Source organism: Geotrypetes seraphini, chromosome 3 (genome assembly GCF_902459505.1).
Source record: "Geotrypetes seraphini chromosome 3, aGeoSer1.1, whole genome shotgun sequence".
In the NCBI taxonomy this organism is placed as follows: Eukaryota; Metazoa; Chordata; class Amphibia; order Gymnophiona; family Dermophiidae; genus Geotrypetes; species Geotrypetes seraphini.
This window is the reverse complement of record NC_047086.1, coordinates 104,818,104-105,106,461: the sequence shown is the minus strand read 5'-3', so window position 1 is coordinate 105,106,461 and position 288,358 is coordinate 104,818,104. Positions and strand designations below refer to the sequence as shown.

The following is a 288,358-nucleotide window of genomic DNA, read 5'->3' as shown; positions in this document are numbered from 1 at the left end:
AAAATCAACATTGTTTCACGGTATGACAACAACCTCTACATAACAAAAAATGGAAGGAAACCTCCAAAATCAAAAACACAGGTTCCACATGCAACTGTATAGAGCGAAACAAGAGGAAAAGACCTCAGAAGCCTGCACCACATAGAATATATAATTCACTCCGTGGTTTATCAGCAGGACAGGTTCTCTATCATAGGTCTAAAAAACCTCTTGCTGTTGATTGGCAAAATTTAAACTCGTGCATTAAACACTCCAATAATCATATCATTGCAACAATCAGTAATAAGTTATAAAGTGCACTTATCTTAATATTTGATAAGAGCCCGACGGGACCCGTTTCGCCAGGGTATTGGCTTCGTCGGGGGACTTTTTGAAAAACTATAAAACAAAAAGAGAAGTGCCAAAGAATGTATTAGAACATTTCAATACGTTTTTTAACTACAGTTGTCAATACATTCACACGAAATACAAACTTGCTTCTAATGAGCTGTGTGACGTCATTGTGGGTCCTCTTTAAATACGCATGCTTGGCGTTCTTGTAACTACCGGCGCCATTTTTGATATGCAAGCAAGTCTGTACTGAATGCAGTGAGTACTATTTCGTGTGAATGTATTGACAACTGTAGTTAAAAAACGTATTGAAATGTTCTAATACATTTTTTGGCACGTCTCTTTTTGTTTTATAGTTTTTCAAAAAGTCCCCTGACGAAGCCAATACCCTGGCGAAACGGGTCCCGTTGGGCTCTTATCAAATATTAAGATAAGTGCACTTTATAAGTTATTACTGATTGTTGCAATGATATGATTATCGGAGTGTTTAATACACGAGTTTAAATTTTGCCAATCAACAGCAAGAGGTTTTTTAGACCTATGATAGAGAACCTGTCCTACTGATAAACCACGGAGTGAATTATATATTCTATGTGGTGCAGGCTTCTGAGGTCTTTTCCTCTTGTTTAGCTCTATACAGTTGCATGTGGAACCTGTGTTTTTGATTGTTATGACAACAACCTTTAACATACTGTGACGTGATCTACTTGTTGAATTATTAGATAACTGCTGCCAATACAAACACAATCAAATGTGGCACTTAGAATTAACAAAAATGCTGACGAATAGCAGCCAATGAAAAAATGCAACATGGCAAAATAACTGACCAATAGACTCATTCACAAAACAGATTTCCATTCTATTTAATTGTTGAGTCCATAAGGTTCTAAAGTTTTTAATCAGAAAATCCATCGTTGTTCCATTTGAAGTTATTTTCTCGCACAATCACAGCTGCATCTGTCTCTCACTGCTGAACATAGAACATAGAAGATGACGGCAGAAAAGGGCTATAACCCATCAAGTCTGCCCACTCTGCTTACCCACCCCCTGTCTAAGCCCTAATGACCCAGTTTCCTTATCTTGACCCTCGTAGGGATCCCACATGGGTATCCCATTTATTCTTAAAGTCTGGCACGCTGTCTGCCTCGATCACCTGCACTGGAAGCTTGTTCCAATGATCAACCACTCTCTCTGTGAAGAAATACTTTCTGGTGTCGCCATGAAATTTTCCGTCCCTGAGTTTGAACGGGTGCCCTCTTGTGGCCGAGGGTCCCTTGAGAAAGAAAATATCGTCTTCCACTTTGACACGTCCCGTGAGGTACTTAAATGTTTCGATCATGTCTCCCCTCTCCCTACGTTCCTCGAGAGTGTAGAGCTGCAATTTGTTCATTCTCTCTTCATACGAGAGACCCTTGAGTCCCGAGATCATCCTGTGTCAATGATAAAACATTGTAGCTGATCAAAAGAATGATGAGCATCAACACAGTGAGTAACTTATGGCGCTTCAAATTGTTTTCTCTTGAGATTGGACCAGTGCTCATTTAATAATAATAATAACTTTAATTTTTATACGCAAGTACCTTACAGTTCAGAGCGGTTTACAACAAGAAAAACTGTGAAAACACAGCCAAGTTACATCAAAACCTTTTATAATAAAAACACCGTTGAATAATATAATTAAATAAATTTATCAAATAAATAGGTTTTCAATAATCTCCTAAAAGCTTGATATGAGAGGGAATTCAAAATCAAATCACTTAAACTCCTATTCCATTTCCCTGCTTGGAAAGATGAAGTCCTGTCAAGAAATCTTTTATAGATATAGCCTTTCAAGATGGAAAAGAAAACAAGAAGGCACCATGTGTGCAGCGATTAATTTCTGATAAATCAAATGATTTAGGAGATAGTTCAGAGCAAGGCCTAACATTGTTTTATAACATAAGCAAGCAAATTTGAAAACATGTTACGTGTACTGACTTTTTCAAACCAAAAATTAAGGGGCTCATAATCAAAAAACAAACGTCTAAAAAGTGGTCTAAATGGGTACCTGGATGATCAAAAAGCCTGATCGTCCAAGTACCCATAATCAAAGCTGGTTCTAGATGTATCTAAAACCGGTGTCAGGTCAAAAGCGCGGCGGGACAAAGGCACACCCAGACAATAGAGCGCAGCGCGCACCGCCGCGCCGCTCTAAATTACTGTTTTTAGCGCTCCGACGGGGGGGCGTGGGGGGGAACCCCCCACTTTACTTAATAGACATCGCGCCGCATTGTGGGGGCATTCTGGGGTGTGTGGGGATTGTAACCCCCCACATTTTACTGAAAACTTCACTTTTTCCCTGTTTTTAGGGAAAAAGTTCAGTTTACAGTAAAATGTGGAGGGTTACAACCCCCCAAACCCCCCATAACGCCGGCGCGATGTCTATTAAGTAAACTGGGGGGGTTCTCCAACAAAACCCCCCGTCGGAGCCCCTAAAAACTGTAATTAAAACGGCACGGCGGCGCGCACTGCGCTCAATTGTCGGCGCGCGCTTTTGTCTTTCGCGCCATTGTCTATGAATCTCTAAAACCAGCTTAGGCCTTTCCCCTGCCTCTAAATGCATAGAGCGAAAAGAGGCGTTTTTAGAGGAGGGGAAAGGACGGGCGATGGGTGGGATGTGGGCCGACCTAGACCTAGGTGTGCAGCAGGTATAACCAAAACTTTAGGCAGGTTGCCTAGTTGGCACTTATACTTTTTGACTTGACCAAGTCAAAACATGTATTAGTGCTGAAAAGGGGCCACTGAGATGATCGCTGCAGCTCAGCGGCCCCAGCAACCTGCCTACCCCTTACTTCAACGTTCGCTGCAGGAGAGATGGCTCATCTCTCCTGCCATGATGGTGATCGCCCACCCCCCTCCAAACCGCGGCACTTTGGGGTGAGAATCGCAGCAGGGCATCTCCCCTGCCGGCGATCCTCACCCCAAAGTGCCGTGGTTCGGAGGGGGGTGGGCGATCACCATCGCAGCAGGAGAGATGAGCCATTTCCTGCAGCGATCAGCCCTCCCCAGGCAATTACAATCGGGCAGGAGGGAGTCCAAGCCCTCCTGCCCGGCGACACCAAGAACCCCTGACAGCATCGGGGCAAGAGGGAGCCCAAGCCCTCTTGCCCCGCCAGCCCTGAACCTCCCCGACAGCTTTGGGGCAAGAGGAAGCCCAAGCCGTCTTGCCCCGGCGATCCCCAACCCCCCTCTCCCCTGCTGATTACGATATGGCCAGGAGGGAGCCCAAGCCCTCCTGGCCACGACCCCTCCCCCCCACAAGATCGGGCACTACCCCCCCACACTAAAATACAGGTAGGAGGGATCCCAGGCCCTCCTGCCCTCGACGCACTCCCCCGTTGACCCCTCAGCCTCCCCCACCCCCAATTCCTCCCTCCTACCTTTAAATCATTGGCCTGACGGATGGGTGCCAAGCCCGTCCATCCGGCATGCCAGCCATCCGTTGATTGGTAGACCTTAGGGCCTGATTGGCCCAGGCAGATCAAACTCCGCCCACAGGTGGGGCCTGAGGTGCCTGGGCCAACCGGAATAGGCCCAGTAGGCTTAGGCCCCTCCTGTGGGCGGGGCCTTAGGTACATGGGCTGGGTTGTGCCTAAGGCTACTGGGATGATTCTGGTTGGCCCAGGCGCCTCAGGCCCCACCTGTGGGCGGGGTTTGAGCCGCCTGGGCCAATCAGGCTCTAAGGCCAGCCATTCAACGGATGGCTGGCCTGCCAGACGGGCTTGGCATCCGTCCGTCCGGCCAATGATTTTAAGGTAGGAGGGGAGATTGGGGGTGGGGGGATCGAGGGGTCAGAGGGGGGGGATGTCGAGGGTAGGAGGGCCTGGGATCCCTCCTACCTGTATTTTAGTGTGTGTGGGGGGTAGTGGCTTTTCTTGGGCAGGAGAAGTTGAGCTCCCTCTTGCCCGATCTTGTAGGGGGGGAGGGGTCATGGCCATGAGGGTATAGATAGAGATCACTATACAGGTCCTGGACCTTATGGGCCGCCGCATGAGTGGACTGCTGGGCAGGATGGACCCCTGGTCTGACCCAGCAGAGGCACTGCTTATGTTCTTATGTTCTTATTTGAGTTATATCCATGTAATGAAAACTCATCGGAAAAAAGTTTAGATTGATGCTTTAAATCTTTGATGTTACTGCAAATGTGTTGACACCTTAAAAACTGAGAGTAAAGTACATTGGATGATGTCGTATCTAATGGAAAACTGCTTGATTTTTCACGACTGCAACAAGTATTTGGTCTTTAAAAATCTCAAAATTACAAGAGGTTGCAGTTGAAGCAGGCCATTCAGAGTGGATTCCCTGAATGGAATAACTTAAAAACTTATTATAGCTTGCAGATCCTATGCTACCAGACAGATTTGTTAGGATATCAGGCCGCCAGGGTGGTATAAATTAATTTTGGAAACTTTGAACAAAAAAGCAAAGAATAGTCTGAGAGATATTTGGAGCATTGAGATTAAGCAGTATATTTCTGCATCTCGATGGCCACGAATTTGGACTTGGAGATTACGATGTACAGCGTCAGCATTTATGAGACAAACTTGGTTATTCTTATTACATAGGATTTTTTAGACCCCAGTTCGTTTGAATAAGGTAGATAGTTCTAAGTCTAATAGATGCTGGCATTGTCATATTGATATAGGGACCTTGGATCATCTGTTGTATTATTGTCCAATGATACTTAATTTCTGGAAGTCAATTTGGGGAGAAATAAATATTATTCTTGAGTCATCAATCCCGTTAACCTACAAAGCCATAATTTGTGGTACAATATTGCATATTAAGCCTTCTTTAGATAGATATAAAAGCCGGCTCTTCTTGATTATGACCGGAATAGCCATCCAGATGATTACACGTAACTGGAAGAGTTACGACAGACTGAATTACACATTTTGGTGGGCAAATATTTGTTCCACGTATAAATATGAGAGAATGAATGTGGAATGTTTGTGGTCTAGTATGATATTTAATAAGGTGTGGAGCCCATTGACTACATATGTTGAATTGCAATGAATGTCAGGTATCTCCCTTTTTACAGATTCCTTACACATCCGGGGGGGGGGAGGGGGAGGGTTGTAGGGTGGGGGAGGTGAAGGTATTTGTGATTGCTAAAGGTATTTATCCTATATAATAAAACGCTAGCCGCACATGCGCACTCAGACCTGTGATCCCTAATCTGTGATCCATAGGTCCGTGGTCAGAGTGCGTATGCGGCGGCCAGATCGGGAAAGCACAGCCGGCGACTCCTCCCTCCCGCCCTCAATCACCACCAAAACCACCACCGCCAAAGCCTCCTCCTTCTCACTGGCTCACCCGCGTTTAAATTGAGAAAAGCGCTGCACCGCGCTAACGCTGGCTTTGCCGTCTTCTGTCCACTGCGGCCCGCCCTCTCTGACTACTTCCTGTTTCCGCTAGGGTAGGCCGCAGTGGATAGAAGACACCGAAGCAAGCGGTAGCGCGGTGCAGCGCTTTTCTCACAATTTAAACGCGGCGGCTGGGAAGGGGCGGCGGGAAATGCTGCTTCTGCACAGGGAAGTGTGTGTGTGGGGGAGAAATGCTGTTTCTGGACAGGGAAGGCCAGGAAATGCTGCTGTTGCACAGGGAAGGGTGGGAAATGCTGCTTCTGGACAGGGAAGGCCAGGAAATGCTGCTGTTGTACAGGGAAGGGTGGGAAATGCTGCTTCTGCACAGGGAAGTGTGTGTGTGGGGGGGGGAAATGCTGCTTCTGCACAGGGAAGGCCAGGAAATGCTGCTGTTGCACAGGGAAGGGTGGGAAATGCTGCTTCTGCACAGGGAAGTGTGTGTGGGGGGGGAAATGCTGCTTCTGCACAGGGAAGGCCAGGAAATGCTGCTGTTGCACAGGGAAGGGTGGGAAATACTGCTGTTGTACAGGGCAGGGTGGGAAATGCTACTTCTGCACAGGGAAGTGTGTGTGGGGGGGGGAAATGCTGCTTCTGCACAGGGAAGGCCAGGAAATGCTGCTGTTGCACAGGGAAGGGTGGAAAATGCTGCTTCTGCACAGGGAAGTGTGTGTGTGTGGGGGGGAAAATGCTGCTTCTGCACAGGGAAGGCCAGGAAATGCTGCTTCTGCACAGGGAAGTGTGTGTGTGTGGGGGGGGGGAAATGCTGCTTCTGCACAGGGAAGGCCAGGAAATGCTGCTGTTGCACAGGGAACGGTGGGAAATGCTGCTTCTGCACAGGGAAGGCCAGGAAATGCTGCTGTTGCACAGAGAAGGGTGGGAAATGCTGCTGTTGTACAGGGCAGGGTGGGAAATGCTACTTCTGCACAGGGAAGTGTGTGTGTGTGGGGGGGAAATGCTGCTTCTGCACAGGGAAGGCCAGGAAATGCTGCTGTTGCACAGGGAAGGGTGGGAAATGCTGCTTCTGCACAGGGAAGTGTGTGTGTGGGGGGGAAAATGCTGCTTCTGCACAGGGAAGGCCAGGAAATGCTGCTGTTGCACAGGGAAGGGTGGGAAATGCTGCTTCTGCACAGGGAAGTGTGTGTGTGTGGGGGGGGAAATGCTGTTTCTGGACAGGGAAGGCCAGGAAATGCTGCTGTTGTACAGGGAAGGGTGGGAAATGCTGCTTCTGCACAGGGAAGTGTGTGTGTGTGGGGGGGAAATGCTGCTTCTGCACAGGGAAGGGTGGGAAATGCTGCTATATTCTAGCACCCGTTAATGTAACAGGCTTAAACACATCTATAATATTGCAATAATATATGCATATGCAGTGTAATAGTTATGTGAGGAAGGGAGGGTGAAAAGGATTGGTAATGTATTAATTTTATGTATTTTAAGTGCGTTATGTATAATGCTCATGTTTAATATAGTTGTATTGCACTGTCAAAATTTGAAAATCAATAAAGAATTAAACAAAAAATTGAGAGTAAGGTAGACTTGTTTTGCAATGATAAGGATGGTAAATGGTGAAATGTAAAGTGGTGTTTCTATCAGTGATCTTCTTATACCTTAGTGGTAAATCCATCAGCATTTTGAACTGCTTCAACATCCCAAAAAATAAATTTTATCAAATGAGGATTGACTTGTGAATTGTATATGAATATTACAGGAATTGAGCCTCATCAAAACAAGATGTAAAACCTTGATGAAAAAGCCAATCTTGTTCAAATTCATTCATGAATAACCCCAATCAGGGCCTTAGGCCCCTCCCCATGCATCACATGATGCATTGGGGTGGGGCCTAAGGCCCGCATTCACATTGCAGCCGGGTGGAGAAGAAGCAGAAGAACTTTGCAGTTCCTTCTGCTTCCATCGCTGGAGATCATTTTTAAAGGTACGGGGAGGGGGGTTAGTGCACCGATAGATGGCGGTGGGAGGTTGCAAAGGCGGCAGGGAGTTGGCATCCCTCTTGCCATATTCGCGCAGGTGGGGGGGGCAGCATTGGGTAAGTTCGGGGGGAGGTCCCGATGGCAGGAGGGAGTTGGCATCCTTCCTGCCATATTTGTGCGGGCGGGGAGGGCAGCATCAGGTGGAGAGGCTAGTGGCAGGAGGGAGTGGGCATCCCTCCTGCCATTTTGGGGGGGGTTGGGTAGGGAGCGCTGTTAGGAGAGGGGAAGCTTTTTTTTATTGGCAAGATATTTTGCGTGTGTAATACACGCAAATGCCATTTAAAAAAAACAAAAAAAACCAAACCCGGCAGAAGCCCCAACAGCAATGACAGGAGGCTGCTTCTCCTGTCACTACTGTCAGGGCTTCCCCAACTCAATCGCTCACTGAGTGATTGAGTCGGGGAGTTTGCATGCAAATGACTTGCACTTTCATGCAAATCATTTGCATGCAAAAAAGATAGTGAATCAATTGCTGTTTCAAAATCGGCCAGGAATTGTCCAACAGCGATTGAATCGCTATCTTTAGTGAATCTGGCCCTTAATAGGGAAAAACAGTGTGAAATGGTATTTAACTTTAAATTCAAAGTGCCTACCGGTGCCTAAATAAAAGGTGCCAGAATTGCGTCTCCAGACACCCCTTCTGGCACCTAACATTAGTATAGGTATGGCTAAAGCTGGATGTGGTGCTGTGCCCTGTAAAGCACCTGCATAGGTGTGATTCACATCAAAGATAGGTGCTGAAAATGTAGACCTTGAAAACCCTGGTCTACATTTCTGGCGCCTATCTTTTCTGGAAGTGCGATTCTTTAAACCAGGAGTGTCCAACCTGCGGCCCGAGGGCCGCATGCAGCCCGGTAAAGTATTTTGTGCGGCCCTGGTCAAGGGCGATGCAGTGTTTTCCTCTGATGCCCCCAGGTGTTTACCATCTTGCCGGCTCCCTCCTCTGTCTTGCTGCAGCATTTGCGCGGCCCCAGAAACATTTTTTTTTGGCCAATGCGGCCCAGGGAAGCCAAAAGGTTGGACACCCCTGCTTTAAACAGTGGTATCGCGTGAGTGACATGAGATCGGTGGCTGCTGACATCAACACCATTTAAACAATGCAGCAGTAAGTGCTCCCAAATTAAATTTTTTTTTTTTAGGTAACGCATGTGAATGTGAGCATTAGCACACAACCTAAAAAAAAAAGTGGAAAATAATTAAAATAGTGCTGCATTAGAAACAGGCTTAGTGTGTTGGAAAGTCCTGTGTTAAGATGCGCTAAGGCTAAGTCCATTTTCTAATGTGGTTTAGTAAAAGGGCCCTTTTAAATTTAAAAAAAAAAATCTAATTCTTATAGAGTACTTGTATGATTTTTGCTGTAGTTGTCAAACTGATTTAGAAAAGACATCATTTTTGTTCATCTGAGAAATATTTTATACCCTCTAATCATGAGACAATGGAAGAACCTGACTACTCAGTTTCACCACTCATAGTTTATCATAATTAAATTTTTATAATTCATCGGTGTTGATTTGATTGATAGATTTGGGAAATTTTCTAGGTATAAAATAAATTGGAGTAAATCGGAGGTTCTTCCACTAAACGTACACTGTTCAAAAGGATTATTTGACACATTCCCTTTTCTTTGGAAGGAAGAGGGTATAAACTATTTAGGTATTTGGATTCAGAAAACATTGGAAGAGACAATGAAAGTAAATGAAAAATCCTTATTGCTAAAGGTCTCATAAATGTGTAAACATTGGAACCTATTACATCTGTCTTAGTGGGGGAGAGTCCAGATGATTAAAATGATTATTTTGCCTGTGATTTGTTACCAAATAGGTATGTTGCCAGTTTTTTTCAGGAGTCCTTTTATAAGAAATTAAATAGTATTCTTACTAAATTTATTTGGCTGGGTAAAACTGCTTGAATTGCTTTAGTATCTACAAAAACCAATTGCGGCGGGTGGGGTAAATTTTCCCAACTTTTATAGGTACCATCAGGCCTATATAATGCGCCAGGGTATGTATTGGATCCTTTCCAAGCTCATGGAAAATCTTCCTGATTGGTTGTATTTGGAGTAGCAACTTAATGTCCCCCATTACGATTGTTTCATGTGTTGAGTATCAAATTACCCAGATATGTTAAGGACAATAGTATTTTATTTGACACCTGGAAGACCTTGAAATTTATTAATAAATTAACAGATATTCCAGTAGAGAAATCCACTTATCAATCCTTATGGCTAAACTTCAAGATTCAAATTGGCAAGTCTGGGATCTTCTGGAAGCAATGGATACACTAGATGATGTTACATCAGATGGGAAAATGCTTGATTTTTCATGACTGTAACAATTATTTGGTATTGCTAAGCTTCAAAATTATAAGTGGTTGCAGTTGAAGCAACTGCTAAGTATTCAATTTTTAACAACTTCATGAGCCTCAGCCCCACCATTCACCACCTCAAAATCCTTTCATTACGGCAAGCTTTACGTGGTTGTTTCCTCATCGGCTCCTTGTAACATTTGGTTTTTCTTTTCAACTGCTTTAAAGTGCATGTGCGCCTTACATAATTGCACTTCTCCCTACATTTGTATATTAAGGTGTTCCGTGCTTACTTATTTCATACTTTTGTAAATATTTAAATAAATATAAATAAAGCAATAACTTAGCCTAGTTTTGTGCTATTTAGTTCTTTACATATCTCCTTTCTTGAACCTTCAGTTTAATTTGTTCGGCTTGGGAGGGTTAGACCCAACATGTTTCGCCCAATGCTGTTTCAAACAGAAAAGGTTGTTTATCTAAATTCATTTATAAAATATGTAAGCCTTCGTCACTTAACTATTGATATCATAATCTTAAAGATAAATTTATTACCACAACCGCCGGAATCGATCCACCTTTCTCCAATCTCAGTTCTAAAGTTCTCTGCGCAAAAATCTATATGATACATTGATTATACAGTGTTTGGAGAGAGTATATGCAGTTGAAGCAAGCCATTCAGAAGGGTTTCCCTGATTGGCAAAATCTAAAAAATCATTATAGCTTGCAGGTCCTATCCTTCCAGACAGATTTTTTAGGACATCAGGCTGCCCAGTGGTATAAATTAATATCCGAATTCTTGAATAAAAAATCAAAGTCTAGTCTTAGAGACATTTGGAGCATTGAGATAAAGCAGTATATTTCTACTTCTCGATGGCCACAAATTTGGACTTAGAGGATGAGATGTACAGCGTCAGCATCTATGAGACAAACATAGGTTTTCTTATTACATAGATCTTTTTGGACCCCAGCTAGGTTGCAAAATATGGATAGTTCCAAATCTAATAGATGTTGGCACTGTCATTTAGACATTGGGACACTGGATCATCTGTTGTTCTATTGTCCTTTGATACTCAACTTTTGGAAGTCAATATGGGGAAAGATTATTAGCATATTGGAAGCATCAATTCCACTGACATATGAGATAGTCATATGTGGAACATTATTACATATTAAGCCCCCCATTGACCGCTATAAATGCAGGCTTTTCTTAATTATGACAGGGATAGCCATGCAAATGGTAACTCGTAATTGGGAAAATTGCGATCATCTTAATTTTCCTTTTTGGTGGGCAAGTTTATGTTTGTGCTATAGATATGAGAAGATGAATGCTGATATGTTTGGGCATAGTAATTTATTTAAACTGGTTTGGGACCCGTTGACATCTTTCATTACTTCAATATAGTTGTCTTTTAATTTTAATATATATCCATACATATCCAGGACAGGGTGGGGGGATATCTCTTTGGTTTATTCTTTGATTAAATGTGTTGGAAGGGATGGGAGGGATATGTTTCATGAGCATTGTTATTGATTGAATATAAGTGCTTGTTTTGATTATTAATGTTTGTATAAATCTTGGCACTTTGTATTAGTTTTGGAAAATTAATAAAGATTTAAAAAAATAAAATAAATTGGAGTAAATCAGAAGTTCTTCCATTAAATGTACATTGTGCAAAAGGATTATTGGATGTGTTTCCTTTTATCTGGAAAGAAGATGGTATAAAATATTTAGGGATTTGGATAAAAAGTACATTGGAAGTAACAAAAGTAAATGAAAAATCCTTATTGTTATAGGTCACGGAAATGTGTGAGCAATGGAACCCTTTACATTTGTCTTGGTGGGGGAGAGTTCAAATGGTCAAAATGATGATTTTGCCTGTAGTTTGCTACCAAATGGATATGTTGCCAGTTTATTTTCAAGGGTCCTTTTACAAAAAGCTAAATAGTATTTTGACAAAATTTATTTGGCTTGGGAAAAATACAAGAATTGCTTTAGTATCTTTACAAAAACCAATTGCAGAGGGTAGGGTAAATTTTCCCAATTTTTATAGGTTTCATCAAGCCTATATAATGCATCAAGGGATGTATTGGATCCTCCCTGAGCTCATGGAACATCAGCCGGACTGGTTATATCTTGAATGGAAAATTATGTCCCCTATGTGACTATCTCATGTACTGTCTCATCACACCTATCTTCAAAAAGAGATCGAGGGGTGACCCGGGGAACTACAGGCTGGTAAGCTTGACTTCAGTTCCAGGCAAGATGGTAGAAGCACTGATAAAAAACAGCATCTGTGAGCACATAGAAAAAAATGGACAACTGAAAGCGAGCCAGCATGGCTTCTGCAAAGGAAGATCGTGCCAAAAAAAATTGCAAAATATGCAAAAATATGCAAAAAAAATTGGTACTTCAAAAATAAACAGCAAAGAATTGTTCAAACTAGTAAAAACAATAACCGATACAACACAAATACTGAAAAAGGACAACGAGCCCACTCCATCGGCACAAACCCTAGCCAACTTCTTTCAAAATAAAATCGCTGAACTAAGAGCAACTCTACCCACAACCACAACAAATGCTCTTCAATACCTCGAACCCCACGACCAAGACACCAGAGTAGATATGATATGGGACCACTTTGAATACCCAAACTGGCATCAGTTCCTAAATTTATTCAACAAGTACACCAAATCTAACTGTATACTTGACGCATGTCTCCCAAAAATCATGACAGTTGCCCCTCCAGAATTTAAAAAGGAATTATTCGCATGGCTAACAACCGCCCTTACAAGCGGAACATTAAACAAAAAAATGGGACACATACTAATCACTCCAATCCCTAAAGATCAGAAAACCTCTTCAGCACTGACATCCAATTTCAGACCCATAGCAAGCATTCCCCTTTTCACAAAGCTACAGGAAGGATTGGTCAACCTTCAACTAGTAAACTACCTGGACAAATTTAACATTCTTAGTGAACACCAATCAGGATTCAGGAAAGGATACAACACAGAAACTGTCTTAGCCTCCTTACTGAACCACCTCTATGATCTCTTTAGTAAAGGCAAAAGCGCACTGATTCTTCAATTAGACCTCAGCAGCGCGTTCGACCTGGTAGACCATGAAATCATGCTACTGTGCCTTGAAATAATGGGAATTTCTGGAAAGGCAAAGAAATGGTTCCAAGAATTCCTAACAAACAGATCCTACCAAGTAATCAGCAATGGAAACTACTCCAAACCATGGAAAAACCCGTCAGGCGTGCCTCAAGGCTCCCCACTATCGCCCACCCTTTTCAATATCTATATCGCCTCCTTAGGTCACCTCCTAAAAAAACTAAACTTAATACACTACATTTACGCAGACGACATATCCATTCTAATCCCCTTAAACGACATCACAAAAGAAATTGTAGACAACCTCTCAAACATAATGACCAAAATCGATAAATGGACCACCAATTTCAAACTGAAACTAAACGCAGAGAAAACAAAAGTCTTTTTGGCGAGTCTTAACAACAAAATTACGAAAACATCGATAAAAATAAACAATCACGAATACCCAATATCCAAAAACATAAAAATACTCGGTATCACCCTAGACACACACCTAACTGACTGACCACACAAACTCACTAGTGAAAAAATGTTTTTTCACGCTATGGAAACTAAGGACCATAAAAAAATACTTCGACCCAACATCATTCAGGTTGCTGGTACAGGCGCTGATCCTTTCCATTCTTGACTACTGCAACATCATCTACCTGGGTATCCCACAAAAAACACTAAAAAAACTGAGACTAATACAAAACACCGCCGTGCGCGTAATTTTCGGACTAAGAAAAAAAGACCACATCAGCCCCTACTATAAAAAGCTGCACTGGCTACCAATAGAAGCGCGAATATTATTCAAATTTGCCTGCACCTGTTTCAGACAAGCCTGGAGACTAGCACCTTCTTACCTACAATCTCACTTCACCCTACACAATCCCACTCGAACAACCAGAAACAAAAACATCTTTGCATACCCAAAGATTACAGGCTGCAGGTACAAATCATTCCTGGACAGAACCTTTAAGTTCCAAGCGAACAGACAGCAAGTTTGGCTGAAAAACTACATAAACGAACCCAATCTGACATATAATGCATTCCGAAAATCAATTAAAACCGCCCTGTTCGCCAAATTCATTGACTAAAACTGTCCCCTCACTCACTAGGACTTCCCCCCTGTAAACGCCTTTTTCTTCCTCTCAAGAAGCTCCTCTCATATATTCAGGTATTCTCTACCCATAGAACTCCAATCAACATGTAAATACTAAAGTATTCAGGTACTCACTAACCATAGAACTCCAATTAATACGTAAGTTTCCCTCTTAGATTATTGTTTGTATTTAGACCCATTGTATGGTATTGTACTTAGACTCATTGTATTGTATTGTATTTAGACTCATTGTAATGTATTGTATTGTATTGTATTTAGACTCATGGTACGGTATTGTAAGTTGACTTATTGTACTGTATTAAGACCTTTTGTTATTCGCTGAATGTCCAGCCTTCTTACAATGTAAACCGCCTAGAAGTCGCCTGACTATGGCGGTATAGAAAAATAAAGTTATTATTATTATTATTATTATTATAAACAAACTTACTGCACTTCTTTGAAGGGATAAACAGCAAGATGGACAAAGGGGAACCCATAGACATCATTTATCTCGACTTCCAAAAAGCCTTTGACAAAGTACCTCATGAGCGGCTACTTAGGAAGCTGTGGAACCATGGGGTGGAAGGGGACGTATACAGATGGATTTAACACTGGTTGGCAGGCAGAAAGCAAAGGGTTGGTGTGAAGGGCCACTACTCGGACTGGAGGAGGGTCACAATTGGTGTCCCGCAGGGGTCGGTGCTCGGACCGCTGCTGTTCAATGTATTTATAAACGACCTAGAAACGGGGACAAAGTGTGAAGTCAAAAAATTTGCTGATGACATGAAACTATGTAGCAGGGTTAGAACCGCGGGAAGATTGTGAAGACCTACAAAGGGACGGGCAAAAAAATGGCAAATGAGCTTCAATATAGAGAAATGCAAGGTCATGCATATAGAGAAAAAGAACCCGATGTTCAGCTACAAAATGGGGGGATCAGTGCTAGAGGAAAGTACCATTGAAAAAGACCTGGGTATGCAGGTGGACACAACAATGAAATCAACAGCACAATGTGCGGCAGCCTCAAAGAAAGCAAACCGAATGTTGGATATTATTAAGAAGGGTATTACAACAAGGATGAAGGAAGTCATCCTGCTTCTGTATTGTGCGATGGTGCGCCCACATCTGGACCAGTATTGGTCACCGCTCCTCAAGAAAGACATGGCGATACTTGAGAGGGTTCAGAGAAGAGCAACGAAAATGATAAAAGGTATGGAAAACCTTTCATACGCAGACAGGTTAGAAAGACTGGGGCTCTTCTCCCTGGAAAAGCGGAGACTCAGAGGAGACATGATAGAGACCTTCAAAATCATGAAGGGCATCGAGAAGGTAGAAAGGGACAGATTCTTTAGCCTACTGGGAACCACTAGAATAAGGGGGCACTAAGAGAAATTGAAAGGGGACAGGTTTAGAACCAATGCTAGGAAATTTTTTTTCACTCAGAGGGTGGTGGACACCTGGAATGTGCTTCCGGAGGTTGTAATAGGGCAGAATACACTACCGGGTTTCAAGGAAGGGTTGGATAAGTTCCTGAAAGATAAGGGGATTGAGGGATACAGATGGAGGTAGAGATAGGTTATGATAGGGCATAGACAGAAGGACAGGGGGGCTTAAATGATTTAAACAAGGATCACCTTACAGGTCATGGACCTGATGGGCCGCTGCGGGAGCTGACTGCTGGGAGCGATGGACCTGTGGTCTGACCCAGTGGAGGCAACTTCTTATGTTCTTAAGTATCAGATTACCTAGATATGCTAAGGACAACATAATTTTATTGACAAACTTACAGATGTTCCTATAAGAAATCTACTTTGCAGTCCTTATGGTTAAACTCCAAATAGGTGGTGCTGGGATAGCCTGGAAGAATGGGATGCAGGCAGGTATTCAGACATTAGATGATGTTATGTCTAATGGAAAACTGCTTGATTTTTCATAGCTGCAACAATCATTTGGCATTTTAAAGTCTCAACAATATAGGTGGTTGCAGTTGAAGCAGGTTATTCAGAGTGGGTTCCCTGAATGGAAAAATTTAAAAACTTATTTCAGCTGCAGATCCTCTGCTACCAGACAGATCTAGTAGGGCATCAGGCCGCACAGTGGTACAAATTGATTTCTGAATTTTTAAATAAGAAACCCAAAAATAGTCTTAGAGATATTTGGAGCATTGAGATAAAACAGTATATTTCTGTATCTCATTAGCCACAAATTTGGACTTGGAGGTTGAAATGTACAGCATCAGCATCTATGAGACAAACATGGTTATTTTTATTGCATAGGATTTTTTGGACCCCAGTTCGTTTGCAAAAAATAGACAATTCTAAATCTAACAGATGCTGGCATTGTTATATTAATATAGGGACTTTGGATCATCTGTTATATTTTGTCCATTGATATTTGGTTTCTGGAAGTCAATTTGGGGACAAATTAATCTCATTCTTGAATCATCTATCCCCTTGTCATATGAGGCGATAATATGTGGTCCCCTACTTCATGTTAAACTTACTGTAGATAAATATAAAAGTCGCCTTTTCATGATCTTGACAGGAATAGGGTTCAACTGAGTACTCATAATTGGAAAAACCATGATAGGATTAATTTTACTTTTTAGTGGGTAACTATGTGTACTACGTATAAGTATGAAAGGATGATGGCGGAATGTTTGGGGACCAATAAGTCCTTTAATGATGTATGGAGTCCATTAACTAATTTTATTGCATTATAATTAAAGGGTGACGTTTCTTTCTTTCTTTTTCTATTAGAGTCCTTGCACATCCAGGGAGGGTGGAGGGGTGGGGGGAGGGAAACGTATTTTGAGGAGTTAAATTAATAATAATAATAATAATAACTTTATTTTTTCTATTCTCCCATAATCTTGCGACTTCTAGGCGGTTCACAGTGAAGAGAGCTGTACAATCAGCGAATTATTTCATTATAATATTGAAATCATATCATATGTATTATTGTTTTAATAATTAAGATAAGGGGAGAAAATGATTGTTTAATGTAATAATTGTATAGTTAATAGTGTGTTTTTATGCAGTTTGTATGATTTACCATTTGTATTGCACTATCATAGTTTAAAAATCAATAAAGATTTAAAAAAATAAAATAAAATATATATAGTGACTTAGGTAATACATGTGTATTTGGTGGCACATAAAGTGGGAGTATTTTACAAAAGACTGTTGAGTGTGGAACCTTCTATAAAATATATATAGGATTGAATTCTGTATATGGTGCTGAAAAATCATCGCCAATAAAAATTAATGCTTAGTCTATAAATGGTGATCAGAGTTGGGTACTGATATAGGATAGTCCTTAGCACAGGATCCTTGCCTGATTTTGGGCACAAAGATTTAAATCAATTGAAACCTGGTATACATTCTCATGCCTAAATTAGGCGTGGATCCCCTGTATTCTGTAACACTGTGTACTAATTCTAAGAATGCCACTGATCCGTCTATGCCCCTTCCATGGCCATGTACCTTTTTCGGATCTGAATGTACACTTTATGTACAGATCTGAGAACCTAAAGATAAACATGTAAATTTAAATTAATGTCAATTAGCATTGATAATTGATTATTATTGGCAAATAAATTGTGAGTCCAAATTGGGCGCACATCTAAGTTGGTATGTGCAATTTTGAATGCCACAGAATCAGGGGGTTATTGATTCAGGCAAATACTTGTGCATTTGGTGGCACATAGAGCAGGAGCATAGATTTCATAGAAGATTGTCATTACTCAGAACTTCAAGCCCTGATGACTGCACATGTAAGTTCTGACCTCATAATGTATATATTTATTTGCTGGCACTTACACACCAGTGCCAGATTTCACAAGACTGTGGTGGATGCCTGGAGTGCCTTCAAGAGAGAGAGGTGGTGGAGAAGAAAACAGTTACGGAATTCAAAAAAGTGTGGAATGAACACAGATGATCTCTAACTAGAATATGAATGGGCAAACTTTCACCATCTAAATCCCACAAAGAAGATGGTTTGGATAGGCTGGAGTAAGCTTCAATGGCAACTTCAGTAATTGGAACTTATGGACAGCACCGGGTGATCTTCTAATGTTTGTGGTCCAGAAGAAACAAAGGAAAAAAAAAGACAATTTAATCATGAAATTGTAATGCATGTAGTTATAGGGCAGACTGGATGGACCGTTCAGGTTTTTATCTACCGTCATTTACTATGCTACTATGTTACACATACAAGAGTTGCCAGTAAAGAACTGAGTGAAATAACTCTTAATTTTGGGAATTTTTCAATGGCATTAAGAGACACCCCAAGATTAAGCAGAATTATCCCTTGAATCCTTGGTGGAGAGCCCAAGGTCAAATAAGCAGGTAGGTGATCATTATGTGTGCTATAGAGCAGGTGCAAATGCCAAGGTGACATTTTAAAAATGTACATGTATTTTCATTGGAAAATGGAGACTACACGTATACCTAGGCCCTCTTTAAATCCGTATAGTGCACAAGATCCTATGCATTTAAATATCAGCACATAAATATCAGCATGTGGCAAAGAATCTCATGTAGGCTCTACAGGTGGTCATTGGCCCTGAATCTGTGAATGCCAAGGGAAGTGCCGCAGTGCAAAAGGGGATGGGGAAGCAAGCCCAGAAACAGGAATGGGCCTGGAGCCAGGGAGAGCAGATCAGGGAATGATCCATACCTGTTGTCAATAGGGAGTCAATGAAGATGAATTAAATATCTACCATACTATGTTTGTATATAACACTGTATGCCATGTTATATTTGCCATCCTATGCTATATATGTAATACTATGGGTGCCATGCTACGTTAGCCACACTATATTTTTCATGCAACGTTCGCCATGCTAGGCTTTCTCATACAATGCACATCATACTATTTCTCACCATACCAAGTTTGTCATGTTATGTTTTACCAAGCCTGTCAGACAATGTCCTGCCATGCCATGTTTGCTAACACTGTGTATAAATACACTTTAATATGTATGTAAACTTGTAACCCATTCTGGGCTCTCCTGGGAGGACGGGATATAAAACCAAATAAATAAACAAACATTTACACACGGAGATTATACACATTTACACACGGAGATACTACACATTTACACACGGAGATACTACACAACCCCTACTCTCATTAATTTGCAATTGAGAAGAAGAATCCGTTGTGGAAACTCCTTTTGCATAAGTAAACACCAAAATCTTGACCCCCCTAAATAATGGCATAGTAAGAGTATTGGGTGCCCCTCCTCCAGCCCCCTCTGCCACATACATGCGCCCTTCCCTTTTCCCATACCTTTTATTAACTTCTCCAGCATGAGAAGCATGCCCATGTCAGTGTCGGCGTGCCCGCTGACGTCACTTCCTATATGCGGGTCCTGGAAGTGACGTCAGAGAGAGCACCGATGCCGACATGAGCAGCAACCTCGCTGGGGAAGTAGAAAAAGGTACGGGGGAAGGCAAGGGGTGCGTACACGGAGAAGAGCGTGGGGGGGGGAGGAAGGGGCGGAGAGGAGCCGCACCCTTAGGAAGACTGCGCCCTTAGTATGACCGTGCTCTGGGTGGACCACCCCACCACCTCCCTCCCCGCACGCACCTTACTATGCCCCTGTCCCTAAACATTCCCACACACTGGTCATATAAATGTAAACACCTTTTGCATTGCTCATAGGTTTATGCCAGTGTCTCTCAAACTTTCTCCAGCCGGGGCACACTAAGGGTAGTGGCCACGGCTTGAGGCACCCAGAAGTGCACGGATTTCACGCATATGAGTGACATCATCACGTTGACGTCCACACATGTGCAGAGGCCCTCCAGATAGGCCCTGAGACGCCAGTAGGGAGTGCCAGCAGGGAAGAGGTCCGGAGAGAAGGAGAGGCACTGGCGCCAGCTGATTGCCTACAGTAGTGTTTCTCAACTACTTCAAGTTAAGTACCCCAAGTCTAACAAATATCAACTGAGTACTCCAACCACAGACCTCCTCCCTAGGCCCACCCAAGCTCTGCCTTAGATCCAACCCCTTTATTAATTGCAATGCAATTTTTTCAATTCATTTTTCATATACACACAATATACACAGCAGATATAAATTCTCAAAACTGACATATTTCAATCACTATATTGAAAATAAAATCATTTTACCTACCAGTGATCCTCTGCAGGCTGCTGTAATTAGCTTTTAAGGTGAGACCGGGAGGCCAGGGGGGAAGCCGGAGGATGCTAGAGAGAAGGGGGAAACATGCAGGCCTTCAGTGAATCGTACAGCACTGGCACTGTACCGCATAGGGAAGTCAGCTGGCAGGCGCCTCTCTTCCTCCTCAGTGTGCCATGGCACACTTGGAATCTCAGGAGGCACACAGTTTGAGATACACTGGTTTATGCTCATAACCTCCAGAGCTATTTATAGAAGCCTTTTTTTATATACAGTACAATAAAAATCCTTTATAAAAATAACCCCGTACTGATTCTGCATTTATAGCATGTGCCAAACTGGATCGACAATTTCTTTTCATGTGTTGTCTCTCTTGAAAACCATAACTAACAGCAAGCATTCAGTGGTGGCGGGGCTGGTGTCTCCTCTGATGAAAGCTTTCCTCAGTAAACCAGCTGTTTCCTGGGCTCCTGACTGAACTAGCAGTGGTGTCTGTTCGGATGTCATTGCAAGTTTTCTTAAACCCTTTTCTGGCAGCGTACGATCAGACTTTGGAAAATATACGAAACAAGCAATTAAGTGATTCGCTCTAAATAATGCCAAAATAAACAGTCTTCTGAAAATGATTTACCAACATGTAGTACTAGAGCACTGGAAGAGGAGACTGGGATTATAGGCTGCAGGTGGCTTTGATCTCACAAAACAAACTGTAGCAGCCCATCAGCAGAGCAGAGAAGGGTTCTACTTATACTAAACTGGTTTCTTCTTAAACACTATTACTAGGACTTTTTCTTGCCAGATTTTGGAAAGGGGCGGAAAAATATGCATAAGCCTGCTAATTCTATAAACTTGAGTGCCCTATTCATGCTTAGTGCGCAAAACTATACATATAAGTTATAGAATAGTTCATATAATAATTCAAAATGTTGTGTGATCGTGGCACTGAGGTACCCCCCTCTTCAAACCCAGCATGCACTTAAAAAGAGGGAGGAAAAAGATTTTTCTCCCTCTTTTTGGGTGCATGCTGGGTTTGAAGAGGGGGGTGCCACGATCACACATTCTGAATTATTACATGAACATATTATATGTTGTGCGTCCTCATATAATCAGTTATAGAATAGTGTCAGCTCAATGCATAACTTAATATGATAGCGGTCCTTTTACTAAGGCACGCTAACAGATTTAGTGCACGCTAAATATACCTTAGGGCTGCATATACTAACAGGGGGATGCTATAAACAGCACCCAAAGTTAGGCACCTAAATAGATAGGCGCCTAACTTATGCTGGGTTTTACTAAACCGCAGAAGAGCTTTTTTTATATGGGCCAGCAAGATAAATGCTCCGATGCTCATAGGAATTGAATGAGTGTCGCAGCATTTAGCTCACCGGCCTGCGATAAGAAGCTCTTCTGCGGTTTAGTAAAAGGAGCCCTTAATTGGCTTCAAAAATGAGCTTTAACAAGCTCATAATTGAAAAAAAATTAATTGGGAGATAGGCGCCTATCTTCTTAGCAGCGCTTAACCACCACAGTAGGCATGTTTAGGGGTGGAGAAAGGCGTAGGTGCTGCTAGGCACGATTCAATAAAAGACTTAGGCCCTCTTTTACTAAGGTGCGCTAAGCGATTTAGCGCGCATTTAGCGTACACTAAATCAACACGTACGCTAACCGCTAACACATCCATAGGATAACATGTATGCGTTGGCATTTAGTGCGTGTTTAGTGACTGCTAATATTTAGTGCACGCTAAAAAACATAGTTCATCTTAGTAAAAGAGGGGGTTAGGTGCCTATAATGTAGGCCCTTAAAACCCTGGCCTATACTTAAGGGAAAGATTGGCTTTACATGGACAAAGAATTATTGAATACTCAAGGAAGGGATGGAATTAATAGTTCATTATGAAGAAATGCCTGTTGGATTATTACAAAGTTCATATACAGTTAAATTTTTATAAGAGGGGGAGTTTAATATTTCTCCCATATTGAAGATGCTTAAGTTTTTAAAGATCAGCATGACATCACTTAGGGCTCCTTTTACGAAGGTGCGCTAAGCGTTTTAGTGCATGCACCGGATTAGCACGCGCTATAGCGCGTGCTTGCTGAAAATCTACCACCTGCTCAGAAAGAGGCGGTAGCGGCTACTGCGCGGGGCAATTTAGGGTGCGCTATTCCGCGCGTAAAGGCCCTAGCGCGGCTTTATAAAAGGAGCCCTTAGTGATGCTTAAAAGGTGGACGTGTGGCGTTTACGTTCAGCCAAGTGCCATTTCCAGTCCTGCATGCTGAAAGCTGTTGTCCATGAGTACGTTTGGAATTTTTTTGAACAATTTAAAGAGTTTGTGTCAGAATACGTATTATGAATAGTTTTTGTCAGTTCATTGGGACTAAAAGATCTTATGGGGGGGGGGGTGTTTCAGCTTTTCAGTGCCGTTTTGAAGCTATTAATGTTGAGTCCTGAAGAAGCCGGGAGATACCGGTGAAACAGGTCCCGTAGGCGGGGCAGGATTAACCAATAGGCCAAGTAGGCATGTGTCTAGGGCCCAAAATGGTCGGGGGAGGGGGGGCCCGATGAAGTAGGGCATCAACATTGTTTTTTTTTAATTGCGATGGGCCCCTCCAGCATCGATCGGCAACGCGGGCCCTACCCCGATTGGTAACGCGGCCCCCCCCATCGACGGAAAGTAAGACAAGCAAGCAACGCGGGTAAGAAAGGCAACGGGAACTGTAATTGTGCAAGCGGTGCTGCTTGCCCAAAGCTTCCCTCTGACGCAGTTTCCTGTTTCTGTCTGGGCGCATGGTGGGGTGGGGCGGGGCAGGGGGGGCCCAGTGTACTTGTGTGCCTAGGGGCCCTCGACGAATTAATCCTGCCCTGCCCGTAGGGAAAGATAAGTGTGGCTGCAGTTTGGTTTGGGCTGACGTATGCATTGAAAAAAATGAACTTAATTTTCATGTTTGAATATTAGTAAGCACTGTGGGGTCCTTTTACTAAGGTGCGCTAACCGATTTAACACATGCTAATTGATTTAGCATGCGCTAAAGATGCTAAATGCTAAGTGCTAAATGCTAAGGCACCCATAGAATATAATGGGCGCCTTAGCATTAAGCATGCGCTAAATCGATTAGTGCGCCTTAGTGAAAGGACCCCTTAAATTTAGTAAAAGACTTCTTAAATTTATTGGAGAGGTGGGTTTTTTTTCAATCTATGACTGAAATTTGCAACCTGCTAAGGTTGATCACATATGAGGTGGTCAACGCAAGTTTCTGAGATCATTTTTCCTCTTCAAAAAAAAAGGTGTTCATTTTTCCTGTTCAAACTTTTTTTGTTAGGATGCCATGAAAGTCTTTATAATATGATCTGTTAGGCTTCCAGGGCAGGCGTCATGATTGTAGCAGGTTTCCGGGTCTTGCCGCGTCTGTGTAGAAAGAACCGACGTTTCAGCCATCATGCGGTGGCTTTCTTCAAGGATGATGGTTGAAACGCGGCAAGATCCGGAAACCTGTTACAATTATAATTATAATATGGTTTTAAAGTGATGAATAGCTCTAATTGCATTTACCCTTTGAGAAAGAGAGGAGGGAACTAGAATGGGGTATGATTTTTATTTTTTTGTTTTCTTTTTTATGAAAGAAACACCTCCATATTCCCTGTTTCTCTCCCGTTTTTGGGAAGGACATGTAAAACAGAGTCAGTCCTGCAGCATTATGGGGTGGTTTCCTTGGAACGTTCTTGTGGGCTACCACATTGGAATATAGGGTGATATCCAAAATTTAGGTTTCCTTTAATATTACTTCTGTCATCTGGATACTTTGCACTGTTGTCAGTGTTTTTCATTCATATGAGAGCAATTTTACATCCCAATTATGTACTCTGGAAGAAACCAGCACTGTGGGAGGTATCCTCTGTCTACTGAAGTTCACTAAAGGAGAGAGCTACTTTATCACTGTACAAAGTCTCTACAACTTACATGCCTCTAAGCTCCTCACTGAATATCCAAAGCAGTGGGAAAGAGAGAAAAGCCAGTGGCCTGGGGGGGAGAGGTCTTTTTTGGGATGTGGAATGAATCATCCGAGTTTCCCTTACTTTCTATGGGGAAACTCGCTTTGATATACGAGCACTTTGGTTTACGAGCATGCTTCTGGAACAAATTATGCTCACAAACCAAGGTTCCACTGTATTATTTTAAAAATTGTAGCCTACTGTATCCAGCAGTCACAGCGCATTACAACAATGCTATAAAAGAGCCCAACAGCTTGGCTCGATGGGCGACTATAACAATGGGCTGGATGGCCCAAGTAGTCGCCCATGCGGAGACAGTTGCAAGGGCACGAGGGAGGTAGCAGGATAGGAAGTAGAAAGGAGGGCATGATGGGAGGGGAGTTATAGGTTCCATGCCTCCAGGGAACAGCGGGCATCCCTGTCCCTTGGAAGCAATTTTCAGGTACAGTCTTACCTTTTACGTCGGAGGGGCTTCTTGTTTTGCCTTGTCCTGCATGGGGCTCATGGGCACGTTGTCCCGGAGTCATGGGGGTCATGAGGTGCCATTCCTGGGCTCCCCGCCGGTGGTGGTGGTGATAGGCCGCTCTTCTACACGGCCAAGAATCCTGGCCAGTGCGCGGGGCCTGTTATGTGCATCAGATGCCATTCCTCGTCGCTGGCTTGCTGTGCTGGGCAACTGGCATAGCGGGGGATCCCCCGCTTTTGCAGGATCGGATTTGGTGCTTCAGCAGTCGGCAGTCTTAGCCCCTTGCGGGTTGGGGCTCCCGTGCGTGATTCCTTGGTCCGCTGGTAGAACTGTGTTTGCCTGCATGCTGGTGGGTGCGCGAGCAGTTTGACCCTGGCCCAGCAGTCTCCTCAGGCGGGCCGCGCACTCGCAATGCCTTGACAGCAGAGCGGCGGTGGGCCTGCGAGGCAGATCCGTTTACGCTGGCTTGTTTGGGGGCTCCGCATGTGCAGGGAGTGAGCAGCGGTGTGGGGGCCTCGGGTGGGGTGTGTCTGTTCTCCGTGTTGGTGGGGTTGGGTTGCAGCCACTGGTCTCCTCATGGTGGGTCTCTGTGTCTTCCGGCCGCCTCCATTGGTGTCCTGGAGGGGTGGGAGGCGACTGTGGGTCATGGTTGGCAGGCAGGGTCGTTGGCGGCAGCTCCCCCATACGTCCTCCCAGGCCACACCTCTGGCTTGGTGGTGGCTAGGTGTTTGAAGGGGAGGCCCTTGGTTCAGCGGCGGTGCCCCTGCCTCTTCAGTTCCAGATTGAGGGATGGATGCTTAGTGCTGACCCTAGGGGACCTGGGCATAGCGCTTCCTTTCCCTCCGTCCATGCTGCAGGCCCTGGGTTCGTCTCCCAAGGGTGGTCAGATGCTATCCGCCTTTCCTTATCTAGCGGGCTGAGCACTGGCCATGATAGCAAAGAGGATGGGTTTGATACTGGGTAGATGTGCTGCTTTGCGGAGTTCATCTCCCTTTGGGGATGAGGGGAGTAGGGGTTGGAATGGCTGTCTCAGTCCGGGGACGGTGGGACCTGGGCCCTGTTGCCCCTTCTCTGATTGTTCTCCCCTGTAGTGCACGTGGGGGGGTGGCTTGGAGGGGCCATCAGGGCTTTTGTTCTGGGGGTTTACGGTGTCTCTGTGCCTTTTGGCAGCCTCCTGCCCCCTGTGGGTGGCTGCACCGTCTTTTTGTGGTGCCCAGCCCGGGAATTTCCGGAACCTGGGCATCACGGCCTCTCAGGGATATCTTCCAAGTGACTTTGTGGAACTCCGGTAGCCTGGTTGGGCCCAGCACCCAGCAGTGGTTAGCCGCGGTTAGGTGGGGTCCCTGCCTTCATGGCGGTCCTGGCAATGGGGTGGCTGGGGGTATTGCTTAGGGAGTAGTGGGCACTGCGGAGGGGACCGGATGGGTGCTCGGGAGTAATAGGTGGGATACCCAGGAGAGCTAAAAAGGGATAGATTCCGAACAAATTTAAGGAAGTTCTTTACCCAGAGAGTGGTGGACCACTGAAATGCTCTTCCTGAGCCTGTTATAGGGGACATCACCCTCCGGGGATTCACGACAATGTTGACCACGTTCCTGCTTAACCGGAACGTATGCAGGTGGAGCTAGTCTCAGTTGGGGCTCTGGTCTTTGACCTGGGGGCTGCCACGGGAGCGGACCGCTGGTCTGACCCAGCAGCGGCCGTTCTTATGTTCACGCTATGGAGGCGTGCCTCATAGCAGATGCCTCACATGCAGGGACGGGTGCTGTGCGATCTCGGTGGAAGACACAGTGGGTGTGGTGGTGGTATGGCTGTCCCACAGTGCGGACTACCCCCTGGCTGTTTTTGCACATAGAACGAGAGCCGCCCCAGGGGTGGGTTCATGGGAGGCCTTCACAGGCCAGTTTCCCTGAGGCCCACTTGTTGCCTCCGAGTAGTCTGGGTTGAGGGAGGTGGATTGGGCTCAATCGGGGTGGAGGATCTTGCAAAGGGCGCTGGGCGGGGCTGTGGGTGCTTGTAGTCTGGGTCTGCTACAGGAGTTCCTGCAGTGCTCTGCTTGTTTGTTGCTGCTGTTTTCTTCTGTTTCTTTTCAGGACTGGAGCTGAGTGCTGGTCCCAGAGTGTTTCCATGCTGGAGATTCTGCAGTGGTAGGCAGGGCCAGGAGGTCCTGCGGTAACTTGGTGCTTTGGAGGGAGGGTGGCTGGAGCGGACTGCGTGGTTGCTGTCATGGCGTCACCGGTCTGCGGCCCCCTCCCAATTCTATGGCATGCCTCAGGACTGGGGATGTTCTGCGGTGGTGGCTTTGTGCCGGCAAGGTGGTCAGGCAGTATCTTGGGGGGAGGGGGCCGGTGGGAGCAGGCTGTGTGGTTGCTGTCAGGGCGCCCTGAGTTGCAGCACCCTTCCCCCCCTTGTTTTCCCGTTGGCTGGCTTGGACTGGAGTGATTCTCCAGCCGCACTGGTGATGGTCTCGGGGGTGGGCTGTGGTTCGTGGCGTGGTGTTATGGTGGTGGTGTGTATCCTGGGGCAGTTTTGGGCCAGGGGACCGGTTCGGGAGGGCATGACCCCTGCCCTGTCTGGTGCTCCCTCTGGATTGCACGGTGGTTTGTGATTCTGCAAGGTTGGCTGGGCAGTTGTGGGTCTTTTAGGTTGGATGTGGTTGGTTCCCGCCTTGTTGTGCGGGTGGCTCGGTCGTCGGTCATGCTGTCCCCTTGATGCCGGGTTGGGATGCTGTTTGTCGTAGCTCTCCTAGAGGGGTGGTTCCTTTCCGGGGTAGTTGCTGGTCGTAGGGTGTTCTTTTTGTCCTCCTCGTGTCCGATATTTGGGGGGTGGGGTGTTTTGTTTGGCATGAGTTGATGCATGGTGGGGATTGTCTGGATATTCACATGGGACCCTCTTGCCCGTCTGCAGAGGGCTTGCGGGAGGGCTTTCCACTCCTTTGGGTCGGTTTGTGTGATTGCGACCGGTGACCTCTTTGGTGGTTCGCGGGTTGAGTAAGTGTTGTGTGTCGCTGGCCTGTTGTGCCGGTATCCGGGGTGTGCAGTTCAGTGGGTGAGCGGCAACCCCGGATACCGGCTAGCGTATCTCCTACTGAGACCTCTGAAACGCTTTCCCCGTTGGTGAGTACCAGGTCGAGGATCGCCTGGGCCCTAGTGGGCTCCGTTACCATTTGTTTGAGACGTGCTCCCTTTATGGAGGTTAAGAGCCTCCTGCTACCGCTGGTTGTCGCTGAAAATGAGTTCCAGTCTGCGTCAGGCATATTGAAGTCCCCTAGCAGTACAGCTTCTCCTCGTAGAGTGATATTCTCTATGTCTTCAATTAATTCTGCGTCCATGTCTTCCAGTTGTCTTAGGGGTCTGTATACCACACCTAGATACAGGCATTTTTCTCTGCCTCTTGCCAGGTTTACCCAGAGAGACTCCCCGGTGTACTTGACATCTGTGATCTTGGTGGTTTTTCAAAGAGGACATCAAAACCACCAGGATCACAGATGTCAAGTACACCAGGGAGTCCCTCTAGGTAAACCTGGCAAGAGGCAGAGAAAAATGCCTGTATCTAGGTGTGGTATACAGACCCCCAAGACAACTGGAAGACATGGACGCAGGGTAGAGGCTGCGAATTATAGACCAGTGAGTCTCACATCAATAGTGTGAAAACTCATGGAAACACTAATTAAAAGCAAATTGGACATGATCTTGAATGAAGGGAATCTTCGGGATCCCAGTCAGCATGGATTCACCAAGGGTAGGTCCTGCCAATCCAATCTCATCAGCTTCTTTGACTGGGTAACAAGAAAGTTGGACTTAGGAGAGTCTTTGGACGTCGTGTACCTGGACTTCAGTAAAGCTTTTGACAGTGTCCCACACTGCAGGCTGCTAAGCAAGATGGAATCGATGGGGTTAGGAGAAACACTAACTGCATGGGTCAATGATTGGCTGAGTGGCAGACTTCAGAGGGTGGTGGTTAATGGTACCCTCTCTAAAACATCGGAGGTGACCAGTGGAGTGTCGCAGGGCTCGGTCCTGGGTCCACCCCTTTTCAACATATTCATAGGGGATCTGACTCAAGGGCTTCAAGGTAAAATAACACTATTCGCCGATGACGCCAAACTATGTAATATAGTAAGTGAATGCAGTTTACAGAATTATATGGCGCAGGACCTGCTTACATTGGAAAGTTGGTCCTCAACCTGGCAGCTAGGCTTCAATGCTAAGAAATGTAAGGTCATGCACCTCGGAAGCGGAAATCCATGCAGGACGTACTTCTTGAACGGAGAAACTTTAACTAGGACTTCAGCAGGACGAGATTTAGGAGTAATCATCAGTGCAGACATGAAAACTGCCAATCAAGTGGAGAAGGCTTCATCTAAGGCAAGGCAGATATTGGGTTGTATCAACAGAAGTTTCGTCAGCCGAAAGCCTGAAGTCATAATGCCGTTGTACAGGGCCATGGTGAGACCTCATCTGGAGTACTGTGTGCAATTCTGGAGACCACATTACAGTAAAGATGTGCGCAGAATTGAATCGGTTCAGCTGACGGCCACCAGGATGATCTCGGGGCTCAAGGGTCTCTCGTACGAAGAGAGACTGAACAAATTGCAGCTCTACACTCTCGAGGAACGTAGGGAGAGGGGAGACATGATCGAAACATTTAAGTACCTCACGGGACGTGTCGAAGTGGAAGATGATATTTTCTTTCTCAAGGAACCCTCGGCCACAAGAGGGCACCTGCTCAAACTCAGGGGTGGAAAATTTCATGGCGACACTAGAAAGTATTTCTTCACAGAGAGAGTAGTTGATCATTGGAACAAGCTTCCAGTGCAGGTGATCGAGGCAGACAGCATGCCAGACTTTAAGAATAAATGGGATACCCATGTGGGATCCCTACGAGGGTCAAGATAAGGAAATTGGGTCATTAGGGCATAGACAGGGGGTGGGTAAGCAGAGTGGGCAGACTTGATGGGCTGTAGCCCTTTTCTGCCGTCATCTTCTATGTTTCTATGTGTTAGGAGACTCACGGGCGGAGTTTCTACCGGCGGCTTCCTGTGGTCCTCTGGGGTGGCTTTTCCCGCCCCCCCCCCTCCCGCCCCCTTTTCGGGTTAGGTTTGTTGGTGAGTTCGGGTTTGGGCTTCTGTGCTGTATGGTGGGACTCATCCAGAGAGAGGGGCGGCCGGCAGGGAGCCGTGCTCTGGTTCTGGTGTCTCTGGTTAAAGGGGCATGTTGGGACATGCCATCTCCCAGATCCTTGCTGGCATGGCGGGTCGGGGGCCAAAATTATGGGTATGGGTTAGTTGGTGCATTCGGGTTTGCGGTTATCCTGAGCTCCAGTATGGTGGGGGCTCATAGGGAGTGTTGGGTCGTGTCGCCCCCCCCCAGTCCCTTGCTGGCTTAGCAGGGTCAGGGTGGGGCTGAATATTCAGGGTAATGGTTTGTGGTGAGTTCGGGTATGCAGTTCTTGGGTTTGCGGTTATCCCAAGCTTGGGTATGGTGTGGGTGCTGGTTAGTTGGTGAATTCGGGTTTTCTGTTATCCTGAGGTAGACAAACTCTTCAGAACAGACAGATAGATGAAATCTCCACAATAGAAGCTATGAAATGAGTGAAATATGCCTAGGTAGCCTGAGCAGTTCTCTCTTCTGTCCTGAAAAGATTTGCACAAGAATTGGAAAATGACATTTGGATCTTAAAGCTGCAAATGTGCCGCTACAAACAAAAGTTTCACAACGGATGTGTTATACATTTCAGAAATATCTCTGCTATAAATTTTACTTAAACACTTTCTGGCCAATATTCAGCCGCCAGCAGTCAGCATTTTTTTTGTTGTTGTTTAAATCTTTATTGATTTTCAAACTTTGATAGTGCAATACAATTGGTAAATCATAAATACTGCATAGAACACATTAATAACTATACAATTATTACATTAAACAATCCTCCCATCCTCATCTTAATTATTAATACAATAATACATATGATGCGATTTCAATATTATAATTAAATAATTTAACTCCTCAATGTACATTTCCCTCCCCCCACCCTCCCTGGATGTGTAAAGAATCTAATGAAAAGGGAAGAAACATGACTTTTACTGTAATGCAACAAAAGTAGTCAATGGACTCCATATATCATTAAAGGACTTACTAGTTCCCAAACGTTCCGCCATCATTCTTTCATACTTATATGTGGTACACACATTTACCCACCAAAAAGTGTAATTAATCCTGTCATGCTTCTTCCAATTATATGTGATCGGTTGAACACCTATTCCTGTCCTTCCTGATCAGGAAAAGGTGACTTTTATACTTGTCTAAAGTAGACTTAACATGAAGTAACGTACCACAAATTACAGCCTCATAGGATAAGGGGATAGATGACCCAAGAATGAGATTTATTTGTCCCCAAATTGACTTCCAGAAACTAAGTATTAATGGACAAAAATATAACAAATGATCCAAAGTCCCTATATTAATATGACAATGCCAGCATCTATTAGATTTAGAATTATCTATTTTTTCTAATCAAAATTAAAAATGCTGATTGATACCAGCGAGATTAGCCCTTGATTTTCATTGCTGGTCCATGTCCAGGCACTGGCACTGACTATATGGACCACATGTGATGGGGATAGCTACCGGAGCTGAAGCGAGTCCCGTCTGATATTCAGCCAGTCTGAATTTCAGGCAGGATCCACATAACTATATTTTAATTGGAAAGTACCCCGATCCCCCTCCTGACCCCCTGAATATCCCCCTTCTTCCTAAATCCTCCAGCCCATCAGACTCAGAGCCCTCCAACCATTCTGCAGAATGAGCCCCCTCCCAACCTTCCCAGGCCTACCTGTATCCCTGGTGGCCCTAGTGGGGACATTGGCAGGAGCAAAGTCCTCTTTCTCCTGCCCTTGTAACCGTTGGCTCTAAATGGCCAATGCAACCTCTCATAGCAGCCTCACCAGCACCCACATAACCCCCAGATTCTCCCTTGTACCACCTCTGACCTGTCCACTTTTTTAAAAGGCAGTTAGAAGTGATAATCAGTGACATTTTCCAATTTAGTGCTGCTAATACCGCCCTAACCACTCCTCCCAACCTGTCTTTTAGGTCATCGAAGTGCCGACTTGGGCAGGTTTTTAGGCGTGTTTAAGTTTCGATTATGAGCCCCTTAGTGTTTACAATATACAGATTACATTCATAGAATTATAATAAATCGTTACATGAGGTTACTTTCTGAACACTGCGAGGAGTTACGATTAAACTAATTTATGAGATTATAAGATTGGATAAAGAAATTCTCTAAACATTGCATAGTTTTAGAGGAATCTTGGATAGGGTCACTTTAGAATCAAGTGAGCGGTATAGATAAGGGGTATAATAAGGGGATACATGATACAACCTGACCAAATAAGTTCTACAAATAATTATTGAGTCTGGCATGGATGTGGCATATGATTTGGTCACCCTGTTGTTCAATGCATGGGCATAGTTTATACACAAAAGATCAGCACCTTCGAGTGTCTAATCTTTAAGCCACAGTCTATGGAGAATGCCGCTGAGACAATATGGAGAGATAGGGTAGTGGTAGTTTAAAGTGGAGGGAAGGCTAGACAAAAAGGTAGGTTTTTATAGCTTTTTTGAAGTTTAGGACTCCTTTAAGGGATCTGATGTGCAGAGGTAGGCTATTCCAGAGGTTTGGTAGGAAATGGGAGTAAGATCGTTTCCAGGCTCAAAACCCCCAATCAAGCTGACTAGAGTTGCATAGGACCTCATTGTAGTACTTTCCACTCTCATGAAGCACCGTTTGAACCACTGGCATCTTCATTCTGCAAATATCTTATGTTGAAAGTAGTCTTCCTGGTTTGCATCATTTCAGCTGAACAAGTCAGTGAGCTTCAAGCACTGGTTTCAGATCCACCTTATACCACATTCTATCACGACAGAGTGGTCCTTTGTACTCATCCCAAATTCCTACCAAAAGTAATTTCAGAATTCCACCTCAACCAGTCTATAGTTCTGCCTGTCTTCTTTCCAAGACCACATTCTCAACCTGGTGAGGCTGCACGCCATACATTGGACTGTAAACATGCTTTAGCTTACTACCTGAATCGGACAAAGCCTCATAGAACCTCTCTACTCAGCTATTTCTCTCATTTGATCCTAATAGACTAGGAACTCCAATTACAAAGAGAACAATTTCTACATGGTTGGCGGACTGTATCTCCTTCTGCTCTGCTTGGGCTGGGCTACTGTTGGAAGGTCGTGTCACAGACACAAAGTTAGACCAATGGCAGCCTCAGTTGCTTTTCTCTGTTCCACTCCTATTGAGGTCATTTGTAAAGCAGCCATCTGGTCTTCAATACATACTTTCACATCTCATTACTGTCTGGAGACTCATTCCAGACGAGATAGTTCAGCCAAGCTGTTCTACAAAATTTATTCTCTGTTTAAGTGCCAACTTCCCTCCATCTCTTTTGAGTAGTTAAGGAGTCCCATCTGTGAGAATATGCTGCCTTCTTGTCCTGGAATAAAGCACAGTTACTTACCTGTAACAGGCATTAACCAGGGATAGCAGGCAGATATTTTCACAACCCTCTCTCCTCCCCTAGTTGGCTTCTTAGCTTTTTTACGGAACTGATGAGCCAATATCGGGTGGGAAGGCGCTTGCACATGCGCTGTACAGGCAGTCTCGAGACTTCTAAAGAAGTTAAAGTGATAGTACATAAAAATCAGTCCCGGAATACAGGTGCCAGAGCCTCTCTTCCTGCCCAGTGTGCTGTAGCACACTTAAAATCTCAGAAGGCACACTAGTGTGCCACAGCACACAGTTTGCGATACACTACTGTAGAGGATTGGAGACAAAATAAAGTAAATGTGATTTCGGATCAGCCTATTTATCTCAATTATCTATTTTACCCTGTTCTGTTTCTTAAAGGCAAAACAAAGTTCAGCTTGGTGCACCCACCCTTACCTCAAACAAAGTTCATGCTACTCCCAAACTTGGGTCAAAACTTTTGTAAGTCCAAAAAGAACACAAATAGTAAAAATAAGCAGCTTTTCCAACACAGTCCAAAATCCTACTGCTTCTTGAAAATCTCCGTCACACAAAATCCTCCTTGGCTACTCACTTCCAAGGCTTTCACAGTCCTGCCCCTGGATTAAAGGGCTTGACTTCTCCTCGAAGAGAGTATGAGGCTTTGAGGCCCTCTCTGTATCCCTTGGCCTCTGCCTAACACTACTGAGAACTTCTACTCACACTTTCAAAACCAATCAATAGCTGTTTCTTTTACAATCCTAGGGCAAACCACCTCATTTATTGTGCTGGCACTAGTTCTACACTGTGCTTCTGGTCTCAGTGAGAAGGGACTCTATTCTCCCAATAAAATAATGTTATCCCTCCCAAAGGTCCCCTATATGAGGTTCAAGTTTTCTTCTCTTAAGTACTGCTCTTATCTTTACAGCAGAAAGAAAGGAAAGGTCTTAACCCCCTCCCCCACACTGTAACTCCTCATGGCAAACAGCAAACAATGCTTTTCAAGCCTATTAGCTTCTATTAGTTCCCTTTCAAGCCAGCTCAGCTTCTAACTTGGCTTTCTTAATCTTCCCCACTATTTAACACTGGACAATCCCACTTTCATATAATTCTTAATCACAGTTGGGGAATAAATGTTTTTATTCACATGGAGTTGGCTACAATAGCTTTCATGTGCTTTCCATAAGTATAGACTTTCAGATATCTCAGAGTGATTGTCGATTATCAACTAAATTTTGAAGGTCAACTTTTGGCATTAGTAAAGTTATGTTTCATTCATTAGGAACTTTACGGGCAGTGAGAGGGTACTTTCATGAACAAAATTTGCATACTCCAATTCATGCATTATTGATCTCTAAATTAGACTATTGCAACATCACATATATAGGTCTTTCAAAGATTAATTTGAGGAGATTGCAAAAGATTCAAAATACTGCTATTAAATTACTGGGTTTTAAAAAGAAATTTTATTTGCAATTTCATTGGTTGCCACTTTTTTTTTTTTTTTAAATAGAATCCAGTTTAAAATACTGGTTCTTACACATAGAGCATTTTTTCTTCAACAACCCGGTTACTTACACTCTTTAACAATTCCTTATATGTCAACTAGAATTTTGAGATCAATTCAAGACAACAGGTTGCTTCTTCCTTCAGCTAATAGAGCCAGATTGGAGTCAACGAGAAATAAAGCATTTCATTTTATTGTTCCGCAATTATGGAATCATTTGCCAAGGGATTTGAGATTAGAAGTAAATATCAAAGCATCTAAAACCATGCTGAAAACTTTACTTTCGTGAAGCATTTGGACAAGATAAGGTTTTGTCAGAAATAATCCATATTTATTAGGGAAATGGGTCTTTGAAGTGAGAATCTTGTGGTGTAGAATTTATACAGGATTTGCATTAGGGAAACATAGAAACATAGAAAAAAGCGGCAGAAAAGGGCTATAGCCCACCAAGTCTGCCCATTCCAAGTATCCCCCCCCCTGAATTTACTCCCTTAAAGATCCCACGTGAGTATCCCATTTTTTCTTAAATTCCGTCACGCTGCTGGCCTTTATCACCTGGAGTGGGAGTCTGTTCCAATGATCCACCACTCTTTCGGTGAAGAAGTACTTCCTGGAGTCGCCATGAAACTTCCCTCCCCTGATTTTCAGCGGATGCCCTCTGGTGGTCGAGGGTCCCATGAGCCAGAAGATATCATCTTCTGACTCGATGCGTCCCGTGATGTACTTATACGTTTCAATCATATCTCCCCGTTCTTTTCTTTCCTCAAGTGAGTACAGCCGCAATTTCTTTAGTCTTTCTTCATACGTGAGATCCTTGAGCCCCATGACCATCCTGGTGGCCGTTCGCAGAACCGACTCGATCCTCAGCACGTCCTTTCGGTAGTGTGGTCTCCAAAACTGAACACAGTACTCCAAGTGAGGCCTCACCATGGCTCTGTACAACGGCATCATAACTTCAGGTCTCCTGCTGACGAAACTTCTGCGGATACACCCCATCATTTGTCTTGCCCTGGAGGAAGCCTTCTCCACTTGATTGGCAACTTTCATGTCCTCGCTAATGATCACTCCTAGAATCTCTTTATATCTTTTTTTTGTCTGTATTTGTATAGGTCTGTCCTGTTTTAAAATGGAGTTCTTTTTACATATTAAATATTTGTAAATCGCTTGGACCTGTCGTAAGAACAAGTGGTATAACAAGTTTTAATAAAACATAAAACATTTCTCTTTCATTGTCAGTACTAGCAGAAATATTATCCTCTAATTCCATTCATTCATCTACCACTGGCTCTGCTTCCCCTTGCGCTGACCCAGAAACCATTTCCTCATCCTGGAATATTTCAATGGAGTTTCTAACCTGTGTCAAGTCTTAAGCTTTTCCAAGCCTCAGTGGTGCTTCTGCAGCCTTTCCTTCTCCAGTCTTTCTCCTCTGACTGGTTTCAGCTAAAAGGCTTTTCCCAGTTGCCTTCTCCTCCTGGTTTCCAGCACGCAGTACAGCCCCTTACTCTCGGCTTCTCCACCTGCTTAATCTGCCTCACAGGTAAAACAGGAGCTCTGATTGGCTGAGGCTCATTGGCTCTACCTGCTTGCCTCAGAACATTCTGCTGCATTCTGCTCTGAGATATTTTCTCTACCCCACCCCACTCTTCTTCTTAACTAGAGCAGGAGGTGTATACTGTGTGTGCTGTTTTACTCTGGCCTAACAGATTCCTCTTGAGAGTAACATAGTATATAACGGCAGATAAAGACCCGAATGATCCATCCAGTCTGCCCAACCTGATTCAATCTAAAAATTTGTTGGGTTTTTTTCTTAGCTATTTCTGGGCAAGAATCCAAAGCTCTGCCAGGATAAAAAAGGACATGAAATAGAAATACCTTCCCTTTCTGTACTCTTGGGCTTTAATTTACAGGCTATAAGCCTAGGTCCCTCTCTAGTGACAGGGCTAGATTCTTTAATCCCCTGATGACATTAGGGATTTCCCTGGTTTCAGGATTTTCCCTGTCACAATATATATATAACACATATATTGGAACTCAACAATTACTAGAGAAAACTCTATCTCTCCCGTTTACAAAGCCACACTAGCAGTTGATGCTGCGGTAATCACTTCAACGTCCAAAGGAAATTAATGGACGTCGGAGTGTCTGGGTAAATCCAGATGTCTGGTAACCTTACCTATATATTTCATGCATTTATATCCCAGATCCACAATGGTCTTGGAGGGTTACAAAAAAAAAAAAAAAAATCAACAATTTATAAACCAGCAGACAACATACCACAATTTTCAATTAAGACATCCTAAATGCAAGATCAAATAAATAAGATTTAATATATTTCTACAAAGTGACAGAATCAGAAATTTCTCTAATGATATTTGATAAACCATTCCAAAACTGGGATGACGCAGGCTTGTGTAGTTTGTGCCGAGGGGTAAGGTATCAACCCGCAAGCCATTGTAAGAGCTATCTATCTTATTTACTGATTTGAAAAATCATCATTAAAATTTTGTACATAATCCTCTGAATTCTATAAAAGGTACCAAAATTTATATGCACAAATTTGGGTATGCATGCAATGTAATTGAATAACGAGCCCATTTGTGCTAAAAATTTGGATTTTAGGGCTCCTTTTACAAAGCCGCGGTAGTGGCTGCTGCTGTGGTAATTGCTCCAATGCCCGTAGGGATTTAATGGGCATCAGAGTGTTTGCCGCATGGCATCTGCTACCACAGCTTTGTAAAAGGGGGAGGGGTTAATGAGCAATTGTTGTGGATAATTACTTTTAAATAAAAATTGTGCATGTGTCTAAATTTTACATTTGAGTCAAAAAAGGGGGCACGGAAACGGGAAGGTCATAAGTGGATTGGGAGCATTCCGTGAATTCGCATGTGTACGAGGGAGTGCTGAAAATTTCTCAGCCCAACCAAGACGAGAACGATGTGAATATAGTTCAAGCAATGGTCTAAAACAGTGGTCTCATACTCAAACCTTTGCAGGGCCACATTTTGGATTTGTAGGTACCGCAGAAAAAATAGTTAATGTCTTTTTAAAGAAATGACAACTTTGTATGAGGTAAGTACCTACAAATCCAAAATGTGGATTATCTGAAATCCGAAATTATCAGAAGCAATTAAGGAAAGATTTATAAACTGTTATAGTTTATAAATCTTTCCTTAATTGCTTCTGATAATTTCAACTATACACAGCTGAACGCAGTGCAACATGCAGAAAGTGAAAAATTATCAAAGTATCAACTGCAAGAGACAAGATTTTGGACCAACTATTTTGAGGCCCTCGGTATGATTCTTTATGGAAAAACTTGTGCCTTAAGTGTCCGGCGGTCGCATCCGCAACCACCTTCAGCTCTCACCTCCTCCAGCACCGGACACGCGCACAAGCTGCACTGCCTCCAATGGTTACCTTACGCTCTGGAACGTTGCCCACTTCGCTGCTGCGCCAAGTACTATTTTGAGGCCCTCGGTATTATAAAGAATGATTCTTTATGGAAAGCGTGTGCCTTAACTGGCCGGCAGTCGCCGTAACCTCACGCAAGTGCTTTCCTGCGTTTGCACATGATTGTGAGGTGGAGTGGAGAGGACAGTCGAGGAACAGACGCAGGAAAGCACTTGCGTGAGATTACGGCGACGGCCGGCCACTTAAGGCACACGTTTTCCATAAAGAATCGTTCTTTATAATACTGAGGGCCTCAAAATAGTACTTGGCGGGCCGCAGGTTTGAGACCACTGATCTAAAACCATGCCAAAACACAGAATTTTGTTTCTGCCAATGGGCACTTAATGAAATAAGATAACACTCTTTTCAGCTACAGTGGCAAAATAATGCTCAGAATTTTGGAAGTTAGTTGGTTTGGGCTGAGAATTTTTCAGCACCCCCTTGTACTTATAGAATAAGGGGGATCCATGCCTAATTTAAGCACAAGTATTACATCATGTTTCAGTTGGTGCAAATGACTGGGCCTAAGGTTTGGCGCGGGTCTTGGGTATAAGCGCTATTCTATAAACTGTACCTAACTTTATGTGCCATTTATAGAATAGCACCAACAGGGGTTTTTTTGGCACCGATTTTTTACATAGTAACATAGTAGATGACGGCAGATAAAGACCCGAATGGTCCATCCAGTCTGCCCAACCTGATTCAATCTAAAAATTTGTTGTCGTTTTTTTTTCTTAGCTATTTCTGGGCAAGAATTCAAAGCTCTGCCTGTACTTTTCTTAGATTCTAACTACTTGAAGTCTCCGTCAAAGCTCTCTCCAGACCATCAACATCATCTCAGCCAATTGACGCCCTACCAAGCCCATCCTCAACCAAACGCCCATATACAGACACAGACCGTGCATTTCTGCCCAGAACTGGCCTTAGTTCTTCAATATTTACTATTATTTTCTGATTCTAGATCGTCTGTGTTCATCCCACGCTTTTTTGAACTCCATCACCGTCTTCATCTCCACCACCTGCACCATATATACCCCCTCCTTTAGCACCAGCCACGGCGGTAACAGCTCGGACACTCATAGGAATTCTATGAGCGTTGGAGCTGCTACCGCGGTGGTGAGCGCTAAAAACGCTAGTGCAACTTTACCCCTATGATCAAAAGCCAAGTGGTCAATAGATTGCGGAAGCCAGTGGTTCCTTTCATGCCAGTGGGTTGAGGGCGTGTTATGGGGGGTGGGGGCGGCGGTTGGTGGGCGGGTGCTAGGGTTGGGGTAGGATGGGGCTCTTTTTGGGGTAAGCTATGGCTGGGTCCGGGCTATAAGAACACAAGCCTGGACTCCACATGTTTTCATGGTTCTATTTGGTGGTTGTTTGGTTCTTGCTGTATATTAGAAAATGTTATATCTGCTTTATGCGTGTATTTTGTCTCTTTAATAAACAGTTATATATTAAAAAAAAAAAAAAACAACAAACGCTAGTGCAGCTTTGTAAAGGGGGGGCATGATAGTAATTAGTCCAATTCAATAACTAATGGGCAATCAATGAAGCTCAAAAAGAGCCAAGTGTAATATTCGCTCCACTGGACACCCCAAGTAAGGTTCTAGCTTGGGTGTTTCATACCACTTGTAACACGTTTATGATATGCTTATCTTTCTTTTTATTTGAGGACTCGACGGACGGCTTTTCATTCAGCACTCAAAGCAGTTTACAAGGCAAGACAAATAAATGGAAAGGAACTGCATCATAGGGACAGGATAGGAAGCTGGGAATAAAGGAAGAGAGGAGAGCATGCTGCTGACATATGATAGAGTCCAGCAAGCCCATCAAAACTGATTTGGCACAGACGAAGCTTGGAAAAATTAACACCTGCAAAATTGGCCTGAAAAACACTATGTCCAAGAAGGGACTGAACACATATAGTCTGAAACTAAGCTATCTAACAACACTACCAAATATTGCATTGTTGATTTAAGAGGAACCACCACATCATTAAGTTTCATGGACTTTAAGGTGTCTAAAATATCCCTAAGGGAAACAAAACAGGCACCCGCTGCGTGTCACTGACAGATAGGCGCCACTTACAGAATTGTAGGTACCAAGGGCCCTAGTCACCTCTTAACTTCATCCTATGCCCTCTCATTCTAGAGTTTCCTTTCAAATGAAAGAGACTTGACTCATGCGCATTTACATTACATAGATATTAAACGTCTCTATCATATCTCCCCTCTCCCACCTTTCCTCCAAAGTAAACAGATTGAGATCTTTAAGTCTGTCTCCATATACCTTATGACAAAGACCACATACCATTTTAGTAGCCTTCCTCTGGACCGACTCCATCCTTTTTATATCTTTTTGAAAGTGCAGCCTCCAGAATTGTACACAATATTCTAAATGAGGTCTCACCAGAGTCTTATACAGAGACATCAATACCTCCTTTTTTTACCTACTGGCCATACCTCTTCCTATGCACTCTAGAATCCTTCTAGCTTTCGCCACCACCTTTTCTACCCATTTGGCCACCATAAGATCATCACATACTATCACACCCAAGTCCCGCTCCTCTTTAGTGCACAAAATTCTTCATCCCCTAAATTGTACTGTTCCCTTGTGTTTTACAGCACAAAATTCCAAAAAAGCTCCCAAAGAAAATGAAAATTTCTGTAAACATCATAGGAAATTACGTCACAAAAGTTTTCAAGCTCACACCCCTAACTGTGTATTATTTGGTAATACATATTACCGTATTTTTTGCTCCATAAGACACACTTTTTTCCCCCCCAAAAATTGGTGGAAATAAGGGTGCATCTTATGGAGCAAATATTCCCCCCCCCCCCCCGTTACCTTATTTTAATTTTGGTGCCTTGCCTCGCTGGACGCATCTGCCTCTCTATCAGGGAGGGAGGGAGTAGAGCAGGAGGCCGGAACCTGCCACTGCTGCTACCATAGCCGCTAGCTCATGTCAGGGTCACACCATCATGCCGGGACTCTCAGCAGCTTCCATTTCCTATGGCTACTGCTTGTGCCCGGCCCGCGGGGAAGCTGCTGCTCCTGTAAAGGCGTAGCTGCCTCTTTAGTGGCAGAGCGGTGCACAAGACTGCCTGCCTGATCGGCTGAAACGGCTGGCTCCTCTTCCCTTCTCTAACGGCAGAGTGGTGCACAAGGCTGCCTGCCTGGTCCAGCGCTGCTTCCCGCGAGAACGGAAGCAGTGCGGGACCAGGCAGGCAGCCTTGTGTGCCGCTGTGCAGCTAGAGAAGGGAAGACGGGAAAAGGAGACAGCTGCATCAGCCGATCAGGCAGGCAGCCTTACACACCACTCTGCCGCTAGAGAGGTAGCCATGTCTTTACAGGAGCAGCAGCTTCTCCATGGGCCAGGCGCAAGCAGCAGCCATAAGAACCGGAAGCTGCTGAGAGTCCTGGCATGGTGGTGCGGCCCTGACAAGAGGTAGCGGCTATGGCAGCAGCGGTGGCGGGTTCTGGCCTCCTGCTCTCCTCCCTCCCTTCCCCCATGGCACATCCGGGCCTCTGCCACCTCCACTACCATTCCTCTGACTTCCTTCGCATTCGCCTTCACCTCTGGTGGGACATGTCTTACCAGGGCTCCAGGAGGAAAATAAGGTACGGGGAGAGTTTGGAGGGGGTACAGGGAGGAGGGGAGGGCCCTGCCTGCTTGCCAGCCTTGGGGTGGGGATGAGGCGTATAGGAGGATGGAGCATAGAGACAGGGACATTAAATAATGCTGGAAAGGAAAGGAATAAAGATACAGAGATGGTACACATGTTTAGTGAAGAAGAGAAAAAAGATTGTGTACATTGGGGGGCCCTGCCTGCTTGTTTGCTTGCCTCGGGGTGGGGGGCCATGCCTGTCACTAGGCCACTAGGCCTGCATGACCTGTGCCCTGTCTCTGCCTACCACTAGATCACCAGAAGGGGGACAGAGGACAGAGCCTGACTGGGAGAATTTGGTTCAGAATGGATTTTTTTCTTGTTTTCCTCCTCTAAATCTAGGGTGCGTCTTATGGTCAGGTGCGTCTTATGGAGTGAAAAATACGTTACCCAGAAAAGACATACCTACAGAGGAACCTAGCTCCCCCCTCCTCCGACACAAACACAGACACAAAGAGACACACACAAAAAAAAGCAAAACAAAACTGTAGCATTGGGTGCTACTATGGCTTATGGAAGTCCCCCTGCCCCACCAGCAGAAGAGGTTCTCTAGGAATGGCCTGGCAGTCAGCACACTGGCCTGACACCATTCCAGCCCCCCTGTACATGCTCTTATTAGCACATGTGTGAAAACTAAACTCATGAAAATGCTACTGAATGCCAAGCCGCTGTTGGAGGTCTCCTTCCATTCGTGGGGTTTCAGGATGTCGACCACCTCTGGTATTTGTGAGTTTTGGTACAGATAACAGGGCAGGGGCAGAGACCAAGTGGTTCAGATAATTTTGTGCCCCTTCCCTTCACTTTGGGTTTAAATTGTTTTATATTGTATAATGTAGGGTTATCTTATGGCTCCAGAAAAAGAAGGATGGATTGAAACATCCGGGTTTTACTTCCATCAATGGAAGTAAAACCCAGAAGTCTCAATCCGTCCTCCTTTTTCTGGAGCCATATGGTAACCTTAGTATAATAGTTTGATGGGAAGTTGTATGCTAGAATTACAAACCGCTATAACACCTTTGTTTTTTAGCGGCATATTAAGTATTAAAATCAAATCAAATCATGAGTGAGGAGTGGCTTAGTGGTTATAACAGTTACCTCAGCACCCTGAGGTTGTGGGTTTAATTCCAGTGCCGCTTCTTGTGACCCTGCCAAAATCACTTAACCCCTCCTTTGCCCCAGGTACCATAGTTAGATTGTGAGCCTGCCAGGACACATAGGGAAAAACTCTGAGTACTTGCTCAAAGTATATCACTTAGGGCTCCTTTTATCAAGCCGCGCTAGCGAGGTTCACGCGCGTGACTTTTCATCACGCGTTAACCCCCGTGCTGGCCAAAAACTACCACCTGCTCAAGAGGAGGTGGTAGCGGCTAGCGCGTCCTGCGGTTTAGCGCATGCTATTACACGCGTTAAACCGCTAGTACGGCTTAGTAAAAGGAGCCCTTACTGTAGAACACTGATTCTCAAACCTGTCCTGGGGGACCCCTGGCCAGTTGGGTTTTTAAGATATCCCTAATGAATAGCCTAACCTAAAGCCTAAGCTTGGGGGTTTTTCCCGTTAGTTAAATAGCTGCCTTTTGGATAACTCAAATTCTTAAAACCAGCTATTAAATATTTAATACAAACAGGTATTATCAGAATCAATTCAATTTTAATCTTATCTCTCACAGTGATGGCAGGGACCAGGTGGGAATCCAAGTCTGGGATCCCGGCTTGTGCTGAACCACGGGTTCCTGTTCGAGTCATGCTTAGTTTACTGGTAGGTGAAAGGTGTTTTAAAGATTTTGGTGAGGTTTTAGTAGGAATGAAAGGGAATGCATGTGAATTATTTTGTACTGTAGGTAAAGTTGTGATGTTGGTGAGCCTTGCAAACACAGCTCCTGAAGACGCCAGGTGACGAAACACAGTCTTGTGTTGAGCTGAATGCTTTATGAATTGAAGAACAGGACCGTCATGAGTACAGAGAGGCCTGCCGATTGTGTTTAAGAAACTGTGATTTTCACGTGCTAGACCAGCTGTTCTCAACCTGTGGGTCGCGACACCTTGGGGGGGTTGAACGACCCTTTCACAGGGGTCGCCTAAGACCATCGGAAAACACATATTTCCGATGGTCTTAGGTAGTGTTCTTCAACCGCCGGTCCACGGTGTGATCAACGTGGCGTCTGCGGGCTCCCTGAGTGCTGCAGTACACAAAGCCGTGGGAAAAGGCTCCTACGGGTGGCCTGCACCTGAACCAGAAGCCTTCTCTCTGACATCGCAACATCAGAGGAAAAGCTTCCAGATGAGGCGTGGGATGCGCGCGAGGAGCCACTGCCCACAGCTTTGTGTAATGCAGCACTCAGGGAGCAGGTCCGAAGATGCTGCATTGATCACACTGTGGACCGGCCCAAAGATAACACCAGGGGGCAGACCAGAAGGCAAGGCACATGGAGGAAGAGAGACAACAACGGTAGGGGGCATGCTTTTATTTTTTTTATTTACTGATTGATTGTCTGTTCAGGAAGAAATGCATTTGTTTCTTTTCCTCTGGGGTTGTACTGCTTGAAGAGTCTTGCATCTTAGGGTTTGTTTGTAAATATTAGTACTTTTAGTTTTTGGTCCTGCATTTGCATGGGGTAATCTGTTTTCTGGTAGGAATGAATGTTAAAAAGCATACAGTGTGCTTTGTGTATTTTAATTTTGTGGTTAACCATTATGTGTTGTTAATACAGTTATATTGTGTGTATATATGAAAAATGAATGGAAAAATGGTGTTACAATTAGTACTATTATGGGGGCGGGGTCTGAGGCGGAGATTGAGTGGAGATGGGCACGACTTAGCCCAGTCTTCTTCAACTGCCGGTCTGTGGACTGGTGCTGGTCCACAAAATAATTATTTTATTTCCACTGGTCCATAGGTGTCAAAAAGTTGAACACTGGTCTTAGGAACCAAGACACCGCTCCTCTGTCTCAAGGCGGGTCCGCACACATGCATTTATTTGTAATTAGAAATAAATATTTCACAATATATAATTAGATATTGTTTTTGTGATTAATCACTATGCTTTAATTATGTTCAGTTTGTAACAATGAAAATACATCCAGTAACAAAATTACAGTTATGAAGTAGCAACGAAAATAATTTTATGGTTGGGGGTCACCACAACATGAGGAACTGTATTAAAGGGTTGCGGCATTAGGAAAGTTGAGAACCACTGTGCTAGACTGTTGTGCAATTCTCAGTTTGAAGCCTCTCTGACAGGGATAGGCAATTCCGGTCCTCGAGAGCCGGAGCCAGGTCAAGTTTTCAGGATATCCACAATGAATATGTATGAGATGGATTTGCATGCACTGCCTCCTTGAGATGCAAATCTATCTCATGCATATTTATTGTGGATATCCTGAAAACCTGACCTGGCTCCGGCTCTTGAGGACCGGAATTGCCTACCCCTAGACAAGATGATGATGGACTAATGAACTCAAGAACTAACCAAGATCCAGTTTTAGATAAAAATAATCACAATGACTGTGGTATGTGTTTGAAAGTTGGGAAGTGAGTGTGAGTGTGAGTGATGGGGATTAGGTTCACTGACTAAATTATTCTGATATTTATTAATAAATTAAGTATTGGTAAATTGTAAAAGTACTGTAATGAAATGAACTGTGAGAGATAAGATTAAAATTGAATTGATTCAGATAACACTTGTTTGTATTAAATATTTAATAGCTGGTTTTAAGAATTTGAGTTAATGAATATGCATGAGAGATATTTGCATGTAATGGAGGTGGGAGTCATGCAAATCTGGCTCATGCATTATTCATTAGGGACATCCTGAAAATCCGACTGGCTGGAGATCTCCCAGGACAAGTTTGAGAACCACTCACTTAGAATATACAAGGTTGATTCTTTCCTAACATTTTCTCAACCTCCATATTCCCAAACTAGCATAGTTTTATCACTTCTGTCCAATTTTTTTTTTATTTTGTTTGTGCAACAGAGGATAACTGCTTAAATCATGCTAATCGACACATTCTAATGCAATTTTTAAGAAAAAAAAAAGCCACTTGACTTCCAAAAGATGCTTGTTATGAACACAGAGTGGGAGACACCATTCCAAAAATTGGGTCTGTGACAGAATCATGAACATTAATACAGAAAGGATTAGGTTGCAGCATCCACTGTTTCAAAATCTGGCTCTGCTCACAGCCTTTATTAGGAAGGTTGCAAACATTTGTTTGAAAAGATTGCCATCTAGTGTTTCAAGTGCATATGACAGCTAAATACTTAGCAGCACAAATAAGAGGCCAGGGACCCTCCTTAAGGACTGAAGCTTCTCCTCTTTTATAGCTCAGTCTTTAAACAATATACAACAGGGTAATAATAACTGGTGAAAAAGTGAAGGCAAAGGGAAAAATCAACTGAGATTTTGTAATAAGAAGGAAATTGGGCATTATGAATGGCTTTTGTGATCCTTTTTTATGTCATATTATATGCTTAAAGTTTCTATATGACTAACGGCCTCTTTTACAGCGGCTGCCATGCGGCAACAGCCCTGAAGCCCTTTAAATCTCTATGGGCTTCGGGGCCGTTAGCGCAGAGCAGCCACTAGTGCAGCTTTATAAAAGAGGACGTAAGTTATGGATTGTGTTACTTAAGAGGCTTCACTAAATAACAAAGCTTTCCTTTATAGAACACTAGTGTAACAGCTTTGATATCTACCCATAATTTGGACGCAAGAGCTTATGCCATCCACAGAGCTTATAAGTTATGCACATAAGTTTGAGTACTGTCCCATCCGCCACCCAGACTCCAACAAGACGCATGCTCATCTGACAAATATGCCCTATGCAAGATGTGTGCATTTAAAGAACAATACTTAGGCAGGAGTTTGACCTTTATTCATATATATGCCATTATTTTAATCATTTATACTACTACTACAGCTTATCATATCTATAGTGCTGCCAGATGTGTACAACACTATACATTAAACATGAAGAGACAATCCCTGCTCAACAGAGCTGACAATCTAATCAAAACAGACAAATGAATAAATAGGGGTTAGGGAATTTCTCACAGAGGGAATGATAAAAGAGACATCGGTAAGTTAAAATCAGTTTCAAAAAAAGTAGGTCTTTTAGCCTAGATATGAGCATTGCTAGAGTTAGAGCTTGACATACTGACCCAGGCAGTCTGTTCCAGGCATATGGTGCAGCAAGATGGAAGGACAGAGTTTGGAGTTGGTAGTAGAGGAGAAGGGCATAGATAAGAGACACTTACCTGATGAATGGAATTCCCAGAGAGGAGTATATGCAGAGAAAGAGAAAGAGAAGTCAAAGATGACCCCAGGTTTGCGAGCTGACGAGACAAGGAGGATGAGAGAGTTATCCACAGAAATAGAGAAGAAGGGGGGGGGGGGGAGAGAGAGAGAGGAGAAGGGGGTTTAGGAGGAAAGATAAGAAGCTCAGTCTTGGCCATGTTCAGTTTTAATTTATAACAATTATTATTGAAAGAATCCAATAAGAAATCCAATAAGATAATACAAAGATACACTCATTACAATAAGAATCATAATAATAATATTTCATACATATTTATATCATTCCTCCAAATTAAATTTCCATATGAACTAATCCATTCCTTTCTACACCCCCCTTGATTCCATCCCCTTCCGTCCAAATGAAATCCCCTTCCCCGGATGAAAATTGATAAAAATAAAGAAATAAAATAAATATCTGAAATGTAATTAGATAACCTAAGTTTCATCGTAAATCATTGAGAGCCAAACTTCTTATTCTTGGTGAAAAATTCTGAATATAAGGATCCCAAACCTCCATAAAAAGACCGCCATTTACAACTGAACCTGAAAAGTTGAGTTCGCCTAGAAAAACTCGTCTTTTCATGTTCAGTTTTAAATGGCAGTGAAACACCCAGGTAGCAATGTCAGACAGGCAGATTGAAACCTGGGCCTGGATTCCTGTAGAAATTCTGGAGCATACATTCATTTAGCATCTTCTTTAAATAATTACCCCTAATGTCCTTTGGTATGGTGCCCCCCCCTCAATATTCAAAACTATTTAATCAGACAAGAATAGCTCCTGGCGGGTTAAAGAGCATATCAGCGCCTACCGTGGATATTCAGTGGGACAAAGCCAGATATCTCCCACTGAATATCCCAGTTAGCGGCTAGCAGCCTATGCCCACCTGTGGCTACAACACTGTTAAATAGTTGAAATAGTATATTTATTTTATTAATTTATATCTTGCAATTCTATGCAGTTTACAAATTATTCAGGTAATCAATCATTATTTCCAAATTGTCCCGGCAGACTTCCACTCTATTTAATATACCTGGGGCAATGGGGATTTAGTGACTTGCCCAGGGTCAAAAGGAGCAGCGTAGGATTCGAACCCACAACCTCAGGGTTGCCAAGGCTGTAGTTCTAACCACTGCACCACACACTCATATATAGTATATACTAGGAACATATAATACTGACAAGCATGACACAAAAGTTTGCTCAATTTGGTTGTACTTTTATGTTTATGTTTATTAAAATTTGGTAGCCTGCAATTTGCAACACAAGCAGTAGGCTCAAAGAGGAAGTTCAGCTGAGACGTATGTGTGCAAAGAGTTGGTGAGTGAATTCTGATCCCTGAATAAAACATTTTCCTAAAACAGTTTGCTTTAGTGAACTTGCCAAATGTTTTATTCCACCCCCCCCCCCTCCATCTTTGACAAAACCGCACAAGAGGTTTTAAGCGCAGGCCGGTGCACTGAATACTCTGCGCTGCTCTGACGCGCGTAGGAACTCTATGACCATTGGAGCAGCACAGAGCACGTAGTGTGGTGGCCGGCACTAAAAACTCTTGCACGGTTTTATAAAAGGGGAGTTAGAGAGAGAGCGGTGCATAAAACTGAACAGAAGATGTAATCTGGGAGGGATAAATATATAATCACCAGAAAAAAAAACAACCCTGTCCATTCTGACCCCTGTTGTCATCTGTGAAGCCTGGGCTATAGGAAGGGAAATAGAAAGGCAGGGGAGATGCTGCGAGGGAGAGGGAGAAAGAGAGACTTGGAAATAGAGGGGAGGGATAGAGAGAGAGCAATGTGAGAGCCAGCATGACTTATACATGGGTCACAACATTTTTGGCTATTTTTAATCCTAAAACTGCTCTTGGCTTTTACAGAAGATCGATTTATAGTCAAATATATAGGGTATATATATTTAGGTAGTGGAGGTATTTTTATGTTTCAGGAGGGTTCACATATATGTACTGAAATAAAAGATTTAAAGTGGAAATTGAATCTGTCCACTGCACTGACCACTAGGCTACTTCATCTAATATCTTGCTACTTTCTCAGGAATAACTATCAAAGTTTAAAGAGACACCAGAGTAAGCTGGTGGAAGATAACATTAGCTGAGCCTAGTCACCTGCTAGGAGTAATTAAAGTTTAAAGAAGGGGGTATGAAATAGGTTAGTTTTTGGTACTGATGGGCAGGGGATTAGAATGCAGGGGTTGGGAATTAGGAGATAAAGGGTTAAAAAGTAGATGTAAACAAATGGGTGATTGGTTGAGGTAAATGGGGAGATTGGGGAGGAGTAGTTTGATGATTGGTCAGGTGTTTTGGCAGGTTGGAGTGTTAGAGTGAGGAGAACAGGGAAGGATAGGGTAGGGCTAGGAAATATTTATCCTGCCCACCCTGGGTTGTGTTGTTGTTAGAGGGTTTTTGGGTTGGGCGAGTTGGGTAGGAGGGGGAGGTCACAGCTGACAAGGGGGGGGGGCAGAAAAATGTGGTATTTGGACCCAGTTGTGTTTGGGGCATCTGCAGTTAATAAATAATTAAATGCAACTCTTGCGGCAAGGGGAGGCATGGCCTGGTGTTACCGTGGGTCATGTTTGGGGGAGGCTACACAGTTTAAGAACTTAAAGGGAGCTACTTTCGTCACCCTTGGGGTCTGTAAAACACATTGGGGATTTGTTGTTGTTGGATATAGATTGGATGGTGAATTTGAGATGATATGATATAGTTTAAGAACTTAAAGGGAGCTAGTTTTGTCACCAAATAGCTTCATGGGGGTGTGAAAATCACATTGGGGGTTTGGGGTTGTTCGATATGGATTGTGATGTGATTTTTGAAATTATGTTAAGATAGTTAATAAATTTGCGGCCAAATAGTTCTTCCACTAATATGAGTTATGTGATTATTTGTGTGATTAAGTAGTTGTGGGTGTGTCTTGCTATTGCAGGTGACAGAGTGCGAATGCTAATGTTATCATTTATTGACTTATAAACCACTTTATGCAAGGCGGGTTACAACTGATCCATACATAATATGACCATTTATTTTTTCATCAAAACGGGACATCTATTAATATTCTGTTCCGCCCCCCAGCCCCACCCTAGCCCCGCCCCCAATTTCTTCCATCCATTTTCATGTACACACAATATCTTATTAATTCATAATGGTAAACATAAAATATGAAAAAAACACAAAGCACACTGTACACAGAGAAAATGTTAATTATCATTTACAAGTTTCAGGGTGTTTTCAAAGATGTCAAGGCAGATTACTTTAAAATATGCAATGTCACCTCAGTAATTATAGAAAAATAGACAAATATAGTGCAAAATATAGACAGCAGATATAAATTCTCAAAACAGACACATTTTGATCACTAAATTGATAATAAAATCATTTTTCCTCTTTGTTGTCTGGTGATTTCATGAGTCTCTGGTTGCACTTCCTTCTGACTGTGCATCCAATCTTTCTTTCTTTCTTTCGCATTCACCATTTCTTTCACAATCCAGCCCCATCCCTTTTGGGTCCAGGTCTCTCTCTCTTTTCCCTCTGTTACCCTCCCCAGATTCAGTGTCAGTTCTCCTTTCTACCTTTGTTTCAGGTCTCCCTCTCTCTCCCCCTCTGTTTGAACCTCCCATAGTCCTGTATTTGCCTCCTGTCTTTCCACTTTCATCCAAGCCTTTTTCTCTGTAGTCTTTCTAATGTGCTTACAACCCCCCCCCCCCTTCTCTGCCTCTTTCTCTCCTTTCCTTCCTCCCTCCTTCCCTCCCAGCAGATTTTAGCATATCTCTCTCCTCTTTTTTTCCTCTCAGATCTAGTATTTGTCTCTTCTCCTTCCCCCCTGCTCTGGCATCTCTCTCTCCGCTCCCTTCCTTCTGTTCATCCCTGGTCTTCCTTCTCAATTTATTTTCTGTCTCTGTCTAAATTCTTTTTTACTATTCAGTCCTCAATTTCCCTCTTTCACTATGTCTAACTATAGCTTGCCACCTCTTTCCCTCACCCCTTCCAGTAACTAACTCTATCCTCTTCTCTCAATCCTGCATGTGCCTTTTTTCTTTATCCTCCCTGCTTCCTTCCAGCATCTTCTCCCTCTGTCCCTCACACTTCCATTCAGCAGCTGTCCCTCCTCTCCCCCACACTTCCATTCAGTGTCTGTTTCCCTCTCTACCCCTTCCATCTACTGTTCACCCTCTATCTCGCCCCTTCCATTCACTGCCCTCTGTACTCTTTCCATCCAGCGTCCACCCTCTCTCTCTTCCATATGGCATCTTCCCTCTTTCTATGCTCCTTCCATAAACTATCTATCCCATGTCCCTTCTTTCCTTTGTACATGATTGATTTCAGCACTGTCACCTCTCCGTTTTTCTCTCTCTGTCACCACCCCCTCCCCTGTGCTCTGGCATCTCTCTCGTCTCCTTTATTTCCTTCCCACCCCACGGTCTGGCATCATCCATTCCCTGATTCCCGGCATCTCTCTTCTTTCCTTTTCTTCCATCTCTCCCTCCCCCTCCATGCTCTGACATCTCCTCCTTCCATTTCCCTTGGTCTGGCATACCTTCCTCCTTCCCTCCATGCCCTGGTATCTCTTTTCATTCCCTCTCTCATCTTCCTTTTCCCTCCAGTTGGGTACAGCAACACTCTCCCCAATTCTCTCCCCCTCTGCTCCCTTTCCTCCTTCTGTCACTCAAGGCCTGGTGTCCTGAACTTCATTGGGAAGCGGCAGCATTCACAATTCATTGCTGTTGCTGGTTTCGGGCCTTCCTCTCTGTTTGGTACTGTCTTCATGAAAACAGGAAGTAGGCAGGACCCGGCAGAGAAGAAGGCCTGAAGCCGGCAACAGCAGCGAATTGTAAATGCTGCTGCTGCCCGAAGAAGGTAATGGCGCCAGGACTTGGAGCACCCGAGGCAGACCGCTTCTCCCCCTTCCTAGCCGAACTCCCGCTGACCCTCCTACCTCTCCCTCTCAAGCGAACCCTGCTGACCCAGCGAGATGACCAAGCAGCAAACCTACCTCCAGTAGCGTCGGCAGCCACAACACGCTAAACAGGCTGCTTCATAGCTTTCTCCTGCTGGTGAGTCCCTCTGCCGTGTCACTGACACTTCACCGGCAGGAGAAAGCCGCGAAGCAGCCTGTTTAGCGTGCTGCGGCTGCCGATGCTACTGGAGGGAGGTTTGCTGCTCGGTCGTCTCGCTGGGAGGGTGGAAAGGGTTCACTTGGGGGGGAGAGATAGGAGGGTCAGCAGGGCCCAAGCGATGATGCTGCCGCTGCCAAATCCAAGCTGCGATCCCCCTGTCCCATTGTCCCCACTCACAGCTTCGGGACGCCCTCCTTGAAAACGGGACATTTCGGCATCCCAAAGCTGTGAATGGGGACAACGGGACAAGGGATCTGAAAAAGGGACTGTCCCGTTCAAAACGGGATGTATGGTCACCTTATCCATAAACAATTAAGCACAACTTTACATACAGTACAAACAGATCAGACAAGCAAAAGCTATCAGCGCCCAGCACTTACAATTATCATAAAACTTAATTCCCATATTTCATCTTACAAAATAGGAACTTCTTCAATATTTTTTTTTTAATTATACAAATTTATCTGCTCATGTATGTATTTAGGGATCTCATTTCATGCCTGTGGCCCTGTGTGCCTGGAGTTTTCAAAGATACTGATATTTACTCTTAGATGGTCAGTGACCGCTGGGGGATTAAGGGGGGAGGGTCATGCCTAGGGTTACCATATGGCTCCAGAAAAAGGAGGACAAATTGAAATATCCAGGTTTTACTCCTTTTGAAAACATTGAAAACAATGGAAGTAAAACCCAGATGTCTCAATCCATCCTTCTTTTTCTGGAGCCATATGGTAACCCTAGCCATGCCTCAATCTCTCCAGTAGTCAGCTGGTCAGTTAGGGCACCATTTTCCAAAAAGAATGAACCAAGAAGCCCATAGAACCTCTTCTTACCTTTGTCCAGATCCAGACGTGTCCTTCAAAATGCCTCCAGCTTTAGCTCAGGTCTGGGTGGACTCATTGTGGTACCGGGAGTCATTTGCAATCTCCTGCAGTGGTATATCTGATGCTGAATAAAATCTATGCCCTGGCTTCAATTAGGGCCTACCAGAGCCCTGGTGTGCATAATCACACAGGTGCAAATGGCATGCATGCACTGGTGCTCTGGTCCAATGCCAGTTACTTTCTTGCCTCTCTCTTGGCAGCCATGCAGTGGATTGTGTCTGCCATGATATTAGCTCCTGGCTGAAATCCAAACCAGGTCCTCAGATCTCCACTGGACTACCATCACTGAGGCTGAACCAGGTCCCCTGAATATGGACCTAGATGAAGAGTTACACTAACTAACCAAGTCTTTCTTTTTATTTATTCAATTTTCTACTGTTCTCCCAAGGGAGCTCAGAATAATTTACATAAATTTATTCAGGTAAAGCATTTTCTCTATCTGTCCTGGTGGGCTCACAATCTATCTGAGGCAAATGGAGGGATTAAGTGACTTGCCCAGAGTCACAAGGAACATTGTGGGTTTGAACCCATACTCTCAGGGTGCTAAGGCTGTAGCTTTAACCACTGCACCACACTCTTGCCACATGCTCTACGCAGATTCGATGTAACAAGTTTTCTTGAACAGTTGGATACAGAAGCTCTTATTGGTACACTTAACATTAAACTTGGACAGAGAATGGCTCGTGAAGCTATTTTATTAATATAAAGATATTTTGTTTATGAATTGTACAGCACATATGTTTCCAGGTGTAGCAAGAACAACCCAGAAGAAAAGGCAATTTTTACTGGTGAGGCTATAGGTTTTGCAGTTGGGGGCAATCTTTAATCCTTCGATATCCATGCAAATGTATGATTACTCTGCAGGGGTGCATTATGCTGTCTTTGATTCCCTGCAATTGACAACTTTTGTGACTGGTAAATGTGTGGCTACTTCCTGTACCTCTGAAAGATTGCTTTCCTAGACTCTATTATTGAAGTAGCTTGGGCAATCTTCAGGCTCCATATTTAGTTGCTTGCAGTTGTTTCTCTTAATGTATTTTAGCCTTTTCATTGCTATTTTCCTCAAGTGATGGACTAACAACATAACATGGGATTAGAACTGAACATACACAAGACGAAGATCATGAACATGGAAAATGATGAAGATTTTGAGCTTGAAGGCGACAGAATAGAAGTTATAAAGAACGTCAATCTCCTGGGCTCTTTCGTAAACAAAGAAGCAACTAGAAGGGAAGAAATACGCCGCAGAATAGCACTGGATCGCTCTTCAATGAAGGCTCTTGACAAAGTATTCAAATGCAAGGAAATAACACCCCAAACAAAGATCAAACATGTCCATGTACTCATTTTCTCAGTGGTCAATTATGGATGCGAAAGCTGGACACTATGGAAAGAAGACAGAAAGAAGATTGACTCATTTGAGCTTTGGTGCTGGAGAAGGATTTTATGCATGACGTGGACCACCAGAAGAACTAACAAATCAATTTTGGAAGAGATCAAACCGACTATGATGAACTTATGACTGTCTTATTTTGGTCACACTGTCATCAGAAGAGAAAGATCATTGGAGAAGCACATTATATTAGGGAAGACCATAGGAATCAGGTGAAGAGGGCAACCTGAAATCAACCATGTGGATCACGCTGGATGACCTTATCAGACTAGCACAAAAACCAATCTTTTTTTAGATGTGTAATTCATCAAGTTGCTAGGATTCAAGCACGAATTGATGACACCTAACTAACTTGCCCCCACTCCCCCCCTTTTACAAAACGGCGATAGCATTTTTTTAGCGCAGGCCAGCACACTGAATGCTCTGCACTGCTTTCAACACTCATAGAGTTCCTATGAGCGTCGGGAGCAGCGCAGAGCATTCAGCACGTTGGCCTGCGCTAAAAACTGCTCTCACGGTTTCTTAAAAGGGGAGGTTGGTTCATTTCAGATCCAATGATCTGATTGTTGTTTTCTTCATAGACCGTTTGTTTCTTAGTAATAATGTTTTGTCATGATAATACTGTAAATTGATAATACAATGTAGTACTTGTTTCAGCCAGGGATTAAAGAAGTAATTCTCTGTAATTGTCTATTATTTATTTCCACCCCCAAAATTGAGAAAAATAAAAATTGTAGTCTCTCCTGTTTCAAGTTTATTATGACTTGATATACCGTTTTTCATTACAGTTTAAAAAATTAAAACCAGTATAATTAGCAGCATTTACATGGGTAGGTTTGTAAATTGGACAATTATATGAAGAAGCACTGACAAAACAAAAATCAGAAAGAAAGAAAAATGAAAAAAGGTGATACCATTTGTTTATTGGATTATACATTTTTGACTAGCTTTCAAAAGATTCAAGGAATTTCTTCAGGTTAGAACAGGACAATATGAGCAAAGTATGACAATAAGAAATAGATTACAAAGCCAACCTCAATAGGAAATTTTAGGGATAGGAGTGGGGGAGAGGTGTAAATGAGAAACAAGGAGTCTCCATTTGGATCTTTATCTGCTGTCATCTACTATGTTACTATGTTATTATAACTCCATAAATCATAGTCAGCGGACACTCATGCACCAAATACTCCTAATTCCCTGGAGCATGAAGCCTATCCTGGCTACAAATCCATGTCCTACATCAACATTTTAAGATAACTACACATGACTTTCCAGCATCTATCACCAAATTAATTTGGCATTGGCCACTGCATTGCATACCAACATCAGCTATAGTTTATGATTTCTTCCCATACTCTCTTACCCCCACTCATGGCATCCTAGTACCTTTAGGCCTTAACCTCCTCAGAAACTCCTGCATCCCTTATGCATTGTTCATTCTCTCTATTAAGGGCACTGAGATGGCATATTAGGTTTCCCCACTCAGTAGTTGCAGCCTTACCTCAAGAGGTTTGGACTCGTAACGAGAATTGTTTATCTCCATAAACACAGAGACAGACTGTGCGGGACAGAGGATACTGTATGCTATATAGCAGGATATGTATTATTGAGAGATAAGAGATACATCACAGAATGGCAAATTGGTCACTGCTGTGTATAAAGCAGTTGCAGGAATGAATGACATAAGGAAAGGTACCACAAGCTTGCCTTCATACATGAGAAAAAAAAGTGTGGGAAATGTCAGCATTTGTGCTGGCATATCTAGAGGGCCAGCAAAGATTCCTAGGATATTATATTAAACAATCTGACCCTTGGGAATACCACTGCAAAAAGCTTAAAGACCAGTATGTAAGACCAACAAAAGTATTTATGGCTTGGTGCTTGGACAGACAAAAGGAATCTGGCTCCATGGACCACAACTTCAAAAGAGTCAAGAACATAAGAATAACCTTACTGAGTCAGACCAATGGTCTATCAAGCCCAGTAGCCCGTTCTCAAGGTGGCCAATCCAGGTCACTAGTACCTGGCCAAAACCCAAGGTGTAACAATATTCTATGCTACCGATCCAGGGCAAGCAGTGGCTTCCCCCATGTCTTTCTCAATAACAGACTATGGACTTTTCCTCCAGGAACTTGTCCAAACCTTTCTTAAAACCAGCTACACTATCTGCTCTTACCACATCCTCTGCCAACATGTTCCAGAGCTTAACTATTCTGAGTGAAAAAAAAAATTCTCCTATTGGTTTTAAAAGTATTTCCCTTTACTTCATTGAGTGCCCCCTGGTCTTTATAATTTTTGACAGAGTAAAAAATCAATCCAATTGTACCCGTTCTACTCCACTCAGGATTTTGTAGGTTCCTGGAGGATAAGGGGATAGAGGGGTACAGATAGAACTTGAGGTAGGTTGTAGAGGTGTTCAGAAACCACTTCACAGGTCGCGGACCTGATGGGCCGCCGCGGGAGCGGACCGCTGGGCGAGATGGACCTCTGGTCTGACCCAGTGGAGGCAACTTCTTATGTTCTTATGTTCTTAATCATATCTCCCCTCAGCCGTCTCTTTTCCAAACTGAAGAGCCCCAACTGTTTTAGTCTTTCCTCATATGAGAGGAGTTCCATCACCTTTACCATTTTGGTTGCTCTTCTTTGAACCTTTTCTAGTTCCACTATATCTTTCTTGAGATAAGCCTGATAAGGAGACCAGAATTGAATGCAATACTCTAGATGAGGTCGCACCATGGAGCGATACAGGGGCATTATAACATTCTTAGTCTTGTTAATCATCCCTTTTTAAATAATTGCTAGCATCCTATTTGCTTTTTTGGCCGTCGCCGCACATTGAGCGGAAGATTTCATTGTATTGTCTACGATGACACTCAGATCCTTTTCTTGGGCGCTAATCCCCAAGGTGGACCCTAGCATCCTGTAACTGTGATTCAGGTTATTCTTCCCAATGTGCATCACTTTGCATTTGTCCACATTAAATGTCATCTGCCATTTGGATGCCAAGTCTTCCAATTTCCTAAAGTCTGCCTGAAATTTTTCACAATCCGCATGAGTTTTATCAACTTTGAACAGTTTAATGTCATCTGCAAATTTAATCACCTCACTCATCATTCCAATTTCCAGATCATTTATAAATAAGTTAAATGGCACCGGTCCCAGTACAGACCCCTGCGGTACTCCACTGTTTACTCTCTTCCATTGAGAAAAATGACCATTTAACCCTACCCTCTGTTTTCTATCTGATAACCAATTCCTAATCCACAACTGAACTTTTCCACCTCTCCAATGACACTTTGATTTTCTCAGGAGCCTCTCGTGAGGAATTTATCAAAAGCTTTATGAAAATCTAGATACACTATATCAACCGGCTCACCTTTATCCACATGTTTATTCATACCTTCAAAGAAGACAAATAAATTTGTGAGGCAAGATCTCCCTCGGCTGAACCCATGCTGACTCGGTCTCATTAAATCATGTTTGTGTACTTGTTCCACACCTCCTTGGTAATTAGTTGACATCAGAAACCCTATTGTGACATACTGGAAAATACTGAGCAGGAAATTCAAGTCTATAAAAGATAGGCTTCATCCCCCTGCTCTATCTCTTCCTTCTTTAGCCTTTTCACACCTACACACCCACATACATCATTCACACAGACACACACATCATTCAGCCAGGTAGGACATACCTTCCCGGCTCTCTCTCATACCCCTCCCTCCGCAGCCATTTACAGAAAGACAGACACATTTTCCTTATACATACACAGAAACTGCTTTGTAATCAAGTTATGCTCTATAGTTGCAATAATAAGCTTATAAGTTACACAACCTGGCTATTGTCTCATTAATTTACTTTCCGCTGCCTCTGAGGCCTGAACCTGGGACCCAAAAAAGACTAGGCTAAAACAAAACATTACAATAGGTTTCTAGCATTAACAGTAGGATTTATTTATGTACTGTTCTCTGAGCATTTGGAGTGAATAGCAAATGATCTTATTAACACATCTGTTTGTCTACATTTATTTATTTATTTAAAATATTTATAATCCACTTAAGAAACTAAGCAGCTCACAAAATCACATTGATAATATCATTAGACAAAACACGTTCATTAAACTTTACAAAACAACATTTAAAATTCAAGCCCTGCAACAAAGAAATCAGCTTTCTTCATTAACTTCTTATTCTAGGTCAGGTTCTACCGTCGCACTTCTAGCATAGATTGTTAATATCAATTAAAAGCCTAGTCAAATATACCGTAGTATGTTTTAAGCAATTTCCTGAACTGTAAAACATTTTTACAGAATCGTATTGCTCCAGGTATCTCATTCCATAAACCTGGACCTGCAACTGAGAAGCAGGATTTTCTAGTATTGACATATTTCACTTCATCCCTTTTCCGTACATCTAATAGCATGAAGGTGGTCGAGGCACGCAGCATCCTAGACTTCAAGAACAAATGGGATACCTATGTGGGATCCCTACGAGGTCATGCTAAGGGATAGGGTCACTAGGACTTGAATGAGCGGGTCAGTAGAGTGACAGTATAATTACAATTATATTTTAGGGGGTCAGTAGACTTAAGAGGGTGGGTAAATAGTGTGGGCAGACTTGATGGGCTATAGCCCTTATCTGCCGTCATCTTTCTATGTTTCTAAGTTTTCTGATCTTAACGTTCTACTTGGTCTGTACATTATCAGACATTTGCTCAAATAATCAGGTATAGTTTTGTAAATCCCTTGCTGAATTATTTTTAGAATTTAAATAAAATCTAAGGCCATCGTTTGGTATGCACATCGTTTCCTGCACTAAAGCCCTCTGAACATTCTAAGCAGATTAATGTCAGCGCTAGTCCAGCTCTAATGCCAATGTTAGGTTCTGAGCACTGGGACCCTAGAACTACAGAGGCTGAACCCCCCTATAACCCTTGCAGTGTTCATTTGTTGGAAGCAAGGAAGAAGGTGCATTTTTCTGTCTTTATCTTTATTCCAGATTTGAAGTACAGGCAGTCCCCGAGTTACAGACACCCAACTTAAGTATAAGTCATAGTCGGAGCTTCATTTGGTTGAGCAGTGTTTCCAGTGGCATAGACTCCTACATTTCTCCTGCAGCAGATTCAGGAATGATGCATGGCCGCATTAAGAATAGTGTGTGGTTGTACATGCTGTACCTAGAGGGAACACTGGTAGGGACAATTGGCCCTTTTGTCAGCTGGGAGCAGAGGTAAGCAGCAATAATCTTAAAATCTCCAAGTGCTGAGTGACATATAAATCTGACCGATGAACTGCTTTAAAAATGTAACTTGCTCTTAATTCAGAGACTGCCTATATTGCTAAACTGTGGCCCAGCCAAATCTCAGCGATTTACAAATCTATAATAATAAAATGCTAAGCGCGCATGCGCACTCTTACCGCGTGTTTCCCTGATCTGTTGCGCTGTGGCCGATAGGAGTGCGTATGCGTGCCAGACAAGCCTCCGTGCTCTCCACCTCGCGCAGAAACGGTTAAAAACTCCAAATCGCTGGTGAGGGAAGTGACCCTGCAAAGGCACTGGGAGCTTGCTGCTGCTGGCTGACCCACCCTGAGCTACCTGATGGAGAAGAACATTGGCATGTACCCGAGTTCCGTGCGCCCCATCCCTCCCTGCTACCCTGGCACTGTCCAGTACCCCGACTATGGAGGTTACCACAGCCTGGGCTTGGACCCCGCCGCCCCCACCTCGGTGTCTCTGGCCTGGCTCTCTCCCTATAGCACTCACTGGTGCCAGTGAAAAAAAAGATTTAAAAAAAAAAAAAGATTGCGGCTCAGACACACATGCGAAGATCATCTACAGATGGCTTGCGCATGCGTGGGGATCGCAGAAAAGCGATCCGTGCCGGCAGATGGGGGCGTTCCTACAATCGCCCTCATCTGCATATTTTTGTTTCCTTAATTCTTCGGACCTGCTTGATCGGGCAGCTTGGTGATTTTGGCCCTAAGGGGGGATTCAGGAAAGGACATTAAGAGTGTTAAGTCCATTAGTGCACAGTTCTTCAACCGCCGGTCCGCGGATCGGTACTGGTCCGCAGAAAATTCCTGCCGGTCCACGCAGACACCAAAACTCATCTTTCTTCTGCATCTCCCCAACTGCCCTGCTCCCATTCCACCCACAATCTGGCACATTTACTCCCCCGACTGCCACCTTTCCTAGGATTGAGCACACTCAATTCCAAGCCACTTCACTCCTCCTCACTGATCTGACACAACTGCACAGGGAAGTGGAGGGGGGAGAGAAATGCTGCTGCATAGGGAATAGGGAGAGAGACAGAAAAAAAGAAAGACAGCAGGAGAGAGAGACAGAAAGAAAGACAGACAGACATATTCTAGCAGGGGGGGAGGTAAAACAAAGGGAGAAGGGCTGCTGCTGGATAAGGGGAGCAGTGAAGGGGTGGTGGTGGACACAGGGGAGGTAAAAGGAAGGGAAAATGGACAGGGGGAGCAACCAAGGGGTGGTGGTGGTGGACAGCCAAGGAAAAATAAAGATAGAAAGAAAGACAGAAATACAGAAAGCGGCTACGGAGAGAGAGAGATAGAAAGAAAGACAGACACACACATATATTCTCTAGCACCCGTTAATGAAATGGGCTATAAGACTAGTAAATTTATAAAATCAACTAATAAAAGAAAAGAATGACATAAAAGTGCAGATTCCATACAGCCCAAAGCGCTGCCATTTAAACTTTAAACTTACTGCATTCTTCAGGGCAGCTCCACTGCGATCGGGAGCTGCCCCACTGACTGACCCCCCAGCCATCAGCCACAAGGGAGGAAGTCGGGCCAGCGTGGGAGACGAGCTCCACCCCCCCCCCCCCATTGTCCCTTACGGCACGAAGCGCCACCATTTAGGGCGGCGTACCACCACTCGGTGCGTTGACTAAGGCACAAGCTTGCGCCTTTGTGCGGCGAATGAAGGGTGGCGACTGAATAACTCAATGAACTTAGTAGAAGAGACTACTAACACAAACAAACAATACACAAATCTCAAAATGAGAACTTCAACCATACTCACCTTATTGCTCCTTTATACTAACTGCATAACTACAACCCACTGTGTGCCACCAGCAGGCACTCATGGCACCCCACACAACACAAATTCAAACCCTCACACCAAACAAACACACATAACACCCAATATGGCCGCAACCAGAACATTCTACCCATTTTTTGGAAAAAGTGCACCAAGAACAATAATGATAGCAAACAAAAGAAAAATCCTCCTATCAAAGCATACATCACTCTAAAACCCGCCAATCACCAACACACTACATCAAACAAAACTGTCACCCCAATCCCATGCATGTATGTTAACGCAAATGAGCTAATCACAACCAATAACACAGAGCTGTTTTTCATCACTGAAACATGGCTAAAAGAACAAAACAGCCCAGAACTACCTCACCTGTGCCCGCAAAGATACAACATACTTCAGATCCCTAGGAAACACAAGCAAGGAGGAGGACTAGCAATATTATACAGAGACTCATATACCATCACAGAATTGGCCTCCGCCATCCACCCAGACCTGGAATACATAACCTGCAAACTGGAGGTCAAACCCAACTCCATGCCAAATGACTTAGGAATACTTCTGATCTACAGACCCCCAAACTCCCACTCAAACACCATCTCCAAACTGTTAGAAATAATAGCAAACCTAGCATGCCAACGCACCAACCTACTCATTGTTGGAGATGCCAACCTATCACTCGAACTGACTAACAACAATGATGTCTCTAAACTCAGGACCCTACTTGAAGACTGCCAAATTACTATCATGCCCTCAGGCCCAACTCATGAAAAAGGACACACTTGCTACTTGCTACTACCCCCGCTGACCTCATTATATATATCAAATGGGTCCAACCATTTCCTTCTCAAATTCATCCTAAATCTCACAGTAGAATACCATACAAGCAAAAAAGAAAAAGTAGTTAAACTCGCACGAAAGAAAACCAATCCAGATATCTTCTGGAGGCAAGTCACGACATCTCTGATCTCTTCCTCAAACAGCACTACAGCAATGTTAGCAAACTGGAACAAGTCCATAATCGATACCTTTGATGTCCTCTCCCTTCTGCAACCCCCACCAAAAAACACAAAGCTGTACCTCCCCCCGGTACACAGAATCGCTAAGAGCAGAAACACAACTCTGCAGAAGACTAGAAAGGAGATGGCAAAAAAACAAATTGCAGAACCACAGAGAGTTATGGAGAAAAACAATCAATACATATAAGTTCAACATATCAGAAGCCAGGAAATACTACTACGCAAACGCAATAGGAATGGCTACCTCCAACAACAAAAATCTATTCCTCTTGGTAAAACAGCTAACCACTCCCCCCCAAACAAAATGCTACAGATCACCTCAACACACCCACAGCTCAAGAACTAGCAGACTATTTCCTGAATAAGATCAAAACTGTGCAAACAGAAGTAGCCAACAAAGCACCAGCACAAACACATCCCAGACTGAACAACCTTCAGAAACCAGCAAGGCCGATCTCATCTGGTCTACCTTCACCACCCTATCCATCTCCAACACACAAAAACTACTAGGCAAACTAGTTACCCGATGTAGCCCCATAGACAATTGCCCCCCTACCTCCTCACATCTGCACCCAAGGAAATTATCATATGGATCAAATCCCTCAGCCAAGGATTCCTACCGGAAGAAATGGGAAAAATAGCTTTAACCCCAATTCCTAAATCATCTAACACAGATCTCACCTCACCCTCAAATTACAGGCCCAACGCTGGTATCCTCATTCTCACCAAACTTCTTGAAGCCCACATAAGCAAACAACTAATTGCATACATAGAGCAACATTCATGCCTTCATCAACCACAATTTGGTTTCAGACAACAGCACAGCACGGACCTTAATAACCAAAATCAAACAACTGCTAAATACAGGCCGCCAGGCCATTCTCCTTCAATTCGACATATCTGCAGCATTTGACTCTGTTGATCATCAACTACTCCTAACAAAATTCTCTGAGATAGTGGCAACAGATATGGTACTACGCTGGTTCACAGACTTCCTCATGAACAGAGAATACACTGTCAAAAAACCACGGCGTTTTCTCCAACACCTGGAGGGCCTTCTGTGAAGTTCCGTAGAGATCCCCGCTTTCACCTATTCTCTTCAATCTATTCATGAGCTCTCTCGGAGACATCCAACTTGAAAATGAGAGCATAATGTCATATGCAGATGATATCTTACTCCTCATTCCGATGGCAGAAAATCGTGCTAACACCTCCAAGAAAATCTGTGATAATATAGAGAAAATCTAAACATGGGCAACCGCTCAGAAACTAAAACTAAACACCGCCAAAACCAAAGTCCTTTGTTTCCACAATACCCAACAAACAGCACCAACAAGCATCATGCTCCAATTGGGCAGCATACTTACTGTTGAAAAAACTCTAAAATACTAGGCTGTATACTAGACTCCACACCAGGGGTCCCCAAAGTCCCTCCTTGAGGGCCGAATCCAGTCGGGTTTTCAGGATTTCCCCAATGAATATGCATTGAAAGCAGTGCATGCTCATAGATCTCATGCATATTCATTGGGGAAATCCTGAAAACCTGACTGGATTCGGCCCTCAAGGAGGGACTTTGGGGACCCCTGCTCCACACTATCCATGGAATCTCAAGTAGCCCATCTTCTAAAGAAAACCCTCTTCACCATGAAACAACTATGACCATACTTCCACCAGCAATTCCATTTTTCATCTTTCTCCTTTCACTAATATATCTGAAAAAAATTTTGTGTCCCTTTTTTACATTTTTAACCATTTGCTCTTCTGCCTGCGCTTTCGCCAGACGTCTCTCTCTCTCTCTTGGCTTCTTTCAGTTTCACCTGGTAGTCCTTTCTGTATTCCTCTTGTTTTTTAAAAAAATATTTCAGGAATGCCAACTCTTTTGCCTTAATTTTTTACGCCACCAATTTGGAGGACCATATCGATTTCCTTTTTCTCTTGTTTTTATTTATTTTCTTCACATAAAGGTCCATAGCCATTTTTATTGCTCTTTTCAGCTTTCACTTCTCATGTCCTCCCATCCTAACAGCTCTTTCTTCAGGTATTCTCCCATTTAATTAAAGTCCGTACGTTTGAAATCTAGGACTTTAAGTAACATGTGGCCACACTCCACTTTAGCTGTTATATTTAACCAAATCGTTTGATCACCACTTTCCAGGTGAGCACCCACTCGAACATTAGAGATACTGCCAGGAACACCCCAGAAACCATCGCCAGAGACTTCGGAGCCTTGGGTGAGAGGCTGAAGCAGACAAGTGCGTAGGTAGTCTTCTCATCAATCCTACCAGTTAGAGGCAAGGGAAGAGCCAGAGATGAATGCATCCTGAGAACGAACGAATGGCTACGAGGATGGTGTCGAGATATGAACTTCGGATTCCTGGATCATAGAGAGGCGCTGCAAGGACTACAGGGACCAGACGGACTCCATTTAACCAGCAGAGGTAAGAACATCTTCGGACACCGACTAGCCCGCCTACTTCGCAGGGCTTTAAACTAGGTAAGTTGGGGGAGGGGACCTACTCATATACTGGGGTGGAAAGGAACTATCCTGATGGGACGAGTCGACACTCAGATTCCGAGGTAAGGACCCAATATGCAAACAGTTCTCTTGGAGCCACACAGACTCGGTCAGGAATAGCCTTACAGGGACTCAGCAAACACAAAGTGTGGAGGGCCATGTATGTTAATGCACACAGTTTAGGCAATAAAATTCTAGAACTAGAAACTGAAATAAGGGATGCCAACCTGGACGTGGTGGCAATATCCGAGACTTGGTTCACTGACGCACATGGGTGGGATATGGCTATACCGGGGTACAATCTACTTCGTCAGGACAGAGAGGGCAGGTTAGGTGGAGGGGTAGCACTATACATTAAGGAAGACATCAAAACTACCAGGATCACTAATGTCAAGTATACCGGGGAGTCCCTCTGGGTTAACCTGGCACGAGGTAGTAAAAAATGCCTGTATCTTGGTGTGGTATACAGACCTCCAAGACAACCGGAAAACATGGACGCAGAATTAATTGAAGACATAGAGAATATAACTCTACGGGGTGACACTGTGCTGCTAGGGGACTTCAATATGCCTGATGCAGACTGGAACACATTTTCAGCAGCAACCAGCAGCAGCAGGAGGCTTCTGAACTCCATAAAAGGAGTACATCTCAGACAGATGGTAACGGAGCCCACTAGGGCCCAGACGATCCTAGACCTGGTACTCACAAATGGGGAAAGCATCTCAGAGGTCTCGGTAGGAGATACGCTAGCCTCCAGCGACCATAACATGGTATGGTTCAACATTGGGAAAGGATCCCCTAAATCAATCACAAAAACAAAGGTGCTCAACTTTCGGGGCGCCGACTTCGCACGTATGGGAGATCACGTTCATCAGACGCTACAGGACCAAGCAGAGACCGGCAATGTGGAAACTATGTGGTCGTACCTGAAATCATCCATACACGAAGCAACTAATCGCTACATAAAATCAGTAGATAAACGGCAAAGAAACAACAAACCCCAATGGTTCACTGAAGAGATCTCACTCCTCATTAAGGAGAAGAAAAAAGCATTTCTTTCCTACAAACGCACCCAGAGAAGAGAAACTAAAGTAGAATATAAGACCAGATCGGCAGCGGTCAAAACAGCAGTTAGGGAGGCCAAACTTCGAGTGGAGGAAGCTCTGGCAAAAAACATTAAAAAGGGGGACAAAGCCTTCTTTAGGTATATCAGCGATAGGAAAAGGAACACAGACGGTATAGTACGCCTTAGACAACCGGACGGAAACTACGCGGTGGCGGATTCAGAAAAAGCAGAACTACTAAATGAATATTTCTGCTCAGTCTTCACCTGCGAAGCACCGGGACACGGACCACAGTTGATGATAATACAAGACGTGGATGACCCGTTTCAGAACGTTGAGTTCACTCCTGGGGACGTCTACAACGAACTGGCAAGGCTAAAGGTAAACAAGGCCATGGGACCGGACAATTTACACCCAAGAGTGCTCAGAGAATTGAGAGATGTCCTGGCAGAACCGTTGGCGGTGCTCTTCAATCTCTCACTAAGTACGGGGAAAGTTCCGTTGGACTGGAAAACAGCCAATGTCGTTCCTCTACATAAAAAGGGTTGCAAGGCTGAGGCTGCGAACTATAGACCGGTAAGCCTCACCTCAATAGTGTGCAAACTCATGGAAACACTAATTAAGTATAAATTAGATACGATCCTGAACGAGGGAAATCTCCGGGATCCCAGCCAACATGGATTCACCAAGGGTAGGTCATGCCAGTCCAATCTAATAAGCTTCTTTGACTGGGTAACAAGAAGACTAGACTCAGGAGAGTCCTTGGACGTCGTGTACCTGGACTTCAGCAAAGCGTTTGACAGCGTCCCACACCGCAGGCTGCTGAACAAGATGAATTCTATGGGATTAGGAGAGACTCTAACTGCATGGGTTAAAGATTGGCTTAGTGGCAGACTTCAGAGGGTGGTGGTCAACGGTACCCTTTCTAAAATGTCAGAGGTGACCAGCGGAGTACCACAGGGTTCGGTCCTGGGCCCACTCCTCTTCAACATATTCATTAGGGATCTGACTCAAGGGCTCCAAGGCAAGGTAACCTTATTCGCTGATGACGCCAAACTATGCAATGTAGTAAACGGCTATAATCTTCAGGATGCTATGGAGCAAGACCTGCGTACTTTAGAAAGTTGGTCCTTGATCTGGCAGCTGGGCTTCAACGCCAAGAAATGTAAGGTCATGCATCTCGGCAACGGAAATCCTTGCAGAACTTACACCCTGAATGGAGAAACTTTAACTAGGACTACGGCAGAACGAGACTTAGGAGTAATCATCAGTGCTGACATGAAAGCAGCCACTCAAGTGGAGAAGGCTTCATCTAAAGCACGGCAAATGATAGGCTGTATCAAGAGAAGCTTCGTCAACAGGAAACCTGAAGTCATGATGCCACTGTACAGAGCCATGGTGAGACCGCATCTGGAATACTGTGCTCAATTCTGGAGGCCACATTACCGTAAGGATGTGCTCAGAGTTGAATCGGTTCAGCGGATGGCCACCAGGATGGTCTCGGGGCTAAAGGGTCTCCCGTACGAAGAAAGACTGAGCAAATTGCAGCTCTACACTCTCGAGGAGCGTAGGGAGAGGGGAGACATGATTGAGACATTTAAGTACATCACGGGACGGGTAGAGGTGGAAGATGATATCTTTCTTCTCAGGGGACCCTCGACCACAAGAGGACATCCGCTCAAGCTCAGGGGAGGGAAGTTTCGTGGAGACACCAGGAAATACTTCTTCACGGAGAGAGTGATTGAGCATTGGAACGAGCTTCCAGTGCAGGTGGTCGAGGCATGCAGCATCTCAGACTTCAAGAACAAATGGGATACCTATGTGGGATCCCTACGAGGTCATGCCAAGGGTTAGGGTCACTAGGACTGAATGAGCGGGTCAGTAGAGTGACAGTATAATTACAATTATTCTTTAGGGGGTCAGTAGATTTAAGAGGGTGGGTAAATAGTGTGGGCAGACTTGATGGGCTATGGCCCTTATCTGCCGTCATCTTTCTATGTTTCTATGTTTCTATGTTCTATGTTTCTATGTTTCTATGTTTCTATATTTCTATGTTTCTGTGTTTCTATGTTTCTATGTTACTCTCCCCATTTGTGAGGACCACATCCAATATCGCTTTTTCCCTCATTGGTTCCGTCACCATTTGTCTGAGTAGAGCCTCTTGAAAGGCATCCACAATCTCCCTACTTCTTTCCAATTCCACAGACGGAGCATTCCAATCCGCATCCGGCAGGTTGAAATCTCCCAACAGCAGCACCTCCTCTTACTTTCCAAACTTTTGGATATCCGCAATCATATCTTTATCAATTTGCTGCGATTGAGTTGGAGGGCTGTAGACTACATCCACGTAGATAGAAGTTCCATCTTCTGTTTTCAGAGTGATCCATATCACTTCTTCCTCTCCCCAGGTCCCTTGCATTTCAGTTGCTTGGATATCGATCTTTACATAGAGAGCTACTCGAAAGCACTCTCGAAGAGGTGGGCTTTTTTACCTGGGCCTTGAACACTGCTGGAGATGGAGCCCAATTCCTGCTGGTCATAGCCGCGACTGCCGCTGAGTACAGAGCACTCCACTGAAGCTGAGAGCCAGTCCTGTGCCGGAACTTTCTCTCCGATGTCAGAATTGACATCAGGAGAAAGCTTGTGGGCTGGCTGTGTGCAGTCACTGCATGCGCCTGGCCTGTTCCTGTTGTGGCAGTAGCAGAGGGTGGGGGTGGGAATTGAGCATTTTGGGTGGCTGTTGCATGGCGACGGCAGGGGGTGGAAATGGAGCATGTCTGGTGGCAGGGTCAGCTTCAGATGTGGGGCAGGGAGGAAGTGGCAGTGGCTTCAGCGGGGGGACAGGGAGGGAGAGAGAAAGAAAAAGTTGGGGGGGGGGGAAATGGAGTGTGTCAGGTGGCAGGGTTGGCTTCGGGGCTGGGGCGGGAGGTAGGGAGAAATTTGTGGTGGTGGCTTCAGTGGAGGGGGCAGGCAGGAAGAGAGGAAGAAAAAGTTGGATTCATGGAGAGACAGAGAGAGATGTTGGTTGGGGAATGGAATGAGGTCTGGAGGAGAGGAAGCAGGCAGGAGGCAGAAAGAAGGGAAGAAATATTGGATGCAGACAGAAGGAAGTGCAACCAGAGACTCATGAAATCACCAGACAACAAAGGTAGGAAAATGATTTTATTTTCAATTTAGTGATTAAAATGTGTCAGTTTTGAGAATTTATATCAGCTGTCTATATTTTGCACTATATTTGTCTATTTTTCTATAGTTGTTACTGAGGTGACATTGCTTATTTTAAAGTTATCTGCCTTGACCTCTTTGAACCCCCCCCAGAATATAAATGATAATTAACATTTTCTTTGCGTACAGTGGGCTTTGTGTTTTTTATAATTTTGTGGTTACCATTATGTATTAATAAGATTATATTGTGTGTATATGAAAAATGGATGGAAGAAATTGCATTACAATTAGTACTATTATTATGGGGATGGAATCAAGGGCAGAGTTTGGGTGGGTCTGGGCGGAGCTTGGGCAGGGATACTCGGTTGGTATTTGTTAGGCTTAGGGGGTACTTGGCTTGAAAAGGTTGAGAAACACTGCAATAGAGCACCCTTACTGTAAAACTTTTGTGTGCACAATTGCATATGTCCAGCAGGAATCTTCTAATTGGGAAGGGGTAAAACGCGGACCTCACGGATCTAAACCCGTACGGCCTTAAAAAAAATCTGAGGTCCGTGTCGGTCTGTGTCCGTGGCGCTTGTAGTTTCTGTCGCTGACAGACCTTGATGAGATTTTTGCATTGACTGATCCGTCTCAGCATAGGGAGGGAAAAGTGTTAGGATCCGTCAGCGCTAAAAATCTCTTTGAGGTCTGTCAGAGCCAGAGACTAGTGCTGGAGTTTGGAGACTTCTTTTCCCTAACGCACACCCAAAACCTATGTCCCCGCTCTCTTGGCTTCTGCTCTGCCGCTCCAGCACTAGTCTCTGGCTCTGACAGACCTCGAAGAGATTTTTAGCGCTGACAGATCCTAACACTTTTCCCTCCCTATGCTGAGACGGATCCATCAGTGCAAAAATCTCATCAAGGTCTGTCAGCGACAGAAACTACAAGCGCCACGGACACGGACCGACACGGACCTCAGATTTTTAAGGCCTTACGGGTTTAGATCCGTGAGGTCCGTGTTTTACCCCTTCCCCTTCTAATTTAGCATACAACTTCCATGTGCATTAAATTTACCTCTCATTTGTTTGCTGCATCACCATAGAATATTATATCATTAATTTCATGGTAGAAGCTGCACTCAGCCATCTGAGTGTGACTTGCACTACTGAAATGTTTATGTTTTGTCGTGTTTTTTTTTTTTTTAATAATTTAATATATTGTAACTTTTATATATTGTAATTTTAAACATGTGTTAATCGCTTTGAAATCGATAAAGCGATCAATCAAATACATATTAAACTTGGAAACTTGGAAATGGTGTGAGCTAAATGTAAATAAATACAATTCCCAAACAAATCTATGCATATTTCCTTTTGGTTGGTCGAGTCAAATGTACTGCTAGTTTTGTTACCTACAAAAGCATTCTTAGGAAGTGTTTTTAACTCTTGGCTCTGCAAATGTGACTTTCTTATGGTGTGCTCAAGTTTCCAAAGCTGTCTTTTAAATATGTTTTCCTAAAACAATACAAACTACCCTCTTGTGGGAAACCTTACTTAAATATCCTTGTAAACATTAAAAGCCTTTCCAATAAATCTGACAAATCAAATGAAATCTTTCAATTTTTGTCCTGAAAAGATACATTACTTTGTGAAAGAACTGGCTCAATCACTCTTGTATATTTAGGAAAAAACGTGTTTACTATCAAGGTAGTCGTGGCCGAGTGGTTAAGGCGATGGACTAGAAATCCATTGGGGTCTCCCCGCGCAGGTTCGAATCCTGCCGACTACGCTCCGAATTATTTTTCTTTTAAGTAATTTTTGGAGTTTACTCGTTCTACCGCCTGACAAGCATCTTTTTAATTTTCTCTTTAAAACGTTCTTCCTGCCCAACAAATGTATATTTGCAATCTAGCATTTCCCTCCCTCCTCGGCTAGTTGCTATCGAGTAACACGGTGCATCCCGAAGCAGAAGCAGCAGCGCCGCCGGAGCCTCGCGAGCACCGTCTTGTGACTGTCTGCCGGAGCCGCCATCGCGCGCAGGACGCCAAGGGACGGAGAAGCGGAGCTGGGACTGGCGCGTGGGTCTCTCTTGCTCCAGCTATGCCCACGGTCCTGGTCACCACGAGGTCAGTGCCCCCGCTCCGTCCCTAACGCACAATCTCTTTGCCTCTCTTTTAAGGTTCCGCTGCTTTATTGGGCTTCGGGAGATCAATGGTTAAAAGCCCTAAAAAAAAAGCTCAGTGTGGCTCTCGCTGGGTGCCTAGGACGATCGTGTTTCATCGAATGAAAGCGTTTCCAGCAGTGCTGGTTGCAAGGCCGGAGAGAGCCCGGGGTTTTGCAAAGAGTTCGGAAAGAGCTTGTGCAGGCCAGATCCGCCCGATTTCTGCTTTCCTTCCAGAAAGTGCAGCTGCGTTCGGAATTAATAGGGAGTTGTAGGCGATGCATTTAACGTATTCCTACAGTTTGCTCGGAGAACAGAGTCTTCCTATCCTCCCCCTCTTTACATAGAAAAAGCTGTCACTATATTGGTTTTTCAGGGCAGGGCGTGCTAAATCACTTGCATTCGCGTTGCGTATGAGGAAAACGAATTTTATATGCACTTTTACCACATATCAAAGGTCGGTCAAAACTTCCTGAGTAAAGTTTAGCTGTTTGCTAATTGATTTGGGGTGGAGCTTGCGATGGGGCAAAGAGCAATTCAGGAGAAGGAAACGAGCCTTTAACCCTTTCAGGACCAAGGGACATATTTGTCCCATAACTTTAAAATCCTATAAATTTTGATTGGGATAGTCTACAGTTCTAAATTTGATATGTACGGATTCCATATGATACTGTAAACAAACTGGTTCCGACATTCATTCATTAGCGTCGTTGCCAGATTGACGAGAAGATTCACTTGCCACACTGTCCATAAGCCAGAAGTGTGATTTTTTAAATAAAAATAATATTTCACAAAAAAAAATCAATTTTTTGGCATCTGCAAGCCCTTTTTACCATAAAAATGTCGTCAAAACCACAAAAATTGGCCTACGATCCTTATGGTCCTGAAAGGGTTAAGAGAGGATCAGCATATCTGTGTCGATCTTTATTAATTCGATTTCTAAATAAAGCACGAACTCGGATGGCTGCAGAGCAAAACTAAGAAAACTTCCCCACTAAACCTGCAAAACTGAATTGTGAAGCAGCCTTTGATATTTTAGCTTGTTTAGTGATTCCCATTGTTACTCTTTGCGGGCCAATTCGACTCCCACACCCTAGCATATTTGTTGCATGGTTTACCAGGAAGGATTTTTAGAAAATTCAGGTAAACGGCCTTTGGTTGTGCAAAGAATTTCTTTTTCAAGACAAGATTAAAAAAAAAAAAAATCAACTATGTATATAAATAATATATAACTTATTTGTTTATATGTTTGTCTTGGATACAGATATGCAGTTTTCTAGTTAAATATTATTCAGATTTTAGACTTATGCCTTGAGATTGGATTTGGAAAAGCCAAGTAATATCACATGAGGCATGAGTTATTTCCCTGTGAGCATGAGTTTACAGTCTTACAAAGGCAGTTCTGTAGTACAGCTGAACATACGCTAGCAGGTCTACCAGTTAGCACCTAAATGCATGATTGCACGCTGGGTTGTACATGTGGGCATTGGGTGGGCCATGAGTGTGTTACCAACTCATGCATGTAACTTCTAGAATACTATTCATTCATTTCATTTTAATTATTTATATTCCGCATATCCTACAATTCTAAGCGGATTATAAATTATTCAGGCACTCAAGCATTTTTCCCTATCTGTCCCGGTGGGCTCACACTCTTTCTAATGAACCTGGGGCACTGGGGGATTAAGTGACTTGCCCAGGGTCACAAGGAACAGTGCGGGATTTGAACCCACAACCCCAGGGTGCTGGGGCTGTAGCTCTAACCACTGCACCACACACTTCCCTAACTATAAGTTACCTGCACTGCATGGCACACCAAATAATAGTTTATATACTTCTCCTTCCCTATTTGCGGGGGCTAGGGGCAGAGCCGACCCGCGAATAACTTTTGGGCCGGCTCTGACCCACCCCCGGACTTACCTGGTGGTCTAGCGGTGACGCAGGGCAGGAGAGATCTTCCGACACTCCTGCCCCGTGCAGAGCCGTGCTGTGGGTTCCCTTGGTCTCACGAGACTACAACAGGGAGTTCCTGGGGCAGCTGCTCGCCTCTTCTGCCTCCGATGGCCCCCCCCTCTGCTTCCAACGAGCGTCTCTCCTAGGGGGGACTGGGAAACCCTCCGCGAATAATCGAAATCGTGAACAATGAAACCGCGAATAGGGAGGGGGAAGTGTAGTATAATTAGAATTTGCTATACAGGCAGTCCCCGACTTAAAAACACCCGACTGAAGTACGACTTGTACTTGAGAATGTGGTCGCAGCTTCATTTGATTTCACTGAGCAGTATTTCCATTGGCATAGACTCCTATATTTTTCCTGCAGGAGATTCAGGAATAATGCATGACCACATTAAGAACAGTGTGTGGTTGTGAATTAGAGAGTTGCGCGGGGACAGAAATCCCACCCATCCCCGCCCGTTCCTGCCAGGATCCTCTCCGTCCCCACCCGTCACCGTCAGGATCCTCTCCGTCCCCACCCATCCCCGCAAGGAATAACCTCCATCCCCGCCCGTCCCCATAAAAAGCAGCAATTACTTCTGACAGGATCATCAATTCCACAGTTTCTTTTGCTGTTTTCCTTGTGGAATCTCTTTGGTGGAACCCTTTTTTTGTTTTCTGTTCAGGTAATTAACTTATAAAACCCCTCTTTTACTAAGGCTGATGTGTCCATTATATTATATGGATGAACCCTGCTTCCAAAGCCTTCCATCCCCGTGGGAGTCCCGTTGGCCAGAGGGGGGTCCCCGTGGGAGTCCCGTGGGCCAGAGGGGGGTCCCCTTGGGAGTCCCGTGGGTTAGAGGGGATTCCCACGGGAACCCCCGCAGGACCCGCGGGATTCCCGCGATCCCCGTTCCCGTGCAGACCTCTATTGTGAATGCTGGGTAGAGAGAACACTGTTAGGCATAGTTAGCCCTTTTGTCACCTGGGAGCAGAAGTAAGCAGCGAGAATCTTAAAGTTTGGAGTTACATACAAATCCAACTGAGGAACAACTTTAAAAACGTAACTCGTTCTTAACCTGGGGACTGCCTCTACACTTCTTCTAGGGTTACCAGATTTCCTCTTAAAAAAAAAGAGAAGACACCTGGCCCCGCCCCTAGCCCTGCCCCATTTACTCCCAGCTCAGCCCCACCCCCACATGAACTGTGTCTCCTTCCCCAAGCTCGGAGTCATGTCTAGATGTCCTCGGCGCATTTGCTGATGTCAGCGTGACGATGTCACGTGCATGCATGTGACATCACCACATTGACATCCGCACATGCGCAGAGCACATCCAGACACGGTCCCAAGCTCAGGGCTTTCCAAAACCCAGACAAACTGCTGGGTTTTGGAAATCCTTCTGGGCACCCGGACAGTCCTCTAAAAGGAGGGCATCGCTGGGTTTTCCTGGATGTCTGGTAATCCTAAGTTCTCCTAACTTGCAGACCTAAGCCATTTACATGTTACAATAAAATCTGTGAAAAGGGAAGTATAAAATTATGATAGGAACGAGACAGCATTCATTCGAGTCATATAAAACCAGCAAAGTACAGCGTAGGGGAGGGGAAAAGTTAAAGGGGAATTGATTAAAAAAAAAGGGGTGGGAAGGATAGGATAGATAATTTAGACATGTCAGCTTTTTATAGACCTGGCCTAAGTGCTGTGCCAGTATTCTGTAACAGAATCTTCTAGTGCAGTATTTCGCAAACCGTGTGCGTAGTGCCGCAACAAGATTCTGGGTGTGCTGCGAGATGCTGGCAAGGAGGAAAGACATGTCTTGTAGTCAGTCAGCCTGTGCCAGCGCGCCTTTCCTTCTTCAGCACCCCCCCCCCCCCCCACTGGCAAAGTGATAGCAGACTTAGGGCCCTGTCTTGAGGGCCTCTGTGCATGCGTGGACATTGAAGTGATGACATCACACATGCGTGTGACATCATTGCTTCGACGCATTTCCGGATGCCCTGCAGCTTCGGCCCCAAGTTTAGTGTGCCACGACTACAAAAAGTTTTTGGGACGCTATTCTAGTGTGACATCCACTCTTGAACGTGTGACTAGTCAACTCCTTATTTATTTATTCTATTTGTTATTCGTTAAAAATCCTAAGCAGCTTACACAACTCTTGTAGGGATCTTCATTAGCATTCCCATCCATCTGGTCTGTCCTTCAATTATTCAGTTGTCTTCCATTGCCAACGTACCATTCTTTCTTAAACTAATGGAAGATCTGGTTAACATCGACTTCACAAAATACTTAGAGAAGTTCAGCATCCTACATGATTCTCAGTCTGGCTTCTGAACAAATTACAGCACCAAAACAGTTTTGGCCTCTATGACTGATCATCTTTTCCATTTGTTTTCCCGGGGAAAAAGCGACGAGCAGTTCCTTCGACCTTGTCGATCATGACCTCCTGCTTAGGTACCTTGATTCTATCGGCATTTCCGGACAGGTACTAAATTGGTTCACGGGTTTCCTAAAAAAACGTACTTACCAGATCTACAGCGAAGGAACCTAGATAAACAAATACAGTAATTAGCCACGGACTCTGATGCTGATCCGATGCTCATAGAATTACTATAAGCGTTAGAGCATTTAGCACTCCGAGCTACAGTAGAAACCTCTACCACGGCTTAGTACAAATGGTGATCTACAATAATGGAGTACATAAAATGCATTATAAAAAGATAATTCAACATATAATATCCCAGATATATCAAACCAACTTGCAGATCTTACCACGAAATTCTTGCCATTGGTGAAAACAAAAACAAAAACTGTGGATACAGATGTTCTGGAGATAATTTAATAAATGATCTCCAGAACATCTGTATCCACAGTTTTTGTTTTCATCGGTAGATTGTTTTCACTGTGGATCATCAGGTCTCCCCATTTTTCTTTGTTATTCTTGCCATTGGGACATGTTTCAATTTTGGGGTGCCCAAATCTATTCTATAGACTCATGCCAACATATACTAGTTTTAAACAACCATAGCAAAAACGTTCACATTTTTCTTTTTTTTTTTTAATTTAATATTTATTGAAATTTTCAATATATTCAAGCATATTATAACTTGTACAGAAAGGAAATTTAGCAAGAAATTAATACAAATGAAAACATATATCAAAGAACATATAAGCATAAATTTCTACTCAAGTCCTCAATAAGATCCAAGAAGGAAAATAGGCGATAGAAAGAAATTATTATAAAACAAAATAATAGCTAGTCGAATGAGATTGAGGCACCCTTTCTTAAACTAAGCACTTTCTTTCTCCAAAGATGCAGTTGTGAGAAAAGTTGTCAGTTGAGATGGCTCAAAGAAAACATATTTATGAGAATGGTAATTAACAACACATTTACATGGGTGTCGCAAGTAAAAAGTCGCCCCCAGAGATAAAACACCAGGTTTCCTTAACAGAAATTCTTTTCTCCTTCTCTGCGTCTCCTTGGCCAAATCTGGGAACATCTGAATTTTACAACCTAAAAACTCTTTTTGCTTATTTTTAAAGAAAAGTCTCAGCAACCAGTTTTTATCTGGTGCGAGAGCTACTGTCAATAATAAGGTTGCAGGGGTCACTAATTCTCTGTCAGACATTTCCAATATATTGGATATATTCATTAAATCAGGTCCCGACTTCTGTTGTAATTGCTGTTGTTGTTGGTCTTGAGGCTTACTTGGAAGATAATAAACCTGCGTAAATGGTGGTAATGATTCATCAGAGAGTTCCAATATTTCCGTCATATAACGTTTCAACATTTCCCTTGGGGCTATCACAGAGACCCTAGGGAAATTTATCAATCTGAGATTATTGTTACGAGAAAAGTTTTCCATTGCTTCCATTTTCCTTCTTAAATTGGTATTATCTTTAATTAATACCTCAGTAATTTGTTGTGATACTTTAAGTTCTTGATGAATATTTTGTATTGAAATTTTTGAGTCCTCAAGTCCAGTCTTTAAATTTTTAATCTCAGTTCCATGATTTTCTAATTTCTTTTCTACTTCTTGTAATTGTGGATTAATAGATTTTGCCAAATTGGCTACCAGGTCCCACAGAGAGTCTAATGTAACCTCTCGGGGCTTCAAAATTTGCAATGGTTGTAATTTTAAGTTAATTAGCTCACCCTCTGTCAACATGTCTCCTCCTGCAATCTGTTGGATTTTCTGTTGGATTTTCTTATCCCCCACTGCTTCTTCCACAGTCTCCTCGTTAAGACTCCTCTGCTCCAGCAGGGAGTCCCGTGGCACAGTCCCCGTGTTCTCTTCCTTAGCCTCCGAGAGGAAGTGAACTCCAACCTCAGGAAGTTCCTCCTCTCGCGGGGAACTGGTCGACTGAGGGCGTGGGGGTGGTGCTCTCACTTCGGGGCTCAATGATGTTTCCAGCCCCATGGTGAACGCCACTGACGCGCCTCCGCCGTGTGTCTCCTGCGGGGAACTCCCCGAAGCTATCGGCGTGCCCTGCATTCTCCTCATCAAGTCCTCGATGTTCCCGAAGACGGCTGTTCTGGAGCGCTGCGAGGCTCCAGCAGCGCTACGTCCCCTCCTCTTCGGCATCGTGAAACAGGTAAAGGTTTGAGTGGACAAATTATATCAAGGAATAGACGGGAGCGTGAGACTCATGCGACTGCTCATGCGGCCATCTTGGATCTCCCGTGTTTCCACATTTTTCAATCATGATGTGTATACTGAAAAGGCCAAGTGTGAGAAAACAAATGATCAGCTTCACTCTGTCTCAAGTTGTGTCAGACATGAAAGTGAGATTTATTAATTTATGAGATGAGATGCTGATAATTCAGGCCTTTGGACCTATCAGTGTTGAACCTCCTCTGTGGAGGTGGAGGACTGAAATTAATCAAACTACAGAAACTGTTTTGGAAGTTTTGTTTTACAATTATTTTGTTGGCTAAATATTATGAACTCTTTATGAACTCAACGCTGATAACACTGAAAAGTTTTGTTGATCAGAGAAAGGTATATACTTATATTATGGATTTAATAATTCAGAGTGAAAAACCTAAAACACCCACGCATTTAACTTTTGTTTTGGTCTTAGGCAAATTCAGAATTCTCACACTGGGATAGATGTGTCTGTCCCGGAGTATGAGGAGATTCGTGGGAAAATGATGTCGGGCCATGTAGAATATCGCATTCTGGTCGTCACCTGGTTCGCTGCATTCAAATCTGCAAAGCACAAACCTGAAGATGTGGTTCAGTTTGTGGTTAGTAGCTCACTTTTTTTTTTTCTCCTTCGGTATACAATGGGAGAAAATCCTGATAAAATCAGGTCCACAATATTTTTCTTTTACTGTTGGATGACATTATTAAAACTGGCATTTTTTGTAGGGATACTGGAACAGGATTGCATATTTAGCTACAGATAAAAATGTAATAAGGAAATCAGAACAGCAGATATTGTCACTGATAGAGGTAACTTATCTACATGATACTGATGAAATTGAGGAAACACGAGGAAAAGGAATTCTTTGCAGCTAACATAGTAGCATAGTAGATGACAGCAGATAAAAGACCTGCAAGGTCCATCGAGTATACCCAATAAGATAAACTCATGACATATGGTGCAATATAATATACAGACCACTTAAATTTATACGCTAATTACACATGTAAATTTATAGAATGCTGCTCCCCCCTCAAGAGTACTTGTACATAGTAGTATAACAACTAAAAGCTATTCTATAATTACGCTATGTAACATAATTTTTGTTCCTGAGCAGTAAGTGTAATTTCCTAATTGTTCATATCTATAATGTATAGAAAATGTCTGCTGTTTCCATAAAACTTTGCTTATGTGACCAGGATAGTCACATTTTGTAGTTTATCTATTTAAAACATTGAATTTTCATTTTCTCATTCTTACAAAGTCATTAAAAGCAATTAACATGTATTTATATTGAAATTTTATAAAGCTTTTCATGATTTGTGATTGTATTGTAAGTCACTTTCATGAATCAGCCCCAAGCTGTAGTCTCCCATTATGTTCTCATTATATTGTCATTGGTGAAAATCTACAGTAGTATGTCCTGGTGGAAGCACTCACCTTGCTCCTCTGAGTATGCTTCCATGTTCCCCTTGAATGTCTCAAGATGAGCATCAAAGACATGGACGTTGAGAGACATCCTATAGCCCATTCTTCACCAGATTCTCAGTTTGCTGCCTTGTGATTGCCCAGGAAGCCCCGAACCTCTGCGACAAAGCTGTTCCAAGCTTCTTGGGAAATTCCTTGCATACCAGGATTTTCTTATCTGTGGTCCAACAAAGACACCAGTTTGATCTTTGTCTCATACAGATTAGGAAAGATGTCTTGAAGATACTTGAAGGCTGCTGGCTCCTTATCTAGAGCTCTGACATATTGTTTCATTAGGCCCAAACTGATGTGCAGTGGTGGCATTAGCACCTTCTGGGGGGGACCACCAGTGGTTCCCATTTGATGTTGTTTCTCAATGTAGGGTCATGAAATAGTTAACTGTTGTTTAAAATATTGCTCTGGCCTACATAACTGAAAACAGTGTATAATCTATTGACTGCATCTGCCTGAAATGTATGTCCCTGCCTTACCACATTGTAAGCTGAATAGATAAGAGTTTGAGCCTTGATGTGCCCTGCCCTTCTGTACATGTAGCATTTAGACCTGTAAGATTTAGATAAGCAGAGAAATGAGCTAGTTTCCTATAGGACTATAAGTTGTACCCCTGAACCTATCATAAGTGCTGGCTTAGGACCAATAATAATTGTAGAAAGTTATAGAAGTAACAAATGAAAATTGTAGTTTTTGCATATATTAGTTTGCGAAAAGGGCATAAAAGTCTGTGTATTTCCTGTTTCTGACACTCTAGTAGGCAGGCTATTAACTGCACTAGAGTCCCGGCATACTGTGAATAAAACTCTTGTACTTTCTTCACGCCTCTGACTTTGTGTATCCAAGTGACCTTTCATCCCCATAGAGAACTCGCTCCACTGTGGGCAGTCCTGCCTTTGGTAGTGCACCTTTGTGTCCCTACTGTCACAAAGGCAGAGATAGCAGGGAAACTTGGTAAAACCACCTTGGAAACCCATTAAGAAAGCCACCATTTTGAAGTCTGCAATGACCTCCCAGCCATACTCGTTATACTTCAAGTTGCTTAGTAAGGTCTTGATGCTGTTGTAACCTTATTGAGGTGCACTGAGTGAGCCAGTGGAAGAGATGGATACTTGTTCAGATGGGTCTTGTCAGACAAATCTGATCAATTTCTTTGACTGGGTGACCACAGAATTGTATAAAGAATGTACGCTAGATGTGGTGTATTTAGATTTTAGCAAAGCCTTTGACAGTGTTCCACACAGACTTCTAATAAATAAACTGAGTGCCCTCGGGATGGGTCCCAAAGTGACAGGATGGGTCAAGAACTGGTTGAGTGGAAGGCAACAGAGGATAGTGATCAATGGAGATCAATGGAGGAAAGGGATGTTACAAGTGGTGTGCCTCGAGGTTCTGTTCTTGGGCCTGTTCTTTTTAACATTTTTATAAACGACATTGCTGAAGAGTTGTCGGGCAAGATTTGCCTCTTTGTGGATGATACCAAAATTTGCAATAGAGTAGACATGCCGGTTGGTGTGAATAGCATGAAGAAAGACCTGGCGAAGCTTGAAGAATGGTTTGAAATTTGGCAGCTAGAATTTAATGCTAAAAAATGCAAGATCATGCATTTTGACTGAAAAAACCTGAGGGAACTGTACAGTTTAGGGGGTGAAGAACTTATGTGCATGACAGCAGAGCGGGACTTGGCTGTGATTGTATGTGATGAACTTAAAGTAGCCAAACTGGTTGAAAAGGTGACGGCAAAAGCTAGAAGGATGCTAGGTTGCATAGGGAGAGGTATAGCCATTTGGAAAAAGGAGGTATTGATGTATAAGACTTTGGTGATTCCTCATTTAGAATATTGTGTACAATTCTGGAGGCTGCACCCCCAGAATTGGATGGAGTCAGTCCAGAGGAAAGCGACTAAAATGGTATGTGGTCTTCATCATAAGGAGTATGGGGACAGACTTAAAGATCTCAAACTGTATACTTTAGAGGAAAGGCGGGAGAGGGGTGATATGATAGAGACATTTAAATACCTACGAAATGTAAATGCACATGAGTCGAGTCTCTTTCATTTGAAAGGAAACTCTGCAATGAGAGGGCATAGGATGAAGTTAAGAGGTGATAGGCTCTGGAGTATTCTAAGAAAATACTTTTTTTTACAGAAAGGGTGGTAGATGCATGGAACAGTCTCCCAGAAGAGGTGGTGGAGACAGAGACTGTGTCTGAATTCAAAAGGGCCTGGGATAGGCACGTGGGATCTCTTGGAGAGAGAAAGAGATAATGGTTACTGCGGATGGGCAGACTAGATGGGCCATTTAGCCTTTATCTGCCATCATGTTTCTATGTTCCCATTATGAAGCAGCACAGCTTTGATGCTGTTGGATGATTAACAGTGAAGAGATGCCACTCTTTTGGGCTACAGGTGATTTCAGTTGCCTCAAAAAGTCTGGTTACATTGTGGCAGAAGCAGAATCCATCTTGATGGATGAAGAAGGTGGAAAAAACTTGGTGGCGTGTCCTCTAATCTGTGACTTGCACACTTTTATCCAACAAGTTCCACTACTTGAGCCTAAATGTCAAAAGCTTGACATTGGACTTGGTGAGACCAAGATCTCTGATCAAGTCATTGAGGTCTTTGCTGAGTGGCAATACCCTACCGTGCCTGAGTGAAAGGGCCCCTAAATTTACTCAGCTTGGAATCAATCTGGAATGTTCTGCAAAAAAGGTAAATTTCAAATATCAATGTTTAGTCATAAAAACAAAGTATGAAGGGAATGATATCCATTTTCTATACTTTTGTAGCATAGACAGTTAAGAGAACAATTACCCAGGAACAAAAAATAAAAAATTGTTACATAGGGCTATTTCTCGTGGAGGAATTCTGTGCAAATCTTTGAATATTATAGTGTTTTATTTGCACAGAATTTCTCCATCCTAAGGTCTGAACTTTCCTCCTATTTCCCTCTTCAAGCTCCAGCCTCCCCTACCCTTCCCAGTGGCATACTCACATTTCTCTGCTCTCCCTTTCATTGCACTCCTGGAGCTGAATTTCCATCTGCCATGCAGAGATCATACAGTAGGAGGAGGAAGGCATGAACCGCTGCACATCAAGTCACCTCCTCCTCCTCCTCTGCTGGTTTAGACTGGATTGCTCATGCGAACTTCAGAACTCCTGGTTTAAATCAGCAGAGGAGGCGGAGGTGACCTGATATGCGGCGGTTCATGTCTTTCTCCTGTTGCATGATCTCTGTGGAGAAAGGGGGGAGAGAGACCTAGTGCAGGCACTGAAGAGAATTCTTCACAGTAATCCCGCCCCTCAAATCAGGAAGTAACTTCAGAGGGGGGCAGGATTGAGACCGGCAGAGCCTATAGCAATTTGGCAAAAGGGAAGGCCCCCGCGAAGTCTGGCTTCATTATGCCAAAACAGTTTAGCGGAACAGGGACCAAAGGCAGGGCTGCTCACAATCTGGATGTGCTGCTGACTCTTCACTCTCCCCTCCTCCTGGTGGCTGGCAAACAGCATGGAGGACCGCTGGGAGAAATCGGCTGCCTGCCTGCATGTCGGGCCTGCCCCTGATCTGCGACTGTATTCTCCACAGCCAGACCCTAGGTTTAAATTTGATATATTTTTTTTAAATTACAGTATAAATTGAGACCCCCATTTAAATCTCGGTTTATATTTGAGTATATTCAGTACATATGTGCTGACTAAGGCTAAGCTCAATGCTACTGGTCACAGATGGCTTGCTGCACTAGCTACTTATGATTTCAGTTTGAAATACCGCCCAGGAAAAGTAAACATTGATGCTGATGCACTATCAAGGACTAGATGGACCTAGTGTCTGATCCGGTGAAGGCGTTTCTTATGTTCTTATGTAATTCTTCTTACCCATGGGTTCAAGTACCAGAAGATGGGACAGAGCCTTATGCCAGCCCACTAGTTAGGTTCTTCACTGGGAGTGTCTGCCACCATCCTTCCTGGGGCTAAGTGATGATGGTTTATCTTCTTTAAGCAAATCTGACCTGCAAAAGGCCCAGAGAAATGATCCATGTTTAGAGCCAATGTGGAAAGCAAAGAAGTACCACAAGCCTATTGAGTCTATAATGTCAAACCACCCAGAAGTAGCTCTTCTACTTCGTGAATGGGACTGTCTGGTTATGTCAGATGATTTGTTCTATCGAACCACCCAAGATGCCACCGACTGCCCCAAAAAACAGTTGGTGCTGCCGCAGAAATTTTGTGGTTCTATATTGAGAAGTTTACATGATGAGACTGGCCATATGTGGATCGCATCACTGAGTTGATTAAAGCCAGATTCTTCTGGCCCATATTAATTATATGATACCAATGGGACAAACATGGGGTCATTTCGAGGGAGTGTTTAGGGGGGAGGGTTATTCGAGTGGGCAGACTTGTTGGGCCGATGGCCCTTTTCTGCCGTCATACTCTATGTTTCTATGTTAATAAAAGCAGGAAAACCAATTTGAAAATCTCTCACTGTTTTCCTGTTTTTATTGGGATCATTTAGGGCTCCTTTTACAAAGCCGCACTAGCGGTTTTAGCGCATGCACTGGATTAGCGCACGCGCAATCTACCACTTGCTCAAAAGGAGGCGATAGCGGCTAGTGCGCATGGCAATTTAGCGTGCGCTATTCCGCGCGTTAAGGCCCTAGCACGGCTTTGTAAAAGGAGCCCTTAATTTTTACATGATATAAGAAACTCCTGATGCAGGTGGGTGTCCGCCAAAACACGGCTCCATGTCGAGTCTTGATCTTATTAAACATTACATTGTATTTTATTAAACTTTATATTGACTGGAAGACATTGTGTCAGACCCCTACTCCTTTGCTTCTTTGTGACTGTAGAGGCCTACATGTTAGACTTATCGATAGCGGAACAAGCCCCGGTGAGCTTAGAGAATGTGGAAAATAGTTCAGGTGGCCCTGGGTGTGAAACAGAAAGAAGCTCAGAGTAGCTTGTCATATGTTTTAAGTTTGGGGTTCCCCCCCCCACCTCCCCTTTGGAGCTTTTCTAGCTGTATCGTTAACTCTGCAAGTCCTGGGTAGTAATGATGAGGAATCCAAAGTTAAGAGGCAACTGACAACCTTAAAATAGCCTCTATATATCCACTGTAACTATTCCACACAAACAACTTAACCCAGAAGGCTAAGGTGTCTCTTTCTTTGGCCAACAGCAATGACATCTATTAATGGGAACTACAATAGAAATAGTAATCCATTGTTATTAAATTTGATTGTGGTCTGTCAAACAAGAATGTTTTGTGTTGGCTTCAGGTTTCCTTACAACAAAATTGCTTTAGATTTTCTCTAAGATTAGCTAATAGCATATTCAAAATAAATGGTGTCTTGGCTTGCATAGTGCGTTTGACAAGCTTTTGTTCTTTATCTTGCAATAATGGCATAGTGGAGACTATAGTGGGTTTGCTGGAGCATGACCTGTTGATGGGTGATAGGCAGATCGAAAGTGGGGACAATGGGAGCCTCAGCTGTCAAATACCATGCTTTATAGAATTGCTCGCATGGTCATTTTAAGTTAGCGCAATCTCTGACAAACATATGGTCACCTATCCCCTAAACACTGTAAGCGTGACAAAGGCAAGCTGGTGGAATATGCCAATCATATGGATTGTTGAATCAATGAGACAGATGTGAGGTGGACGCCTAAAAGCTGACAGTGGCTTAATCAGCAATGATGGTGATGGTGAGAATCTGACAAGCCAGACATACTTAGAAACCATCGGGAGTTTAGCTCTCATAAATGTATCTCTAACAGTGAAAAAAATGAAATGTAATTGGTTTTAGCTATGCTGCCTGCAGATGCAAGATTCTTACCAGTTTTACTTGAAAACCTATGAGAGCCTTTCAGATGACTTCACATTATTGTATTGCACATTGGAAGATGTTTGTTTACTAGTATAAATGGACAGGTTTTTTTTTTTTTTTTAAAGTACCTGCATAATCCATACGTGTACTTACTGACAGACTTATACTATACTTTCCAGTTTAACAAAAACACTGTGGAGAAGGTGATGTTCAGGATGCAGGCTTTATTGAAAGTACAGTCAAATAATCCACATGACAAGATGCCTTGGATCCAAGATGTTGGAAGTTGTGGACCCAACACGGTCCGTGTTTCGACAAAACTGGCTTCCTCAGGGGTCCTATAAATGATGATATAATAGATGGAATGCATCCTAAAGTGATAGATAGTTAATTTCAAAAAATCGTGTGGTAAATTGTGATTTAATGTGTGAGAATGCGGATTTAAAATAACAAGTAAAAAAGTGACTGGTGTCAGAAAATGTGTTGTTTTTTTTTTTAAATGAAAACTGTAAATGCTGGAAAGGTGCAGGTGTTGGAGAATATCTAGAAGTTACCAAATAAATGCTGTGAACTACGCGTTTATCAAGAGTGAAAGTTGCATAAGAGAAGTGTAAAATGATGTGATTGGGTGTCAGATGATACCCATCCCGTGAAATTCATGACAAATGCAGTAATGGATAAAACATGTCTAAAAGTGGCCAAAATGAACAGATAAAAAAAGAAAGAAGAAAAAGAGAGATTTGCTTCTGCTTTTTCTAGAAGTACTTTTTTTTTTTAAACTTGAAAATAAAGCGTATATTGGAAAACAATCCGTGCATGTTATTTCCTTTGACCTAAGCACACCCCTGATCCCACTTTCTGTTTTACATGAATTAAAAAAAAAAAAAAAATACACCTTTTTAATCCTTACATGTTCTATAAAGCAGTTTTCTGGCAGCCAATTTGCCCAAATGGCTTTTGAAAATTAATCATGTTTAAAAAAAAATCTACCCTTGGTTACTGACATAAGATTCATATTAAAACAAAAAAGATATTTGCTTGAAAATATACAGTATGGGGCTCATAATCAAAAGAGAAAAATGTCCAAAAACTGGCCTAAGTAGGCACTTGGACGAACATTTCTCAAAAATGTTTAAGTGCCGATAATAAAACCGGGTGTTGGACGTATTTCTAAACGACTTAGGCCTTCATAGTACCGCTCAACATCCAAAGCTAAACGGTGCATTTCGGGAGGCGTGTCGAGGGCGGAAGTTGGGCGGGATGTGGACCGGCTTAGACTTAGTCATACAGCATGTATAACCGAAAGTTATACAGCTCACGATTGACGGAACTTGGACGTTGTGGCTTAGACCTTGTAAAACATGGTTTAAGTCACAAAACCTCACCTAAACTCACCAGATAAGCACTGAAAACACAGACCCCCACACACTACCCCAATGATCACCAACACCCCTCCCCCACCCCCATAAAACTTTTATTCACAACTTTAAATTTCAGCCTCCAGACCATCATCACCTGGTCGCCTGGCATAGGAAAGCCTAGTCATCCAGCACAGAGGCAGCTTAAGTCATCTTGGGGGTGGGTTAGGGACCTATGGTGAGAAGGACCTATGCCCATAAGCCCCTGTAATCACTGCATTGATACTTAAACATGTGTACTCCCCTATACACCCCAAAACTCTTTTTTACTGGCATATAAGTGGCTCCTGCAGCCATAAGGGCTATTGGGGTGCTAGATAAGTGGTTCTAGGGGATTCTGGAGGTGGTTTGGGGGGCTCACTGTCACCTATAAGGGAGCTGTAGTGAGGAGAAGCCATGGCACCCTTTTTGTGACATTCACAGCAGTGCCCTGTAAGGTACCCCACTATTTAGGTGGCATGTCTGGGTGTGCAGTCCATCACTTTGCAGACTCCTCCCACGTCCAACAGGGCTTGTTCTAGGCGTTTTGGACTTGGACGGAAAGTTAGATGGAAATGTGGTATAAAGATGGACGATTTAGCGGCTTGGACGATCAGATCGGCAGGACATATAATTAGATGATTTTCGAAAGTCAACAAAAGTTGGACTATCTTTCGAAAATGTGTCTTAGGCTCTTTTTAACTTTGAACGACTTGCGAGATGGACGTAAACGGACTTAGACGTCCCTTTCGATTATGCCCCTCCACACATATTGCCCAAAGTTGTATTAAGCATACTACTAAACTTTGAGTGATTTTGTAAGGTGTATTATCAAATTGAATGAAAGAATGAATTATGGTGCATAAAGTGGTAATGGGAAATCACTGCAAAATGGTATAGAAATTGCCAGAATCTCAAGATTCTGGTGATGCTTGGTATTGCCCAGCATTTTGGCAAGATATAACATATTTTGATGCTCTTTGTCATGTTTCCTTGAGGCGAGACTGTCTATATCCCAAGGCAAGGTGTTCTGTTTGCCTGTCTCCTTGAGGAATATACAATATTAGAAATCCTAAATTAAAATTTAAAACTACTTTGATACCTCTCTGTCTCCTGCCCATCCACCCCTTCCTCTTCCTATCCCTGAAATGCTTTCATGTTTTCCTTATATATACTGATATTTGTCAACATCTTCTTATTTCTGATCTGAAGAAGAAAGGTTACCTTTGAAAGCTCATCATAAAATGCATTGAGTTAGTCTAATAAAAAAGGTATTACATGGTTTCCTTTGTTTGTTTGTTTTTTTTGTTTTATTTCTATATATTACCTAAATTAAGCCAAAACGAATCACTAGGGGGCACACAAGCACTGTCTGTGTTTCTAGCATTCCCTGTGTGCAGCCGTAATTGAAGTTTCTAAAAATGAAACGTACCGTATTTTTCATTTCATAATATGCATTTTTTTCCAACCCCTGTCATGATGAGCAAAAATTTATTATTATTAGAAGAGATTTGACTCTTAGCTCTCATGGAAGTACCAAATAACACAGTGTCATATGATAATGCCACCAGATTTTCCAGTAGATTATTCACTTGGCCCCAAATGGATTTCCAAAAACTAAGTATCAACGGACAATAGAATATTAAATGATCTAATGTCCTGGCTTCGAGATGACAGTGCCAGCATTTATTAGACTTAGAGCTGTCTAATTTCTGTAAACGAACTGGGATCCAAACTGCTCTATGTAACAAGAAAAACCAAGTTTGCTCATAGATGCCGACGCCGTACTTCTCATCCTTCAAGCCCAAATACATGGCCATTGAGATGCAGTAATCTGATGTTTTATCGCAATGCTCCAAATGTAATTTGATAATTTGCCCTCTCATGGTAGCTTTGAAAGCATCCCATAATGTTTCTAAAGAGATTTCCTCTGAGGCATTGATTTGAAAATATTCATTCATTTTTAATTGAAATTCTTAAATAAAGTTAGAATCTGCAAGCAATGTATTATTGAATCGTCATGCCCATTATTTTGTTACTAGTGTTTTAGCCCGTTACATTAATGGGTGCTAGAGTAGATGTCTGTCTGTCTGTTTTTTTTTTTAAATTTGTCTCTCTCTCCTTGGACGGTGTCTGTCATTCTTTCTGTCTGTGTCTCTCCCTGGCAACCTGTCTGTCTATCTTTATTTCTAACTCTATCCTCTTCCCTCAATCTTGCATGTGCCCTTTTTTCTTTCTCCTCCCCACTTCCTTCCAATGTCTGCTCCCCCTGTCCCTCAGACTTCCATTCAGCAGCTATCCCTCCTATCCCCCACACTTCCATTCAGTGTCTGTCTCCCTATCTCTACCCCTTCCATCTACTGTTCATCCTCTGTCTTGCCCCTTCCATTCACTACCCTCTCTTCTCTTTCCATCGAGTGTCCGCCCTCTCTCTCTCTGTTCCATATGGCATGTTCTCCTTCCTTTCTCCCCTTCTTCCTTCCCTCCATACCCTGCCATCTCTTCTTCCCTCCAAGCCATTCTCTCCCTCTCTGCTCCCTTTCCTCCTTGAACTTCATCGGGCAGCAGCACTCACAATTCATTGCTGTTGCCGGCTTCATTTCTTCCTCTCTGGTGGGTCCTGTTTTCATGAAAACAGGAAGTAGGCAGGACCCGCCAGAGAGGAAAGCCTGAAGCTGGCAACAGTAGCGAATTGTAAACGCTGCTGCTGCCCGAAGAAGCCAGGCCTTGAAGCATCCGAGGCAGACCACTTCTGTCCCCTCCCAGCCCAACCCCCGCTGATTCTCCTATCTCTCCCTGCCATGCGACCCTCCCAGCGAGTGACCTTAACAACAAACCTCCCTCCAGCGTTGGCAGCTGCAGCACGCTAAACAGGCTGCTTCGCAGCTTTCTCCTGCCGGTGAGTCCCTCTGTCGCGTCACTGATGACACGGCAGAGGGATTCATCGGCAGAAGAAAGCCGTGAAGCAGCTTGTTTAGCGTGCTGCGGCTGCCAACACTGGAGGGAGGTTTGTTGTTAAGGTCACTCGCTGGGAGGGTTGCATGGGAGGGAGCTATAGGAGGGTCAGCGGGTCCCGGAGCGAGGATGCTACCGCTTAGTGAGTGAGTGGAGGAGTCAAAGCGCGCATGCACACTCTTGCCGGCCACGGATCACGGAACACGCCGGTAAGAGTGCGCATGCGCGCTTAGGGTTTTATTATAAGAGATCCTCAGAGACAATAATTCAAGTAACTTCCATATTCAATCTTGTAAATAATTGTGCTAAAGACTTCAAACTTAGGGATCCTTTTATCAAGCTGTGGTAGGGGTTTAACACGTGGAATACCGCGCGTTAAACCGCCTGCCGCGCTAGTCGCTAACGCCTCCATTGACGAGGCGTTAGTTTTTAGGCTTGCCGCGGGGGTTAGCGCGTGATGAAATGTCCGACGCGCTAACCCCCGAAGCGCACCTTGATAAAAGGAGCCCTTAAATTGAATACTGAAAAAACAAATGTCTTCCTTGCAAGTCCATCTAATAAAATTATGGAGACTTCTTTGGTGATAAAATTATATCATAAGCCTCACAATAAAAATCTTAGGTGTTATTTTGGATAAATCCTTAACCTTTGAAGCTCATACTTTTTTATTTTTATTTACTTCTATACCACTTATATCCTAAGTGGTTTACATTCAGGTACTTTATCATATTTCCCTATCTGTCCTGGTGGGCTCAAACTTATCTAGTGTGCCTGGGGCAATGAGGGGATTAAAGCGCAAATTCTATAAGAAGCGCCAAAAGTTAAGTGCCTAGATAGGCACTGTTCAGCGTAATTCTGGTAAAATTGGGTGCTGTTTAGTGAATCATGCTGAGCGGCACCTATTTTGGAGGCGCCCAATAAATAGGACAGCTCTAGGCACAACTAATAGGTAGGCGCCCATGCGAGTGCTTAAGCATGCTTAAGAGCAGGTATTCTGTAAGAAGGCGCCTAACACATAGCCAATGCCCACGCCTAACATGCATAGCGCCTCTTTTTTTGAAGGCCACCTAAATTTTTAGAGGCGCCTTGTTATAGAATCGCGCTTTCTTGATAGGCGCCTATGTTTCAATCAGTGCTGATTAAAAAGCTTAATTGAGCTTGTTCTTCAATTTAGATTGGTGCCTATCTAGTTGGGCGCCTACAAAATAGGTGCCTAGCTTTAGGGGCTGGTTAAAGAATTTGGGCCTAAGTGACTTGTCCAGGGTCTCACTGATACTGATATCCTAATCAAAAAATGTTGTTATTCTATCTGGAAATTGCGTTCATTAAAATCATATTTTGATTCCTGGTCTTTCAGATTGTTGGTCCAATCCCAAATTTTGAGCATATTGGATTATTGTAATAGGATCATTTAAAAAAACTATTAGGAGATTGAGGATTGTACAGAATTCCGCAGTGCGTTTGATATTTGGGCTGAAAAGGTCAGATCATGTTATTCCATATACAGGAAATTGCATTAGTTGCCCATTGAGGCCAGAATTGTGTTTAAGTTTGCATGTTTGTACTATAAAACGTTAGTTGGACTTATTCCTATCTATCTCACTAATCATTTTGTGCTTCCTACATATTCTTGTCCCAGGCGGGGAATTTTTCTATTCTCATTTCCAACACTAAAGGGATATATTTCAAAGAGATTTCTGGGAAAAACTTTTGTCTTACCAGGCTCGTGTTTGGAGTAAAAGTATAAACGGTTTATTTTTTAATTCAGTCTCTTATCAAGTGTTTAGAAGATCTGTGAAGACTTATTTATATGACAAATTTATATAACAAACTCTAGTTATATGGATATATTTTTGTTTTGTGTTTCATCTGCATCTGGCAGATCTTCTTGATGTAAACCGTTTTGAACTCTCAAGGTATAGCGGGTTATAAATACATTTTTATTATTATGGAAAAAGGTTATATATGATGCACTGTAGTCTCCATAAAATACATATTCCTTTATAACGCAGAAAATATCTTGGACCCCAATATCCCCCAGTTACAGTCTATGGTGTATTATACAGTATATAACCTTTTTCTGTAAGCATAGCATATGATTCTTTGTTTTGAAAGTTATAAATAATTGGCAATATAGACAATGTTGACTGGGCTTTGACCTGCTCAACCATACTTTTTATCTTGTCTTTCCATCTGTTTATTTATCTGCTGTTAAATTTTATGTTTTTCAGGTCTCTAAAAAGTATAGTGAGATTGAAGAGCTTTACCATAAACTGGCTTCTCATTATCCACACGTATCTTTTCCACCAGTACCGAGGAAAGTATTATTTGTTGGGGAATCTGATATTAAAGAGCGAAGAGCAGCATTTGATGAGATCATGAAGTTTATCTCGAAGGATAAGGATCTTGCTACCAGTTCCCTGTTTCTAGAATTCTTAGGTAACTTTATATATATTGATTCAGAAGATTTTTTTTTTTTTTAATGTTGATAAGCTTAACAAACTGATTCTATAAATGGCGCCTACCTTGGTAGGCATCTCGAAAAGCGGCACCTACCACATCGCTATTTGTAGAATTAAACCTAACGCCTAACGCCATATAAATCAACTTAGGCGCCAGTATATTAAGCCAGGCTTTTCTTGACTTGATATACTGGTGCCTAAGGTAGACTCCTACCAGCGTCTAAATTAATCCATGCCCAAACTCTGCCCCTAACTGCATTGCCTTCTGTGTTGGCACTGGAAGGTGCCTACTGGCTAATTAACTCCCCCCCCCTTTTTTTTTTACAAAACAGTGTGGCTTTTAGCACCAGCCATGGTAGTAACAGCTCCAACACTCATAGGAATTCTATGAGCGTCGGAGCCGTTACCGCCATGGCCAACGCTAAAATATGCTTTGCGGTTTTGTAAAAGGGGGTAATTTTTTTAAAAATTGTTGTTTAATCAGTTTTTAATGGCACTTTCAATATAAAAAAAATTGTTAGGCATCTAATCGGCAGCCACTGCCGGTTTAGGCACCTAACTGTAGGCGCAGTTTATTCAATCTGAGGGCCTTTATGTGTAAGACTTTTGAAGAATGATGGGGAGTGTGTGGCGCAGTGGTTAAAGCTACAGCCTCAGCACCCTGAGGTTGTAGGTTCAAACCCACGCTGCTCCTTGTGACCCTGGGCAAGTCACTTAATCCCCCCATTGCCCCAAGTACATTAGATAGATTGTGAGCCCACCAGGACACATAGGGAAAAATGCTTAAGTACCTGAATAAATTCATGTAAACCGTTCTGAGCTCCCCTGAGAGAACAGTATAGAAAAGTGAATAAATAAATAAACAATTCAAGTAGGACGTTCAGTCTAACAAACCATGCGTTTTTTTGTAGGGACCAAATCTATAAATATTGTTGATACAAAAAGCAAAAATATTTTTGACAATGAGCATGAGGAAGAAGAGAAGGAAAGTGAACCCTTGGATTTTTTCAAAGAAGATAATACTTTAGACATGGTTCCTCAGTTTAAGACATTGACAATCCCTGGTCCTAGAAAAACAGACACACAGAAGGTGGAAGAGAAAGAAGAAGAAGAAGAAGAAGAAGCTTTGGATCCTCTTGGAATCATGAAGTAAGCCATTTTCTGTCTAATAAGTTGTTTTATTAAGACAGAACAAATCGTACACTCAACTGAGCTGTTGATTTGCTGTTGTTTTGTAGCAGTGTGGTAGGTCCATGTGCTTGGTTTCCACGGTTCATAGACAACCCCGCGAAAGACAAAGGCGCGTGCTGACAACTGAGCGCAAGACGGAGGCGCGCGCCGGAGAAAATTACAGTTTTTAGGGGCTCCGACGGGGGGTTTTGTTGGGGAGCCCCCCAGTTTACTTAGTAGAGATCGCGCCGGCGTTGTGGGGGGTTTGGGGGGTTGTAACCCTTCACATTTTACTGTAAACTTAACTTTTTCCCTAAAAACAGGGAAAAAGTGAAGTTTTCAGAAAAATGTGGGGGGTTACAACCCCCCCACCCCCCACAACGCGGCGCGATCTCTACTAAGTAAAGTGGGGGGGTTTCCCCCCCACACCCCCCGTCGGAGCCGTAAAAACTGTAATTTTCTGCGGCGTGCGCCTCCGCGCTGCGCTCAATTGTCTGCACGCGCCTTTGTCCCAGCGCGCTTTTGACCTGACACCGGTTTCCACTACTACTAATGTTACTATTAAGAACATAAGAATTGCCGCTGCTGGGTCAGACCAGTGGTCCATCATGCCCAGTAGTCTGCTCACACGGCGGCCCTCTGGTCAAAGACTATCGCCCTAACTGAGACTAGCCCTATCAGCGTACGTCCTTTCCATAGCGCTACAGCGCTGTACAGAGTCACACACAAGACAGTCCCTGCTCGAAAAAGCTTACAATCTAAACAGACAAGACAGTCAAACAAGATGTTATGAAAAGTAGACTAACATTGCCACCACACCATTTCACTGCTGGATGTATAACTTTCTTAGAATATTGGGCCATTTATTGCTAAGAAAGAGAGTTGAGAAGGATTGAAAAAAAAAAATCTATTTTCATTATATTTCAATAAGCATTTACATAAAAATTTAAGAAAAACACAGCACACAGCTATGTCACTCTAGATTTCATAGCTAAGAATAGTTTCCGCCTTCTCTCTGTTGCCTTGGAAACATCAGGGGAAGTAGATACCTTCATATTTAAAAATAATACGTTCCTGAGCCAAAAACAACTGTGGTTGGGATCTGAAGCAGAATTGCGAGAGTTGTCAACCTCAAGCTTATCCTGTGACAGTTGAGATGGTTCCAGCTGATCTGTTCCAATGTTTATCCCAGGACAAGCAGGCATGATATTCTCACATGTGGGTGACGTCATCTACGGAGCCCCAGCGCGGACAGCTTTTCAAGCAAACTTGCTAGAAGTTTCAAGTTTGCACACTGCACCACGCATGTGCATGCCTTCTCGCCCACTAGAGGGCGCATCCCACCTCGTGGTCCTCAGTTCAATTTTTTCCGCGGAGCCAGAAAGCCCTGTGGATCTGAGCTCCAGTGTATTGCCTTCTAGCTGCCGCGTTTCGTTGTTCTTTTATTTGAATAAGTTCGCGGTGCTGCTTTCTTGTTTTTTCGTTTCTTTTCTTTTCAAAAAAAAAAAAAAAAAAAAAATTTTATTTTTCGTTGGGCTCCGGGGGCTCCCGGAAGCCGTGGCCGCGGGACGTCGGTCGTTCCCGGCCTTCTTCTTCGTTGATGTCCCGTCCTGTTACGGGATTTAAAAAGTGCAGCCGGTGTGAGAGGTTACTTTCCATCACTGACCCTCACCGGTGGTGCATTGTCTGTCTTGGGCCGGATCATCCGACAGCGTCGTGTGATCGCTGTGCTACTTTCCAAAACAGAGCCCTCCGTCGCCGTAAGGCCAGAATGGCGGAATTGTTCGCCGTCGACACGCCGCCTAAGGCCTCGACGTCGGCCTCGGCCCCGGCCTTGACCTCGGCCTCGGCATCCTCGGGGGCCTCGGCTTCGCCTCGGCCCTCGTCTTCGAAGGCGTCTACAGGGAAGCCGGCTTCGGGTAAGTCCTCTGTTCCATCCCCTTCAGCAAAGAAGCCATCTTCTACTCAGGCTAAGGCGGGTGGGTCGACCCCGGCCCCGCCTCGGACCTCGACTTCGCACACCCCGAGGGAATACTCGAGACCGAGGTCGCCCTCCAGGGAGTGTGCTCCGGACTCGGAACTCCCCACCTTCGTGGGGATTCCGGCCTTCCAGGAACTCCTTCGAGCCCTGATTTCATCGGAGCTGACGGGGGCCCTGGAAGTGTTGCAGCGGGCTGCAGTTCCGGCGGCCTCGACCTCGGCCGGGGCGCCTTCGGTCTCGGAGGCTCCGGCCTCGGCTCCCTCGACCTCGGGAGCCCCGGCCTCGGTAACCTCGGTCTCGGGTACTGTCGCCCCCTTAACCTCGGTCTCGGCCCCGCCCATGACCTCGACCTCGGGGGGGCCGCCTGAGCGGAGTGTGAGGCCCAAGGAAAAGTTGCGCAGAGTGCGCCGTCTTTCCTCCTCTTCCTCGGGGTCTTCCCGGGACGCCTCGCCCTCGACGCGACCTCGGACGAGGCGCCAATCGAGGAAGTCTAAGCGGCCGCGAGGCTCGCCTCGGCACGATCGTTCCTCGCCGCTCGGGGGCGAGGCGCTGCAGGTGTCGGAGTTGCGCCTCGACAACCCGAGGCTCCTCCGATCACCTCATGGGAAGTCTTCCCGTGCCGCCTCGCCGAGGAAGTGGGAGAATGCCCCCCGGACCCCGGGGTCCTCACCCAAGGGTTCTGCGAGGCGGAGAATTTCTCCTTCCCCCTCGAGGGCCTTGGGGAGGGGATCCTGGGACTCGGGGTCAGTTAGGGATCCTCATTATTCCCATGAGGCCTCTCCCCTCTCCTCGGTGGGGCGGTCGAGAACCCCGTCTCCCCCGGCCAGGCCGTCCTCATTTTCCTCCTTTGTTCAGGACATGGCCCGAGCCCTGGGGTTAGACCTGATGGTCGGTTCTCAATACTCCAAAGAATTTTTGGAGGAACAGGACCTTCCCACTCCTCCTAGAGAGGTGCCTAGGCTCCCCCTCAACAGAGTCCTTCTGCAGACCTGGTTGAAGAACTTGTCAAACCCTCTTACAGTCACGTCTGTGCCTTCAAAAATGGAAGCGAAATATAGGACGGTGCCCCCTAAAGGGTTCGAGAAGGCGCAGCTCTCCCACCAGTCTCTTCTGGTGGAGTCTGCCCTTAAAAAATCACAGCCCTCACGGGTTTCTGCGGCGGTTCCACCCGGCAGGGAGGGACGGACCCTGGACAAGTTTGGCCGTCGCCTCTATTCAAATTCCCTGATGGCCACCAGGGTTCTAAATTACGCCTTCACCTTTTCCTCCTATTTGCGTGGCATGGTGAAGGACCTTCCTCAATATCGAGACTCGTTACCGGACTCCCAGAGAGCAGGATTCGATAAGTTTATGTCCAACCTGTCTCAATTGCGGTTGTACCTATTTCATGCGGTGTATGACGCATTTGAGCTGGTTTCGAGGGTGTCGGCCTTCGCAGTGGCCATGCGCCGCTTGGCCTGGCTTCGCACCCTCGACATGGACCCAAACCTGCAGGAACGTCTTGCAGATTTGCCTTGTGTGGGGTCCGAGTTATTTGACGAGTCCTTAGATGCGGCGACCAAGCGGTTGTCGGAGCAGGAGCGCTCGTTAGCATCCCTGGTCCGCCCCAAACCTAGACCCCCGCCGCAGAAACCTTTCCGGCCTCCGCCGCGCCGATATCCTCAGAAGTCGACCCCGGCTTTCTCAAGACCACCTCCGAGACGTCCGTCTCAGCGAGGCAGAGGGGGACAAACCCAAGCCCCGGCGCAGGGTCCTTCTAAGCCCGCGCCTTCCTTTTGACGGGCTGAGCGGACGGGGCGGGTTCCCCTCCGCGATATCGCAGGAACCCCTTCCTATCGGGGGGCGTCTTCGGTTCTTCCGGGTGGCATGGGCCGAGATAACCTCAGACGCTTGGGTGCTCCGGACCGTCTCCGAGGGCTACTCGCTCAACTTTGTATCCTCGCCACCGGACCATCCTCCAAATCTGGCCTCTTGCAACCGATCGCAGCTGCCGACCCTTCTGGCCGAGGCCAGGGCCCTATTGGTACTTCGGGCGGTCGAACCGGTCCCCCAGGACCAACGGGGTACGGGGTTTTACTCCCGTTACTTTTTGGTTCCAAAAAAGACCGGGGACCTGCGCCCCATACTGGACCTCAGGAAGCTCAACAAATTCCTGGTCCGGGAGAAGTTTCGAATGCTGTCTCTCCCGGTCTTATATCCTCTTTTGGAGGAGGGGGACTGGATGTGCTCCCTCGACTTGACGGAAGCATACACCCATGTTCCGGTGCATCCCGCCTTCCGAAGATTTTTACGATTCCAGGTGGGGGATTTGCACCTACAGTACAGGGTCCTGCCCTTCGGCCTGGCTTCCTCTCCACGAGTCTTCACGAAGTGCATGGTGGTGGTTGCGGCAGCCCTGAGGTCTCGTGGGCTTCATGTGTTCCCTTACCTGGACGATTGGCTTATCAAAGCCCCGACCAGGGAGGGGGTTATCTCAGCGACCCGACGGTCTATTGCCTTCCTGCAGAGCCTTGGGTTCGAGATAAACTTTCCAAAATCTCAGTTGTGCCCGGCTCAGTCTCTTCAATTTATAGGCGCGGTGCTGGACACGGTGCGCCTGCGCTCCTATCTCCCGCCCCAGCGGTTGGAAGCCTTGGTCCGGATGGGCCGTCAGGTTTCTCAACTATCGGTGGTGTCGGCCCACCGCATGATGATACTGCTCGGGCATATGGCGTCGACGGTCCACGTCGCTCCGTTTGCCAGGCTGCATCTGAGGATCCCACAATGGACCCTTGCTTCCCAGTGGCGTCAGGAGTGCGATCCAGTGTCTCGCCTCATTGCGGTGACTCCGCTTTTGCGGAAATCGCTGCGTTGGTGGACCAACTCTTCACATCTGTCCAAGGGTTTGCTGTTTCTCACCCCTCCGTTTCGCAAGGTTCTGACCACAGACTCCTCGGAGTACGCGTGGGGAGCCCACATCGACGGTCTTCGCACGCAGGGCCTGTGGTCTGCCGAGGACCGTCGGTGTCACATCAACGTGCTAGAGCTTCGAGCCATCTTTCTAGCACTCCGAGCTTTCGTTCACATAGTGCGGAATCAGGTTGTCCTCGTTCGCACGGACAATCAAGTGGCAATGTACTATGTGAACAAGCAGGGTGGAACGGGCTCTTGGCCCCTCTGCTCGGAGGCTCTTCGCCTTTGGGAGTGGGCGGTCTCCCGGAACATCTTCCTTCGGGCGGTCTACATCCAAGGAGAACTGAATTGTCTGGCAGACAAACTCAGTCGACTTCTGCAACCGCACGAGTGGACTCTACACTCCGCAGTTCTGCGCGAGGTTTTCGTTCGCTGGGGAACGCCACAGGTGGATCTGTTTGCCTCTCCGGAGACCCACAAACTGCCCCTGTATTGTTCTCGGATGTACTCGCGGGACCGTCTGGAGGCCGATGCCTTTCTTCTCGATTGGGAGGGGAGGTTCCTGTATGCATTCCCTCCTTTTCCTCTAATCATGCGAACGTTAGTACATCTGAAATCGTCCACGGCCACGATGATTCTCATCGCACCTCGGTGGCCGCGTCAGCACTGGTTCTCCCTGCTGCTTCAGCTCAGTGTCAGGGAGCCTCTTCTTCTGCCTGTGTTTCCTTCTCTGCTGTCACAGAGTCAAGGATCCATGTTACATCCCAATCTGCAGTCATTACACCTGACAGCCTGGTTTCTTGCTCCCTAACTGCGCCTGATCTGTCTCAATCGGTGAGGGAGGTATTGGAAGCCTCACGCAAGATCTCGACAAGGCTTTGTTATTCGCAGAAATGGACCAGGTTCTCTACCTGGTGTTCGTCTTTTCACCTGGATCCGGTGTCGGTTCCGGTGTCCTCGGTTTTGGACTATTTATTCCACCTGTCGCACTCTGGTCTGAAAACCACTTCGGTGTGTGTTCATCTTAGTGCTATTTCTGCCTTCCATCAACATCTGGATGGCCGCCCTCTGTCGCTCCATCCTTTGGTGACACGCTTCATGAAAGGGTTACTCAGGGTTTGTCCCCCTCTTAAGCCTCCTTCAGTCGTGTGGAATTTGAATGTGGTTTTGGCTCAACTGATGAAACCTCCTTTTGAGCCACTCAACAAGTCTCTCTTGAAATTTCTGACTTGGAAGGTGGTGTTTCTGATTGCCCTCACCTCCGCTAGGCGGATTGGGGAGTTGCAAGCCTTGGTTGCGGACCCTCCTTTCACTGTCTTCCATCATGACAAGGTGGTTCTCCGCACCCATCCTAAGTTTGTACCTAAAGTTGTTTCTGATTTCCACCTCAATCAGTCCATTGTCCTTCCTGTGTTCTTTCCTAAGCCCCACTCCCATCCTGGCGAGACGGCGCTTCACACGCTTGACTGTAAGAGGGCGTTGGCATATTACCTTCAACGCACCAGGTCTCATCGGAAGGTTCCTCAATTGTTTTTGTCCTTCGATCCCAATCGATTAGGGCATCCGGTTTCCAAGCGCACTCTGTCTAACTGGTTGGCTGCTTGCATTTCCTTTTGCTATGCTCAGGCTGGACTTCCGCCCCCGGGTCGAGTCACGGGGCATAAGGTCCGAGCGATGGCAGCTTCAGTGGCTTTCCTCCGATCCACTCCTATGGAGGACATATGTAAGGCTGCCACTTGGTCTTCGGTTCATACGTTCACCTCTCATTACTGTCTGGACACTTTATCCAGGAGTGACGGCCGGTTTGGCCAGTCAGTTTTGCAAAATCTGTTTTCCTAAATTGCCATCCTCCCACCTGCCCTTTTTTAGTTGGCTTGGAGGTCACCCACATGTGAGAATATCATGCCTGCTTGTCCTGGGATAAAGCACAGTTACTTACCGTAACAGGTGTTATCCAGGGACAGCAGGCATATATTCTCACAACCCGCCCGCCTCCCCGGGGATGGCTTCTTTGCTAGTTATGGAACTGAGGACCACGAGGTGGGATGCGCCCTCTAGTGGGCGAGAAGGCATGCACATGCGTGGTGCAGTGTGCAAACTTGAAACTTCTAGCAAGTTTGCTTGAAAAGCTGTCCGCGCTGGGGCTCCGTAGATGACGTCACCCACATGTGAGAATATATGCCTGCTGTCCCTGGATAACACCTGTTACGGTAAGTAACTGTGCTCTACCTGCAACTTCAAATAGTAGATTCTTGCCAGAGGAATGGACCGTGCTGGAACTTTGAGAGTATCGGCAAGATGCCTTCTAAACACATAAAGAAAAAGAACTATGGGTAATCATAGAATATTAATTAAATGCAAATCACTCCTGATTCCATTTTCTAAGCCCTCCATTTTTATATGCCTAAACAAGTTAGCCTTAAGCAAGGCAGTATGAGTTTCATGTTGCTTTGCATTCTTGCGTCCAAAGACCGAGTCTGTTCAAGAAACTACAATTAGTAGCTTCTTGATTGTTCTTCACCTTCTGTTATCCTGTATATATTTTATTTATTTATTTAGCTAAAACTCACAACTTTTTCTGTAAAGGGGTTATGATGAATTGTATACCTGGGCCTCTTTATGTGAAGTTCACTGCAGTGCCCCTTAAGATGCCCCACAGCTACTAAAAATGCTGGCCCCTCCTACATTCTAATGGCTTGTTTTGTGTGTTTTTCTTTAGGCTTTTTTATGGTAAAAAAATATAGACGCGCTAAGGGGCAGATTCTGTATAGCAGTGGTCCCCAACCCTTGGAGGACCACCAGGCCAATCGGGTTTTCAGGCTAGTCCTAATGAATATGCATGGAGCAGATTTGCATGCCTCTCACTTCCATTATTTGCAAATCTCTCTCATGCATATTCATTGGGGCTAGCCTGAAAACCCAATTGGCCTGGTGGTCCTCCAGGACAGGGTTGGGAACCACTGCTGTATAGGACGCCGGTTTCAGCATCTGCCTAAGCAGCTGCTGAGAATCGCACACCGGCATCCAATACAGAATCATGTATACCCTAACAGACAAAAGCTTAACTCCTCCAAACCAACCCAATTCTCTAACTGGCACCCATGTCGCATGTTAGAGAATTGCATTGCCATCAGTTGATCACAGCAAGGGAATCAACGTACCATGATCAGTTGAGTGGCTGTGGCAGGGAACCACCCCCCCTTGCATAGAACATGGACAGGAGGAAAAGAGGGATGCCCACTCCCTCCTGCCACCACCCCTGAACCCCCCGTGAAGTTTCCCAGCAAGAAGAATGCCTACATTCTCCTGCCCCCCCCCAGGAAGTCCCCAGGCAGGAAGGATGCCCTTTCTCTCCTGCCGCCACCCCCTGGAACTGCTGCCATCTCCCTAGAACCCCCGACACTTCCCTAAAGCTGAAACCCCACCAACACACCTAAATTTATCCTGACAACCTCTCCCCCCCCACCCCGTACCTGTATGAAAAAAGTCTAACTGGAGGGATTCTCATATCCTCCTGCCAGTTAGCTCAGATGCCTAAGGCCCCATCCCGATTGGCTGGTTAGATAGCGGTAGGATGCTTACCTCCGCCTACAATCGGGATGCCATTTATAGAATCAGCCCCTAAGGGCAAACACAACTAGAAATGGTCATTTTGGGGGAAAAAAAGATGTTTTGTTGTTTTGATGGCCATTTTCTCTACCTGATTTTTGGATGTACTTAAGAAAATATATCGAAAATACCCCTCAAAACATTACCAATCAACATAAACAAAATTAACAAACAAGATGAGACACAAACAAGACAACTGAAAAAAGAACAAACAAAGATAAACAGAGAGATGGCTGAAAGCCACATTAGCACATTCCGTGGAGTAATTTATCTCAGATGAGCTGGATGTTACCAGTGAATGTGAGAAAGCAGTGGGAGAAGCTAACAGTATGCTGGGAAGTATGCAGAGTGATGAGTACAAAAGTGTATTCATTCGGTGCTTCAGTTGTGCAAAACATACTAAACAGCTTTACACACGCAGCTCCTGATTGGTGAGGCCCGATTTCCTTCACTCCTGTCTCCCCTGCTAAAAACCGTATTTGCGGTTTCTCAACGTTCGCGGGGGTTCCTAGAATGGAACCCACGAATATCAGGGGAGTACTGTATATATTTACCAGTATTTTAGATCTATGACATACATATATTATAATGTACATTTTATTTTGAAGCTGGAGTCAAGTCAATACATTTTTACCAAACCCAACTTTAATTCCACCTAAACTTGACTCCAACTTCACAACTCTGCTTATAAATCTTCAATCTGCTAGGTGTTTACAGGCCATACATTTTAATTTTATTTACTTTCTTTGTCTTTTATTTTATTTTTTTTAGTTTTGTTTAAGAGGTTAATAAAACAAATCTCTAAGAATGCAAATAGAATGTGAAGACTTATCAGGAAAGGAATGCAAAATAGAAATGAGAACAGAGTTTACAAGGATGGGATAGGGACAGAACTCACATGGATGGGGCAGGGATGCAGATTGATCCTGCAGGGATGGGGACAAATTTGTCCCCGTGGCATTCTCTAATGGAAAACAAAGATGAAAATGTTATAATGCCTTTGTATTGCTCTATGGTGCAGCTGCACCTCGAATGCTACTTGCAATTCTAGTCACTGCATCTTCAAAATGGTGGGCCTTCCTCTTCCGACTGAATCCTGGGATGCACTGGGGAGGGGCCTAAGGTGCAGATTGGCCCAGACGCTATGGGAGGTGCCTTAGGCTTTTTTCTAGATGCGAGTTCTTAGTAGACTAAAACCAATGTTGTCAAATTTATGATTTTCCAAAAGTGGTTCAAACAGTTGTCATACAGAGATTAGATTACTGTAATGCCTTATATTTAGGGATAGCTTCTGTGAGATTATTCAAAATTCAGCATAAAGAAGAACACCAGATTCATCTGGTGTGATATAACATTAGCTGAGCTGATGTCACCGGCTGGTAATATTTATTGAATGATGGTGTGGGTAAAATGGGAGGGGGGACAGATAGTGAGGGGAATATATGAGGTGTTATCAAGGGTCTGTAGAATAAGGATTGACAATTTTATAAGAGGAGGTAAGAAAGGGTTAATAGATAGAGCTTGTAAGAAAGAAAAATGATTAGGGAGGTTGCTAAGGTGATGGGGTGGAGCAGTCACGTGATTGGTTGGATGTTGTGGCACTCTGGAGTGAATTCTGTGAGGAAAGGGGAACAGTAGAGTAGTCTCTTCAGGAAAAGATTATCCCTCCCTCCCTCCCATTTGTGCTGATGTTATGTTTTGTGTCAGTGTTGTGGGGTGGGGTGGGGGGTTTACATGTCATATGTCGACTTGAGTGGGTTTGGTGGAGCTTATGGGGTTGGGGGGGAGGTGGTCGCAGCTTTGGGTGGGGCGGAAAATGGGGTTTGGCCCAGTTGGATCTGGGAGATGAGCAGTTAATAAATAAATAAATGTGACACTCGTATGCGATACCGCTGCGAGGGGAAGCATGACCTTGCGTCACCGTGGATCATGTTTGGGGGGAGGGGAAGCATGACCTTGCGTCACCGTGGGTCATGTTTGGGGGGAGGGGAAGCATGACCTTGCGTCACCGTGGGTCATGTTTGGGGGGAGGGGAGGGGAAGCATGGCCTTGCGTCACCGTGGGCCGTTTGGGGGAATGTTATAAATTTAAAGACTTAACTGGAGCTAGTTTCGACACCGAATAGCTCCCTTGGGGTGTGTGAAATATGCATTGGGGGTTTGTTGGTTTTTGGACACAGATTGCATTGTAAGTGAAGATAATATTAAGATAGATAATAAAGCTGCGGCCAAATATTTATTCCAATAAAACTGAGTTGTGTGATTATTGATTGATGGTGATTAGCTTTCAGTTGCAGGTGACGGGAATGCGAATGCTAATGTTATGGCTAATTTGTGGAGGAAGCAGATTTGATCATGCAACCCCATTGTTGAAACAACTTCACTGGTTACCAGTAAAATATCAGATTGTTTATAAAGTTCTCGTGCTGATCTTCAAAGTGATTCACCATGGGACCTCCTGGTATCTGACTCAAATACTGAAAGGCCATCTAGATCTTTAAGGTCAGAGGGGATGCCGTGGTTAATCAGTGAAGAGCTGATAAGCATGCATTATGTGAAAATAAGAGCTTTCATAATTTCAGTGGTGGGAGTGCTTTTATGGAACAACTTGAGCAGACCACTCAGGTTACTTTCTGATATTCAGAAATTTAAGAAGGTGTTAGACAGCATTATTTGTAGAAGCCTTCTCTTGAATATTTGTTTATTTGAATTGGAGAATTGTTTAGATGTATGTATATTAACTGGTTTTGTACTGTTTTATGAAAACTGTGTATGTACTCTGTGAACTGGTTAGGTATAAGCGGGCTATAAATTTTTAAATAAATAAAATACATATCACTTTATACTGTGACTGTAACCCGTTCTGGGCTCCTTTGGGAGGACGGGCTAAATTAATGAATATATATATAACAGTAGTTTTCTTTAGAAAACTTCATAATAGACATTTTTGAGCACACGTCTCTATTTTGGTGTGTCTTGAACTGTATTTCTGACACAGTGGAATGTGAAAAATATGAAGACTTACAAAATCATATACAGTGGTATCTTGGATTACGAGCATAATCCGTTCCAGGAGCATGCTCGTAATCCAAAATGCTCGTTTATCAAAGCGAGTTTCCCCATAGGAAATAATGGAAACTCGCTTTGATACGTTCCCACCCCCCCCCACCGAGGCCAGCAGCGCTGCTCCCCCCCCCCGAGAACCAGCATTGCTCCCCTCCGAAGGCCCCGCGATCCGACACCTTCCCCCCGCGATCTGGACCCCCCCCCCCGCCGCCATCGGGCACCTCCCCCGCCTTGACCTGAAGTCCCTCAGAGCCCTCTTCTTACTTTAATGTAGCACCGACATGTTGGCCTCCTCTTCTGTGCTGGCCTTGAGCATGCGCGCATGCTCAAGGCCTGCAAGTTCACGTTCTCTCAAGGCCAGCACAGAAGAGGAGGCCGACATGCCGGTGCTACATTAAAGTAAGAAGAGGGCTCTGGAGGACTTCAGGTTGCAGCGGGGGGAGTGCCCGATTATGGCGGGGGGTGTGCCCGATGGTGGCGGGGGGTGCCGGTTCGCGGGGGGGAGCGCTCGCAAATCGAGGCACGCTCGGTTTCCGAAGCGCCGATTTTGCAAGTGTTTTGCTCGTCTTGCAAAACACTTGCAAACCAGTGCACTTGTAAACCGAGGTACCACTATATATGATATCTAGAACTGAAGTGAAGTCTTTGCTGTGCCTTGTCCTCCACCTTTGATTCACTGGAATGAAAAAAAAGCTCTTTTTCTGAATGCATAGGGAATGATCCAGAATAAGCAAGCAAGCAATGTCAGCACTGTGTATTCTTTCCATCTTCAATTTCATCTGCACAGGAAATCCAACACATTATCCTAACCCATTAGTTTTTCCTCTCCAAGAAAGGTCTGCCACTTTCCACACTATGATTAATCTTGCATAGAGAAATGGAAGTGGATAACTGCAATGAAACATAAATTTGTTTCATTGACCTACAAAACATACTGTACAGTTTCAATGTGAAAGTACAATTACAGAAATATACAAATAGTAATTTATGAGTAAGAAGCCAAAAGGTTTTGATTTCAGATGTCTGTCTTCACATCCTGTGTCATAGCAAAGCCAAATTAGCTCTGCTTCAAAAAATTGCTTTTAATATGGCCTATAATTAAATCAAAAGAGCCGTCTGTATCTAATCACAGTAGTCAAGCTGATTTCAATACCCCTAGAGGAAGAATCAAGCTGTTTCTGTTGTGTGAAGTGCAGCAAAGCTTTAAACATGCAGCTGCCACAAGAACTCCAGGATAAAGTTATTCAAAAGTAGTTTGGAGGAAGACTAAAATAAGTTTTCAATGTGTTTGAATATTCCTTGGGGTAATGTCAAGTCCTTTATTTTAAAGTGGAAACAATTTGGCAGTACTTAATATAATAATAATAACAGTTTATATACCGCAGTACCGTTAAGTTCTATGCGGTTTACAAAAGATTAGTGAAGTACAAGTTGAGTTGACGTACAAGTTGAGTTAACTTAAGGAATGTGGGAACAATAGGGAGAAAGGGCAGGACATCTTCTAAAATGTGTAGCTGTGGATTAAGGAATCTGATGCTGAAGGTCACTGTGAGGTATAAGATTACCTTAAATGTACTATAGAGGTGATTGTTACAGTTGACTGAATCTTGCTGCCCCTTCAATACAGTATTTCCTAGATCAACACAAATCAGTCAGTCTTATCTCTTTGGATCTCTCAGCTGCATTCAACACAATGGATCATCAACTCCTGCTTCAAAGACTAACAGCCCACTATTCTCATCATTCAAATGATACCCTATTTTAACAAAGAAACTCACCCCTAGTAGATCAATTGAGAGGTTGAAGTATCATAAAAAATGCATTGTTCTCAGTAAAGAGGCCTCTTATAATTTGGATGTTATTTCAAATCCTCATCCTGAATGCATGTGATATAATCATTTACTTCAGAACCTCCTTCCTAACCTTAATTTTAATTGTTAATTTGATGTAAGAACTAACTGAGGGTTCAACTGTATCATTAATTTTTTTTAAAAAAAATGTATTTCTTTAATTTAATCATAATATCAAAACCTAAAATCAATTCATCAAATGTATGCTTCAAATATATTCTTTAAAGGAAAATAGCAACGCTTATCTTAATGGCTTTTCAGCCATACCCAACATTGGAGGGGTGGGCAGGTTGCCGGGGCCGCTGAGCTCATCGCGTCGGCCGCGATCAGCTCAGTGGCCCTTTTTTGGCACTTATACCTGTTTTGACTTGGTCTAAGTCAAATCGTATAAGTGCCGACTAGGCAGCCTATTTTAGGTTTTGGTTATACCTGCTGTACGACTATGTCTAGGTTGGCCCACCTCCCGTCCACCTCCTGCCCTTTCCCCTCCTCTAAAAACCCCTCTTTACGCTCTATGTGTTTAGAGGCAGAGGAAAGGCCTAAGCTGGTTTTAGATACGTCTAAAACCAGCTTTGGTTATGGGTACTTGGACGATCAGGCATTTAGGCCACTTTTTAGACTTTTTTTGTTTTGATTATGAGCCCCTTACCTTTTCCACGATGCATTTGACTCTTAAAAATATCTTGAATATTGCCAAAGTTGCTCAACAATCCTGATTGTTTTTCCTCCCTTTTGTGGCTTACCTTCTATGTACTCTTTACTTTTAATTTTGTAGTTCCCCCTTATTTCCTATTATTTTCTTTGTATTGGTCGTTTTCTTAACTGAATATTCGTCTGTTTTGTCTTCCCCTTTTTAATACAATTTGTAAAATGCTTAGAAGTTCTGATTTGCGTTTAATCAAAAATTTTAATAAACTTGAAATTTGAGTAAATGGAACCAACATTTTGCCATTGTTCTATGGCTTTCCTTAGGCTATGCTCTCAGGTCTGCAGTTTTATGTTTATATAGTGGGTTCTCAAACCTGATTGTTTAGGATTTGAAGTGGTTGGTTTCCTTGGGAAGGCAGAAGATTTTGGTGGAAATGTCCAAAGGTCATTAAATTTGAATTTTGGCAGGAAAGTCCATTGGGCACAAATGCTAAATTCTTCAAGAAATGAGGTCTCTGGTTGTGATTGGAGAAGGTGTTGATGGTTCTGTCATTTTAAGATGATGCCACAAATATGTCCTGTATAGGAGGGTTAGCTCAGTATTTAGTAAATTTTCTGACGTGGCGATTAGACGGAAATTGATGATTCCTGAAGAAGATTGTGAAAGGGGGTCCTCATTAGATGCCTCAACAACTTTTTCTTTTTATACTCAGACCAGGTAAGATTTTGGACATTAACATGATTTTATGCTATTGTTACCTGAATGTGTGAAGGGAGTCGGTTGTTTCGCATTTGGGAGGCAACTCTGAAATTTGAGTTATGCACGTGTTTTATTTATAATCTGTGTTTGATGCATTTTTGCACTTGTATAAAACAGAGGAGTAATCTGATATAACTAGCTTATCACAGCAGAGCCATACTGGCTTAAATTTGTCATTTCATCAAGTTGCTGGAGAACTCCCTGTTTCATTCACACCTCCTTCTTATTAATAACTAATTTAGTTGTGCATGACTCTCTTTGAGCATTGCCCCTGTTGTGTCAAGTGTTTTGGTGGGGAGGTGTTTTGGACTGTATAGGAGGATGGCAAGAAGGAAGTAACTAGTGAAGAAAAGCTATATGAACATAAGAATAGCCTTACTGGGTCAGACCAAAGGTCCATCAAACCCAGCAGCCCGTTCTCACGGTGGCCAATCCAGGTCACTAGTACCTGGCCAAAACCCAAAGAGTCATGGTCTCTGGTTTGACCCTTGAGAGGAGGCATTTTGTGGGTCAGGGGTTTACTTCCTCTGTTGTAGCCACTTTCCTCAAGGTCCATAAATTCTCTACCTCATTGGTGTAAGTTCAAGTTTGGAAAGTTTTTGAATGCTGGTGCATTGAAGCACAAATTCCAGAAGTGTCAGAGTTTCTCCAGAAGGAATTTGAGCCAGGTTTAACTTCTAGTTTTCTGAAGGTTCAGGTGGCTGCATGCCTTTTTATTGGGACATGATCCTGGGTACCTATTTGCTGGTGTAGGTGAACATTGTGTTCTTCTTGCATTCCCCCATCAAGCTAATCCTGCTCTTGTGGGATCTCAGTCTGGTACTCATGCTGTCAGAAATGTCCTTGAGCTGTGACTTAAGGACTTCACACTGAAGATAGTTTTCTTAGTGGCTATTGTGTCAATAGAACTATAGGCCTTGTCTTGCTGTGATCCATATTTCTCCTTTTCAGAAGACTTTGTCCAATCTGGACAGTTTCTGTCTTTCTGCACAAGGTGATTTCTCCATTGCACATAAATAAGAGGATATTCTTGTCCTCCTTTTTGGAGCATGGTTTTGATATTCAGTCCAAAAGACTTCACAAATTGGATGTTAGGAGAGTGTTACTCTATTACTTGCAGGAAGCAGATTTCTTCCATCTTTTTGGATCATTTGTTCATGCTTTTCCATGGCCCATGCAAGGGTCTTGCAGCCTCTAAATTTTCCATTGCTCATGGAATCAAAACAGACGTTGAATTGATGTATATTTGTCAGAATTGGCAAGTGTCGTGAGGATTGCGGGCTCACTCTACAGCGGCCACAAATGACCTCCTGGGCAGAAGTCCAAGTGGTATTGTCTGAGGATATTTGCAGAACAGCATCCTGCTCATCGCTGCATTCCTTTGAGTTTGGCAGAGCAGTTATCTGGGATGTCTTGTCTTCATTCTCTGTGTGAGATTTGGCTTGAGTACATTCCACTTGTTTAGACTGGTAGAGATGATAATGAAGATGAAATTTAGTTGTAATTATTAACTTCTTTTCTCTATGCCCTCGAGGACCCATTGGAAGACTTTGGACTAAGAGATTTAGTGAGGTTTTTTTGCTTTTTTCTCTTTAGTGATATACAGTATGGGCTCCTTTTATGAAGCCGCGTTAGCGGTTTAACACGCGTAATAGTGCATGCTAAACTGCCGGACGTGCTAGCCGCTACCGCCTCCTATTGAGCAGGCGATAGTTTTTCGGCTAGCGCATGATTAAAAGTCACGCGCACTAAAACCGCTAACGCGGCTCCATAAAAGGAGCCCTATATTTATTGGCTATGCTGCAGTGGTCATACGGGGTATAGGTGTGATACGTTGGACTTACTTAGGCTTTGGCAGGAGCAAAATAGAGAATTTCAGGAGGTACTAGCCTATATACTGATGATGTCCCTGAAACAATTCAGTATCTCTGCCCTTATTTGCTGGCACAAAAGGGTCATAACCCATTTGTTTGGACTGGTATAGCAGGACTCAATATAAGATCATAAGATTTGTCATTGCTGGGTCAGACCAGTGGTCCATCATGCCCAGCAGTCCGCTCTCGCGGCGACCCTTAGGTCAATGACCAGTTCCCTATTTGAGTCTAGCATTACCTGTGTATGTTTTGTTCCAGCAGGAACTTATCCATCCTTTTCTTGAATCCCTGAAGCGTGCTTTCTCCTATAACAAACCCTGGAAGAGCGTTCCAGATTTCTAACACACTCTGGATGAAGAAGAACTTCCTTATGTTTGTACGGAATCTATTCCCTTTTAACTTAACGAGTGCCTCTGGTTCTCTTCACCTTGGAGAGGATGAACAATCTCTCTTTCTCTACTAAGTCAATTCCCTTCAATATCTTGAATGTTTCAATCATCTCCCCTCTGTCTCCCCTTTTCAAGGGACAAGAGGCCCAGTTTCTCTAGCCTCTCATTTTACGGCAACTGCTCCTGTCCCTTAACCATTTTTGTCGCTCTTCTCTGGACCCTTTCAAGTAGTACTATGTCCTTTTTCATGTACGGCGACCAGTGTTGGATGCAGTATTCCAGGTGGGTGCGTACCATGGCCCGGTATAATGGCATGATAACCTTTTCAGATCTGTTTGTGATCCCCTTCTTAATCATTCCTAGCATTCTGTTTGCCCTTTTCGCCGCTGCCACCGCACATTGCGCGGATGGTTTCATTGACTTGTCTACAAGACCTCCCAAGTCTCTTTCCTGGGGGATCTCTCCAAGTATAGCACTGGACATCCTGTTTTCGTGCATATGATTTTTGTTACCTACATGCATCACCTTGCACTTATCCATGTTGAACCTCATTTGCCATTTTGCGGCCCATTCCTCGAGTGTGTTTATGTCTCGTTGTAGGTCTTCACAATCCTTCTATGTCCTAACTACTCTGAATAACTTTGTATCGTCTGCAAATTTAATCACTTCGCTCGTTGCACCAATTTCTAAATTGTTTATAAATATGTTGAAGAGCGCAGGCCTGAGCACCGAACCTTGCGGCACTCCACTCATGACACTTTTCTAATCCGAGTATTGTCAATTTATCCCCACTCTCTGTTTCCTATCCGCTAACCAGTTTTTAATCCACGTGAATATATTGCCCTCGATTCCTTGGCTCGCAATTTAGAAGTTCATAAGGGACCTTGTCAAAATGCCTTCTGAAAATCTAGATATATGATGTTGACTGGGTCACCCTTGTTTATCTGCCTATTTACTCCCTTGAAGAAGTACATAAGTTTGTCAAGCAAGATCTTTCTTTGCTGGAAATTAACAAGTATGACTAAATTTAGCCTTGTGGGTGGTCACGGGAGAAGGGAGGCAGCACCCAAGAATTGATATGGTTCAGATCTCTCTTCTCTATTTTGTAATATGACTTCCTTACTCTTTGCATCTTCCAGAGATAGCTGCAAAGCCATCATCAACATACCTGTTAACAAATCCATTAAAAGGTAAATAATTTCAGCATGCACAGTAAATTTAAAGTAAAATGTGCAACAGCTTTAGGTATTAATAAACCAGCTCCCCTTCCTTATTTTTGATGAGGGCTGGCCATTAATGCACATTAGTCTGCTTCAGGGGTTGATATTTAAGACCCCTTAATGATTTCTGATAAATTTGGAAGTTAAAATTAGATTATATATGTTCTGAGCTTGCAGTTTACAGAGTCCTGGGCAGTGAGGTTATGTCAATACAGCATGCGGGGCCTTGGAACAGACGGACCTCTTATTTACTCTCAATTGATGAGTCAGAGGCTAAGGTCAGAATGGTATTCCTAGTGCCAAGTGAAACAGATATTTGGTCTGACTCCAGTTCAGCTGCTGTTAAATCCGCCAGCAATACCATCTCTGTCATCAGTGCTGCCTTTTTTTTTTTTTTTTGCCTCACTTTACTGGAAGTGATTCTATGAAGTGTTCTGTGTAGTGCAGGATTCAGCTGCACAGCCGGCCTTATGTGGATGAAAGCTAGCTCCAGCCAGGGTACAGAATGAAATTTGATTACAAAATACAAAATGTGACATAATGCAATTGTGTCTGTAGTAATCTACCTGGAGGGTAAATGGCATGAAGATTCAGTGGTTGGAAAAATATAGAAAACTAATACAGCCAAGTATATCAAAAGATACTGTATAACCCTCAACCCAATTTGCTTTTTATTTATTTCTTTTTAAATTGAGCTTTGAAAAGATAAAACTACTGTATTCCTCAGTCATTTCAGTGCCTTCAGAATTAAGATTTCCATCTTGTTTCTGAATATAACCCGCCTTGAGCTACTATTTAAAAAGGCATGAGCTTTTGTACTAGGGAACAAAATGAAAAGTACAGTAAAAAAGTGAAAAGGGGTATAATAGATGGTATGGTTAGGCAGACTAGATAGGTTTATGGTTACCATATGGCTCCAGAAAAAAGGAGGACGGATTGAGACATCTGAGTTTTACTTCCATTGCTTTCAGTGGAAGTAAATCTTGGATATCTCAATCCATCCTTCTTTTTCTGGATCCATATGATAACCCTAAGATAGGCTATATGATCTATCAGCCTTCATTTTTCTATTTGTTTTCAAAGTGAATTGACATGGGAAAAATGATTACATTGCTTTGTTGTTTTCTTTCATTTTTAGTGCACATTCTTTGTAAGTAATGGTCCTTAACCCTTTCAGGACCAAGGGACATATTTGTCCCATAACTTTAAAATCCTATAAATTTTGATTGGGATAGTCTACAGTTCTAAATTTGATATGTACGGATTCCATATGATACTGCCTTTATGTAAACAAACTGGTTCCGACATTCATTCATTAGCGTCGTTGCCAGATTGACGAGAAGATTCACTTGCCACACTGTCCATAAGCCAGAAGTGTGATTTTTTTAAATAAAAATAATGATATTTCACAAAAAAAATCAATTTTTTGGCATCTGCAAGCCCTTTTTACCATAAAAATGTCGTCAAAACCACAAAAATTGGCCTACGATCCTTATGGTCCTGAAAGGGTTAAGACCCTTTGGTTTTTCAGACTAAAGCTCAAATATCCAAAATTGTCCTGAAGGGACAATTGGAAAACTCTTGTCACCCTTATATATTTCTGAAATATTTTCGGTGATTAAGCACTTTAACTGAATCAGTGAATCAAAAGATTTAAAAAAAAAAAAAACAACCAAAAAACAGTTGAGTCATGCATTTAGCAGATTGATAGTCTTTGGGGAAACAGTCTGCTAAATGAATGATTCAACTGCTTTTTGGTTATCTTTTGATTCACTACTTTGATGGACACACACATAATTAAGCAGGAAATTATGATGTTTATTTGAGCCTGTATGAATCATCAACATTTTCAGTGAATATATTTTTTGAACCATTGATCGTGTTCGTAATACTAATGGTCCTCTTACTTTATTTTTAAATCATGTTTCAGATTATTGTAGTACACTTCCCCCTCCCCATTCGCGGTTTCAGTAATCGCGATTTCACATATTCGAGATTTTTTGGGAAGGGGGAAAAAAGAAAAAAAAAAAAAACCATCCTTAAGTCTTCCCCCTGGCATCCCGGCCTTACCTGGTGGTCTAGCGGGCTTTCGGGGCAGGAGCGATCTTCCTACGCTTTTGCCCCGTGCAGATCGCCATTAGGAAATAGCTGTAGGGAGTTCCCGTCGTAGTCTCGAGACATTAAGCTGGCATTAGTTCTAGAAGCGTAGCGCAGGTTTAGCGCGCGCTAAAATCCTGCGTACGCTAGAAATGATAGCTCACCTTAGTAAAAGGAGCCCTTAATATCGGAAATGGCTTAGGGTTTTTAATAGTATTTTTTTGCTTTCCTTAGTATCTAGGGGATATTTAATGAATAGTTAAGCTCTGGTACTTGTGTTGCCAGAGGACGTGGTAACAGCAGTTAGTGTAGCTGGGTTTAAAAAAGATTTGGGCAAGTCCCTGGAGGAAAAATCCATGATTTGCTATTGAGACAGACATAGGGGAAGCCACTGCTTGCCCTGGGATCAGCAGCATGGAATGTTGCTACTATTTGGGTTTTTGCCAGGTACTTGTGACTTGGACTGGCCACTTTTGGAAACAGGATACTTGCCTAGATGGACCATTGCTCTCACTCAGTATGGTTGTTCTTATGTTTTCTGAGCAAAGGGTTCTGAAACATAGCACTGTTGGACAGCAGATATTGGTGGTATACAAACATTTGTTTATTTAAATTAAGTACCGCAAGCGGAATAGAAATCACTAATGTAATGTAATGTAATGTAAGTATCTGTAGTATTTTCAAATAAAGATTAAAAGTCATTATCCATTATGACAACTCAATTGTTTTTAGATCAGAGTGTTGGGATAGAGAGGAGTCATAAGAACATAACATAAGAATTGCCGCTGCTGGGTCAGACCAGTGGTCCATCGCGCCCAGCAGTCCACTCACGTGGCAGCCCCTAGATCAAAGACCAGTGCCCTAACCGAGACCAGCCCTACCTGCGTTCGTTCTGGTTCAGCAGGAACTTGTCTAACTTTGTCTTGAATCCCTGGAGGGTGTTTTCCCCTATAACAGACTCCAGAAAAGCGTTCCAGTTCTGTACCACTCTCTGGGTGAAAAAGAACTTCCTTACGTTTGTACAGAATCTATCCCCTTTTAACTTTAGAGAATTCCCTCTTGTTCTCTATCTTGGAGAGGGTGAACAACCTGTCTTTATCTACTAAGTCTATTCCCATCATTATCCCCTCTCAGTCTCTTCTTTTCAAGGGAGAAGAGGCCCAGTTTCTCTGATCTCTCACTGTACGGCAACTCCTCTAGCCCCTTAACCATTTTAGTCGCTCTTCTCTGGACCGTTTCAAGTAGTATCGTGTCCTTCTTCATCTACGGCGACCTGTGTCCGATTAAATTTTTGAAGAATAATCCAAGGATCTCCAGGACAAAAATAAGGAATGAGCTTTAAAATCTATAAAATTTCATAACATAGAATCTTCATCAAGTTCATTGTCTCAAGTTCACCTCCTCTATAGTCAGGCAGTGGAGTGGGCTAAACCTCTGACTTGTACATGCACTTCACGCATGGACAATAATTCAAGACTTAAGGGAGAATTCACACTGAATAGTAATTAGATCCAAAGGCTGAGCCTTGAACACACATAAGTAAAGGAGGAGATGCATACCATTGTGTTACACCTTTCCCAAATGGGAAGATCCCTAGCATTTTTGTGACGATTAATTGCCTGCTGTGCAAGAGAAATAACATGATATGGTCCTAAAACCAGCAGCATACTAGACTAGTCCTCAAAGGATCCTTGCACTTATATAAAGAAATGTGGTTTTGCAATAATCCCTTTTTATTTATTTATTTTTTTTGCAATTCATCCAGTATGCCTAACGTGACCATTTCTTTTTTCCTCAAAAAACCCTACAAACCGATTTTTGATTTGCACTAATATATGGTTAATATGGTTTAACCTATGGCAATAATTTCATTCATATTCAACAAGTTGAAAAATAAATTTTCTTACAGAAAACTGGTATTTATAGAACAACGAAAGTGATCACAGCACATTATTTAAAAATATGAAAGACATGGAGAAAATTCAAGCTGTAAAAGCATTATATGATAATTAATTTGAAAGGATAATAGGATTGTCCAACAATGTATAGAATATATTCCAAGCTATACTATCAGAAACTACACAGGATTGAATATATAGGTCAAATATTATAATTTAGGTGCTCACCTTAAACAGGCTGTGAGCCTATTCTATAATTTGGCACTGGGTTTAATTTTATCCTGTGATTAAAGAGCCAAGCTGCAGTCTTAGGCCTTCTTTTATCAAGCCGCATTCTTTTATCATCGGTGGCTGTGGTAAAATCTCCGACGCTCATAGGAATTCTATGAGCATTGGAGCTTTTACCGCAGCTGCTGGTGATAAAAGAAACCCTAATGCAGATTGATAAAAGAGGGCCTTAGTAAGTTACTGCTATCACTACTACTATTTATCATTTCTATAGTTATGAAAAGCATATGCAGCGCTGTACATTTAACGTGCAATAGACAGTCCCTGCTCAGAAGAGCTTACAATCTAATTTGAACAAGCAGGACATATAGGGTTGGGGAGGGGTTTTTTTTTGCAGAGAGAATGATAGCTAAAGGCAGCAGTTTCTTGAACATTATAAGGGTTCAGAATAGTCAAGATTGGAAAATCATCTGCTTATGCAAATGCAATCAAATCAAGTACTGTAATTGAATATATCCAAATAATGGAGCTATAAAAATGTTAAACCTTCAAAAAAGAAACAAAAACCCTACTCTTCAAAAAATATATAAAACCTATTTAACACAACTAGATCCGTCCCAAGCTTCACCTACTATACTATCTAGTCCTTATCAAATCTAAAATGTTTAAATTACCCACTATGCATTATCTAATTTCACGACAATCCTTATGGAATCCGCCTTATATATTTTGTAATATGACAATTCTTATGTAATCCGCCTTGAACCGCAAGGTAATGGCGGAATAAAAATCACTAATGTAATGTTAAACAATACTGTATAGGTGCTAACATAGATCCCTGTAGAACTCAACAGATGAAAGGATAATGGATCAGAGTGAATGTTATTAAATTGTTTAAAATGATATTTTGGCCCTGCAGTTGAATAAAAACCTTTGTGTGCTTGATTTTAATAATGGGACACTTACATGAAGTGAGATCAAGATAGACTCATCTGTGCCTTTATAAAACAGGCTCCTAGATTCAGCCCAAATAGCACACAACTAAACGAAACGAAACCTTAAGTTTATATACCGCAAACATTTACATCTGTTCTAGAACCGTGTGAGTTTGTCTAGGTATTCTGTGGCTATGCACACCTATGTTTAAAATTTGGCCTGTGTATAAAAGTTGTGCGTGTACATTGGTGCGCATAGCCGATGTATGCGCACAACTTAATTGATTAATAGGCCTGATTAGCACCGATTATATAATTGGCAATTGATACCTCATAACTGAAGCTAATTGGGGTTAATTAAAAGTTACATTCACAACTTGGTAGGCGCATTGCCCAAAATGTTATGTGCTAGATTGAGTTTAGGAATCTGAAAATGGACATGGCTAGGGAGTAGATTGTGGGCTATCTTTCAAGTTATCCAAGTTTTTGCTGATGTGCACATAACTTAGGGCTCCTTTTACAAAGCCGCGCTAGAGCCTTAATGCATGGTCTAGCGCGCGCTAAATTGCCCCGCACACTAGCCACTACCGCCTCCTTTTGAGCAGGTGGTAGATTTTCGGCTTGCGCATGCTAGCGCACGCTAATCCGGTGCGTGTGTTAAAAACGCTAGCGCACCTTTGTAAAAGGAGCCCTTAGGTGCAGGCATTTAGGCCAAAAAACCCCTGGGTGTGCCTTCAAGTTTTGATGCATAGCGGCGCTTATGGAGCGCTAAGCGTAATTCTAAAAGTTGCACATAACTTTTATAGAATCATGCTTAGTGGCACACCAGATGGCGCTGATTTTCTAGGCATCATACATAGAATTGAGGTGCTTGTGTGTACATTGCAACTCTACCTCCATTCTTTCCAGACTGTGCCTCAAGAATACCTATGTACAGATGAGATAAAAATAGGTGAATACTTTGTGTACATGTACATATTTGTGTAGTTTTTAAAATGTCCTTTTACATACAAAAAGGACTTTATAAAACATAAACATAACATAAAAATGTATTTATATATCGTAAAACCTTATAGTTCTATGCGGTTAACAAATTAAAAAGAATAAGCTGTTACAATAAAAAGACAAGACCACTGTTCCAAAAATTTTACAAACAGATAGGATTTCAATAATTTCCTAAAATACAAGTAGGAAATAGAACTAGCCAGTAATTGTTGAAAATCATGATCTCAACTTGCAGCTTGAAATGATAATAAGTGATGATGATATCTTTTACGCTGGCTGCCTTTTACAGTTGGAAAGACAAATAAAGCAGAGGGACGTACAAACATCTTGGTTTAGCAAATGTGAAGTGATCCGCAAGTTAACTTGGTGCAAAACCATGTAAAACTTTATAAGAAAGGCAACCAAATTTTTTAAAAATACTCTGGCCTCAAGCCAGTGTAGCCTTCAATAATAAGATGTTACATGGTCTATCTTCTTCAGGATAAAAATTAGGTGAACAGCTGTATTTTGTATAATATGTAACCTGTAAAGATTTTTTTTTGATAGCTTGCAAGATGGACTACGGAGCTGATGTTAAAAGTGATTTTGCTTGGTTGGGGCTAGCTACAAATATTCAGTGGCACTTTACTGTCTAAATGCTGCTGACTATCATGGTTAACATGTAAATCATCATTGGCTATGTTGGGGGCTTTGCAGGGGCGGAGGCGCTCGGTCGCTTAAGTGCTGTTATATGGGACTTAAGTGGCCAGGTTAGTGAATAAATGGAACCGCATAAAAATCGGTCCTGTCTTTGTGAGGTAACCCATGGCCGCTTAAGTGCTGGATATTGGCTTAAATGGCTATGTGTTAGCTGGCTTAAAAAGAACCAAACATTCAAAACCAGGGCCCACACAGGTCCTGGCTTTGAATATCCAGGAATAACGCTGTTGATAGTGAGCAAAGGCCCCGATTCTATAAACCGCACCTAAAACATAGGCACCAAGGAACGGGGCTCATAGCGCATGTCAGTCATGAGGTTGGACTTAGGCACTTGTAGGCATCAAAACTTTAGGGTTTTCTTGGCCCAACCCAACAGCAGAGACAACATTTTGGCAGAGATATTTGGTTTTTTGTTTTTCTTAGGGTTTCTTGGTATAAATATCAGAGCTTAAATCCAATTTAAGTGCCTATATGGAAAACGCCCACGATTTGTCCTTAACCATGCCCACGTTCTGGTAGTCACTTAGAACTAGGCGCCTAGCTGAAAGTGGTAGGTGCCTACCACCCAATTAATTTTAAGCCAGTTATTGAGACAAGCTTGGTATTGGCATTGATTAAGCTGATTATATCATTTAGTTAGGCACTTAACTTTTTAGGTGTCTTATAGATTCTAAGGGGCCAAAATGCTCACCGCCCAATGGCTGAATATTGACCCCTATATGTTTAAAAACACATCTGTTATGTAGGAAGCACAAAAGAACTTTGCGTGAAAGTACAGATAATGCTGTTAGCCTGCTGTCTCATAGATGAACATATAAATGAAGTCATTTTTTCCCCCCCCCCAAGCTTTATAGTTGTAAAAGAAAAAGATTTGGTGTTTACTCCTGGAAGTTTAAGATTAGAATGAACTTTGAGGATGATGTAATTGGTTACATTTAATCCTCTTTCCTATCAGGGGTTGTAAAGTAACAGGATGACTCACCATCCCAGTTTAGGATGACAGACATTACTTCACTGATAACCCGATGTCCTTTTTGAATGGCAGGAAATGTTAAATCCAGAAAACAGTGAGGTTGATATTCTCGAAGTTTTTCATTATTTTCCTAGTCTAGTTCAGCTAGTTATCAAAATCTTGGTACAACTGCTTTTGACAGAATTGCTATTGGCAGAAATGTGGGTGCAGCCCTGGACAGCACAGACAAGCATGAGGTTTCTTTTACATAGGGCTGAATACCAATCTTAAAGATTACTGAGCAAGTAATCTTCTAATTCTTATGCCCAGACGCAGGCTATGACCTCAAAGAGAGTTTATTCTCAAGGTGCAGTGTAGTTAAGGTAGAATCTTATGACTTTTAGTATAGCTTGGACGCAATCAGGGTTTTCTTGAGCTCTGCTCACAGGCCAGAGTCACTGTGGCTTGTATACAGGAAGGTGTGGCTCACTGGTAGAGCTGCTGCCTCTGCACCCAGAGGTTGTGAGATCAAATCCCAGTGCTGGTCCTTGTTACCCTAGGCAAGTCACTTAATCCTCCAGTGCCCACCATTTTGAATGTCAGCTTTGAAATGCCAAAATCACAAAAGGGTGGTATACAAGTCCCCCATTCCCTTACAGGTGTTAGGCATCTAAGTGAAATTTCTGCCATTGCACGCCCTCCCTGCCCTCTCTCACACACATACACATACACAAATTAACTTTTAGTGTTTTACATCCTCTCTCAGAATGATATACAGCAAGAAGAAATAGAAAGCTATAGGAGGTGTTACCCCACTCTGGGGGCCCAGGTGCTGTGGCTCAATGGGCTAAGGAAGAAGAAAAGCACAGGGGCTGCCAGTCTGGTCCATAGCTGTCACTTGCCTCGTTTTGAAAAAAACCAGACAGACTGATAGCGATTGCTAGTCACCTGAAGCACAGAGTGTCATAAAAGAGAAGACAGATCATTAGGGGTCTGATCCTGATCCTTAGAAGAATTCGGAATTAAGCTACTACCAAGATACAGTCATTACAGAGAAAGGATTTGAAAACTGGAAACACTCGAGCTAGTGAGTGCTGATACCTTACAGAGACAGCAGATAGGGCCAAATTGCAGCGGGATTTCTCTAGTCGACTGGATACATAATCAATTTGTAGGTCTGTATAATGCTCCTCACTGTCAACTATGCCATACACAAACTTATATTAAGTTTCCCTGCCATTTGTGAGTTTAAAATAATAATTAAAACTGGTTTATGTAGAGACAATCAGCAAGAGCAAATAAGGTTCTGTAATTAAAGCACGCTGGACATTGGCGCTCTGACAAAGATGCACCAACAATTGCACACAGGGCATATGCAGCACGCCAATTTAAACCAGTAACGTTACCGCTGTGAGGGGGGTATGGGGGAAGCCCCCCAGTACATGTAGAAGTCCTCATGTTCCCATTGGGGGGTGGTTTTGGGGAGGTGAACCGCCCAAGTACCCTTAAAACTTCCATTTTCTGTTAAGTTTTCGGAGTTCGGGAGTTTTTCATTGTAATGGGGGGGGGGGTTTCCCCCACACAGACACCTCCCAACGGGAGCGTGAGGACTTGTACATGTAGTCCGGGGGTTCCCCCCACACACACACCCTCATAGCGCTAACGTAACGGGTTTAATGCGGTGGGACCAGTGGCGCGCATACATCCTGTGCGCGATTGTCGGCGCGTCTTTGTCGTAGCGCTTTTGTCCTGCGCTCAATTGATGGGTCACCGCATGAAAGGATCATTAACTTTTATGATAAAAAGTCCCTTTAATGGGCACTAAAGTATTCAACAGGTATGTACAGTCAAAGAATAATGAATATCAAAAGGAGAAAGTGAACGATAAAACATGATCAAGCTTTAACCAACCTTCACGAGAGTCTGAAGTGGATGTTTTGAGATCAGGGAGCACCTGCATTACTTTATATATATATAGTGAGACTTTGGACTTCTTTTACTAAGGTGTGCTAGCGTTTTTAGCGCATGCAAGATATTACCGCACGCTATGTGGCTAGAACTAATGCCAGCTCAATGCTGGCATTAAGGTCTAGCGTGCACGGCAATTCAGCATGCGTTAATGCCCTAATACACCTTAGTAAAAGGAGCCCTTTGTTGTATTCATCAGGTCTATTGAGAACTGTATTGATTTAGTACAGTTTTTAGCTTTCTTTGGATTTTTATGAAATTATTTTAAACCGGTTTGTCCAGAACCTTGTTCCACAGTTTTCCTTTCTTTATATATTGAGAAACATTACTGACTCATTCCATAACATTTGTTTAGGTTGCTGAGTTCATTCACAGCATGTACTGTACCAAATATCCTCATCCAGTACAAATACAGATATGGCTTAGGTCTGTAAACTTAGTTTATAAAAATTAACATGGAATCTTACTAAATATAGGACTGTGGGAATAAGATCAGTTTCACTGACATTAAAGCAAATCGTAAACTATACTTCCAATCATTAACTTCTAGCAAGTATGAATCATTCTGTGAAGGATATAAACCTTATAAAGTAATTATAAAAAGGGTATTTTGTTATACTTTTTGTGTAAGAAATGGTTGAAAAATGCCGCCAGTTTAAATCTGACTTATTCTATGCAAACTTCAGTGCGAACGATAAACATCTGTTTTGCAACATTTAAAACAATAACAGATCACATCCACTTCCTGTACTGTTTTCTTGAAACAGTGAGGTACTTGTGGAATAGTTAAAGAGTAAACAGTTGTTTAGCCTTTCAAACTAGAGAGCTGCACGGGAACGGGGACGACGGGAATCCCGCGGGACCCGCGGGCATCCCGCGGGTTCCCCCTTTGGGTCACGGGGATCCCATGGGGATGCCCCTAGGGTCGCGGGGATCCCGTGGGGACGCCCCCTAGGGTCACGGGGATCCCGTGGGGACGACTCCGAGGGTCGCGGGGTTCCTGCGGGGCTGGATGTACTCAGTCGCGCGGCTCTTCTCCCTACCTTCTCTGCTTGCAGCACAGAGCAGAACGGAAGTCTTCCCGACGTCAGCGCTGACGTCGGAGGGGAGGGAGGGCTTAAACAAAGCTTAAACAAAGCCCTCCCTCCCTCCCTCCGACGTCAGCGCTGACGTCGGGAAGACTTCCGTTTGGCTCTGTGCTGCAGGCAGTGCAGGTAAGGAGGAGAGTAGCCTCGCGGTTCGAGTGGCTACCAAGGGAGGGGGCGGTCCGCCCCGCCACACCCCGCCCCGGTTGCAGCACAGCCGGCCAGGTCCCCTTACTTTTGTGGCACTTCCCCGACCGACCGACAACAGCCCCGGTCCGACAATCCTCCCTGCCCTGTAGCCGCGAATCTAAATTATCTTCTTACAGCAGCTGTAATAAGGTAATTTAGATTCGCAGTTAAGGGCAGGGAGGTTTGTCGGACTGGGGCTGTTGTCAGTCGGTCGGGGAAGTGCCACAAAAGTAAGGGGACCTGGCCGGCTGTGCTGCACCCGGGGCGGTAGAGAAGGAGTGGGGAGAAGGACGCTGAAAGGCCATGGGGAAGACGGGAGGAGGGGGGAAGACGGGAGGAGGGGGGGAAGGACTCTGAAAGCACTTGAAGACAGAGGAGGGAGAAGGACGCTGAAAGCACATGGGGAATACAAAGGGGTGGAGAAGGACGCTGAAAGGCCATGGGAAGGGAGGGGGGGGAGGAAGGACTCTGAAAGCACTTGTGGAAGACAGAGGGGGGAGAAGGATACTGAAAGCACATGGGGAAGACAAAGGGGTGGAGAAGGACGCTGAAAGGCCATGGGAAGGGCGGGGGGGGGGAAGGACTCTGAAAGCACTTGTGGAAGACAGAGGGGGGAGAAGGATGCTGAAAGCACATGGGGAAGACAAAGGGGTGGAGAAGGACGCTGAAAGGCCATGGGGAAGACAGAGGGAGAAGGACGCTGAAAGGACATGGGGAAGCAGAGGGGGGAGAAGGACACTGAAAGCACATGTGGAAGACAGAGGGGGGAGAAGGACGCTGACAGGACATGGGGAAGATGGGGGGAGAAGGACACTGAAAGGAAATGGGGAAGAGAGAGTAGGGAGAAGACGCTGGCAGGGAAGAAGACAGAGGTGCCAGACTATGGGGGGAGCGGAGAGAAAAAGATGGGTGCCAGACCAATTTGGAAGGGGGAAGAAAGGGAGAGGCACAGTAACAGAGCAAATGGAAGATGCAGAAGGAAGAGAGACAGTGGATGGAAGGAATTGAATGAGAACATGAGGAAAGCAGAAACTAGGCAACAAAGGTAGGAAAAGAATTATATTTCTTTTTTTTTATTTTGCTTCAGGATAAAGTATATTAGTTGTGTTGATAAAAATTTATAAACATTAGAGGCTCTGGTAGAAACCCATTTGCAAAGTATGTATTCTTCCCAATTAATATTTTCAAATTAATAAAGTCTTTTTGCTTATTTGTAAATGGGTTTCTACCAGAGCCTTTAATTCAGTAGCATAATTAAATGAAATAACTATTTCTGAAGTTTATATGGACGGGCGGGGACGGAGGGGATTCCTCGCGGGGACGGGTGGGGACGGAGGGGATTCCTCGCGGGGACGGGTGGGGACGGATGGGACTTTGGCGGGGACGGGTGGGATTTCTGTCCCCGCGCAACTCTCTATTTCAAACATGAAAACAATTGACAGTCCACAAAGATCTATTCAGCTCCATCTTCTTCATGCTCACTCTTTTTTTTTTCTGTATCAATCATGGGATATCTGACCAAGCAATCTTACTCCAAAGGAATAAAGCATGGCTTGGACACGCAAGCAAATGGTCGGGTAATAGCAGTGCTCCGTGCCAGACAAGCTAATATTTCAAATTTAAAAGCTCCAAAATTGATATTTTCGCTGAATAAATGGTGGATAAGAAGAAAATGGCATCGGGCAAACAAAATAAAAACGATACAGGAGCCGGAGGATCAGGAACGAGCAGTAATAAAAGATCAAAGCCTGAACCAGGGACACCTTCAAAGGTTCCGCTGCCTTCAGAAGGAGATCCAGACATGATGGTGGAAATAAGACAGATCAAAGATATCGTTTTAGAAATCAAAAAACAACTTCAAAAGGCAATTGACGACGTAGCCATACTTACAAAAAGAGTGGACCTAATCGATAACAAAATAACTCACTTAGAAGAAAAATCGGAAGAGGTACATGCTGAAGTCATGCAAAATAAAAAAGCTTGGAAAGAAATGGAAATAATGAAGAGAGACTTGGAAGATTGTTTGAATAGGGAAAAAAGAAATAATTTAAGAATTATAGGGATGCCTGAAGGAGTGGAAAAAAATGATCCCATCACTTTCCTGGAACAATTCCTTCCAAAAATCCTGCCTTTGAAATCCAAAGTGCCTCTCGAAATTGAAAGAGCACACAGAATACCAGGACAAAAAACAACAGCACAAAAAGGTCCAAGAACTTTAATATTTAAATTATTAAGATACCAACATGTTGCTGAAATATGTCAACTGGCTAAAGAAAATAAAAATTTACGATGTCAAGATGCACGTATACACATTGTACCGGATTTTGCCAGAGAAACTGCCTTCAAAAGAAAACAACTATTGGATTTAAGACCTCAATTAAGAGCACTAGGGGCAAGATATGGACTTCTATATCCAGCGGTTATGAAAGTAACTTTGGGAAATAAAACACAAAACTTCACTGATCACAAGAAATTAGCAGAATATCTAGAACAATGTGAACAACCAATGACTTCTTAAATAAAATGCTGAGTAAGTTTATTAAGACTGATCTTACATCAAATGATTGTGTTTATATTTCATATTATTTTAAATCGTTACCGCAAATATATTCTGGGAGGAAAAAAAAACAAAACAAAACAGTTTGAATTAACTGTTTCGAATATATAGAATTTTTCAACTTACTTTTAAAAATGAGGATGATCGCTATCGCGAGCATGGAACTTGACTCTGTGAAGACGTGAATGATTGACTGACACGAGGGGAGGGTGGAGTGATGGCTTCCACTGGGTGACATTGCATGACTCTGGGAGTTGATGAATTGCGTCGGATTTCTGATAGACTGAGAGGAATATGGAATGACTGTTTTCCTGCCGGGTATTCCCTCAGTGACACGGATATGCCCGAGATATGGTGGTTGCAATGACACTGCCGAACAAGAACGCGAATGAGTATGCATTTAAAGGAAATCTTTATTCAACCAATGAACTGCACCGGAAGTGAAAAGGATAGGCTGTTTTCACATCATCACGTCTACGGAGGAAGAAAAGGAAACTTAAAGAGGAAGTAAAAAAAAAACAAAAAACAGCGAGATTACATGGACTGGAGATCTGTTTGACATTAGATATATTAAATAGAATGAAATAAAATGTTTTGCATGGGAAAGAATAATAACTTTATAAGATGGATAGGTTTTAAGATTCAGATATATGCTGAATCCATTCTTTTTAAGATACAGTTCTTTACCAGATATAGAGAAAAAGGTTTATGGGTAGGATTCACTAAAGTTTTCAATTGACTTATTAAAATATGAATAAGAATGAGAAAGAGAATGGGATATGATAGATTTTATTTTTTTTATTACAATTTTTACCCTTTAAATTTTAGATGAATTGATCTTATAGAATAGAAAATATAATGAATGTGATGATTGATTGAAGTTAATGGAGGATAAAATGTTTGCTTAATATATTTCAATAATCTTATCCTAGATAAGAATTTTTATAAATTCAAAATATATTATATACAATTAATTCAGCTGAGCATAACAAAATTTGGATAAATAAAAGTATCCATATAAATAAGAAAACAGAGATATATAAACTGCTGAATTTTAATAGTAATATTTATATTACTATTATGGAGCTTGTGATATTAAAGTATTTTTTTTTTTTTAGCTTGTAAGGAGTGATGTTAAACTTGATCTAATTTTGCGTTTCCAAGTATTCGTATATGTATGGGGTGGGGAGGGAGGAAATGGGGGGATATTAAATTTCAAGGGTCTGTGTACAATAGATAATTCTTTGGTTTATCTTATATATGGGAAAAAAAAGTTTATAAAGAATATTAAAGATTGGGATGATACATTACAAATTATATTAATGCATAATGGGTCTTAAGATAATATCTTTAAACGTTAATGGTCTCAATCACCCGATTAAAAGAAAAAAAGCATTATTATTTTTAAAAAGACAGAACGCTTATATATGCTGCATACAAGAGACCCATCTGTCAAATAATGAATCTATAAAGCTAAAAGGTGATTGGGTCAAACAATGTTATTTTTCTTCAGCAATAGGGAAAAAAGCCGGTGTTGCTATATTAATAAATAAAAAATGTTCTGCTTCATTTAAATTTAAGGCAGCTGATCCTCTTGGAAGATGGGTATATGTAGAAATGGACATGGGAAATACCACCATGACGCTCTTTAATATATATGCCCCTAATTCGAATCAGAATGAATTTTTTAAAACTCTGCAACAATTGATTCTTCCACTTGCTACTTCAAATCTAATAGTAGCAGGGGATTTCAATGCTGTTATGGATCCACTGATGGATAAAAGTCCGAGAAGATTTATAAAATCATTAGGCCTTGATAATTTAGTACAATCTTGTGATTTAAAAGATATTTGGCGTATTCTTCATTTTGATGGTCGAGAATTTTCGTTTTGCTCACAGGTTCATAATTCTTTTTCTAGAATAGATTACATTTTTGTTTCTAATCAATTAGTACATCAAGTCACACAGGCTGTCATTGATCCAATTATACTATCTGATCATGCTGGAGTGTGGATTGAAATTAAAATAATAGATCAGAATGTAAATAGACCTATATGGAGATTAAATAATACATTGCTTGCAGATACTGAATTTTGTGAAAATCTTATGGAAAAAATGAAAGATTATTTTCAAATTAATGATACAGAAGAAATTTCAATAGAGACTTTGTGGGATGCTTTTAAAGCATACATTAGAGGACAAATTATTTCTTATTCAGCTTTGCAAATAAAAAAGGAAAAAAAGCAATTTACAGAATTGGAAAAAGTGGTGAAGTCTCTAGAATCAAAATTAATTGAAAAATGGGATTATTTGACACAACAAGAACTTTTAAAAGCTAAAGGTAAATATAATGAAATTTCTTCAAAAATTATTAGAAAAGATTTATTTGTACAGCAAGCTTTGTATTATGGAAATTCGAATAAGGCGGGAAGAATGCTAGCAAATTATCTTAAAGCAAAAAAAATAAAAACAAAAATAATCGCTATTCAAAATGAGAATGGAGAAATGTTATCTCAAATTGATCCCATTATAAAACAATTTTTAAAATTCTATAAAGATTTGTATTCTTCTGAGCCTTATTCGGAAAAGGAAAAGGATGGTTTAGAATTTTTAAAGTTAATAAAGGGACCGAAGATTCCTGAACATATAAAACAAAGTTTAGAAGAGCCAATATCCTTAAAAGAGTTAGATACAGCTTTGAAATCCCTTAGGGTTGGCTCCGCTCCAGGTGGAGATGGCTATACAGTGGAGTTTTATAAATCATTTCAAAACATTATCATGCCCTATTTACTAAAATTGTATCAGACACAACTAAATAAAAATTGTATTACAGGTACTATGGCTGAATCAATAACTATAGTTTTACCTAAGCCAAATAAAGATCCCACTTTGATTTCAAACTATAGACCTATTTCTTTAATAAACGTAGATGGAAAAATTCTAACTAAGGCAATAGCATTAAGATTGGCTAAAGCTCTCCCTTTCATTATAGATATGCATCAAACAGGTTTTGTTGCTCAAAGACATTCATCTCATAATACTAGATTGGCACATCACATGTTGTATTTGACAAAATCCATTAATGACCCAGCATTCTCTATTTCATTAGATGCTGAAAAAGCTTTTGATAGAGTGGAATGGTCCTTCATGTATCAGGCAATGGAATGGTTTGGTATAGGATCCGGATTTATACAAATAATAAAAGCATTGTATAGCTCCCCTGCTGCTAGATTATATATTAATAATAATTTTTCAGAAAGATTTATTCTACAGAGGGGGGTCAGACAAGGATGCCCACTATCTCCTTTACTTTTTGATATCGTTTTAGAACCCTTGTTATTAGCAATAGAACAGTTAAAGGAGATTCAGGGTATTCCGCATTCAGATAGAGAATATAAATTATCAGCATATGCAGATGATATTTTACTTTATTTGAGAAATCCGGAAACAACCATTCCACAATTGCTTGAATTAATTGGAAAATTTGGAAAATTTTCAGGTTATAAAATAAACTGGAATAAATCAGAAGTGCTTCCACTCAATGTACATTGTACAAAAAGTCTATTTGACTCATTTTCTTTTATTTGGAAAGAAGAGGGATTAAAATATTTAGGAATTTGGATTACAAAAACTGTGGATGAGACTATGAAAATTAATGAAAAAAATTTATTACAAAAAGTGTCAGAAATGTGTGAGCAATGGAATCCTTTGTGCATATCTTGGTGGGGGAGAGTGCAAACTGTAAAAATGATGATCTTACCAGTAGTTTGTTACCAAATGGGTATGATACCAATTTTTTTTCAGGGGTCTTTTTATAAAAAATTGGATAAGATGTTAACAAAATTTATTTGGCTTGGAAAAAACCCCAGAATTGCTTTAGTATCTTTACAAAGACCAATTGCGGAGGGAGGGGTAAATTTTCCAAATTTTTATAGGTACCATCAAGCCTATATTATGCGTCAGGGTATGTATTGGATCCTCCCAGAGCCCATTGAACATATACCAGATTGGTTCTGGTTAGAATGGAGATTAATGTTTCCTTTACGTCTGAGTCATGTTATCAGTATTCAAATACCAAGGTTATATAAGGATCATAAAATATTTGTTGATACTTGGAAAACTATAAGATATATAAGCAATCTAACTCCTATTCCAATAACTAAATCAACTACTCAAACAATATGGCTCAATCCAAAGATCAAAGTAGGCGGATTTAAAATTATCTGGAAACATTGGATGATCGCTGGAATTCGTATTTTAGAGGATGTAATTAATAAAGGTAAACTGCTTGAGTTTTCACAATTGCAAAATAAATTCGGTTTGAATAAATCACAATATTTCAGATGGATGCAATTGAAGCAGGCCATTCAGATAGGGTTCTCTGAATGGAAAAACCTTAATAACTATCATAGTATGGAATTCTTATGTTTTCAGATAGATTCCATGGGTCACCAGGCCGCAATGTGGTATAAATTGATATCTGGATTCGTACATTAAAAAAAAAAAAAATGGTCTTAGAGATATTTGGAGCATTGAGATTAAGCATCAGATTAATGCATCTCAATGGCCACGACTTTGGTCTTGGAGGTTAAGATATACATTGTCAGCTTCTATGAGACAAACTTGGTTTTTTATTTTACATAGAGCTTTATGGACCCCTACACGTTTACATAGAATTGATAGCTCTAAGTCTAATAGAAGCTGGCATTGTCATCTAGAAGCAGGGACATTAGATCATCTTTTATTTTATTGTCCATTCATATTAATATTTTGGAAATCAATTTGGCCTCAAATTAATAGGATGTTAGAAAATCCGGTAGCCTTGACATATGATACGATTTTGTTTGGTACTGCAATGAGAGCTCGAAGTCAAATTTCGTCAAATAACAATAAACTTTTATTTATATTGACTGGAATAGCAGTACAACAAATTACACACAACTGGAAAAATTGTGACAGATTGAACTATAATTTTTGGTGGAACTCAGTTTGCCATATATACAAGATGGAGCGTACATTTGCAACACAAAAAGGATATATGGATAAGTTCAAGAGGATTTGGGGACCATTAACAGATTTTTGCAATGACTGACTTTAATTTTTCCCATAATAATATAATGTTTAAAGGAGGGAGGGTGGGAGGGGGTAAGGTTCTTATTCTCTTTATCATAAATTATAAATAATTTATCATAATAGATAATATTCTAATGTAAAACTAATGTAATAAAGGGAGGGAAAAGGGTTCATAATTAAATATTAATTGATAAAATCATTAAAGTTTATATACTATGTAAATTCATAATAAGAATAATATAAGATATGATTTATATAAAATACATTATAGAAATGTCAAGTGTATTGTTAAGATAAATTGTATGAAAATTTTATAACACTTGTTGTTATGTGGAAAAATCAATAAAAAACATAAACAAAGGAATAAAGCTAGTATCAAGCGCTTCCTAAATCTTAACTGTGGGGCACATTTTCAAAAAAAGATCTGGATGCCATTGTGGACAGTACAATGAAATCTTCCACCTAATGTACGGCGGTGGCCCAAAAAGCAAACAAGAATCTAGGTATCATTAAAAAAGGGATCGTTAACAAGACTAATAATGTTACAATGCCTCTGTATCACTCCATGGTGCAACGTCATCTTGAGTACTGTGTTCAATTCTGGTCGCCTTATCTCAAGAAAGATACAGGGGAACTAGACAAGGTTCAAAGAAGAGTGACCAAAATGATAAAGGGGATGGAACTCCTCGTATGAGGAAAGACTAAAAAGATTAGGGCTCTTCAGTTTGGAAAAGAGACGGCTAAGGGGAGAAGATATGATTGAAGTCTACAAAATCCTAATTGGTATAGAATGGGTATAAGTGGATTGATTTTTTTACTCTTGTCAAAAATTATAAAGACCAGGGGATACTTGATGAAGTTGCAATGAAATAATTTTAAAATCAATAAGAGGAAATATTTTTCATTCCGAAAATAGTTAAGCTCTGGAACGCATTGCCAGAGGTTGTGGTAAGAGCGGATAGTGTAGCTGGTTTTAAGAAAGGTTTGGACAATTCCTGGAGGAAAAGTCCATAGTCTGTTACTGAGACAGACATGAGGGAAGCCACTGCTTGCCCTGGATCGGTAGCATGGAATGTTGCTATTATTTGAGTTTTTGTCAGTTACTAGATACTTGGATTAGCCACCGTGAAAACGGGCTACTGGGCTAGATGGACCGTTGATCTGACCCAGTAAGGCTATTCTTATGTACATTCATTATATCCTCATAAACCAAGAAAGTAATGGAAGATTTTGCTGTGTCTGTGAACAGCAGATATTTTTATGAGTTTGTTATGATTGGATGTTTCTTTGTAGCTGCTAATAAATGGTATACCATGGTGTGAACATTCTGTTCTAAAGGACTTTCTTGTATACTTAGAATTAAAACAAATCATAGCTATACCAGACTTTCTTTGCTCATTTCTAATCCTACAAGCACTGTACAGAACTATTGAGCAGGGTTGGAATGGATTTATAGTCCTTTCAACAGACACTCACAGCTCTTTAATTACTGGCTGAGACTTGTTTATATTCTATCTGCCATGAATCAGAGGAATTAAATTATTAATATTATACTGCCAATGTATGAAGATGAATACCCTAACACTTTTTAAATCGAGAAAGATTGAAAACTAGATACTTACTTTGTACCTAGGGCAATGAAGTGTTAAGTGACTGGCCCAGAATCACAAGGAGCTTCAGTTAGAATCAAACTCATAATCTCAGGGTGCTGAGGCAGCTGCCCTAGCCACTAGGCCAGGGGTGTCAAACTCAGGCCCGCGGGCCAAATCTGGCCCACAGTGTAATTAGATTTGGCCTGCGAGAAAATACCCTTTCTGTTCTTTCCCTCCCTCCATCCCATTGTCCACCAACTCTCTCCCAGTTTCCTGGTCTCGCCTTTAAACAGCCCGCAGAGGATCGCCAGTCGGCTGTAGCAATCCTAGCAGGCTGCTGTTGGCCTCCACAGCACGTTCCCTCTGCCGTGGGCCCTTATGTCAGAGGAGGGGTGGAATAGCAGCAGAGGGAACGTGCTGTGGAGGCCAATGGCAGCCTGCTAGGATCGCTACAGTTGACTGGTGATCCTCTGCAGGCTGCTTTGAAGGTGAGACCGGGAAACCAGAGGATGCAAGAAAGAAGGGGGAAAACATGCAGGCCTTTGGGGGTGGGGGTGGGGGGGGCCTGGTGTAGAAGTACACGGAGGGAGGGAAGGGAGGATCCAAAGAGACATGCTGAGGAAGGGGAAGGAAAAGGCCTGTACAGGTGAAGAGGTAAGACCTCCATGAAACTGGAGGTGAAGATAGAGACCCCTGAGATCCCCAGATTAACAGAAATATGACAATACCATTACAGGACTGAAAAACACCCTGAACAAGCTGTTACATCTCTCTGCTAACATAAGCAAGGCAAAAACTCATCTTTCATAACAGACATCTACTGACCATGGGAAACAAGAAGTTTGCTTGTGACAAAGGAAAAATTACAAACATCAAAAGGAAATTAACACATCTCTGTAACCTAGGTTAAGTTGATTTACCAGAAATAAGATCAACCACAAGGATATGAAATTGACAAACTATGCAGAGAAATAAAGAGGAATAATATAAGCCCTTGCTCGGAAATTGATGATTCTTGATATTAAAATGACATATGTCGGGAAATTAGGCAAACCTTTTTGGTAAACAGGACATCACACTCAACATGACTCAGAAAAGTATAAATGTTAACCAGTCAATGAACTGATAAGAGAAATGGATAGCCAATAGAAATTAGGAACGTAATATGAACTAATATGTACTAATGTACTAATGTGGTACTCAGGCTGTCAAGAATGTATAAAAAGGCAGTCTTTTGACGGCTTAGGAAGGACAGACACTTAGGTATTCAGAAGGCTAGCATTCTGTATATACTCTCTGTGGATTCAATTGGCTGAGATTTGTTCTGTAAGCTGTTATTGATTATTAATAAAATATATATTACTTATACCAGCACATTGAGTTGTCATGAGGTCATTAGTGAAGGCCATAATAACAGGTGGTCTTTAGTGCATATGCCGGACTGAGGGGGGGGAGGGGAAGAAATAATGAGTCTAAAAACAGAGGAGAGGGAGAGAGATGGTGGACAATGGGGTGGAGGGAGGGAAGGAACAGAAAATGAGAGAAATTGGACACAACAGATGGTGTGTGTAGGGGGAGGGTTAGAGATACTGAATAGGAGGGTAGTTGGGAAGAGAAAGGGAGAGATGGTGGACGCTGGGTAGTGGGGAAGGAGGGAGAGATGCTGGATGAAAGGGTAGTTGAGAAAAGGAGAGCTGGTGGATCTGGGGATGGTGGGGTCCATCGCTGCAGCTGTGAGTATGGAGATGAAAAAAAGAAAGATGCCATACCTCCGGGGTGGGAAGGGAAATGGAAGGGGAGGACAGAGATGGAAGATGGATGGTTAGTACCGAGAAAGAAGAAAATGTCAAATGGGCAGGAGACCCTGGCAAGCGAGTTATCAGAAGACAAAGAGAAACCAGAGCCTTGGACCAACATTATTTGAATAATGACCAGACAACAAAAGGTAGAAAAAATAATTTTATTTTCTATTTTGTGATTACAATATGTCAGATTTGAAATGTGTACCCTTTCAGATCTGGTGTTAGATAGCAAGTGTGAACTAGGACCTAAAAGAGAGGAAAAGTCTTTTTTATTTATTTTGTTTACACCACAGAGCCTGCATGGGGTTGGAGAGATTGTAACCTATACTTCTGCTAAGACTAAGTATCTTAATAAAAATTTGGCCCGTGACTTAGCCTGTATTTTAGATGTGAGCCCCTTATGTGATTGAGTTTGAAACCCCCTGCATTAGGCCATTCTTCCACTCCATGTAACAGCAAAGAAAAAATATACAGTAGAAAACTTTGTATTTTTCCCTATATCTTATGTGCAAACCCAAATGAGGCGTGACCATGAGAGGAGCACGGGCAGGTCTGTTGGCGTAAATAGGTGTCCTGGAGAAACATACAGGGCTACTGCCTTGGCCTCATGCGATCCATCAGCCAAAGGTTAATGATTCTCTCAGCAAACTGGGAGGAGCAGGACCATTCAGCTTGCGAGGGGCAGCTCTGAATGATTGGTCACACCTAAAACTGAATCTAAAAAACATCCTTTTTTCAGCCTTTGAGAAACACTATGTATGCATGTTTCTCTCAAATCCCGTTCATTGTCTGAATGATTCATAGACTAGACGATATGATCAGATGAAGCCATATACTTACATTCTGTCATCATTATGGTCCAGTTCCTATGTCAATGAATATTGAATGAGCTGTTCCAACTCTACATCCTCAGAGACAATCACAGCTTCCTTAGTAAGAATGATACAAACCAGTATTATTCTTTTTTTACAGCCCCTATGTAGCAGCATGGCTTTCCTTGGTGGATGGCTGCAGGACCCCATGGAAAGGTTATATACATACATACTCTACAGATAAAAAGTCAAATGTACTTTATTTATGTATACCAAAGGGCTGTAGTCAGCTCTGTTACTTCACAGGCTTAATCCTTTAAATAGAGTCTCTCTCTCTCATAATATAATCCCAGTCAGTACTCTTAATGTGCCTGACTCCTAGCCAGGCCCAAATACTGTGACAATTAGTGCCATCTCAGGTCCCTTTGGACACACACAGAGTTCATAGATTTTATGAATATTCTGTAAAATATTCTACTTTGCCAGTCTTCTTTCTGCATATAATCAACTCCTAGAGGCTGACTTTGAACGACTTATAGTTTCCCTACCCCATGGAAACTCTTAAGCTCAAGCTACTCCTCTTCCTTCAGAACTGTACCCTCTCTCTCTGTCATTTTTTAAGAGGTCCTCTCTCAGGACTGCTCCTTGAGGCTTCTTGACTTGGGCTCTGATTTTCCTATCTCAGGGCATTTACCACCTCCCTCTCTGAGCCCTGCCCCTCTGACTCAGCAGGTATAAGTCTACCTATTCTAAGGTGGTTCACTCTCTCATTTTGCTGGCCTACATTTCAGGCACCTATCGCAACCCTAGGGAGACGCCTCGGGCTGCCTAAGTTCCCCTAAGGCCACTTCTGGGCAAAACCATGCCTAGTTCACAAAAACGCCTACAATGTAGGCTGCCTGCCTCAGGGGTGTTTTTTTCATTTAAATGTGCATCCCGATTGGCTGGTTAGACAGCAGTAGGGCGCCTACCGCCACCTACAATCGGGACACCATTTATAGAATTTGCCCCTCAAAGTATGGAATAAAGAAATTGCTGGGTTAACCTGAATCAACAAGGCTCCAAGGAAGTAACCATAATAAATAATGAAGAGAAATACATCTCTTTTTTTTTTTTAAATTCTTTATTCATTTTCAAATTTACAATAAGTGTAACAATATATCCAAACAAATTAACAATAAATATATCACTTAATAATCATGAATATTGAAGAGAAATAACATCTTATGGCTATTTGTTTGCTGTTTCAGTCTGAACATATAAGCATACACATTGTATTGAAAAGAACTGCTTGTGAGTCATGATAGATAATCCTGGTTGCCTAGGTTTCCCAACAAAGAGCACTTTTTATAATTTCTGAGCACATTATTAAAACTTTAGAAAATTATATTAACATTAAATAGAATATAGAAAATAGAGTTTATATTGAGAAAATTGCTTAATAATTTTCTTTTAATATACATCCATAATCAATAAAGAGATTTTTTTGCAAATATTCGTATAATATTAGGATCATTTTCGATAGTGCATCTCTGGCTTTGGATGTTTCCTGCAAAAAATCCATATATCAGGACAGGGAAACATCCATTTTCAAAATCACTAGACATACAATTTTTTTTTTATGACCTATTTGGATGCTTGGCCTTTTGGACGTATTATTTTTTTGACCAATTTTTAATGCAAAAACTTCCATGTTCAAAACGTCCTAATCCAGACCATTTGGACTTAGGAGGGGCCAGCATAGTAATGGATTGGCCACATAGACATCCCAGCAGAGCAGTGGGGCACATTAGAGGGTACTGTTGTGAACTTCATTAAAAAAAAGTATCAGATGTATATCGCACCATAACAACTTTACAATTTATGGTGAGCCCCCCCGCCACTCCCCCAAAATCTACTATACCCACCTGTGTTCTACCCCAAGAGCCCTTATGGCTTCAGGTAGCACCTGTATGGCAGTATAGTAGGGTTTGGGTATTGATGGCTCATACTTAATACCATAGATGTTGTGGTTAGAGTGCCTTATAGGTCTGGGTCTTCTCTATGGCTCACTAACCCACCCACCAGGCTACTTGACAAACTTACTGCACTTCTTCAGAGGAGTAACTGGGCAGATAGACAAGGGTGACCCAGTCGACATCGTATATCTAGATTTTCAGAAGGCGTTCGACAAGATTCCGCATGAACGTCTACTTCAAAAAATTGCGAGCCATGGAATCGAGGGTGATATACACACGTGGATTAAAAACTGGTTGGCGGAGAGGAAACAGAGAGTGGGGGTGAATGGACAATACTCGGACTGGAAAAGCATCATGAGTGGAGTGCTCTTCAAAATATTTATAAACGAGCTAGAAATTGGCATGACGAGTGAGGTGATTAAATTTGCAGATGATACAAAATTATTCAGAGTAGTGAGGACACAGAAGGATTGCAAAGACCTACAAAGAGACATAAATACGCTCGAGGAATGGGCCGCGAAATGGCAAATGAGGTTCAACGTGGATAAGTGCAAGGTGATACATGTCGGTAACAAAAAATCATATGCATGAATACATATACTCGGAGAGATCCCCCAGGAAAGAGATTTGGGAGTACTTGTAGACAAGTCAATGAAACCATCTACGCAATATGCGGTGGTGGCGGCGGCGAAAAGGGCACGATGCTAGGCAAACAGAATGCTAGGAATGATTAAGAAAGGGATCACAAACAGATCTGAGAAGGTTATGCCGTTATACCGGGCCATGGTATGCCCTCGCCTGGAATACTGCGTCCAACACTGGTTGCCGTACATGAAAAAGGACATAGTACTACTCGAAAGGATCCAGAGAAAAGTGACAAAAATGGTTAAGGGACTGGGGGAGTTGCCGTACAATGAAAGGCTAGAGAAACTGGGCTTCTTCTCCCTTGAAAAGGGGAGACTGAGAGGAGACATGATCAAAATGTTCAAGATATTGAAGGGAATTGACTTAGTAGAGAAAGAGAGGGCACTCGCTAAAGTTAAAAGGGAAAAGATTCCGTACAAACGTAAGGAAGTTCATCTTCACTCAGAGAGTGGTAGAAATCTGGAACGCTCTTCCAGAGGCTGTTATAGGGGAAAGCACCCTTCATGGATTCAAGAAAAGGTAGGATAAGTTCCTACTGGAACAGAACATACGCAGGTAAAGCTAGATTCAAATAGGGCACTGGTCTTTGCCATAAGGGCCGCCGCGTGAGCGGACTGCTGGGCACGATGGACCACTGATTTGATCCAGCAGCGGCAAATCTTATGTTCTGCTAGGCATTCCCATACCAGATATTGCTGTTCTAGAGTTCTGCATGCACAGAGGCTGGGACATCTCGCTAGATGTCCAGAAAGATGTTTTTGATTATTTGCACTTAGACATCCTAGCGATTAGGACTTCCAAGTTTTAGACGTTTATATTTTTTTGATTATGAGCCCCTATGTGTGTGCACACAACTCCAGGCCTTATAGATAACCTACCAAAGTTTGTCCGTCATGGCCCTTCCCTTGTTTAAAACCAGACTTAAAACCCACCTTTTTTGATTTAGCTTTCAGTCCATAACCTTACTCCCCACTGCTCACCACTCTAGGCAGCAGATTAACCATTCCCCCTAACTGTATCCCCCACCCTGGCATCCTGTTTGTCTTGTCTGTTTAGATTGTAAGCTCTTTCAAGCAGGGACTGTCTCATTCATAACTCTGTACAGCTCTGCGTATGTCTTGTAGCACTCTAGAACTAATTAATAGTAGTTGTAGTAGTAGTAATAACTCCACTCCAGCTCAGTACAAGCTACATTCCTAGGATTTTGCAGATCTTAGATATACTGTATATATTGATGGTGTCGATATCATATACACAACCTTAGATAAAATATTATTCACCGTTTAAGACCTCAGCGGTGCAAGCTGTGAGAGCAGTTCATTCACAGAGTTGTTTGCACTAAAGTCTTCATCGGTCTTGATTTATATTTTTAAATATTTTTAAATTAGTTTTCAAGTTATAAAAAAGATAGAAAGGTACTCATCTTTTTTAGAAAAGCATAGCAGGGGCTCTTCACCAACATAGGCTATGTTTCGCCCAGGGGGCTTTATCAAGGTATTTTCCCCTGACAAAAAAGAGAGTCACCATAAAATATCTCAATCATATCACTTTCACCTCGAATTTATAGCTAACCCATACAGACAATTCTTAAAGCCTATATCAGTAGCCAAAAAACAGTTATATAGAGAGAATCAAAGAAGTTTTTTACATATACCTTTGTTATGCCAGTTCCATGTATACTGCCGATAGTGTTTAGAGCAGAAACATGGCGGCGGCGTTTTTTTATCCCGATGGGTCAACGTAATGATCTCATACTAACGTGCCCAATCAGAATCACAGGACAGTAGAGGGAAATTTAAACTAATGTCATCCATTCCACCTCAGAATTCAGACCATTAGGCTTAACCGTATTTAGAGAAAAAATCAATTGTTGTTCTTTAAAGTTTAAACGCTCTACATGGTTCCCGCCCTCCCACCCTACCTCAATACATTCGACTATTCTCCATCTTAAATCTGTTATTTTATGCCTCATGACCTGCCAGTGTTGAACCAGCGGCGCTTCCAGACTTCCGGTATTGATTTTAGATTTATGTTCAGTCAGTCTCACCATAATCTTTCTACTAGTTCTTCCGATGTAGACAAGGTCACAAGGACATATAATCGCATATATGACATGAGTACTGTTACATGAGGTATTTTTCTTTAGTTTAAAAGTCTTTTTTGTACCTGGGTATGTCCATTCAGGACCAACAATTGCTTGTGAGCACCACTGGCATTGCCCACAAATTTCTTGAATGAACCTTTGTTCCTCAACAACTTTTTCCTCAAATTTTTGAACGGATAAAAATTCTCCAATAGTTCGACCTCTCTTAAAAGAGACAGTCGGGTATAGTTGAAAACATGGATGCAGCTCTAACACAGGCCAATGTGACTTAATACTTTGGAAAAATCTACTACTTAAATCGGTATAGGGGAGCACACAGATCATATTCTCATCACTCTCGTTGTTTTTATTATTTATACTTTCTTGAATCAGCAAAGATCTATTAGCATACTTAGCACGAAGATACGCTTTCCTAATGGATTTTTTCGGATATTGTTTCTCCCAGAATCTCTGCGTCATTATTTCTGACTGTATTTCAAACTCTTTTTTATCAGAGCAAATCCGTTTGATTCGTAAAAATTGACTCACTGGTATATTATATTTCAGAAAGTATGGATGGTAGCTCGAGAAATGCAAGAAATTGTTCCGTTCAACTTCCTTCCTATTCAGAGTTGTTTGGATAGATTGATCTTTAAAAATCATTACATCAAGATATGCGATCTTATTAGGATGAGCTGTCATAGTAAAGGTGAGATGCGGATCCAGGGTATTCATCAATGTGAGAAAATATTCCAAGTCTACATATGATCCACCCCAAAAGATCAATATGTCGTCCAAATAGCGTTTCCATAGTTTAACATTTTGAAATATTGGTACTGGATATATATGATCTGCTTCAAATTTGGAAACATAAAGATTTGCCACCGAGGGTGCTAAGGTAGCCCCCATCGCAACTCCTTGTGTCTGATAGTAGAAGTCACCTCGATACCAAAAATAGTTTGATTGTACTACTAAAGTGGCTAATTTCATAAGCCAATCTGATTTAAAACGGCCTAAGTCCATATTTTCTAAAGTTTCTTTAACAATCTGTAGAGCCGCATATTGAGGTATTTGGGTATATAATGAGGTGATATCGAGAGTAACCAGGTAGGTAATTCCAGAAATATTATTCACTGTCTCCAAATTCCTCAGCAGATGAGCTGAATCTTTCAAAAAGGAAGGGGCCTTCTTTACCTCAGATTTCAAAAAATGATCTACAAATTTTGACAACGGTTCAAGGTCCGAATTTCTGGTAGAAACAATAGGACGCCCCGGCGGATTTTTAAGATTTTTATGAAGCTTTGGTAGTAGGTAAATTTTTGGAGTAGAGGGATATAATTCCATAAGAAAATCTTTTTTGAAAGATTCAGCTCATCTGCTGAGGAATTTGGAGACAGTGAATAATATTTCTGGAACTACCTACCTGGTTACTCTCGATATCACCTCATTATATACCCAAATACCTCAGCATGCGGCTCTACAGAATGTTAAAGAAACTTTAGAAAATATGGACTTAGGCCGTTTTAAATCAGATTGGCTTATGAAATTAGCCACTTTAGTAGTACAATCAAACTATTTTTGGTATCGAGGTGACTTCTACTATCAGACACAAGGAGTTGCGATGGGGGCTACCTTTGCACCCTCGGTGGCAAATCTTTATGTTTCCAAATTTGAAGCAGATCATATATATCCAGCACCAATATTTCAAAATGTTAAACTATGGAAACGCTATTTGGATGACATATTGATCTTTTGGGGTGGATCATATGTAGACTTGGAATATTTTCTCACATGGATGAATACCCTGGATCCGCATCTCACCTTTACTATGACAGCTCATCCTAATAAGATCGCATATCTTGATGTAATGATTTTTAAAGATCAATCTATCCAAACAACTCTGTATAGGAAGGAAGTTGAACGGAACAATTTCTTGCATTTCTCGAGCTACCATCCATACTTTCTGAAATATAATATACCAGTGAGTCAATTTTTACGAATCAAACGGATTTGCTCTGATAAAAAAGAGTTTGAAATACAGTCAGAAATAATGATGCAGAGATTCTGGGAGAAACAATATCCGAAAAAATCCATTAGGAAAGCGTATCTTCGTGCTAAGTATGCTAATAGATCTTTGCTGATTCAAGAAAGTATAAATAATAAAAACGAGAGTGATGAGAATATGATCTGTGTGCTCCCCTATACCGATTTAAGTAGTAGATTTTTCCAAAGTATTAAGTCACATTGGCCTGTGTTAGAGCTGCATCCATGTTTTCAACTATACCCGACTGTCTCTTTTAAGAGAGGTCGAACTATTGGAGAATTTTTATCCGTTCAAAAATTTGAGGAAAAAGTTGTTGAGGAACAAAGGTTCATTCAAGAAATTTGTGGGCAATGCCAGTGGTGCTCACAAGCAATTGTTGGTCCTGAATGGACATACCCAGGTACAAAAAAGACTTTTAAAATAAAGAAAAATACCTCATGTAACAGTACTCATGTCATATATGCGATTATATGTCCTTGTGACCTTGTCTACATCGGAAGAACTAGTAGAAAGATTATGGTGAGACTGACTGAACATAAATCTAAAATCAATACCGGAAGTTTGGAAGCGCCGCTGGTTCAACACTGGCAGGTCATGAGGCATAAAATAACAGATTTAAGATGGAGAATAGTCGAATGTATTGAGGTAGGGTGGGAGGGCGGGAACCATGTAGAGCGTTTAAACTTTAAAGAACAACAATTGATTTTTTTCTCTAAATACGGTTAAGCCTAATGGTCTGAATTCTGAGGTGGAATGGATGACATTAGTTTAAATTTCCCTCTACTGTCCTGTGATTCTGATTGGGCACGTTAGTATGAGATCATTACGTTGACCCATCGGGATAAAAAAACGCCGCCGCCATGTTTCTGCTCTAAACACTATCGGCAGTATACATGGAACTGGCATAACAAAGGTATATGTAAAAAACTTCTTTGATTCTCTCTATATAACTGTTTTTTGGCTACTGATATAGGCTTTAAGAATTGTCTGTATGGGTTAGCTATAAATTCGAGGTGAAAGTGATATGATTGAGATATTTTATGGTGACTCTCTTTCTTTTTTGTCAGGGGAAAATACCTTGATAAAGCCCCCTGGGCGAAACATAGCCTATGTTGGTGAAGAGCCCCTGCTATGCTTTTCTAAAAAAGATGAGTACCTTTCTATCTTTTTTATAAATTGAAAACTAATTTAAAAATATTTAAAAATATAAATCAAGACCGATGAAGACTTTAGTGCAAACAACTCTGTGAATGAACTGCTCTCACAGCTTGCACCGCTGAGGTCTTAAACGGTGAATAATATTTTATCTAAGGTTGTGTATATGATATCTACTTGAATTTAACCTTAGAAAAGAAAAAATATTTTCTATTGCCTTATCTTCTTATATTGATGGTGTGCCATTCCTCTTCATTACCTGTGGTATTGTAGCATCCCTGGTTTTGTGGTGCTTTTCTCCAGCTTCATCCAGCACATTCACTCCCTCATACTCTGGCAACGGATGCCATTAAGTGCTTGTTATTTATATGCATCACATTATGGTGAAATTGAACAACATTAAATAGGAAAAAAATTTTTTTTAAGCTGGATAATTTGCTGCTGAATCGCATCATGATGAAATAATGCACTTTACTAAGCAGTTGTATGTCTTTTTTTTGTCCCTGATAACTTAGGACTAAAAAGATTAAGAAACCTGCTACTGTGGTCAATGATGAAAATTTTCAGTCCAAACCCAAACCCAAGCTGTCTCTATTTGAAGAAGTAGAACCTGATGAAGAACTGTTTGATACAGTGAAAAAGTCTTTATCCAACAGAACAACAGATGGTAAAAATGTAGCTTTCCTACTAATAATTGGCTAATACTGCAAAGAGCCTGTCTCTATTACATATGATATTTGAGACTACAGACATCAAGTGCTCGCAGTTACTTGCCGTTAGAACTAGTCTTAGCAAGTAACCTATATGCGGGCCATCATTGTCCGAATTGTCTCTCTTTTTTAATTTTTGCCATATCCCAATATCTGTGTGTTGCCCACGTTGCTTTGATAAATACCTTGATTTATATTTTTTGCAGTACCACATAGAAACAGAAAAATGAAGACAGATAAAGACCATGTCATCTACTACTTCATGTCATCTTATCTACTGCTTATCCATGTCATCTACTACTTCAGATATCCTATGTACTTGTCCCAAGCTTTCTTGAAATCAAATGCAGTCTTCGTCTCTATTTTCTTCACTGGGATGCTGTTCTTCATCCTTTTAGTGAAGTAGTAGATCCTTAGGGTTATTCCTGGGTCCATCCTCTTTCACCTTCATCTTATATCTCCTCAATCCAGAGCTTCCTTTCATTTGAAAGAGACTAGCCACCTGTGCAATTATGTCAGAGGTATTTAAATGTCTGTATTATATTTCCCTTCGGTTACCTTTCTTTCAAAGTATACTTATTGAGCTCTTTAAGTCTGTCTCCATGCACTTTGTGATAAAGAACATTCTCCATAACATATGCTTCCCCTCCAGCACGATTTATTTAAAATTGAAAATACAGCTTTATCAAATCAGAAACATACAATTTACAGATACAGATTCAAATCATACCTTACTGGAATAGGAGATGCTTTCTTGGTATAATTGTGCTTATGTTTTGGGGTGTTCCATTGCAGCTTTGTCACCGTGGACAGAAAGAGGCAATTCTATAACTGGGTGCTATAAATTAGGCGCCTAGATACAGTTTACTGAATGTTAATTCTATAATGGTATCTATGAACCAATATTTCATATAAAATACTAGATTAGAAGATTAATCCAAGATGGCGACTGACTGGATGCGTTGAAAGGATCACTTCAGAGCAGAGTTCCTGCTGAGGATTTCTTACCTAAAATGCTGAAACAGAGAGGCCGGAGCACCGATGCCGCCTCACAGCGCACCGGAGTTCCCATTTTTGGCAACATAGAAGAGCTCTTGAAACAGATGCAGGAGGTGTAGGCAGAGTCAGGAAGCAGCTTGCAGAAGACGCAGGGAATAGGCAAGACCGCCGCAGTTCCTCCTGGGTTAGAAACAACTCTGAGCCCTAACATAGTAACATAGTAGATGACGGCAGATAAAAGACCCGAATGTTCCATCCAGTCTGCCCAACCTGATTCAACCCAAATTTTTATTTTATTTTATTTTTTTTAATTTTTCTTCTTAGCTATTTCTGGGCAAGAATCCAAAGCTCCACCTGGCACCATGCCTGGTTTCCAACTGCCAAAATCTCTGCCAAGACCCACTCCAGCCCATCCACACCCTCCCAGCCATTGAAGCCCTCCCCTGCCCATCCTCCACCAAACGGCCATACACAGACACAGACCGTGCAAGTCTGCCCAGTAACTGGCCTAGTTCAATATTTAATATTATTTTCTGATTCTAAATCTTCTGTGTTCATCCCACGCTTCTTTGAACTCAGTCACAGTTTTACTCTCCACCACCTCTCTCGGGAGCGCATTCCAGGCATCCACTATCCTCTCCGTAAAGTAGAATTTCCTAACATTGCCCTTGAATCTACCACCCCTCAACCTCAAATTATGTCCTCTGGTTTTACCATTTTCCTTTCTCTGGAAAAGATTTTGTTCTACGTTAATACCCTTCAAGTATTTGAACGTCTGAATCATATCTCCCCTGTCTCTCCTTTCCTCTAGGGTATACATATTCAGGGCTTCCAGTCTCTCCTCATACGTCTTCTGGCGCAAGCCTCCTATCATTTTCGTCGCCCTCCTCTGGACCGCCTCAAGTCTTCTTACGTCTTTCGCCAGATTCGGTCTCCAAAACTGAACACAATATTCCAAGTGGGGCCTCACCAATGACCTGTACAGGGGCATCAACACCTTCTTCCTTCTACTGACTACGCCTCTCTTTATACAGCCCAGCATCCTTCTGGCAGCAGCCACTGCCTTGTCACACTGTTTTTTTTGCCTTTAGATCTTCGGACACTATCACCCCAAGGTCCCTCTCCCCGTCCGTGCATATCAGCTTCTCTCCTCCCAGCATATACGGTTCCTTCCTATTATTAATCCCCAAATGCATTACTCTGCATTTCTTTGCATTGAATTTTAGTTGCCAGGCATTAGACCATTCCTCTAACTTTTGCAGATCCTTTTTCATATTTTCCACTCCCTCTTCGGTGTCTACTCTGTTACAAATCTTGGTATCATCTGCAAAAAGGCACACTTTTCCTTCTAACCCTTCAGCAATGTCACTCACATACATATTGAACAGGATTGGCCCCAGCACCGAACCCTGAGGGACTCCACTAGTCACCTTTCCTTCCTTCGAGCGACTTCCATTAACCACCACCCTCTGGCATCTGTCTGACAGCCAGTTTCTGACCCAGTTCACCACTTTGGGTCCTAACTTCAGCCCTTCAAGTTTGTTCAACAGCCTCCTATGAGGAACTGTATCAAAGGCTTTGCTGAAATCCAAGTAAATTACATCTAGCATATGTCCTCGATCCAGCTCTCTGGTCACCCAATCAAAAAATTCAATCAGGTTCGTTTGGCACGATTTACCTTTTGTAAAGCCATGTTGCCTCGGATCCTGTAACCCATTAGATTCAAGGAAGTACACTATCCTTTCTTTCAGCAACACTTCCATTATTTTGCAACAACTGAAGTGAGGCTCACCGGTCTGTAGTTTCCTGCTTCATCCCTGTGACCACTTTTATGAATAGGGACCACATCCGCTCTCCTCCAATCCCCAGGAATCACTCCCGTCTCCAGAGATTTGTTGAACAAGTCTTTAATAGGACTCGCCAGAACCTCTCTGAGCTCCCTTAGTATCCTGGGATGGATCCCGTCTGGTCCCATCGCTTTGTCCACCTTCAGTTTTTCAAGTTGCTCATAAACACCCTCCTCCGTGAACGGCGCAGAATCTACTCCATTTTCTCGTGTAACTTTGCCAGACAATCTCGGTCCTTCTCCAGGATTTTCTTCTGTGAACACAGAACAGAAGTATTTGTTTAGCACATTTGCTTTCTCCTCATCACTCTCCACATATTTGTTCCCAGCATCTTTTAGCTTAGCAATTCCATTTTTTATCTTCCTCCTTTCACTAATATATCTGAAAAAATTTTTATCTCCCTTTTTTACATTTTTAGCCATTTGTTCTTCCGCCTGTGCCTTCGCCAAACGTATCTCTCTCTTGGCTTCTTTCAGTTTCACCCTGTAGTCCTTTCTGCTCTCCTCTTCTTGGGTTTTTTTATATTTCATGAACGCCAACTCTTTCGCCTTTATTTTCTCAGCCACTAGGTTGGAGAACTATATCGGCTTCCTTTTTCTCTTGTTTTTATTGATTTTCTTCACATAAAGGTCCGTAGCCATTTTTATCGCTCCTTTCAGCTTAGACCACTGTCTTTCCACTTCTCTTATGTCCTCTCATCCTAACAGCTCTTTCTTCAGGTACTTTCCCATTGCATTAAAATCCGTACATTTGAAATCTAGGACTTTAAGTATCATGCGGCCGCTCTCCACTTTAGCCGTTATATCAGACCAAACCGTTTGATGATCGCTACTTCCTAGGTGAGCACCCACTCGAACATTAGAGATACTCTCTCCATTTGTGAGGACCAGATCCAATATCGCTTTTTCCCTTGTGGGTTCCGTCACCATTTGTCTGAGCAGAGCCTCTTGAAAGGCATCCACAATCTCCCTACTTCTTTCCGATTCCGCAGATGGAACATTCCAGTCCGCATCCGGCAGGTTGAAATCTCCCAACAGCAGAACCTCCTCTTTCCTTCCAAACTTTTGGATATCCACAATCAGATCCTTATCAATTTGCTGCGATTGAGTCGGAGGTCTGTAGACTACACCCACATAGATAGAAGTTCCATCTTCTCTTTTCAGAGCAATCCATATCGCTTCTTCCTCTCCCCAGGTCACTTGCATTTCGGTCGCTTGGATATTGATCTTTACATAGAGAGCTACTCCTCCACCTTTATGACCATCTCTGTCCTTCCTAAAAAGATTATATCCCGGTATGTTTGCATCCCATCCATGTGATTCACTGAACCTTGTCTCTGTGATAGCAACAATATCTAGATCTGCCTCTAACATCAGGGCTTTCAGATCATGAACTTTGTTGCTTAAACTGCGAGCATTTGTGGTCATCGCTTTCCAGCTATTTTTCAGCGATAATCTCCTTTTTCGTATGGATTTTTGTGTCGTTTCACTTTCCGTTGCAATACTAAGAAATGAGTTGCTGATATTGCTTATGTTGCAGTCTTTATTATTATCACATCTTTTCTTTTGCCGGGGTGGTCTCTATAATTGTCCTTCGTACATACACCACCCCCACCTTCTAGTTTAAATGCCTAGAAAAATATTGTCTAAATTTCTCTGCAAGGTTTCTTTTTCCTGCTGTAGTAATATGGCTAGTTCGAGCAATTAGTAGTCCTCATCTCTTTCCCTTAATCATTTTTCCTTCTTGGGGTGAGGGAGGGTTTTAGATTTTTGTGTACTTACACCTCCACTCTTTACAGGGTTCTATTTTTTGTAGTAATATGTAGCCCATCAGTGCAATATAGCTTCTTGTCCTTCCATGTATTTCCCCATCCTCCTATGTACCTGAAGCCTTCTTGATGACACCAGGCTCTGAGCCATCTATTAAAGTCCTCTGTGTTTTTCACTCTTTGCTCTCCCTTTCCATATGCAGGCAGTATTTCAGAAAAAGCTAAAGTCTTTACAAAAGGTTTCACACCCTCACCAAGCTCCCGAAAAGCTTTCTGTGCTGCAAGTGTGGAGTTGTTGGCCAGGTCATTTGTTTCCAAATGGATAACAACATCAGTGTTAAAATCCTTAGTTTCTTCCTTAATTATAGTCAGTATTTGCCTGGAACTCCTGGTAGCTGAGGATCCTGGAAGACATTTCACTATTTTCATCTCCTCGCCCTGTGTTCCAAGGTTAATGCCTCTGATGATGGAATCCCCCAACAGTAATAGTTTTCTGTTTTTGGCTTTTTTATTTGTACTTAGGGTGCGCTTGTTCTCTTGAGTTACCTTCATTGGTTCCAGTCCCACCTCCCTTCTGTTTTCCTGAGTATCGCAGTGCACTAGTGGAGCGAAGGAATTCTGTAGAGGTAATATTAGTGAAGGTAGATATTTCTGTGTTACATGTCGCAGTCTTCCTGAGCCTACTGTAACCCATTTATTCCTGGGCTGTTTTATTCTTTGAAGTAGAGGTGGTAAGTTGGTATGATTTTGTGGAGTGATGGAAGCTGCTTTAATTGTATTCAATTCCTGTTTAAGTTTGCAGAGCTCCTCCTTAATACTGGCAAGTTGAAGACAGATGGGGCAAGCCTTAAGCCTCCAAATAGTATGTCTTGGAATTAAAGCACCACAGTGATTGCATAGAATAAAGGTCATCTTGATTAGTTGTGAAGTGACTTGATTTGAGTAGTCCTGATTATATGGGTCTCTATATATGAATAGTGGTCCCTGGGGTTGGTGGGACTATAAGTCTTACCCTTATTCCTATGAAGGGAAAGGGAAAGAGGAAATAAGATTTAACAGAGGAAAGAGAAGGGTTTATTTTTTGTGCTTTTTTTTTAAAGTAAGAAATAGGGATGAGAAGAGAAATTAAGCAGATATAATGCTGAAAACCAGTGAAAAGAGCAGAATATGAAATGCTCAGTAACTTAGCTTTTAGAAGTTCACAGGGCAGCCTTGTTCACAGCAATGTCCCAAAGATAATGCAATTAACCTTAGAAGTAAAACAGAGCCCCTCCCTTCTCTACCTAATCAGCAGAAAACAATGGCTGAATACTAGTAAGACAGAAATATAGGCTCTATACCACCTAAAACACAGTATTTTAAACAAAAATGCAGGTTCTATCAGTGCTACCCTAAAACACAGGATTTATAACAGGATTTTCCCTACTTTAGTCACCCTGAGCCACAGGCACCAGGATTTAATTAGAGTTAACAAAGTCTTACCCTTTTTCCTATGAAGAGGAAGAGGAAATAAGATTTAACAGAGGAAAGAGAAGGGTTTATTTTTTTGTGTTTTTTTATATTTATTTTAGTAAGAAACAGGGAGGAGAAGAGAAATTAAGCAGATATAATGCTGAAAACCAGTGAAAAGAGCAGAATATGAAATGCTGAGTAACTTAGCTTTTAGAAGTTCACAGGGCAGCCTTGTTCACAGCCCCCACAGCCTCAGGAAACCCCGGAACTTGGTGCGTTTCACTCCCCAGAGGTGAATAGCATCTTGGCGGCGAGCTTGGAGGTTGGAACCCCAATCCAAGGGAGCCCAACTGGAACATCTGGGTCAATTCCAACTGGACGGATTGGATCAAATGGGCGGACAACAAGAAGGTTTACAGATTGGTGAGCACTTCTCTACTACTACATCTTTAATAATACTTGAAAAACCTGCAGTGGTAACCCTGGAGTCTTTATGGAATCTTATGGCCGGCTTGGTGAAGGCCATAGGTCCCAATCTTCAATAAATTGAAAGGAAACTACTTGAACATTCTAAAGAGTTAAAGGATATGAAAGTTGAAGTGACTGCTTCTAATGTCTTGCTTCAGAAACATGACTAGGAAATAATAACTTTTAAACAACTCCATGAGAACTAATAAAGGACAATGTTAATCTTAGAAGGAAAGTGGAACTGCTTGGAAACAGTTCACGTTATAATAACTTAAGATTGATTAATTCCCCTAGGCTTACGTCTGTAACACCTAGGGAAATGCTTAAAAGATATTTACTAGAAATATTGGGAATTTCTGAGGAAATTTTACCCCCATTTTCTTGTGTATATTATCTTCCTGAAAAAAATAAAATTTTATAAACCTTACCAGTTCAAGAGCCTTTAAATGTATCTGAAATGTTGGAAATATCCGATAAAGAGGCAGCAGTGCCATCCACTTTGATTATATCAGTAGCTCTTTCAATTGATAAAACACGGTTGTTAAAGCTTTTCTTTAAAAGCGTCACCGTTAATTTTTGTTGATAAAACCGGGGGTTACATCTTTGTGTGCCACCTTTTATTTACGGCACCCTTGTAAATGTACTGTTTTATATCGTGCTGTTAAATGTCTTTTTTGAGCCATGCCAGTTGACAACTTTTTTGTCATTCTCCCACTTGGAAAAGGAAAAATCTTGATCCCTGTTTAGATGGAATATACACCTTCACTCAATACTTTAACCAGCCTTAATCCTTATTGAATTTCTTTTGTTCTCACTGAACTATAACATTTTGGATCCTATTTGAGGACTTGAGCATAATTAGCCAAATTTATTCTTACTCTTCAAGTTTCAAGTTTATTAACTTTTTAATATACCGACCATCACAAAGTATCTGGCCGGTTTACAATAAGATTTATAAAAATTTTTAATATAAAATGTAGTGAGTGAACATTAAAGACATAGTTTAACTAACTTGAACGTGCGGATAAAAGGGGAAGGGAGGGGGAAAGTTACATATTTTAGAGAAGAAAGGGAGAAGTGGGGATGGGAAAAAACATATTGGATAGGATCGCTTTTTTAAAGCGGTTGGTTGCATGAATTGGAATCGGAAGAGTTTAAGAACAAAGAAAATGGGAGGAAAAGAGAAAAAAAAAAAAAAAAACTAAGAAGAGGCAAAAAAAAACAACAAAAAAAAACTAAGAAGAGGCAAATGCATCTTGAAATAGAAATGTCTTCAACTTGATCTTGAATTTATCTAGATGTTGTTCTTCTCTAAGTTGTTGAGGTAATGCATTCCATAATGTAGGGGCAACAACTGTAAAATTTATTTTTCGAGTATTATAGAATTCTTTGATAGAAGGGATTCGTAATAGTTTTTGGTCAGTAGACCTCAGAATTCGTGGAGAGCTATGGGGGATAAGTAGTTTATGAAGATATAAAGGCTGGTGTGTGAGATTTATTTTGAAAGTAAGCAGGATGACTTTATAGGTTATGCGGTGTGCGGTTGGTAACCAGTGTGCATCTTTCAAAAGCGGAGTAACATGATCATATTTGCCTATTTTATAAATGAGTTTTATTGCAGTATTTTGTATTAATTGTAAACAGCGGGTTTCTTTTTGTGGGAGGCCAGTATAAAGTGAGTTACAATAGTCTAAATGAGAGATGACAAGGGAATATACTAAAATTGTAATTGCTTCTGTTCCTAAGATCGAGGTTAATGAACGGATAAGACGGAGTTTGAAAAAACAGATTCTTACGACTGAACTGATTTGGTCGTGAAAGGTGAGATTCTTATCGATTATGAATCCCAGTAGTTTTATTTTTGTTTCCATTTGTATAGGAGTGGATTTAATAGCAATTTTATCTGACAAAGATTCACTGTTTTTAATTGGTAGAAGTAGAGCTGAAGATTTTTCGATATTGAGAGACAGTTTGTTAGTATATAGCCAGTCATGAATAGTGTCAAGTTTATGATTTATGTCTGTTACGTCTGAGGTATTAGAGGTATTGATTGGGTGGAGAAGTTGAATGTCATCTGCATAGGCGAAAATAGTGAAGCCAATAGATTGAGCTAGTGTGAGAAGAGGAGAAAGGAAAATATTGAATAGTAGTGGGGATAGAATAGATCCTTGTGGAACTCCGTAGGTCAGTGAGATAGGTTGAGAAATTTCATTTTTTACCTGTACTGAAAAACTACGTTCAGTAAAGTAAGAAATGAACCATTGATAAGCTGGACCTGAAATACCGCAGTCTTTGAGTCGATTTAGAAGAAGTGAGTGATCAATAGTATCGAAGGCTGCGGAAAGGTCAAGGGAAATAAGAAGAACCGATTTTTGGTGCTCATGATAGTAGTGGATAGTGGAGATGAGGCCTAGCAAAGACAGTTCGGTCGAATGGGAAGAACGAAAGCCTGTTTGACAAGGATGAAGGGCATTGGTATTTTCAATGAATTCAGTAAATTGGGTATGGATGATTTTTTCTGTGAGTTTAGAGATGAGGGGTAAATTGGCAATGGGACGATAATTTTTTGGCTGAGAAGGGTCTAAGTTGTGCTGTTTTAATTTTGGAATTACAAGTGCTGTTTTCCAAGGAGTAGGAACTATGCGGTCAGAAAAGGATTTAGAGATCATTTCCCAGATAAATGGACCAAAGAAGGAAAAGTATTTTTTGAGGAGGAGAGGGGGTATGCTCTCTGTTAGAGTATTAGAAGTATTAAGAGATTGAAGAATAAGAAAAAGATTAGCTAAAGAGGGCATTTTAAAATTTGAGCAGATGCTGAAAGAGAGATGGGAGGAATCGTCTATAGAGTATGAAAGGGGAGGAGCAGGGGAAGGTCCTAAATTTGACCTGATATTTTTAATTTTAGTATCAAAAAAGAGTGACAACTCTTTTGCTGAAGGTTGTGCAGTTGTGGGAGTGAATTTCTTTTTAGAGTAATTGGAGAGAGATTGAACTAGATTGAAGAGCAATGAGGAGTTACGGGTGGTAGAAATGAGTTTAGAATAGTATTCTTTTTTTGTTTGCTGTATGGATATTTTGTACTGAGAAGCTTTTTCCTTGTAGAGAATAAGATAATTGTTGAGGCGTGTTTTGCGCCATTTTTGTTCGACAGAGCGAAGTTGTTGGCGAAGTAGAGTAAGTTTATTGTTAAACCAAGGTTGTTGTTTTTTGTTTTTTTTTGTTATTGTTAACACTGCTTATTATGATGGAATATGTATATGTCTAATATTTGCTTTCTATACAAGTTATGCTTGGCAATTAAGTTTGAAAAAACTAATAAATATATAACAATAATAAAAAGAATACTAGCCTAAGTCGGTATCTCCATGCCAACATACCACTATAGAAGTTAAGAGGTGATAAGCTCAGGAGTAATCTAAGGAAATACTTTTTACAGAAAGGGTGGTAGATGCGTTGAACAGTCTCCCAGAAGAGGTGGTGGAGACAGAGACTGTATCTGAATTCAAGAAAGCCTTGGATAGGCATTTGGGATCTCTTGGAGAGAGGAAGAGATAATGGTTACTGCGGATGGGCAGACTAGATGGGCCATTTGGCCTTTATCTGCCATTATGTTTCTATGTTTCTAGAATACTAGCATAAATCTACGTGTCAATATTCCATTATAAAATACTAGCACACGTCAGTATCTACATGCCTAAAATTAGGCACACCCACTTACACTATGTCAATAACAGGCATAAATGTACATGCCCAAATGCAGCACTCTGTATTCTGCAGTATTCTGTAAGTTATGTGCATGCCCATGCCTTGCCCATATTCTTCTGTGCACACCCCTCGTGCATTTGTGCTCTAAATGAATTGCATGAGTCATGTACAGAGCAGCAGTGAGCTTGAACCTAGCACTTACCTGCACAAGTACACACTTACCTGCAACTAGAATCTATAAGCTTGCAAATAGCGTGTAAATTTAGGTGCCAGGTTATAGAGTGAGGGGAAAGGTATCTTATTGCCACCCATGCTCCTTATAGATCCTTACCTGATCTTTTTGGATGTGTTGCTTTCTAATCTAATCTGATATTTCTGAGTCGTGCCATTCCTAAGCAGGTTTAAGGCAACACTATATTTCGAATTACAGAATGAATATACTACATAGTAGTTTGAGGAGGATAGAATTATGAATAGGATAATAGAGATGAGAGAATGGAGGTTCTTTGATTGTACTTTTCTAGCACTTGAGAAGAGGGTTGATTTAGTGATATTAAATATTTTGAATTAGTTGCCTATGATATGTACTTCAAAGAAGAGAGTTTTTAATTTTTTTCAGAATCTGTTATAGAATATTTACAACCTGATGTCAGTTGAGAGGTTGTTCAGGTTTTGGTGCCAAGATATGTGAAGATAACTTTCTTTACTTTGACATGTGATATGATATAAAAACTTATCATGTAAGGTTTTTCATAAACATTTTGAAATATATATTATCCTCCAACCTCTTCGGGGATGGGGCGGGGAGGCAAGGAGAAATCGGCGCCAGTGGCTTCACTGGGCAGTCGCCTTCTCAGCAGGCAGGGAGAGAGGAAGAAAAAGTTGGACTCATGGAGGGACAGAGATGTTGGTTGGGGAATGGAATGAGGTCTGGAGGAAAGGAAGCATGCAGGAGGCAAAAAGAAAGAAATATTGGATGCACAGTCAGAAGGAAGTGCAACCAGAGATTCATGAAATCACCAGACAACAAAGGTAGGAAAAATGATTTTGTTTTCAATTTAGTGATCAAAATGTATCAGTTTTGAGAATTTATATCTGCTGTCTATATTTTGTTCTATATTTGTCTATTTTTTCTGTAGTTGTTACTGATTGCATATTTTAAAGTCATCTGCCTTGACCTCTTTGAAAAAACCCTGAATATAAATGACAATTAACATTTTCTCTGTGTATAGTGTGCTTTGTGTTTTTATAATTTTGTGGTTACCATTATGTAGTAATAAGATTATATTGTGTGTATATGAAAAATGGATGGAAGAAATTGCATTACAATTAGTACTATTATAATGGGGGTGGAGTCAGGGGGCGGATCTTGGGCAGGGGTACTCGGCTGGTATTTGTTAGGCTTAGGGGGCACTTGGCTTGAAAAGGCTGAGAAACACTGGACTAGACTATTGAGATAGCAAATATTTTTCATCGGCCTTTATTTTCCCATGCTTTAAAAAATCTTTACAGCATTAACCCCCCCCCCCCCCACCACCTTTACAAAACCTCACTAGCATTTTGTATTGACGGCCACGGAAGTAACAGCTCTGATGCTCATAGGAATTGTATGAGCATTGGAATTGTTACCGAAACGACCAGCGATAAAAAAAACACTAGTTAGGTTTTATAAAAAGGAGGGTAGATTAGATAGTTATGATATCTTTACAGCAACTAGTAAATATGGACTTGTCTAAATAGTCGTACTTCCAAAATCACAGTGATCTATGGCATTTTATTACATTTGTGCGATTTGTGATATTGCAAATACCTAGTTCTTCAAATATTAATTTTAAAAGGATTAGACGTATTATGCCAAACCCATGTTCTGTTCTATAATTGAAACGAGCAGTTGTATAATTAGGAAGTGCTATGATGCACCCTGTGTTCTATCTCCTCATTCTTCTGTAGCAACCTTTCCTGCCAAATCTTCTGTTTAGTCTCTGCAGCAGCTCCTCAACTCTGACAGTCCTTCACCTCACTGGAGCTTTCAAGGGTAAAGGAGGAGGGCCATCTCATATAACAATTGGCATAGCTGCCATCTCAGCAGGTGGACTGCACAGTGAGCCCCATGGGTAGCATATTGGCCACAAGTTTTGCAGACTACATGACTAAGTAAATCTGCATGAGTCTGAAATTTGGGTGGTAAGACGGATTCATTAGGTGACTGTGTTATTGGACCAGAACTGTACCTTTAATAGTTCAGATCCTCTATTGTCTTGACTTTTTCAAATAAGTTACACACTTGACCAGACTTTCAGTGAAGTCTGTCACCTGCACCTAAATCTCCCAGACTTTTTCATTAAGGCAAGTCATCTATTTTATTGTCAATGGACCTTTTGTTTCCAGAGATACAGATAGGCTTGGAATGTCACTTTCCTGAATTAGGGTCATGTTTACTAAAGAGTGTTAGGTTTCACTTCACATTGATTACTAGCCAAAAGGAACATACCATACATGCAAAGACCCTGCAGAAAACTGTTTGAGGTGGTATCTGAATACCCCCTGCACTTTTTGCACAGACAATTAGTTAATGTGTTTTACTTTCAGGCACTGAGGGGCATATTCTATAAACAGCGTCCCAAATGTAGGTGGCGGTGGGCCTCCTACCGCTGTCTAACCAGCCAATTGGGACACACGTTTAAAACACCCTGAGGTAGGCCGCCTACACTGTAGGCGTCTGTCACGTTTGAGAGAGACGCTTAGGGATGCTTAAGCTTGCCCATGGCTAGGCGTGGGTGTGGTTTCACCCGGAATTGGCCTTGGGTGAGCTTAGGCGGCCCTAAGCATCTCCCTATGATCTGCAATAGGCACCTGAAATGTAAGCCAACAAAAAGCTGGTCTACATTTCAAATAGACGCGGACGCTATGCTGATTGCAGGAAAGAAATCTCACTGCCGCGATCAGCTGAGCAGCTGTGGCAGGGAACTTGCCCCCCCCCCCCCGAAATCGGGTGGCAGGAGGGATGCCCACTTCCTCCTGCCCCCTTTCCCCCCGAAGCATCATCCCCAAAGCATCCCGCAGAAGGAGGAGTACCCAATTCCTCCTGCTAGAACCCCCCAAAACACCCCCCTACCCAACTGCGATAGGCAGGAGGGATGCTCACTCCCTCCTGCCACCACCACCACGAAGCATTCCCCGGCAGGAGTGCTCAATTCTTCCTACTGCAACCCCCCACGGAATCCCTGGCAGGAGGAGTACTCAATTCCTCCTGCCATAACCCCCCCCCAAAACACCCCTCCCCCAACCCGGTTTAAAAAGCACCAGTTCCAATACATATCTCCGCGGTGCTCCATTATTCATCTTCCCCCTGTGAAATAACTGGCATCTCTTACTGCACTGGCTGTTTTAACATATTCTAGACCAGGGGATCCCAAATCTGTACTGGGGGAATACCAGCCATTCAGGTTTTCAGGATATTCATAATGAATAGTCATAAGATAAATTTGCATATTAAGCAGGGTTCCCTCAGGACAGTTTGGGGAATCACTGCTTTAGGCACTACCACAAGCTAGCACAAAAGGTTTGCATTAGAGAATGACATGGGGAAAAAATCTGTCCCCGTCACCGCCCCGTCCCCGGCCCACCATCCTCTGCACCGCCCCGTCACCGCCATTCCATTCACCGCCCCGTCACCGTCACTGCCATCCCTTTCACCGCCCCGTCACCGCCACTGCCATCCCATTCACCGCCCCGTCACCGTCCCCGCAGCATCCATATAAGCCTTAGTACTCTAATATTTAGCGTATTCCATTCTTATAAATCAAAGTTCCTGCTGCTGAACTAGAGAAAGAGATGTTCAGCTGGCAGGGCTTTGTTTATAAATTTTTATTAACACAACTAATATACCACCATAATGTTTCCGACAGAGGACAAGTATGCAATAAATGCATTTTGCTGTTTCAATGCCAGTGCTCAGCAGAACAACAGACAGCAATATGGACATTCACCTTATGTAGTACTTTTTTAATATATAAAAATAGGCAAAATTAGTTGCTGTTTTATCATTATATTTTCTTGCCATTATAGTATTCTTCATTGATCATTTTTCTTTTTAAATTCAAAACAAATTCAACCTATCTTGTGTCCCAGCATGAATTCATGTTTCACTCAATTGGCTGTTTCAAGGGAATTAACCCTCCAACTTCCATTTGCAAAAATACCCAATGTTGTTCCTTCTATGAGCAATATTTAAATTATGAGGAACAACATTGGGTATTTTTGCTGAATTGTGTGACACCATTTGGGCTGAACATGAAGATTGAAAATGCCTGGTTAGCCCTGGACAGATGATTTGAACAGCCAGGAGCCTGTCCTGGCCATTTAAATCATTTTGAATATCTAGTCCAATGATAACAGAATTAGGGTGATTATAGAAACATAGAACTTTGTTGATCACTAAAAACAGTGGAGACTAAGGGTCTATCAAGCTCAGCATCCTGTCTTTGACACTGGCCAGTCTTGCTCTTTGGAACTGCCCATTGTGTCAGAAGCAATAGGGATTAAGTGACTTGCCCAGGGTCACAAGGAGTGTAGTGTAGCTCTAACCACTGGATTTAGAAGTTGGCTTCTTTTGGGATCTTTAACTCATCATCGCTAGGACTCGAATCTGAGTCCGTGGCACCTAACATAGAATGGAATTAGTATGGCAAAGTAATGAAGAATGGTCCAGCAGCCCCCACTCTCCCTCCACCTCACCTTATATTCGTTCCGAGTTTGCCGGCTTCCTTTTTCCCTAGCCGCACGCGTTCAAAAAGCCATGCATTTAGCCAGCTCCCTCCCTCCACCTCACCTTAAATTTCGAGTTTTCCGGCTTCCTTTTTTCCGAGCCGCACGTGTTCAAAAATCCGTGCACGCGCGGCTGCGCGAGTCAATCAAACTTCTCCTCTCCTGCAACTTCCTGTTTCCGGTTGCGTCAGAGGAGAAGATTGATTGACTCGCGCAGCCGCGCGTGCACGGATTTTTGAACACGTGCGGCTCGGAAAAAAGGAAGCCGGAAAACTCGAAATTTAAGGTGAGGTGGAGGGAGGGAGCTGGCTAAATGCTACGGGCGGGCGGGCGGTGGCTGCGGGGACCGCGCGATCCTTGATACCTCACTGCGGAGACAAGACCATTCACCGCCCCGCGGGCGGTGAATGGCCTTGTCCCCGTCGCCGCAGCGACTGCTAGTTTTCTTCCCCGTTTTCGGCGGGTGACCCGCGGCTAAAATGCGGTGGCCGCGGGTAAACCGCCACCGTGTCATTCTCTAGTTTGCATGCTTTAAAACCCAGACTAACTGGTTACTGCAGGGGTAGGGAACTCCGGTCCTCGAGAGCCATATTCCAGTCGAGTTTTCAGGATTTCCCCAATGAATATGCATTGAAAACAGTGCATGCAAATAGATCTCATGCATATTCATTGGGGAAATCCTGAAAACCCAACTGGAATATGGCTCTCGAGGACCGGAATTCCCTACCCTGGGTTACTGCATCTTAGTAAATATGCATTTTAGTATAGAAAGAGAGAGGAGCAGACAAGGATGCAACTTAAAGTACCACCAGCGCAGTTGGGACTATAGGAATAAGAGGTAATGGGTCTGGAATTCACAGTAAACAGAATTTCCATTTTGGTATGCTTCTGTCAGGTTGGGATTGATATACTGTGGAACTGCTGCGTGTTTTCAAAGGATCAGGTTTATAGATTTTTTTGGCCGTATGCACTGGATAAAATTTGGTTTTGCAATAGTTATTTCCAAACATAGCATCTGCTCTCATTTAATTATATTGAGTGCATTGAAATGTGTGGGGTTTTTTTCTCCCATATATTTTTATATTTCCTGGTTTGCAAATTTTTCTGTCTGAATGTATGTAATGTGTTGCATTCTTCCTGTCTTTACAACAGAATGGAATATTTGTATTTATTCTTGCCAAACTATTCATAGCATTCTGTTTGTTTTCAAAGATCTGAAGTTATTTGAAGATCCAGACCTTGGTGGAATGGTTAAATTCAGTGATTCACTGTTACTGCCAACTGCTTACAAAAGCAAAGAAGAAGTGTTTCACCCAAGCCTTGACGAGGACACAGAAGAGTTATTCCGGTATTGAAGTTTGATTTACTGTAATAGTTAAATTGTGCCCAAGGCTTACTCCAGTAGTATGCAATTTGGAAAGCATGAAGTATTTCACTAACCATGTTTGACATTCTGATGAGTTAAACAAATAGCAGCACAATTTGTGGTAGTTATACGAGTAAGTCAGTTCAGGAAAGATATAAACTTTAAAGCAGGATGATATTAGACTTAGGGCTCCTTTTACGAAGGTGCGCTAGCGTTTTTAGCGCACGCACCGGATTAGCGCGCGCTATAGCATGTTCTAGCTGAAAAACTACCGCCTGCTCAAAAGGAGGCGGTAGCGGCTAGCGCGGGCTATTCCGCGCATTAAGGCCCTAATGCACCTTCGTAAAAGAAGCCCTTAAACATTGAAAATTTCAAGGAATTTGTTAGGGGTAGTACGAATGATAGCATCCACTGGTTTGAATCATGAAATAGACGGTTCTCCAGTTTTGTGTTTTACACTATGGCTCGTTTTTAAAGCACATTAAATGTCTCAAAATGACAAAAAAAAAAAAAAAAACCCCATCCATCTGTCAAAAATGTCCAAATAGCAAATGGGCAGCCTATCCACAAGATCCAGGATAAGCAAAGAATCAGTAAATCAGAGCACATGTCCAAAATTCCAGCACAAAATTTTATTCACCACAGAAAACAATAAATACTTAAAAGCCCCACACGGCAACGTTTCACCCTTACAAGAGCTGCATCAGGGGCTGTAAGAACTCTCAATAGAAAATAAAAATAACAAAATTTAATGTGGACAAATGCAAAGTGATGCACACTGGGAAGAATAATCCAAATCCTAGTTACCAAATCGCTAGGGTCCACCTTAAGGGTCAGTACCCAAGAAAAAGATCTAGGTGTCATCATAGACAGTACGCTGAAACCTTCTGTCCAATGTGCAGCGGCAGCCAAAAAAGCAAGCAGGATGGTAAATAAGACCAAGAATATTACCTCTATATTGCTCCATGGTACAAAGTCACCTTAAAATGCATTTCTAGATTAACTTCTAAAATGATGTTTGCATCTCTCAATGTCCATAAAAGGCCTTTGAAAATAGAAGCATGTTTCTGAAAGGTATCCCCAGGAGAAAACAGCTCTTCAAGCCAAGCACTGATATTTCACAACGTCATTACAATGAAAAGTAGAAAAAAATTCCCATACCTCCTCTGTCACCAGAACAGAAAGGATTCTTCTAATGTTTTTTTAATTATTGCCTTTTTTTTTTTTCTTGACTGGGAGTGAAAGCCCGTGGTAGTTTTGTAGCACAATTCATTTACTTCTCAGGAGATTAACGCCTCTTTTTACACCCATGCCAGAAGCTTCAGAGTTATTTGATTTCTAACCTGGTTTAACAACAGTAACTCAGACTTGACATCTTTTGTTGAAAAGAACTGAAGCAGCAAGAGAGGGTTATTCTGTGGGATAAAATGAAAGATTTATGTGCCAGTATGTAAGGGTGCATGCTAACAGCTTTTTGGAAACAGCTATCAATGACTTATAGTAATTTAAAGTACAGTATTACATTCTGTGTTAAGCACAACAGCTCAAGAAGGCCAGACACAAGGAATATCAGACTGTAGACATGCTCAGCATACTTCTGGTAGGAAAAAGGCCTATCAAAAAAATAGACTACAGAGTAGAAAACAAACCAGGTAGGCTGCCAGCTTCTCACTCCTGGCTCCTCCTTACCACTGTGCACTGCTTGTTCCCATCTCTTCCTAACTGGGCTATGGGCTGCTCGCTTCAGGCTCCTCCGCTGTGCCTACCAAAGCAGTCCTTGGCATCATGCAGCCAAGGATTTGCTACAGCCACAGAATCCATGACTGCCAAAGACTGAGCAATCCCAGGCCAGCACAGCATGGGGGTCCTCCTCCTTTAGGGTCCTGTTGTACCTGAGCACATTGTACCGTTGGGGATTCAATTTCCTGGAATGAATCCCTTAGGTGTTTGTTTTTGCTTTGCTTTAATCTGATTGGTTGGACTGGCAGAATTTCTGAGCCTGCTTAATCAAATTAAAACAAACAATAAAAAAATCCTTGAGGAGATTCTCTCCAGGCATTGAATTCTCGAACAGCAGGACGCTAGGGAGGAGAAGCCAGGCAGAACAAGATATGAAGTGAGAATTGCTCCTGACTTAAGTCTTGAAACCATGTGTAAATATGAGGAACTATGGAGATACCAGGAGGATCTCCAGGAAAAGGGCTTTTGAGTAGGTTTGTGGTATTCAGCCCGATTAATATTAACAGTGAATGGAAAAAGATGTTTTTTCTCCTCCATGAAAGAGGTAAACAACTTCCTCAAGACTGTTCTAAAGATGGGCCCTGTCTGGAGGCCTAAGGGGTATAATACCAGCCTACTAGACTGACTAAGGCTGGATTGAGCAAGTTGGCCCATCATGGCAGTTCTCAGTGGTTGCAGTGACAGGATGCACCTGCCCAAAACATTGAATCTGCAAGGAAAGATCATCTGGGAAAAGGACACAAATCCCCAATCATGCAGGGCATGGAGACCACGAGTGGAAATGATTCTTTATGTGAAGAGGAAGAAAATTGTTTAGGTATGGAGGTTCCAACTGCTTCTCCCCCCCCCCTCGAGAGGAGGGCTTTGTAAAAGGGAGGGTGGGAGTGCCCCATGTTCCTCGGCACCTTATGTTTAGGCACCATTTATAGAATCGGGCCCAGAATTTCTATGAATGCAGCTACTTGATAAAATATGTGCATACGTGTATACAGCAGCCAGTCCTTGTAGCGTACCTAGTCCCATGAGGTATTAAGAATATCCACAATGAATATGCATGCGACAAGAGTTAGGTTTTCATGCGCTGCCTCCTTGATATTTATTTTATATTTTATTTATTTAAAACACTTATTTCCCGCATATCCCCAAAACTCTGCGGATTACAACTCAACATTCATAAAATTAACACAAATAAACCAACTTCAAATCACTTGTCACAATCAGTCTATCATAATACAATAACAAACAGTAAGTACTGCTTCACTAACCTCCCCTTTTACTAAACTGCAATAGTGGTTATTAGTGCAGGGAGCCGCGCTGAATGCTCTGCGCTGCTCCCGACATAGAGTTCTTATGAGCATCAGGAGCAGCGTGGAGCATTCAGCGTATCTCCCTGCGCTAATAAGTATTATCGCAGTTTAGTAAAAAGGGGGAGGGGGTAAGTCAGGGAAAGCCCTTTGGGAAAAATATGCCTCAAAAACATGAAAAGGAGACCTGACAAATAACATCTGGAAGAGTATTCCATAACTGGGGGCCAACAACCCTAAAGATCCGGGAACGAATAGTGGCCTTAGTTATCGATTGTATAGAAGGAACAACCAACAACTGCTTTTATTGACATATGTAACTCTATCTCATGCATATTCATTGATATATACAAAACGTGAGAATTTATGATTCAGCTTCCTCAATGACTGCCCAAATTTACAATAAAGCTGTCTCATACCTAACATCTTCAAACATCAATTCAATTATTTCTTATCTTTCACATAACTCTATAGCATAATAAAATACAAAATATTAATAATCACCTTACAATAACTTTTATTACAGTTGCCTTCATAGCATGTGCTAACACCTAATTTTAAAATTGAATGTTGTATTGCAAACTTTAAAAACCATACACACAACCTGTACCATAATCACATGTTCCTTAAGATTCGCAGCAGAAAGATTGAATTTTTCGATCCACCACGAGGTAGCAATCCACTCTGGCTGAAATGCTTTTTCACTTCATTCAAGCTGAGGTTCTCTTTCTTAATCTGTCCACTTTATATTGCACTGAAATTGTATTCAAACAGTCCTTATGTTGTCAAAATTCAATTCACACATGAAATACTGTCCACCAACTTGACATGGATCTGTGTTTCGCTGAAGCTTAATCAAAAACAACGTCTAAGTCCTCTTTTGGCCTAGGAGCATAAAGTAGGCAGCAAGGAAATGTCCATTCTCGAAAAAAATGTCCAAAATGTGGGAGGTTTTCAAGAATGGCCTACCTGTACGTTCAGGAGTTTAATTGCCCAGACCGCCACTACGTCTACCTTTAAGCCCTATTCTCAAAAAAAAAAAAAAATTGCCCAAGTCCCAAACGCCCAAAACAAGACCTTTTAGGCATGGGAGGGACCAGTCCTTCGCCTAAAATCATGATTCTCTAACCAAAGTCTGTCATAAGCACTGGTTAGAGAATCATAGAACCGGCCCATCCCATCCCCCCCCCACTGCAATGATCCCAGCAGGAGGGATGCCCAGTCCCTCCTGCCCAAAACCGCTGCAACCTCCTGCCTGAATGTTCCCCGGCAGGAGACAAGCCCAATCTCTCCTGCCGTGATCCCCCACACCCTCCTGCAATGGGTATCCCTCCTGCCACGATTTTTACGGGGGGAGGGGAGGAACAGGTTGCCTGGGCTGCTGAGCTGATCACGATCTCCCGACCTGGTCTAAGTCAAAACGTATAAGTTCCGGCTAGGCAACCAGCCAAAGTTTTTGATTACGTCTGCCGGACGACTAAGTCTAGGATGTCCCACCTTCTGCCTTACCCACTCCTCCAAAAACGCTCCTTTTCGCTTGGTGCAAAGGCAGGGAAAAAGCCCAAGCTGATTTTAGATACGTCTAAAACCCTGTTCGATTATCGGTACTTGGATGACCTGTCTTTTTTGATCGTCCAAGTACCATTTAGGCAGGTTTTTAGACATTTATTTTTTGATTATGAGCCCCATAGCATGGCACAAAGCACATGGCTATTAATGCCTCCAAGCACTCTGCTTCATAGAAGAGATTTTTGTCAGAATCCCTTCATAACTGCTAAAATCGGCAGAAATGCCGAAGCTGAGGTAAATCTCGCTCAATTTTACAAGTTGTGCACATTCATTAAGGATATCCTGAATATCTCATGGGACTAGATGTGCCTCAAGGACTGGGTTGAGAAACACACATTTTCGCCTGCCTCCGAACAGATGCAAATCTGCGCTTGCGTTTGCATGGTCTACGTGCTTATTTAATAAGAGCACACTGGTACCTATGTTGCTTATACATGCTCTATTTACAGTCCTATAGGTGCCCTGTTTCAATTCCTCTCTGTATGTCTCTCCAGATTCAGACTGAGATTGCAAGCTCTTAGCCGTGGAACTCTGTATCCATATGGTTTCTCCTGGTCACCACAGCGATGGTGATGTTTGCTAATAATTAACTACATAGAAACATAGAAAGTTTGGTATATAAGCACTGATTAATGAATACAGGCAAACAGGAGAAAACAAAGATTTGTTATGGGAAATGATAAAAGTGCAGTGTTAGCATACGTAGGAAAATAAAGGTTAAGATTTAAAATCAGCCTCAAAAAGTGGTGCTTCTAGCCTTTATTTGAAAGGTACCAGCAAAAGACCATTATTCAAGGACCTAATCTAGCCAGGGCCCTGTTCTATATACCCTGCAGCCGACTGTGAAGTGCAGGAGAAAGGCCTCTTATACCTTCAGACTACTGGAATTTTCCTCGTGCTAAGCCCTCCAGGACCTCAAATCAGCATTCTAAACTGAATTCTGTACCGGCTAAACTGTGGTTGGCTTTCATTCAGCATCATAGCAAAGGCTATGCAAGCAACGTGGCTACACAGGGTAATTATATTGAAAGGGGTGAAAGAATTGCTTCCAATCCACCATCTCCTCTCATTGGTGGTAATGAAGTGGGCGGGGAACGGCAGTGGATGCAACTACAGCTCAGTATAGTCTTCTGTATTAATACTATTCCAGACTACTGAATTCTAATGAAGACTGAAAAGCCTTCTAACAGTAAAATAAACATATTTTATTTATTTATTTTAAAAATTTCTATACCATTTTAAACCAAAACGGTTTAAAAGACTGTTACATACATTAAAATTTTCAACAGACTGAAACAACTTTTAGGTACATATTGATACAAATAATAGCAGAAGGATTCAATTCTTTCTGGAAATCAACTGACAAAAAAATCAATTACTTAGAGGAACACATTAACAAATAATTGTGTTTTTAATAACTTTCTAAATGCCCCTCTATCATTGCTTTTCCGAACTTGCCCTACAAGAGAATTCCACAATTTTACTCCTGCACATGAAAAGGTCATTGCATTAGTTTCCACATATTTTGGATTGACACTTGTCCTCAACAGCACAGAATTTTCAGAACACTGGGATATTCCTAGATATTTTTTCCTTGAAGAATTCAGGGATTGTACCGTATAAAAATTGATGACAAATCATAATTGCTTTATACTGAATTCTAAAAGCAACTGGCAACCAGTGTAGCTGTCGGAGATAGGGTGTAACATGCTCATATCTCAATATTCATGTTATTAATCTTGCCGCGGCATTTTGTACCACCTGCAATGCCCCATGTACCAGATCTTTTTGTGTGTGTGTGTTTTGCTTTTTGGCAACATAGGCTTAGCTCATTCTGAAGACTTCCCATTAGAAATCATATACAAGCTTAGGACACACACACACACAACTAGGACACACACTGCACACCTTTTCAACTAGGCCTTTAATGGAAGAAGTAACACACACACACTGCACACAATTTAACAAGACATGACATCTAATCTGTTATTTGTGTATGCACTATGCCTACAAAGATTCAAGACGACACTAGATTGGAATTTCCAAACACCATTAGAAACATAGAAATTGACGGCAGAAAAGGGCCATAGCCCATCGAGTCTGCCCATACCAATGACCCACTCCCTGATTCTTACTCTCCTAGAGATCCCACATGAATATCCCATTTTCTCTTGAAATCTAACACGCTGCTGGCCTCAATCACCCGCTGAGGCAGCTCGTTCCAATGATCTACCACCCTTTCAGTGAAGAAGTACTTCCTAGCATCACCCTGAAATTTCCCTCCCCTGATTTTCAGCGAGTGTCCTCTGGTTACCGAGGGCCCTGTAAGACTGAAGATATCATCTTTCACCTCTATACGCCCAGTAATATACTTAAAGGTCTCAATCATGTCCCCTCTCTCTCTTCGCTCCTCCAGTGAGTACATCCGCAGTTTTTTTAACCTTTCTTCATACGTGAGTTCCCTGAGCCCCAAAACCATCCTGGTAGCCATTCGCTGAACCGACTCAATTCTCAACACATCTTTTCGGTAGTGTGGTCTCCAGAATTGAACACAATACTCGAGATGAGGTCTCACCATGTATCTGTACAGTGGCATTATGACTTCAGGTTTTCTGCTGACAAAACCCCTACGGATACAGCCCATCATTTGTCTTGCCTTGGACGAAGCCTTCTCTACTTGATTGGCAGCCTTCATATCGTCGCTAATGATCACTCCTAAATCACGTTCCACCGTGGTCCTGGACAAGGTTTCACCATTTAGTGTGTAAGTTCTGTGTGGATTTTTTTTGCCTAGGTGCATTACTTTACATTTTTTAGCATTGAAGCCCAGCTGCCAAGTTGATGACCACTGTTCCAGCTGTCTTAGGTCCTGCGTCATAAAGTCAGGCACACTGCTTTTGCCAACTATGTTGCATAGTTTGGCATCGTCGGCAAATAGTGATACTTTTCCTCTAAGTCCTTGGGTCAAATCTCCTATGAATAAATTGAATAGAATCGGCCCTAAGACGGAGCCCTGAGGTACTCCACTCATCACTGCTGACGTTTTGGAGGGGGTACCGTTTACCATCACCCTTTGAAGCCTACCATCTAGCCAATCCCTTACCCATGTTGTGAATGTATCCCCTAATCCCATCGATTTTAGTTTGTTCAACAGCCTGCGGTGTGGGACGCTATCAAAAGCTTTGCTGAAGTCCAAATATATCACGTCAAGGGACTCACCGGCATCCAGATGACTGGTCACCCAATCAAAGAAGTCAATCAGATTAGATTGGCAGGACCTTCCCCTGGTAAATCCGTGTTGATGTGGATCACGTAAATTTTCTTCGTCTAGAATTTTGTCAAGTTCCTGTTTGATCAGTGTTTCCATGAGTTTGCACACTATGGATGTAAGACTCACCGGTCTGTAATTTCCTGTTTCCGTTCTGCAGCCCTTTTTGTGGAGTGGAATTACGTTAGCTGTTTTCCAGTCTAGGGGTACTTTTCCCGTGCGCATGGAAAGATTGAAGAGTACGGCTAGTGGTTCAGCCAGAACTTCACTCAGCTCTCTGAGTACTCTGGGGTGTAGATTGTCTGGCCCCATGGCTTTGTCTACTTTGAGTCTTGAAAGTTCGTGGTAGACATTACTAGGTGTAAACTCGTAATCACGAAACAGGTCATTTTGGCTGTTTCTTATTTGTAGTTGCGGACCATCTCCCGGTGCTTCACAGGTGAATACTGAGCAGAAGTATTCGTTTAGCAGTTCTGCTTTGGTAGTATCAGATTCTGCGTAGTTTCCATCTGATTGCCTAAGGCGTTCTATTCCATTTTTGTTTCTCTTCCTGTCGCTAATGTACCTAAAGAAGGATTTGTCCCCTTTTTTAATGTTCCGTGCTAGATCTTCCTCTGTTTGAAGTTTGGCTTCCCTGACTGCCTTTTTGACAGCCTTAGATCTGGCCAGATAGTCTTCTTTTGCCTCCCTTTTCCCAAGATGTTTGTAGGTAATAAATGTTTCTTTTTTCATTTTAATGAGGTCCGAAATTTCCTTGTTGAACCATTGTGGTTTTTTGTTTCTCCGGCGTTTGCTTACTGTTTTTACGTAGCGGCTAGATGCTTCGTTTAGGATGGATTTTAGGTTTGACCACATAGTTTCCGGATTGTCAGTTTCTGCATGATTTTGCAGCTTTTGATGGACAAAGTCTCTCATGTGGTCGAAATCTGCCTCCCTAAAGTTGAGGACCCTCGTTGCTGTGTTTGATTTAGAGAAGCCTTTCCTGAGGTTGAGCCATACCATGTTGTGGTCACTGGAGGCCAGCGTGTCTCCCACTGATACTTCCGAGACACTGTCTCCATTTGTGAGTACCAGGTCCAGTATTGCTTTTTCTCTGGTGGGCTCTAATACCATTTGTTTTAGTTGTGCACCCTTAATGGAGGTTATTATTCTTTTGCTACCGCTCGTAGTTGCTGAGAGGGTGTTCCAGTCTGCATCTGGCATTCTGACCTCATATGCAATTTCTTTAAATTAGTCCCCTTATTTTCTTACTCCTACTACTCTCTTATCTATATTGCCATCTTTGCTTGCACCCTATGCTGTCTATTAAAATGTTTTATCATATATTGTGTTGACATTGTTATATTGAACCAGGCTGGACACGTTGAAAACAACCTTGGAGGATCTTTCTGGACTAGCACAAAACTGTTATCTCTTTAGATCCGCAATTCATCAAATCGCTAGGACCCGAACATGAGTCGATACCTAACAAACAAACAAATTGTCTATTGCTTATGTTTGATTTATTCTTGCTGTACACCGCCTTGAGTGAATTCTTTCAAAAATAATAATAATAATAATAATTTATTTCTTATATACCACTATACCGTGAAGTTCAAAGCGGCAAAAGGCAGGAAATGAATCCAAATAAATAAATAAGTAAAAATTCTGCAAATCAATCCAAATACATTTAATTCTCCAATGCATTTCATGTAAAACATCAGTATACTGTATGTCACAGGCAATTACATATACAGTTGTACCTTGGAATCCGAACGCCCCAGAATTCGAACGCCTTGGAATCCGAACTGGTTTTTTTTCTTAATTTTTGCCCCGGAGTCCGAACGCTTCTTTGGAATCCAAACTGCAAGCGGTGCTCAGCCCAAACTTCCCCTCTGATGCAGCTTCCTGTTTCCGCGTGGGAAGGAAGCTTTGGACTGAGCACCCTTTGCAGTTGCCATTGCTGATCTTGTTGCCTGTGCCGGTAGGAGTCTCGATCTTGCTGCCTGTGCCGGTGGAAGTCTCGATCTTGCTGCCTGTGCCGGTGGAAGTCCCGATTTTGCTGTCTGTACTGGTGAGCGTCCCGATCTTGCTGCCGGTGCCGGTGCCGGTGGGGGTCCCGATCTTGCTGTCTGTGCCGGTGGGCATCTCGATCTTGCTGCCTATGCTGGTGGGGTTCCTGATCTTGCTGACTTTGCCGGTCTTGCTGTTTGAGTTTTTGGGACCAAGGATCAGATTAATCCAGTTTCTATTATTTTCAATGGGAAAAATTGTCTTGGAACTTGAACGTTTTGGAACTCGAACAGGGTTCTGGAACAGATTAACTTCAGAATCCAAGGTACCACTGTATTCTGTATATTGTTTCAGCTTTTCTTTATTATTATCATTATTATTATTTAATACAATTTCACAAGTTATCGTGCCAAAGAAGAAAGAAGCATCAACAATAAAGGGAAAAGAAATGCAAAAAGAAAATTCAATCGACCTAAGGAAATATCAAATACACAGTCCTGAATTAGACCTTAATAAGAAGGGAGGGAAATGAGAGAAAACCAGAGGCAACCTCGTGTCAGCTTTTTTATGGGTGCATTGTTCCTGATACTGACGGATTTTCAGTGCTGCTAATAGCAGTAAAGCATCCCTGCTTAAATCTGGGTATCCAGATGGCAATCCGTTTCTAAAATTAGATTGCTCTCATTTTTCTACATGCATCTCAAAAAGCCATGAGAAATAAATAGAATTTTCTTTTTTCTCAAGTCTTGCTTTTCCATTTGCCATGTTTCTGAGTGCCTTTTTGTCCGCTCGTGTAAATCCCTATGTCTCAGCACAGATAGCACTGTTTCAAAAGAATATACAGAGGGTCATTAAAAAATTTTTTTTTAGTATTTATGTACCACTTATAGCCTAAGTAGTTTATATTCAGGTAACTCAAGCATTTTTCCCTGTCTGTCCTGGTGGGCTCACAATCTATCTAATGTAAACAGGAGCACGCTACAGGGGTTCAAAGAAGCTTTGGATAGGTACTTGGAAGACAAAGGGATTGAGGGGTACAGATAAGAGTAGAGGTAGATTATAGGGATGGGATTAGAGGTAAGTTACAAAATTAATCAGGGACCACTGTTCAGGCACTAGCCTGATGGGCCGCCGCGGGAGCGGACCGCTGAGCAAGATGGACCTCTGGTCTGACTCAGCGGGGGCAACTTCTTATGTTCTTATGTAGGTGGGGCACAAGGAGCAGCATGGGATTTGAACCCATAGCCTCAGGGTGCTGAGGCTGTAGCTCTAACCACTGCAACACACACTCCCCTAATGCTTTAAAGTGATGCCTAAAGGTAGCACTGTTGTGTGCATCCAAGGCGCCATCCCACTAACAGGAACCTGTATGCACTAGACTTTATTCTTTAAGATAATGTATAGGTACCATAGCACCTACTGCAAGGGGGGCATACACAAGGGCAGAGCATAGGCAGTTCATGAGATTGTCTCCAAGTTAAGCACTTAGGACTAGATTCAGTCCACGTCATTCAAAAATGGGTGCTGAAAAAAAAGATCTGCGCAGAGCACTAGTCTATAAACTGAAACCTGGTGTAAATTCTTGCACATGATTTAGGTACAGATCCCCGGTATTTAGTAATACCATGTGCATCTTTATTGAATGCCACTGACCCACGGAGCCAGTCCTGGCCAGTTAAATAACAGTGAATATCACGCAGATTAACTCCACAGCAATTATAATCCCAAATGGGGCAAATTGCTCTCACAATGATCCCCAAAGCCCAGAACATAGACGTCTCTAACCCCTCAAATTACAGACCCATAGCAGGAATCCCAACACTAACCAAACTTCTTGAAATGCACGTCAGCAAACTCTCCGCCTACACTGAACAACACTCTTGCCTCCATCCCACTGTTATTGATGTTAACCACCAAAATCAAGCAAAACTTGAGCGTCAGCTATCAGGCGATCCTCCTTCAATTTGATATTTTCAGCAGCATTTGACTCGATCAACCATCAACTATTACTAGCCAAACTCAACAAAGTAGGTATTGTAGGAACCATCCATTAAATGGTTCAAAGACTTCCTACAAAACAGACACTATCTTGTCTACAAAGCTGAAGTGTTTTCAAAAACTGGCAAGCGTTCTGTAGCGTACCGCAAGGATCACCTTTATCACCAATTCTCTATAACCTTTTCATGAGCTCATTAGGCCATATCAAATTTAACAACAATGAATTCATATTTTCATATTCAGATAACACTTTTCTACTCATTCCAATTAATTGGGGCTATAATGACACAATGCTGATAATATCAAATGGAATAGACAAAATACAACCCTGGTTGCAACCAACAAACTCAAACTAAATGTGGACAAAACCAAAGTTCTATGGTTTCATAATGCTGCACACACAGTTCCTCCTGCTGTAACTCTAACCTCAGGATCCATGCTGGATATCAACAAGACATCCAAGGTTCATGCAGTCATACTCGACTCCACCCTATCGTACGATTCTCAAGTATCCAACCTAAGGAAGAAAACCTTCTACAATATGAGAAGACTAAGACTTATCAGACCCTTTTTTCAAGAGCGCCACTTTGCCAGATTGACGCAAATGCTTATACTATCCCAGCTGGATTATTGCAACTCCTTCTATGCGGGTCTAAACTCTACTCTCCTAAACAAACTACAGATGATTCAAAACCCAGCAGTCAGATTAATATTCAAACTTTAAAAATTTGCCTCTGTCTCACCTTACTATAAGAACTTACACTGGCGGCCTGTCAAACTCATATCACCTTCAAACTATCATGCATAATGTTCCAAATCCTATACGCAAAAACCACTGAACCACTCAAACTTATTTTTCAATTCCTGATCTACATCAACCAGAAAACTGAAATCGTTTCAACTGCTCCTGCCATCTCCCAAAGGAGTTAAATACAAACGCATATTTGACTCACCCTTCACATATATTGGCACCAAGACCTGGAACAACCTCCCGACTGACATCAGGATAGAAATATTCTACAACAGATTCCAGAAAATATTCTTTGAAAGCTTATACACCAGAGACAACTAACTCAAAATATCTAATGTTACTAAACCCCGTACTCTACTCAGGTTTTATACCAGTATAGTCATAGAAACTCCATTCTCTCTTCCCTATATTGCCATTCATAATTCTACCCTCCTCAAACTGCTATAATGTAATTTATTCATTCTGTAATTCCATATATTGTAAGTCACCTTGAACCTGTTTAGTGACCCAGAAATACTAGATTAGATTAGATTTTGTATTTATTATATGTACCTGTTTTACATGATGTATATTGTGCTGTGTAATCACATTTGGGGGGCAGTTTTATACAGTGGTGTATTGAGGGTAGGGGCGCGTGGGGCGGAGGTGCATCCCAACACCACCATGTGCCCCCTTCCCCGCTGCCAATACTGGGACCCCCTGATATCCCCCCACACCAAGCGTCCCCGCCTTCCAATCACCCCTCCCTCTCCCACAAAATCCTGGTGTTCTAGTGGGTGGGGAGAGGTTCGGATCAGACCCCCCTCCCAGCTCAAGAACCCTCCACTCCTGACACTGCCTCTCTGTACCTCTTGTCGAAAATTAGGCTGGAGGCAAGACCACTTCCTCCTATCTTGAAGGGCATCCTGGATGCACTGGAAGGAGCCTAAGATCCCGATTGGCTCAGGCACCTAAGGTTGGATAATATTCCAGCACATGCGCAGATGTATGGTGCATTCAAGTCAAAGTACTGATACACAGTATTTTCAAATGCCAGTTATTTCATCAGTCTAGCGTATCTTTGTTCAGGCACATCCCTTCCGTCACAACAGCTCCTCCTAATCTTCAATGAAGACAGAAAAAAGTTGTGTCACTGATGAAGATTAGAAACGGGCATAAAATCCTCTCTAACACTGACCACAGAAGAATGAGCTAAGACTTTACTTTTCAGGGCTTGCAGTAAAATCCCTATGTTATAGAGCTCTATATTCAGCCTTCAGGTCTTCTGTGAACTCTTCTGCATCTGCACTGAATACATAATATGATCTTCATTACCATGGAATTTAAATGTGCTCTGCACACAGTTAGCTTTTGTATGAAACTCCTTTTTAACATTGTGCACCCACAGAATTATGCATTAAAGCTGAACTAACCTGTGTGCAAAGTCTTCCACACTTTATTGCATCATCCCCTAAGTTTGTACTTTTTTCCCATGACCTTAAAGGTCATAAGAACATAAATATTGCCATACTGGGACAGATCAAAGGTCTATCTAGCCAAGCATCCTGTTTCCAACAGTGGCCAGTCCAAGTTGCAAGTACCTGGCAAGATCCCAAAAGAGTAAAACAGATTTTGTGCTTCTTATCTTAGAAATAAGCAGTGGATTTTCCCAAGTCCATCTTAAAATGGCTTACGGACTTTTCTTTTAGGAAATTATCAAAATTATCAAATCCCTGCTAAGCTAGTTGCTTTTACCCAAACATTTTTTTAAATTCTGCTATGCTAACTGCAATATGTTGTTTCAGTGAGGCTAGAAGTGCGTGTGGCGTTCTACCGTACAATATGTAGACTTTCAGCAGCAACAGAGGAAGAGCAGGTTTCAGACAGCCAGTTAATATGAGTAAAACGTTTATCTGTACAAGTCACTTGAAAAGTTGTCCTCACCATATGCTAAATAGTAAATATATTTTAGCAAGCTAAGAGCTAGACTTACTAAAAGATGATATCATATTATCATTCACTAATATATTAACATGAATAAATTTACTGCGGATTCTGGTTTATTTAGTGTGACTTATTTATTAGTAATACATATTAACACAGTTGCACACTAGAAAATCTGATCTGAAGTATTTTACTTGACATACATAACATAGTTTTTCATCTGTTATTTTTGCCTTTGCTCCACCAGGATATCTAGCTTTGCTCTAAACTTTAATCTATGGAAATGTGATCCAGACAGAATGATTCTTTCTGTCCAATTCAGTCAGTTCCTAGATCTAAATGACATCACTTTTGGTTTTTCTCCACATCTCCCCTTATTTCTCCTGTTCTTCTTTGAATTTCCCTTTATTTTGGTAAAGCTTAACTTTAATTTAGGTTTCAATCCTTTCCTAATTTGACTATTTAGGTTCTGCTCTGATAGGCTTTTTCTTCATTGATAAATCCTCTTTATTTCAGCCAAACTGATTTTATTTACAGAATGTCTCTCTTCAATATTGTGTCTATTGCCTCTGATCTAGATGGTAGTATAGTTGCATCATTTCAGCAGTCCCAGTATTCACTGCTGAACCATTCAAGTAGGGAATTTTAACATCTACATATGTGTGACTAGGTTAGGCTTCTGCTGTTTTCTTTACTTTCCTACAAGTAAGGCTACTCTGTGCTTACTCCATAGCTTCAGCCTTCACTGGAAGAGCGTTCCACATATCCATCATAAGAACATAAGAGTAGCCCTACTGGGTCAGCCCAATGGTCCATCAATCCCAGTAGGCGATCTCACAAGGGCCAATCCAGGTTCCTAGTACCTGGACAAAACCCAAAGAGTAGCAACATTCCATGCTACCGATCCAGGGCAAGCAGTGGCTTCCCCCATGTCTTTCTCAATAACAGACCCTTTTTGAAGGTAATTCTCTAACAGGCCACCTTCTAAAGGTGCTATAGGGGTTGATGTTCAGGCCACAGGAGGCAGCCCAGCTACCTCCTGCAGTCATCGGCAAACCCATAAATTCAATGTTGGGGCCTTATCTAGTGACCGGCATTGAATTTCTGGTCTATTTATACCTGCGCTTGACATAGCTGGCCAAACCAATATTCATTGGCTGAGCAGCAAGGTCATAGCTGTCAAAGATAAAGCTGCTATTTAGTCAGGTCTGTCTGACCACTAAACTTAGCTGGTCAGTCAATGAATATTAGTTCTGACTGGCCATGTCGCATGACATAGCTGGGATATTCAGTCGGAGATAGACAGCTATCTCCTGATGAGTATTAGCAGTTAGCTGGCCTAGCTAGGAGCCATTCCTGGCCAGCTAAATATCGCTATCAAGTGGATAATGCCTATTTTAAACTTATTCTATAGAGAAAAGTTGGCACCTACTTTTCCACTAGTCAATATTCTATAAGAGAGCTTTCTTTATCCCGCCTGATGTGTCTTACTTTGCTGACTACTAGGGATGGCAAACCGGAAATTTTTCATTTCATGTTGTTTCCTTTCGTAAATTTTCATTTTGTTCTGGGGTTTTTGCCATTTTGTCGTTAAGAGACCAATGTCGTTATAAGCCGAGTTGTTGAGTTGGAGTCTGATTTGGAAGCGAAGTTGTAAAAATGTGCTGACTCCAACTCCTAACAGAGGGCTCCTTTTACGAAGGCGTGTTAGGGCCTTAACACGTGGAATAGCGCGCGTTAGCCGCTACCTCCTCCTTTTGAGCTGGCGGTAGATTTTCAGCTAGTGCGCGCTAATCTGGTTCATGCGCTAAAACGCTTAGCGCACCTTCATAAAAGGAGCCCAGAGTTAAATTGTATGTCATGTAGATATTATAATACTTAAATTTCTTATATCACAGATAGGGAAAATTTTTGAAGTACCTGCATGTAAACCATTTTGCGTGTGGTTGTATAACTACAAAAAGGCAGTATACAAGTCCCAATCTCCCTTTCCCCCATAATAATTTGATTAACCCATTTTTTCAGGATATGTTTTACTTTTAGAATATATTTTGATATCAAGTTCTTTGATGATTACAAAATATGATATTTATATTAGTGAAAGTGGCACTTAAAGTTTGTCCCTGTGCCTGCCCCATCCTCACAAACTCTGTCCCCCATCTCTGCAAACCCTGACTGATCCCATCCACACAAGCCTGGAATAGTTATGATTTTATATTGAAATCATTTTATTAAAGTATAAAAAGAAACAATATTCTGTACAACTCTTATATTACGAGTATAAATCACAAATACAGAACAAGGAACAATAAAACCCCTGTTTCTCCTCCCCCTTGCAAATATCCCCTCCACTATTGAGACAACTGAACAAGCCAAATTACTACAAAATGCTGCATCGAAAAATCATGCTAACAGAATACCTCGATCACACACTACAGAGCACAAATGCTAAATCCATAATAGCTAACCAAAAATGATAAACATAAATTAAACTAAAATCCCAAGAACCCAAACCTTACATGTAGAACAACCATAGGCAGCGGGACACTTTTTTGTTTGGGGGGCCCCGCAAGCTCTGCCCCCAGACCCCACCCCCATAATGGTACTAATTGTAATACCATTTTTTCCATTCATTTTTCATATATACAGGTACATATAATATAATCTTACTAGTCGTTAAGCCTGTTACATTAACGGGTGCTAGAATTTATGTCTGTATTTTTCTTTCTGTCTCTTTCCTCCCTCCATTTCCCTGTGAAGCGCTGTCTCTGCTTTCTTCCTCAGTCTGCACTCTCAAGCTGTAACATTACTGCTTAGCTTTTTCTCCCTGCAAGCATCTCTGCTCTCTTTCTCATCCCCAGTCTCTTTGCTATTTTTCTCTTCTTGCAGGGGTCTCTGCTCTCCTTTCTCTATATGTTCCTGATTCCTGCAAACTTCTGTTTTCTCTGTATGCTCTTGATCCTGTGTTTCCCTGTAGGAGTCTCTTCCTTTTTTTTTTTTTTTATTCCTTCTTCATGTATGGTTGATTTATTAAAAGTTTTTATATTTTTCCTATTTGTTGCATGCCTGTCTCCTTGGTCGCTGTATGTTTCTCTTTTTCTGCTTTCTGTGTTTGTTTGTGTTTTTTTGCTGATTGTCTACTTGGTCGCTGTCAGTCTGTCTGTCTCATTGGCTGCTGTATGTGTTTTTTGCAGTCTAACTCCTTGGCCACTGTATGTCTTTATGGTTTATTTTCCTGAATTTATCCTTGGGCATTGTATTTTTTATTTTTTTCTGTTTGTCTCATTGGCTGTTTATATATATATATTTTTTTTTGCTGTCTCCTTGCCCACTGTCTCTCTGTCTGTCTCCTTGGCTGCTGTATGTCTGTTTGTCATTTTTTTCCCTGTGTGTCTCTCTCTCCTTGTCCTCTGTGTTTTGTTATTTTTTCAATCTGTCTCTTTAGCCCCCTGTCCTTCTGTGAGTGTCTGTGTGTCTCTCTCTCCTTGTCCTCTGTGTTTTGTTATTTTTTCAATCTCTCTTTAGCCCCCTGTCCTTCTGTGAGTGTCTGTGTGTCTCTCTCTCCTTGTCCTCTGTGTTTTGTTATTTTTTCAATCTGTCTCTTTAGCCCCCTGTCCTTCTGTGACTGTCTGTGTGTCTCTCTCTACTTGTGCACTGTTGTTTGTTTGTTTTTTTCAATCTCTCTTTAGCTCCTGATCCCCTCTCACTGACCCTTGCGCGACTGCATGTTATTCCGGCTGGGTTTCCATGGCAACCCTGCTCGCGGGTCTGTGAGTGTAGGGCCGTTTTGTCGGGTCTGGCGGCGCTGTGTAGCGGGGCGGCTCGCACCGCCGGCCCCCAGGAACCCGAGGCCGGCGGCGGGGGAGGCAGGGACATGCCTGGTGTGCCATGGTGCAGGAGGAACGGAGATCGTCGTCTGGCTGCGGTCCGGCTTGTGGAGGCGATCGGGTGGTGACGTATTCGCGCGCATGCGCACTCCTTCGGCCACAGACCTACAGCGCACGGAACACGCAAATAGAAGTGCGCATGCGCGAGTTAGCCTTTTATTATATAGGATTAGCAATACATAATGGTTAACCACAAAATTAAACTACACAAAACACACTGTATGCTTCTCAACATTCATTCCTACCAGAACACCTGGCTTTGGTCACAAATGCAGATAACCCTTATGCAAATGCAGGACCACAAACTAAAAGTACTAATATATACAAACAAAACCCTAAGATGATAGACTCTGCATGCAGTACAACCCCCAGAGAAATAGAAACAAATGCATTTCTTCCTGAACAGTGCAAAATATAGACAGCAGATATCATTTCTCAAAACTGACACAATTCAATCACTAAATTGAAAATAAAATCATTTCCCCCTACCTTTGTTGTCTGGTGATTTTGGTTTTCAAATCATCTTTCCCAATCTCTGGTTGCACCTCTTCTGTCTGCTCTTAACTGTGTATCCAGGGCCACCTTATCCATTTGCTGTTTTCTTTCCTTCACTTTCTGTCATATATCTGTCTTTAGCATTAACTTTTAACATTCAACTTTCTTCAGTTTTTCTGCTTTCTTCTCAAAATCTACTTTTCCATACTTTCCCTTCCCATCTATCCATGTGTACCATCTCCTCCCTCTTTCTTTTCCCCTACTCCCATTTATCCATAAGAAGCATTTCTTCTTATCTCTTCCCTGTTGCACCCAACACTGTGCACCATCTCCTCCCTCTGTCTCCCCCTCCCTTCCAGCCCTATGCACCATCTCCTCCCTCTCCCATGGTCAGACATCTCTGTCTTCCCCCTTCCCCCTCATGTGGTTTGGCATCTCTTTCCTCTCCTTCCCATAGCCTGGAATCTCTCCCATGGTCTGGCTCTCACCTGCTCTCCCTTGTCCCGAAGTCTAACATCTCTTGCCTCTCCTTTCTGCAGTCTGGCATCTCTCTTTCCCCTCCTTCCCTTCCATTCTGTGGTCTGGCATCTCTCTCTCTCCTTCCAATTCCAGTGGTCTGACATCTCTCCTCCCTCCCACTGTAACATTCTCCCTCCCTCTTCTCCACCACTATCATGACCAACAATTCTCCCTCTTTCTTCCTTTCCCCATATACATCATGTCTCTATCCCTCTCACGTCACACACCTATGTCCAGCAATTCTCCATTCCTTTTCCCTCCCCCACCAAAAGCATTTCTTTCTCTCCCTCCCTAATACTCCACCTGTGCAGCAGCTCTCATTTCCTGACACCCCCCCAGCCCATGCATTTGACCTTCCCAACCCTCTCCCAGTATGTGCAGTATCTGTCACTCCCAATCCCCTGCACCCAGCCTCTCCCTGCCAGACTTTGCACCAAACCCCTCTCCGACTCTGCACCCAGATCCCCCCCCCCGTCAGACTCTGCTCCCCTCCCCTGTCAGACTCTGTACCCAGCCTCCTTCCCTCCCTCACCCTGTCAGACTCTGCACCCAGCCACCCCCTTTCAGACTCTGCATCCAGCCCCATTCCTTCTCCCCTGTCAGACTCTTTACCCAGCCAACCCCCTGTCCCCCTGTCAGACTCTTCACCTAGCTACCACCCCTCGTCAGACTCTGCATCCAGCCACCACCACCCCCTGTCAGATTCTGCACCCAGCCTCCCCCCTGTCAGACTCTGCACCCAGCCGCCACCCCCTGTCAGACTCTGTACCCAGCCACCCCTCCCCCATCAGACTCTGCACCCAGCCCCCTTCCCTCACGCGCGCTCGCTCTGCACCCTGCTCTGTCATCCTATCTCTAAAGGTGCAGCAGGCAGGAGCCCACTGCTAACCCTGCCGGTCGCGGTTGGTTTCTTCAGCCGCTGAACGGCAATGAGTGGGAGCGCGCTTTGACGCTCCTGCTCAGCGCTCAGCGGCTTCTTTGACTGGCTCCCATGAATTCTCGTGAATCACGAGAATTTGCGGAAGCCAGTCAAAAAAGCCACTGAGCGCCGAGCAGGATAGCCAAAGCGCGCTCCCACTCATTGCCGCTCGGTGCCTGAAGAAACCAGCCGGGTTAGCAGCGGACCCTTCTGGACCACCAGGGATAAAAGTAAATGAGTAAGTGGCGATTTTGGGGGAGGCCACAGTTCCTGTGGTCTCACCCGTTCTGATGCCCACGAGAACAACATCTATATAGATATAAACAAAGGAGTCGGAGTTGAAGGTTTTGTGTACTGACAACACGGCCCTGGTTAAAAGTGTGTTCTCTTTCAGAAGAGCACATACTATTATTGGTATACAGAAAACCAGAAAATATAATTTTTTTCAGTTCATTATTGTTTGTTAATAACATGTAATATGTTGTTGCAAATGACAGCCCATGCCTACAGACTACTTTTCACTATAAGTTTTGCTGATAGGCCAAGACTCAAATTATGGGGAACTGTTATTGTAGAATTTACTATTTGGGGTTGAAAATGTGTTAGACAGTTATATAAAACTGTGTGAGAAAAGGATAAAGCGAATTAGACCAGTGGTTCTTCAAACCTGTTCTGGGGGGACCACCAGTCTGTCAGGTTATCAGGATATCCCTAATGAATATGCACGCCTGTCACTTCTATTGTATGTAAATCTCTCATGAATATTCAGTTGGGCTGGACTGTTTTTTCATCATGCAAAAAGGTATTGACTCTATCAAGTGTGGAGATTGTGTGATCTAGGATCTCTGTCAAGGACGGTAACTTCAATATTGAAGCTGGTAAGGAAAATTGGATTTCATGAAGAGTACTTGGACTTTGGAATGAATGAGTGGGGGAAGGGCTCCTTTATTGGGTAATAAGTAAAAAAAAAAATTATGTGATTTTAAGTAAAAATGATTGTTGAATTTATGGTATAATAAAATTTACAATATAAAAAAAACATAATATTGGTACTGTATGGAATAGCTTCTTATATAAATTGTGTATGAATATTCAGTTGGGATATCCTGAAAATCTGACTGATTGATGGTCCCCCTTTTACTAAACCGCGCTAGTGGTTTTTAGTTCTGGGAGCCGCACTGAATGCTACGCGCTGCTCCCAACGCTCATAGAGTTCCTATGAGCGTTGGGAGCAGTGCGGGGCATTCAGTGCGGCTCCCGGAGCTAAAAAACGCTAGTGCAGTTTAGTAAAAGGCAGCCTTTGTTAAGTTGCAACTTGTTTGCCTCTGTTTTGTGTTTCTAATTTTGAGACTGACCTCATTTCATTTACTATTGAATGTCAAATTTATAAGCACATTTCCTGATTTCTCACGTAATACTTTTCTTTTTGGGTGGGGGTCGTGCAGTGTTGAAGATAATTTAGAGATGCTCTTAAAATTGAGATCAAAATCAACAAGTAAGCCAAAACCAGTGGTGCCAACCAAGCCAGCATTGCCTAAGAAGCCAAAGGTTGTAGCTAAGGTGGAAAGCAGTCCAGCCCCACAAGTTAAGCAAATGGAACATGATATACAAGCCATGAACGAGATGGACATCCTCCAGTATATTCAGGAAAATGAATCTGCTAATGAGAACTCAGCCAGTCTCTTTTGATAAATCTTTCCACTGCAATTTAATGTGACATAAATAAGATTGACATACTCTTGTGTGTTAAAATGTATTTTCTGGTTGACATGATATTTGATTTGACATATGATTGGGGGTAATTCTATATGGAGATGCCTAGTTTTAGGTTATAAGAAGATGCATAAATTGTCCCTTATAGAATACCAACTAGTGGGTATGCACTTGGACGGAGCACACATGTACTGTATATGTGCAAATTATAAATACTATAAGTTGCACTGAGTTTTGCTTATATTATGGTAAGGGCATGTACACTAGCTTTAGGGCTGGTAAAAATTCTCTCACTAGAAATGCATATTTTGCAAAGAAAAATAGACATCTAGTTTTCTTTATAGAATAGGCTTAATATAAGCACCATAACTAGCGCATGTACTGAATAGTAGTAGATGCACTGTGATAGAATTACCCTCAATGCATCATACAAGCATTTACATTTACTGTATTATCTCTATGTAGTGAATGGAAGCATTGCTATACTATCCTGCTCCTTGTAAACAAATGCTGTGATTCCAGGAATGTGGTTTGTTTAAATAATAAACGCAGTAACATTTAGATTTGTCTAAAACTACATTGTACACAGCATAGTGAAGCTTTAATTGGAGTATTTGTAGCTGGTTTGCATGAAAGATTGGAAGTTTGGGATCTCTGGCCGGTAAGGTGATTACTGTATTTTTCACTCCATAAGACGCACCTGACCATAAGACGCACCCACCTCTAGAGGAGGAAAAACCAAGAAAAAAAAATTCTGGACCAAATGGTGTGCCCTGTACCCTGTCCCCCCTCTGGTGGTCTAGTGGTAGGCCGGGACAGGGTACAGGGCACATCTAGTGGTGGGCACGTCTAATGGTAGGCAGACCCAAGCCAGCCCACTCCCAGCCAGTCGCCAGCCCCAAACCAGCCAGCCCACCAGCCCCAAGCCAGCAAGCCAGCTCCAGGCCAACTAGCTAGCCCCAGGCCAGCCAGCCCTAAACCAGCCAGCTGGCCAGCCAGCCAGCCCCAGGCCAGCCAGACCCAGGCAAGCCCCCCGTGCCTTTTAGAATTCTGCCTCGATCATTTCCAGCCAGCTTTGCTCCCTCCCTGCCTGCCGCAGCAGCCTTCGCTCTTCTGGGCTCCTCATTTCCCGGCCAGCGGCAAAACAAATCAGCAGCACAGCCATCAGGCGCAAGCTTTATGCTCTCCCACTCGGCCCCACGCTGCTATCCGATTGGCTGCCGTAAGTTCTCGCAAGTCCCGCAAGAACCTACGGCAGCCATTCGGAAAGCAACACAGGGCCCAGCGGGAGAGTGTAAAGCTTGCTCCTGATGGCCTCGCTGCTGATTTGTTTCGCCGCTGGCCAGGAAATGAACTGGCTGGATGCTGGACCACCAGGTAAAAAACGGGGAACGGCAACGGAAGACGAACGGACCGGGGGGGTTAAAAAATAGATGGTGCGGCAGCGGGCAGGTGGGTGGGTTTAAAAAGGAGGTTTGGCGGCAGCGGGCGGGTGGGTTTAGAAAGGTGGTGCGGCAGCGGGCAGGCAGGTGGTTTTAAAAAGGAGGTGCGGAGGGCGGGTTTTACAATGGTAAAGGGGGTGGGTAACAAAATTTGTACCTGAGCTTCATTAGACGCACCGAGATTTTGGGTGGAAAAAAAGTGTGTCTTATGGAGGGAAAAATACGGTATATCGAAGAAATATTTCAGTCCATGTTCTTAACAAAATTTAAATATTTTCAAGTAATTTTGTATTCTAAGAAACTGTTTCTTCAGTTTTTCTTCATAGAATCTTGTCAGTTCTTATAAACAGCTACGAATGTGGGATATATTTTAGTATGATGAATAATCTTCATATGTATAGATATGCTTTAATGCAGTGGTTCCCAACCCTGTCCTGGAGGAACACCAGGCCAATCGGGTTTTCAGGCTAGCCCTAATGAATATGCATGAAGCAAATTTGCATGCCTATCACTTCCATCATATGCAAATCTCTCTCATGCATATTCATTAGGGCTAGCCTGAAAACCCGATTGGCCTGGTGTTCCTCCAGGACAGGGTTGGGAATCACTGCTTTAATGAAACAAATGTATGAAAAAAACCCATCAAAGCCAACTTTTATAATGTCTGATATAAAACTTGTTTATGCCTTAATACAAGCACTAGCAACATCAGCGCACAATCAAAAGTTAAGTGCTGGTTTATGCGCTCCCTGGTTGCTTGTTTAACATTTAATATTTATTAGAGCATTTCATGACAGTTTGACATAAGGTATGTAACACTTTAAAAAAGATAAAAAAAAGTTTAAAAGTCTAACTTGATGAAAGATACCTCATTCCTGCAGCAGTTGGTCCTAACACCTTGAAGGACCAGCGCAGGCGTCTGAGAGCTAAAGAGCTTATAAAGATCTATATTGATGACAATCAATATAGTAAGTTCTGTTTCCAGTTTGAATTATATTATATAGGACTTTTTCCATTGTGGTTGATTAAGTGTATTTTTAAATTGTCATGTCTGGGAAATTTGTGATCCCTGTCTCTCTTTCCTTTGAAAGGCAAAAGAGGAGCCATATGAGGAGGTGGAGAAGAAGTACCTTAACACTTACCCCCTCTTACTAAGACGCTCTGACCGATTGGCGCGCGCTAAACGCTAACGCGTCCATAGGCTAACATGCATGCATTAGCATTTAGCGCACGCTAATCGGTTAACACAGCTTAGTAAAAGAGGGCCTAAAAGTGCTTATTTTTCAAATAATTTTTATATATAAAAACTGTATATGAATTTAGATCTTGCATAATATTTATATAAAATAGTATAATTAGTACACAACAATGTATTTATCTGTAGTCTGCATAACTTACAGTCAATAAAGTAATCAGTATTATGGTGTAATAAAATGCTGTAATTTAGAATATTTCTACAAGTAAAATAATCTGAAATCTATTTCCCATTTGTATCTTTTTGTGAAGGAGAATATTGGCATTTCCTTTCTTTTCTGCAGTCCTGTGTTTCTTTGATTATTCAATGTGGGACCAATTTATTTACACAAGACCTACAAAACTTTCCATCCAAAATTGCATTCTTTTGCACAGGCTGCAGAAAAACCCTGCACCACCTTACAAAAAAAAATCTAAAATACACTCCAATCACCTGCTCGCTGTAGCCTGCTCCTTTTTCTTCAGTTTCATTATGTCCTTTTGGTCATGCACAGTTACTCTCCTGCAGCAGCGACATCTGGAATGGAGCAGAGTAAATGTACAGCATATGTGCATGACAGAATGCTTCACTAGACTCACTGCTTCAGTTCTGTATCTCTCTAAAAATGTGTCTTAGGAAGAAAACCAGCAGCAAAACAAAGGGGCCCTTTTATTAAGATGTGGTAAGCATAAACATGTGCTTATCACAGCTTACCGTGGGGTGCTGTCAGGTGCCCTGCAGTAGTTTTTTATATGTGAATGCACTAACCCATACACTAAAATTTTAAATGTATATTTTAGCACTGTGGTGGGTCAGGAGGAAAGTAGGCATGGGGCCTGATTCTATAAATGGTGCCTAATTCATTAGGCGCCTAGGAAAATGGCATCTACCACATGTCATTCAAAGTTAGGCACTGTTTGTAGAATCATGTCTAGCAGTGCCTAAATCGAGTTATATAACGGTAGGCATCTAAAGCTAGGCCACCATTATATTAGGCCAGGATTTCCTAGGTCTAAAATACCAGTGCCTACCCAGGGCAGGATTAATTCGTTGAAGGCCCCTAGGCACACAAGTATACTGCCCCGCCCCACCCCACCCCACCATGCGCCCAGGCGGAAACTGGAAGCTGCGTCAGAGGGAAGCTTTGGGCAAGCAGCACCGCTTGCACAATTACAGTTCCCTTTGCCTTTCTTACCCACGTTGCTTGCTTGTCTTACTTTCCATCGATTGGTGGGGGGGACCCGCATTGCCGATCAGAGGAGGCTCGCGTTGCCAATCGATGCTGGAGGGGCCCATCATCGTTTGGAAAAAAACAATGTTAATGCCCTCCTTCATCAGGCCCCCTGACCATTTCAGGCTCTAGGCATGTGCCTACTTGGCCTATTGATTAATCCACCCCTGTGCCTACCTCAGTCCATGCCCAGTCTCCTCCCCTAACCATGCCTACTTTCTAGGTAGGTGCCAATAGGCTCCTTGGTATAGACACCTGCATTGACATTGTAGGCGTCTACCGACTAATTATTATTTTTTAATTGTTTTTTAATGGTGCTTTCAATGAGCAGAGCCAATTAATTAATTTAAAAAAATTTGGTTAGGCACCTACATTGGTAGACGTTTATAGAATGAGGGCCGTACTGCACTAGTCGGTTACTGCGAGCTACATCGCCACTCACTAACCGATTGAGTGGTTAGTGCGTGAGCCCTTACCACCTACAAAATAGGTATGGGTAAGTGCTCATATGCTAATGACCAAGTGCTAATGGGAAAATTAGCATGTGGCTATTTTATCAACTTGGTAAAAATGGCCTTAGCAAGCGGGAATGCCGGGATAAGCACACAGTAAGATCACTTTTTGCCACAGCTTAGTAAAAGGGCCCCAGAAATAGGAAACTGATTAGTCAAACAAATAGCAATGCTTTTTAAGAAACCATAAAACACACAGGCCCTCTTTTACTAAGGTGCGTTAAGCGTTTTAGTGCGCATTTAGTGTGCGCTGAATCAATACGTGCACTAACCGCTAACGCGTCCATAGGATAACATGCATGTGTTAGTGTTTAGTGCGTGATTAGCGCATGCTAATATTAATCACGCGCTAAAAAGCATAGCGCACCTTAGGGCTCCTTTTACAAAGGTGCACTAGCGTTTTTAGCGCATGCACCGGATTAGCACACGCTATAGCGCGCGCTAGCCAAAAAACTACCGCCTGCCCAAGATGAGGTGGTAGCGGCTAGCGCGCGTGGCATTTTAGTGCGCGCTATTCCGTGCGTTAAGGCCCTAACGCACCTTTGTAAAAGGAGCCCTTAGTAAAAGAGGGATAAATCATTATTCTTGCAAGGCAGCTGCTCATATATTCACCTTTGAATTTGTCCATATCCGAACTGTGATAGTAGCAATGGAAAGAGAAAAGAGCTTGTTGGAAAGCAGGACATATGTGAAATAAAGACACAGAAAGTAATTAAATCAGAAACAGTAATAAATAGGTGGTATGGTAAAAATGCATGTGCATACAATAGACCATATGGCAGCAGCTATAGGAACCCTTCACAACATGTTTCAGTGCAGCAGGCATTTAAATTTAATTACTTGCCTATTCCAACTGCAAGCCCAGTTACAATTCATTTACTGTAATTACGTCCCGCCCCAGGAGACTTGCAATCTAAGTTGTATCAGAGACAGCGGAAGATGAACTGATTTGCCTAAGGAGCATTCATGGAACACGTTGGATATGGATTCTTTTCTCCCTATCAGCCATGTGTTCTGTAATCAATACTATGAAAAATACAGGACAAGCAGGAAAGTTCATTATGAAAAGAATCCCTTTTTGTGATTAAAAATGGAAGTATTTTCCTTACGTGCAAGTGCCAAATTGACCCGAGAATCACCTGCCCCCTTTTCAAGCTACACTGTGCAGATTCTAACTTGTCAGTTACTCGAGTCTCAGACATTCTGGGCACAGGCAGTGTAAGAGTTAATGCCAGAATGACAGTGCACGTACATTTCCTGAGATGGAGGCAAGCTTTCATTAGCTTTTATGAAGGCCTAGATTATATCCAGTTCTCACTTTGTAGCATTGTTTAGAAAATATACAAGCACTACTATGACTCCCTAAGGAGGAAACCTTACTAAAAACAGTACATTTAAGCTAATAATTTTAATTTATATCCTGGATATATCATGGCCATTAACGTAATTGTCCCAATTAAAACTCAGTATGTTGCCATAATGTCCCCTTTAATGCAGACAGTGGGGAAGAGGGGAGGGAAATACAATCAAACTAGGCAGCATGGAATTAGAGGTGCGTGTTAAACAGTGGCCCTGCTTTTCTGTGCATGTGTGGGCAGTAAACATAATTATAACACCTATATTCACACTATTCCAATTATATGGGCCAGCATGGCCTATGTGTCTTTGGCCAGGAACCTTCTCTCCGACGTCACACTTGATGGGGGGGGGGGGAGGAAGGCTTATGGGCCAGCTGTGTGCAGTATATGAGTCGCTGCATGCGCTGTGGCCCGTCCCTGTGCGGAGCATCTGGGAGGGGATGGAGCTTGTTCGCTCCAGCGAGGTGGCTGGGTTGGCTTCAGGGATGGGGGTTGGTGCAGCAGGCAGGAAGGGATCCCGGCTGCAGTGGCTTCAGTGGGGGGCAGGCAGGGAGGGACCCCCAACAGGCGGCCTGCGTACCCCAAGGGTACGCATACTACATGTTGAGAAACACTGCAGTAGGAGATATAGTGGTATATAAAGACACTATTAGCATTAGCATAATTGACAAACAGAAGATATAAAATGTATCAAAAGACAATAAGTATGTAAAATCTTTCATGCTCTTGGTAGTGCTCAAAATCATATAAAAGTACCAATTGAACTTTTTTCAATTGTTGTGGTAGAAAATTCCACAATTTTGTTGGGGTTTGTTTTTTTTTAAAAATCTTTATTGATTTTGCAAACATGAACAATGCAAAACACAAATATATATACATATAATAATACCAAGAAAAGCACATTCATCGTACAGACATGCATGAGCAATCATTTTAACCCTCCCACCCACCCAATAATTAACAAGAAAACACAAAGCCATAGAATCTTTCAAAAACCTTTCCCAATTTGAAATAATAGTGCAATCATACGTTCCATTTTAAAAGTGTGGCATAGAGATTCCCACCAGAGAGTATAATTTAACCGATCCCAGTTTTTCCAGTTCTTCAAAATAAGTTGTATGGCAACCCCTGTCATTATAAAGAGAAGTTTGTTATTATGAGAAGATATTTGGCTTTTAGCCCTTATTGACGTGCCAAATAGCACAGTATCGTACGTCAATGCCACTGGATTTTCCAATAATTTATTCACTTGACCCCAAATGGATCTCCAAAATTTAAGTATCAAGGGACAATAGAACAGTGGATGTTCCAATGTCCCTACATCGAGATGACAGTGCCAGCATCTGTTAGACTTGGAACTATCTAATTTCTGTAATCGAACAGGGGTCCAAAAAGCTCTATGTAACAAGAAAAACCATGTTTGTCTCATAGATGCAGGCGCCGTACATCTCATCCTCCAAGTCCAAATTCGTGGCCATTGAGACACAGAAATCTGCTGCTTTATCTCAAGAAATTCCACAATTTTGGAGCTGCCACCATAAATGCCGACTCTATTTTCTTCTAATCTCACCTGCTTGAATGAGGGAATTTCAAGGAGTTTTGTGACTCTGAAATCTCAAAGAAATCTTAAGAGGAGCAGAAAAAAATAAAAGGGAGTCATCATATAGTATTTTAAACGCCAATGTAAAGATCTTGAAGTGAATCAGCCAAATGATGGGAAACCTATGTAACAGCATTAATCTCAGTAATGTATAAGTGCATCCTAACTTGAATAGTTAACGGGTACAATTATTTCCCTTAAATATTCAGCACGCCTTTACACAGATATCACCACTGAATGTAGGAATAAGGTAAAGGGATGATGCCAGTTTATCCTGAGGCTGCCACCATCAGACCCAAACTAGATTACTTTCAATATTTATAAGCTTAATTATACTTTATGAGATGTATAAAGCTGTCTTCATGATATCAATCAGAGTCTGGAGGACAACATACTCTGCATTCTTGCTCCATTATATCAGTGTGAGGAATGGCTTGAAGTCAAATACACTGGCCTATATTTCAATCACTATACAGATTCATTTATCTTAAAAATGCTTATGAAAGAGCAAACTGGGTTGTTGAAATACCTGAAAACGCCCACTAGCTCTAGGGGAAGCTTCTCTTCCATTCACCCTGGCAACCATGCATCTCCTTTTTCTAACCTTGCATGCAACTGAATCAGTGGAATTGATATCAGGAATAAGAGAGCATGGGCTTTTGGGCATCCCCACTTACAAATGTAACAAATGCAAAGTTATGCAAATACTTATAAAATATGACCTTGCTCCAAATGCCACAACAACTCCACCCCCAGGAAAACTTCTTACATGTAAAAATATGCCTAGAAAGGCACTATGTAGGTACCTTTATCCACATATAATAATAATAATAATAACAGTTTATATACCGCGGTACCGTTAAGTTCTATGCGGTTTACAAAAGATTAATGAAGTACAAGTTGAGAGAACTTAAGGGATGGGAAAACAAGAGGGGGATAGGGCAAGAGAACCGTTATAGAGGGGAAAGAGAGGAATGGGTCAGCTGTCTAGATACTTCAGGAACAGATGAGTTTTGATGCGCTTCCTGAATACCTCGTAAGTGGTGGGTGAGAGCAGTTGTTCTAGATCTTTATCCCATAAAGCTGCTTGATGCGAGAGAAGGGCGAATAGTTTTATAAAAGCTTGTCTTCCACTGGCAAAGCACTGGTTCTCCCAGAAAAAAAATTTACCTCTGTGTTATGCATTTAAACATTATAAATCCAGAAACAACTGTATGGATGACACAGGTTTGACTGTGTTTGATTTACACCCACTAGTCTAAACAATGAGGAATTTAACAGAAGCATCTTGAATCGCAGTTGGAATTAGAGCTGTCCAATTCAGGAAAAAAATTGTATGATTTGATTCGATTTTGCCAAAAGAATTGGTTTTTCGATTCAATTCACTTTCTATGATATAGCTTTAAAATTCTATTGTCCATTGATACTTAGTTTTTGGAAATCCATTTGGGGCCAAGTGAATAATCTACTGGAAAATCCAGTGGCATTATCATATAACACTGTGTTATTTGGTACTTCCATGAGAGCCAAGAGTCAAATCTCTTCTAATAATAATAACTTTTTGTTCATCATGACAGGGGTTGCTATATAGCAAATTATGAAAAATTGGAAAAATTGGGATCGGCTGAATTATAATTTTTGGTAGAATTTGTTATGCCAAATCTTTAAAATGGAGAGGGTAATAGACCATACAGTAGGGGCATTTTAAGAAATTTAGGGATGTTTGGGAGCCATTAACAAAATATTGTAAAGAATGACTATTTTTTTCCCCCTTTGTTCATACACGTCCAGGGTGGGGAGGGGGGAGGGAATACTTTATGATTTACTAGCTGATGCACCGGCGTTGCATGAGTATTTAATTATAGCAATAACACTGTAAATGGATTCAAATAAAGATACTTTATAGTGGTGAATGAAAATATTTTTTTACAGCTTTATAAAAAGTACAATAATCAAATTATAATGTGAAATATTTGACAAAATGAATACAATACAACTAACACAAAACTTGATTATAAACAACATTTTTAGTTTCACCTCCAGGAGCAAGAACATATACATTCTTGGGTGAACCCACCCTTCCCACGTGTGCAGGTGGGCCGCGAGACCCCCAGAACATATCACCCCAGGTAGTGAGGGATCTGCATACCAAGTTTCGTTCAAATCGGTCCCACAGCGTTTTACATTTTTTCCATTGACATGAATGGGTGAAATCTGATTTTCTGTTTGTAGCTCCGCCCACGTGTGCAGGTGGGCCGCGAGACCCCCAGAACATATCATCCCAGGTAGTGAGGGATCTGCATACCAAGTTTCGTTCAAATCGGTCAAGCCGTTTTTGCGTGATCGCAGCACATACACACATACATACACACATACCTCCGATTTTATATATATATATATAGATTATGTAGGGAGATTGTGGATGCCTTTCAAGAGGCTCTGCTCAGACAAATGGTGACGGAACCCACAAGGGAAAAAGCGATATTGGATCTGGTCCTCACAAATGGAGAGAGTATCTCTAATGTTCGAGTGGGTGCTCACCTGGGTAGTAGCGATCATCAAACGGTTTGGTTTGATATAACGGCTAAAGTGGAGAGCGGCCGCACGATACTTAAAGTCCTAGATTTCAAATGTACGGACTTTAATGCAATGGGAAAGTACCTGAAGAAAGAGCTGTTAGGATGGGAGGACATAAGAGAAGTGGAAAGACAGTGGTCTAAGCTGAAAGGAGCGATAAAAATGGCTACGGACCTTTATATGAAGAAAATCAATAAAAACAAGAGAAAAAGGAAGCCGATATGTTTCTCCAACCTAGTGGCTGAGAAAATAAAGGCGAAAGAGTTGGCGTTCATGAAATATAAAAAAACCCAAGAAGAGGAGAGCAGAAAGGACTACAGGGTGAAACTGAAAGAAGCCAAGAGAGAGATACGTTTGGCGAAGGCAGAGGCGGAAGAACAAATGGCTAAAAATGTAAAAAAGGGAGATAAAAATTTTTTCAGATATATTAGTGAAAGGAGGAAGATAAAAAATGGAATTGCTAGGCTAAAAGATGCTGGGAACAAATATGTGGAGAGTGATGAGGAGAAAGCAAATGTGCTAAACAAATACTTCTGTTCTGTGTTCACAGAAGAAAATCCTGGAGAAGGACTGAGATTGTCTGGCAAAGTTACACGAGAAAATGGAGTAGATTCTGCGCTGTTCACGGAGGAGGGTGTTTATGAGCAACTTGAAAAACTGAAGGTGGACACAGCGATGGGACCAGACGGGATCCATCCCAGGATACTAAGGGAGCTCAGAGAGGTTCTGGCGAGTCCTATTAAAGACTTGTTCAACAAATCTCTGGAGACAGGAGTGATTCCTGGGGATTGGAGGAGAGCGGATGTGGTCCCTATTCATAAAAGTGGTCACAGGGATGAAGCAGGAAACTACAAGCTGGTGAGCCTCACTTCAGTTGTTGGAAAAATAATGGAAGTGTTGCTGAAAGAAAGGATAGTGTATTTCCTTGAATCTAATGGGTTACAGGATCCGAGGCAACATGGCTTTACAAAAGGTAAATCGTGCCAAACAAACCTGATTGAATTTTTTGATTGGGTGACCAGAGAGCTGGATCGAGGACATATGCTAGATGTAATTTACTTGGATTTCAGCAAAGCTTTTGATACAGTTCCTCATAGGAGGCTGTTGAACAAACTTGAAGGGCTGAAGTTAGGACCCAAAGTGGTGAACTGGGTCAGAAACTGGCTGTCGGACAGACGCCAGTGGGTGGTGGTTAATGGAAGTCGCTCGAAGGAAGGAAAGGTGACTAGTGGAGTCCCTCAGGGTTCGGTGCTGGGGCCAATCCTGTTCAATATGTATGTAAGTGACATTGCTGAAGGGTTAGAAGGAAAAGTGTGCCTTTTTGCAGATGATACCAAGATTTGTAACAGAGTAGACACCGAAGAGGGAGTGGAGAATATGAAAAAGGATCTGCAAAAGTTAGAGGAATGGTCTAATGCCTGGCAACTAAAATTCAATGCAAAGAAATGCAGAGTAATGCATTTGGGGATTAATAATAGGAAGGAACCGTATATGCTGGGAGGAGAGAAGCTGATATGCACGGACGGGGAGAGGGACCTTGGGGTGATAGTGTCCGAAGATCTAAAGGCGAAAAAACAGTGTGACAAGGCAGTGGCTGCTGCCAGAAGAATTCTGGGCTGTATAAAGAGAGGCGTAGTCAGTAGAAGGAAGAAGGTGTTGATGCCCCTGTACAGGTCATTGGTGAGGCCCCACTTGGAGTATTGTGTTCAGTTTTGGAGACCGTATCTGGCGAAAGACGTAAGAAGACTTGAGGCGGTCCAGAGGAGGGCGACGAAAATGATAGGAGGCTTGCACCAGAAGACATATGAGGAGAGACTGGAAGCCCTGAATATGTATACCCTAGAGGAAAGGAGAGACAGGGGAGATATGATTCAGACGTTCAAATACTTAAAGGGTATTAACGTAGAACAAAATCTTTTCCAGAGAAAGGAAAATGGTAAGACCAGAGGACATAATTTGAGGTTGAGGGGTGGTAGATTCAGGGGCAATGTTAGGAAATTCTACTTTACGGAGAGGGTGGTGGATGCCTGGAATGCGCTCCCGAGAGAGGTGGTGGAGAGTAAAACTGTGACTGAGTTCAAAGTAGCGTGGGATGAACACAGAAGATTTAGAATCAGAAAATAATATTAAATATTGAACAAGGCCAGTTACTGGGCAGACTTGCACGGTCTGTGTCTGTGTATGGCCGTTTGGTGGAGGATGGGCAGGGGAGGGCTTCAATGGCTGGGAGGGTGTAGATGGGCTGGAGTAAGTCTTAACAGAGATTTCGGCAGTTGGAACCCAAGCATAGTACCGGGTAAAGCTTTGGATTCTTGCCCAGAAATAGCTAAGAAGAAAAAAAAAAAAAAAAAAAATTTAAATTGAATCAGGTTGGGCAGACTGGATGGACCATTCGGGTCTTTATCTGCCGTCATCTACTATGTTACTATGTTACTCTTTACAATTAGGGCTAATTTAAAGATGTCTAACTGCCATTTACCTTCATTTGAGTGCCTACTTCTGTTTGAATGCCTAACATTTGGAATCAATTTGTGGCCGACTATACAGAAAGGAGGACAGAGGGTTGATGGACAAGTTCTGCCTGGATGTGCCCTCAATGAGAGATGTGAGACTATCTGGCTATTGTAATATGATGCTATCAGTACAGGTCCCTATCTGTTGGAATAAGCTTCCACTGGATTGCAGTTTAGGAAGTTGAATTAGTAGTGGATGTTGACTTTTTAGTCAGTTTTCAGAAGATTTGATGTTAGAAACATAGAAACGTGACGGCAAATAAAGGCCAAATGGCCCATCTAGTCTGCCCATCCGCAGTAACCATTATCTCATTAGGTTTTTTGGTGCAAAGTAGTAAGCTTTTGGTTTAATTGAGATGTGAGTCTTCTAATATGTAATAGGTTTGCTGTTAGTTTTATTTTGTGAAGTGGTATGTATATGTTGTTGTCTCATTGTAATCTGCATAGAATTGCTGGATATGCGCACTATAAATGTTTAAATTAAATAAATAAAGGGTCCTCTTATGGTGCGCTAACCAATTTAGCGCATGCTAAAGATTAGCGTGCGCTAAATGCTAAGGCATCCATTATAATCTAGGACACGTAAGCATTTAGCGCGCCTTAATAAAAGGACCCCTAAATAAATAAGTAACTCTCTAACAGGATACTTACTCACTGTTGTACTGGTTATGGCACCCGTTTCAAGCTTATTCTATATGGAAAAGTGAATTCCTACTTCTCATCATAAAATACTAGAGAATAAAACAGTGCGACAAGGCGGTGGCTGTTGCCAGAAGGATGCTGGGCTGTATAAAGAGAGGCGTGGCCAGTAGAAGAACGAAGGTGTTGATGCCCCTGTACAGGTCATTGGTGAGGCCCCACTTGGAGTATTGTGTTCAGTTTTAGAGACCGTATCTGGCGAAGGACACAAAAAGACTTGAAGCGGTCCAGAGGAGGGCAATGAAAATGATAGGAGGTTTGTGACAAAAGACGAACGAGGAGAGACTGGAAGCCCTGAATATGTATATCTTAGAGGAAAGGAGGGACAGGGGAGATATGATTCAGATGTTCAAATACTTGAAGGGTATTAACGTAGAACAAAATCTTTTCCAGAGAAAGGAAAATGGTAAAACCAGAGGACATAATTTGAGGTTGAGGGGTGGTAGATTCAGGGGCAATGTTAGGAAATTCTACTTGACGGAGAGGGTGGTGGATGCCTGGAATGCGCTCCCAAGAGAGGTGGTGGAGAAGAAAATGGTGACGGAGTTCAAAGAAGCGTGGGATGAACACAGAGGATCTAGAATCAGAAAATAACAGTAAATTTTGAAGAACTAAGGCCAGTACTGGTCAGACTTGCATGGTCTGTGTCTGTATGTGGCTATTTGGTGGAGGATGGGCTGGGGAGGGCTTCAATGGCCGGAAGGGTGTAGATGGGCTGGATTAGGTTTTAATGGAGATTTCAGCAGTAGGAACCCATAGTCCCGGGTAGAGCTTTGGATTCTTGCTCAGAAATAGATAAGAAGAAAAAATTAAAAAAATTTAAATTGAATCAGGTTGGGCAGACTGGATGGAACATTCGGGTCTTTATCTGCCATCATCTACTATGTTACTATGCTTAAGTATAATTATTAGGTATAAGGGGGGGTGGGATATTTGATGTGAGTTAAACTTTGATGGTATATTAAGTGATGTTAAAGTATAAAATGATTGTATCTTATGTTACACTTGTTGAAAGTTTTAAAAATGAATAAAGACTTAAAAAAAAAAAAATTAGCTGGTGAGTTTATTTTGCTGCCTCTTCTCCCATTCCACTCCCCTTTGACCTCTCCAATTCCACGCCAGCGTTGTCATGTGTAAATTAAATAAACACTGTTAGGTCCTAGCTTGAGCTCACTGTCTAACATCAGCTCTGGTAGGATACACATTTCAAATCTGATGTATTGTAATCACAAAACAGAAAATAAAATCATTTTTTCTATCTTTTGTTGTCTGGTTATTTTATAAGAACATAAGAATTGCCGCTGCTGGGTCACACCAGTGGTCCATCGCACCCAGCAGTCCGCTCCCGTGGCAGCCCCCCAGGTCAAAGACCAGTGCCCTAACTGAGACCAGCCCTACCTGTGTACGCTCTGGTTCAGCATGAACTTGTCTAACTTTGCCTTGAATCCCTGGAGGGTGTTTTCCCATTTAACAGCCTCCGGAAGATCATTCCAGTTTTCCACCACTCTCTGGGTGAAGAAGAACTTCCTTACGTTTGTATGGAATCTATCCCCTTTTTAACTTCAGAGAGTGCCCTCTTGTTCTCTCTATCTTGGAGAGGGTGAACAACCTGTCTTTATCTACTAAGTCTATTCCCTTCAGTATCTTAAATGTTTCTATCATGTCCCCTCTCAGTCTCCTCTTTTCAAGGGAGAAGACGCCCAGTTTCTCTAATCTCTCGCTGTATGGCAACTCCTCTAGCTCCTTTACCATTTTAGTCGCTCTTCTCTGGACCCTTTCGAGTGTCCTTCTTTATGTATGGCGACCAGTGCTGGATGCAGTATTCCAGGTGAGGGCGTACCATGGCCCGGTACAGCGGTATGATAACCTGTTTGTGATTCCCTTCTTAATCATTCCTAGCATTCTGTTCACCCTTTTTGCCGCCGCAGTGGGACGGCTTCATTGACTTGTTGACCAGTACTCCCAAGTCTCTCTCCTGGGGGGTCTCTCCAAGTACCGCCCCGGCTCTGATTTCTGTTTGTCTTTTAACTTGTTCAGCAGGGTCTCCTGTCCATTTGACATTTTCTTCTTTCTCTATTTTCACCATCTTCCATCTCTGTACCTTTCCTTCCCTTCTCTTTCCTCCTCCCTGCAGGTTCAGCACCCCTCAATGGTCCAGCACCATCTCTCCCTTTGCCTTGAGCTCCAGCCCCCAGTCCAGTGTCTCGCTCTCTGCCTTCCGGTCCTCTCAACCCCATGTGGTCAGCACTTTCTCTCTCTTCCCTTTCCTCCAGACCACCCCTACCCCATGCCCTGGCATATGTCTCCTTCCCTTCCCCCCCCCCCTCCAATATTCTGGCATCTGTCTCCTTCCCTTCCTTCCCCCCATGCTCTGGCATCTTTATTCTTTCCTCTCTTCTCCTTCCCTTCCATCTCTCTCCCCTCCCCCTTCGTGCTCTGACAACATCGAGGGGGGGGGAGAGGGGGGAGGATCTGGAAGACCAGTCAGCATCTTAAAACTGCTAATGTAAATGAAGAAATCTTGCTAGCAATTTGATTTGTGGAAAAATAAGTGATGATTTGATGAAAAAGCAGGATAAACAAGGAGATAAATTTGAAAATTGCTTTGATGAAAGCCCTACTGTACAAAAATTTGAAAACATGAACACAAAGTTTTGCATCAAAGTTTGAAACATGTTACTGACTTCCCTTATTTATTTAGGTACTGATGGTAGTAAAGAGCTACTGTAGATCCCATAGCTGAAAAATAAAAAAAAAAATGCTGGAAAAGTTACACAGTAGTCCTGACAGAAGGAAATCCACCTTAGCAACATGTTTATTTTATACTGACCAAAGTCTATGTATATTTAATAGGCCACGTGATCAGCTGAGGACTTTGGTTCACTTAACTTTAAGATAAACAAGAAGCACCAATCAAGCAAAGCACATTCATGCCACTCATATGAGTTACCAAAAAAATATCTAACAGGAGTACTTGTTCCTTTCCTTAGCTGATTAGTAATGAATTAATCATAAGGAAAAGAAAAGATGAGTGTTCTCTGCTGAAGAAAATTTGGTGAGAAATCAAAGGAAGCTAGCAGAGTAACAAGAGAAAAAAAAAAAAAGAATGAAAGGAAGAAAAATAAAACTAGGGAAAGGGGCTTGTATGCTGCCTTTTTGTAGTTATACAAGCACACTCAAAGCAGTTTACAGACAGATAGAAACATAGAAACATAGAAACATAGAAAGATGACGGCAGAAAAGGGCCAAGGCCCATCAAGTCTGCCCACTATAGACCCTCCCCTTAAGATTAGCTAGTGTTTTGCCCTGACCCTCTTAGGGATCCCACATGGGCGTCCCATTTATTCTTAAAATCTGGCACGCTGCTGGCCTCGATCACCTGCACTGGAAGCCCGTTCCACCGATCAATCACTCGCTCCGTGAAGAAATACTTCCTGGTGTCGCCGTGAAATTTTCCGCCCCTGAGTTTGAGCGGGTGCCCTCTTGTGGTTGAGGGGCCTCTAAGAAGGAAGATGTCATCTTCCACTTCTATACGTCCGGTGACGTATTTAAACGTCTCAATCATGTCTCCCCTCTCCCTGCGCTCCTCTAGAGTGTAGAGCTGCAAATTGTCTAGTCTTGCTTCGTACGGGAGACCTTTAAGCCCTGAGACCATTCTGGTGGCCATTCTTTGGACCGACTCGACCCTCTGCACGTCTTTGCGGTAGTGTGGCTTCCAGAATTGCACGCAGTATTCCAGATGAGGTCTCACCATGGCCCTGTACAATGGCATAATGACAGCAGGCTTTCTGCTGACAAAACTTCTACGGATGCAACCCAGCATCTGCCTTGCCTTTGAGGAAGCCTTCTCCACCTGATTGGCAGATTTCATGTCTGCACTAATGATTACTCCCAAATCTCGTTCCGCTGAAGTCCTGGTCAAGGTCTCCCCGTTCAAGGTATAAGTTCTGCACGGGTTTCTGTTACCTAGGTGCATGACCTTACATTTTCCAGCATTGAAGCCCAGCTGCCAGGTTGAGGACCAGCATTCCAATGTGCGCAGGTCCTGCGCCATACTATCTTGTAAATTGTCCTCGCTTACCATATTACATAGTTTGGCGTCGTCGGCGAATAATGTTACTTTACCTTGAAGCCCTTGAGTCAGATCTCCTATGAATATGTTGAAGAGGAGCGGACCCAAGACCGAGCCCTGAGGCACCCCGCTGGTCACCTCCGATGTCCCAGAGAAAGTACCGTTAACCATCACCCTTTGACGTCTGCCACTCAGCCAATCTCTGACCCATGCCGTCAGAGTCTCTCCCAACCCCATTGATTTCATCTTGTTTAACAGTCTGCGGTGTGGGACGCTGTCAAAAGCTTTACTGAAGTCCAGGTACACTATGTCCAGTGAATCTCCTTCATCCAGTCTTTTTGTTACCCAGTCAAAGAAGCTGATGAGGTTTGATTGGCAGGACCTACCCTTGGTGAATCCATGTTGATTGGGGTCCTGTAGATTCCCTTCGTTCAAGACCGTGTCCAACTGGCGTTTGATCAGTGTTTCCATGATTTTGCATACTATTGATGTCAGACTCACCGGTCTGTAATTTGCAGCCTCTGTCTTGCAACCCTTTTTGTGTAGAGGAACGACGTTAGCTGTTTTCCAGTCCAAGGGGACTGTCCCTGTACTCAGTGAGAGATTGAATAGTACAGCTAACGGTTCTGCCAGGACATCACCTAACTCCCTAAGCACTCTGGGGTGCAGATTGTCCGGTCCCATGGCTTTGTCCACCTTGAGTTTTGTTAGCTCAAAGTAAACCTCGCTGGGTGTGAATTTAAAATTCCGAAACGGGTCTTTTGTGTTTGACTGTGGTTTCAATTGAGGGCCGGACCCTGGCGCCTCGCAGGTGAAGACCGAGCTGAAGTATTTATTTAGTATTTCTGCTTTTTCGGGATCTGATTCTGCGTAATTCCCGTCTGTTTTTTTCAGGCGTACTATCCCGTCTGTGTTTTTTTTCCTGTCACTGATATACCGGAAGAAGGATTTGTCCCCTTTCTTAATGTTGTTTGCTAGAGTTTCTTCCACTCGAAGTTTGGCCTCCCTGACTGCCGTTTTGACCTCTGTGGACTTGATCCTGTGTAGCAGTTGATCTTCGCTTTTCCCGGTGCGTTTGAAGGAAGCAAATGCGTTTTTCTTCTCCTTAACGAGACGTGAGATCTCTGCGGTGAACCACTGGGGTTTGTCCTTTCTTCGCTGTTTATGTGATGATTTTATGTAACGGCAGGTTGCCTTGTGTATGACAGATTTCAGGGATGACCACATATCCTCCACATTCTCTGTCTCCGTTTGGTCCTGGAGTGCCTGATGGACGAAAACTCCCATACGTGCAAAGTCTGTTCCTCGGAAGTTGAGTACCTTTGTTTTAGTGTTTGATCTATGGAAACCTTTCCTCAGATGGAACCATATCATGTTGTGATCGCTGGAGGCTAGCTTATCTCCCACGAAGATTTCTGAGACGCTTTCTCCATTGGTGAGTACTAGGTCAAGGATCGTTTGGGCCCTAGTGGGTTCCATTACCATTTGATTGAGGCGTGCTCCTCTTATGGAGGCTAATAGCCTCTTGCTTCCGCTGGTTGTTGCTGAAGGTGTGCTCCAGTCTACATCCGGCATATTGAAGTCTCCCATTAGTACAACGTCCCCCCTTAGCGCGATATTTTCTATGTCTTCGATTAGTTCCGTGTCCTTGTCTTCCGGTTGTCTCGGAGGTCTATATACCACACCAAGATACAGGCATTTTTCTCTCCCTCTGGCCAGGTTCACCCAGAGGGATTCCCCGCTGTACTTGACTTCCGAGATTCTGGTGGTTTTGATTCCTTCTTTAATGTATAGCGCTACCCCTCCGCCTAATCTGCCCTCTCTGTCTCGACGAAGTAAACTGTAACCCGGTATAGCCATATCCCACCCATGAGAGTCCGTGAACCAGGTCTCGGATATTGCCACCACATCTAGGTTGGCATTCACTATCTCGGTTTCCAATTGCAGAATTTTATTGCCTAAACTGTGTGCATTGACATACATGGCCCTCCATCCCTTGTGTTTGTTAGAGCTGTCATGCGTGCTATGGGTGCTTACCTTGGGCTCAAAAGGGCGGTTGTGTCTCGCCTCCACTGGATGATTCCTTACTGCTGTGGAATGTGAGTGGATACCCTCCCCCAACTTACCTAGTTTAAAGCCCTGCGAAGTAGGCGGGCTAGACGGTGTCCCAGTACGTTTTTACCTCTTTTGGTCAAGTGAAGTCCGTCTGGTCCCTGCAGTCCCTGGAGTGCCTTTCCATGGTCCAGGAATCCAAAGTTCATCTCAATGCACCAGTTGCGAAGCCACTCGTTGGTACGTTGGATGCGTTCTTCCCTGGCTCTTCCTCTGTCTCTAACTGGGAGAATGGATGAGAAGACCACCTGTGCACCCGTCTGCTTCAGCTTCCTACCCAGGGCTCTGAAGTCATCGGGTATGTTCTCTAAGGTGTTCCTTGCAGTGTCGTTTGTACCTATATGGATAAGAAGCATAGGGAAGTGGTCAGTAGGTTTTAGTATTTTATCGAGAGAGGTGGTGACGTCACGAATCCTGGCTCCAGGGAGACAGCAGACCTCCCTCGACTGCAAATCTGGTCTACAAATTGGACCCTCGGTTCCTCGCAGCATGGAGTCCCCGATGACTACCACTCTGCGCTCCTTCCGGGGGGGATGATCAGCGTGGTTTGGAGTCAAAGTTGTGCGCTGGGTGTCTTCCCGAGCTTCTTCCGCTATCTCCTCGGTAGTAATATCCTGCAAGACGTGGTATCTGTTGTTCAGATTGAGTTGTGGTGAAGAAGTAGAGCTGCCCTGTTTGGGACAAAAAGAAGAAAAAGGAAGTGAGAAAAGGGGGGGGGGGGTTACGTTTTCCCGTGGAGGAGGTTACCAGCTGCCAGGGACCGGTATCTCCTATCATTTCTTGCACCCCGATCGTGGAATTTGTAACTGGAGACCTGGGTGTCTCGAGGATGGATCTGTCATGGGTCAGCTCTGCCAAATGGGAAACCTCTTTGATGGCTTCGTCGATGAAGACCTCATCCTCCCTGATGCTCCTCAAGCGCTGCACCTCCTCCCTGAGACTCCATAGTTCCAGTAGGATGTCCTTGTTCAGCTGCTCCATCTCCTCTGTCTGCGTAGAAACTGTGGCGTGGTTTAGGGGGGCGGTCTCGGTCTGCACAGCAACCTCTGCCCTCCGTCCAGTGCCATCCTTCTCCTTCTGTACCATCCCCTGGATCTCGCCGGACATTGGCGTGATGAACTGGATGGTAGTCTTGGTACTTCTCGTCCTCCCTGCCATATCCAAAGGAAGAGAGATTAGGTGTAAAATAGAAAATCAATGAGAATAGGGAGTTGCAGAGAGAATAGAGGGTGTCAGGAGAAGGCTATCTGCCTGGATGAGAGTGTGTAAGAAAAGCGTATGTGGAGAGAGTGAGTGTGTATACGAGTCTAGAATGTGAATGCAAATTTTTTTTTTTTTTTTTTAGGTTTTAGAGTGTGGATACGGCTTACTGGAGGTCCTTCTCAAGGCCCTTCGCAAAGGCGCTCTCGCTAAGGCGAGCGCCTTTGCCGCTCGCCTTCGCCGCGCGCCGAACGGCTGCGCGCCGTTGGCCCGCCTCCTTTTAAGGAGGGGAGCCCGGGCGCCTACTGCTGACGCGGTGGGGGTGGGCGGAGCTACTCTCGCCTACCCCGACTGAATAGAAGATTTGCCGCTCGCCTTCGCTGGTTCCCTGCGTCTCAGCACGCTGCTGCTGAGACTCCCAGCGCCTCCTCTCTCACCCGCTCTGCCCTCGAAGCCTGGAGCAGTGGCTGGACCGTCGGCCCGCCTCCTTTTAAGGAGGGGAGCCCGGGCGCCTACTGCTGACGCGGTGGGGGTGGGCGGAGCTACTCTCGCCTACCCCGACTGAATAGAAGATTTGCCGCTCGCCTTCGCTGGTTCCCTGCGTCTCAGCACGCTGCTGCTGAGACTCCCAGCGCCTCCTCTCTCACCCGCTCTGCCCTCGAAGCCTGGAGCAGTGGCTGGACCGTCGGCCCGCCTCCTTTTAAGGAGGGGAGCCCGGGCGCCTACTGCTGACGCGGTGGGGGTGGGCGGAGCTACTCTCGCCTACCCCGACTGAATAGAAGATTTGCCGCTCGCCTTCGCTGGTTCCCTGCGTCTCAGCACGCTGCTGCTGAGACTCCCAGCGCCTCCTCTCTCACCCGCTCTGCCCTCGAAGCCTGGAGCAGTGGCTGGACCGTCGGCCCGCCTCCTTTTAAGGAGGGGAGCCCGGGCGCCTACTGCTGACGCGGTGGGGGTGGGCGGAGCTACTCTCGCCTACCCCGACTGAATAGAAGATTTGCCGCTCGCCTTCGCTGGTTCCCTGCGTCTCAGCACGCTGCTGCTGAGACTCCCAGCGCCTCCTCTCTCACCCGCTCTGCCCTCGAAGCCTGGAGCAGTGGCTGGACCGTCGGCCCGCCTCCTTTTAAGGAGGGGAGCCCGGGCGCCTACTGCTGACGCGGTGGGGGTGGGCGGAGCTACTCTCGCCTACCCCGACTGAATAGAAGATTTGCCGCTCGCCTTCGCTGGTTCCCTGCGTCTCAGCACGCTGCTGCTGAGACTCCCAGCGCCTCCTCTCTCACCCGCTCTGCCCTCGAAGCCTGGAGCAGTGGCTGGACCGTCGGCCCGCCTCCTTTTAAGGAGGGGAGCCCGGGCGCCTACTGCTGACGCGGTGGGGGTGGGCGGAGCTACTCTCGCCTACCCCGACTGAATAGAAGATTTGCCGCTCGCCTTCGCTGGTTCCCTGCGTCTCAGCACGCTGCTGCTGAGACTCCCAGCGCCTCCTCTCTCACCCGCTCTGCCCTCGAAGCCTGGAGCATTTTCCCTATCTGTCCTGAGGGGCTCACAATCTATCTAAATCAGCGTATCGCAAACTGAGTGCCACGGCAGATTCCAGGTTGCCCCGACAAGACGCCGGTATGGAGTGAGGTGCCAGTGCCGGCTGACTGCTTATAGGATGTGCCTCTCATGGCGAGAGGCATGTCCTATAGGCAGCTGGCGCTGATGACTTTCTTCCTCACCAGCGTCTCTCCTCCTCTTCCCACACCTCCCCTCCTCCAGGATCCCCCACCGAAGTGGTAGCTTCTGAGTCGCGGCCGATGAGCGGACGTTGACATGATGATGTTACGCATGCACGTGATGTCATCGTATCGACGTCCATGCTCTTCTGGTTGCCTTCCAGGTTGGGGCATCAAGTTTAGTGTGCCGCCAGCTGAAAGGTTTGCGGGACACTGATCTGGAGCAGTGGAGGATTAACCTTTTCAACCTTTTCCTATCATGTGTCCCGGATGACGGGACATTCCAAAAATGTCGTTGCCATCGTTATGTCCCATACTAATAAAAAGCCAGGAACACAAAATATTTGAATTTACAGACTTATGACTTATTTACATTATGTTTACAATAGCCGTAAATGATAATGGTGAATAATACAAAACTTTGCTAAAATAATTATGATTGGAACCAGCGTAACATAAAATGTATTACGATAGGAAAAGGTTAAGTGACTTGCCCACAGTCATATGGAGCAGTACTGTGTTTGAACTCCCAACCTCAGGGGTGCCGAAGCTGTAGCTCTAACCACTGTGCCATACTCTCCTTCTAAGTAGAGATATGGAAGCATGAATTGGGATAAGCAGCTGTAAAGAAGTTAACGCTAATGTGGTGAAAGGTCTAGCACCTGGGGGGGGGAAACAACAACCAACCACTACCAATTTAAAACTATCTGCTCCAAATTTTCAGGAGCAAAATTCAGCCTTTAAAGTGTAAATTAAAAAATGTGCCAATTTTCATATACCCAATCGTAGCAAAAAGAAACACCTTGCAGCCGGTACAGTAGGTAAATCTTTTTATCCAAGGTGCTGCATTGCTTATTATCAAACTGAGAACAGCTAAGACCAGCACGGGCAGGGCCGGATTTTCCTATAGGCTAACTAGGCTTCAGCCTAGGGCCTCAAGATCAAGAGGGGCCTACATTCAAATTGTTAGCAAAATTAAAATTACACTATTCTAAAAACAGTGAACACTAAAACACTGAACTGAAAATAAGGAGAAATTCTACGCTTTGGGATCGGAACCGGCTCTGGCCGCAACGCGGCGCCGACTCGGCTTCTCCCTTTCTTTTTCTCGCCCTGGGAGGAGGATCGGGGAGGGAAAGACGTCAGTCCAGAAACAGCTGGGCAAAGCCCAGCCCCGCAGGGAGAGAGGCAAAACGTGGATCCGTCAGGAAAGGGTGGCCCAGACTGGGTGGGGGTGGGGTGGGGGGTTTCAGTGGAAGGGGGATGGGAGGCAGACAGGCTGGCATCGGAGGGTGGGTGGGGGGGTTTAATGGAAGGCAAGCAGGCAGGATGGCATGGGGGGTATTCAATGAAAGGGGGATGGGAGGCAGGTGGGCATCGGAGGGGGGGGTGGGGTGAGGTGAGGAAGGACGCACTGGGGGCACTATGGATATAGGAAGGGGCAATGTCGTGTGTTATGTTTGATTAGTTATTGTTACAAGTACTATATATTGTGCTGAGAATAAATGTCCAAATAAGTGTTCTCGACTTTTTTTTATTTATTATCTGTGTCACATTTTTTATAAAGATTAGTACCAATAACAACATGTTTCAATTAACATATTGATATATATCACAGTAATGATGTATTTTATTATCTCTCATGTAATTTACAAACTTAAAAATGGGAGGTGAAAGGGCCTCATAAGTGGAATAGCCTAGGGCCTCTTTTCATCTAAATCCGGCCCTGAGCACAGGCGTATGTTTTGTCATGATTTTTCTTTGGCACAAATAGTTGAGTGATGTTGGATTTAATTTGTGAATTAATTTTCTGATGTCACACAAAGCACCTTATCTCCAGGCAGTCCCAGCAACGTGGTCCTGCACTGAAAAATATGCTTCTGCCTCTCTGTTCTCCCTGCCCAGAATGGAGGCAGCTGAATAGCTAGTGAATCACAAGTGTCACCTGACTTTGTATCAGCTGATATATATGGGACAGCCAGTGTTGGACATGCTGGGGCCCAGGGCAGAAATTAAGTAAGGGTCCCCTCAAAAATATTCCTCTACTCCCTGCCCCCTCACCTGATTTCCCCACCTCCCAAATGCCCTCCCATTCAGCATCTCTCCCTTCCTCCTCCCACCCCCAGATCCTCTAAATGCCTTCCCATCTAGCATTCCTCACTTCATTTAGAAATCAGATCCTTCAGGGGGCCCTCGTAAGCCAGATGTCTTTCCCATTCTGAAGCCCCCACACATTTTAAAATGCAAAGGGGTCACCGGCGTGGCAGTGATTCTCTAGCACTACTCATGGCTACCTCAGCTCGGTTCCTCTGCCGCGATCCGCCTAAGCGGGAACTATGCCAAAGAAGCCACAATTAACGCTAGAGAATCACTGCTCTGCTGTGCTTGCGACCCTTTTGCATTTTACAATTTGAGGGGGCTTATAGAACTGGGTGTGTCGGGGTGGTGTCTCTCTACACTTTGATCATGTCCTTAGCTAGAATAAATGCTCATTTGATGCCCATGATAATTTAACCACAACTTAAAAGGTGTAGTTATATTAACAGAGGATTTCATCATTAATACAGCATACAATCTCTCCAATATTCAAAACAAGTCAACAGGGCAGGAGAGGCTCCTGCTCAGCTAAAGCACACTAAGAGACCCAACACATAGAGGGATATAATAAGGGCATAATAAAAAAAAGATGTCTAAGTCCGATTTGTACGTAGGACGCCATTGCCCAAAGTCAGCAGTGGCAAAATGTCCATTCTCGAAAAGTACGTCTAAAATAATTATTTTTAAAAAATCATCTATCTCTGTGTCCAGGCGTTTGATCATCCAGATCGCCAGTACATCTTTATACCACATTCTCGACCAAAAATTCATTCAAGTTCCAAACGCCCAGAACAAGACCATTTTGATGTGAGAGGGGCCAGCATTGTGATGGACTGGCCAACCAGACATGGTAACAGAGCAGAGGGACACCTTATAAGGCACTGCTGTGAACTTCACAAAAAGGGTGCCACATAAACATTTTACCAGAACTCCCTTATAGTTTATGATGAGCCCCCCAAAACACACTATACCCACCTGTCTACAACCCCAAATAGCCCTTATGGCTGCAGGTGGTACCTATATGGCAGTACAGTAGGGTTTTGGGGGGGTTCATATTTTCCACCATGAATGTAGTGGTTAGAATGACTTATGGGCCTGGGTCCTCCTCTCTATGGTTCACTAGTCCAGCCCCCAGACTACTTAAGCCACCTCTGTGCAGCTCTACTAGGCTTTCCTATGCCATGTGCTGATGTTCCCGAGGCAAGTATGTACGTTTTTATTCTGAACGTTGTGGGGGTGCAACAGGGTCAGTGAATATGGGGGGAGGGAGTGTGTGGGGGGGTCTTTACTTTGTCTCTGCAGTGTTTATCTGGTCACTTTTGATGCCTTTTGGGCACTTATCTGTTTTTACATCATCTAACTCAGTGTTCTTCAACCGCCGGTCCGTGGACTGGTGCCGGTCCGCAGAAATTTTCTGCTGGTCCACAGGGCCAGCACCAACATCAGACCCAAGACAGTGTTCTGCAGCCGCCGGTCCATGGTGCGATCAACACGGCGTCTTCGGGCCAGCTCCCTCAGTGGTGTTCCTATGCGCTTCCTGCGCCTGAACCGGAAGCCTTTTCTCTGACATCGCAACGTCAGAGGGAAAGCTTCCAGATGCAGCACTCAGGGAGCCGGCCCGAAGATGCCGCATTGATCCCATCATGGACCGGACCGAAGATAACACCAGGGGGCAGGCCAGAAGGCAAGGCACAGCATGGAGGGAGAGAGACAACAACAGTAGGGGGAATGCTTTTATATTTTTTATTTAGGATTGATTTACATCTGCTGTCTTTTCAGGAAGAAATGCATTGTTTCTTTTCCTCTGGGATTGTACTGCTTGCAGAGTCTTGCATCTTAGGGTTTGTTTGTCAATATTAGTACTTTTAGTTTTTGGTCCTGCATTTGCATGGGGTTATCTGTTTTCTGGAAGGAAGGAATGTTGAAAAGCATACAGTGTGCTTTGTGTATTTTAATTTTGTGGTTAACTATTATGTGTTGTTAATACAATTATAGTGTGTGTGTGGAACAAATGGTGTTACAATTAGTACTATTATGGGGGGGATTGGGTGGAGATGGGCATGAGTTAGCCCAGTGTTCTTCAACTGCCGGTCCACAAAATAGTTATTTTATTTCCGCCGGTCCATAGGTGTCAAAAGGTTGAAGAACACTGGTCTAACTCACAATGTATAAGTTTTGCCTAGGCAGTCTCGTCAAACATTTGATTATCCATGCAGGACAACTAAGTCTAGGTCGGCCCACATCCCACCCACATCCTGACCTAACCACTCCTCCAAAAACGCCCCCTTCAGCTCTGGGCGCACAACAGGATTCAGAGGACCAAAATGTCCCTGGATACGTCCAAAAAGCCATTTCAATTATCGGAACTTAGATGACCTGTATTTTAGATCATCAAGTGCCAACTTGGGTGGGTTTTTAGACATTTTTAAGTTTTGATTATGAGCCCCATAGTATTCAGTGGCACTTAACCTCAATGGTGGTTTCAGCTCAAAGAAAAGGTTTTGTAACTAAAAATGTTGGTGCTTGTAACTAAGGAGGCATAGGCCCTGACGAAACTAGAAGTGAAACGGTTGGGCAGCCGTCGGGCGCAAAGATAAGTGCCTTTCCTTTGCAGCACTATAGAGCACTTTTACAGCACTGTATGCACTTTATAATTTATGCAGAGCCTGTTGAAAATTAACAAAAAGATTTATTGCACATGCTATTTGCTAAGCCCAATGATGAAAACACCACCCCAGTAAGGGCACAAATAGAATTAGAAGTAGTGCCTTGGGTGTTTGAGGTCTAGCAAAAAATCCACTTATTGTAGATTTGTCCTCACTATCTGTTATTTATATCAATTAGACATTTCTTTAAGTTTCCTTATTTAGTTGACTTACCCGGTTAGTGCAACTTAATAATGTTGCCAACCAGCCTCTCCTGCCTAATTAGGTTAGGGACAGCCCCAAAACAGAAAAAGTCCAACAAAAGAATGACCCACGAAAAAGCAATGAGCCAAAAAACCTGGGATTGGACAATAGACCTCTAGTGAAGAGGCTGGGGAATAAATAAATAAATCGGTTTATTATGTGAAGTCCACAGAGGTTTAGACCTGACACAGCACAATGTTTCGGCAACATGCCTCCCTCAGGGGTCACATACACTCTGAATAAGAGTTCATATATACAAAAAAAATTATAAAATGAACGTCGAAAACAGAGCTGCTAAACAATAATAATAGCAGTTTATATACCGCTGGACCGTGAAGTTCCATGCGGTATACCATGATTAAAAGGTATTACAGATTGAGTGGAATAAACAAAGTTCAGAGTTAGTGAATAACAATTCAAAGATCATTTGTTGAGGACTAAGATTGTATAGGTCAGTTACCTAAGTACTTCAGGAACTGGTATGTTTTTAGGCGTTTCCTGAATTCCCTATAAGTAGTAGGCCCGAGCAGTTGTTCCAGGTCTTTACCCCATAATGCTGCTTGATGTGAGAAAAGATGTTGGTGATGACTTTTAAATTTACAACCTCTAACCAGTGGAGAAACAAAGTTCGGATGTGAGCTTCGCCTATGTTTGTTGGTTGTGAAAGTGAAAAGGTTTGTTATATATTTAGGGGCTAAGCCATAAAGTACCTTGAAGCAAAAACAACCAAACTTGAATTTCACACGTGCCTCCATCGGCAGCCAGTGTAGAAGTCGATAGGAAGGTGTTACATGATCAAACTTCTTCAGTCCACAAAGTAGCACCAGTTGCAATCGCCGTATATTTTTCTGGGAGAGTGCCAAGTAGGCGATGTTACAATAATCGAGTTGACTCAGTATGAGCAGATCTCATAAATATTTCAGCCAATGATACTCACATTTAAAAGTAAATGCTATAATCTTGTCGATAAAAACATGCACTAGAAAAACATAAACATTAATCAGCTGGGGTCAAACAAAAGAAATTTAATTAACCCTCCCCCCCCACACACACAATTTTAGAAAACCATAGTGCGATGTTTAGCGCCGGATGTGGTGGTAACAGTTCTGACGCTCATAGGAATTCTATGAGCATTGGAGTTGTTACCACCATGGCCAGCGCTAAACACCCCACTGTGGTTTTCTAAAATTGGGGGGGGGGGGGGGGAGGAGGTTAGATGCAGAGCACTTACGTAGTTGGTTAGAGATTTCCGGTCCACTTTGGGGAATGGGAAGTGACCACTGGGGAGTGTGTAGGGGGAGGGGTCATGCTTACATCCTTCCATTGTCTTCTGGTCAGTTTGGGTACCTTTGTGGCACTTATTTGTTGCTAAAACAAGTCTAGCCCCAAATGTCCAAACTGAGCCCTGGACGTATTTTTAAATGTTTCATTATGGCAGAAAAACATCTACGTCATACACCCGCCCTAGTCCCACCCAAGCCACGCCTCTAACGCACCCTCTTGAAATTTATACAAACTGCAGATGAGCAGCATGGATATCCGTCTAGAAAACAGGTTTTGAAAACTGAATTGGATGGGTTTGGCGAGAAAAATGGCAATCTGCTCCTTTAGGCCACTTTTTGGACATTTTTCTTTTTTGAAAATGAGCCCATAGGCACCTATGGGTAACAGCAGTTGAGAAGACCTCGTATTGTATTGTATTGTATATGTGGTACATTTTGTAAACCTGCAGGTAATTAGGAAACTATCCTCTGAAGGTCGAACTTTGTCCCAAGGGAGCCAAAAAGGCAAACAGAAGAGCCCCTCGCCTTGGGACACAAGGCAAAACAGCAAGGAAAGACAAGGGGGATGTCTTTACAACCATAACAAGTCTTTATTAGAAACAGTGGTTGTAAAGACAACCCCCTTGTCTTTCCTTGTTATTTTCCAAGGGAGCCCAAAACATACTTAGAACACACTTGAGCAGAGTTATTTGTACAAAACAGCTTGCATGGATATCCTATTTTATATAATTTATACATTCAAATGATGCCCAAGGCTTCCAAAATTTACCCCAGACACTAAGCAATGAATCAAAGATAGAACAGGGGGTCTCCAAAGAGAGGGAACCAGTTTACTATTCTAGGGGAACTCTTGCATTAAAAAAGGAGGTGAAGGGATGAAAGGAGGATACACATTTATCTATTACAGCTCTGTATTAGAGATGCAACAAGGAAAAAAATATAATATGTGCTAAATTTTTTTACTGACTGCAGATACAAGATTTTTTGGGGTAGGACCCTTGCATTTCAAGCAAGTAAGCAGCAGTCCTGGTGGGGTAATTATATTGGTAGAGTTATGTTGTCTTATGGTGCAATTCGAAAAGTAATTAAGTCAGCATTGTTTGATAAATTTATTTCCTAAATCAGGATATTACTGTTAATCAAAATTCTACATTGAATATACTAGGAAAACTGTTGTATTTTAATTGTTTGTATTTCGCTGTCTAGTCTTCTACTGTGTAAACTGCCTAGAAATTGTTTGATTATGGTGGTATAGAAGAATAAAGTTATGTTATCTTATCTTGGAGACTTAATCTGAGATACTACAACAGCGTGGTTAGTGCCTTGGACTTTGAAGGTAAATCCTTCCCCCCCCCACTTCATTTTGGTTGGAAAGTGTGTCAGAACTCAGTTTGGTATTGAGACAGTCAGCAGCGGATCAGAGACCATAGTTCACTATGTTTGATCCCAACACTAACCATTGTCAGACTTCTCTTTCACAAAGAAGAGCATGAGATAATCAGTGTGTGAAACTTTGTTTGCGACAACTGCTTTAAATGTCTATTGAATATCTTGAATACATGCCTTCCTCTCTAAGATGTACTTGAGCTGCTGGTGAAAAGTAGTCACTTCATACACAAAAGGGTACCAGAATGGTCTGTAGAGTTTCCAGCTTTTGTGTGTCCCATCCAGTTTCATGTTTACAGTGCCGTTCACAGAAAATTTAGAAATGTTTCAATCTGTACTTCAAACAAAAATCATTACAAAGCCGAGGAGATAATTAAACAGATTCAGTAAGAGAGAGAGCGAGATCTTCAGCAACCCTGGCACAGAATGCTAAACAACCTGAAGGCATAAATAAGGAGAGACGAGGCAGAATTGCTCTCAGAACTAAAGTTTGGAGATGTTTCCAAAAATTTTTGCTCCAGTCATAAAATGGAAGAAAGCCGACTGTTTCTAAGATTTCAAAGATAAATTCTGAGAGCAGGAGGCCAGAGTTCACTAAACTCCATGCAACCAAATATTGAGGCATGAAGGATTATAAGAGGGAGCTGATAAATAATGGTGCTTTAACTGTAGCATCAACATGGTTATAATTCATCTTATTTATCAAATCCCCTGCAAATATATTGCTAATCAAAAAGTTAAACACCATGAAGTATAAACGGAAATATGTTATACTTTCTGTACTCTGCTTGCAAAAAGATGGATGACTTAGGTTGATGTAGTGCAGTGGTCTCAAACTTGCGGCCCAGGGGCCACATGTGGCCCGCCAGGTACTATTTTAAGGCCCTCGGCATGTTTATCATAATCACAAAAGTAAAAATAAAATAGTTTTTTGATCATATGTTTCTTTAGCTATAAATTAGAATATTATTATTAAGACTTAGCCAAAAAGAAAGATTTATAAATTATAAAGAGTTTTACCTCATGCAAAATTGTCATTTCTTTAATGACATTAACTATTTTTTTCTGAGGCCCTCCAAGTACCTACAAATCCAAAATGTGGCCCTGCAAAGGGTTTGAGTTTGAGACCACTGATGTAATGTATCTAGATTTTTAGAAAGCTTTATGTCATAAGAACATAAGAAGTTGCCTCCGCTGAGGCAGACCAGAGGTCCATCTCGCCCATCAGGCCTATTGCCTGAGCTGTGGTCCCTGACTATTTCTATAACCTACCTCTACTCCTATCCCTATAACCTACCTCTACTCCTATCTGTACCCCTCAATCCCTTTGTCCTCTAGGAACCTATCCAAACCTTCTTTGAAGCCCTGTAATGTGCTCCTGCCTACCACAGCCTCCGGAAGCGCGTTCCATGCATCCAGCACCCTCTGGGTGAAAAAGAATTTCCTAGCATTTGTTCTAAACCTGTCCCCTTTCAATTTCTCCGAGTGCCCCCTTGTACTTGTGGTTCCCCATAATTTGAAAAATCTGTCCTTGTCTACTTTTTCTATGCCCTTCAGGATCTTGAAGGTTTCTATCATGTCTCCTCTAAGTCTCGGCTTCTCCAGGGAGAACAGCCACAACTTTTTAGTCTGTCAGTATATGAGAGATTTTCCATACCCTTTATCAGCTTAGTTGCTCTTCTCTGGACTCCCTCAAGTACTGCCATGTCCTTCTTGAGGTACGGCGACCAGTACTGGACACAGTATTCCAGATGCGGGCGCACCATTGCACGATACAGTGGCAGGATGACTTCCTTCGTCCTGGTCGTGATACCCTTTTTAATGATACCCAATATTTTGTTTGCTTTCCTTGAGGCTGTGGCACACTGTGCCGATGCCTTCAATTTTGTGTCTACCATGTCATGTCAAAGTTCCTCATGAGAGACTCCTGAGAAAATTAAAGTCATAGATAAACAGAGATAAACATTTTATTCCTTATGCTTCTACCCGTACTCTACGTTCCAATTATCACGATCTGTTGGTAATTCCCTCTATCCGCAAAATTTTCTGTGATACCACTAGAAAGTCCATCTTCTCAATTATAGCTCCTTCACTTTGGAACACTCTTCCCCTGCATATAAAGCAATAATCCTCCCTCATTCTATTCAAATCAAAGCATAAAACTTTTCTATTCAAGGATGCCTTTGATACCTAAACTAAAAGTCCATACCTTTGCCTGTTTATCCAATCAACTCAGATTATTTATGCCAACCGCCTTCTTAGAGGCGAATTAGCTCCCCGTTTTCTATCCACCCCCTCCCTCTTTTATATATTTTTTTATCTTGATGTATTTTTTTACCACCTCTTGTTCCTTCCTCCCTAATCATGTCTGTCTTAAATGTTATCTCTTCCCCCACACACAACACCACACACACTCCAAATTTACGGATTATGTGGTGGATTTTTCTCTTATATTGTTTTTGTTTTTAAATTCTTTTATTGATTGTAAACTGCCATGATAATTTTGATAGACAGTATATCAAAGATATAATAAACTTGGAAACTTGGATAGGAGATCTAAAGAGATCTAATGCAAGTAAACCATTGATTTGGAGACAACTGAGTTCTTCAAAGAATGCTTTACCTCTGATCTTAAGACAAGAAAAGAATCTCAATAATTTTAAATCTAATCTTAAACATTTCTTTTCAGAGATGCTTTTGAGATTTATATTTATTTATTTTTTAAATTCTTTATTGATTTTCCAAACTTCAAAAGTGTAAAACACAAATATTGAAAATTAAAGCACATTCACTTACAAATATACATAACCAACCATTTCCTCCCACCCACCCTCCCAATGATTATTCAAATAAACACAGAAACATAGATTTATACTTAATTTTTTTTCAAAACCTCGGACGTCAGGCCTTACATTAAAGATTCCCCTTTTACCTTTTGGTTTTTACCTCCCCTTTCTTTTATTTTATGCCATGTATCCTCCCCATTTGCCCATGTGTATCATGTTATGTCTGTATGGGAATTATGAATTTGTTCCCTTTATTTTATATTTTAAACTTTTTAATATTTTGTATTAATTGGAAACTGCTTTGACTATAAAAGCGGTATATCAAGACTCAAATAAACTTGAAACTAGAACTGTTTGCAGCCTTCTGGAGGATTTTGTTCCTAGTCTTGATTCCAACCAATAAGTATTGTTTATGTCCAAGGGATTATCCATTTTCTAGGTACATATTAGGTGACTGCCTAGTAGAGCAGATAGACCCTCCCCTCTTTGCATATAAAATAGAGGTGTGAAGCCATCATATTGTGAGTTAGCATTGGGGCTTTGGGCCTTTAAATCCCCAGCCAAAGCACAGTTTAAAGTCTGCAAAAACAAATCCTTTATTGGAATAAGCTGGTCTTCTTTCTCAGGCTGGCAAGTCAGGTTCATCACAGAGATTGTTTAACATAAACACAACAGACATCTGGTTCCTAACAGGATTGCCAGTTCAAGCTCAAAAGTTTCTCTAAACAGTATCTGGTACTAGATAATGAATTCTGCTCTACCTTGTAGGGTGCAATGCTTTAAACTTCTCTTCTTAGCAGTCCTTAGCTGTCCCTCAGCTAAGGACTCAGCTTAGCAGTCCCTCATTTACTCTTGGAACCTCTCTGACTTTTTCTTACTCAGAAGTTTCAGCATTCTTGCTCAGGTCCATGCCCTACTACCAGCACTTATTTCTGTAGCACTAACAGATATATGCAGCATCTATAATAATAATACCTTAGTTAGCGCATGCACACTACGATTGAAACTCCATGCCACATTAAAACACATGTGCAGTACAATAGAACCGCTGATCGGGGAAGTGTCTCAGCACATGATATGCTGTCAGTATTCCAGAGAGAATGGGAACTGATTTCATTGGACCGGGGTTCAAGCCACACTTCAGAGGCAAAAGAGATCAAATAGGAGAAGGGAACTAGAGGCTGAAAAAAAAGAGGTAGGTGGGAGAAGGGGGCTGGAGCTGGGGTCGGTATTGTAAAAAGGGAACATGTTAGAGAAAGGAGCTTGGAGCTGACAATGGGGATGTGTAAGAGAAGGGGATGAAAAAAGGGGGAGTTGGGAGAAGGGGGCTACAAAAGGGTCATGTGAGAGAAAAGGACTGGGACTGAAGCTGGAGGCTAAAAAGGGGGCATGTGAGAGAAAGAGGCTGAAGATAGGAGCTGGAAGAATAAGTGAAGATGCAGAAGCAAAGGTTGATGGGGAAAGGGGGAATGGAGAGAGAGTTCTATGGAGGTGAAGGACAGATTTTTAAGGTGGTGGACATAGGGAAGGTAAAAGGGGAAATGGGAGCCTGAATATGGGGGTAAGACATAACATGCCTTTGTAACTTAATGCCCTTTTAAGGGCGACTTAGATTCAGGAAAGATTTTTTTCCTTCAGTTTCCCTTCCCTTTGTTCTTTTCCTTGAATGTTCCTTTTCTTTCTATCAATTATAGTTCTAACTCTTCTTCCCTTTCGTTCCCGTTCGTCAATGTCTATAAAAATTTGTCATTTCCCCCGATTTGTCTTTGTTTATATTGTAAATTAATTTGGTGTAGAAGGCTTGATTAGGCGGTATAAGAAATTTTAAATAAACTTGAAACTTGAAGAAGAATAGCCATACTGGATCAGACTAATCTATTCTAGCACTCGTTAATGTAATGGGCCTACGGGGCTCATAATCGAAACAGTAAAATGTCTACAAACCGGCCTAAATCGGCATTTGGACGATCTAAAAGACAAGTCGTCCAAATGCCGATAATCGAACAGGGTTTTAGACGTATTTTAAAACAACCTAGGCATTCACAGTGCTGCTGAATGACCAGAGCTAAAAGGGGCATGTCAGGAGGAGTGTCGAGGGTGGGATTTGGGCAGGACGTGGGCTATCCTAGACTTAGTTGTACTGCATGTAAAACCGAAAGTTTTACAACACTGCCAAGACAGAACTTCGACATTGTGACTTAGGCCATCTAAAGCCAGGTCTAAGTCCACAAAAGGTATCCAAAGTGACCAGAGAAGCACTGCAGACACAAAGTACATACCCCCATACACTGCCCCAGTGATCACTGACCCCACACACCCCCACACCCCATAAAAAACATAATAACAACTTTACATATCTGCCTCCGGAACATCAGCACCTGGCAGCCTGGCATAGGAAAACCTAGTAGAGCTGCACAGAGGTGGCTTAAGTGGTCTAGGGGGTGTGTTCATGAACCATGGAGAGGAGGACCCAGGCCCATAAGCCACTCTAATCACTGCATTCATGGAGAAACATGTGCACCCCTCAAAAAACCCTAATCCTTTTGCACTACCATATAAGTGGCTCCTGCAGTCATAAGGGCTATTGGGTATGGTAGATAGGTGGGTCTAGTGGATTATGGGGGTGTTTTGGGAGGCTCACCATGACCTATAAGGGAGCTGTAGTGAGATGTTAATATGGGACTCTTTTTGTGAAGTTCACAGCAGTGCCCTGTAAGTTACCCCCACTACTCTGGTGCCATGTCTGGGTGTCCAGTCCATCACTTTTCTGGCCCCTACTGTGCCCAAAAGTTCTTTTTCTAGGCGTTTGTGACTTGGACAAATTTTTGGTCGAAAATGGGGTATAAAGATGGATGACTTAGTGGTTTGGGCGATCAGACGGCTGGACATACAGTTGGACGATTTTCCCCCAAAAAATATGCTGGACATATTTTTCAAAAATGGACTTTTTCCCGTGTTCGACTGGACAACTTGCGACTTAGGCCAAAACGGACTTAGCTGTTTCTTTTGATTAAGCCCCTCCACTTGTATATAAATATGTAAGGAGACTGTGAAGGAAGATATTCTTAATGATGATTTATTAGTTGATTTCCAGAATAAAAATGATGATTTTGCCTGTAGTTTGTTACCAAATGAGTATGTTGCCAGTTTATTTTCAGGGGTCTTCTTATAAGAAATTAAATGGAATTCTTACTAAATTTATTTGGCTGGGTAAAACTGCTAGAATAGCTTTAGTATCTTTGCTAAAACCAATTGCGGTGGGTGAGGTAAATTTTCCAAATTTTTATACATACCATCAAGCATTTATTCTGCGTCTGGATATGTATTGGATCCTTCCTGAAGTCTTGGAGCATCTTCCAGATTACGATTTTGTCATGTGTTCAGTATCAAATTACCCAGAATTTATAAGGACAATAGCATTCTTTTTACCACCTGGAAAACCTTAAAATTTATTGATAATTTAACATACGTATCAGTGCAACAATCTACGTGTCAGTCCTTGTGGTTGAACTCCAAGATTCAAATTGGCGAGTCTAAGATCCTCTGGAAGCATTGGCTGCAGGCAGACATACGCACAGATGATGTACTAATCAAATGGAAAAATGCTTGATTTTTCACGACTGCAACAATCATTCGGTATCTCAAAGTCTCAAGCATATAAATGGTTGCAGTTGAAGCAAGCCATTCAGAAGGGGTTCCCTGAGTGGCGTAATTTAAAAATTCAGTATAGCTTGCTGGGCCTATGCTTCCATACAAGTTTCCTAGGGCATCAGGCCACCAAGTGGTATAAATTAGTATCGGAATATAAAAAAAAAAACACAACAAAACTAGTCTGAGAGCCATTTGGAGCATTGAGATTAAGCAGCAGATTTCTGCTTCTCAGTAGTCACAGATTTGAACTTGGAGGATGAGATATTCAGCATCTAAGAGACAAACATGATTTTTTTTTTGTTACATAGAAGTTTCTGGACCCCTGTTCATTTGCAGAAATTAGATAGTTCTAAATCTAATAGATGCTGGCACTGTCATCTAGACATAGGGACACTGGATCATTTGTTGTTCTATTGTCCTTTGATACTCAACTTTTGGAGGGCAAAATGGGGACAGATTAATACCATACTGGAGTCATCGATTCCATTGACATATGATGTAGTCATATGTGGGATGATATTGCATCTTAAATCCCCATTAGACCGATATAAATGTTGATTTTTTTTCCTTGTTATGACCGTGATAGCCATGCAAATGGTTACTCACAATTGGAAAAATTGGGATCACCTTAGTTTTACTATTTGGTGGGCGAATTTGTGCATATGTTATAAGTATTAGAAGATGAACGCTGACATGTTGGGGCACAATAAGTTATTCAAATTAGTTTGGGGGTCCATTGATGACTTTTGTGGCTTCGTTATAGTTGTCCTTTATCTTTATTATCTATTCTTTTAGCACAAACATCCAGGGGAGGGTGAGGGGGGATATCTCTTTTGTTTGGTTTTATTCTCTGATTGAAAACACTGGAAGGGAGAGGGGTTTTTATTCTTTCTGTATTGTTACTGATTGATTATAAGTGCTTATTATGATTATTAATATATGTATGTATATTGTTTTGCACTTTTTATTAGCTTTGAACACTTATTAAAGATTTTTTTTTTTTAAAGTTGATTTCCACAATAAAAATTTTTTAAAAAAATAAATGATAGTCCACATATATTTGAATGAGACTGGGCCCAACACAGTCCGTGTTTCGGTGGACACACCTTCCTCTGGGATCCTGAAATATTAGAAATGTAATGATTATATCATAAAAGCATCATCATATACCTATGATATAATCATTACATTTCCAATATTCCAGGACCCCTGAGGAAGGTGTGTCTGCCGAAACACGGACCGTGTTGGGTCTAGTCTCATTCAAACATATGTGGATGATCATTTAATTTTTTTATTGTGGAAATCAACCAATAAATCATCATTAAGAACATCTTCCGCCACAGTCTCCTTTTGTTTTTGGTCTTTTGGACTTCATTCCACTGTGGAGTATTTGGGTCTTCCTGTTTTGTTGTTTATCTGATATAAATATGTAAGACACAGTTCTTATTCGATAGAGCTTACAATGTATTCAAGAAAGTGAAGAAGTGTAAGTGAGCGCTGTCCGATTTTCATTTTTGACAAAAAGACAGAAAAAGTTGAACAACGCTAATGCATTAAATTTTGTGTAAAGCTTGGCGATTCCCAAGTGGAAACAATCCACAAGATTCAACAAACCTTTGGGGATGAAGCAATGGGCACCACACAGATAAAGAAGTGGTACAACTGCTTCATAGATGGCCGCACATCAGTGGAGAGTGAAGCACGTTCTGGTTGGCCCTCAACATCCAGAAATGAGATCATTGACCAAGTGAGGACCCTGGTGATGCAGGATCGTCAAATCACCAAGGGGTACTACCAATAGGTTCTGCGTCACCTTCATTACGCTGTGAGATGCAAATGGCCGGACCTGTAGGCAGCGAGCAATTGGCATCTCCATCATGATAATGCACCTGCCCATTCTTCACATTTGATACGGAGTTTCCTGGCCAAACACAACACACCTGTGATTCCTCAGGCTCCCTACTCTCCCGACATGGCTCCGTGTGACTTCTGGCTTTTCCCCAAGCTGAAAATGCCCCTGAAAGGGACCAGATTTCAGTCAAGAGAAGACATCATGCAGAATGCGACGGACCAGTTGCGAGCAATCTCAAAAGAGGTGTTCCAGCACTGCTTCTAACAGTGGCAGAAGTGTGTGGCAGCCAAGGGGACTACTTTGAAGGAGATTAGAATAAGATTGTTGTATCTGAATACGAGTATTTTTTATGAATAAAGGTCTGATACTTTTTGAACAGTCCTCATATATGGAAGTAGCCTTTTATAAAATGTACATATAAGTATGTAGAGACAAGACAGCACAAACTTATATGCATACCCTATGTAGGGGAGCAGAGGCAAAGATGTGATGTATGTGCACTTATAAATGTGGGTGTCGATATTTATTTGCTTCAAGGGCTAGTTCTGGGATCATATTATATAACGGCACATAGACATCTGTGATTTGTTGGGTTTGTTTGTTTTTTTACAAAATAGGCTTAAAACAGGCACTTTTTTGAACTTCTCGGATAAGGTCTTCTAATTGAATCAGGCCCATTCAGAAATCTTATGTTACAACAATTCCTTACACTGTCTGCTTCATTATTCATCCCAGAAGTGTAAATCCTCCCAGACTATCTCTACTCTCAAGCTGGTGTGCACAGGTTGGTACGACTGGGGGTGTATGGGGAGTTGTATGGGTTTCCTGTGATGCGACTAGTATGGTATGTTTGGGTGGTGAATGGTAGTGGCTTGGTTGTGTGGTGTGGCTATTCCGGGGTTGATATATTTTAAAAGTTTATTGCAGCCATGGCTTGCTCTCCCGTGAGAGGATCCTTCTCTTTTGTTTTTTCACTGCTGGGAGGCCATTGTTTCTTGCGTTCGGGCTCTGTTGTTGTTGTACTTTCTTCTGGGATTGTACCTGTTTGCCTTTGAATCTCTGTTCCTTTTGCTTACTGGTGGTTTCTGTTTTGACGCTTTCCTGGACCTCTTGCTTATGGATCACTACAGTGATGTAGCCTCTGATTCCTGAATTGCTGTTGGCTGCTTTATCAATAAAAATTATTTACAACCCCCCCCCAAAAAAAAACACAATAAAAGTGTATTTTAGAGAACCTAATCTTTCCTTTGCAGTCATCAGGTAGAGATACTTCTCATTGACTTGTAGCAGCAGAACTTATAAAAGGGCACTTTAAAAGAGTTTTTGAGTTCTTTAAGTACTATTGAGATTTCTTTTCTTTTTCCTAAATCTTGGATCATAATTACTTTGTTGTTAATTGTGGACGTAAGTTGTGCTTTTTGGATTGTAAAGTGATGTTTAAGATATTTATGTAATTTATGTTAAATCTCCAAAATTTTGTTGGTGATGTAAATTTGAATATTAATAAAGATGAAATTTAAAAAAAAGAGAGAGAGAGAGTTATGACATGATCTTTCCTTTGCACTTTTATTAAACACCAACCATCCTCTTTGGACTATGATTTTGGTCAACCAATCTTAAAAATTTCTCTAGTTAATGTTTCAGCAACCTATGGCTCCATGATATCTTGAAATGCAAACCTCTTGAGTTAAAATGTTTTCCACATCCCTTAGCTAAGGAGTTTCCATTAGTGTGGTTGATTCAGTCCTTGCTGCCCATGGAGAAAATGAAGTTGCATACCTGTAATGGGTGTTCTCTGTGGCCCATAGGATCAAATAGCCACAAGTTGCCCTTACAACCAACCTAGCGTTGAAGAACACTTGGAAAATAGATTGATGATTACAATTCTACTGGCTAGGACAGGAACTCCTACACAGCCTCAGAAAGCTTTCCTACAGCTTTCTGATCCTAAGGAAGCTATTTCTGGCTGTGATTGTAAGCTCTGTTGAGCAGAGACTGTCTTTTAAAAGTTTGGTTCACAGCACTATAGAAATGATAAATAGTAATAGTAGTTATTCTGATGGCACCACCCATTAGTGCGGCTGTTTGATCCTGCAGTCCATGGAGAACCCAGGTATGCAGCTTCATTTTCTCCAATACTTGCTCCAAAGAAGGAAAAGTCTGAATGAGGAAGGTATGGATATAGAGGAGGTTGGGCTGGGGATAAGGGATACATGCCTCAACCCCCATCTATACAAATTTTCCACTATTCCAGAACCTTGTGCCCCTTCATCTTTCATTCATGCACACAAAATCCTCATTAGAAAACAAGCTAGCGTCCCTGAGCTGCTGTACTCAAATAAAGGCAATTTTTCTTCTAGTTTTCAACGTCAGGGTCACCAAATGACAGCGACAGCTGCTGATCACATCACAAAAATAGACCTCGCACGCCTTGGTTACTGGTATGAAATATATTTATTAGCAATAAATGAAAGTCAGCAAAAGAAACTGAAATGCAGCACTCAGGGCGGATAAGGATAATACACATACAATGTAGCAGGCTTCTGTCCCAGGATTCATCTCTTCTCCTCTCCTCCATCCGTTATGCCAGCCAGCATAACATTTATACACTTTAGCTCAGTAGCCTAAGATACAGATTACATACTTGCTTTTCTATTGGACACAACAATGAAGTCAACGGCACAATGCGCAGCAGCCTCGAACAGGGCAAACAGAATGTTGGGTATCATTAAGAAGGGTATTACTACCAGAACGAAGAAAGTCATCATGCCACTGTACCGCGCGATGGTGCGACCACATCTAGAGTACTGTGTCCAATATTGGTCGCCGTACCTAAAGAAGGATATGGAGATACTTGAGAGGGTTCAGAGAAGAGCGACAAGAATGATAAAAGGTATGGAAAACCTTTCATACGCAGAGAGGCTAGAAAGGCTGGGGCTCTTCACCCTGGAGAAGCGAAGATTCAGAGGAAACATGATAGAGACTTACAATATCATGAAGGGCATAGAGAAGGTAGAAAGGGACAGATTCTTCAGCCTATTGGGAACTACAAGAACAAGGGGGCACTTGGAGAAATTGAAAGGGGACAGGTTTAGAACCAATGCTAGGAAATTTTTCTTCATTCAGAGGGTGGTGGACACCTGGAATGTGCTTCCGGAGGGTGTGATAGGACAGAGTATATTAAGGGGATTCAAAGAAAGATTGGAAAAGTTCCTGAAGGATACGGGGCTGGAGGGATATAAATAGAGGTAGAGATAGGATCATGGAAGAGTATAGATAGAAGAAAAATAGGGACTAAAGGGTTTTAGACAAAGGATCACTTACAGGTCATGGACCTGATGGACCACCGCGTGAGTAGACTGCTGGGCGCGATGGACCCCTGGTCTGACCCAGCAGAGGCAACTTCTTATGTTCTTATGTTCTTATATGGTGTAAACACTTATCATGGAGCCATACTGAGGCGTGACATCACCTGGTGCCAAAACTGACCTTTCTATATTTCCCTGACAAATGCATTTCCAATACTAAGGCTAATAACTCCGGAGAACAGGCCCCCCACCTTTCTGAGTTACACTGTTCTTCGCTAGTACTTCTTAGGAGGACATCTTATCATGTACTGTACTGTTCGGAAAAGTCCAAAAACAATGATGCCACAGTCAGGAGATATGACTGTTGGGTTCTGTAGCAAAGGTGAATCTCTCTCTTACTAGCAGAGAGGAAAATGACTGCTTAGAAGTTTGAATTCATATGCATAATGTCTCTCTTGGAAATATAACTATTTGGGGTTCTCAGGGGTCTTCGCCTACAATATATGCAGGTCTTAAGCTTGCATCTTCTTCCACCTTCATTTTCATTCAGGTCTTACTCCCAAATCTCCTCTGATTCGTCCTCACCCCATAGTCTGCTCTTTCTGCTGGCAGAGCTGGAGAACTGCACCAGCTCCACTACTTCTACTGCTGGTGTTATCTCTCTCTTCTGGCTGGCAAAACTTGGGGGACCCTGCCAGTGCCACTAAATCAGTCAATAACAGCTTTTACTCTTCTTTGGTTGCCAGGGTCTGTGGAACTCCATCACCCTCACTACTACTAGATATTCATTTACTTCATCTAGCAGAGCATAGAGAATGGCCCATGGACAAACTATGGCCCCGTCCTTGTGGCCTCTGTCCCAATTCTTGCCCCATCCCTGTGGCCTCTGTCTCCATCTCCGCAAGCTCCATCTCCATCTCTGCCCCATCCCCACAGGCTCAGTTTCCATCCCCATCACAACCCCAGGAGCTCTGTCCCTGTCCCTGCTCCATTCCCGCAGATTCTGTCCTCATATGCACAAGCCTCAAACACTTATGATTTTATATTTAAATCTTTTTTTTTTTAAAGTATAAAAAGGGACAATATTCTGTACAACTGTTTATAAATCACAAATAGACCCTTACATTTTGATCTGGCTTTGATACAACCTTCCCAAAGATTCAGTTGCCTATGTTTTTACATCATCTGGGAAGGTAATTGGATTGTCTTTCAGACTTGGGTATAGAAGAGAACCTAAACTGTGTAGTGGATGAACAGGAAAATAAGTGTCTATTAAATGTTGAAAATGTTCCTTGATGCGAGCAATGATGGATAAATCTGTTGCAGTAATGTAATGTAATGTAATGTAATTTATTTCTTATATACCGCTACATCCGTTAGGTTCTAAGCGGTTTACAGAAAATATACATTAAGATTAGAAATAAGAAAGGTACTTGAAAAATTCCCTTACTGTCCCGAAGGCTCACAATCTAACTAAAGTACCTGGAGGGTAATAGAGAAGTGAAAAGTAGAGTTAGAGGAAAAATAAAAATAAAATAAACATTTTAACAAGACAGCATTGATCTAAATACTTTGGAAGGTAGAAGAGAGGAGAGAAAGGAATAGAAGCAGAAGGGGGAGCCGTTGAACAGTAGAATTCTGCAGCATCCACTATCTCCTCCTCTCCCTATTGGCTAAGGCTCTTAACATTTGCATATCTTCTTCCCATTGGCTAAGGCTCTTTGCCTGCATTGTGATGTCATAGAGCTTTATGGTTATAGAAACCTAGAAACATGATGGCAGATGAAGGCCAAATGGTCCATGTAATGTAATGTAATTTATTTCTTATATACCGCTACATCCGTTAGGTTCTAAGCGGTTTACAGAAAATATACATTAAGATTAGAAATAAGAAAGGTACTTGGAAAATTCCCTTACTGTCCCGAAGGCTCACAATCTAACTAAAGTACCTGGAGGGTAATAGAGAAGTGAAAAGTAGAGTTAGAGGAAAAATAAAAATAAAATAAACATTTTAACAAGACAGCATTGATCTAAATACTTTGGAAGGTAGACGAGAGGAGAGAAAGGAATAGAAGCAGAAGGGGGGAGCCGTTGAACAGTAGAATTCTGGAGAAATTTAAATGATAGAAATAGTAATGCAGTAACAGAAAGACGCTTGAGCAGCTGAGCACATGATGGAAGGACATTGCAGATGGTAGGAGTCTGATCAGCAGAAAAGACTTGTTGCTACATCAAAGACAAGAAAGTAGTTCATGTAAATCCAAAAGCAGCTTCTGCAGTTTTTTAATTATTGAATTCAGTTGCCAATTGTCTAAGATGTGTTAAGTTTCTGCATATTGATACTAGTCTGAAGGATTTAGAGAATGACACGGGGCCAAAGTTTGTCCCTGTCCTCATGGGCTCTGTCTCTGTCCCCGTCCCTACAAGCTGTGTCCTCATCCCTGCTCCATGGAGAACCGTGGGTACCTGTCCCTATCTCATTCTCTAGTGGAGCATAGAGAATGCTACTAACTCTGTTGCTTCTACTCCTGGATATTCTCCCACTAGTACATTTGGTTTTGCTTTGTCAGCCTGCTCATTGCTACTCCCTGAGTGTGATGCCAGTGTTTTCACGGAGATATGGATAGACGTAGTAAAGCTATAAGCATTTTTTTTTTTGGGGGGGGGGGGATAATTTTATAAAACAAAGGGCTTGCAAGATGTTCAGATCCTTTTAGATTTGATAATGTGGTTGGCCTTTAGTCCCTGATGTTTGAATGGATGCACACCGAAACTCAGCATAACTGTTCCCTTTTCAGTTTTTTGTAAATGGATTTATTTCCTTGTCTTTCCTGGTATCTTAGCTGCTTGGATGCTTTTCTGAAAGTGGCACTGAAGGCTTCAGGCTAAATGGTGCTTGAATGATGTCTTTAAGCATTCGGTGCTCTGTCGATGCATTAGATCATAATGCTGCTCATTACTGGGAAAAAGACATTAAGATAACCTGCATACAGGTTCTCTGTTACCCTAAAAAAGATACTAAAAACACAAAAACCTTTAAGGCATTTTAGCAGTACTGTATTACATAGTAACATAGTAGATGACGGCAGATAAAGACCCGAATGGTTCATCTAGTCTGCCCAACCTGATTCAATTTAAATTTTTTAAATTTTTTCTTCAAAGCTATTTCTGGGCAAGAATCCAAAGCTCTACCCGGCACTGTGCTTGGGTGTGAGAGAAAAATACGTAGGTTGGAATGCATGTGCCAAATCCTCAGGGTTTTACAGAATCTTAGAGTTTCAGAAACAAGATGAATACCTTATGGCAGACTTTTAAAACTTATTTTTCATTACAATGAGTTATCTCACATACTGTAGTCTCTAATTAAATATTCAGCACAGTTCCGGGCAGTGATAGATGATCAATTAAGTGTTCCAGTCTTTCAATCCGGATAATTACTATTATGCAAGCAACCCAGAGCCTTTCTGAACGTCATCATGCAAATTCTTAGAAATCCTTCCCAACTTGCAAATGTTTACTTTGTCTTTTCTCCCCAGAGCTGCATAGAATTGGTGAAAGCAGCAAGCCAGATCGGAAGAATCCTTTTGCAATTCAACTATTCAAAGTTATTAACTCTCTGAGATGTTTTTCATTCTTCATGGTATAAAGTTTATTCCACCTTTTCAGCTACAAAGCAAACAAATCATAAAGGTAATGATGTATCATGAAAGCATACAGTAAGAAAATGTTTTATACGACTTCCGGTGACATCACTAATCTCGATGGTGGGTTGAGGAGGGAGCGCTGACCTCGGTGTTTCCAAACCCCCCTCTAAGTGAAGCTTAAGCGATATTGAGAGTAAAAGATTTCTTTAAATATCTGTGAGAAAATATGCCGGTGAAAAAAATACCTGAGGAGAATCACCCTCGGGAAGGAGTGCAGGAGAGAGGTGGCCTCCGACGTGGACTGGGAATCGCCCATGGTACACCATGTGAGTCGGGGCAGAGTGCATCAGAGGAGGAGGTAGAGCGAGTGGTTCTGCCCCGGAGAAGACATGCTGATTTGACAGTTTCGGCCAAAAAGGAAGACCTTCAACAGTGGGCCCTGGAAATAAAGAGCGAAGTAGCTCTGGTGAAAGGGAAAATAAAAGACACTGTAAAAGAAATAATGCAAGATCTGGCGGACTTATTGGGACGAGTGGAAGAGCGACGAGTTGGTGAGCAAGAGACATTGTTGAAAACTATTGGTGGTCAAGTGGTGGGATACCCAAAAACAATTGAAAGACTGTGTAAATCGTATAGAAGATTTGGAGAATAGATCTCTGCGGGGTCTCTGACACTGAGATATATAAAGACGCTGCGATAGTGGTGCAGGAATTATTTGCCTTTATGTTAACATCTGAGAGCGCAGAAGAAATTTCCCTAGCCACAGTAAAAATAGACAGGGCCCACAGGATGCTAGTTCCAGATTGTCTGAAAAGCCTCGGGATATAATTGCCTGCATAATTTTGTGGATAAAGAACGACTGATCCGCAAGGCCAAAGAACTGGGAACGGTAATTTGACAGACTTATAATATTGAGATATTTCAGGTCTTATCGTTATAACTCTACAAAAGAGGAGGGAATTTCACCCGATTCTTACAGCTTTGAAACAGAAGAATTTGCGTTATAAATGGCTGTTTCCATTTGGCCTTTTGATTACAAATAATGGTACTTACAAGACAGTTGTTACTGTGACTAAGCAGAGGACTATTTAATTAAAGAGGGTCTGATGGAATCAACTAGGCCGGATTCTGGTTCAACAGCATTGCAAACATTGGAAAGGTACCCCTGGCAGATTTCTGCTGGATCTAAAAAAAGGCAACAGGAAGAACAACAAATGGAATCGGGGCAGGAATCTAAGGGTGCTTTGAATTCTGGTTGATGACCATATCAGTGCAGGATTAAGGACTCTGATACAAGGCATTTGACTGAAATTAAGGAGAAGAAAAATCTTTATTTGAGTACCTGGGAAGAAGTAATGAATGAATGAGATTGGATATGAATGAGAAGGGGGAGATTGGGATGGATGAATGATGAGAGCAAGGGGGGAGAAGCTTGAAGTTTGATCAGTGTATTGAGGTCGGTGATAGAAACACACAAAGTCCTGGAGGAAGGGATGGAAGGAGGAAGGGGAGATTGGATGGGATGGGGGGAGTGGAGAGGGTGGGGAATTAAGGAGGCCTGGGGGAAAAAAAATAAAAAAATTGTAAGATCTGTAAGGATAGGGAAGTCAAAGAGAATACAATGAAAAGTTCATTGAAGGAATGAATGGAACTAAGATAAGATTGGGAAATTTAAATGTGAATGATCTTAATACACCATGAAAACGTCAAGAGGGACATAATAATAATAATAAAAAAACATCTAAGTCCCCTTTTGGCCTAGGCCAGGGGTGTCCAATGTCGGTCCTCGAGGGCCGCAATCCAGTCGGGTTTTCAGGATTTCCCCAATGAATATGCATTGAAAGCAGTGCATGCACATAGATCTCATGCATATTCATTGGGGAAATCCTGAAAACCCGACTGGATTGCGGCCCTCGAGGACCGACATTGGACACCCCTGGCCTAGGCCCTAAACGCTGACAGTAGAAGCAGGGAAAATGTCCATTCTCAAAAAAAACATCCAAAATGAGGGGTTTTTTGAGAATGGACTACCTCTACGTTCAGCTGTTTAAACGCCCAGACCACCACTATGTCTACACTTACAACACATTACCAACCAAAAAACAGCCTAAGTCCCAAACGCCCAAAACCAGACCTCTTAGGCGAAGAAGGGGGGGCCAGTCCTTCTCCTAAAAGCTGGATTCTGTAGCCGGTGTCTGTCAAAAAGAACACCGGTTACAGAATCCACACACACCCCTCCCCCCAGCAACAATCATGGCAGGAGAGATGGCTCATCTCCCCTGCCGCGATGGTGATCTGCCCCCCCTAAACCGTGGCACTTCGGGGTGAGGATCACAGCAGGAGAGATGAGGCATCTCTCCTGCTGCGATCGTTGTTGTGGGGGGTGGGCAGGTTGCCGGGACTGCTGAGCTAATTGTGGCAACCGCGAAAAGCTCAGTGGCCCCTTTTCGGCACTTATACCTGTTTTGGCTTGGTCTAAGTCAAAACGTATAGGTGCCGACTAAAAACGCCTCTTTTCCCTCTAGGCATTTAGAGGCAGGAGAAAGGCCTAAGCTGGTTTTAGATACGTCTAAAACCAGCTTTGATTATCAGTACTTGGATGATCTGGCTTTTTGATCGTCCAAGTACCGATTTAGGCCTCTTTTTAGATGTTTTTTTGTTTTGATTATGAACCCCCATTTATTTTTAAAGGAAATGAAAAGGTTGAATTATGATATTTGTTTTGTACAAGAAACACTTTTACAAAAAATTGGGAGAAAAGATGATCCATTTTAAAGATTATCCGGTACGAATCTGAGCATCTAATAAGAAGGAGAAAAAGAAAGCAGGGGTGGGGATATTATTTGATAAAAAATTGAAAGTCCTTACAAAGGCTGAATGGAAGGATGATGAAGGGAGGTGGATAACATGGTTAGGGGAGTTGAATGGGGAAAAGGTGACAATGGTGAATTTGTATGCTCCTAATATTAATCAAGTGAATTTTTTTGAAAAACTCTAATATAATTTTGAAAAATCAAGAAGGTTTATTATTGGTGGGGAGGGGATTTTAGCTTGGTTTTGGATCCTTGCTGGGATTCTATGAGTAAAAAAAGTGATAGAACTAAAAGAGCTAGGAAGCAATTAAAATTTTTTTTTTAGAAGTATTAAATTTAATTGATGGATGGCGGACATTACATACATTAGGAAAAGATTATACATATTATTCTGCCCCTCATAAAGTATATTCCCATATAGACATGATCTGTTTAGATAAAGTGTTGGGATGCAAATCAATAGATGCTAAAATAGAGGAAACCAGCTGGGCAGATCATGCCCCAATATGGGTGGATATAACATTGGGATATTCCAAGATTGGGACACGGTATTGGAAATTAAATGATAATTTATTAAAAGACCCTAAGGTAGTTCAGAAGATAGAACAGATTATTAGAAATTTTTTGGATAATAATAGTATTGATCATTATTCACCTATTACAATTTGGGAATCTCTAAAAACTGTTTTAAGGGGAGAATTAATTTCTATAGCTTCACATATGAAAAAGATCTGAGAAAGTGAGGAAAAAAAATTGAGAGACAAATTGATGGGATTAGTAATACAACATAAGAAGGGTGCAGGGGGGAACAGCTCAGAATTCAAATAAAAGAGATTCATATGGTTCTGGAAAAAATGGAAGATGAAGCTATTCAATTTAATCTAAACCGCCTTAGACTTAAACATTATGAATCTGGGAACCAGGCAGGGAAATTATTAGCACATCGTATCAAGGTAAAACATATAAGATCTAAACATTAGGCGAAGAAGGAGGGGCCAGTCTCTTTTGACAAAAGAGAAGGACATTTATGATAGGTTTTTGGAATTTTATAAGGAATTATGTACATCAGAATGCCAGGAGAAGGAGGTTTCTCTGTCACAATACTTGTCTCAAATAGAATTAAAGAAGTTGCAAGAATCAGACACTCAAGGATTGGATGAGGATATAACAGAGGAGGAGAACGAGGAGTAATACATTGTATTAAGATAGGTAAATCACCAGGAATGGATGGATTCACGGGATTGTTTTATAAAAAGTTTATATCCTTTGTAACTCCTCTTTTGGCCAGATTGTTTAATATTCTAAAAGATAGGGAACAATTACCATATTTCATGAGATTAGCAGGAATTACAGTCCTACCTAAACCTGGGAAAGACAATACACTCTGTGCCAGTTATAGACCTATTTCCTTATTGGGAATAGATACAAAAATTATGGCTAGAGTTCTTGCTGATAGATTGTCACCATACATGCCAACACTTATCCACCCGGATAAAGTCGGTTTTATAAGTGGGAGGCAGGCGGCTGATGGGATTAGGAAGGTATTGGATCTGGTTTGAGGGCCAAAAGGGAATGAACAGAATAGATGGCAGTCTCGGTCAGTGCTGAAAAAGCATTCGACCAAGTTGAATGGAAATTTATGGAAGCAGTGTTGGGATGTATGGGATTTGGGAAAAGGTTTATAGATTGGATGTTCATATTATATAATAGTCCATTAGCATGTGTTAAAATAAATGGGTCTTATTCCCCTACATTTGAACTTCAGAGAGGGACAAGGCAGGGGTGCCAGCTGTTCCCCTTGATTTTTGCATTAGTTATTGAGTCATTGGCATGGAGAATAAGACAATCTCAACAGATCTAAACAGATAAAAGGCTTGAGGGTGGCAGGTGAAGAACAAAAGTTGTCCCTGTTTGCTGAAGATATATTGGTTATTGTTGAGGCTTCGCAGCTGCCCTTGATGGCTCTTAAGGATATTAAGGATGAATATGGTCAACTGTCAGGATTTAAAGCTAACCTATCTAAGACAGAAGTAATGAATATATCAGCTTCTGTGGAGAGATCAATGCCTTTGAGATGGGTACAGGAACCTATTAGCTATTTAGGAATAATTTGTGGAGCAAATTGGACACTTTTGTTTCAGTAAAATTATATACCATTGGCAATGGATATTCAGAAAGATTTAGAAAGGTGGAATAAGATGTTTATTTCATGGTTAGGACATATGGAAGTGGTAAAAATGATGATTCTTCCTAGGTTTTTGTATTTATTTCAAGTATTACCGATAGAAATTCCAAAATTGTACTCCCAAAAATGGAATAGTATGATAATGAGATTCATTTGGGAAGGAAAGAGTCAAGGGTTGGAAGATATGCAATGTTTAAATCTAAGATGGAAGGAGGATTATTTACCTTCTTTGGAGAATTATTATAGAGCTGTTCAATTAAGAGCGATAGTTGGATGACATTCGTATCCACCTAAATTATGTGTAAGGGTAGAACAAGAAATGCTAGAAGGGATCGAGGGTATTAGGGAATTGAAATATCTACCTGAGGGAAAAAGAATTAATGAATATAAGTAATCCCTGTAGTAGATGCTCTGTGGAATATAGAAAAATGTGGGGAAAAAAGTTTTGGGAAAAGAAAAAAGTATTTATTTTTCTCCTATATTATATGTGCAAGATTTTATACCAGGTAGAGAGGGGGGAATCTTTAAGAAGTGGGAGGCAAAAGGATTGAGGTGCTTTGGCCAACTTATTGAGGAAGGGGAGGTCAAAGCATTTGCAGACTTGCAGGATCAATATCAATTGGAAGTGAGAGATCTTTTCCCTATTTATAGGTGAAAAATTATATCATGACATGTAAGGGGGATGAGAAAAGAAGTTTTAAAGAAATCTGAATTTGAAAAGGGGTTGGGGAACCCTATTGCTAAAGGATGTATATCTTGGCTATATAAAATTTTACATGATGATAAGAATATGAAAACTTCTTATATGAAAGCATGGGAAAAAGATTTGGGGAAGGAATGGTCAATTGATGAGTGGGGGGCGATTGTATCACACCTTTTCCACATATCCAAATTGGAAAATTGGGAAGGCATTCGGAAAAATTGGAAGGGGATAGATTCAAAACAAATGCTAGGAAGTTTTTCTTTACTCAGCGGGTGGTGGATACCTGGAATGCGCTTCCAGAGGACGTAATAGGGCAGAGTACGGTACTGGGGTTTAAGAAAGGATTGGACAATTTCCTGTTGGAAAAGGGGATAGAGGGGTATAGATAGAGGATTACTGCACAGGTCCTGGACCTGTTGGGCCGCCGCGTGAGCGGACTGCTGGGTGCGATGGACCTCGGGTCTGACCCGGCAGAGGCATTGCTTATGTTCTTATGTTCTTATGCTACTCTGGTGGAAAATGCTATAAAACTTTTAGTACAATGGTATATTACTCCGGTTCTAATTAGTAAATGTACTAAGGAGAAAAATGATGTCTGTTGGAAAGGTTGTGGGGAAAGAGGTACATTCTGTCATATGTGGTGGGATTGTCAAAAGGTCCAGAAATATTAGGAACAAGTATTTCATTATATAAGTAAGTTAATCCAGATCTCTCTAGATTTGAGTGCTGAAAGGGCACTGTTGGGAATTGGAGTAGAGGGTCTATCATCTGCCCAACTTAAATTTATGGACTTGGCATTTATAGCTGTTCGATTAATATTGGCTCAGCAATGGCGTACCCCATATATATACCTACTATAAGAGATATGAGAGATCATTTAGGAGTGGTGTGTGAAAAATATAGATTGTTGGCCTTATTAACAAATCAATGGGCAAAGTTTAAAAAAATATGGGAGAAATATATTGAATTGGAAAAAGAAGAGTCTTGAAGGATCTAAATTGTATAGTATCCTATCCTTATGAAAAGAGAGTCCAGCCCTCCTGGGGGGTGGGAGGGAGGAGGGGGGATTGAGGTTGTTTTTATTGATTGTATGATAAGATGTATATTTATTAATTATTAAGGCTATGAATTATGTCAAATGTAAAATGCAATTTATGTCTTGTATTGAGATTATTGTCTATAATTTTTTTCTCTATAAAATTATTAAAATAAAGAGTTAAAAAAAAGAAAATGTTTTATACAGCACAAATTATATTGTAGCCAGAAGATGGCAGTATTACGCATGAATTTAAATGTTTGAAGATGAAGAGAATGGAAATCGCTGCAGTGAAGCCAACTTGTTTCTAGCTTAATTTTAATCTCCTGCAGTACAGCATGTGATCAAATATACTGTACAACTAGATAAGCTGGAGGTAAAAATGTAAGGCCTAATATCGTGTTTGCTGGCAGGTGATGGTAAACACATAATTCTTTTATCTGCCTAATCCATATCCAAATAACATTGTGCTCAGCATAGATATTAGGTGCAATTCATTGATGCATAATTCTGTTTAAGTTACTAAATGATTAGATTTTATTTGGACAAATTTGGGGATGGATGGGTGGAGGCAGATTGGCCTCATATGTTTTTAGTGGTGACATTCAGTCTCAGAAGCTGCCTAAACGGTTTTTGAGAATCACACACGGGCGTCCTATAGAGCAGTGTTTCTCAACCTCTGGTATATATACCCCAGAGGGTACACGGGCTGCCGGTTGGGGGTATGCGGGCTGGCCGCCGCACTGGATCTCTCCCTGTCTGCCCCCCGCTGAAGCCGCCGCCGATTCCTCCCTGCCACCCGATACGCTACATCCACACATACACACCCCGGTCCACTGCCATAGCACCCGCCACCGTCACATGACATGCTCTATCCAATCATCCCCCACAGCTGCCACAATTCCGGGCAAGGAAGGGCCAGGCGCTGGTGGGCAGTGTTGAAAAATGCTGCACATAATCTGGCGGATGAGACAGGAAGAAAAGTTGGACTCATGGAGGGACAGAGAGATGTTGGTTGGGAAATGGAATGAGGTCTGGAGGAGAGGAAGCATGCAGGAGGAAGAAAGAAAGAAATATTGAATGCACAGTCAGAAGGAAGTACAACCAGAACCTCATGAAATCACCATACAACAAAGGTAGGAAAAATGATTTCATTTTCAATATAGTGATCAAAATGTGTCAGTTTTGAGAATTTATATCTGCTGTCTATATTTTGCACTATATTTATCTATTTTTCTATGGTTGTTACTGAGGTGACATTGCATATTTTAAAGTCATCTACCTTGACCTCTGAAAAAAACCTGAATATAATGTAAATGATAGTTAACATTTTCTCTGCGCACAAGTGTGCTTTGTGTTTTTTATAATTTTGCGGTTACCATTACATATTAATAAGATTGTATTGTGTGTATATGAAAAATGGATGGAAGAAATTGCATTACAATTAGTACTATTATGGAGGTGGAGTCAGGGGCGGAGTTTGGGTAGGGTACTCGGTTGGTATTTGTTAATCTTAGGGCTTGAAAAGGTTGAGAAACACTGCTATAGAGAATCGCACCTAAGCCCACCTATGAACCCGATTCTGTAACTGACGTCCATGTTACAGATGCCAGTTAGAGAATCGGGTTGCCGCTGAGCTTATCTTGGCAAGGGATCTCCCTATCGCGATACATTTAGCAGCAACCTGTCCCCACCACAAAGACTTCAGGCAGGAGGGATGTCCAATTCCTCCTGCCGAACTCCCCCCATACTTTGCTGGCAAGAGGGATGCCCAATTCCATCTGCTGGAACCCCCACCCTGTACATCACTGGCAGGAGGGATACCCAGTTCTTCCTGATGACACCCCCTGAAAGTTTTCCCCACCCCACCAGGACCCCCTTACCCCACCCGGACTCCCCTCCAACAGGGACCCTCCCAGACTCCCCTAACCTGGAATTGATGGCCGGCCAGCTAGCTCAGCTGCAATGGTGGGCCTATCCCTTCCAGGAGGAATTGGATGCACTGGGGAGGAGCCTAAGGGCCTGATTGGCCCAGGTGCTTAAGGCCCCTCCTATAGGAGCAGCCTTAGGCACCTGGGTCAACTGGAATCTTAGGCCCATCTGCCAGTGCTTTCTGGAATGCACTGGGAGTAGCCTAAGATTCCGATTGGCCAGATCCCCTAGGCCACTCCCATGGGTGCAAAGGGAGAGGTATGGCCAGTAGAAAAAAAGAGGTATTGATGCCCCTGTATAAGACCTCATTTAGAATGTTGTGTACAATTCTGGAGGTAGCACCTTCAAAAAATATAAAAAGGATAGAGTCGGTCCAGAGAAAGGCTATTAAATGATGCATGGTCTTTGTCATAAGGTGTATGGGGACACACTTAAAGATCTCAATATGTATACTTTGGAGGAAAGGTGGGAGGGGGAGATATAATAGAGATGTTTAAATAACTACATGATGTAAATACGCATGAGTCGAATCTCTTTCATTTGAAAGGAAGCTCTGAATGAGAGGGCATAGGATGAAGTTAAGAGGTGATAGGCTCAGGAGTAATCTAAGGAAAGCACGTGGGATCTCTTAAGGAGAGGAGGAGTTAGTGGATGCTGCAGATGGGCAGACTGGATGGGCTATTTGGACTTTTTCTGCAATCATATTTCTATGGTTCTCTGTTGTGCTGAAAATCAGTGCTAATCTCTAACTTCTTTTCACCACCCTAAATCTGCCTACTGTTGCCTCACACATTTTATGCTCTTAAATTTGGGTTTAGTGAAATTTTGAGTAAAAATTTATGCACTCAGCCCTAGTAAATTTTTCAAAGAGGCCAATTTATGAGCATAATTCTCAGTGAGGAACATACATCCTTTGAACATTGGCTTCGTAATGAATTCGTGCAATGAAAAGCATCACTTTTTTTTATGCCTGCATATTTTTCCAAGAAAAGCAGATGTAAAAATACAGTAAAACAGAGTGCATCAGAAGCCAAAATATTTATAGCTACCCTTTATGTATCTGGAAAGAGAGCAAGCTGTCTGCCCTCCATGCAAGGAGATAAGAAAGCACGCATTTTTGAAAGCATATGACTAAAGGAAAAAAAACTTTACTGCTGATGCCTCAGGCGATGGAATTTCAGCAGTAAGCCATGACCCTGGCAATGGTACACTTCAATAGCTTTGAAGGATGATAAGCAGTTGTTACCATATTTGATGAGTACAAGAGGGTGCTGAAAAGTTCTCAGCCCAACCAAGAAGAACATAAGAAGTTGCCACCACTGGGTCAGACCAGACGTCCATTGCGCCCAGTGGTCCGCTCCCGCGGCGGCCCATCAGGTCTGTGACCTGTGAAGTGGTTCCTGACCATTTCTGTAACCTACCTCTACATCTATCTGTAACCCTCAATCCCCTCATCCTTTAGGAACCTATCTAAACCTTCCTTGAAACCCTGTAGTGTGCTCTGTAGAGAATGGCATGGAGCCATGAAACTTAAAGTTATTCCACATATTCATCCCTAAGTTCCACACACTTGGCACATCGTGTCTGAAGTTTCTGTATCCCTTCAAAAAAATACTCTGATGTCTGGTCACCGAATACTCGTCTGCTGCTGCAATCACCTCCAAATCACTTGAAAATTGTTGCCCTTTCAAACTCTTTATAAGGTTTGAAAACAGAAAACAGAAATCAGATGGAGCAAGATCTGGTGAGTAGCATGAATGGTCTATGCACTAAAACCCCAACTGCATCAAAACATCCATCATTTTGCCAGCCTTGTAAGCAGGTGCACAGTTTTTAAAGCTACAGCTTCAACACCCTGAGGTTGTGGGTTCAAACCCACGCTGCTCCTTGTGACCCTGAGCAAGTCACTTAATCCCCCTGTAGGTCGATTTATGGTTTTACTAATTAGCGTAACATAAATAAGTCATGTCTCTTCGTTGCTAGTGGAAACTATAAACTTCTTACACAAGGTTCAGCAAGCTTTGCCTACTTACACGACACAGAGACCCAGGCTATGTGAAGAATTATATTAGAAATATAAAAATATAATTCACATGCCAGCAGCAAATCACTAATTATTGTTCACAAAATATCTAAATACATATATGAAACTCAGTACATAATTATCACACCACACTTGTTAGATAAATGAGTAAAACTAATTATTACACTCTAAATAATTCCTTATAATAATTCCTGATTAGCAGCAACTAAAAATATAGCTTATCATCAAGAGTACTTCACTTCCTTTTCCCAAAGACAATAGAACTCTCTCTCTAACCCAGCTGAAAAGACATATAATTCCTTATTCTCACCATCCGATTAGGCCTTAGCACAGAATCAGGTGAAAGGGAAGACGTCTTCTTGTCAGCACTTAAGATGAGAATTCTTCTGATTAGGAACAGTCCGTCAGCCCCTCGAAAAGCTGTAAGTTAGGTTGGCAGCAAAGGTTTCCTTTATGTGATGGAATCCAGATCTGTATAAAAAGTCCAGTTTCTCTCCCTCAGGCAGAGAGTCACTAGAGGTAACTTTTCAGGTCTTAATTATTATAGATGTGCAGAGAATCCAGTGTTAAGATGTAAGCTCCCTCACATCCCAACACAGAATAATTAATAATTGGGCACCTTCTATCTGGTTCTAGTCAGATGACCTCTCAGGACCAATCCAGAAACAATCCCAATTAGTAGTCTTTCACCAATTAGTAGCCATTCTGTATCTTCGTGTACCAGCCTTCAGAGAGGTACCTCAGTAGATAACAGAGACACATACTGATCATGGAAGCTAATTCCTCCTACAACTTTCTCAGGAGCTGTGCCAGGCAGATGTCCTTGACTGGAGAAACAGAGTTCTTGTAAACAAGTCCACAATGCATCTAGCAGGCAACAAAGATGAGGTCTAACCTTCAGGTGTGAATAAGGAAACACCCCTACACCCCCCCCCCCATTGCCCCAGGTACATTAGATAGATTGTAAGCCCACCGGGACAGACAGAGGAAAATGCTTGAGTACCTGAATACATTCATGTAACCCGTTCTGAGCTCCCCTGGTAGAACGTTATAGAAATTTGAATAGATAAATAAATTTCTGCACCTTCCCTCTCCTTTTTTCTTTCAGTGCCTCTTTTAATTGTCACAGCAAGTTACAGTAGTATTCTGCATTAACTGTTTGGCCCCTTGCAAGGTAGTCAGTCATTACAATACCTTCCTGATCCCAAAATACTATGGCCATAACCTTTCTTGCTGACTTTTGAGTATTGAATTTCATTGGCCTTGGAGAACCTGAGTACCGCCATTGCATGGACTGTTGTTTTGTCTCAGGATCATAGTGATGTGGCAATGCTTCATCAACAGTAACTAATCGTTCCAAAATGTTGGCACCAGCTTGCTGAAATTGCTGCAAAATCAACTTGGAAATGTCCATTCAACATCGTTTTTTGTCAGCATTCAAACATTTGGGCTGACAGCGTCTACATACCCAGCTGCTCGTAGATTATGCACCCAACACATTCCCTGGATATCTATAGTGTCTCAGCAATTGTTTTAGTTGATATTCACTGATCTGCACAATCAGATCATGGACATGGTCAACAATTTCAGGAGTTGACACTGTTTGAGGCCTCCCAAACTTTGCTGCATCTTCGGTCTCGAAATCTCCATGCTGAAAGTTTGCATACTACTTTGTCACTGTGGAGTATGATGGACATTTGTCACTCAATGTTTGCATCATATATTCCTTTGGAGTTTTTTCTTCTGCAGGAATAGGAACTTCTTGACAGCTTAGAGTTTCAAACTTGAAAATTCCACACTTTTATTGACATGGTTCAATCAATGATCTGAAACAATGTTAAAACATAGCACTATGATTCAGCAAATTGGCACTTTGCAAAATAAAATAACACTTCAGCTACAAGTGGTAAAATAACGCTCAGAATTTCGGAAGTTGGTTGGACTGGTAATCTTTCAGCCCCCCCTCATAGAAATGCTAGTTCTCTGGTTGGTAACAGTACAAGCATGAGTTTCTATGCCGGTGGAAGCATAACTTTTATCCATATTTCATGTCAAAACAGAGCAGCTTATCTGCTATTGTACAAATGTGTCAGGTGATGCATATTTTTGATAATAGGAAGATAGAAGCAAGAGTGAACTATGCATATACTGCCCTAATCCCACTTTTGTTTGGATAAATTCTGCACACAGTTTAAAGCTTTGTAGAATTACAGCATAAACTGCATTGTGCATCAAAGAAACAAGCATCAGGCATCTGCACACAATTTCAGCTTCTCTTTAGATGAGGAGTTCCTACTGAGGATTAGAAGTCCATTAAGAACACGGCATGATGCAAAAGAGATAAACCCTATAAACCAAAGACTTGTTTAACATTCATTACCATTGTTGATTGTCTCCAATTGCCAACTAATAATCCCACATCCCAATGAACGCATCTGGAACAAAATAATGAATTTTAAGACTTTTTCATAGGGTATAATCAATCGCTTTAGAACCCAGGATTAAAGAGATTCATTGTTCTCTTGTGTAGTATAAGGTGTATTTACTGCTAGGCCCTGAAAGTAACATTATCACAAGCATTTGCTATGAAATTGAGTTGCATCCGTAGCAAACTTTCACAGGAAAGAGGCTGCTAATCCATAAAAACCCAACAGATTAGTACATCAGACCCTAATCCCCTCATTCTATAATCCTGACACAAAATTTCATGCTTAGCATGCAAAATTGTGCACACAGATTATAGATGAGAAACAAGAACAAACTGCAGACAATATGTACAATATGCAGGCTATGTTTATTGTATCAAATATTAAATGCGGTCAATGATACCACCTTACAACAGACCAATGGACCCGACACGGTCTGTGTTTCAGTAAACACGCCTTCTTCAGGGGTCCAAGGTTGATAAGGTTTTGAGTCAAACCGCAATTTAAATTGATAATGAACATAAGCCTATGCAGTTATGAGATAATCGCGAACCGACAGTTCCAGCACAAACTTGTTGAAAGGTGGTATCATTGACCGCATTTAATATTTGATACAATAAACATAGCCTGCATCTTGTACATATTGTCTGCAGTTTGTTCTTGTTTCTCGTTTGTTGTTCCTATACTGCAGTCTTCGTTGGATTTTTCTTTGTTTATTTTGCACACAGATTATAAAACACCTACAGTTACATGTGTAGGTAAATGCTGCTAGTTATCGCTAACAACCAATTACTGGTGACAATCAGAGTTAATGGATGCATTCTATTGTCCATTTATTCTTGCTTTTTGGAAATCAATATGGGGTCAAATAAATAATTTGTTAGAAAATCCAGTGGCATTTCCTATGATACTATATTGTTTGACATGTCAATGAGGGCTAAAAGCCAAATATCCTCTAATAATAACAGGCTTCTGCTCATTATGACAGGGGTTGCCATATAATAGATAACGAATAACTGGAAAAATTGGAAGAGGCTGAATTACAGATTTTGGTGGAACTTTTTATGCCACATATTCAAAATGGAAAGGATAGTTGCTATACAGCAGGGAAATTGTAAAAAAAATTCAGGTTATTTGGGAGCCATTAACAAGATACTGTAAAGATTGAAATTATTGTATAGAATAAATATTAATTCCCTTTTGTTCATACACGTCCAGGGTGGGGTGGGGAGGGGTGGAAATATTTTATGATTTCTTTTGTTTATGATTAATTGTTGGATATAAGGGAGGGGGGAAATTTGATTAAAGCTATAATTTGATGATATAATAAATATTGTTAAAATATAAAATGATTGTATTTTGTGTTATACTTATTGTGAGTTAAAAAAAAAAGAATAAAGATTTATAAAAAAAAAAAGAGTTAATGGGTGCAAATTGGCACTAATCTGCAGTTATGCACATAACTGAACTAATTAGCTGGTAGTATATAACCTTACGCAAGGGGGTATGAAAATGAGAGGGGCATGGGTAGATCCAAGAATTTGTCCAACCTTTTCTTAAAACCAGCTACGCTATTCGCTCTCACCACATCCTCTGGCAACGGTGACTCTACAGCACTCCATATATCTGGTAGTGCTCTAGAAATAAATAGTAGTAGTAGTAATAGTAAAGGGCATAATTTGAAGTTACAGGGAGGAAGACTTAGGAGTAATGTTAGGAAATTCTTCTTCACGGAGCGGGTGGTAGATGCCTGGAATGCCCTCCCGAGGGAAGTGGTGCAGAGGAAAACGATGATGGATGTCAAAAAAGTGTGGGATAATAATAGAGGATCTCTAATTAGAAAACGAAGGATGTAAATTAAAGAGCTAAGGCTGGTATTGGACAGACCTGTACCGTCTGTGTCCCATATGTGGTGATTAGGTGTAGGATGGGCTGGGGTGGGCATCGGTGTGGGCTCCACTGGTAAGGAGCATGGAGATGTTGCTGGCCAAACTTTGCGGTGGATGTCCTGCAGGCGGCAGGATGGTTGGATGGGCTGGGGTGAGCTTGGACGGCAACTTCAGCATTTGGAACTTAGGACGATACCGGACTTTACAGCCTACGGTCCAGAAGTATCAAATAAGAGACAAGTTAATCAAATCATGTATTTTTAAATGAGTATCACTAATGGGCAGACTGGATGGACCCTTCAGGTCTTTATCTGCCGTCATTTACTATGTTACTATGTTACTATTTGCTCTGTGACCCAGATTCTCAAAACTTTAATGCCATCGCTAAACTGTTTTCTGATTGTTTATCCTGCATGTATTTCAACGGTGGATTATCAAAATGGATTATCTCTGTCTTTATAGTAACATAGTAACAAAGTAGAAGACTGCCGATAAAGACCCAAATGGTCCGTCCAGTCTGCCCAAACTGATTCAATATTTTTTTTTATTTTTTCTTCTTCTTAGCTATTTCTGGGCAAGAATCCAAAGCTCTACCCAGTACTGTGCTTAGGTTCTAACTACTCTCCATCAAGGCTCATTCCAACACATTGAAGCCCTCCCAGCCATTGAAGCCCTGCCCACCTATCCTCATCCAAAAGGCCATATATAGACACAGACTGTGCAAGTCTGCCCAGTACTGGCATTACTTCTTCAATATTTACTATCCTTTCTGATTCTAGATCTTCTGTGTTCATCCCATACTTTTTTGAACTCTGTCGCCATTTTCTTCTCCACCACCTCCCTCAAGAGCACATTCCAGGCATCAACCACCCTCTCCGTAAAGTAGAATTTCCTTACATTGCTTCTGAGTCTACCACCCCTCAACCTCAAATTATGTCCTCTGGTTTTACCATTTTCATTTCTCTGGAAAAGGTTTTGTTCTACGTTAATACCTTTCAATTACTTGAACGTCTGAATTATATCTCCCCTGTCCCTCCTTTCCTCTAGGAGTGTGTGGCGCGGTGGTTGAAGCTACTGCCTCAGCACCTGGGGTTGTGGGTTCAAACCCCGCACTGCTCCTTGTGACCCTGGGCAAGTCACTTAATCCTCCATAGCCCCAGGTACGTTAGATAGATTGTGAGCCCACCGGGACAGATAGGGAAAATGCTTGAGTACCTGATTGTAAAACCGCTTAGAAAACCTTGATAGGCGGTATATAAAATCCTAATAAACTTAAACTTAATCAGGGCTTCCAGTCTCTCCTCATACATCTTCTGGTGCAAACCTCCTATCATTTTTGTCACCCTCCTCTGGACCACTTGAAGTCTTTTTATGTCCTTCACCAGATACGGTCTCCAAAACTGAACACAATACTCCTAGTGGGGCCTCACCAACGACCTGTACAGGGGCATTAATACCTTTTTTCTTCTACTGGCTACGCCTCTCTTTAGCAAGCTTTCTAGCAGTCTCCGACAATGACATGCAAATGGGCTCTTCAACACTGAAATGAGCACTCTGGTGGATTATTGAAAACCACTGAGCTATTAAAAGTGTATCTTGTGGCATGTGTTTTACATTGGCTAATGAAAAAAATAAAAGTTACATGATTCTCATAAATTGTAGTTATTTTTGTCATGGGAGAGGTAAAAGCACGCTTCTTGAGCGCAGTGACTCGACACATGTAAATTTAGCAAATCTTCACTACAGTTCGCCAACCTCATTTACATGCACGATTTTTTGAGAATGACTCGCAATTTTGAATTCGCTACACAATTGCCTGTGACAGTTTTTAACGCTTTTTTTTTTAGAATCCTGGCCAGAGTGTCTAAAATAGTGATCTGGATAAGTAGTACTGTATTATTATGATGTAAATGCAGGACTTCCCACTTTGGTCCTGGTGACTTTATGCTCAGTTGGGTTTTCAGAATTTGTACAACAAATAGGTATGAAAAACATTTTCATACATTTGAGAACTGATGTATACCAATTTATTTCAAGCACGATTTTTATGGGTATCTTGAAAGCCTAATTGGAAGGTTCGGGTTGCTCAGTGCAATGCCTTGGAAAAATTCCAAACATTACAAACTGACTCTAAATCCTATACAGTGCTTGCAGAAATGAAAATAGCTCTTTTGTCATTTTGAACTTCATAAGAAAAATATGGCAAAGTTTGACAGAGGAAATGAAGGGCTTAGCACAGCGGTGTCCTTGGAGATAGATCTTGTTTTTCAAAACACTGCTTTTCCAACTCAAAAAGAAGATAAATCAAGAAGCAGAATGGAAGCTCAGGAAACCCCTTCTTCCCTTTTTAGATCATGCCATATGATAGGAAAATCCTCTTTGTCATCAGACAGGCTATTAAATTTGTGACTTTGTAGTAAAGGCAGAAAAACGCCTACTTCCTGAATATGACTACATATTGAAAACAGAATTGCCAGTTTAAGGATGTCTGATAGACTATATACTAGACGATTACCAATATGCGTGAAGGGTAGTTTTCAAAACCATTTCTGTGCCTAACACAGTGCTTTATTTGTGAAGATTGGCTATTACAAAATTGAAAAAAAAAGATGCAATACAACATTTTTTTTATATTCCGTAAAATACCCGAGTTCTCTCTTTTTTTTTTATATTTCTTTATTCATTTTTAAACTTTCAATAAGTAATTCATTATACAATCATATACACTGTAATATTACTTATTAATCATACATTCAATGAAAACGTACTATAACTTGTCCCTCCCGCCTCATTTGGAATACTGTGTTCAATTCTGGAGACCACACTACCGGAAAGATGTGCTGAGAATCGAGTCGGTTCAACATATGGCCACTAGGATGGTCTTGGGGCTCAAGGATCTCACGTATGAAGAAAGACTGAATAAACTAAGGCTGTACTCACTTGAGGAACAAAGAGAGAGGGGAGACATGATTGAAACGTTTAAGTACATCATGGGCCGTATCGAGTCGGAAGAAGATATCTTCTACCTCAAGGGACCCTCGACCACCAGGGAGCATCCGCTGAAAATCAGGGGAGGGAAGTTCCATAGCGACTTCAGAAAATACTTCTTCACTGAAAGAGTAGTGGATCATTGGAACAAACTCCCACTGCAGGTGATTGACGCCCACAGCGTGTTAGATTTTAAGAGAAAATGGGATATTCACATGGGATCCCTAAGGGAGTAAAATCAGGGGGGCGGGTATTTGGAATGGGCAGACTTGGTGGGCTATAGCCCTTTTCTGCCATCTGTTTCTATGTTTCTATGTTTCTTCCAATATAATCATATAATTTTATAAATATAAATTCATCCCTCCCTCCCCCCCTTATACTTCAATAGACAAAAGGAGAGAAATAAATTATTAATTAATTAATTATAATCATTCCTTATAATAATTTGTTAATGGCTCCCAGACCTCCATAAATTTTTTATAGCTTCCCTGTTGGATAGCTAATATTTTCTCCGTTTTAAAAATATGGCACAATGAATTTCACCAAAAACTATAACTTAATCTGTCATAATTTTTCTAGTTTCTTGTAATTTGCTGAATAGCAACTCCTGAGTTCCAAATAATATTGTATCATATGAAAGTGTCACCGGATTCTCAAGTAAATTATTAATTTGACTCCAAATAGATTTCCAAAAATTATATAATAGAGGGTAAAAAAACAATAAATGATCCAATGTTCCAGCTTCAAGATGACAGTGCCAACATCTATTAGACTTAGAGCTATCGAATTTTTGCAAACACACCGGGGTCTAGAATGCTCTATGTAACAGAAAAGTTTGTCTCATAGATGCAGACACTGTACATCTCATCCTACGAGAACAAATTTGTGGCCATTGAGACGCAGTAATTTGATGCTTGATCTCAAATCTCCAAATGTCCCAAATACCATTTTTTGTTTTTTTATTCAAAAATCCAGATATTAGTTTATATCATTGAGCAGCCTGGTGTCCCAGGAAGTCCACCTGAAAACATAAGAAAGGCAAACTGTACTTATCATTGAAAATTTTCCCTTCAGGGAACACTGCCTGAATGGCTTGCTTCAATTGCAACCATTTATAATTTTGTGATTTATTAAGATCATATTTGTGTTGCAATTGTGAAAAGTCAAGCAACTTACCATTTGAAATAACATCATCTAAAGTACGTATGCTTGCCTTCATCCAATATTTCCAGATGACCTTATATCAGCCAATTTTAATCTTGGAGTTAGCCATATGGTCTGATATGTTGACTTAAATATTGAAATAGGTGCTAAATCATCTACATATCTTAATGTTTTCCATGTATCAACTAGTATTCTGTGATCTTTATATAATTTAGGCATTTTGATACTAATGACATGACTTAATCTTAAAGGAAGAAATAAACATGGTTGGATATCCAGAGAGTAAATAATTCCTCTAAAATACCTCAGCCCCACCACTCCACCGCAGAAGTTATGATTGTGAGTCGGATGACAACGGCGGCCTCGGGAGACCCTTGAGACAGTACGTTTGTACGAAACATGTCGGGTCTGGCTCCCAGGTCCAGCTGTGTGGGTTAAAAGTTAAGTATACCCATTACTATGGTATAACTTGTTTTATAAAAAAGATAGATATATATGAAAAAAAGATATCAAAAGGATAAAAAATGATAAAAATTGTCTAAAACTGTCACAGCATTTACTGTAGTTAGGTAAAATACCGATGATGAGTTACCACGCAAATCTCCCGCTGTTTTGAAGCAAACATAGCGGTGGAGTGGTGGGGCTGAGGTATTTTAGAGGAATTATTTACTCTCTGGATATCCAACCATGTTTATTTCTACCATTATCTAAGGAAGGTTGGAATTAGACACAATAATAAAAACACTGGTATTGCACTAAAAGCTAATAGTTAATCTTAAAGGAAACATGAGTTGCCATTCCAAAGTCAACCAGTCCGGAAACTCTTTCATGAGCTCAGGGAGGATCCAGTACATACCTTGACGCATAATATAGGCTTGATGGTATCTATAAAAATTGGGAAAATTTATCCCACACTCCGCAATTGGCTTTTGCAAAAATATAGCAATTCTTGCAGATTTTCTAAGCCAAATAAATTTTGTTAGAATACTATTTAATTTCTTATTAAAGGACCCCTGAAAATAAATTGGTAACATACTCATTTGATAGCAAACTACAGGCAAAATCATCATTTTAACAGTCTGAACTCTCCCCCACCAAGACAGGTGCAAAGGGTTCCAATGTTCACACATCTCTGTAACCTTTTTCTATGCAGATCACGTGAATAAGAAAACCAGGCGATTCCTGGGAGCTATCAAAATTAGCATACAAGCCATACAAAATTTATTCAAACTTTTAAAAATAAGTCTTTAAAAGTTTTCTAAAAAGCAAGCAATTTTGTGTCTCTAATCTGAGCAGGAAGTGCATTCCAAATCCTGGGAGCAGGGCAGGATTAACCAATAGGCCAAGTAGGCACGTGCTTAGGGCCCGAAATGGTCAGGGGGGGCCCGATGAAGTAGGGCATCAACATTGTTTTTTCCAAACGGCGATGGGCTCCTCTAGCATCGATCAGCAACGCAGCCCCCCCCCCCCCCCCCAATCGATGGAAAGTAAGACAAGCAAGCAACGCGGGTAAGAAAGGCAACGGGAACTGTAATTGTGCAAGCGGTGCTGCTTGCCCAAAGCTTCCCTCTGACGCAGCTTCCTGTTTCCGCCTGGGCGCATGGTGGGGTGGGACAGGGCAGGGGGCCCAGTGTACTTGTGTGCCTAGGGGCCCTCGACGAATTAATCCTGCCCTGCCTGGGAGCATGATATGCAACAAGCTAGTTTTTGTTTGTTTTTTTAATTTTGAAGGATTTGGAAAATATAACAATAAAAGGTGAAAAGCCCAATAACAACTTTCATAAAGAAAAAAAAAAAAAAAGACTAGATAAGGGTAATCATACTTTTGGAAATCATGGGCTCCTTTTATTAAGCAGCGGTAGAGCCTTTTACCATGGGCTGCAAGGTAAATGCTCTGACATATCTAGAAATTGAATGAGCATTGGAGCATTGGCCTTGCTGATTGGCGGTAAAAGGTTCTACCGCTGCTTGATTAAAAGAGCCTTATATGCATAAAAGCTGCTAGTGCCAGCAGTGCATACTATGGAGTAGTTAAGATTGAATGGGCCCTGGGAGAGAACAAGTTATAATGGGCCCCTATAACATCATCTCTTCCAAGGTGGTGTTGGTAGGACCACACCCTGCAAAAAATACATACCAGTCCTATAAAGAATACCTGTCATAGGGCTCCTGTTACTAAACCACGATAGAGCTTTTTACTGCAAGCCAGTGAGGTAAATGCTACGACGCTCATTCAATTCTTATGAACGTCAGAGCATTTACCTCGCTGGCCCATGGTAAGAAACTGTAATGTGGTTTAGTAAAAGTCAACAATAATATAGTAGCAATAATATCCAGGACTCAAACAGCAACAACTCTATCTACAGTAAAACAGAACAGGCCCCACTTGAAGTATTGTGTTCAATTTTGGAGACCGTATCTGGCAAAGGACATAAGAAGATTTGAAGTGGTTCAGAGAAAGGCAACAAAAACGATAGGCGGTTAGGGGAGATATGATTCATACATTCAAATACTTGAAAAGTATTAACGTAGAACAAGATCTTTTCCAGAGAAAGGAAATTGGTAAAACCAGAGGGCATGATATGAGGTTGAGGGGTGGTAGACTCAAGAGTAATGTTTGGAAATTCTTCTTTACGGAGAGGGTGGTTGATGCATGGAATACGCTGGTGGTGGAGAGGAAAACGGTGAAAGAGTTCAAACAAGTATGGGATGAACACAGAGGATCTCTACCGTATTTTCACATAGATAACGCGCACCCGTGTAAAACGCGCACACGGGTATAGCGCGCGAAAAACACAAATTTATGTACAGAAATTTTTATATACCGCGCACACCCGTATACCGCGCATGCTGCCCGACTCTCCTTTCGCCCGCCCCGACTCTCCTCTGGCCACCCCGACTCTCCTTTCGCCCGCCCGACTCTCCTCTCCCCCTTGAAGTCCTGTCCCCACCCTGAAAGCCTGATGCCCCCCCCCGACGTCCGATTCACCCCCCCAGGACCGCTCGCACCCCCACCCCGAAGGACCGCTCGCACGCACCCACACCCCCACCTCGAAGGACCGCTCGCACGCCCTCCCACCCGCACCCCCACCCTGAAGGACCGCTCGCACCCCCACAGCCTCCCGACCCCCCCCCCCCATCATGTAGAAGCTCCTACCGGTGTCCTGCTGCTTCCTCTTAGCGGTCCCGACTCCCCGACACGATCGGGGCAAGAGGGAGCTCAAGCCCTCTTGCCCCAGCCAACCGCGGCACCCCCGACACGATTGGGGCAAGAGGGAGCTCAAGCCTTCTTGCCCCCCCGACTCCCCGACACGATCGGGGCAAGAGGGAGCTCAAGCCCTCTTGCCCCAGCCAACCGCGGCACCCCTGACACGATCGGGGCAAGAGGGAGCTCAAGCCCTCTTGCCCCAGCCAACCGCGGCACCCCCGACACGATCGGGGCAAGAGGGAGCTCAAGCCCTCTTGCCCCCCGACTCCCCAACACAATCGGGGCAAAAGGGAGCCCAAGCCCTCTTGCCCCGCCGACTCCCCAACTCCCCGACAATATCGGGCCAGGAGGGAGCCCAAGTCCTCCTGGCTCTGGCGACCCCTCCCCCCCGCTAGTTGTTCGGGCCAGGAGGGAGCCCAAACCCTCCTGGCCACGGCGACCCCCTACCCCCACCCCGCACTACATTACGGGCAGGAGGGATCCCAGGCCCTCCTGCCCTCGACGCAAACCCCCCTCCCCCCAACGACCGCCCCCCCCAAGACCCTCCGCCCGCCCCCCCAGCCGACCCGTGACCCCCCTGGATGACCCCCACGACACCCCCACCCCCCTTCCCCATACCTTTGTATAGTTGGCCGGACAGACGGGAGCCAAACCCGCCTGTCCGGCAGGCAGCCAACGACGGAATGAGGCCGGATTGGCCCATCCGTCCCAAAGCTCCGCATACTGGTGGGGCCTAAGGCGCGTGGGCCAATCAGAATAGGCCCTGGAGCCTTAGGTCCCACCTGGGGGCGCGGCCTGAGGCACACGGGCCCAACCCGACCATGTGCCTCAGGCCACGCCCCCAGGTGGGACCTAAGGCTCCAGGGCCTATTCTGATTGGCCCACGCGCCTTAGGCCCCACCAGTAGGCGGAGCTTTGGGACGGATGGGCCAATCCGGCCTCATTCCGTCTTTGGCTGCCTGCCGGACAGGCGGGTTTAGTTCCCGTCTGTCCGGCCAACTACCAAAGGTACGGGGAAGGGGGGTGGGGGTGTCGTGGGGGTCGGCCAGGGAGGTCGCGGGTCGGCTGGGGGGGCGGTCGGAGGGTCTTGGGGGGGGCGGTCGTTGGAGGGAGGGGAGTTTGCGTCGAGGGCAGGAGGGCCTGGGATCCCTCCTGCCCGTAATGTAGTGCGGGGTGGGGGTAGGGGGTCGCCGTGGCCAGGAGGGTTTGGGCTCCCTCCTGGCCCGATATTGTCGGGGAGTTGGGGAGTCGGCCGGGCAAGAGGGCTTGGTCTCCCTCTTGCTCCGATCATGGATGCGGGTGCGGGTGGGAGCGCGAGCGAGCGGTCGTTCGGGGTGGGGGTGCGAGCGGTCCTGCTGGGGGGGTGAATCGGGCGTCGGGCGGGGTGGGAACTATGTAGAAAAACTTTTGTATACTGCGCTCACACGTATAACGCGCGAGGGGTATGCGCGGTAGGTAAAAACGCGTATAACGCGCGCGTTATATGCGTGAAAATACGGTAATCAGAAAATAATGGTATATATTGAAGAACTAAGGCCAGTACTGGGCAGTCTGGGTCCTGTATATGGCCATTCAGTTGAGGACGGACTGGGGAGGGCTTCGATGGCTGGGATGGTTAAGATGGACTAGATATATAAAAGAAATATTGATGCAGAAAGAAAAAGTGAAAAGTGTGTTACTCTAAAACTCATCGAGCATCCTGTTTCCCAAGCATTATTCCTTTAGACCTACAAATTAAGAAAATCTTTTGCAAATCGCTAACTATCTTTTCGTCCCACATGTCTCTTAGATCTGAATTTCATAAATTAAGGCTGAATAATACCTGACAGAAACTAGCCACTACTTCTTCAAAAAGACTTTCATCATATACAGATGGTGTTACATTTTTCTATTTTAACTAGTCTTATCCAGTTCTTTTTTTTATGAGTTTTAATCATGCAGCCGGTGTTAGTCATTGCTGTATGATTTACAGTTAACTATGACTTACAGGATAGATTGGTGAGCACGCCGAATCTTCTGACATGACAGACTCCAAGGACAAAAATGCAAACACCTCAAAGGAGCACCAAAACAAAACTCACTGCTCCAAGATTTAGGATAAGTACTTTCTGGAAATGATTGTGCAATTCATATCAAAGCAGAGTGAATATCAGCAATGTCCTCGTCTTTTGATATACAGCATTGCATGCCATAAGGGAAAACATTACACTTCACTTTCATGTGATAAATGGTTTAGAACATAATATTTAAAGAACAACTATGCTTCTAGAGGATCTCTAAGGTAGAAAAAAACTGTTGTAGAGACTACTGACTTGTATGGGAGACTGGATTAGCCATATGCCAGCTGATATTCCAAGTTTCCAAGTTTAATCTAGGATTTACTATCCCACTTATCAATGAGACATGTCTAAGCGGTTTACATTCTATGTTGGGGGAAGGGTGTGAGAAACAAGACAAGACAGTGAGGAGAGGTGGGAAAGAAAGCGGGGAAGGAGATAGAGCAATGGACTCCTGGCCAACTACATAGCACTAAATCAGCTAACCGCTAACATTCAGTGGGAGATAGCTGGCTATCTCAGTTGAATACTGGTTAGCAACTACCCTGGTCACAGGCTATGTCAGCACCAGTATTCATTGGCTAACTGGCTAAGTTTAGTGACCAGATAGACCCGCTATGGGTCTTTCTTTGGCCGCTATGACTTTGCCAGTCAGCCAATGAATATTTGCGCTGACCAGCTATGTCACATGACATAGCCAGTGACCAGGCTAGTCGCTAACCAGGATATTGAGCGAGATATAGCTATCTCCTGCCGAATGTTAGCAATTAGATTGCCTAGCAGTTAGCCAGCTTGATGCTATTGGCTTAAGAGCATAAGAATTGCCATACTGGAACAAACCAAAGGTCCATCAAGCCTAGTATCGTGTCCCCAACAGTGGCCAATCCTGGTCACAAGTAGCTGGCAAGATCCCAAGGAGTAAAACAAATTTTATGCTGCTTATGTTATGAATAAGCAAGGAATAAGCAGTTAAATTGAATGAGGATTATGAAAAATTGCAAGAGGATCTTGTGAGACTGGGAGATTGGGCTTCAAAATGGCAGTGTTTTTCGGAAGCTTCTCTTATATTTCTGTAACTTTATCTTCCTATCTATATATATAAAATCGGAGGTATGTGTGTGTGTATGTGTGTATGTGCCGCGATCACGCAAAAACGGCTTGACCGATTTGAACGAAACTTGGTATGCTGATCCCTCACTACCTGGGGTGATATGTTCTGGGGGTCTCGTGGCCCACCTGCACACGTGGGCGGAGCTACAAACAGAAAATCAGATTTCACCCATTCATGTCAATGGAAAAAATGTAAAAAGCTGCCATTCTCACAGTAATTCAAAAACGGCTTGACCGATTTGAACGAAACTTGGTATGCAGATCCTTCACTACCTGGGGTGATATGTTCTGGGGGTCTCACGGCCCACCTGCACACGTGGGCGGAGCTACAAACAGAAATTCACATTTCACCCATTCATGTCAATGGAAAAAATGTAAAAAGCTGCCATTCTCACAGTAATTCAAAAACGGCTTGACCGATTTGAACGAAACTTGGTATGCAGATCCCTCACTACCTGGGGTGATATGTTCTGGGGGTCTCGCGGCCCACCTGCACACGTGGGTGGAGCTACAAACAGAAATTCACATTTCACCCATTCATGTCAATGGAAAAAATGTAAAAAGCTGCCATTCTCACTGTAATTCAAAACCGGCTTGACCGATTTGAACAAAACTTGGTATGCAGATCCCTCACTACCTGGGGTGATATGTTCTGGGGGTCTCGCGGCCCACCTGCACACATGGGCGGAGCTACAAACAGAAAATCAGATTTCACCCGTTCATGTCAATGGAAAAAATGTAAACATCTGCCATTCTCACTGTAATTCCAACTATAAAACACTTTCTATGACACTATATCCACTAGGGACATCGTTTCTATTCTACTACGGACACCATACATATAGAGTTTGTATGTTCTAACTGTGTTTGTAACTGTTTCCTTCATGCACCCCAGTTCATAATGTTATTACATTACATGAGTACTCACATATCCTGAACTAGGAACACAGGTTCCATTCTGAACCGGGAACAAACTGCATGGAGTTTCTTTTCAACCTGAGTTTCCACATATTGAGTTGTTTAAATCAATACTGAAACTTTTGGATGCCACTTATTCCAACAAATCTTCCTTTTCAGTTTAAGAGATTGCAAATTCCAGTGAGACTTGCATTCTCTATCACAATCAACAAATCACAGGGACAGACTATTACATACTGTGGAGTGGATTTAAGATCCCCCTGTTTTTCCCATGGACAACTCTATGTTGCTTGATCAAGGGTGGGTTCACCCAAGAATTTATATGTTCTTGCTCCTGGAGGTGAAACTAAAATTGTTGTTTATAATCAAGTTTTGTGTTAGTTGTATTGTATTCATTTTGTCAAATATTTCACATTATAATTTGATTATTGTACTTTTTATAAAGCTGCAAAAAAATAATTTCATTCACCACTATAAAGTATCTTTATTTCAATCCATTTACTGTGTTATTGCTATAATTAAATACCCGTGCAACGCCGGGTCATCAGCTAGTTACCTATAAAATCTTACTGCTTACATTCAAAACAAAAATCTTGGATACACCGGGTTTTATTGATAGATTACTTGTCCCCTATTGCTCTTCAAGAACACTGAAATCCAGCAATCAATTCCTCTTACAAGTTCCATCCTTAACACACCTTTTCTATGATACTACCCGAAAATGTATTTTTTCAGTTACCGTGCCAGTACACTGGAACTCCCTACCACTCTTCTTAAGAGAGGAAGAAAATATAAATAAATTTAAAATGAACCTAAAAACTTTTTTATTTAAGGACGCTTACGACATATTATATCCTCTCCGTCCCAGACCACCAACTCCCCTCAAAAATTAAATAAGGAAGTGCATAGCCTTTCTTCCCTACTGTGTCGACCTTCTTTGTCTTTCTTTCCTATTATGACTGTAGTTCTACCCCCCTTTCCTATTTGTTTCAGTTTGTCTTGTTTTGGCTCACGTCCTAGGTCTCCTCGACTATTGCAACATCCTCTATCTCCCCTGCCCCGCAACAATGATAAAACAACTACAAACAGTACAAAACACAGTCCTGAGACTAATCTATTCACTAAGAAAATACGACCACATCACCAAAGCATACCTCGACTCACACTGGCTCCCAATTCAAGCAAGAATACTATTTAAATTCTACTGTCTATTATTTAAATCCATAAATGGTGACAGCCCAGCCTACTTGAACAACCGCCAGTCCAAACTACCATAACCAGACACAGGAGAACCCAGATACCATTCACATACCCTCCAATCAGCGACATCAAACGGAAAAAAACTTTACGATTACCTTCAAGCCACACAGGCAGCAAAACTAGACCACCAACTCTCCAATCTACTAATCGCAACCCCAGACTACAAAACTTTCAGAAATGAAATTAAAACCCTGCTATTCAAGAAATCCATGAAAACTAACTAACACCGTATGAAACATTTCAATCCTCTGAAGCAATCTGCCCTACACTGTAACACCTTTGGACATGTCCAGAAATCCTCTTCTGTAATCCGCCTTGAACCTCAAGGTAATGGTGTAATAAAAATAACTAATGTAATGTAATACCCCCAAAGTTTTTATATTTTTAAAAAATGTGATATACACTGCTTAGACAATTTTTAAGCAGTATACTACTCCCCCGATATTCACAGGGGTTCCGTTCCAGGAACCCCCGTGAATGTCAAAAAACTGTGAATACGGTTTTTAGGCAGGGGAGACAGGAGAAGGCAGTTGGATCACCGGCGAGTGAAAGAAATCACTCGCGGTATGCTCCGACCGCCTCCGACCGCCGCTTTGACATGCAACTCCTGATTGGTGAGGCCCGACTCTAGTACAGGAATAGGCAGTCGGAGCATACCGCGAGTGATTTCCTTCACTCGCCGGCACTCTGGCTGCCCTATCCTGCCTCCCCTTCGCGGTCGGAAAATACCACAAATGACTGGGACAGCGAATTCGCGGGGGAGCACTGTATATCAATTTTATTAAACTTGAAACTTGAACTTCATGTATTTTCACTTTCTCAATTCTTTTGTGGTGCATTTTTATTTCTCCATCTGTGTACTGTACCAGTTTTTCGGTTTTGGCTTTTTGTTTCTGTTTTTTTAGTATTGCTCTCTTTCTGTTACTTCTCTGATTTCTCTGGGCATTCTGTGTATCCTCTTTTTTATTGTTTTTCTCTATTGTCTTTGCACATTCATCTTTTTTCTTTCACCTTTTTTTTTATCCCTGCTTCTTTGCATCTATACCTCTTTGCTACCATCTCTTCTTTCTCATTTCTCCCCACTCCTTTCTTTCAAGATTATTGCAAAGAGAGTGAAGGAAAGAAAAAAAGGGGGGAGAAGACAGACAGACTGTGGGTCAAGAAGGAGAAGGAAAAGAGTGAGAAAGCACAGAGACAAAGAATCCCCACATTGAGCTTCTCTTTACCAGGTCACAGCCTTCTCTTCTGTTAACACAGAAGGTTTTGGAAGTCAGAAAACACCTTCAGCCAACAGAAAGTTTGTTTTCAATATCTGCCTTTCTCTGTGACAGACATCAACTTTAGGTTTGAGGTCACCAAAAAGACTTGGGGCAGCTGGTTGAGCATTATTATTTGTTCGAAGCTCTCTTTTATGCTGCCAAACATTTCTTCACAAAACTGCTGACTCAAGTGCAAATGATGAAGGCTTGGTCTTCGTTTGCGTGTGAGAAATATTACTGAGGTCTGGATTTTTAGCAACCTGGTTAGTGCCTCATAGTCTGGTATATATTGTCTAGCCAAGCAAATGCTTTAATTTTTATGATTCAATAGCTCTCTTTGATTGACTTGAGTACGGCTTTAAAGCTACTGAGAGTTTAATAGGAGAGCAACTATAATTGCATGGTAACATAATTTGAACTAAAAGGACATTGTCTATCATATTCAAGCTGCTTCTGAATGCTTAAACGCTCATTTGATCTTGTGCGTCCTTATGTCCACAGATATTTTTAGAAGCTAAGAATATGACAAGTTTATGCTTGAAAATCTTTGGAAGGATGAATGTATTATACATGATAGCACACTGTCAGAATCTAATATAAAACCAGTTTTATTTTACATTCTTTAGTAATTCCAATATAGTACAGTGGTTCTTAAACCTGTCCTCGGGGACCCCTAGCCAGTCAGGTTCTCAAGATATCCCTAATGAATATGAATGAGTGAGATTTGCCTTTACAGTAAGTAGTAGGCATGCAAATTTCACTCATGCATATTCATTAGGTATATCTTGAAAACCTGACTGGTTGAGAGTCCCCCAGAACAACTGATATAGAATATTTAGGTATATAATTCATATACATGTATAATTTTCTTACATGATCTTGTATCTTCTTGGCTTTTTACCAAAGTGAACAAAATTAGACTTTCTAAGGAGTTCTTTTACTCAGGTGTGGTAAGCAGTTATCACGTGAATTAGCATGTGATGTAGCTGCAGTAATAAAATCAGTGATCAATTACTTTCCTAAATGAGTAATTTAATTTTTGTAATTAATTACTTTAAGCTGTAATTAATTACTTTTGAAGAGTAACTAGAACATAATTTAACATGGTAGAAGATGTGGTTAGCATTAGTTGGTCACAGTAGCGTACCTAGCATATGTGACACCCGGGGCCCATCATTTTTTGACACCCCCCCCCCCATCTGTATGAAAAACATGATTTTTTAGTAACAATCCACACGTCACACATGAATATCTAGGAAAAGGCAGCATCTTACATACTGCAGTGAGCAGTACATCAATAAACCCATTGTAAAACTAAACAAGCCAGACTAGTACAGATCAATCCTACACAATCAATCCTAACAGAAAGCCATGTCTTTTCGAACACACAGAACACATAAAACACCTTCACCTAGTATGTAATCACAAGCTAACTCCTCCCCCTTTTAAAAAACTGTAGTGTGGTTTTTAGCCACGGTGGTAACAGCTCAGATGCCAAAGCTAAAAAACGCTCTACAGTTTTGTAAATGTGGAGATAGAATAAGAATACGTAGACAAAGGTTAAACTGAAGCACCAAGAAGCTGGACTCTGCATACAATGCAGCATCACAGAAACAGCGATGCATCTCACCTAAAGCAAAAGATAAATAAATAAATAAATAGAATTTTTTTCTACCTTGTCTTCTCTGGTTTCTGCTTTCCTCATCTTTTTGTCACTCTTCCTTTCATCCACTGTCTACCCTCTTTCTGCCCCTTCTACATGGCATCTTCTCTATTTCTATTTCCGTTCTAGAAACTTTATGCATCCCCCTTCCATTTCTCCCTTCACCCCCATTAGTCTGGCATCCATCTTCCTCCCTTCCCTCCTCCAATGGTCTGGCATCTCTCCTCTCCTCTTCTTCCCTTCCCTCTCCCACATCCACATGGTCTGGCATTTCACTCTCTCCTCTCCCTTCCCCCACTTCCATCAGCATCTGCCCCCTTCTCTCCCTCCAACCCAATTCCATGCAGTATCCTTCCCCTTATGTCTGTTTCCCTACAATTCCATCAGCATCTGCCCCTTTCTCTCCCTCAACCACGCTTCCATACCACCCTGACCCCCCTTTGTCACCCTTCACCATGATTCCATATCACCCTGACCCCCCTTTGTCACCCTTCAGCATGATTCCATACCACCCTGACTCCCTTTTTCACCCTCCACACCCTTCCATACCACCCTGACCCCCCTTTGTCACCATTCAGCATGATTCCATACCACCCTGACTCCCTTTCTCACCCTCCACACCCTTCCATGCCACCCTGACCTCTTTTCACCACCCTACTATGCTCCTTTCTTTCTCCATCCCAAAGGTCCCACGATGACTGCTTCTGCTCCAGATGGAAGAGGTAAGTGACATTGGAGGGGGCTGGGCCGGTAGACGCAGTTAGTTGTGGCAAGATCCCACGATGACTGCGGCTGCTGGTCCACCCCCCGCCCTCCCCTGACGTCACTTACCTCTTCCGGAACAGAGGCGGTAGACGGCGCAGTCATCGCGGGACCTTCGTTCACTTCAGCGCGGCTGCCGACTCTGCTTTAAGTACGGCAGCCATGCTGAGGTGCCATTTAGAACAGCGCGGGAGGTTCCGGACCCGATCGGCTGTGCACCCCCTTGGAGTGTGCACCCAGGGCGGACTGCCCTGCCCTCCCCCCATTGGTATGCCATTGGTTGGTCAAACCTCCTTGAAATAAGCATCAAGAGATGAAGTTATGAGATATTCACACTGGGGTCATGTATAAGATGAATATTTTACCTCTTCATGTACCATAAGGCTTTTACCACAAGTATTCTTGGCTGTGGTATTGTTAAAGGAAAAGCAATTAGTTACTCTAAGCATCTACCAGTACCTAGGTTAATTGAAGAACACCATTAGAAATGGTAAAAAACTGTGAGATAAAAAATGGTGCCTAAATAAAGGTGCCGGAATCACACATACATAAGCGCTTTAGGCTGCCAAATGCTGAAATAGGTGTGGCCAATGTCGGAAGTGGCACTAGGTAGGTGTGATTCATGCAAAGATAAGTGCCTGAAATGTAGGCCTGGAAAACCCTGGTCTACATTTCTGGCGTCTATCTTTCCCATAGGCGCAATTCTAAAACTGGTGCAGATGTGTGATTGACACACGATCAGTGGCCACTTTTAATGCGGCCACCGATATCAGCTCTGGTTAAAGAATCTGGCTGCTTCAGCCTTCTTAAATCGCTTGGAATATTGGCTCCACTGGAATGCCAGAAAAACAAATTGATCAGTATTGGAGGAGATCAAACCTAAGCTTTCCTTGGAAGCTCAAATGACAAAACTTTGACTTTTATAATTCAGACACATCATTAGAGAAAGACATAGAAACATGATGGCAGTTAAAGATCAAATGACCCATCCAGTCTGCCTATCCACAGCATCTGTTAGGGACTCCTCTCCCTAAGAGATCCCACGTGCCTGTTCCATGCTTTCATAGACATCATGCTTGGCAAGGCTGAAGGTCAATGCAAAAATGGAAGACCAGAAATATGATGAATCAATACAGAAACTTTTCCTCTCTCTTTTAGGTCTAAGTTCACACTTGCTGTCTAACACCAGCTCTGGCAGAATACACATTTCAAATCTGACCTATTATAAACACAAAACAGAAAATAAAATTATTTTTTCTACGTTTTGTGTTTGGTCATTATTCAAATCATGTTGGTGCCAGGCTCTGGTTGTCTTCTGATAACTTGCTTGCCAGGGTCTCCTGCCCATTTGTTGTTTTCTTCTTTCTCCATGCTAACCATCCGTCTTCCATCTCTGTCCTCTCCTTCATTTCCCTTCCCTTCCCCGGAGATCTGGCATCTTTCCTTTTTTGTCTCCATCCCCGCAGCTGCAGCGATGGACTCTACCATTCCCAGATCCACCATCTCTCCTTTTTTCCAACTATCCTTTCATCCAGCATCTATCCCTCCTTCCCCACCACCCCAAGGTCCACTATCTCTCCCTTTCTCTTCCCAGCTATCCTCCTATCCAGTATCTCTATCCCCCACCCCTCCACACCATCCCTTGTGTCCAACCTCTCTCTTTTTCTGTTCCTTCCCTCCCTCCATCCCATTGTCTACCATTTTTGGACCCCTCCTTCCCTCCCTCCGTGTACTTCTACACCAGGGCCTGCCGCCACTGCACCACCCCCAAGGCCTGCATGTTTTCTCCCTTCTTTTTTAACATCATCCAGCTTCCCAGTCTCACCTTCAAAGCAGCCTGCAGAGGATCACTGGTTGGCTTTAGCGAACCTAGCAGGCTGCTGTCTGCCTTAGCAGCAAGTTCCCTCTGCCGCGGATCCTCCCCTCCTCTGATGTACAGAACCGCAGCAGAGGGAACATGCTGCGGAGGCAGATGGAAGCCTACTAGTTTTGCTATAGCCGACCAGCAATCCTCTGCAGGCTGCTTTGAAGGTGAGTCCGGAAAGCTGGGAGAGAGATGTTGGACAATGGGATGGAAGGAAGAGAGGGCATTTACTTGTGGGTCAAATCTAATTACCCTGCAGGCCAAATTTGGCCCACGGGCCTGAGTTCGACACCCCTGATCTACAGGGTCAACATGAGTCAACATTGACTTGACTGCTCCTTTCATGGTTGGGCTATGAATCACATTGGATAAATATAAGCTATTTTCAGTTTGACTTGGACGTTTATTTTGACTTAAATATGAATTTTCTTCCTATTCAGTCTTTCTGAACTACTTCACAGATGGGCACATAACTGTAGATTCACACAATTTTAATTCTTATAATATTTCAAATGGTATGTGAGTAAACACACACACACTAATTTGTGAAACTAGTATTTGTCCACTGCTTTATTAACTATTCACAAAGAAACATAGAAACATGGTGACAGATAAAGGCCAAATGGACCATCCAGTCAGCCCTACTCTCCACATGCCTATTCCTTGCTTTCTTGAATTCAGACACAAACTTTGACTTTACTACCTCTACTGGGAGACTATTCCATGCATCTCTTTCCCTTTCTGTAAAAAAGTATTTCCTTAGATTACTTTTGACCCTATCATCTCTTAATCTCATTTTATGTCCTCTCACTCTGGAGTTTCCTTTCATTTAAAAGAGACTTGCCTCATTTGTATTTTTGCCACATAGGTATTTAAACATTTCTATCATATCTCCCCTCTCCCGCCTTTCTCCCAAAGTACACATATTGAGATTGTTGAGTCTGTCTCCATTGCTTTATGATGTAGAACATCAACCATTTTAGTTGCCTTCTTCTAGACCAGGGGTGTCAAAGTCCCTCCTCGAGGGCCACAAACCAGTTGGGTTTTCAGGATTTCTCCAATGAATATGCATGAGATCTATTAGTATACAATGAAAGCAGTGCATGCAAATAGATCTCATGCATATTCATTGGGGAAATCCTGAAAACTCGACTGGATTGTGGCCCTTGAGGAGGGACTTTGACACCCCTGCTCTAGACCAAGTCCATCCTCTTTATATCTTTTTTAAAGGTGCGGTATCCAGAATTCTACACAATATTCTAAATTCAATCCAAATAAAACATCAAATACCTCAAAGCAGCAGCTTCATAATCCAAGAGAGCTATTTGGTGACAAAACTAGTTCCCTTTAATTTCATACTTTTAAAACATCGTACAAGCATGACCTATGTGTCAGGCCAGGCCTTCCCTCATAGCGGTGTCGCCTATGAGGGCTACATTTTAATTATTTATAAACTTCTCATCTCCCAGCTGCATCTGAGAATATTGCCCCCATTTTACACCCCTCACTCAGCAGCTACAACCTCTCTACCCTACCCCAAACTCCAGCTAAACCCCCACTCCAAAGCCCAAGCACCACCCCAAGAACCACTAAATCCACAACAACACAAAAAAAAACACAGAATTGAGGTGGGAAAATTACAACAGGTGCTACGTAACCCTCCCCTTCCCTGTTCCTCACAGACTAATCCCTCAACCCCACAAATAGTTTCCACCAGTCCTTAACACAACATCTCCAACTCCTCCAATTCTGTTACATCTCTACTTCCACTTTTGCTATCTCTTCCATACACACTGTCCTACATAGCTTTCAATGCCCACGTCACCTCCCTTTATCAATCCTCCACCCCCAACCCATTTATACAAATCCCACCTGTAAGTGCTCAGCTCAGCTAATGGTATTAACACACTAGATTGGTGTGTCTCCTCACCAGATGAATTTCATAAGATATCTAGTTATATTACTTTTTGTAAAGCTTTGAAAACAGGGTTGTTTCAAAAATATTATAATTATATTATTTATTAAGTTTGAGTAATGTGCTGATTTTGTTTTGGATTATTATTTTAATTATGTTGTATCTAAGAACATTACATTTATTTTTATAATGTACCTTAGTGTAATTGTTAATTAATCATATTATTGAAAACCGCTAGATCACTTATTTTGTAAATAGCTCCACAAATAAACGTTCACAAACAGCTTAGTTTTCAACAGTTTCTTAAAACTAAAGTGGTCAGTGTGTAATCTTAGATATCCTGACAACTTATTCTATAGGGACACTCCAGCCAATGAAAACATCTTAGATTTCAGAGCTACATATCTCACATTTATTCAGTATTCACTAATAATCTCATACCACCTTCTGATCGCAAAGCTCTATTTGGTTTATAGACCTTCCAGAGAGATTGAAACCAGAAAGGGGCTGATTGATACAAAATCTGATAAACCAGAGATAACACTTTTTAGTGAACCCATTGTTGGATAGATAGTCAATGAAGTTGTTTCAAAATTGGAATAATATGTGCGGTTCTAGTGATGCCACTAATCAATCTAGCCACAGAATTCATAAGAACCTGCAATGCTTTCAACTTGGCTTTAGTTAATCCCAAGAAAAGAGAGTTGCAGTAATCTAGTCTTGATAAAATCAAACATTGAACCACTGTTCTGAAGTCATACAATTCCAATAGGGGTTTTAACCTGTATAACATACATAACTGTGCATAACCTTTCTGAATAACATTCATAATTTGTTTTCCCATGGTTAATGCTGAATTTTTACAGATCCCCAGGATGGTAATCTCCTTTTTCACTTCAGTCTGTGTCACCAACACATCCATACATTCACCATATTCTCCTCTGCATAATCACCCACTATCAGTAGTTCAGTCTTGTTAACATTCAATTTTAAACCACTCATTGACATCCATCTGATCACCTCCCGCTTGCAATGGTTCAATCTGACCTCAAGATCTTTGTTTCCTCCAATAGGGAAGAAAAATAAAATATTATCAGCATAAATTCTATACTGCACCTCTAGGTTCTGAAAAACCTGACCCAATGATGACATGTAAATATTAAACAGTAGTACTGTTAGAGCAGAACCCTGCAGTATCCCTCTTTTAATCATCATCTTCTCCAATACTCCAATACTGTATATTGAAGGAACATGGCAATAGGAGAGAGGAGAACTGAAAAAGAGACAACAGCCAATGGAAACAGAAGAAAGACAGGAAAGCAGATAAGTAACTGGAACCAACATAATAGAATATGAAACCGTCTAGAAAACAAAGGTAGAATAAAGTGTTTTATTTGGAATGTATGAATTGAACTTTGTTAGCTTTGGGGAATATTAATTGCAGATGTATCTTTGTACTGTATTCAGTACAAAATATGGAGCCTCTTTTCAAGTGTTGTATTTCACAATGTGTCTTGTAGTGAAGAGCTTTGTGTTGCTATTGCTCAGGATTTTTATTTTTATTTTTTGTATGGTGACTTCCATGGATAAATGTTCTAGTTCTGATCTGCACGTTGTGGGGAGGTAGAATATCAGCTCCCATATAACTAATGTTATTATGGTGTGTTAGACTGATCTTTTCTTTTGATTTCTTTCTCATTTTGTTTCCTTTTTGTTTGAGCATTAAATATCTTTTTTGTGTTTTTGCTGAAAAGTTTGGATAGTCCTTTGGGTGGTATTTCTGTATTCTGTATTTCCAAACAGCTGTATATGTACCGTATATTTTAGAAAAAATCCTCAGTCAACACATACATCTGCTCAAGTACATGTAACTATGGGCTTCCCTATTATCCTATTATCCCTATTGAATTATCTAACCCTATTATCCCTATTGAATTATCTAACAAATAACCTATACAATGGAAATTTCCTCACCAACAATGGTCATATTATAATAGCCCCAATCCCAAAAAATTGTAAAGAATCAGCAACATCAATAACCAACTATAGATTTGTAGCATCTATTCCATTTATGGTAAAAATCATGGAAGGATTGGTACACACCCAACTAATGAAATACCTTGACCAATTCTCTCTCCTGCACAAAACTCAATCTGGTTTTAGGCCTCTATTTAGCATTGAAACAGTAATTGAGGCCATTCTGGACAATTTGCACTACTTGTTCAGTAAGGGCCTCATCACCCTAATCATGCAATTTGACATGAGTTCCGCCTTTGACTTGGTGGACCATGGAAAACTGTTACAATGCCTAGACGCAATCGGAATCAGAGGTAAAATACTGAACTGGTTTCGAGGTTTCCTTATATCACGCACATACCAAGTCCGTTTTAATCATGATCTCTCAGATACATGGAGCAATCCATCTGGCGTGCCACAAGGATCACCGCTATCCCCTTTGCTCTTCAATGTTTACATGTCCCCATTGGGTGCACAACTATCCCAGTTGGGGATAAAACTATTTAGCTATGCTGACGACTTCACGATAATCATCCCATTCACCAACTCTGTCTCAGAAGTCACCCCAAAGCAACAGAAGTATTAAATTGGATGGAGCAATGGATGACCGAATTCAGACTAAAACTAAACTCAGAGAAAACAAAATTTTTCATAGCAGCGCCATACCCACTCGACACTAAAGCACCAATGTGCATCAACAACCTTAGTTATCCAATTCAACCCACTATGAAGATATTGGGTGTAACACTGGACCAAAACCTGACCATGAAAGACCAGGTAGACTCCTTGATCAGAAAAATCTTTCACACCCTCTGGAAACTTCGGTCCATCAGAGCTTACTTCAAAGCCTTATCATTTCGAATTCTAGTACAATCCCTTATTCTGAGTCAACTCAATTATTGTAACATCGCCTACATGGCACTCCCCCAGAAATACATGCGGCGATTGCAACTAGTTCATAATACAGCGGTTAGACTACTTTGTGGACTGAAGAAGTTTGATCATGTGACACCTTCCTATCGACTTTTACACTGGCTACCGATGGAGGCACGTGTGAAATTCAAGTTTGGTTGTTTTTGCTTCAAGGTACTCTATGGCTTAGCCCCTAAATACATAACAGACCTTTTCTCTTTCTCAACCAATAGACACAAGCGAAGCTCACACCTGAACTTCGTTTCTCCACCGGTTAGAGGTTGTAAATTTAAAAGTCATCATCAACATCTTCTCGCACATCAAGCAGCATTATGGGGTAAAGACCTTGAACAATTGCTTGTGCCTACTACCTATAGAGAATTCAGGAAACGCCTGAAAACACATCTATTCCTGAAATACTTAGGAAACCAACCTATTCAATCTTAGTCCTTAACAACCGAGCGCAAGAACCACCTGTCACTAAATCTGTACTTTCTTTATTCATTCAATCTGTAACTTTGTTTATTCACTCAATCTGTAACATTTCTAATCATTGTAAACCGCATAGAACTTCACGGTCCTGCGGTATATAAACTGTTGTTATTATTATTATTATTTCTTATTATTATTAAGTCCGAGGGGGAATTAGTGCTATCCCAAGATTGTCTAAGTCAGAGTTTCTGGGCTTTGCTTCTTCAGCAGCTCCTGCTACAGTGCAGGTTTATAAAATCTGCCATTTATATGTATAAAAGCCATGGTGATTCCATATGTAAGCTGCTAATCACTGCAAAGCCCTGGAGTAATGTCACATGTTGATGTGCATATTTTTCTATAAAATGGCTTCTCTGTTGTGCATTTTGCCTAATAAACATGTATTTTCCACAGTACTATACTTACTTTATAAAAGATTATCATGGTTTTGCATATACAGACCTTACCATCTTTTTGCTGACTGTGATGTTTATGCAAAACTGTAGATCCAAACAGAAATTCAATTTGTTTCTGAGATGGAAATGAAAGCATTACTATTTTTCAACAGTTTACTTCCTAATGTTTCCCTTGCATTAGTAATCTTCAGTAGGAGACTGACATTGTGTTCTTTCCTCAACACAGAATGGACTTAAAGACCTCTAAATCTGGGCAAGTATCAGCTTGAGTGTGATATGTGTCATAAAGCATATTTCTATAATGCTATTTATAGAATAATATCTTTTTATCACAATCTTGATGATTTAAGCCTAAAATGAATTATGCTTTGCATAAGAACACAGAAAATTAATGTCTAACTTATGAACAGGAATTATTCACTTGAATAAACTAGACTATTAACTTGGATTATATCCTTTTCTGCAGATAATGTTTAGTCTATTCTTTTTAATTCATGAGTTTGCTGGTTTGATTCATTTCTTTCTAGACAGTTCTGGCACATGTTCCTTTTGAAGTACTTATCTTTAAATGTGGTGTGGTTTCATGTATACGCTATTGTTATTTTTACTAACAACTAGGTTCATAACAAAGAAAATAAAGCAGTACCTATTTTTTAAGTTTCAAAGATGTCAAAATTTGAAATAACAACTGATATGAAGTAAAAATTATTGGGAATAATATTAACATAGTAACATAGTTCAAGTTCAAGTTCAAGTTCACTTTATTTTTGATGAATCGCCTATTTAAAACATTCTAAGCGATGTACAATTAAAAAACAAATTATAAGAGAACATACAATCATATTAGTAATACATTAATAACAGCAAAATAAATATTTGTTAAATAATTACATAAAACAGAAAAGATCTCTATACATAATGTTAAAAACAAACATGAAAAGAGGGAAAGGGGGGAAAAAATTACAAATTTTTCTCTTAATGAAAGAAAAAACATATATTAGGGGAAAAAAAAACAAAGGGAGGGGAAAAAAAAAAAAGAGATTAATTAATCGATAAAGGCATCATTGAATAAGAAAGTTTTTAAAAGTTTTTTAAAAGAGACAAGATCTCTATCCTTTCTAATAAAAAGAGGCAGAGTGTTCCAGAGTTGGGGAGCTAAAACAGAGAACATATCGTTTCTCCTTGTTCCCACAATTTTTAAGGAAGGAACTCTTGTTGTGACGATCGAAGGGATCGATTTGAATGATATGAAATAATCATTCTGGATATAAATTGAGGGGTATTATATAGTAGGACCTTAAAGACTAGAAATGCTATTTTAAATGTTATTCTATGATTAATAGGTAGCCAGTGTGACTTAATAAGAAGGGGTGTTACGTGGTCGTATTTTTTTGCTTTATGTATAAGTTTTATGGCAGTATTTTGGATTATTTGGAGTCTTTTCTTTTCTTTTTGGGAAATATTATATAATAAAGAATTACAGTAGTCTAATTTGGAAATGATCATAGAATGAACAAGGATATTAACAGATTTTGGTTCTAGAAAGGATGAAATAGATCTTATCAAACGTAATTTATAAAAACAGGATTTAACCGTTTGACTTATGTGATCATGAAAAGATAGGTTCGTATCAATAGTAACTCCTAAAATTTTTATGGATGAAACAGATTCAATTGTGTTATTTTCAAGCAAAAAAGGGGATATTGGTATAATGTCTTTTTTCCATGTAAATAGCATTGTTTGTGTTTTTTGTATATTTAGTGAGAGTTTATTGTTGCAGAGCCAGTTTTTTATTATATCCAATTTGGTGTTGATGGCTATAATTTCATCATTATTTCCGGGATCAAGTGGGTGGAGAAGTTGGATATCATCAGCATAGGAAAATGAGGTAAAGCCCAGTGATTGACAGATAGTAAGAAAAGGTGAAAGAAAGATATTGATTAAAAGAGGAGATAGAATAGAACCCTGAGGTATACCAAAAGGCGAAGTGTAAGGGGTAGAGTAATCTTCTTTGATTATGACAGTTGAAAATCGATTGGAAAGAAAAGATTGAAACCATTCCAGTACCTGTCCTCCAATACCGAAGGATTCCAAACGATTGAGTAGTAGAGCGTGATCTATAGTGTCGAAGGCCGCTGAGAGATCCAAGGAAAAAAGGGCAACCGATCTGTGGTGGTCTAAGTAGTAATGAATATTAGATACCAAGCCTAGCATTGAATATTCTGTGTTATGGTATTTCCTGAAGCCCGTTTGGTTAGGGTGCAATACGTTTGATGACTCAATAAAGTCTGTAAGTTGTTCAAAAACCAATTTTTCAGTTACTTTTGCTAGGAAAGGCAAGTTTGAAATTGGGCGATAGTTGGCTACATCATTACGATCAGCATTATATTTTTTCAATATTGGGGTGACAATAGCTTTTTTCCAATTAAGAGGAACCGTGGATGTAAGAAAACTATTTTTGATAAGTGACTGTATAAAGGGACTTATGGCAGATAAAGACCCGAATGGCCCATCCAGTCTGCCCAACTTGATTCAATTTAAATGTAATCTACAGTTGCTGAAACAATTGTCACGCTATCCCCACGCTATTGTACTTGGAAATGAAAAAATAGAAGGTAATTGCTGCATAATTGCTTTTAAGGGAAGTGTCTCCTGCAGTAAGGAATATAAGAATTATTATAGTTCTTTTGTAACCCCTATAATGGGGGCCATTTTGAACAAAGAGGCCCATGCAATACCACACTAAGGTCCCGATGCTCTAAACCTACCATGCCTTCAACAATCAATGCTAAACCAGATCTAACCAGTTTAGCACTGATGTATTTCAGCTACCGATGCCCAAAATGGCTAATCGCGGTCTTTTCCATGGATTGTAACAGCCTCTGAAAATCATATGTAAATGGAATACAACAAGCTCATCAGTATTAAAATGAGCACTCTGACCGATACCCAGATGATACACAAAATGAAGCACTGGCTTTTAACGATCCAAAAGTAGAGACAGGTCAGGAAGTGCCGGTGGTATTGAAATGTGTGTGATAGAAGCGTATACCGGCAGGTCTGGGCTGCTGAGTGGAAAGGGTAGATGTGAATCGCTTGTTTACTCTTTCCAAAAATACTAGGACTAGGGGGCATGTGACGAAACTACTAACTAATAGATTTAAAACAAACCGGAGAAAATATTTCTTCACATAATGTGTAATTAAGCTCTGGAATTCATTGCCGGAGAATGTGGTGAAATCAGTTAGCTTAGCGGGATTTAAAAAAGGTTTAGATAATTTCCTAAAAGAGAAGTCCATAAGCCATTATTGAGATGGCTTGGGGAAATCCACTATTCATTCCTAGGATAAGCAGCATAAAATCTGTTTTACTACTTGGTACTTGAGATCTGGGTTGGCCACTGTTGGACAGGATACTGGGCATGATAGACCTTCAGTCTGTCCCAGTATGGCAATTCTTAAGTTCTTATGATTACATGTGGAACTTTATAAAAAAATACTTTGAGCACCATTTATAAAACCATTTATACTTTGAGCACCATTTATAAAACAGCACCTACTGCACATTTTTTGGGCATCCAAGTTACAAAATTGAGTCCTTTATGTAGTATTCAGTTATTATTAAAGGTGCGTATACTGGCTGCTGTGGGGCTACCGATTGCATATGTCCCACTGAAGCAGTGTAGAAAAGGCAAATATACTGTATCTTGTGTTTTCACATTTGCATGGTTTGTTGTTAGTTCTCTGCCCCTCCCCTCTTACGACGTGCACCAAAGATGTGCTACAAAAAAGCATACCTGTGATTGCATCCCTGAGACATAGCTATTCTGCGCTTGTGTCAGTCGCTTTCTCCTATGGCTGGTCAGATGGGATTACGCAGACCTCCACAAAAATCATTTACACGTGAAGTTGTTTGAACATCTATTGCCGTTTTCAAATTGGAAAATTTACTGGCACCACAGTGACCCATTGGGATTTTAATGGCGATTTTAGAGCATCGGAGCCTAAGTCCTGACTCACTCTTTCAGTCACAATGGGGTTCTCTTCAGGACCCAAGATGTCCAACTTGTATTTTGCAACAAGAACTCTCTGACAGTTTGGTCATTCCAAAAATAACATCTTAACTGAGGAACTTCAGCATGAATCCAAGTTTCCAAATTTATTAAGTGCTTGCTATTCTGCTCATAGAGCAGGCCATCTGAGTGGTTTGTGGTTTACATTTCTAAAACTGAGGTATGAGGGATATAAGTAGACTGAATGGAAGTCAGAAAGAGGGGGGAAAAAGAACTACAGTCCATGGCAGAATAGAGGGGAGAGAGAAGGGGACATACTGCACATTCAGGATTGAATTCTATAAATGGTACCTAAAAAATTGACACAGAAAAATTATCGCTCAGTACTGTTCTACAAACAGTGCTCAATGTTAGGTGCCATTCCTAGAATATACAATGACTTTAACAGTATTGTTTTTTCCACCTGGAATACATTAAAATTTATTAATACTTTGACTTCTAATCCAATATAACAATCCACGTGTCAATCCTTATGGTTAAGCTCCAAGATACAAATCGGCAAGTCTAAAATCCTCTGGAAACATTGGCTGCAGGCAGGCATACATACACTAGATTGAACTGTACTTTTTTGGTGGGAAACTCTTTGTCAATATTATAGATTTGAAAGAATGAATGTTGAGCAATTTCAAGAAATATGGGGTCCATTAGCGGCATTTGTTAACACTGCTTAAGTGAATTAACCTTTAATTCCTAGTTGATTTCCACAATACATCCAGGGAGGGGGGGGGGAATATACTTTGTATTAATATTTGTCTGGTGGTAAGTGCTGTTTGATGTATTAATTGGTTGTATATTGTCTGCACTTTGTTTTTGATCTGAAAACGAATAAAGATTTATTAAAAAAAAAAAAAGAATAGCACTTACGCTGGGAATCACACCTAACTCTAGGCATAACCATTTACACCAATTGAAATGTGGTGCAAATCCTCATCCATAAATTAGGTGTGGATCCCCCCCCCCCCCCAATATTCTATAACTGCATGTGTAAATTGGAGGAACAACCACGATCTGCCCAAGATCCTTCTATGGTCACATCCCCTTTTTTGAACCATATGTAAAATTTATGCATGGATCCCATGCTTAAATATATGTGCAAAGCACTCCAATTTCCTATCCCAAGATTCTCAAAATGCCACTGTAATCTCTCAGGGTATACCCCAAAGTCCTTTAAACTTTCCTTCTTCAATTCTTTTAAGAAACTTTACTCAGGTTTCAGCTCCTGTATATTAGCTAGCTGGATATAGGATGCCAAATCTCGTATTAAGTTCCTTAAGCCGTGGTCTGTATGCCAAAAACTGATTTCTTAATTTAGCAGATGTCTTACTCAGATCTGGTACAAAATAAATATTGTTCCCTTCATACTTGATAGGAGCATAAATTTTTGCCTTCTGCATGAGAGCTGTCATCTGATTAAACCGAAGCAGTCTTACAATTATAGGATGTGGAACTCGATGTACAAATTCAATTTCAAAAAACGGTTCAAATTTCAAATCCAGTAATGAAGGTACAAAAGTAGTGAGAAACTTGATAAGATCTTGTCCTTCTCTTCCTTCTGGCAACCCAAGCAGTCTGAAGTTATTTTTCCGTGCACAGTTGTGGACATCCTCAAGCTCCTTTAGAGATTAACGAACTTCCTTTAAAGACTCATCTGTAGCAGATTGTCTGTTTTCCAACATTTCAGTTCTCTGATTAAACTGTGATAAATCCAATTTTATTTTATTTATGTCTTCCTTCATATCTTCAATGTCTTCTTTTGTCTCCATAAGTAGATCTTTAACCAATCTGATCTCATCAATTAAATCTGTAGCTGATTCCCATCAGCTTTTCAACCATTGTCTTTTGATGGAAATACCAGATCAGACTTTGGATGCTTATTCTCCTTTCCAGTAGACATCCTCAGCTTAAATCCAGTTTAGTTAATTATTCCACAAAGATTGAAGTGAACAAATTAAATAAACCCGATGTTAACAGCAATTTTTGAACTTTTCTCACGGGAGCTCTAATCAAAGCTATTCTGTTCAGGCCCACTTAGAACCCTTATATTAAGTTTAAAAATGTAAGTATGAAAACAAGTAAAATGATAAGAAAGACTGATGACAAGGTGGGTGTGTGAATCTCATCGCAATGAGAAAGTTTGAGCTTTGAGTAACACCGCTGAAGCCTGAGTATAGTTTCTTACAAGAATCAAAGAAGGAAAGTTTAAAGGACTGTGGAGTATATCCTGAGAGATGACAAATGGCATTTTAAATATATACATACATTTTAATTGTGTCCAGTTAACACCAGTAATTTGCTTGTTAAGATCCCAGTTATTGGCACTAATTAGCTCATTATTTAATTAAACTGCATGTGCACATTGGGAGCATGCCTAAATTTGCGAAGAAAAGGTGCCAGGGGTTGAAGGGAGGTTGGCAGAACGGACCAGGGAAGAGAGAGGTGAACGGCAGCAAACTCAAAGCTAATCTTGTAAACCTTGTCATGGATTAGAAGGTAATAAATTGGCTCTATGACTTAATTAGAAATCAACTTTGCAGGCTGGGTGTAGAATCAAATATGGAAACTTTATGCTAACCAAATGAATGACTTGGATAAGGAATAATATCCTACACGTGATCAAGCTTCTACCTCTGAGATCTGGGATCTAATCTTGACTGTAAATTAGAATAACTGATTAGACCAATAGGGGTCATAAAAACATAAGAGTTGCCATACAGAGAAGGGCCAAAGGTTCATCAAGCCCAGTATCCTGTTTCCAACAGTAGCCAACCCAGGTCACAAGTACCTGACAAGATCCCAAGAAGTGAAACGGATTTTATGCTGCTTACCCTAGGAATAAGCAGTGGATTTTCTCCATGTCCCTCTTAATAATGGCATATTGTCACAAGCCCAGCACTACAGCCAGCCTTGTTCCAGCCAGAAAGCAGATAAACTTAACTCTGAAGCTGAAGAGATATGATCAGTGCAGCAGCTCTCCAACTAACATGGAGCAAGACCCTGTTTCTGGAGAGATTTCCCAAGAGCAGGAGCCCTGGGAGGAGTGGGAGCAGGATGAAGACAAACACTCCTTTAAACCTAGACTAGGCACTAGTAAGACACAGCTTAGGAAACAGGCTCCAAGTCCTTTAGGCGCACACCTGCTGAAACTGATTGAAGAGCAGGAGAGAGCTCAGGGAAAGCGGAAGCCTGCCCATCCCCCACACAGGCTGGGGCATAGCTCTCACAGAGCAAGTCAGGTGGAGCAGTGCAAGCCAGGGAGAGAGAGAGCTGAGCCAGCAGAGAAAGCAGACTTATGGTTGGGTGCTCCAGAGGTTAGGCAAGGTAATGAAGTGGAAATGCAAGATTCAGAGGAATCTTTACTGGAAAATCAGCCAGATTGCCTGAGGCCAGAGGAAGCCATGGACATTATTCTGGATCCAGTTGATGACCGGATGGACGAAAGTTAGGTCTTCTTTTTGATTTCTTTTGCTTGAAAAGACTTTCCACTGCACTAAGGTGTAGAAGAAAGGAGTTATATGTTTGCTGGCTGTTTGAGACTTTTAAAGCCCATTGTAGGGAAAGGCTACTTTACCAGGAAAGGATTTGTATTGTGGGTTTTTTTTTCAGTTTTGAGAAGGTAAAGTCACTGGAGCTACAGTGGGGATTGTGGGGCAGAATCCACATTAGATCCACAGGGTTGGGATTGCGGGGCCAATTAGGCTATTTTTGAGAGTGGATTCAGCAATTCCCCAACCCCACCAACTTACTTGGGTTGGTAGGGGGAAGCCTGACTAAGCTTAGGCAGGCACAGTGTACTTTACAAGGACAAGTTGGTGTTTGCAGGACTGTGCAATACTTAGCCATTTTTGATGTTTTTGTTTGCTTGAAAGAAGCCGGTGAGGAACTTCTAATAATTACCCTGAGGCAAGGGTTTGACCAGCCATGTGCTGATTTGGCAGCCAGAAGAACTGCAGGGTAATAGCCAGAACAAGTTTACTATTTGAGTTTGTTTTCTTCTTATTTTGGATATATTTTGAACATTGGCTACACTACTAAATAAAGCCTTCCTTATTGTAACCATGGCTGAGCGTGAGCTTTATTGTGTTGAGAGATCTGTGACCATTCTGACTATTATCCTCTCAGAACATTATAATCCCAGCAGGGCTTTCAACTTTTGAAGGCACGCCAGAGTCAGTGATTTGCGCTCTGTCCGGTATCCATTTCAGAACCCGATACCGGGGGAGTGACAATATGGACTTTCCTTTTAGGAAATTATCCAAACCTTTTTTAAACCCCACTAAGCTAACTGCTTTCACTACATTCTCCAGCTTTGAATTCCAGAGTATAATTACCCGCTCAGTGCAGAAATATTTTCTCCAGTTTGTTCTAAATTTACTACTCAGTAAGAAAGAGTAAACAAATGATTCACATCTACCCTTTCACTCCACTCAGTATTTTATAGACCTCTTTCATATCTCCTCTGAACCATCTCTTCTCCATGGTGAAAGAGCCCTAGCTACTTTAGCCTTTCCTCATAGGGAAGTCGTCTCATCCCTTTTATCATTTTTGTTACCCTTCTCTATATCTTTGTTAATTCCAATATATATATCTATATATCTATCTATATATCTATATATATAAAATCGGAGGTATGTATGTGTGTATGTATGTATGTGTGTGTGTGTGTATGTGCCGCGATCACGCAAAAACGGCTTGACCGATTTGAACGAAACTTGGTATGCTGATCCCTCACTACCTGGGGTGATATGTTCTGGGGGTCTCGCGGCCCACCTGCACACGTGGCCGGAGCTACAAACAGAAATTCACATTTCACCCATTCATGTCAATAGAAAAAATGTAAAAAGCTGCCATTCTCACAGTAATTCAAAATCGGCTTGACCGATTTGAACTAAACTTGGTATGCAGATCCCTCAATACTTGGGGTGATATGTTCTGGGGGTCTCGCGGCCCACCTGCACACGTGGGCGGAGCTACAAATAGAAAATCAGATTTCACCCATTCATGTCAATGGAAAAAATGTAAAAAGCTGCCATTCTCACAGTAATTCCAACTATAAAACACTTTCTATGACACTATATCCACTAGGGACATCGTTTCTATTCTACCACGGACACCATACATATAGAGTTTGTATGTTCTAACTGTGTTTGTAACTGTTTCCTTCATGCACCCCAGTTCATAATGTTATTACATTACATGAGTACTCACATATCCTGACCTATGAACACAGGTTCCATTCTGAACCGGGAACAAACTGCGTGGAGTTTCTTTTCAACCTGAGTTTCCACATATTGAGTTGTTTAAATCAATACTGAAACTTTTGGATGCCACTTATTCCAACAGATCTTCCTTTTCAGTTTAAGAGATTGCAAATTCCAGTGAGACTTGCATTCTCTATCACAATCAACAAATCACAGGGGCAGACTATTAAATATTGTGGAGTGGATTTAAGATCCCCCTGTTTTTCCCATGGACAACTCTATGTTGCTTGATCAAGGGTGGGTTCACCCAAGAATTTATATGTTCTTGCTCCTGGAGGTGAAACTTAAATTGTTGTTTATAATCAAGTTTTGTGTTAGTTGTATTGTATTCATTTTGTCAAATATTTCACATTATAATTTGATTATTGTACTTTTTATAAAGCTGTAAAAAAATAATTTCATTCACCACTATAAAGTATCTTTATTTGAATCCATTTACTGTGTTATTGCTATAATTAAATACCCGTGCAACGCCGGGGCATCAGCTAGTATATATATATATATATATATATATATATATATATATATATATATTAATATTATAGCCAAGGTAGCAGGAAACAGGAATTGAATGGGTAACCAAATCTATGTGAGCTGGGTGTCACTAAAGCCTGGTCTTAGTCTGTCTCTCTGCTGGATGTTGCAGGAAAGTCTATGCATTTGGCATAAATCCACACAATTCTCAAGGTACGGCCACAAGTCATGCAGAATTAATCATATTTTCTATGAATTCTGGACACATAGGGCTCCTTATACTAAGCTGTGATAGCGTTTTTAGCTCACACAGAATTTTAGTGCGCGCTAAACCTGCGCTACGCAGCTAGAACTAATGCCAGCTCAACGCTGGTGTTAGTGTCTAGCGCACGCAGCAATTTAACATGCGCTAAAACCTCTAGCGCAGCTTTGTAAAAGGAGCCCATAATTTTGGAGGACTAGAATATTATTTATGCATACACACTTCCAAATAGATATTACAACTTGCTATTTATTGGAAAGTCTTCACATTAAAAGGTTTAAATAGCAATCCAAATATGTTAAAAATGTCTCCCTGCTGCTAGCATTAAACCCTAGATATGTAGAACAGCTTCATGAATATATCAAGACCTGACAAAATTAAGCGCCCTAAAAGCAGAGGCTCCATGCTGTCTGACCAAGTTGTACTTCCAGTATTAATCAGCTGGTTTGTACTTCCTCTATTCTCAAGCAGATGCTCTGTTTTCATACTGTTTTCTCTGTAGTGGCTCCTCTTACTTGGAACTCTCTTCCTTTATATATCAGAAAAAATAAAAATTTAAATCAATTTAAAACTAATTTAAAATCATTTCTTTTCAAAATCTCTTTTGACCTCTAAATTCACTTCATTGCTAATTTCTATCTTAGAACTTTCAATCCCTTCCTAATGTTTCTTCCCTCCCCTCCCAGACCACTCTTTCTCCCTCTCGGGAAAATATTTTTGTAACTTTAAGCCCTCATGTTCATTCCATATGTGTCATAGTATGTTAATATTGTTTTGTGTGTCCAATTCCTTTTAGTTAAAGTAGTACTAAGATACTGTTATTTTACCCCTCTAATGTTCAATAATATATAATTTAACAATGTTTGTTATATTTTGTTAATCGCTTAGTTTGTAATAAGCGATACATCAAATAAAATTAAACTTGAAACTTGAAACTTGAACAGCAAACTGTCTCATTTTCCCTTCTAACTGGAACCGTCTCATCCTCTGGTGTTTGTTATTAAGCAAAAGCATGTAAAAAGTGATCATTAATCTGAGAGGAGGTATTTAAGGATTTAGGAGAAGGTCTTAGGCTATTGCCAAGGTACTTGGTGTTTCCCGCAAGGGAAGGAGTTGGGGCAGGCATGGGAAACGAACTCCACCCCCCCCCCTCCAAACGGCCCTTGCATCACTATTGCCTAAGGCAAGCCAAAGGTGCACTCCTTTGGGCAGCGACCGAGGGCAGAAAAAAGTCACTCACAGACACAGAAACAACAACAACCAAACTTCATCACAGAAATCTCACTTAGCCTCACATTAGCCATTAATCACAGACAAACTTTGACACAGATTTATTCAGCCCATACAAATCACAGATTACAGACAACCATTGACACAAGGACTCATACAGGACACATCTTCACCAAACAAGAGCTACACCTCAGCTGCACCCCAGCCCTTGTCTGTACCACTGCATTTTTTAATACTTTTACACTTTGTACCAACAAAGAGGGCCTACCATCTTCTACGGGCACCACTTACAAATTCATCAATCCATCAAAATGAAATTCCCACTCACCCAAATTCTCCCAATTCTTTGCCTTTCCAGCCTGGCAGCTGTGCACAGCCCATCCTCCAGCAAAAGCCCCCCCCCCCCATCCTCATGGCACCCCAAACAACAGAGAACCTTCAAACCCACCATAACACCATCCCTAAACCCTGGAACAAAAACACCAACAACAAAAGGCAGAGAAAACAACCCCCTTTCAAACCATCCACAACCAGTAAATCAATCTGCCGTGGCAAAAACAAAGAAAAACACTTCACGGGGCTGCACTGTTCCAAGATTGCCAGTCCTGCCTCCTCTGATATCATTTCCTATTCCAGAGCAGGGCCAGCAGCTGCAAATTTGAACAGTGAGGTCCTGCAAAATCTTTTTCTTTGTTTTTGCCACACCACTCAACGGCAGCAGTTGTGGGTATGAATGTGTTGGGAGGAGAGAGGGAATAGACACCGGTTGAAGGGGGGGGGAAGGAGACGGACTCTGGATGAGGGAGAGAGAGGGGCAGATGCCAGATGGAGGGGGGAGATGAAACAAATGCTGGATAGAAAGGGGGAAGAGGATGCAGATGATGGATTGAAAGGTGGGGAGGAGGGGGACAGGCACTAGATAAGGGACAGATGCAGGATAGAAAAAGGGAGGAAGGGTCAGATATTGGATGAGGGGGAGAGAGGGGATAAATGCTGGCTAGAAAGGGGGAAGAGGAAGCAAATACTGGATGGCATTCAGGGAGAGAGAAGGCAGATGCAGCATGAGGGTGAGGAAAGGGACAGACACCAGATGGAGGGGGAGAAGGAACAAACACTGAATAGAAAGGGGGAAGAGGGGGCAAATACTGAATGGCATGGGGGAGGTAGACACTGGATAAAGGGATGGGAAGAAGGGAGGGAGAAATGCTGGACAAGGAAGGGAAAGATAAAAATGTTGGACTTAGAGGAGGGAGGAGGAGATGTTGGATAACGGGGCAGGAGTAGGGAAGAACAGCAGGAAAGAGGGAGCATAACTGGATGGGGGAGAAAGAGGAGAGATGGACCATGGTGAGGGGAGGGAAGAGAAATGGGCCAGGAAGATGGTGGAGGGGAAAGGGAGAGGAGATGCTGGGCTACAAGAGTGGAGGGATGGGAGATACTGGAAATGGTGAAACTACTACTACTACTATTTAACACTTCTATAACGCTGAAGGCCATATGCAGCACTGTACATTTTGACATTAAACAGACAGTCCCTGCTCAGAAGAGCTTACAATCTAACTTGGCCAGACAGACATGACATAGAGGGTTGGGGATGCAGAACCCAAAGAGGATAGTTGGGAGTTAAAAGCAGTCTCAAAGAGGTGAGCTTTTAACTTGGACTTGAACACTGCCAATAGCAGGGAATAGGAGGCTGGGGAAGGAATGAGATGGGAAATGGCAGTGCTACAGTATGAGAAAAGGAGAAGAAAGTTGAAAAATAAAACGAAAGGTGAAAAAGAGGATGAATTTGAGTGGACAGGGGCAGAAAAGAAAAAAAAAATAAAAGGGAAGTATCACTATCTCAGAGACAGGTGTAGTGGGAGAATGAAACAAGACAGTAGAGATGAGAAAAGTAAATTGGATAGCAAACACTGGAAAAAGAATTAGCAGAAGACACAGAAAGGCAGGTGGACCAACATGATGGAAAAACAAACAAAATGTCCAGATAACAAAAGTAGAAAAAAGATATTTTATTTTGGGCTGGGGGCAGGGGTCCAGTGTACTTGTGTGTCTAGGGCCCATCAAAGGATTAATCCTGACCTGGGCCTTCATAGACTTCGGAGAGAGGGGTTGGGGTGGAGGGGGTTTATTGCAGTAGAGAGGAAAAGGGTTTTGATTCCTGCAGGCTGCGGGAGTAGCTATTTTGGAGGCTGAGAAGGGGCTCAAGGGAGGCTTTAAAGAATATTCATAGTTACTCAGGTCACAGTCAGAATTCAATGCTGGGGCCTACATAACTAAATGGCTTAATTTAGGCCCAATTTTGAGCTGTCCTAAATTAACCCAGTGATTTAAGTGACTGAGGAAGGCTCCTGCCCACTTGAATCGCTTTGAATATGAGCTGAACTATGTCTACGTTTATTAAGCTCTTGATATTCCACCTTTCAAAATAAAATAAAAGCAGAGAACACCAATATATAATATTGGAAGAGAAAAGAACTCCATTAGTAGGGATAATTTAAGTCTTTTACTCTGCCTTCCTCTTAAACACTCCTGGCTTTCTTTCACCATTATTGAAACCTCTCTATTGGGACTCCCTAAATATCCTGGGTATTCTCGTCTTCCCCCCATCTTAGTTTAAAAGCTGCTCTATCTCCAGCTTTTTACCTAAGAGCCTAAATATGGCTTCCAGAACCTCCTTCCAACATTTTCCTATGTCATTGGTACCTACGTGTACCAAGACAGCTGGCTCTTCCTCATCACTTTCTAAAATCTTGTAACCCGTTCTGAGCTCATTGGGGAGAACGGGATAGAAAATGAATTAAATAAATAAATAGTAACAGAAAAGACCTAACAGATTAGGAATTTAGCAGGGAGTGGACCACCAGACAATGGTAGGCCCTAAGACAGAACACATAAAAAAATGGATAGAAGGAAAAAACCTAGACTGGTTTGCTTTGCTATATTTTTGAGGCAAATTTCTTCTTTCTCCTTCTGGTCTACTCAGCAAAATATCCCAGCCTGATATTTATATCTAAATTATATCAGCCCCCTTTTACATAGTGGCAATAGCACATGCCATGTGGCATGTGCTGTGATATCCATTCAATCCCTATTGGCGTTAGAGCATTTACTCATTCCTCACAGAAACCTGACTAACTTCAGAATCAGACCCCAGAATAATGGAAGTCTGCCCAAAGGGATACAAGATAATAGTGGTCTGCAGAGAAAATAAAAGAGGAGGAGGAACTGCCATCATTGGCAGAAACACCATAGATCTAAAAATACAAGACAAAATAACTACCCCATACATGGATCTACTCTCAGGCACATCACTCAAAAGAACCCTAACCTTCATGCTCTGCTACATAACACCAGGAAACTGGATCACAGCAAAACTAAAATTTGAAGAGTTTATATACCGAAACTCATTATCAACAACTTACAACTTAATCCTAGGAGACCTAAACCTCCACCTTGAAAACCAAACCTCCAAACAAGTAGGAATCTTACTATCATACCTCAAAGACTTAACATACAAGATATTAAACCCTAAAGCCACACATGAAAAAGGTCACGAACTTGACATTGCAGCCTACATGTCCCAACATAACCATACATGCCCATATAACCAGAGATTCACACATCAAATGAAAACTGGTACTGTTCCCTCTGGTCAGATCACTATACTTACTCCTTCAATATCAACTGGACTAAAAATAATCACACAAAAAAATAACCTACAACTCACGTAAATATATCGATCCCACCATATTCTGGACTAAAACAGATGCCATAATCCAAGACTATAACCCCAAAGACTTAATCTCACAATGGAGCCATCTAAGTTCAACAACCCTAGATGAGCTAGCCCCAGAACAAACAAAAAAACAGAATCTATAGAAAATCAGACAAATGGTTCAACAACGAACAACTCTTGCTCAAATGACAATGTAAACAACTAGAAAGAAAATGGAGAAAAAACAGCATGGAGAAAACTAAACCAAAAATACAAACAAAAACTGAAAGAAAAAAGAAAGACACACTACACAAAGCAAATAGGAGAAGAATCCCAAGACACAAAAAAGCTTTTCCAACTACTAAAAGAACTCACAGACACCAAACCCTACCTAACCAAAAATGATACCCCCTCCCCCCGCTCTCAGCCACCCTCTTAGCGGCATTCTTCAAAAACAAAATTGAAAATATCAGGTCCACTTTCAATGGAACACCTACGCACCTAAAAGAGATTACAACACCCCTCACAGAGAAAGAATCAGTTGCAGCAGACAGAACCTGGTCCCACTTTCCACCTATACAATGGTCAGACCTAAACAAACTCTATAATAAATACAGCCACACAGCCTGTGACTTCAACCAATGTCCCCCATACCTATTGAAAACCTCCAGTACTCTATTTCGCACCCTCCTTCTGCAATGGATACAAACTCTATTCAGAGACAGCCTTTTCCCACAAGACCTCAGCGAAATCGTCATTACTCCAATCCTAAAAGACCCCAAAGGGCCAACAGATCAACCTTCCAACTACAGACCCATAGCCTCAATACCACTTTATGTCAAGCTAATGGAAGGCCTCGTAGCTAAAGTCCTAATCTTATACCTAGAAAACCACAACTTACTCCACCCTACACAGTCTGACTTCAGAACCAACTACAGCACTGAGACCCTACTATGATCACTCATGGACACTGCTAGACAACACCTCAGCACAGGCAAAAAATGCTGATTATTCAACTAGATCTCTCTGCAGCTTTTGACCTGCTAGACTATGACATCCTTCTACAAATACTAGACTCAATAGGAATCACTGGCAAGGTACTATCATGGTTTAAAGGATTTCTACAATCCAGAACATAAAGAGTTAAAATAAACAAAGAAAAATCAGAACCATGGTCTAATCCCTGCGGCGTACCCCAAGGATCACCACTATCTCCCACATTCTTCAACCTATACATTGCTTCCCTCAGCTCTTGCCTAGACAAACTAGGCCTCACCTCCTACAGCTATGCAGACATCACCATTATACTTCCTTTCAACCAACCAGCGCCCTCCATGGCAGGCACAATACACAAAACAAAATCCTGACAAAACAAACTCCATCCTCCTCAAAAATAGTAAAACCCCAACTGTAACAAACCTAGTAATATAGTCATTCTCATACCCCATCCAACCCACTTTAAAACTCCTGGGAGTGCTGATAGACAGAGGATGCACCATGCAGCCATAAATCAACAAAACAATTAAAAAAAAAAATCATTGGCAGTCATGAGAAACCTACGGCAAGTTCGAAAATTCTTCGACAAAAAAACAATTCCAACTTGTGGTACAATACCTAGTCCTAGGTCTAATGGACTACTGCAACATACTATATCTTCCTTGTCCAACAGCTATGATAAAACAACTACAAACAGTACAAAACATAGCCCTAAGACTTATCTACTCACCGAAGAAATACGACCACATTACAGAGGCATATCACGACTCACACTGGCTCCCAATACAAGCGAGAGTACTCTTCAAATTCTACTGCCTACTATTTAAAGCCATAAACGGAGACAGTCCAGCCTACTGGAACAACTGACTAAATCGATCCACCTCAACCAGACACAGGAGAACCCACACACCATTCACGCACCCTCCAACCAAAAACATCAAACAAAAAAAGCTATACGACAATCTCATAGCCACTCAAGCAGCATAACTGGACCACCAACTCTCCAAGCTACTGATCTCGACCACAAACTACAAAACCTTCAAAAAAGAAACAAAAACTCTACTATTCAAAAATTACATAAAATCAAACTAACACAGCTAGATCCACCTCAAGCATCACCTGCAATACTCTCCAATCCTTAGCAACTTAGAAAATGTCCAGCCCACTCCTTATGTACTTCTAAATGTCCTGACATTTCTTATGTAATCCACCTTGAACCGCAAGGTAATGGCGGAATAGAAATCACTAATGTAATGTATACAGGAGGAAGAATGTAAATAGATGAGCTTTTCATGAGTCCCTACATTTCTTATAGGACAGCTAAAGTGTGCTATCGCATTAGTGTTAACGTGTTATTAGTAACTACATCCCATGGCATAAGATAGACCTGTGGTAATAATCTGTGTTAATAGCATTATCGTATACAGTACTAATATGGTAGGACATGCTAGTAACTCTAACTCATGGATCTCAAAATCCCTCCTTGAGGGCCACAATCCAGTCGGGTTTTCGGATTTCTCCAATGAATATGCATTAAAAGCAGTGCATGCACATAGATCTCATGCATATTCATTGCGGAAATCCTGAAAACCTGACTGGATTACGGCCCTCAAGGAGGGACTTTGAGACCCCTGCTCTAACTCTACTGACCTACAAATGCACTCACTCAGCTGCCCCTCACTATTTCTCTTCATTTATCTCCCCCTATGTCCCTCCCCCCCTCCGTGAGCTCCGCTCAGCTGGTAAGTCCTTCCTATCTGTGCCCTTCTCTTCAGCTGCCAACTCCAGACTCCGTCCTTTCTGCCTTGCTGTGCCATATGCTTGGAACAAGCTGCCTGAATCCCTATGGTAGGCTCTGTCTCTGGCAGTGTTCAAATCCCAGTTAAAAGCCCACCTCTTCAAGACTGCTTTCAACTCCTAACTCCTTTCACCTTGGGTTCTGCATCCCCAAACCTATATGTCGTGTCTGTCTGTCCAAGTTAGATTGTAAGCTCTTCTGAGCAGGGACTGTCTATAAATGTCAAAATGTACATCACTGCATACACCTTTCAGCGCTCTATAAATGATAAGTAATAGAAATAATAGTAACTCTTTTTTAATTGCTTAACTGATATTTGTAGTCTGTTCTGCAGCATTGTAAAATAGTTATTCATTATTAATATGCTGCTGTGTTGATACACCAGGTGTGCTTTATTAATACAGCCTGCTGTCTACATTAGATTGGATCATATATTCTAGACTGACAGCATTCTTGCCAGGAAATCACCAAAAAAGTCCAATGAGCACTGTAAAAAAAAAAAAAAAAAATAGAAAGCCCTGTGATTTGTGTTTGGAACTAAGGCAAGGCACTGCACCAAGGCTCCACTGGACATAATTTTTTACAGAACCTTTACAGAAGAAAATGAAATTGGTAAATTAAGGCTGACAGGTTTCTGTCATAAGGAGCCATTAATTAACACCATGGAGGATCGTGTGCTTTCTTGTTCCTTGTTTCTGTGTAGCTTATACCCCGCATTCCACAGATTATATAGATCTAGACGTGTGAATATTTCTCCTCTCTGCCCATTTATACAAACCAGAAGGATTTTATAAATTCATGCTGCTAAATAGCAAGGAATAAACTGCTGAATTTGTCTTCTTGTAGATAAATATTTAAATAAATTTGAGTGAACAAATTACCATTCTTCAGAGCCACTCTCAATCTCTGTGACTATCCCTTTCCTTCTTCTTTTGCATGAGGAAAACCCGACTTATTTTCTGTGTCAATTTTTATGGAGCTTTTCTATAAAAAATTGTAATCTCAGGTTTAGGGATTGAAAGTCTGAAAGTAAAGTGGTGCCCAGTAGCGTAGTGAGGAGCGATAGTGTCCAGCTGGAAGCACCCTGAGTGGGGGATGGTGTCTCTTAAATGCATTATCCACCCAGCTGCAAGCAGGGTCTCCTACCCATTGCTCATACCAGCTTAGTCTTCCCTCTTACATCACTTCCTGGTCCTGTGAACAAGAAGTGATATCAGAGGGAGGGATGAGACTGGCACGGAAGGGAGAAGGGCATTTAAGAGATACCTGGGGGAAAAGATATGCTGGTGCCCACCACTAAGACAGTGCCAAGGGTGCTCCAGACTTCCCTTACTATACCACTGGTGGTACATCTGAGGGAGGGCAGGAAAGGCTTCCTGAAAAACTATCCTCCCACCACCTGCGGCATCCCACATCTTCCTTCTGCCCAAGAACCTCTGACTGCAGAGGTCAGTAAGGGGGGAGGATGTGACAAACTTACTACATTCCCAAGGTTTGCCACAGGGAAATGTAGGAAAGTATACAAACCCCAGTGCAGAAGGGCTGACCAGGTCAGTGCCCAAGACAATAAGTTAGCTGACTACCCTGTGAGTAAGGATGAGGAAATGGAAATAGAACAGGAAAGCTTAGACTTACCTGAAGCAGTCCCAAAGCCAGGCAGGAAGAATCTGCCTTGCTATTGTCCAGTGCTTGTAAGGCAGAAAGCTCACAAGCAGTTTCCCCTCAGAGAAACGGCACAGGCTGAGGAAGGAATTCCCTTCCCCCATCCAAAGCCAAGGGAGAGTGGTTCTTTCCCTCAGCTTAAAGCCAGGCTCGTCAGAGAGCAAGGGGGAGGTGGAGGAGAATGAGGCTTGGCAGAAAGAGCAGGACAAGAACAGAGGCAGGAAGTGCAGGACGGGGCTGAGCTTGCCTCAGACCCTGCAGAGCAGTTCATCAGCACGGACTGGGAGATGATTGAGGAGCAGACTGGTAATTTGGCCACAGAATTCCTTCCCCCAGAGCCAATGGTGGTGGAAGAGAGTAGTGCTGTGGAGGAGAGCTGGCCAGAGGAAATGGAGAGCTGAACACACTGGGAAAAGGTCTGTGAAATGGTTTTTCTTTCTGGTTGTGTTTTTCTGTTTTCCCATTGAGCTAATGACTGTGGGAGTTATCAAGGAACGTAATCCTGTACTGCAGTTTTCACATGCTAGTTTGCTGGACTTTGGGAAAGGCACAGTAATCTCCTCTTCAGGAAATGTGCACAGCTGAACCAAATGTTAGGCTGTAGTTCTAGGTTAAACCCAGAAGTTCCTGGTTTCAGGTCTCCGTGCAAGAGCCCAGCTGTGAATTGATTGCCATAGCAACTAGGGAACTGAATTAGCCTGCATGCTTCTTAGGAAAAGGAGATTAATCCTCTCAGCATAAAACCTGCTCCCTTTCTGTGTATAAAGTCTAGCCCAGCTGGAGAGAGTGAGTGCAATATAGGAAAAGCACAACATGTCTCTTAGGCATGAATATGAATGTCTCCTCTGTAGCTCTACAGTGAAAAGTTATTTTTGCCAACTGTCTCACCTCTAAGCCTTATGAAGAGCTAAATGACTGTATATGATTTGCCAAGCAAGCTCAGAGCTGATTCCTGAGTGATAGTGAGTGAAATGAACTTTTTCTTTTTGGTTTTGTATTATGTTCCTGCTACCAGGGAAACCTGGAGTGGCACAGTGATTCTACGGCCGGTGGCCAAATAAAAGTTTATGTTTTTGCACCAAGGCCATTCTGACAAATGTGTTTTCTTCAAAGCCCTTGGGAGTAAGCTTAGTTAGGCATTTGCCTAGAGGCGGCCAACTTGAAAGGACACCCTAATTCTAAAGGGACCATGCCAGTAGCAAACATCATGTCACTACCTGATGGCTCAGGGTGTCCACAGAGAGCACGGGTGTGACAAGGGGAAGAAGTGGACAATTTTTGCCTGCACCCAAAATTCTGGGCTGCCCAAAATTCTTCCAGCCTGAAGTTCTATGTTGTTTTGGCAGTACTGAAATGGTGATGTCAAAATGGCAACACCGAAAATTCCTGCTTTGGTAGCGAAGGGGTCAAGTGCCAATACGTAGATAGGGACAAGAACGGGTAATGCAGAGTCAACTGGATAAATGGATGGGTGGCTAAACTGAAGTACAAGTGCATATAAAAGATTAAGGGCCCCTTTTATCAAACTGAAATAAAACTTTTTTACCATACGCCGTTGAGGTAAATGCTCTGGTGTTCATTCAGCTCTCATGAGTATCAGAGCATTTACCTTGCCAGCCCCTGGTAAAAAGATCTACCGTGGTTTGATAAAAGAGGACCTAAAATATCATCTTTTATGAAATAACCTCACCACCACCAAAGTCTTGGAACTACAGTATATTTCCTGAGAGAAGATACCTATGTCCAAACATCTTTTCTGGGTGAGTTCAGAAGTTTGATTGTCTTCCCAGTTCAGAGGCTAGGCATATTCTCAGCATAAAGAGGCTAGGTAACCATAGTGATAAAAATGCACTTGCAAAACACAGTCACGTATGACAATGACGTACGTTACATCTTTACGTCGACGACATGCGCGTGATTGTGTTGTTAACATTTCCTGCACATACGCGCATGTGTTGTAGTTCGCTGCGTGCAGTTGTCCTGAGCTAAGTTGTCTTGCGCTCAATTGTGGTTGCGCTCAATTGTCTTGCGCTCAAATGTCATTGCGTGCAATTGTCTTAGCGCTCAAATGTCTTAGCATTGTCTTGCGCTCACGTGTCTGTGCACAATTGACCGCGCACATTTGTCTTGCACGCATTTGACTTGCCATCGTCTTCCCAGAAATGGGGTAAGTTCTGAATTTGTATCACGTGCTGCAAGCCTAAAGGCAGACTCTTTGGTGAATGTGTGCTTTTACAAAGGAAAAGAGCCATGATTCAGATACTAAAGAGAGCAGTAGTAGTCAGTTAAGACCTGATTTTATGAAGCAAGGGGTGTTATAGTGATAGGGAAAAAGGATGAATGTGAATTTTTGAAAGATATGTTTTGAAAGAATATCTCAGAGATGTTAGGGTGTCCCTAGAAAGCAGAAGGTTTCCTTGGCAAACAGTACATTCCCTAGAATTTTCCAATTTATAGCCAAAAGGATTTGGCCATTTGTGTAAAGTCAGGGTAGGGAACCTCAGTGAGTAAAAACACCATATGTGAGTACCAGGCCATCTGAGTATGTTATGTTATAAGAACATAAGAATAGCCTTACTGGGTCAGACCAATGGTCCATCAAGCCCAGTAGCTTGTTCTCACGGTGGCCAATCCAGGTCACTAGTACCTGGCCAAAACCCAAGGAGTAGCAATATTCCATGCTACCAATACAGGGCAAGCAGTGGCTTCTCCCATGTCTTTCTCAATAACAGACTATGGACTTTTCCTCCAGGAAATTGTCCAAATCTTTCTTAAAACCAGCTGCGCTATCCACTCTTACCACATCCTCTGGCAACGCGTTCCAGAGCTTAACTATTCCTTGAGTGAAAAAAATATTTCCTCCTATTGGTTTTAAAAGTATTTCCCTGTAACTTCATCGAGTGTTCCCGAGTCTTTGTAATTTTTGACAGAGTGAAAAATTGATCCACTTCTACCTGTTCT

At 42.3% G+C, this 288,358-nt stretch overlaps 1 protein-coding gene and 1 non-coding gene across 3 annotated transcripts; both read left to right on the top strand.

Moving 5' to 3' along the window:
* The first annotated feature begins 71,184 nt into the window (after window positions 1-71,184).
* Window positions 71,185-71,266, top strand: TRNAS-AGA. The gene has a single exon. It is a non-coding gene; the product is annotated as a tRNA-Ser (tRNA).
* Window positions 71,225-182,553, top strand: HS1BP3 (HCLS1 binding protein 3). Of its 2 annotated transcripts, none has more exons than XM_033939738.1 (7): window positions 71,225-71,603; window positions 78,657-78,822; window positions 92,113-92,320; window positions 93,255-93,492; window positions 143,094-143,245; window positions 159,507-159,642; window positions 181,471-182,553. In XM_033939738.1, the coding sequence occupies exons 1-7, from the start codon at window positions 71,578-71,580 to the stop codon at window positions 181,712-181,714; spliced, it is 1,170 nt and encodes a 389-aa protein (XP_033795629.1). In that variant the 5' UTR covers window positions 71,225-71,577; the 3' UTR covers window positions 181,715-182,553. The 2 variants fall into 2 exon arrangements, with proteins under 2 accessions (XP_033795629.1, XP_033795631.1); XM_033939740.1 differs by lacking the exon at window positions 71,225-71,603 and adding an exon at window positions 77,927-78,167.
* The last annotated feature ends 105,805 nt before the right edge of the window (window positions 182,554-288,358 follow it).

Excerpts from the sequence above, each read along its gene's own strand:
- HS1BP3 (XM_033939738.1), top strand. The coding sequence starts at position 71,578 with ATGCCCACGGTCCTGGTCACCACGAG. Across the intron at positions 78,823-92,112 it reads AAGATGTGGTTCAGTTTGTG|GTCTCTAAAAAGTATAGTGA; the intron begins GTTAGTAGCTCA and ends TATGTTTTTCAG. Across the intron at positions 93,493-143,093 it reads GATCCTCTTGGAATCATGAA|GACTAAAAAGATTAAGAAAC; the intron begins GTAAGCCATTTT and ends CTGATAACTTAG.